The sequence below is a fragment of the Acanthochromis polyacanthus genome, chromosome 23 (genome assembly GCF_021347895.1).
Source record: "Acanthochromis polyacanthus isolate Apoly-LR-REF ecotype Palm Island chromosome 23, KAUST_Apoly_ChrSc, whole genome shotgun sequence".
NCBI classification, from domain to species: domain Eukaryota; kingdom Metazoa; phylum Chordata; class Actinopteri; family Pomacentridae; genus Acanthochromis; species Acanthochromis polyacanthus.
In genome coordinates this window covers 18,179,273-18,442,839 of record NC_067135.1, presented here as the reverse complement: position 1 = coordinate 18,442,839, position 263,567 = coordinate 18,179,273, and the positions used below count along the sequence as shown (strand labels likewise).

The 263,567-nt window shown below is 40.7% G+C and overlaps 11 protein-coding genes and 2 non-coding genes across 23 annotated transcripts; 4 read left to right on the top strand and 9 right to left on the bottom strand.

Moving 5' to 3' along the window:
- The first annotated feature begins 45,087 nt into the window (after window positions 1-45,087).
- On the top strand, window positions 45,088-50,659 carry LOC110965191 (ciliary neurotrophic factor-like). Its single transcript, XM_022214128.2, has 3 exons — window positions 45,088-45,467; window positions 45,940-46,251; window positions 49,195-50,659. The coding sequence occupies exons 1-3, from the start codon at window positions 45,339-45,341 to the stop codon at window positions 49,333-49,335; spliced, it is 582 nt and encodes a 193-aa protein (XP_022069820.1). The 5' UTR covers window positions 45,088-45,338; the 3' UTR covers window positions 49,336-50,659.
- Window positions 50,660-53,597: 2,938 nt separating this feature from the next.
- On the top strand, window positions 53,598-63,239 carry LOC110965188 (uncharacterized). The gene is made up of 8 exons (XM_022214125.2): window positions 53,598-53,906; window positions 55,357-55,466; window positions 56,797-56,881; window positions 56,966-57,161; window positions 57,593-58,659; window positions 58,808-59,607; window positions 60,919-61,125; window positions 61,217-63,239. Exons 1-8 carry the CDS (start codon window positions 53,755-53,757, stop codon window positions 61,459-61,461), a joined length of 2,862 nt encoding a protein of 953 aa, XP_022069817.2. The 5' UTR covers window positions 53,598-53,754; the 3' UTR covers window positions 61,462-63,239.
- A 2,925-nt stretch (window positions 63,240-66,164) lies between these two features.
- mpdu1b (mannose-P-dolichol utilization defect 1b) lies at window positions 66,165-85,581 on the top strand. 5 transcript variants are annotated; one of them, XR_007939668.1, is made up of 8 exons: window positions 66,165-66,342; window positions 67,557-67,622; window positions 67,821-67,953; window positions 68,115-68,200; window positions 69,710-69,828; window positions 71,466-71,576; window positions 78,923-79,213; window positions 83,517-85,581. XR_007939668.1 is itself a non-coding variant. In XM_051943703.1 (7 exons), the coding sequence occupies exons 1-7, from the start codon at window positions 66,216-66,218 to the stop codon at window positions 79,019-79,021; spliced, it is 741 nt and encodes a 246-aa protein (XP_051799663.1). In that variant the 5' UTR covers window positions 66,165-66,215; the 3' UTR covers window positions 79,022-85,581. The 5 variants fall into 5 exon arrangements, 2 of the variants coding, with proteins under 2 accessions (XP_051799663.1, XP_022069829.2); XR_007939666.1 differs by having other exon boundaries at window positions 81,196-85,581; XR_007939667.1 differs by having other exon boundaries at window positions 78,923-83,588; window positions 83,714-85,581.
- Window positions 85,582-93,446: 7,865 nt separating this feature from the next.
- Window positions 93,447-98,457, bottom strand: LOC110965194 (transcription factor Sox-19b-like). Its single transcript, XM_022214131.2, has 2 exons — window positions 97,417-98,457; window positions 93,447-95,219 (listed from the first exon to the last, which is right to left on the bottom strand). The coding sequence occupies exons 1-2, from the start codon at window positions 98,076-98,078 to the stop codon at window positions 94,958-94,960; spliced, it is 924 nt and encodes a 307-aa protein (XP_022069823.1). The 5' UTR covers window positions 98,079-98,457; the 3' UTR covers window positions 93,447-94,957.
- A 14,840-nt stretch (window positions 98,458-113,297) lies between these two features.
- On the bottom strand, window positions 113,298-125,443 carry LOC110963211 (eukaryotic initiation factor 4A-I). Of its 2 annotated transcripts, none has more exons than XM_022211451.2 (11): window positions 125,331-125,443; window positions 123,883-123,925; window positions 123,307-123,439; window positions 121,954-122,093; window positions 121,198-121,366; window positions 120,271-120,380; window positions 120,006-120,149; window positions 119,270-119,407; window positions 117,858-117,947; window positions 117,299-117,378; window positions 113,298-114,675 (listed from the first exon to the last, which is right to left on the bottom strand). In XM_022211451.2, the coding sequence occupies exons 1-11, from the start codon at window positions 125,351-125,353 to the stop codon at window positions 114,531-114,533; spliced, it is 1,215 nt and encodes a 404-aa protein (XP_022067143.1). In that variant the 5' UTR covers window positions 125,354-125,443; the 3' UTR covers window positions 113,298-114,530. The 2 variants fall into 2 exon arrangements, with proteins under 2 accessions (XP_022067143.1, XP_022067142.1); XM_022211450.2 differs by lacking the exon at window positions 125,331-125,443 and adding an exon at window positions 124,330-124,370.
- On the bottom strand, window positions 120,954-121,094 carry LOC127532517 (small nucleolar RNA SNORD10). The gene has a single exon (XR_007939934.1). It is a non-coding gene; the product is annotated as a small nucleolar RNA SNORD10 (small nucleolar RNA).
- A 3,918-nt stretch (window positions 125,444-129,361) lies between the features above and the next one.
- LOC110963209 (sentrin-specific protease 3-like) lies at window positions 129,362-151,442 on the top strand. 2 transcript variants are annotated; one of them, XM_051943699.1, is made up of 12 exons: window positions 129,362-129,567; window positions 134,407-134,532; window positions 135,156-135,848; window positions 136,684-136,797; window positions 137,176-137,287; window positions 137,698-137,845; window positions 142,795-142,842; window positions 144,226-144,303; window positions 146,373-146,510; window positions 147,725-147,808; window positions 147,994-148,044; window positions 149,989-151,442. In XM_051943699.1, exons 2-12 carry the CDS (start codon window positions 134,445-134,447, stop codon window positions 150,097-150,099), a joined length of 1,665 nt encoding a protein of 554 aa, XP_051799659.1. In that variant the 5' UTR covers window positions 129,362-129,567; window positions 134,407-134,444; the 3' UTR covers window positions 150,100-151,442. The 2 variants fall into 2 exon arrangements, with proteins under 2 accessions (XP_051799659.1, XP_051799658.1); XM_051943698.1 differs by having other exon boundaries at window positions 129,364-129,567; window positions 136,681-136,797.
- Window positions 151,443-152,696: 1,254 nt separating this feature from the next.
- LOC127532521 (U1 spliceosomal RNA) lies at window positions 152,697-152,856 on the bottom strand. Its single transcript, XR_007939938.1, has one exon. It is a non-coding gene; the product is annotated as a U1 spliceosomal RNA (small nuclear RNA).
- Window positions 152,857-168,289: 15,433 nt separating this feature from the next.
- On the bottom strand, window positions 168,290-187,291 carry pygmb (phosphorylase, glycogen, muscle b). The gene is made up of 20 exons (XM_051943691.1): window positions 186,930-187,291; window positions 182,472-182,573; window positions 182,071-182,149; window positions 181,864-181,967; window positions 180,624-180,755; window positions 179,568-179,679; window positions 179,349-179,431; window positions 178,146-178,289; window positions 177,853-177,945; window positions 177,052-177,198; window positions 175,626-175,789; window positions 175,367-175,481; window positions 174,640-174,741; window positions 174,414-174,561; window positions 174,255-174,313; window positions 173,582-173,723; window positions 173,239-173,446; window positions 172,158-172,292; window positions 171,770-171,836; window positions 168,290-170,145 (listed from the first exon to the last, which is right to left on the bottom strand). Exons 1-20 carry the CDS (start codon window positions 187,170-187,172, stop codon window positions 169,996-169,998), a joined length of 2,529 nt encoding a protein of 842 aa, XP_051799651.1. The 5' UTR covers window positions 187,173-187,291; the 3' UTR covers window positions 168,290-169,995.
- Window positions 187,292-190,566: 3,275 nt separating this feature from the next.
- On the bottom strand, window positions 190,567-202,139 carry sf1 (splicing factor 1). 2 transcript variants are annotated; one of them, XM_022196432.2, is made up of 12 exons: window positions 201,721-202,139; window positions 201,043-201,174; window positions 199,194-199,269; window positions 196,280-196,432; window positions 194,557-194,646; window positions 194,171-194,354; window positions 193,905-194,020; window positions 193,589-193,696; window positions 193,296-193,491; window positions 192,995-193,217; window positions 192,452-192,616; window positions 190,567-191,856 (listed from the first exon to the last, which is right to left on the bottom strand). In XM_022196432.2, the coding sequence occupies exons 1-12, from the start codon at window positions 201,977-201,979 to the stop codon at window positions 191,522-191,524; spliced, it is 2,037 nt and encodes a 678-aa protein (XP_022052124.1). In that variant the 5' UTR covers window positions 201,980-202,139; the 3' UTR covers window positions 190,567-191,521. The 2 variants fall into 2 exon arrangements, with proteins under 2 accessions (XP_022052124.1, XP_051800079.1); XM_051944119.1 differs by lacking the exons at window positions 199,194-199,269; window positions 201,721-202,139.
- Window positions 202,140-202,705: 566 nt separating this feature from the next.
- LOC110952735 (RNA-binding protein 4.1-like) lies at window positions 202,706-208,787 on the bottom strand. Of its 2 annotated transcripts, XM_022196433.2 has the most exons (3): window positions 208,476-208,787; window positions 206,600-207,023; window positions 202,706-205,846 (listed from the first exon to the last, which is right to left on the bottom strand). In XM_022196433.2, exons 2-3 carry the CDS (start codon window positions 207,003-207,005, stop codon window positions 204,987-204,989), a joined length of 1,266 nt encoding a protein of 421 aa, XP_022052125.2. In that variant the 5' UTR covers window positions 207,006-207,023; window positions 208,476-208,787; the 3' UTR covers window positions 202,706-204,986. The 2 variants fall into 2 exon arrangements, with proteins under 2 accessions (XP_022052125.2, XP_051800080.1); XM_051944120.1 differs by having other exon boundaries at window positions 205,703-207,023; window positions 208,476-208,781.
- A 1,132-nt stretch (window positions 208,788-209,919) lies between these two features.
- On the bottom strand, window positions 209,920-215,367 carry LOC110952736 (RNA-binding protein 4.1-like). The gene is made up of 4 exons (XM_022196434.2): window positions 215,249-215,367; window positions 212,992-213,421; window positions 211,345-212,093; window positions 209,920-211,171 (listed from the first exon to the last, which is right to left on the bottom strand). Exons 2-3 carry the CDS (start codon window positions 213,401-213,403, stop codon window positions 211,360-211,362), a joined length of 1,146 nt encoding a protein of 381 aa, XP_022052126.1. The 5' UTR covers window positions 213,404-213,421; window positions 215,249-215,367; the 3' UTR covers window positions 209,920-211,171; window positions 211,345-211,359.
- Window positions 215,368-216,964: 1,597 nt separating this feature from the next.
- On the bottom strand, window positions 216,965-263,167 carry map4k2 (mitogen-activated protein kinase kinase kinase kinase 2). 3 transcript variants are annotated; one of them, XM_022196428.2, is made up of 32 exons: window positions 262,802-263,167; window positions 251,034-251,091; window positions 249,783-249,873; window positions 249,399-249,463; window positions 245,848-245,903; window positions 244,279-244,326; window positions 244,154-244,196; window positions 243,618-243,690; window positions 240,981-241,112; window positions 240,742-240,804; window positions 240,551-240,632; window positions 238,390-238,506; window positions 238,102-238,180; window positions 232,158-232,216; window positions 231,998-232,050; window positions 230,301-230,339; window positions 229,837-229,870; window positions 227,320-227,476; window positions 227,025-227,200; window positions 226,752-226,793; window positions 225,915-225,999; window positions 225,664-225,743; window positions 223,524-223,584; window positions 223,313-223,436; window positions 223,066-223,124; window positions 222,870-222,973; window positions 221,472-221,649; window positions 221,315-221,383; window positions 221,132-221,218; window positions 220,975-221,045; window positions 220,816-220,871; window positions 216,965-219,032 (listed from the first exon to the last, which is right to left on the bottom strand). In XM_022196428.2, the coding sequence occupies exons 1-32, from the start codon at window positions 262,892-262,894 to the stop codon at window positions 218,945-218,947; spliced, it is 2,622 nt and encodes an 873-aa protein (XP_022052120.1). In that variant the 5' UTR covers window positions 262,895-263,167; the 3' UTR covers window positions 216,965-218,944. The 3 variants fall into 3 exon arrangements, with proteins under 3 accessions (XP_022052120.1, XP_051799841.1, XP_022052122.1); XM_051943881.1 differs by lacking the exon at window positions 226,752-226,793; XM_022196430.2 differs by lacking the exon at window positions 230,301-230,339.
- Window positions 263,168-263,567: the final 400 nt, after the last annotated feature.

Below are 263,567 nucleotides of genomic sequence, written 5' to 3'. Positions count from 1 at the left end.
CAGTTGTAGTTGTGATTGGAGCAGTTGTCGTTGTTGGAGAACTTGTGGATGTTGTTGATGCAGTTGTGGTTATTGTTGGAGCACTTGTGGTCGTTGATGGAGCAGTTGTGGTTGTTGTTGGTGCAGTTGTGGTCGTTGTTGGTGCAGTTGTGGTTGTTGTTGGAGCACTTGTGGTCGTTGTTGGAGCACTTGTGGTTGTTGTTGGGGCAGTTGTGGTTGTTGTTGGAGCACTTGTGGTTGTTGTTGGTGCAGTTGTGGTCGTTGTTGGTGCAGTTGTGGTCGTTGTTGGAGCACTTGTGGTCGTTGTTGGAGCACTTGTGGTTGTTGTTGATGCAGTTGTGGTTGTTGTTGGAGCAGTTGTGGTTGTAGTTGGAGCAGTTGTGGTCGTTGTTGGTGCAGTTGTGGTCGTTGTTGGTGCAGTTGTGGTTGTTGTTGGAGCACTTGTGGTTGTTGTTGATGCAGTTGTGGTTGTTGTTGGAACAGTTGTGGTTGTTGGAGCACTTGTGGATGTTGTTGGAGCAGTTGTGGTTGTTGTTGGTGCAGTTGTGGTTGTTGTTGGAACAGTTGTGGTTGTTGTTGGAGCAGTTGTGGTTGTAGTTGGAGCACTTGTGGTTGTTGTTGGTGCAGTTGTGGTTGTAGTTGGAGCAGTTGTGGTTGTTGTTGGAACAGTTGTAGTTGTGATTGGAGCAGTTGTCGTTGTTGGAGAACTTGTGGATGTTGTTGATGCAGTTGTGGTTATTGTTGGAGCACTTGTGGTCGTTGATGGAGCAGTTGTGGTTGTTGTTGGTGCAGTTGTGGTCGTTGTTGGTGCAGTTGTGGTTGTTGTTGGAGCACTTGTGGTCGTTGTTGGAGCACTTGTGGTTGTTGTTGGGGCAGTTGTGGTTGTTGTTGGAGCACTTGTGGTTGTTGTTGGTGCAGTTGTGGTCGTTGTTGGTGCAGTTGTGGTCGTTGTTGGAGCACTTGTGGTCGTTGTTGGAGCACTTGTGGTTGTTGTTGATGCAGTTGTGGTTGTTGTTGGAGCAGTTGTGGTTGTAGTTGGAGCAGTTGTGGTCGTTGTTGGTGCAGTTGTGGTCGTTGTTGGTGCAGTTGTGGTTGTTGTTGGAGCACTTGTGGTTGTTGTTGATGCAGTTGTGGTTGTTGTTGGAACAGTTGTGGTTGTTGGAGCACTTGTGGTTGTTGTTGGTGCAGTTGTGGTTGTTGTTGGAGCACTTGTGGTTGTTGTTGGTGCAGTTGTGGTTGTTGTTGGAACAGTTGTGGTTGTTGTTGGAGCACTTGTGGTTGTTGTTGGTGCCGTTGTGGTTGTTGTTGGAGCACTTGTGGTTGTAGTTGGAGCACTTGTGGTTGTTGTTGGTGCAGTTGTGGTTGTTGTTGGAACAGTTGTGGTTGTTGTTGGAACAGTTGTGGTTGTTGTTGGTGCAGTTATGGTTGTTGTTGGAGCACTTGTGGTCGTTGGAGCACTTGTGGTTGTTGTGGGAGCAATTGTCGTCGTTGTTGCTGCAGTTGATGGAACTGTTTTTCCATTACAGACCAAATTATCGTCAATGCGTGTTTTCGTGAAATTGTTCTTTTTTCATTGCAGATTTTCTTGCATATATAGTACATCTCACAGTCACCTATAACTTTCCAAAATTTGTGTATTTCAACATTTTGACATTCACATGCCTAGCAGTTTATAACTTTCCCCTTTACCAACATCATAATATATCTGCTCTATTTTGCTTCATGTGAAGATAGTCAATAGACATTCATTTTTCATCATTCAGCTCACCTGTTAGCAACAGGAACATTGATATCATCATTCCAATCCCCATCATGTCTTCTTTTCAATCTGTTAAACCAAAGAATCCCATCACATAAATGAGTTTGCTTAGTTTTTCCATTAGAGTTATGAGAATCAGAACTTTATCATGTTAATTCTGTGTGAGTAATCAATGTCCTGAATGAAGTAGAATATTGATTAAACAACATTCAAAATTGAAAAGGAACTGTTTCCTTTTTTTTTTTCCTTTACGAATTTCCTACAAGTACACAGTTTATGGCCTAAAGCTGAAGCCCAAATTTGTTGAACAGCATGATGATGACCCATAGCACACCAGCAAAATCGCGTCTCAGTGGCTCAAACAAAATGAAACTTTTAGAGTGGATGAGTCAAAGTCTGGACTTGAATCCATCTGAGATGCTGTAGCAAGTCCTGAAAAGGTCAGTTCATGCTGGAAAACCATGTCGTGACTGAATTAAAACTATTCTGCAGAGAAGAGTGCGTCATAATTCTTCTGTGGTGATGTACAAGGCTGATAAGCACGCTTACCTGCATTTGTTGGTACCAACCAGTTATTAGGTTCAGGGGGGCAATCATTTTTCATCAGAGTTTTGATCTTGTGTTTTGTGTATTATCTCAGTCTCGTAGTAAATAAATATAAATATTATTTTGATTGATGATCTGGAACATTTAAGTGTGATAAATATGCAAGAGTAGAATACATCAGGAAAGGTGCAACAACTCTCTCACAACACCATAGGTTTCATTGTTGGTTGGTTGGTTGGTTGGTTGGTTGGTTGGTTGGTTGGTTGGTTGATTTTTTTGCTTGTTTGTGTTTAGCCTTGCAGGTTTGATACAAAGCCAGCAATTTGTATATCATCAAATTCTTTTGAAAATCTCCTGTCTCTTTGGTGGCAGTAGAGAAGAATCAAAGCTAAACATTTATTGAATCAGCAAGTTCCTGTCAGAGTTCTGGCTGCATATATCTCATATATTAGCTTCTCTTCATTGAATCAAATTTAAAATCCTTCTTCTAAAATACAAAGCGTTGAATGAACAAGCTCCGTTTCATCTTAAAGATCTTTTCTACTATATTATCCCAACAGAGCTCTTTGATCTTAGACTGCAGTCTTACTTGTGGTTCTTAGAGGTTCCAAAAGTAGAATGGGAGGCAGAGCCTTCAGCTATCAGACTCCTCTGTTGTGGAATCAGCTCCCAGTTTGGGTTCGGGAGATAGACACCTTCTCTACTATTAAGATTAGGATTAGGATTGTGAAACAATCTAACATGACAGCCTTTGTCACACTGCATTCACTATCATGACTATTCAATTGTAGTCACTGATATTGCAATTATTTGTCGAAAAGCGTGTAAAAGGCGCTATAAACAAAGCCAACTAAGCTTCAGCAACTGAGATAGGAGAGACCATTCATACAACGACTGTTCTTGGCCAATCAAAATTTTATCGGAATGTTGTCTGAGTTTACCAGTAGGCATGTGGAAAATTGGAAAAGACTATGTGGTCTGATGAGAGCAAAACTGAGCTTTTAATGTACATCATTATAAGCACAACATCCCCAAATTGAAACTTGGTGATGGCAGCACCATAATTTGTGGATACTTCTCAGCAACAGGCCTGGGAAAGCTTGTAAAAATAAAGGGGAATTTGAATGCAGGAAAGTATAGGGAAATCCTGGAAGACAACCTGATGCAGTCTGCGAAAGAATTGCGACTTGGGAAAAGATTTGTTTCCCAGTAAGGTAAAGATTTTTTTACCTTTATTTATACAGGTAATGTCATTGAGACACAGAGTCTTACGCCTTGTCCACATGTAGCCAGGTAAATTGTAAAACACATACATTTTTCTACGATTCGGCCTGTCATCCACACGTTAACGCAGCTTTTTGATTTTAAAAATGAAGGTTTGGAAAACTCCGGCCAAAGTGGAGATTTGGGAAAAACCCCGGGTATGCGTTCACATGTGGACAGAAATAGGCAGAGTTTTAGGAGCGCAAACGTCACTGCCTGCGACAAAACTGCTCTGACGTCAGCCATGCTACCTTTGTTGACAATCGGAGCAGAATGGACGCACTCAAAACTGGTGTCAACAATAGTACAGGCGCTTTTTGCTGTTTGCGTGTTCATCTGTCAGTCCATACCAACGAGCCTGGCGCCATAGTTTGTTTACTGCGGAAGTGACGACATGAGACGGAAGCTTACTCTGATTGGATAAGCTGGATATATATTTACATTTATTCGGTTATGTGTGGATGGAGATTTTTGTAGAAAACGGGGACGTGTGGCCGCAGGTTTTTTTCTAAACAGAGGGGGGCGGATATTCGGTTTTAAAAATACCCGGCTACATGTGGACATGGCCTTATTCTCAAGAGAGACCTGTCCTCAAATAACATAACAAAACCCTCTTAAAATAATGGTTTAAATCATTTTTTCACCCTTTTCAGAAAACACAAAAAACTGAACCACACCTCTCTGAATCTTGACCTAGGCCATTACTCTACAGGGGCAGAATCGCATGATCTGTTCAACTGAAGATGAAGACGATTTTGCCACAGGTGTCCAGCATCATGAGGAGATGATTTAGGCAAAAAATAATAATTATCCAAAATGACTTGGGTAACTATAACAAAACAGCACTGAGTCACTGATAAACAACAAAAAGGGACCTGTACTAGACCATATCCCAGTAAAATATAACACTGAGTTACAGACCGACAGATTCTAGACAAAACACAACACAGACATCAAAATTAATGTGCAAAAGCGACAAGCAAGAAAGTTAAAATGTAAAAACACTAAGAACAAGAAGATGACGTTTCCATAGTATTTAAGAGATGTTTAAAGTCCACCAAGGGATGACACAAAGCACACCGCCAAAGCAACACAGATTAAAGATAACAAGGGAAATTATCTGGAGTGGCCTAGTCAGTGCCCAGGTCTCAAATCGGTTATATTTGTGTCTCGAGTTGAAAAGGGCTATTTAGTCATGATCCCTGTGCAACCTGGCTGAACTTCAGCACTTTTGCTCTAAAGAATAATCTCCAGATGTGTTATCAGGGCTCCAGACTGCGACTAAATGGTTGCATTTTGCGACTAAAATTTGAGACAGTGCGAGTAAATTTTTCATCTACTTGCGCATGTGCGACCAGTAAATTTGCCGATTTTTTTTTCATTATTATTGACTATTTTTTGTTGCTGACAAACTTCTGCTCCACACTTCAGCCCAGTAGACAGTAATGTGCAAATGAACTGGTTTACCAACCGATATTAACCTCAAAAGAAATAAACACGCTGCACTTAAAACATCCCCCGCCTTATATATAGTGCCTCTAAGTGCAAGAAATAATAATATATACTGGACGATACACCTACAAAATGATACATCTTCACTACAATAAAAACAATCAGGTCAAGGTCATACACCAAAAAAGGCAGATCTACATTATGCACAGGTGGCGTTGGTGCAATATGCATGAAATCCTTCAGGTAGTTTCTGACATATGCTCCAGAAACAGAATCAAAAAATATTTGAAGTGCCTCACAATGACCTTGAAAATAGGTCATGCACCCGAAAAAGCACATCTACATTACTAACAGGCTTAGTGTGTGCAATATGAAGGAAAACCTTCAACTGGTTTCTCAGATATGCTCCGGAAACAAAAAAATATTTGAAGTGCCTCACAATGACCTTGAAAATCAGGTCAAGGTCATGCACCCCAAAAGGCACATCTACATTACCAACAGGCTTAGTGTGCGCAATATGAGTGAAATCCCTCAACTAGTTTCTGAGATATGCTCTGGAAACCAAAAAATATTTAAGGTGCCTCACTATGACCTTGAAAATCAGGTCAAGGTCATGCACCCCAAAAGGCACATCTATACTATATAGAGATGGCCTGGGTGCAATATGACAACTATTATCCCCCTCCATGCCTACGGCCGGCGGGGGATACTAAAAAGGAGACGAACACCAAAGAAGAAGAAGGCAAGCCAATGTGTGTGACAGCGGGGGGCAAATGACGGTGAAGCTCCTGATGTTTCACAAAGCCTTCATTTACAATCAGCCGTCAGCCTTATTTTGAACACAAATTCACCTTTCTGTCCTTCCCTCCTTTCTTGTCCCCATTCCAGCTGCTCATAAGTTTAGACACATCCTTTGCTGGACAACAAGCGTGTGGAACCGTTTTCTTTCAACTTTACCTGAATTTTCGGACTTTTCAGCAACGTCTTCGTCATGTCAAGAAACCTCTCCTTAGAGAAACACTTCCTGTGCCGCTGGAATGGTTACAAAATAAAAGCCAGTACCAGTAAAATACGCCTTCAAAATAAAAGCCTAGAGGGAACGGTTATTTTAACACTAGCAAAACAAAGGCTTGCCAAAACTGATGAACTGATCAACAGACTTTTATAAGAGCAATTCACATGTGATTTGGTATAAATACATAACATGCACATGTATAACACATGCCTGTGCTCAGCACAAGGTCATTTTTTATTACAGATTTCATCCTTCGGAAATTATACATCAACTGAGCAGCCTTGGTTGTGTACTGCGTTTTCTGAGTGCTTTTCTTGTTTAGTTGTGTCAACTGCTGCACAATCAAATGTGAATTTAAAACCGAGTTTCTGCATTTATTGTTAAAGTATTTATCAGTAATGCAGTGAAAATGAGAGGAAATGTGAATATTTACTTTGCAAGTCGATTTTGGTGTGCGCCCCTAAATTTTCTGCTTGCACTCCTAAAATTTGAAGTTGGGGCCACTGTGCTCCTAGGAAAAAAGTTAGTCTGGAGCCCTGGTTATGTTGCTTGAGACCTATCCACACAGCTCCAATGCTGTAATTATGGAAAAGGTGCATTTATGAAATATTGGCTCAACAGGTCTTCCAAATTCTTCTGCAGTCACTTATTTTATATCTTATATTTTCATTTCATTGACATTACTTTGGAGAAGTCTGATTTCACTTTGACATGAAATTATCTTTTTTGTGAATCCTATAAAAAAAAAGCCAAATTGTTTTGAAAATGATTCAGTGTTAAAACGTAATAAAAGGAGAAAACTTCCACTTTGTCCGCAGTGCCTTATATGACAACTGAAAACAAAAAAAGAAAAAAGCAACTATTTGCCTACAGGCCAAATATATATATAAAAAAGCACAATCTGGTGGAAAATGGTAAAAAGGTTGAAGCCACGCTTTCAGATTAATTACATAATAATATAGAATATATGCTGGGGACAATGTTCTGCTGATGGTCCTGAGTGTAACTCTTTTGTCTACATAATGTATTATACATGATTTATGGCAGCTGAGCTCGAGAATGTGAAATTCTCCAGTAAATACACAATAAAATGTATGCCCTACACATAAACAGAGAAAGCATTCTCAAGAAATGACAAATATATCTCTAAGATTTCATGAGAATTAAGTAAACTTATCCTTTTCAGCTACTGTCAGTCTTCACACAGTAAGCAAGATTTCACAGCATGTTGCAAAATTCATAATGAAACAAAAATGCATCAATATTTTTACACACCATAACAAAGATTAATAAAATCCATCACAATGATAAATAGCTTAACAGACAAACAATAAACAGAGATAAACACTACACATATAGTCTGTGTATAAATGTGCATAATTGTACTTACCCAAATTAAAATGTTACAAGATAAAAAGGTATTAATTCCTCCTTTTCTAATCTAGTGTAGATGCTTTGGAATGATTTCAGTGTTTTCAGTTGAGTTGAGTTCACCCTGCAATCCTTTTATCTTATGTGCTAGCTCACATCTGTTGTGGCCTTTAAATAGCAGAATGGAATTAAGTCTAATGATGGAATTCAAGGATGAAAGTTCCTCAGAAAGGCTGCGGCACCTAAGTGATAAGCAGTGCCAAATGACAGAATGCATCCATCAGCTGTCAGTCTGTCAGTTTCTTGGCTCAGAACGAAGGCCTACTCCCTTCATTTGTCCTGTGGAACTAGTTCTTGGTGCCAGTCGTGAAAAGCAAACAAATATAGAGTTCTTGTTAGGTCATAGGATGAAGTAAAAATGAAAGAAATGCAGCAGGATTATAGAATCCAAACATATTCAATACGTATTAAATGTGATATTTCAGCTTATCAGAGTTCATATGTAAAAGTATGATACAAAACATTTAAATTATCTACAAAGGAAAAAAATATGAACTCATAGGGAAGCATCTAAATTTAAGTTCTTCATATTTTTTTCTGAGCAATTGCAGAACCATAACATCAGTATGATTCAGTGTAAAATAACTTTACAGTATTTACAAAATGAGGACTGTCTTGGTTGTATTTTTGTCCGTGGAAATAAAGAATTGGTATACATCTGATTGGGATGTAGTGCTTTCTGTTTCTATTAGTTATGTGTTTCACTAGGAACCATAAAGTGCACGTGCTTTTATTTCAGTTCAGTTCGATGTTATTTATATAGTGCTAGTACATAACATATATCATCGCACAGCGTTTAACGTACAGACCGTACGAATTTTCAACAGAGAACCCAACAAAGGAAAGGGGGAACAGAATGAAGAACATATTGGAGGTATCAGAAGCTGCAGATCAGAGACGTATCGCTCCAGATCCAGGAGACACCCAACAGAGAGAACAAAGTCAATACCTAGAGAGGAACATAGAGTTAGTGACATGTAATGGTGATATATAACTGTGTAGAAAAGAGACAGGAGGGCAGAGGAATGGAGCCCAAGTGATCCTGAGCACTACTAACTAAGCTTCATCAAAGAGGGAAGTTTGAGGCCGAATCTTAAAGTAGAGAGGGTGTCTGCCTCCTGAATCCAAACTGGGAGATAATTCCACAACAGAGGAGCTGATGACTGAAGACTCTGCCTCCCATTCTACTTTTACTGCTGTATTGTGACTCTTTTCAGAAGTACACTACCAGTCAAACGTTTGGACACACCTTCAAAGTTTCTGCAACTTTCCCTACTGACTGACCTTCAGTTCTTAAAGTAATGATGGACTGTCGTTTTGCTTCTCTTAGCTGATTGGATCTTGTCTTAACATGGATGCTAACAGTTGTCAGATAGAGCTCTCTACTGTGTACCAATCTGACTTCTGCGCAACACAACTGACAGTCTCAACCCCATTACGAAGGCAAGAAATTCCACATATGAACTTTTACAAGGCATACCTGTGAAGTGGAAACCATTTCAGGAGACTACCTCATGAAGCTCACTGAGAGAATGCCAAGAGTATGCAAAGCAGCAATCAAAGGGTGATCCTGGGAGAGAGAACGTACTGACGTAAAGCGAGAGGAGATGAAAGCTGGCTTCCAAACCTAAAATAGAAAGTGGTTCCACAGGAGAGAAGTTTGATAACTGTAGGCTCTGCTTCACATTCTGTTCTGGAAACTCTTGGAACTACAAGTAAGTCTGCAATCTGAGACCTCAGCTGAGACAGGATGTTTCTAGTTTTGATGATATAGTGCAGGTGAAAGAGGAGGACCAGACACTTGGTTAATGTGTGAATTAAAAACTTATTCTGGTCAAAAATAACTTCAAGGTACAACACAGTGGTACAGGAGGCCAAGACAATGCCATCCATCCAGCCATCCGTCATCTATACACCGCTTAATCCTCATCCTCATTGTATCCCAGCAGACTTAAGGCGAAGGAAGGGGACACCGTGGACCGGTCGCAGGGCCACATATACAGACAAATAATCACATTCACACCTACAGGCAACTTAGAATAGTCAGTTAACCTCAGCATGGACTGTGGGAGGAAGCTGGAGTACCCGGAGAAAACCCACCCATGCACAGGGAGAACTGTGCAGCCCCCAGTGCCATCCAGAATAGGTAAAATGATTAGTCTGTTTCTGAAGCTGGGCTATGTGCAGAAAGTTCAAATGTGAATATACATACTGTCAGATCCCCAAATATTTCAATTCAGTTCAATTCAGTTTTATTTGCGTAGCGCCAATTACCCTTCAGATTGTCTGAAGATGCCCGAAAGACCTTAAAAGTAGCCTAATGTCTACTTCATGTACTTTGGACATTGACACAATTTCTCATTTCAGCTCTGTACACCACCGCAATGGCTTTGAAATGAAAAAATCAAGATGTGCTTGAAGTGCAGACTTTTAGCTTTAATTTGAGGGTGTTTGCTTCTATATCAGGAGGACGGTGGAGGAATTACAACACATTTTAGATGTGCCCTCCACCTACTCAGAGCTGTCAGAGGATCCCAATCTACAGACAATAGCACCGACACATTTTGATGCCTTGAATCATCAAACTGTGTTCTCAGATGAGGCGTGACTGAAGACACATCACTCATTGTAGCTAAACACTGAGGCAGGAAATAAATATTGCCTTCAGATTCAGTGGAATCTTCTTTCTTTAATCTTTATTTTTTTAAGAAAGAGACTGTACATTAATCGACATTTTAACAAATGTAAATGCACCCAAGCTAGCAGAAAAGCTAGTTTCCATTGGTAGTCCCTCCACCTGTTGTTAATCGGCATCCTAAAATAAATAAAACAACAACAACAAGTAAAACAGTGTATTATACAAATCAGTCAGTTAATGTCCACATCTTCGGTTATTAACAAGCCATTTCTTGGAAGAGTTGTCTCTGTTGTGCTTTTAGGTAAGAGATGATCTTTGTCAAAACATACTCGGCATGCCTTGCAGTGATTATGACGGCGTTTGAGGGTGTGATATAAATGTTTCAATCCCTCATGACAAAGACCACAAATGATCATTAGTGCTCTTTTGAATTCATGATTAAATCTTGAACAATGTATTGACCACACCTTCTCTTAAGAACCTCCAGTCCGACACCATTAATAACACAATACTTTGTTTTGCCAGATGTAGTTGATTCCTGCTGCCCTTCTGCAATTCCTTCTTGTTTGAGATGACAGATCTGGTAGGACTGGGATGTAAAAATAACAGCATCACACAATAGGATTGACAATGAAGACTAAATACAGAGTCAACACAAGACAGATATATAGCTAACACAGCGCTAAAGAGTACATTGATGTCAATACCCACAGTAGCTTTTTATTTTATTGTATAAATGCCCCATTTGAATTTCAAGCACGAATTGTTTCCAACAGAAACAATGATCCAGAATACATTTTGTCATTTTGATACTTAATCTGATATATTTATGTTTCTTATTGTATTAAAAAACTTGTTCTTCAATCTTATATTAACCCTTACCCTAGTTATTTTTAACTTAAAAAATAACAAATATGATTATTATCATCATCAGTGTTTTTGAAAGGGGATTTGCTTACCATGGTTAAACACAACCCAAGAAAAAATATATGACTCACAAAACTGTATCAGCCATTCATCCATACAACCTGAAGCCTAATTGTTTATGTACAGTATTATGAACTGATGCAGACAGATAAATTACCAAATGAAATTAACATAAACTAGCCTGTAATAAACTGCTGGACAGATTAAATTATAAAGACAAGAACAAACAAGATGACGGGCCTTTTGTCCAAAGAAAAATAACCCGTCTTTATTAGCACTTTATGCTGGGATGAATCATATTTATTTTCTAGGGTGTATCCTCACCTGCCCTTCGTAAAGCATTGATATTTGTTTGTTAGTTAAAGTGTGTCGCTTTTACTGTACAGTATGTCCTATGTCGTCAAACAGCTTCATACCAGAGAGCAATAATAAAGCCAAACGCTATACACAGCATAGTTTTATTGCCTTGTAAAATCTACTGCTGCTTGCTTTGAGTTTACTATGTGTGTTGAAGGTCTTTTGCCAGAAACTCTGTGGAATGTGGGATTTTTTTTTTTACATTTAAATCTTGCTTATTCGTGCTTAGGTTGTAAAAAAGTGAACTTTAATTCAGGTTGTCATCACAAGTGCAGACTTAAAGTTGTTAACAGATGTCAGTGAATAATAACAGATTCTCTTTCCCATATCGCATACATCATGTCTACATAATTGTTCTCAAATGCTCAATTTAGACAGTGAAATGTAAATCAAATTCATATACAGGTCAGAGTTGTTTGGAAAGTATAATCTGGATCAGAATTATGTAGATTTGGACATCCCATATTTTGAAATTCATCTTGTTTTTGCAACTTTTTTTTCTAATTGGGTTGGATAAACAAACACACTAGCTAGGTTTAGGAACTGCAGGTTGAATAATATGCATGGGATCTTTTTTTTCTTTTTAGGAGACAGAAAACAGCACAAAAAACAATACAAACATCTCCTTTTATTAAAAAAAAAGTTCAAATTAAATCGTCTGTGTCCATCTCTGATATTTTTGTCTTTGTAATTTAAATACAGTGGCAAATGTATTTTAAATAAAATGTATTATTTGGGTTCAAAGTTTTGGTTAATTATTTCGTGGGAACAAAATCCTTTTTGTTTTTCTAACTTTACTGAAAGGCTTAAAAAGTAGCCTAATGTCTACTTCGTCTACTTTATCATTGTAATAATTCAACAAATTAAGTTTTAATATATGAATTAGTGTATAGTACCGTTCAACAGTTTGGGGTCACTTAGAAATGTCTTTATTTCTGAAAGAAAATCATTTTTCCAATGAAGATAACATTAAATGAACCAGAAATCCAGTCTAGATATTGTTAATGTGGTAAATGACTATTCTAGCTGGAAACTGCTGATTTTTAATGGAATATCTCCATAGGGGTACAGAGGAACATTTCCAGCAACCATCACTCCTGTGTTCTAATGCTACATTGTGTTAGCTAATGGTGTTGAAAGGCTAATTGATGATTAGAAAACCCTTGTGCAGTTATGTTAGCACATGAATAAAAGTGTGAGTTTTCATCGAAAATATTAAATTGCCTGGGTGACCCCAAACTTTTGAACAGTAGTATATATATATATATATATATATATATATACTACCTGATACAAATGTTCTATTATTTCACCAGTTGTAAAATGCAATTACATTTTGATTCTTGAAAATCTACCCTGAATCCATCATTCTTATGGGATAGTCCAGTTTTTCTGGAATACAGGTATCCCAATAATAGAGCTTCACAGTCGTTCAGACAGGCTTACAGTCACACTATTCATGAGCCCCTTCTCTGTCCAGTCATTCCAGACTTTAGTCTAGCTCAGCCACTTCTTTTTGTAACAATGGCAATGTTCATTTATTGTGCCCTTGCTCACCAAATTGCCCCTAGAAGCCTCTATAGACCTGCAAACCATAAACCATAGAGGGTATTCTGAAATAAATCTTTAAATAAAGGTATCCAGTAGGAACTGTTAAATAGTTTTGAACAGCACATTTTAGAGGTTTGAAGCAGATCAAACCTAAATCTAGATTGTGTGATCTAATCTTTATTTCTTTTCTTTCTTTTTTGAAACAACCCATTTAACAGACTTTATCCAGTCTGACATTGGAATCAAATTACTTCTGAGCAACTGGGGCCACATTTCAGAATTAGTTTCATCAAGTTTTGTTTTAGTTTCTTTTTCGTTGTGAAATTTTTTGGGCAGCGTGCGAGAGCATGAGACAAAGCCACAAAGAAAGCTGGTTTGCCAGCCCACATAGGATTTCGCAAACCAGCTTTCGGGCTTTGAGCATAGCAGCCAGTTCACTGACCCCTATGATACTGCTCATCCTATTTTTAAACCATGCTTTACGAGAACAGGTGTGATTCGTTTTCACATTAAGATAATCATGAGAAAATGATCTGATGTTGGTAGATGCTGCTGATTGTTTTGCTGAGGTATTAAAAAAAAACAAATAAGCATCTCATAGCTGAAATAAACTAGTGGCCACTCCCTGCCCTGTCTGTCTTGATCCTCTGACATAACAAAGATTGAGACTGCCAGATTGAAGATATTATTAGAAATCACATGGCAATGAATGTCTGTAGAATGTCTGTAAACATCACCGGTGTTTTCATACGGCCGAAACTGTGGAAACTACACTACTGGTCAAAAGGTTTGAGACAGGTTCTCATTTCTTTGAATGAGAAAGTGTCTCAAAACTTTTGACCAGTAGTGTACAGGAAATCTCACTGAACTAAAGAGGCTAAACACGAAACACCAACATAAACTTGAAAATTTCTGAAGAAAATTTGAGTGTGCCAATGCAGCCTCTGCCAATTGATCCGTCGTCCTGCTATAACTGTTTGGTGCTTAGTTTTGTAGCTATGGGTGGCACAGCTGATAATGATGTTGATGGACGGTTGATGAAGTAATTAAATCTGTCATTACATGAGCAGATCATGTACTTGCAGTTGTAATTTGTGTTGTTCCTGTCATTGCTGTCTGATCAGCTGTAGTTTATGCTGGTGTTGTGACAAATAACATAATTTGTGTTGAAGCGATTAGTAATGCTGCTGGGAATTATTTGGTTGATGCAAATGTCACTTGGTTTTCCTTATTAGTTGCTGATACAACTGTAACTGTTGGTATTGGCTGTAGATGGATTGAGTTGGTGTCATCTGTGCAAATATAAAACTTGTAGCTCGACGAATATCGGCTGTAGATTGTGTCGGTGTTGTTGTGGTAGCAGTTTGCAGAGATCCTGTAGTTTGTGTTATGATTCCTGTTGCCATAGAGACTGATTGTTTGTCGGTGCTTCCCCGTAAAATTTTGTTCTACAACTGCCGATTCTGAGTGATGCTGACATTGGTGAAGCCATTGATTTGGTTGTTACAGGTATCGGAGTTTTAACTGAAGTTTGTGATTGTATTGTTGCAGCTGTAATTAGTTTTGTTCTTATGACCGCTATTCGATCAGCTGTAGCTCGTGTTGGTGTAGTTTGTGTCGACTGTTGTAATGGTGAAATCACAGCTGCTGTAGTTTGGGCTGTAGAAGTCACTGATCCATTGTGTATTGGTGGTGTGCTGCGAATGGTTGCTGATCCAGTGGTTTGCTTTGCAACTGTGAGTGATACAATTATTACTGATGCCGAAGAAGGTGTTGATGAAGTGACTGAACCTGTTATTACACATGGAGAGCTTTCTATTTGAGCTGCTGAATGTGAGCTTGCATTTGTAAATTATGTTGTTCCCATCAGTCTTGTTTGATCTGCTGTCGTTTCTGGTGGCATTGTGACAGATTAATTAACTGATTGATCTATTTGGATCCCCATTAGCTATGGCAATGCCGAAGCTATTCTTCCTGGGGTCCATACAATATCTTTACAATGTGTCAATGCAGTTGCATCACTTACAATACAATCCCTATAAAAATGCAACATAAAACACAAAGAAATACCAAAAAATACACAACACAGCAATACACAGACAATACAAGACCGCTCCCAGGCCAGATAATATAGTTTGTGTTGAGGAGATTTGTGAAGGTGCTTTGGTTAATTTAGTTGTCGCTGATGTTGCTGATACAGATGTTGGTGAAGCCACCGATTTGGTTGCTACAGATGACAGAGCCTCAGGGTGAGCTTGTAATTGAGTTTTTGCAGTTGTAATTTCAGTTGATCTTTGAGGGGGCAAAACCACACTTGGTGTTGTTTTTGTGTGTATAGGGACAGATGCTGACGTTTGTGATGTAGTTGTAACCATAACACTGGTACTTTGTGTTGCTGTTGGTGTTTTGCTCGAGTCTGTGGATGGTGTCACTTTTGCCAGTGTTGTCACTGACCTGGATGGAAAGGATATGCTGTGATTTGCAAACTCCTCTTTAATTGTTCATTCTGATGCAGATGACTGTGATGCGACTTATTGTGTTGTTACGGATGCCGGGGTCTTTGATTGTGTCGATGGAGCTCTAAAATGTGGAAATGTTGTTTCTGTTTTTCAGATTTATGCTGTGGTGAATTCTGGTGCCAAAGATAATATTTCTCTTTTAAAATGGTTGTATTTATATAGCGCTTTACATGATGATACGTCACATTTACCCATTCACACACTGATGGCGGGAGCTGCCATGCAAGGCGCTAACCACAACCCATCAGGAGCAATTAGGGGTTCGGTGTCTTGCTCAGGGAGACCTCGACATGAGCATGACGGGCCGAGGATCGAACCGGCAACCTTCCGGTTACAAGACGGCCACTCTACCTACTGAACCATGCCGCCCCCATGGATGCAATAGCTTACATAGTTGCCATGGGTGCAGCAGTTCAAAAACTGCTAAAGGTAAACAGTGAGCTGGAATGCATTTCCGTGCATTTAGTGACTTTAATTTGATTGTAGATAGGAGTTTAGCGTGCGAAGATGAATTTTCGCTTTCGTAGGAGATAGCAATTGTGATGCACTGTTTTTCGTGTGAAAGAACTTGCTTGTAGTGCTGTTTTTAGATTTGAGGGTGACTTCTTGTCGTTCGAGAGCCCAGATGGCCTACCATGCAACACTTCTGTGTTTACAACTTGACGCACATCTTCAAAGACTGTCCTGTGCCCTCTTTGCATTCTCATCATGACTCCGCCATTTCTCTGGTGCTTGTATGTCGCCAATCATGCATCTTCTGTGGAGCTTTGCTTCACATGTAAAAACTGATTTCCAGCCATCGCTTTGGAACTGTGACACATTTTGTGTAGTCCAAGAACCTTTCACTTCAATGGCCTTTTTCATGTCAGACCCACAAAATATGCAGTCTGGTTTGAATATGACTTTTCTCACTGGACGACCTACGAGATGTTCTTTGCTGAGATGTGGATTCTTGAGACGCTGGTCACCATGAATGCCATTGATTTGCTCAGGAAGTAGGCTACATTGTTCTTGCATGCAATGGCTTGATGTTATTGGTTGTTGCTAGAGGTACGGACCCGTACCCGTAGCCTGTGGACTACGGATACGGCACTTGCCATTTGGCAGACAGATACACGAGATCTGGTCACGTGACTCCCGGTAGACGCTAGCGGTACGGACCGTAGCATCGGTACTATAGGTACGGACCCTAAACCTGACCCTAACACTAACCCTAACCTTAACCCTTTAAGCTGCAGTCAATTCCAGCCATTTTCAGTACAAAAAATTGCTAATATTCTATTTTTAAATTTAAAAAATGACGAAAAATACAGGGAATATTGGACGCGCATCGCGAGGTGCATTTCCTTGAAAACGACCGATTCGTGGATTTTATACCGACGTCAGGACATGTTTTGGACAAAATAGTTTACTGGCTTGTGTCGTCTGGATGTAAAAGGTTGGATTATGGCCGTTTTTTGTGGAATATTTTCATCTGTGTGTAATAATGAACCCGGAAATGTGAGTCGCGCTGTGTGCGTTGAAGCCATGTATAGAGAACGGATGGATGAATATTCGTTGTTTGTCGGACAAATGTGTTTTTCTCACCCGCTGTGGTAATCGCATCTGAAAGTGGTTTATACCGGCGGATTCATGAGAATCTAAGCTTTCCATCGGCGTATAGTGTTTGTATAATCGCGTTTGCAGCCGTCGGACATTCTTGAAATTCCTATGCAAATTAGTAGGTGTACCACCGGCGGTACACTGAAGTTTTGCTTACCTTTCAACAGTTTGCAGTGGTTAGCAGCTTCTTGGCTCGCGAGACTCGCGTACGGGTCCGTATCTGTCTGGCAAATGGAAAGTGCCGTATCGTACGGGTCCGTATCTGTAGACACTACCGATGTTATTGGCTCTGCTTGCCGGCGTTGCTTGATGTCATTAAGTTTTTCCATTTTGGCTGCTGCTTTTTCATCCTCATGAAATAATCTAAAAGGTCCATGAGCAGTTCCATCAAAATGAATCACACAATAAGGGCTGGTCTTTTTATGTTGTTTGTCCTCTTTCCTTTGTGCAGGAGGGCCACTGTCATCTTCTGGATGATCCATGTTACAGGTGTACTCAGCAGAATAGCTTAGGCAACTCTATTGGTATCTGAAAAGATGTTAAAGAAAAACATTAACAGCAAGTATGTTATTGTTACATGTATAAATACCACAACACACAGTATTATTAGTACTTAACTAATGAACAATAAATTCAACTTTGAATTCAAAACAGAAATTGAAATGTAAAGTTGAAATACAACTGATATAATAAATTTAAAAAATATTAATGTTCAAACAAAGATTTTTTACGTTGGAATTTACATTGTATCTGCCTCTCCTGGGGTATAATCTAAAAAGTAGTGAAACCTGCTGGTTCTACACACGGTGGATCCTCATTCTTTACTGAAAAGCCTTTGAAACATCTTTAACTAAACCAGAACATGGCTCCAAATAAGAACAAACAAATGAAAAATGATCAAAAATTAATCTAAAGATAATGCAGTAACTCACCACTTGTAAGCAACCAAACATTGCAATACATGACATTATAGTGCAGATATGCAATATAGAATACATTCTATATAATATACTAGAAATCAATGTGTATATATATATATATATATATATATATATATATATATATATATACACCGGGCTTTGCAAAAGTTCTGTTACACCGTTTCATGATCTTTAGAGACGTTTACATGTCGGAGTGAAAAATTCCATTCATGCTGGCCACAACAAGTCTGACAGAGCCAAGCAGCTGAACATCAGCCGGATGACCGTCCACAGAGTCGCGGAAAAGCTCAAGAATGGTGAAGACCTGAAAGATCTTCACCATTCTTTAGCCTCTCCGCGACTCTGTGGACGGTCATCCGGCTGATGTTCAGCACAAAGGAGAGCAGATATCTCAACTCTTTTGACTTCCATCTTGATACAACTTCACCGGAGAAAAAAAATTGTATTAAGGACACCTGCCTATAAGGTAGAACTTTCAGTTTATTTAATGGAATTTTTCACTCCGACATGTAAACGTCTCTAAAGATCATGAAACCGAGTGTAACAGAACTTTTGCAAAGCCCGATATATATATATATATATATAATATCATTTGATTTGCTAATAGAACAAATGTGTGAGTAAATTAACTTTGAGACATGCTGTCATTTTATCATATGTCACTTCTATTGTAATGAAAATACAAGAACAATAGGATTGCATTTGTAAATTAGTGATTCCAAGCTTTTATATGATGTATAACATGCTGTGATTGCAATGAGTAAAATTGCTACGATAGCTATGTCAGGCTATTGGCTGGCCTCGTGACTTCCTTTGGTGTAGCAGCTGTTTTCTGAATTTGTGTTTTAGTAGGTCCATAGGGGACTGCTGTTGTACAATGGGCTGGGAATTGAGTTTCTGTTTTCAGTGATGTGACAGTCAAATATGTTGTTAGGTATGGTGGTGATTAAATTTGGCTCCTCTGTCATGTTTTGGAATTTGTTTGTAGATGCGGCTAGAAACAGAGGATCCGGTTGTAGGTGTGGCGAAGGCAGTTGTTGTAAATATGTTTTGGGTGAGTTAACAATTTGTTTATTGTCCAGAGTTGTAGATGTAGCAGTTTCATGTGCTGATACTATTTTTATCATGAATGAGTCTGAGGCTGGTTGGCTTGTGGTCAAAATAAGTGATGGGCCGGTTTGGAAACCAGGAGACTGACTTGATTGGCTGTTCTTTAATCCCATCTGACATCTGTTTCTCAGCATCAGTGTTTGACAGCCTGGACATTTCCACTTTCCACATTTCTGGAGTCATGAAACAGAGACAGTTGATGCTGGAAACATCTCTCTTTGCATAATGTGGGAAAAACACAGCACTGAATATGCAGGAATCACTAGTGACTGAGCAAATGTTTTGGTGGTTAGTGAAAAGTCTATAACATTTATTGAAGTCAGTCAGAGCAAGCTAGATTCATTTGGTTCTGCTTTCCACTGGTACCTAGTTAGCCGAGTTTGCTAGCCTCCATTTTTTCAATGTGAAGTACATAGATGTACTTCTCTATCAACATCCTCAAAGCAAATACTGCATCTGTAATGCTGTTTTTTGTCATGAAACCATACTGCTGCTCACAAATGATCATTTCTATCCTTCATCTAGCTTTTTCTACCTTTCTTCATAACTTCATTTTATGCCTCTTTAACTGTATTCCCAGTTGTCAAAACTCTGCACATTTCCCTTGTTTCAGCACACTTCTCTTCCATTCCTCAGGTATCTTCTCACTCTCTAAGATCTTGTTGAACAGCCTAGTCAGATAATGTACTGCCATTCATCAGGACCTACCTCCGCTCTTATAAATCACCCTATGTTCCTGCCTCTTCTGGAAGAAAGTATTCACTACAGCCACTTCCATCCTTTTTGGAAGGTCTGTCACCAACAGTCCTTCTCCGTTCCTCTCCTGGACACCAAACCTGCCCATCAAGTTCTTGTAACCTCTGTTTCCTGCACCAACAAGTCCATTGAAATCTGCACCAATCACCACTCTCTCACTTCTGGGATACTCTGCATCACTTCATCAAACTCTCTCCAGAATTTCTGCTTCTCTTCTAGCTCACATCCTACCTTTGGGGCATAACCATTAACAACATTGAACATCACCTTCAATTTCTAGCTTCAGACTTATCACTCTGTCTGATACTGTGTTTTACCTCCACAACATTCCTAACAAACTCCTTCTTCAAGATAACTCCTACTCTATTTCTCTTCCTATCAGTGTCATGATAAAACAGCTTGAACCCTGCTCCTAAACTTCTAGCCTTGCTACTATTCCACCTGGTCTCCTGAACACACCACATATCCACCATCCTCCACTGCATTATGTCAACCAACTCTCCAGCTTTTCCTGTCATAGTTCCAACATTCAAAGTCCCTACTCTCCGTCCTAGACTCTTGTCTTTGCTCTTCTCTCTCTTCCTATAAACACACCTTCCTCCTCTTATTCTTCAAGCAAGAGTAGCCCAATTTCCACCGTCACACTGTGGGGCAACAGCAATGATGAAGGTTATTGTTAGCCTGAGCCTCGACCAATCCGTTATGGAAGTTGTAGGATCGATCTGCATATTTAGTTTGGCATTTATGTCAGTTTCCCTTCCTGACACAACCATCTGCATTTATCCGGACTTTGGACCAACACAAGTAGGACACTGGCTTGAGCCCCTTTGAAGCTACATTATGGAAACAGAACTCTGCTTTTCAAATATATGTCATAAAGTTTACAAAGTTTTAAAAAATAGAAATTATACTCTTTCTTTTCTATACACAATTTGACCTGTAGAGAGACACAAGGAAGCTGAAGCCAATCATAGCTGATCTAGGGTAGCAGAATATACCACGGACAGGACACCAGCCCATTACAGGGACTACATAGAAACACAAACCATGCCTGCTCACACTCATAGTGAATGTAGAATCACTGGTTGACCGAAGCATGTCTTCAGACTGTTGGAGGAAGCCAGAGCACCAGGAGAAAACCTACACAGGTGGAGGGTGAACACATAAACTCCACACAGTCCCCAACCAAGATTCAAGCCCAACCGAGATTTAAATCTCACTGTGGTAACCAGCCTAACACTGTGCTGCCCTTAGCAGTGTCATAACATAGTATTAGTCTGTACATTAGACATCATGCTATTTGATATTATGGGTGCTCTTTTCCAGGATTTTATTAGGAGATGATAGGAGATGGATTGTACGGCTTCTACTATCATGGAGCAATTGTCGCATAACTTAACTCACCTGCCAGGAGGCTCAGGAGAAATCCCCAGTTCATGGTGATGGCTAACCATACATGAGGTTGTATAGAATCCATTCTTCTTGCTGACATATGTGTACATCTTATCGTTTTTAGTACTGTCAGGTTATAAACGAGCAATTCAAAAAATAATAGAGATCAAACTTGAAAATGCAGAACCAGACATCTTGCCCTTTTTATTCAACACTTGCTACTTCCGTGATCAATCATGACACCCACATGCCTAGTTTGCATTGTTCCTGTTAAAAGTTAGAGGGATTTGAGAGTGTCATGCTGGTAGGATTATGTAGTAGTCAAGAGCCTCCACTCTCAAGCAGAGATAAATTTTTATTTTTTTTTAAACTGCCCGGTAACCCCCCCCCCCCTTTTTTGTTCATAACTGTATCCCCCAGTGCCATGTTATAATTGTATTTACTTTGCAATTCTGATAATTGTAAAACACTTTTTAAGTGTGGTAGTGATAACAATTGACAGTGGCCTTTTTATGGACTGATTACAATCAAAACAGGATTAACAAGTTCCTTCTAGCAACAAGTGATAAGAAATGTGTCATACACTGCCTGGCCAAAAAAAACCATTGCCATCTGGATTTAACTGAGCAAATAGGTCAGAGCCTTCCATTGGATAATTTCTGCAGTGATGAATACGTTTCAGCTGCAACAACTTATTTAACCCTAGCCGATGCAGTGAGGAGCTTCTCATTTCTTGAGCAACCATGTTGGAAGACATATCCTGTGGTCATGGAAAGGATGTTAATCTGTGTCCGAAGGGTCATATTATTGGCCTGCATCAAGAAAATAAAACAACTAAGGAGATTTCTGAAACTACTAAAATCAGGTTAAGAATCGTCCAGATTATTAAAACCTGAAGGAAAGTGGTGCACTAACGTCTTCGAGGAACAAATGTGGTCCGCCATGTGGTCTGATGAGTCCTGATTTACTCTGTTCCAGAGTGGTGGGCACATCAGGGTAAGAAGAGAGACAGATGAATTCAGTTCAATTCAATTCCATTTTATTTATATAGCGTCAATTACAATCAAATCATCTCAAGACACTTTACAGAACCCATATGCCTGACCCCCAGAGCAAGCCCAAAGGCGACAGTGGCAAGGAAAAATACCCTTTTAACAGGGGAAAAAACCTCGAGCAGAACCCGGCTCTATATAGGGGGACCCATCTGCCTGCTGGCCGGGCGGGTTGAGAGGGACAGAGGAGGGCAAGGGGGAGGGTTGGGAGAAAAGGAAGGGGTGGAAGAGCAAGGAAAATACAACACACATTTGGATACATGTATGACAAGATATGTGACTCAAAGTATAAGCTAACATTTATAACGTACAGGCAAATATAAACAAATAATCACATAATACATCTTGTAGAACACTTTCTACAGCTCAAGTGTGTTCACTCAGGAACATTTCTACATCCAAAACATCAACATGTCTTTTAGATCCTATCCCAACTAGACTCTTCAAGGAGATTTTACCTTTAATTAATTCTTCAATGTTAGATCTGATTAATCTCTCTCTAGTAACAGGCTATGTACCACAGGCTTTTAAGGTTGCTGTCATCAAACCTTTGCTTAAAAAGCCCACTTTAGATCCAGATGTGTTAGCTAACTATAGACCAATATCCAACCTACCATTTCTCTCTAAAATTCTGGAAAGAACAGTTGCAAATCAATTATGTGTACACTTACAAAGGAATAATTTGTTTGAAATGTTTCAGTCAGGCTTCAGAGTGCATCATAGCACAGAAACAGCTCTGGTGAAAGTTACTAATGACCTTCTCATAGCATCAGATAATGGACTAGTCTCTATACTTGTTTTGTTAGATCTTAGTGCAGCGTTTGATACAATCGACCACAAAATTTGATTACAGCATCTAGAACATTCAATTGGCATTAAAGGGACAGCACTGGACTGGTTTAAATCCTACTTATCAGATAGGTTCCAGTTTGTGCATGTCAACAATAACTCTTCTGAGCATACTAAAGTTAATCATGGAGTTCCTCAGGGTTCTGTCTTAGGACTGATACTTTTCACATTATACATGCTTCCTTTAGGCAATATTATTAGGAAGCATTGTATTAACTTCCATTGTTATGCAGATGACACACAATTGTATTTATCTATGAAGCCAGATGAAACTGATCAGCTAGCTAGACTGCAAGATTGTCTTAAGGACATTAAAACCTGGATGACTTTTAACTTCCTACTGCTAAATTCAGACAAAACTGAAGTCATTGTATTTGGCCCCAAACATCTTAGAAACTCGCTTTCAAAGCAAATAGTTACTCTGGATGGCATCACATTGGCCTCCAGTACTACTGTGAGGAATCTTGGAGTTATTTTTGACCAGGACATGTCCTTTAACTCACACATAAAGCAAGTCTGTAGGACTTCCTTTTTTCACCTGCGTAATATTGTAAAAATCAGGAACATTCAGTCTCAGAGTGATGCAGAAAAATTAGTTCATGCTTTTGTTACTTCCAGGCTTGACTATTGCAATTCCTTATTATCGGGTTGTCCAAATAGCTCTCTCAAACATCTACAGTTGATCCAAAATGCTGCTGCGAGAGTACTGACAGGAGTTAGCAAAAGAGAGCATATTTCCCCTATACTTGCTTCTCTTCACTGGCTTCCTGTTAAATCCAGAATAGAATTTAAAATCCTTCTTCTGACATATAAAGCTCTTAGTAACCAATCTCCATCATATCTTAAAGATCTGTTAGTACCATATTATCCTAGTAGAACTCTTCGCTCTCAAACTGCAGGCTTACTTGTTGTTCCTAGAATTTCTAAAAGTAGAATGGGAGGCAGAGCCTTCAGTTATCAGGCGCCTCTCCTGTGGAACCTGCTCCCAGTTTGGGTTCAGGAGGCAGATACCCTCTCTATTTTTAAGACCAGGCTTAAAACGTTCCTTTTTGACAAATCTTATAGTTGGGGCTGACTGGGTGACCCACAGGGGTTCGGCTTGTGTCTTCATTTGCACAGCTGACTCCCTCTTGGACGTCCCTTCGTTCTGCCCTAGTCATGCTGCTATAGGCCTATAGGCTGCTGGGGGACTTCTCTTGACGCACTGAGCCTTTCTCTATCTACCTTTACGTTTAATATGTATACCGTTATTGCAGTACATTCACTCTGTTTCCCCCTGTGCTATTTCTCCGAGTGTCCCTGGTCCCAGAGCTGGATGCTTCAGATCTGCGGTCGATGTTCCACCAACCGGTCCAGTCTCCATCATGTCCACTGTGGGATGCTGCTGCTGACCTTCCTCCATCCCTCTGCTTCCAACTCCCCTTTTTCCACCAGTCAACTCTGCATCGCCTTCACTATACTTGTTATGCTAACTTACATACTGTTTGAATTTTACTGCTAGCTAAATATGGAGTATGTTTAATGTCAGAGCCGTACATCATAAGAGTAAACTATGACTCAGTTTTCAATGTTAGCTTATACTTTGTCTGTGTCACATATCCTGTCATGCATGTATCCAAATGTATGTTGTGTTTTCCTTGCTTTCCAACCCCTCCCTCTTCTCCCATCCCTCCCCCTTGCCCTCCTCTGTCCCTCTCAACCCGCCCGGCCAGCAGGCAGATGGGTCCCCCCTATATAGAACTGGGTTCTGCTCGAGGTTTCTTCCCTGTTAAAAGGGTGTTTTCCTTGCCACTGTCGCCTTTGGGCTTGCTCTGGGGGTCAGGCATATGGGTTCTGTAAAGCGTCTTGAGACAATTTGACTGTAATTGACGCTATATAAATAAAATTGAATTGAATTGAATTGAACATTGAAAACTGACTCATAGTTTACTCTTATGATGTACGGCTCTGACATTAAACATACTACATATATATCTAGTAGTAAAATTCAAACAGTATGTAGATTACCATAACAAGTATAGTGAGGGCGATGCAGAGTTGACTGGTGGAAAAGGGGAGCTGGAAGTGGAAGGCTGGAGGAAAGTCAGCAGCAGCATCCCACAGTGGACATGATGGAGACTGGACCAGCTGGTGGAACATCAACCGCAGATCTGAAGCATCCAGCTCTGGGACCAGGGACACTCGGAGAAATAACACAGGGGGAAACAGAGTGAATGTACTGCAATAACGGTATACATATTAAATGTAAAGGTAGATAGAGAAGGGCTCAGTGCGTCAAGAGAAGTCCCCCAGCAGCCTATAGGCCTATAGCAGCATGACTAGGGGCAGAACGAAGGGACGTCCAAGAGGGAGTCAGCTGTGCAATGAAGACACAAGCCGAACCCCTGTGGGTCACCCAGTCAGCCCCAACTATAAGATTTGTCAAAAAGGAACGTTTTAAGCCTGGTCTTAAAAATAGAGAGGGTATCTGCCTCCCGAGCCCAAACTGGGAGCAGGTTCCACAGGAGAGGCGCCTGATAACTGAAGGCTCTGCCTCCCATTCTACTTTTAGAAATTCTCGGAACAACAAGTAAGCCTGCAGTTTGAGAGTGAAGAGTTCTACTAGGATAATATGGCACTATCAGATCTTTAAGATATGATGGAGATTGGTTATTAAGAGCTTTATATGAAGTGATACACTCATTATGGCTTGTGCCTATCAGCCTGTAGGGGTTAGGGTTATGATCTGGGGTTGGTCAGGTTCAGCTGACTCCTTGAATATACTGAATGATCAGGTCTTTCCATCAATGGAATTTTTCTTCTCTGATGCCAGGATTCATGGGGCTCACATTGTGAATGAGCAGTTCAGACAGCATGAGGCATCATTTTCACACATGGATTGTCCTCCACAGAATCCAGACCTCAGCCCCATTGAGTATCTTTGGGATGTTCTGGAAAAGACTTTACACAGCGGTCCGACTCTCCCATCGTCAAAATAAGATCTTGGTGAAAAATTAATGCAACTCTGGACAGAAATAAATGCTGTGATGTTGCAGAAACTTCTCAAAATGATTCCAAAGCAAATGAGTGCCATACTCAAAGCTAAAGGCAGTCCAACAAAATATTAGAGTGTGCGACTTTTTTGGCCAGGCAATGGGTGTCAAATGTGTTGAATGGTTCAGCAGGAAGCTTTGTATCTAAAGATAGAACAAATTTGATCTTGTCAGGTTAGATTCCTCTGTCAGCTGTGGAGACAGTTGAGATTAAAGTCTCTCCATCATTTGTATCCCTCATCTAATTTTAAGGTTGCAAAACCCTTTAAATGAGTAATTCTTGGCAATCTAGATAGGCCACTAAGAAGGTCAAGGGTCCAAAGCACCTCTCTCCATCCTGTAAGTCTCTAAAAGGTCTCTTCTAGGGACTTATCCCCAGTGAATGGAGCTACTTTTTGTTCCTCCTGTCTGACATTCAGATGGTTAGTACTCTTAGCTGACAAGCCAAACAGTACTGCCTAACATGAAGGATTACTCCTCCTCCTCGTTGTTTGGATAACTGTAGAATGTTGGACTCTGCATATAGGCATCTTCCCAGGTGAAATAAAACTGGAGATGAGGCAAAGTACAATTACTACCATATTTTTTGACTGAGTAAGAGGTAGAATTTGAAAATAAAACTCCTATTGAGGCAGGAACTTTATCTCATTCCACTCTAAGAATAAGATCGTGTTACGCTGTGTCGGAGGAAGCGGTGCAAGAACAAGAACCGGAGTGGATCTAGTTGAAGGATTTTATTGTAGAGGATGGAGTGTTGCATGTGGGTCAGGGCTTGGGTCGTGGCGTTGAGAGTTCTTGGCGGAGATTCGGACTTGGTCTGGGCTGTGGAGACCTCTTGGCTGTGGCTCTGGCTTGATCTTGGCTGTGGGATATCCTTGCGGTGGTCCAGGCTGTGGTCCGGAGCCGTGATGACCCGTGGATTGCTCGTGGTCGTTGTTCAGGCAGTGGTCCACGCTGTGGCTGGTTCCGGGTCTCCAGGTTCTGAGCAGCTGAAGCTGATGAAGGAAGACAACAGGATTATTCTCTTGGAATCTCCTCAGAGAAGTTCAATAACTAAGACAAGTTTCAAAACTTAGTTTGGCTGGCAGAGTAACTAACTGGGTTAGTAGTACAACAATCCGGCGTCAAATGGGCGTCTGAACCGGTCTTTTATTGTCAAGGATGGATTGATGAGGGATAAGGATCAGCTGCTCTGACCAGTGCTGGCTTAACGACGAGAGTAGCTCCAGCTGCTGCTGGAGCTACTCTGACCTAGTTTCCAGAGAGAAAGAGCCGGAAAGGAAAGATGGACCAGAGCAAAACACACATAAAACACATGGCATTATCACCAGATAAAATCAGACCTGAGGCTTGGCATGGACAACATAAAAACAATAAAACGGTCCGTGGCTGACATGACAGGACAGAATCCTGACAGTACCCCCCACTCAACGGACGCCTCCCGGCGTCCTAGACGGCCCGTCAGGACGGGCACGATGGAAATCCCGAATGAGGGAGGGGTCCAAAATACGGGCCGCAGGGACCCACTGTCGGTCCGCAGGACCATAACCCTCCCAGTCCACCAGGTACTGGAGACCCCGACCCCGGCGGCGGACACCCAGCAAGCGCGAAACCGAGTAAACCGGGCCGCCGTCCAGCATGCGAGGGGGGGGGGGGAACGGGAACGGGAGGGGCCAGCGGGGCTTCCCGAACCGGCTTGAGCTGGGACACATGGAAGGTGGGGTGAACCTTCATGGACGAGGGCAGATCCAACCGAACAGAGACAGGATTAATGATTCTGGATATCGTGAAGGGACCGACGAATCGAGGCGAGAGTTTCCTGGGAGAGGCCCGAAGAGGAAGATGTTGAGCTCGCAGCCAGACACGCTGACCGGGGAAGTAGGTCGGCGCCTCGGACCGACGACGGTTGACTTGGTCCTGAGACCGACGCGATGCCCGGAGGAGAGCGGCGCGTGCATGACGCCAGGTGCGTGCGCACCGGCGGAGATGAGCTTCGACAGAAGGAACTTCAATATCCTTTTCCAGGTCCGGAAACAAGGGAGGTTGGTAACCGTGAACACACTGGAAGGGTGACATCCCGGTAGCGGCGCTGGGCAGGGTGTTATGAGCATACTCCACCCAGGGGAGCTGTTCCGTCCAGGAGTCGGGTTCCCTAGACGACATACATCTAAGGGCGGCCTCCATGGACTGGTTCAGCCGCTCCGTCTGGCCGTTACTCTGAGGATGGAAGCCAGACGACAAGCTAACCGTGGCCCCGAGAGCCAAGCAAAAGGCCTTCCAGACAGCCGAAGTAAACTGAGGACCCCGGTCAGAAACGATGTCCCGGGGAATCCCATGGGCCCGGAAAACGTGATGAACCAAAAGTTCTGCAGTGTCCTTGGCTGATGGGAGTTTCTTCAGGGGAACTAAATGGGCAAACTTAGAGAAACGATCTATGACTGATAATATGACCGTATGACCGCGTGAAGGTGGCAAACCAGTGACAAAGTCCAAGGCTATGTGGGACCATGGTCGTCGTGGGATAGCCAAAGGATGAAGAAGACCGGGGTCTGGCTGAGTAGAGGTCTTGTTCTGGGCACAGACGGAGCAGGCAGAGACAAATTGCCGACTGTCACCAGCCATGGTAGGCCACCAGAACCGCCGCCTCAGGACCGACAGTGTCCTAAGCTCCCCTGGGTGGCAGGCCAAACGACTGGAGTGAGCCCATTGCATGACCTCAGAGCGGGCGGCTTCGGGAACGAACATAGTTCCTGGTGGACCGGCTTCTGGAAACACTTGGTTCCGTCGAGCCCGTTCAACCACGGATTCAATGTTCCAGGTGATGCAAGCCAGGTGGCAAGGGGACAGGATGGGTTCAGGAGTTTTTGAAGATTGCCCTCTGGAATTAATGCGTGACAGGGCGTCTGGTTTCCCATTGCGGGTTCCCGGACGATAGGCCAAGGTAAACTGAAAACGGTCAAAGAACAACGACCACCTGGCTTGTCTTGGGTTTAGTCTCTTGGCGGTTTGTAGATACTGGAGGTTCTTGTGGTCTGTCCAGACCAAGAATGGCAGTTCGGCCCCCTCCAGCCAATGCCGCCATTCTTCCAACGCCAATTTTACCGCCAGCAGTTCACGGTTACCAACATCGTAATTCTTTTCCGCTGGGGACAGCTTGCGCGAAAAGAAGGCACAAGGATGGATCCTGCCATCTCCACCGGCCCGCTGAGACAGCACCGCCCCTACTCCGGTGTCCGAGGCGTCGACCTCCACGATAAACTGCCGGGATGGGTCTGGCTGAACTAGGACAGGAGAAGAGACAAACAGGGATTTCAGTTTCAGGAAGGCGTCATTGGCTTCAGAAGACCAAACGAACGGACGGGTAGCGGACGTGAGTGCAGTGAGAGGAGACGCGATCTGACTGTAATTACAGATGAAGCGACGGTAGAAATTGGCGAAGCCCAGGAACCGCTGAAGCTGCTTGCGGTCCCCGGGCTCCGGCCAATCCACCACCGCCGCAACTTTGGCTGGATCCATCCCGACCTCCCCCGCGGAGATGATGTAACCTAAGAAGGACACCGCCGACACATGAAACACACACTTCTCAGCTTTTACAAAGAGGCGGTTCTCGAGCAATCGCTCGAGAACCTTTCTCACGTGTCGACGGTGCTCCTCCAGGTCGCGGGAGAAGACCAGGATGTCATCAAGGTACACGAAGACGAACCGGTTCAGGAAGTCCCGCAGTACGTCGTTGATAAGGTGTTGGAAGACGGCCGGGGCATTCATTAATCCGAATGGCATGACTCGATACTCATAATGTCCAAAAGGAGTGTTGAAGGCCGTCTTCCACTCGTCCCCCTCCCGTATCCGCACCAGGTGGTAAGCATTTCTAAGATCCAACTTAGTAAACACTGAGGCACCATGCAGAGGAGTGAATGCTGAGTCTAAGAGAGGGAGAGAATATTTGTTACGGACCGTGATATCATTTAGTTTCTTGTAATCTACACAAGGTCTGAGACCTCCGTCCTTCTTCCCCACGAAGAAGGTACCAGCTCCGACTGGAGAAGTGGACGGACGAATCAGACCAGCAGCCAAAGAGTCTTTAATGTAAGTCTCCATAGCGGATTTTTCAGGTCTCGAAAGGTTGTACAGTCTTCCGCTAGGTAAGGGAGCCCCTGGCAAGAGGTCTATGGCGCAATCGTAAGGTCTGTGAGGAGGCAGAGACATGGCGCGGTCCTTGTCGAAAACTGATGCTAAATTGTGATATTCGGCGGGTACGGAGGTCAGATCAGGAGGTGAAATGGATTCTTTGAGACGAGAGCGACCTGGAGCTTGGGCTGACACCAGACATGAAGCATGGCAGTCTGTGTGCCACGTTAGAATTTTCCCTAATCTCCAGTCAATCTGTGGGTTATGCAAGCTAAGCCATGGATAACCCAGGACCACCGGAGAATTCAGACTTGGCATAATGCGGAAACTGAGGGATTCAACATGATTACCCGAGATTCTAAGCGAGACTGGACCCGTTTGCAAGCTAACCCGAGCTAGACGGCGACCGTTAAGCGACAGGACGCTTAGCGGTGGATTAATAGGCTCTGTTGGCAAATCCAACTGGCTAACTAGGGCTGCGTCAATAAAATTACCCTCAGCGCCAGAATCCACCAGTGCTTCGACTATGGACTGGTGTCTTCCCCACCGAAGTGAGGCTGACACCCGGAGGTTGGTCGGTGGAGAGGAAACTGAAACTTGGCTCACCCGGATCTCCCCAGACCGTGGTGAGCCGAGCCGTTTCCCGGCTTGGTCGGGCAATTTGCCACCAGGTGTCCTCGTACACCACAATAGAAGCAGGCTCCTCGTTTCAGTCGCTCTGCTCGTTCTTCCGGGGTGAGGCTAGCCCGACCTAGCTGCATGGGCTCCTCCCCAGGCGTCGGGGACAACTGGGCTGAGGGATACGTACGTGAAGACGAGTTCTGGGACCCAGCGGAACTTGAGCCGCTTGGCCGAGGACCGGGACGGGGCTGGACTGGGTGGGGAAAGCGAGGAACCTGAGAGCTGGTGAGTTTCTTCTCTCTCTTTCTTTCGCGCAGTCTGTTGTCCTGAATGATCGCCTGATCTATGAGAGTATTCAGGTCTGCCGCCTCGTCTCGACGGGCCATTTCGTCTTTTAATTCCTCGCTTAACCCTCGAAGGAACTGGAATCGAAGGGCTGAATCATTCCAATCCACTTGAGCCGCTAGCGTCCTGAATTCCACGGCATATTCTGCTACACTCAGTCCTCCTTGGTACAGGTTCCCCAGTCTCTTCATGGCATCGGGGCCGCGAACGGGATGATCAAAGGCTCGCTTCATCTCATCGGTGAAAGCCGTGTATGAGGCGCAGGCAGGCCGTTTGTTCTGCCACACCGCCGATCCCCACCGAAGCGCCGCTCCGGTCAGCAAACTCAGAGTATAGGAGATCCTTTGCTCATCTGTGCGGAAAGTCTGTGGCTGTGAGCTGAAAACTAAAGATACCTGCATTAAAAAGTCTCCACACGCGCCCTGATCCCCAGCGTAGCGTTCTGGCTTAGGTATCTTGGGTTCTCGGTATATTCCCGGCGGTGAAGGATTCATTTCCGGGATCGGTGGTGGTGGATTCGGTGGGAGGACAAGAGGGGGCTGTGAGCTGGAGAGCTGGGTCAACACAGTGGTAATCTGTTGTAACTGGGTGTTGATGTTTCCAATTTGGTCTGATAACAGGCGGCTGGAAGCCCCGAGTTCTTGAAGAGCCTGGCTATGGCGATCCAGTACTACGGGTGCGGCGGCTACCTGGGACATCTGGTCCGATAAATTCTGGAGCTGGGATGTAACGTGATTGCCGGCTTCCACCAGATCTTTCAGAGTCTTGCTGTGCTGGGCCAGTAATTGTCCATGTATGGAAACTGCATGCATGATCTGGGGGGAGGCCGGTTGGTCCGGTCCCGGTTCCATGTTCTCCACTTCCATTTTTGGCCGGATTGTTCTGTTACGCTGTGTCGGAGGAAGCGGTGCAAGAACAAGAACCGGAGTGGATCTAGTTGAAGGATTTTATTGTAGAGGATGGAGTGTTGCATGTGGGTCAGGGCTTGGGTCGTGGCGTTGAGAGTTCTTGGCGGAGATTCGGACTTGGTCTGGGCTGTGGAGACCTCTTGGCTGTGGCTCTGGCTTGATCTTGGCTGTGGGATATCCTTGCGGTGGTCCAGGCTGTGGTCCGGAGCCGTGATGACCCGTGGATTGCTCGTGGTCGTTGTTCAGGCAGTGGTCCACGCTGTGGCTGGTTCCGGGTCTCCAGGTTCTGAGCAGCTGAAGCTGATGAAGGAAGACAACAGGATTATTCTCTTGGAATCTCCTCAGAGAAGTTCAATAACTAAGACAAGTTTCAAAACTTAGTTTGGCTGGCAGAGTAACTAACTGGGTTAGTAGTACAACAATCCGGCGTCAAATGGGCGTCTGAACCGGTCTTTTATTGTCAAGGATGGATTGATGAGGGATAAGGATCAGCTGCTCTGACCAGTGCTGGCTTAACGACGAGAGTAGCTCCAGCTGCTGCTGGAGCTACTCTGACCTAGTTTCCAGAGAGAAAGAGCCGGAAAGGAAAGATGGACCAGAGCAAAACACACATAAAACACATGGCATTATCACCAGATAAAATCAGACCTGAGGCTTGGCATGGACAACATAAAAACAATAAAACGGTCCGTGGCTGACATGACAGGACAGAATCCTGACAGATCGTGAAGCCCATTCGTTAAGATCAGCTTTTCAATCCAAGAGAATGATACTCTCATCTGTAGAACATGCCGAGGGACTACTGAGGTAATTTCAAGTTTTACCCTGATAGTACTGTGAAAGAGTCTCTGAAGAGGGCAACAGTTCTTTGAACTGCAAAGTCACTTTATTGTTCTATAGGCCTTCATATATTGATATAATCAGAGGTGGACAAAGCACTATAATGTTTGTACTTCTCAGCCTAAAAAGAGTTGCAGTAAGTCAGTTTATCATTTTGAATTATGATAAAAGTGTACACCGACAAACAATTGAAAGAAAAAGGCTAAAACTGTCTTCCGTATGAAAAGAATGTCCCGCTAAATATGAGCTGTCTGAATTCATCCTCCACATCACCACCAAAATAGATTTGGTTTTAATATTTAATTTTTTTAACATTATTTGGCTTTTTGTAAAGAAACATAACAGGACTCACAATATATACCTCGAATAAGGCAGCAATATTGATAGTCCTATTAACTCACATTAACAAAGTCAATCATCATTTCCTTCCTGATTTTGGCTACAGCAGCATAAACAGGCAGCCGTGTCGCTATTAGAAGTATGCAGCTCTAAACCTGTTCATGTTTGAAAGCTCATCTGTTGCCAACACCGCAGTTTCTACCCCTTGTATCATCTGTGACAATGACACAATACAAAAAAGAGGGGCAATAGTTTGCACTTTGGTTTGTTCTTCTATCTTAGTCCAATAGACTGAAACCTATGCCTATATACTTGGACTACTTGCTTTGAGGTACAGTATGCATTAGCTGTATCCATTTGATGAAGTCTGGGTAAAATCCAAATTTCCGCGATGCGCAGTCAAATGTATTTTCAGTGTCAACCACTAATACTGTGCAGGGATCGGGGTAAATGCTACGATGCTCCATATACAATATTATAAAAGATGTCATCTGGCCGATTGCAACCAGTTATGAAGCCTGTGTGGTCTGGATGCATTAAGGTAGCAATAACTGATTTCACTCATTTAGCTTGTAAAAACAAAAGTTAGCAATTAGTTCAGTTTCAATTTGCAAAGTTCTAAAGCCTTTGTTACACCCTTACAGTCATGCGGACACCTGAGGAGCGCTGACTACAGACGCCTAGTTGTTGTAATTATATTGGACCAATTGGAGGACTCCACTCCTCACATACAGGCAGAACCTTGCTCAAACAATCTCAGTCTTATTCTTGTCCTTACTGCATGTTCTATAATGTAGAAGGCTAAGAATTATTATAATCTGGTGTGTAAACCTTTTAGTACAGTCTGCCTGTTCAGCTGCATTTCAATGTACTTTCGATTTAACTTTGACAACAATAAATGTCAGACATTGTAAGAGTTAACAACCACTACAACAAAGCTGGCTGATTGCCAGACTCTTCTCTCCTGTGGTTCCTTGGTGGTGGAACGAGTTATTAAACTCTGTTCGATCTGCAGAGTGTTTCTCAGTCTTTATGAAAAGACTAAAAACCTTCACTGAACACCTTTGCACTTGACAGACTGCAAAAATTAAAATAAAATACAATTCCTTTTACGTCTGTATTGCCTGTAGGCACTATGATCCTGTTGTCACACCTACACTTGATTTATGGCTGTAGTCCAGGTTGTTTTCTCCTGACAAGATCTTTGCTTGTGTTATATCTACACTCAGATGTACGTCACTTTGGATAAAAGCGTCTACTAAGTTAAATTGTAAAAATTGTAGAGCATGCATATTCATAGATTTGATGTGCTGACTTGATTAACCCACTACTCAAGAGCCAGAAGCTTATATGATTACATTTACTTCATTGACAGCAGTCAGCTGGCTAAAAGAGGGTGTGTTGAAACCTGTAAGACAAGGACTGCCGCATATTTTTGGCAACTTGCTCAACAACTATGTACAGTATCCCATTGAATAATATGACTGACATAATACCAGAACATACAACGTCATGATACTTACAGAATGTTCCCAAGGTACTCTTTGTGCTGCTTTAGTCTGTACCACACCTAACCACACCACACTCACATTTATATATAGAACATGTCTTTGCTTTACCCACCAGCCAGGTGACATGTTGCATAGTATAGTTATTACTATATCATGACTCATAACTTTATTATTACTGCTATTAAAGGGTTCTTCAACAGTGACCACATTCTAAATTGTGCAACATGAAAAGGTTAAGTTATGCAGTGAACCAAGACTTTAAAGGACAATTATCAGACGAGCACAAAAACACTCCTTTGACCTGGGACTACAAAAGGCCTGCAAATACACTTTATTCAAATGACAAAATGTCATAGACAAACATGTTAGTTGCTGACTTGCCAGTTAGGGCTGTAGCCACGGACATGCATGTCCAATCTCCACCATGTAGCATCTCACAAATTACTTGTTGGACGTACCAAAAGCATGATGATGACAGTCTGTCGCATGATGCTCCGGATGGACATGCCCCACAACGTGACTGTTCCTCAAAATGTCCACCAACTTCACCAAGACCTTCAGGAGACTGGGACAAAATGCTACAACCCAAGATACACGATGGTGTTAAGTCTATACATCACAGCAGTGTGGGAAAGTGGTGAACATACTGAGTTGTAATATCTGGTCAGTCTGACTATTATCATTTCAGATGTAATGGATACTTGGTTACTTCGTATAAACTTCATTATCATCAGTTGAATTTATGTATTTTATATTGTAGATAGTACAATTATGGCAGAAGCTATATTTGAATAAGAATTCCGGAAAGTAAGCAATGCTACTACATGTTATGTATGTGTACCAGATAATGAAGATGATAATTAAGTCATAAACAGTAATAGTAGGACTAATTTTTCATAAATTGAAAAGTTTAATGTTTTGCAAAACTGCGTAAACCTAAACGGATAAAATCCAGTGGTGTTTAATATGTAAGTATGTTTCCCATAATTACCCCTTTAAATTAGTACAGAAGCATTTGAGTCCAAACTTCTTCCTCTCACCAAAGTTCCACTTTTGCACTTGTTCAAGAAGATGTATGCTGTTCAACGTGATTTTTGATCAAAAAAACATCAGTTATGATAAAGCTTTATGGAGTAAATGATGCTGAATGTTTCTAACAAAAATAGATTCCTCGCGCAGAAACAACAGTTTTTGAAATAGCAGTCAATGAAGTGCATTCATCATGACTGATAACTGACTCTTGAACAAGCAAACTACTTGGTCCTAGGGTCTTCTATGACAGGCCCGTAGTCTCCGTGTTCGTAAGTCACAAGCTGTAGCTCAGACCAGAGTCTATAAGGGTCTATATAAAGCTCCTTTACAGTACGGGAGGAATGGAGTCTGGAGAGGACGATGTAAGTGTTTGCTCTGACAATGGCAATGTCACAGACTAAAAGACAGCCAGAAAACCATCCACAGACTAGACTGAATTGTTCATTGGGAGAAGATATCGTAAATGGCCGGTAACAAACGGTGTGACCTGTAACTCCCTTGCATGTGAAGCTGGCAGAACTAGTGACTTCAGTGAGGCTATTTGCAAGAAAAAACCTGTAAATCTACTCAGTGGACGTGGGATACCTGCAGAACCACGCACCAAAAATACACCTGTCTTGCAATAAGTGCGTGCACAGGGCATGTAAGCTACTTTCATGTACCTTATTACTGCCACGAGACAGCCACATCCCTTAGCAGGAGGCTCAGGAATGTGACTGTGTGGTAAGAAGTGTGGTGTGTCACAGGTTTCATAAAGCTAGAGGTGTACCGCATGTTCAAACCCTAACAGAGTTGAATAACTTTGTTTTCTTAGCTGTCATTTATGCTGTAACCTTTTCACATAGAACTGCAATAAAGACATTCACAGCCAATAAGGTAAAACACACGAGTCCATTCCATCTACAAGCAGTAATTTTGCTCTTATAGTTTCGTGGCACTGCCTCCTAAACGTGTTTCATAACAAAGGTTGAATACTAAATGGGCTTTAGCCAGATTTCATTTTCTTTGCATTTTTAAAACCTAAATTGTGTTCAAAAATGGCTAGCTAATTCAAGATGAACATCTGACTTAGGCAGTATAGGCAGTTGTCTCTTATTAGTCCTACTTACTTCCTGGTTGACTGCGTCCTAGCATCCATTCCATCTCTACTCTGCACAACTGTCTATTTGACTCTTCTTTTTTGATGCCAGTTTCTTCTCCATCCCTCCCTGACTCCTCTTTCTTGACTTCCTTTCGTTGTAACATTAAACGCTGGTGATTTTTCCCTAAGGAGACTGGATGAATCAAAATTCACTACTGAGTAGAACATTCACCAAATTGAATCTTTGTATTTAGCGTAACATTCACAACTAATGCTCAATATGAGGAGGCAGTGGGGTCACGCACATGCACAGGGAGAACATGCAAACTCCATGCAGAAAGATCCTGGGAAGGTGGGTACGTGAGCCAGGGCTCTTTTAGCTGCAAGTGCTAACCACTAAGCAACTGTTAAGCCCCTGATCAATTTAATAAATTTTATTCACACCAATTCACAACATATGTGATCTCATAGTGCCACTGTGTAGCCCTCTCAACTGAATTTTTGTATTCGCTAAATAATCCTGAAACCCAACGGACATCATACACATCCTGATTGGGTCTTAAGACGATGTAACGCTTTGTGTCGTCAGTTAAAATCTCAAGATTTTGCTCAAGTTTGTTCTTACAGCCCTGTATTGAATAAACATTATTCACATCAGACTCTGAAGACTGCTTGAAGACTCTTTCTTGAGAACTTTTTGATGACTCCAGCTTTTGGTCCAAAATCGATTTTTGACGACATGTTTGGCAAAGCTGCCTGGTCATCACTGGCCCTTAGCAGGCAGGCTGAGTCACAACAACTCCATACTGTAGAATTTCGCAAATGTCATGGACATATGGCAGCAGCAGTCATCCCACACTGAACTGGCTACAGGAAGAAGATGAAAGATCAGTTGCTGCACAATAATGTCAGTGGTCATGGAGGAGCCTGAAAATCATCTCTGGCTACAGCGGCCTCAAGACTGAACTGAAAAGGGACCAGGAGTAGGATTTAAAATGATATTAAAACTATCCAGTGTGTAGCATTTGGCTTTATGATTACTCTCTGGTATGAAGCTGTTTCACGGCACAGGCCATACTGTACAGTGAAAGTGACACCCGTTAACTCATAAATATTAATGCTTTATGAAGGGCAGGTGAGGATACACCCTAGAAAATAAATATGATTCATCCCAGCATGAAGTGCTACTAAAGACGGGTTATTTTTCTTTGGACAAAAGGCCCGTCATCTTGTTTGTTCTTGTCTTTATAATTTAATCTGTCCAGCAGTTTATTACAGGCTAGTTTATGTTAATTTCATTTGGTAATTTATCTGTCTGTATCGTTTCATAATGCTGTACATAAACAATTAGGCCTCAGGTTGTATTGTATGTGAGGATGAATGGCTGCTACAGTTTTGTGAGTCATGTTTTTTTTTCCTTGGGTTGTGTTTAACCATGGTAAGCAAATCCCCTTTCAAAAACACTGATGATGATAATAATAATATTTTTTGATTAATAATAACTAGGGTAAGGGCTGATATAAGATTTGAAGAACAAGCTTCTAATGTTTTAATACATCAAGAAACTTAAATATATCAGATTAAGTATCAGAATGGCAAAATGTTTTCTGGATCATTGTTTATGCGGGACGTGCATGAAATTCGTTTCCAGCTAGAATAGTCATTTATCACATTAACAATGTTTAGACTGTATTTCTGATTCATTTAATGTTATCTTTGTTTTGTTTTTTTAAATGCTGCTTTTATTTTTTAAAATAAGGACATTTCTAAGTGATCTCAAACTTTTTAAACGATCGTGCATATGTTGCAGTTATTTTTGCACCAAAACACCCAGCATTTGTAAACCTACTTGGCAATAAATCATTCTGATTCAGATTGTAATGTCCTTATTAGCATTGCAGATGCAGATGTGGAAGTTGTCGAGGACCCTTTTTTTTTTTTAGGAATGACTCAAATGACTTAATCAAACTTAGTCGTATGTTGACCCCACTGCCTCCTCATACTGAACATTAGTTGTGAATGTTACACGAAATAGAAACTTTTAATTTGATGAATGTTCTACTCAGTAGTGAATTTTGATTCATCCTGTCTCCTTGGGGAAAAATCACACCAGCGTATAAAGTTACAACGAAAGGAAGTCAAGAAAGAGGAAGGAGAGAAGGATGGAGAAGAAAATGGCAGCAAAAAAGAAGAGTCAAATGAGACAGTTGTGCAGAGTAGAGATGGAATGGATGCTAGGACGCAGTCAACCAGGAAGTAAGTAGGTCTAATAAGAGACAACTGCCTATAGTCACATGGTATCTGAGCTTTAGAAAAGTCAAATTGCCTTGATGACGTTTTAGGTTTTAAAAAAATGCAGAGATAATGAAATCTGGCTAAAGCCTTTTTAGCATTCAACCTTTGTTGTGAAACAAGTTTAGGAGGCAGTGCCACGAACACACATAACCACAATATTGTCACTTATAAATCATTCACAGTGTTCAAAATGTGTTGACCTGCTGCCAATAGTCAGAGTCAATCTGACTCATCTGTTCAGGTGTACCTTGATGGCAAAAATGATAGAATGATTTTACTATTGTAGAGGGTTTATTTTATTTGCAAATCCATCAAAATCAGTCAAGATGACAACACTCTTAAGCAGCTGAAACAATTTTTTTTTATTGCTTGTTTTATTGCTTGTTACTAGTGTAATTTAAGAATAACAGTATTTGACTCGGTGGTTAGGACCGTCGCCTTGCAGCTAGAACGTCCCTGGGATCTTTCTGCATGGAGTTTGCATGTTCTCCCTGTGCATGCGTGTTTTCTCCGGGTTCTCCAGCTTCCTCCCACAGTCCAGAAACATGCTGAGGTTAATTAGTGATTCTAAATTGTCTGTCGGTGTGAATGTGAGTTTGATTGTTTGTTTCTATATGTAGTCCTGTGATAGACTGGTGACCTGTCCTGCCTTCACCCTAAGTCAGCTGACATAGACTCCAGTCCTGTCAACTCCAGTTGGAACACACGCTTCTGTGTCACAAAAACATCAACCATGCATTTAGCTTCTTTCATGAATTTATTGTAAATCTTTTGGAAATATAACAAAATCTGCTGGGTCAACAGCAAACATACACCAATGCTAATATTTGGTTAAATATACCTTGGTAACCTCAACTAGATGTTTTCCGTAGCCATCCACAAGCTTCTGGAAAGCTTGCAGTTGACCACCCCTGGTGGTGCATTTCCCCTAAATTATTTGACATTCTGACGTTTCTTCAAAACTGTCCACAGGTTTTTGATAGGGTTTAAGTAAAGTCTTTGGGAAGAGCAGTCAAGAACCTTAATTCTAGCCTGATTTAGCCAATTGAAGTGAAGGGTTTAGTTCAAGCAACTGGACTTATTCTTGTGATCTTGAAGACATTTTGCCTCTCATGCGAGAGGCTTCTTCAGTTCTAAAAACTAGTTTGGAGAGTCCCAGGTATTTAACCACTAGATATGAAGGTGGGGCTAAGGCTGATATTATCTACTATCAGCAAGGTGATAAAAGACTAAAGAATTTGTCTCAGTGCATAATTTTAGCACCACTGTGGCTAACTGTCTTTATGGTGTTCTCGAGGTTAAAGGCCTCACCTTCTGTTCTCCAAACATATTTCTGGTCACGGTGGCCAAATGACAAAAAGATGATATCATTTGACTGCAAAACTTTTCTCCAGAAGACCTGTTCTTTGTTCTTTTTCTGATGAGGCCCTCTTTAAATTGGCTCAGAGAAGTAAGCAGCTGTTATAAATCGTAATCATTAACGAGAAGTTAAAAGGCCATGCCACTAAGAACATTAGACTGAACAGAAAATTAGAAGCTATAGGAATCATTTAAGACTGCCATGACAAGCATGATCTCTAGAAGTCTGTGTAACTTTTGTCCACAGCTGTAGATGCAGAAATCAGTGATACTAATGTTTCAGTGTTTGCCAAGTAATATACACCAAACTAACAGAAGGAAAAATAAGATTTTATTGTTTCCTTTTCTTGGTTTATTCTGCCATATTGTTTGTCTGTGTATTCCTGTGACCTGTTTTTCAGGTCAGAGGAACTACGTCTGTGAGTACTGTGCTCACGCCTTCAAATCTCTCATAACCTCGATGATTCACACTGGAGAAATTCCAATTCATTGAGTTGCCAGGACATCTTACATTGTCGCGTCAAAATAAATGAAGACAGAAGAAGCCTTATAAAATACAGAGTCATGTAGGTCTGGCCTGTGACCAAAAGTACAAGGAAGAAGCTTTGGTTCTTTTGTATCTGATTAAGATCTTATGTTAAGAACAAATTAGTTTTAAATAACCGAATACCATGAATTGTTTTTAGTTCTGCTGTTAATGTCAAAATTAAATGAAAAAGTTTTTACTTTTTATTTAGAATACAGAAAAGATTGCAAACACATCAGACTTTGAACTCAGTCTTAGTTTTTGAAACCCGTTCACATCAGTGCTTATCTTAAAAGTACTTACTTTCTGAGACACACTTATAACTTGTAACTCTGTAAATATTTGCAGTATGTCTAGGATTAAGTGAAGTTCCAAATTTTTTTTATATACAATTGTACCCACACTTGTTTTACCAATGTCTCCAACTGAAAGGTTTTTAATATATTTGTTCTGCATACAACTGAAGTACTGTAAACACATTTTTTAGGGACTTGGTATTTAATACATCTGGATTTAGAAAGAGTTTGAATACTTCCTCCACTGATTCTGAATGAACAGCAGTGCAATATGAGGAATTGATGAAACTTGAAGTCAGTTCTGACTGTAATCTGTCCTTCGTCTCCACCTTGTGGCAGCTGTGAGCTCTGTGGCTTCACCGGCTGTCAGAAGGCATCCTTGAACTGGCACATGGTGAAGCATGATGGTGCAGAAGCCTCCTATAAGTTTTCTTGCTCAAGTTGTGGCAAAAGGTTTGAGAAAAAGGCCAGTGTTGTTGCCCACAAGGCCAAGAGCCACACTGAACTAGTCATATCTGAAGCCTTAGCAGCTACCAGTGTCACCCATCTGGAGGACTGGTGCAGAGACAACAGCCTCCTGCTTAATGTCAGTAAGACCACGGAGCTGGTTGTGGACTACAGAAAGAAGCAGCAGAGAGCATACCACTCACTCAGGATCAGCAGGACGGAAGATGAGAGAGTGGAGAGCTTCAGGAACCAGGGTGTTAACATCACGCAGGATCTGACATGGTCTTGTCACATCAACACCCTGGTGAAGAAAGCTTGACAGCGTCTCTACCACCTCAAGCTCTCTCTCAATGTGCTTAGGAACTTCTACACCTGCACTATGTGAGTGTTTTGGCCGGGAGTATCACCACCTGGATGGGTAGGAGCACCCAACAGGACTTCTTGGCCCTGAGAAGGGTGGCCTGCTCGGCTGAGCGCACCATCAGAAACACCCTCCTCAACCTGCAGGACATTTAAAACAAATGCTGCAGGTTAAAGGCCAGGAAGATTGAGAGTGAGACCACTCACCCCAGCCAGAGACTGTTATCTCTGCTGCTGTCAGGGTGGCGTTACCGCTGCATGAAGACAGAGAGGATGAGAAGGAGCTTCTTCCAACAGGCTGTCCATCTTATGTATTATTTCTATATTATTTTTATGTATGTATGTATGTATTCATATATATATATATATATATATATATATATATATATATATATATATATATATATGTATATTGGGTGTTTTTATTCTTATTGTTTCGGTTTGGAACAGGTGCTCAATACATTTCACTTTGTTTAATTGTGTTTGTCACAAATAAAGATCTTGAATCTCGAACCTTGAATCTAATGTGGGTTCGGTAATAAACAGTGTCACACCTAATGTTGAGATTGTCCCAGTGATCCCACAGCCTGAGCAGCCCTCTATCAGCCAGGAGAGCCAAGAGAGTCATGAGAAGTGATATGTTGACTGTGCAGCAGCAGGTAGTGCCCCCATTTGCGCCACAAACTCAGCTAGATGTATCTCAAGACGAGTTCCTTCAACTGCCCACGCATCACTTGGTGCAGGTGAATCACCAGCCAGCCCCCACCCTGCTGCGTCTCACCACTGCTTCTCCTGTTCACTTTTCCAGCACCAGAAACCCTCAGCTCATCCAGTTGCTGAGGGAGAGAGGCTAAAGAGCATGCTCCAATTCCAGAGGAGGGTGAGCTGTGGAACAGAGCAGTGGTGGGTCAGTGCCACCAGGATGTAGGGGAAGTTATGTGGGAGCGTAATGCAAAGAGGAGGAAGGAAAATGAGAGCATTGTTTGGGACAGAGAGGGAGAGACTCAGATCCTGATACAGTGTGCTGAGGCAAATGGAGATAGTTTGATCTAGATACAGGGCCACAAACTTTGATGAAAGGCAATTTTACGTACTTAAATCCAAGGAGAGACAAACAAGAAAGGAAACATCAATTAGAGGGTGGGATAGAATACTGAAGGACTAAACAACCTTATATGATAGATATTTGCCTATAGATAGATAATAGATAATAGATACTGCCTGCTACTCAACGCCTCAAAGACAAAGGAAAAGATCATTGATTTCCGCAGATCCAAACCCCCTCTTCTTCCAGTGAACACTTGTGGCATGGACATCGAGATGGTGACATCATATAAATATTTAGGTGTCCACCTTGATAATAAGTTGGACTGGTCTACAAACGTAGACTTCATCTGCAAAAAGGGCCAGAGCCGACTTTATTGCCTCAGAAGACTTCGATCACTAGACATCTGCAGTAGGATGCTGCAGATGTTTTATCAGTCTGTGGCAGCAGGTGTCCTGTTTTATGCTGCAGTCTGCTGGGGAGGCAGCATAAAACAGAAGGATGCAAGGCGTCTGAACAAACTGATTTAAAAAGCTGGCTCTGTGGTTGGAATCAGATTGAACACATTGGAGGATGAGGTGGAGAGACGGGCACTGAGCAAGATGGAGGCCATTCTGACAAACATGGATCATCCACTTCACATCTGCCTCGATGAACAACGAAACATCAGTGGACGGCTCCTATCCCTGTGCTGCAAGACAGAAAGATGTAGGAAATCTTTCTTGCCATCGGCAGTCAGGCTATTCAGTTCAAAATTAAACAGATAAGAACCCTGACAACTGAATTTCCCTTCGGGGATGAATAAAGTGATTCTGATTCTGATTTAAAATAATAGAAGTTGTGCTATATAACAGTACTAATATTTATTAGTATATGTATACTGTAGCTTCAGAGCTACTTTATATCAGAGAGCATGCTGATAATATAGTAGATTACACAGACTTATTTTGTAAAGGAGAGGACACAGCTTTGCTCTACCCATTCTTTTGGAAAACTGCTCAGTGATGTTAATTCCAGCATATTATGTGATTCACTGTTTTCTTCTTCTTCTACCAGCTAAAAGGTTATGCTAACAGGGTTGTTGTGGGAAACACGTTCCAAGAATAATAAATATTATGTAACATATTATGTTGATTATGAAAATAGGTTCCCACATTTACAAGAGACATCAATGACAAAAATAATGACAAAAAAATGATATTAAATGTCATTTTAACAGTTTTATTTGAGATTCAATTTGGTAATTGGGGATGGAACGAGAGAAAAATGGCATTTATAGGGGAACTCCAGACTTATTTGATATTTTTAAAAGAATATTTTTAAACATTCTTTTCTCTTTGATTTTTTTAGATTTGGTCTGAGGACAAGTACATTTACACAACAACTGCATGTTTTTAATATATTGAATAAGTATTATATAAAATTTAATGGATGGGATGTAAAATGTCCTCCAACTTTGGAATGACCTGTTAGCTAAGGGTGTTAAAAGGCTAATTGATGATTAGAAAACCTTTGTTGCAATTATGTTAGCACGTGAATAAAAGTGTGAGCTTTCATGTAAAACATTAAACTACCTGGGTGACTAGTACATGTTAAACTCCATGTGGTCTTCAATAACAGCCCTGTGAAAAAGCGCTGTGATGTGCTGGTTTCTATTCTCTGTGGAAGCATGGGTGGGCCATGGGTGACGTTTTTAGGGGGAAACAGAGGCCCTCCTGTGTGTCCCCCCCATAAAACGCCCCTGTTGCTGCCGGAACCAATTAAATCCCCTCTCTCTGCGCACACCACACGCCAACTTGAGGTCCGACACTAACGCTGACCGCTGACTCTCTACGAGGAGCTACACTTCACATACAAACTACAACATATCCAAAGATATTCGACACGTAGAAAAGAATTTAAAAAAAAAAAGAAAAGATTTAGGTGTTAACATTTGAGAGGCTGGGAGTGGAAGGGGGCTTGTTCCTGTAGCCGGACTACATCCCGCTCGCTGCTAACCAGGACTGAGTGCAAATGGCAGAGCAGGAGGAGCAGCCGATAACCCAGCCAGACCCGCCTGGCAGTGGACAGTCGCGGACGGGGAGAGCGGTGTCTATTGCCCGGCTGCTGCACCGCGAATGTACCCGTCTGCTCCAGCTTTACGTGAGTTATTAGTTCACAACCGTGTTACCTCGCTGTCGCCACACTCCTCCCGTTATCTGTGGCGTGTTTGGTTACTGAGGCAGCTAGCTACCTGTCCCATCATCACAGCGTGTTTGCCTTTTCTTGTTCGTATCTAACACGTCTGTATTTTTACAGTCTATGATCTGGCATTGACTGCTGTGCTGTTCTGTGTTGTTGGACGGCTTGCTGCGGTGCAAACAGAGTGTAATCAGACTAAAAGACACCCCACACTGTGGGGGTGGGGGGTAATGGATGAGAGAGTATTGGATTCTGTCCCTGTTGCCATGCTTTGGTGCCTGGTCGCCCTTTTGGAAAACATTTCATTGATCTATTTAATCAATGTGGCTGTCAGTTTGTGACTCTAAAATTACATTAATGGGAAAGGAGCAGGATCAGTGGCATCTTCGCACATTAAGTGGACAAAAACCCACCTTTATTTATTTGTTTTCAGAAAGAGAAGGAGACCTTCTTGTCGGACCACACCCCAGATGGAGGACGCATTGTGTCCCTGTCCTCAGAGTCGGAGGCATCCAGTGCTGAGGAGCAGGTGCAGTGTCTGCACTCAGCTCTGCGTCAATGCCTCGGCCTGCTCCACTGTGTCATCCTGAAGGAAGAGGAGGAATGGGGCAAGCTGGAGGGCGACTATGAAACTATGAGGAAGAATGTCCGAACACGGCTGGAGCACTTGCTGCACACCACCAAAGATCTAGTGGAGACCGAAGAGATGATCCTGGAAGTTACCCCAGATCACCAGTGTAACGAGGTAAAGCGTTTGTTTTAGTTTTCTTGACCACATGGTCAGTCCTCTCATAGAACTGTTAAGCCACCGCTATTCATCAAGTTTCAAAAAACAACATAAACCATGAACATATGAAAAACTCCAGTTACAAGCGTTATGCAAGTGCAGCTCAATAAATCTAAATATTGTAAAAAGGTTCTTTTTTTTTTAGTTGAATTCAAAAAAGGTAAGCTTTCATATAGTCTCAATTCATTACACACAAAGTGAAATATTACAGGCCCTTTTTTGTTTTTATTTTGACGATTATGGTTTATGAAAATCCAAAATCTGGTATCTCAAAATATTAGAATAGTCATATCGCATATCATTTCCAGTTTCACTAAGTTACTGTTCGAACGGTATAAATACAGTGTGTCACTCTAGTTCAGCACACGTCACCGCAATCATAGGAGACACTGCTGACCTGAAAGTTGTCCAAGAAATGCCGTCCACAGAGACTGTAGGCCACAGGAGTTTGTTGCTGAAAAGGCTGGCTGCTGGCAGAGTTCTGTATCGAAGCATTTTAATATCAATTTTCCTGGAAGGGAAAAGGGTGGTAGGAAAAGATGCAAAAACAAAAGGAGTACTGCAGCACTGAAGACGATGTCAAGAAAAGACGATCGAAGGACTCTTCTGAAGGACTGAAGCTGGTGTCAGCTCATCAAGAGCCACCGAGCACAGATGTCTTCAGGAAAGGAGCTACAACTGTTGCATTCCTAATATCAAGCGACTCCTGAACCAGAGACAGAACATCAAAAGCGTCTTATCTGGGCTGAAGAGGAAAAGAGCTAGACTGTGGTCTAAAGTCCTCTTTTCAGATGAAACTAAATTGTGCACAGAAACCAAGGTGTTAAAAGTCAGATGTGATTTGGGGTGTCATGTTTTCTGCTCGAGTTGGTCCACAGTGTTTTAATAAGTCCAAAGTCTACGCACCGTCTACCAAGAGGTTTAGAGCACCTCGTGCTTTCCGCTGCTGACAAGCTTTATGGAGACGCTGACCTGCCCTCAGAAATGACCTCAAAATTGCTACTAAATGGTTTGCTGACCGTGATATTGTTGTGCTGTCTTAACCAGCCAATTCACCTGACGTGAACCCCACAGATCCCGCTATGTGGTTTTATCTATTCTAGAGGGACATGAACAACACACGATCCAAAAATACAGACCAGCTGACGGCTGCCATCAAAGCAACCTCTGCTTCAGAAACAGGTTGATCACCTCCGAGTCACATCACATCGATGCAGTAATTCATCGTAAAGGAGTCACAACCAAATATTGAGTGTATAAATTCTTACTTTTCAGAAGTTGGACATCTCTTTAGGATTAATTTGCTGTATTGTAATATTTTTGGATACTGGATTTGTAATGATGATAAGCTATTATAGCCTAGCCCTGCTAGAACCATGTTCTGAAGGCACAAGGGTCTAGGCACGCTCGACAGGGAGGGAGGCGGGCTCAAATGTTGTCTATCAAATCACTCTGCAGCAATTGGGTAGGTATACAACCAATCAGCGCAACGAATAGGCTCCTAGAGTGCCGGAAATCAGAGGATGTGGTAGTTCGGTGAAGCCTTATTTATACAGTCAATGGGTGAAGCTCAAATATATTACAGACATGTTAACAGAAAGATTATTCAGAGTCGGTGCTAATGGAGCTCAACGACTGTTGTCGTTTTTGTTGTCGACCCTGGCAGAGAATTAAATTCGTTGCCGTGTGTTGTCTAGCACGGCTAGGCTAGTTGTTTCCGGTTGTTTCTGTCAGAATCGTCGCGCCTCTGTCGTCACTTAGTTACGGCCGCCTTCTGACTCTACACTTCATGGTGATTCGTCCGGCCAGTTTTAGGAGCATCCAACCTCGAGCCTTATGGAGGGTAACTAGACCCACCCTGGCAGAGAACCTGTACCTGAATATACCTCAGTATATTGTCAAATGACACACTTATATAAAAAATTCAAATAAACAAACCGTAAGTTTTTGCTGATTTTCTCTATTGTCTCCTTGACTTTTGCAAAGTAACTGGCATATTAGTGTTTTTTATGGGATCAAATAGCTGAATGTCTGTGCATTTTCTGTTTTTTAACAGTTTATTTTCCTTATTTTTTTGTTGTTGTTTCAAACAACCAATGTGTAGCATTTAGTGGCCTCTAATGGTCAGCTGAATACCACTTCCCTCACCCTCCCCTGTCTATAATAGCCTGCTGTAGAAACCCAGGCTGCTCAGGAATTCCGAAAATGCTCAAGAAAAATACTTTCATACTTCCTTTTTCATCTTGTGGGCATAAGATACACTGGTTTCACTCTTTATGAGCAGAAAATGGATGATGCTATCCCACAACTCCTTGCTACAGCAACAGTCAGAGTGTTATATGCAGTTATTAGGATTGTATAACAAGATTTAGCAAAGCTGCCTCAAATCTGATGCAGACACGGAGCACAAAAGTGCCCCATGAAGTAGACTGTTTCCTGGCCAGCCCTCTATTGTCTAAATAACAGCATTGTTGAAGGGAAAATCTGCATCAAGGGTGTGGCTGAATCACAAAATAATATCTCTTTGTGAATATGACTAATGTTGGGAAGAAGGATTCAGATCATTAACTTAAATCTCGTAGATATCCTAGATAATCCTGTGACTGAGTTCAAAGCTGCACTTGTCAATGTTTTAATATTAACAACAGATCAAAGAGACCAAAATAGAGCTAAAACTAGTGGATTTAGATTCATCACATGGACAAAAACAGGACTCCAAAACACACCAGTGCATTAAGCCGCTGTTAGCTAACTTGTTTATACTGTATGTTGCATATTCAATTTAAAGGGTGATCATTTGTCAGTCCATCTTTCTCGTATTTTATCCTGGCCCACTCAGCACACCTTTGTTTGGTGTGTGTTTAATGACAGGCGTTTGCTAACCCGCTCTGTTCTGTGTAGGAAGTTGACGGCGCTGGAGGATTATTTGGGCTCAAAATGTGGACCTACCGAGTGCTGCTGGAGCTAATCCACTGGTCTGATCATGCTGCGCAGACTCTCCACGTCTTACACCGAGAGAGGGAAGGAACAGAGGAGATCTAAATTCCTCTGTCTACCGCTTTGACATCTACAAATGAACTCATTTAACACTAACAGCCAGCTTTCCCTTTTACATATTCCAAAGTAAGTATATAAAGGAATATGCCCTGTGAACACTTTAGCTTTAAGAAATGCACTGCCTAACTAAAATCTCAACTTTTAACCAAGCCAAGTAGACGTCTCCTCTCAGATATTGGCATTTCTACCGCATGTGCTAAAATGACCTCTAGTTTGCCACAGTTGCTGCTTCCTTTGACACAAATGTGAGCGCAAGCTTTTGACTTCTATAAAGGTAGTTGCTAGAGGTACGGACCCGTACCCGTAGCCTGTGGCCTACGGATACGGCACTTTCCATTTGCCAATCAGATACGCGAGATCTGGTCATGTGACTCCTGGTAGACGCTAGCGGTACGGACCCGTAGCATCGGTACTACAGGTACGGACCCTAAACCTAACCCTAACACTAACCCTAACCTTTGCTTACCTTTCAACGGTTTGCAGTGGTTAACAGCTTGTTGGCTCGCGTACGGGTCCGTATCTGTCTGGCAAATGGAAAGTGCCGTATCCGTAGGCCACAGGCTACAGGTACGGGTCCATATCTGTAGACACTACCTTCTATAAAGGTTGGTTTGCTTTGTGCAGTGGCTGAGTTAGACTGTTTGAAAATGATTTTTTTTTGTGTTTCGTGAGTAAATTATTTTTATTTAAGTGATTTCACCTTTGATGACTAATTCGCTGTTGTTCATAACACTGAAAATTCTACTAACTGCTAGAAAATAGCCAAAAAAAAAACAAAAACACGACTCGTATACTGTGACTGATGTGCAGCTGAATGTGTAAACATTGTCAGAGGTTTCGTAGCTTTAAACTGTTTGAATTTTATTAACATATCTAACTTAGATAACTCTAAATCACATTTCGTGTTGTCATGACTGAATGCCGGTTTGTTTAGGGTTTGACACAGGCTGTGATGATGAAGCATCATGTTTTTGCTGCTCGGGTCACTAAGTTCTCTCCTGATGTTATACTTGAATGTCCTGCTACACGAGACCAGCGGTTGTCAAGCTTCTGCTGTCATGCTCATCCCTGGAAGCCAGAAAATGGTTGGAGAACTACTGTATTAGACAGATAATTTTTAGTAGGGACTTTCTGTACTTTCTGTGGCCAGAAGTATTGAACAGTCACATGCTTGACACAACATTATACCCAGTGACCGAATGCGCTGCAACTTCCAGGTATGGTGAATGTGTAAATACCATGCTTTCTGTTACGTCTGTGATTAATAACTTGATGTGTACTGAAAACTAAAACCCAGTTGTAGCTCTTGTGTTTTGTTGACATTGATTTACTTTTGTTTCCCCACGTTGTCCAGTGCTGTTATGTGTAAAAATGATCATTGCAGGATTTTTGTTTTGTAACATTTTATTTTAAAGATCGTAATGAAGTGTTAACTAAGTTACAAATCAAGGCCAGAATTTATGACTTGACCATGTTCAAACGTCTATAAAGTTTCCATGACCCTCTCGTTGTCCTCATTTATGGGCACCAAAAATATTGCTTCCTTGTCTGGAAAAAAATCAAAAATTCAGCAAAAAATTTCCCAAATTTCTGAAAATTTGCAAAACCTTCAGGAAGAAAATTCCAATAATTCCTTAAAAGTTTTGCTTTAAAAGTTTTATTTTAAAAAAAAAACTAATTTGGCAAGAAAATTATTGTAAATATTTTCAAAAAAATATTGTGAAAATCTTCCAAAAATCTTAAAAGTATCTGGTGATTACATATATCAGTAAAACTTGTAATATTTTCTTGAAGAACATTTTTTAACATTTCGTTCCATCAAAAAATGTTCAGAGATTTCCCGAAAATGTGGAGATCAGAAGTTTCACTGTGAAAATATATTTTTTCCACATTTTCAAACTTTAAAACGGGTCAACTTTGACCCGCGGGATGACACGAGGGTTTTAAGATCTTCAAAAAATCACCAAGCGAGCATTTGGAGGGCAGCAGGATTTATTTGTCGACAAAAAATCCAGGAGTAATTCTTAGCAGTGATAACACCCAAAGAAGAACTGAAGATACTGAGCTGTGCATCATCTTTTATGCTGCGAGTTGGCCACTCCTATCATACATCCTATAGGGCATATGATAGGAGTGACAGTTTTGACACCACTATACCTTTCTAAATCTATTGGTCAGATCATGATGTCAGGTTATCATATTTCACTCCTGGATCATGTTACAGAAGATGTGGATTAAGTTATCATTAGGTCATCTTTTACAGAGAACATGCCCAGACATGTTCAGACTTCTTGAGCCACATCTTACCCTCATTATTTTGTGATAGATTTCATGCATATTATTCCAATATATGTTAAAAATTACCTTAAGTTTATGCCATTATGCTTTGAGTACATAAGTTTTACTTCTGGTCTTCAGTCTAATAGCATTTGCTATAATTATATCTATTACTTTTAGCACATCGTACCCAAAAAAAATTACACTACAGTCTCTAATGTTCTCTTAATGCCCAGTGATGTTTCCTGGAAAGAGTTGTGTAAATTGATGCATACACAGAAAACAGAGATAGTGTTAAGGTAAACTTTATTGATCCCTCACTGGGAAAATTCACATTACAGCAGACGAAACATAGGAAAGGCACTCAGAGAGTACAGTACTCAGCCAAGGATGTTCATTCCCCTATGTGGCATTGTCAGAAATGCAGCATTTGTTTATTAGTTATTGATGATCAGATAATCACGGTAACATAGATGTACCCACAAACAAAATGGCCTTGCGCTGCGTGTGTCATGCATGTGTACATTATGTACGGATTCCAAATCGCGTGATCTAAATATGTAGCGTGTGGCGGGAATTGATGGGACTCGTAAACACCCCCACAATTTAATCAGTTGTTCCTTGTGTCATTTTCGACGGATGAGTCCTGATAAGTCCACAGTGGTCGAATTGTGGTGGGACTGCAATCGAGGTGATTGACATACAGTAACTGGTGCATAGGATGTCTGAGTATTTCCTCCTTAAAAATGGAAAGTACACATGAAAGTCTCAGAAACACAGATTCAAATGGCCAGGGTGTCATACATGACAAACCAAAGAAACCAAAACTGCAAAATTGCAGGAAAAGGCTTTCTTTATCACAATTCTTCTAACATCCATCCATTATATTTACGCCACTTCATCCTCGTTAGGTGTCGAGGGGCTGGAGTCTATCCCAGCTGACTTAGGATGAAGATAGATAGACACATGGAGACAATTTAGAATCACCAATTAACCTCAGCATGTTTTTGGACTGTGGGAGGAAGCCGGAAAACCTGGAGAAAAGCCATGCATGCACAGGGAGAACATGCAAACTTCATGCAGAAAGATCCAAGGCCCAGTCTTCTTCTACCATGTATTGCTGAATAACTACAATACTCCAACTTACCATTGTAGAGTATAGAGTAGTGTTAAAATGTTGAAGCAATCGTAGGTGAGCTGGTGTGCTTGATCTGCAACAAATGACAGATGGGGAAACAATTCAAGCTTCTTACTAAAGGTGTTAGATGTGTAATTTTTTTACACAAAGAATCATTACCACACTACTTAAAACACTGGAATAAACACAGATTTGCTGGTAAGACCAGGGTCCAACATGCATTTAGTGCCACTGGTTTAGTTTTTCTTGATGTTCTCTTGTTTTTTCCCCCTCCTACTCTACCCATTCTTCTGGAAAACAGTTTGATGATGTTTATTCCAGCCTATCATGTGATTCACTGTTTTCTTCTTCTTCTACCGGCTAAAAAGGTTATGCTAACAGGGTTGCTGTGGGAGACACATACCATGCATAATAATTATTATTATTTAAAATATGTTGTTAAAAATGTTCCCACAATTACAAGAGACAGTAATGAAAAAAAATAATCAAAAAAGGAGATTTAAATTCCATTTTAATTGTTTTATTTGAGATTCAATTTGGTCCTTAGGGGAGTGGGACAAGAGAGAAATGGCATTTTAGGGGGAACTCCAGACTTATTTGGGATTTTTAAAAATATTCTTTAACATTATTTTCTCTTAGTTTTGTAGATTTGATCTCAGGACAAATACATTTACACAACAACTGCACGTTTTAGCATTTTGCACATGGATTATTTGAAATTTGACGGGTGGGATGTAAAATGTCTTCCTAGTCTGGAATGACCCTAATGGTCTACAACACATTTTATTTGACGAAGATCTGAGATTTGAGCGCACGGATTTAATTGCGCCTCCGTGTGGATATATGAGAGGTCACACGCCCTGAGACGCCACATAGCTGCTGTTTCCATCTGTGACTAGAAATAAAAGTTGTCATGCAGCCCCGTTAGCCCGTAAAACTGTGTGTTCTAGAGGTGGGTGCTCCCCATTTTACCGAGAGAACCCCAAAGGATGCTGTGCACATGCGTGTTGTGCAACACCGGAGCACGAGAAGTAGGGAAGGCAGTCCTAATGGCGGAGAATGTACGGTCGCCTTTTGACTACCGGGAACCACCGACCCTCGACAGCGACGGGGATGGGAGCAAACCGCCGCCGCTCCGGGGGTGAGTGAGCGCATTGGGGCTCCAGTTCGTCGCCGCGAACGCTTGTTTTCACCGGGAATTTGTGAGGAAAATGCAAGAACCCGCATCCGTGTAGTTGTAAGCCTTTATTCGCGTGCATGTCTCTGGCGCTTTTTTGCAGAAAACGAAGAAGGTAAAGGGGTTTTTAGTTTGTTTATGGGCTGCAGTTGTTTTGCCTCTGAGGTTGCTTTTCCCTCCCTCCGGCTCGCTTTGCAATTTTTCGGATGTCTTTATTTTTTGTTGCTTTCAGAAGCATGAACGTTAGCTGCTGGAAGCTAACAGGCTAACAGTTTAGCATTAATGTTAGCATGCAGCCAGGAGGTATCATCTGCTCCGTCAGTTATCTCTTCCATCTATAGTCACTGTCACCGATTTGTGACACTGCAGATCCATGAGCATTTAAGTCAAAGCTGTCGTTATTATTCATCCGTTCTTGTCTGCTTAGCTGGTATAAATCATAATGCGTGGCTTATTCGGCGGTGAGTAAACAAAGTTGCTGACCACGACCAAAATGCATTCCCAAACAGTTGGCTCTCACCTGGTTCTGTGGATTAGGGATGTATGTTGTGTGTATTTTTTCTAGCTGCGTTTACACAGTCTGACGTAATGAACTACAGGAATGGGGTAATTTCCAGTAAAATAAGTCATTTGATGATTAAAGTCACACCCCTAAGCTGCAATCAAAGCCTCCACACTGACTGCGTGTTTACAGTAGATTGGCTCTTGATCACAACATCTCAGCTGTTTTATGTCTTACTACCAAATTGGAGACTAATGCACTCCTGGTCTACCAGCTACACTGACAGGGTGAGAAACCAGCGGTGCTATTAGGCTACAGTATGTTCCTCAATCAAGTAATATAATAGTAATTATGAAATGTCATAATATGGTGCAAAATGTGGATCAGTGTTCCTCAGAAGTCAAGGTGACATCATGGAATGTCTTGTTTGCTTCACATCCCAATCATATTCAGGAAAGAAACATGTAAATATTCATACCCGAAGGAAAATTACAAATTAATTGATGATAAAAATAGTCGGCGATGAATTTATTAGTTGACAACCAATGTATTGATCGGTTCATTGATGCAGCTGCCAAAAGGCATATGTCCAGTTTTACAGATTTACACTTTAAAGCTCACCAATTAGCAAAACCAATAATATGGATTCAGAAATCCAAGTTTGTAGTCTTTGTGTTGATCGCCTGTCGAATTACAAACACAAACTTAAAGGAAAAACATTTAGACTAATCTCTGCTGTCACCATGCCCAGAACAGAAAAAGTTCCTGCCTTTTTTTGTTGTGATTTTTGCTCTGACATGCTCGGCTCATTTCAGCTGGTTCCCACCAAAATATTTACAGCAAGAAGGTCTCAAGCACTGCTTTGTCTGAGTGTGTCATTATGTTTGATGAAGCTGTGATTTGTTTTTCCAGCCGCGTGTGTGGGAGAAAAAGGAAGGGGACACCTGTGAAGGTGTGTGACCGAGCGTACGTAACAGAAGATGAGGAGGAGGAGAGCATGTCGGAGCACAGCTACAGCCCTGGTATATGTAGAAACGCACACAAACACATATTGCCATCAGAGTGGTGGACCAGATTGCAGTGCAAAGCTTTTTTTTTGTGTAAACTAGCTCAAGAAAACCCAAACCCCAAATCATGTCGTCAGCTTCCTTTGTTGACAGGTTTTTTCCGCTTGGCTTTGTGCGTCTTTACCGTGTCGTTTGACTCTTTACACAGACAAAATGGACTGTGTGCCGTTATGAATGAATGATATGTGGAAATCACTTTAGTTTTTAGCCAAATCAAAATGAAAATACTGTTATTGAGTAAATGTTCTCTGTAATAAATACAAATAAAGTAATCCATTTTCTGTTATTTGTTCTGTTAGCAAATCAGGACCAAACATAAAAATGTGTTTTTGCGGTTTCTGCACCGCCAACTTCATGCATGTAGCTTCCCATAATAACGTGGTGCATGCAGTTTGTGCTACTGCATGGCTTCGCTCAGTGGTGTTACAAAATTATAGCTCAACAGGACTGCAAATATACCTCATTTCTTATACTAAGAATCTGAACTGCTCATAGAGTTGTCAGTAAAATGACGGTCCATCTTAAAGATGATTTAAATCCTAAACTCTGAACATTAACTCTTCTGCAGCAAGGTATCTGTGCAGCATAAGTTACCATGGTGATTTAGCCAGATTAAAAGAGAGCGACCTTCATGACATTGAAAACTCTGACTTTAGGCTCAACATCCATGACAAACCCATTAATCTTGCTTTGTAGTACAGCCCTCTGGTATATTTATCCAATCAATCAATCAATCAAAGTTTATTTGTAGAGCCCTTTACAACAGCCCAAAGGTTGACCAAAGTGCTTCACAGTACAAAAATAATACAGTAACTTAAAGCAGGACAAGTAATCACACTCACACCTACGGGCAAATTTAGAATAATCAGTTATAACCTCAGCATATTTTTGGACTGTGGGAGGAAATCGGAGTACCCGGAGGAAACCCACGCATGCACAGGGAGAACATGCAAACTCCACGCAGAAAGATCCCAGGAAGACCGAGACGCGAACCAGGGATCTTCTAGCTGCAAGACGAGAAGTGCTAACCGCCATTCCACTGTGCAGCCTGTAAAATATACAATAAGACAATAAAATAAACAGCAATCGAACAGCACTATAATATGCGCCCAAAAGTAATAAAATGTCACCATGCCGCTAGCTATTGAAAGCCATTTCAAACACTCTGATGCTTTTAAAAAAACGAGTGTCCCATGTTTCACCTTCCATCTTTCAAACATAAGGCCTTTTGGTGGCAATAAAACAGTGAAGAAGTGCTGCATTTAAACGGTTCACTGTCTCCCAGGTAATGGCCAGTACCCAGAGGGTGCAGAAGACCGCCTCCCTCCACCTGGCAGTCCCTACTACCTGCCTGATCCCACTCAGCTCTGGTAACAAGAACCCCTCCTACCACTTTACCCAGATGCTTTTTTTTTTTTTTTTGCTTGTTGTTAATACCAATTTATGTCTTCCAGTGTGCCAGAGTTGGGGGAGGAGGGGGCAAGCGGTGTCAGAGGACCGGTGCTGTTTCATCCGCCGCCCAACTGCCGAATTCGAGAAGTCCACTGTGGGACCCAGGTGCGGCTGGTTGTCATAGCAATCCGAGACATTGCCAAAGGCGAGGAGATCACGGTGGACTACAGCCTGACAGACTGGGGCGAGAATGCAATGGTGAGCCACTAAGCTAACGGGTAATTGGGGTAAAGAAGTTAGAGACGCTGGTATTTTGCTGAAATGTCCTTTTAGCCAAAGCCTCAAGTTCTTTGTGTAATAAACCATCAGTGATCTGAGGTGACAGTCAGCTGCACTAATGTATGGTTCCCCCAGATTAAGTAACAATTACTGTACTATATAATGTACCATTCCCTCAGTTGGAACCAATGGGCTCTGAACTGGTTACCATAGGCAAGATGGCGAGATCAGAAAGTATTGAGACCCTTTACAGTGTTATTTTGTTAGTTTGCTAATATGGGAAATTTTCGACGAGAAAAGTAAAACCTTCTTCTTGAACTTCAGCTCTCATAAAAAAAGTAGGTATTGTGTGTATACAGAAATACTTTGGCATAACTTGTTTGTTTTTGTTTTCAAATCTGTCTAACCAGGAGGAGGAGGCTGGCCCCCACCCGTTGTCTCTCTCTGTTTCTGATTACCTGACCCCCTCCTGGTCGCTATCGCCCTCATCCTCCCCGCTCACACACTCTGAACCCAGCGATTCAGACCGAGAGGAGGACGAAGAGGAGGAAGATGACGACGACGACGACGATGATGAAGAGGAGGAAATTGAGGAGATAAGGGGACGAATGCTTCGCCGCCGCAAGAAGCGCAAATTGCCCCCAACAGTCAATTCAAAGAAGAGGGGCGCACCTGCCTCCTCCAGAGGACCAGGACGCCCCTGCTCTTCCTTCTCCCGCCCCACACCTGTTGCACCCCCGACTAGATCCCAGCCCCAGCCCCCAGTAAGCTCCCTGGCACCCCCGACCACCAACATAAACAATAACATCAACATAAACATTGGCAGCTCCAGCGGTGCCACCGTGAGCCGGCGGCAGCACTGCCCATACTGTGGCCGCCACTTCCGTTCCCTGGCACGCCACCTGGAGAAGCACCACGCCAACCAGCCGGAGGTCAGAACAGCCATGGAGATGTCGCACCTCCACAGCTCCTCAAACGGCAACAACGCACACCCCCACCCCATGTCATCCCCCACCCCTGCTGCTCAAAGTCATTCCTTTGCTGTCCCTCAGCCGTCTGCCTCAAACCCAAATCCACCCTCTCTTTTCCCCAGGGAGAGGGAATCGCCAGCTACTCGCTCCAGCACAGGAAATGTCTCCTTCTCCCTTTCACTCTCCCCGCCTGCTTCGGCTCAGCCCGCAGCCGCTAAGAAGGGGCCTAGCTTACCGCTGCCCGCTAGGAAATTCCAAGCGCCTCCTATGGTGTCGCAGGTAAAGAGTCCTTCACCACCTTCCACGCCTACTCCCAAAAGGGGTCGCAGGATGAAAAAGGAAAAGCATGAAGAGGTCCAAAAGGTAGAGGTGGATAGCTTAAGAAATCAAGAAGACCTGGTTCCACCTCCTACACCAGAGCCAGACATTGATCCAGATGAAGAGCTGGAGCTGAGTGGGGAAGGAGAAGAGGATGCTCCAGAGGAGAAGAATGGGGAGATTGTAAGGTGTGGTTGAAATGTTGTCTTGTTTTGCTCTGCTGTGTCTGATGCCCTTTCGACTCAATTGCATCATTATACGTGACAAGTTGGATTTTAAGTTGGTTATTTCAGTGGAATTTTAAAGGTAATTTTTCTCTCTTTCTTCTGTTTCCAGCGCTCACAGGCATCACATGTCTCCACTACTCTCTTCCCTTTCCTGTTTGGTCCTCTATCTCCGTCACCAGCAGCACTCGTCTTTCCTTTCTTTAACCCGCTCTCCTCACTCTGCCGAGGCCTGGCGGCTGCTCTGCCATTCCAGCCTCTCCCTGCTCATCCTCTACAATCGCCATCGAGAGTGTGAGGTGGCCAAGCTCACTATCCAGGACTATCGCAACCGAATCACACCCCAGACCAACTCCAGCGGCAGTTCCCCATCCGGCATGGAAAGCCTCCTGTCTTCCTTTGAGCGCCAGGTCCTCTGTCATCTTCCACGAGCTGGTGTCTTAGGCAAGCGTGGTCGTGTCCAGCCCCTTATCCTCCCTCCTCACTGTGAGTCTTGCCTGGACCTGCTTCTTCGCACCAGCCCCAATGTGGGTGTGGACCCCGAGAGTCCCTACATCTTCTCCCGGCCCTACCACTCTCCTGCCACCCCTCTCCGGGGCACAGACCTCTTGAGAAACCTGGCCCGGGCCAGCGGGGCTAAGAACCCCGGAGCCCTGACAGCAACACGAGTGCGGCGACAGGTAGCCATCCTTACCCAACTGCTGTTGCTAGAGGAAGGGGAGGGCCAGAGTGGAGCTATCAAACGGCTGGAGGACTTCCTGGAGAGAGAGTACCACGTGACCCAGAACTGCTCCACTATCATGCGAGATCCAGCGCTGATGGGTCGTGTCGGCCGCGTTGTTCTCTATGGAGAGAGGGAGGGTGTCCTATTCAGAGGGATGAGCCTGCAGCACATCTGCCTTGAGTTGGACGGTAAGGAAACACACTTTTTTTTGTTTTCATATATAATGCATGAATTATTTAATGTTAAACACGCACAGAGTCATATTCAGGAGACATTTCATCCAATAGTCCACATATCTCATTTCTTGTGTAGCTCGTAGAATTAAAGTAATTTGCTTTGCTAGATATAAATGTATGGACATGGGAGGGCCTTTTTATGTGCATGAACATTCTGGGGCGTGTTCTTCTTCACTAAACTGCTAATAATTGTTGGACAAAATAAGATGGCTCTCAACAAATATTTGAAATGGGACTACAGTGGTCCCTCGCCACATCGCGGTTCACTGTTTACGGTCTCACTATATCACTGATTTTGAAATTGCATTTGGCATCACAAGTTTTTCGCTATATCGCGGTATATAGGTATTTTTATACATTTATTATTGTTCTTGCCTTTTATGCACTCTGCAACTGGCAGATGCTTTTATTTTGACACACAGAAGCGCTATGTGGCAGGAAGTCATCAAACACACTTCACACTCACGGTCCTGACAACATAACACTTAACCAAACTCATACAACATATACACTAATAACACTATAATACAAACATAAACCACAATAAAGGCGTTTAAACCCCCAGCACTCCAAACTCCCATGGTGCATTGCAGCACAACAGTTCAGTCATGGCGACCAGCTTTCCAATCGCTGCACTATTTTCATGATTTTTTGCGGTAAAATACACATTTTCTAGCCTAAAAAATAATTAAAACAATATTAAAAAGATAGTAACTGAAACATGTTAAAAGAATATTTAATGAAATACAACTCATAGCGTACAGCGCTGGATGCTGATTGGCTCAGCAACCGTAGCATCAGTCTCCTTGTACATTTCACATAGATGTCTAATCGCTGTGCATATTGTTGCTCTGTGGTGTGCGAGGAGGATTTATAAAGCCTTAAAATAAATATAAATAAAAGAAATATAGCTGCTACTTCGCAGATTTGTGTTGGAGTTTCGGGGGTGTCTGGAATGTAACCCCCATCATAGACGAGGGACCACTGTATGAAAAATGAAACTGTGAGCGTGCGTGTTCCGCAACATCATGTTATTGCTGAAGGTTTACATTTAGAAGGAAATTCTAAATAGTTTTTCAGTTAAACACTTTGTCATAATAAATTTGCCAGAGAATGTAAGTTGTGGATGTTAAAGCACAACAGTATACAGTCCCCAGTTGCTCTTCTCCTCTAGCAGACAGCTGCCAACCCAGAAGATTGTGGACTTTATTGTAAGCCACTTGATGTGGATTAACTCGTCTCCGTTTTGTTTCTTTCATTCAGTGATGTCTGGCAACTCGGCAGATTCCTTTTCGGAAGATTCAGAGGCAGAAGAGCAGAAAGAGGAGGTCAAGGAAAAGACAGAGGTGGTGCCGAAAAAGAAAGGGCCAGGCCGACCTCCACGGAAGAGGAGAGCACCCGTTCCTGCACCCCCAGTCAGCCCATCTTTAGCGAATGCCCATAAAAAAAGATCCGTTCCTCCAAAATCAGGTAACTGTCGGTGAGAGTGTGACTTGACAAGCATTTACCTCATTTTACCTCCACTCATTCCCACTTTGTGACTCTTCCCCCTCTCTCTCAGGGAAGCGTGGTGTGCTCAAGCGTCCCTGGTCAGAGGCTGAGCGTGTAGCAGTGGAGACCCACCTAAACAGAAACCTCATGGAACTGCGCGTCCCTGCAAAGGCAGACTGCGAGCGCTGCCTCGAACTCTGCCCCCTGCTAGTGAGCAACCAGCGAGACTGGAGGGCTATCAAGTTTTACGTCCACAATCGCATCCAACTACTGAAGAAGCAGGGAAGGAGGGAAAGCGCTGCAGCTGTGTGCTAGGGCAAAACAGAGATGTGTATAAACCACCAGCAATCACAATGAAGAGGAAACTCTTAGTCATGGTGTGTTTTTTCCTTCTCTTTCCTTTCATGGGTGCAGTCCCTCAAGTTAGGTGCATTCCAGATCTCATCCCCATGGCTGTAAGGGATACAGGGCCCCAGACTTCACTTTTTTTTGCTGATTGCACTGCACCTCCCACCTCACTTTGCTGAACATCTTTTTATTGATAGACACTAAAATTACCAACGTTCCCCTAACGGCCTTGCATTGCAGGCTGCAGTAGATGCTTCTATGTGGCTGCAGTGCACTCCAATAGATGTGCGAGCTCAACTTTGGAAAGAGTGAAACAGGGTGTTCTAATGTCAAATTTGCCCAAGATGATTGATTGAGGATTTTATCCACATGCGCCGTTTTCTGCACATGTAGGTGCCCTCCGCTTTCCACGAGCAGAGTGCTCTTAAAGTGAAGTGTAAATACCACAGTGGATCTCGTTCACATAATGATGGGAAACGAAATCATGATTGTGATTAATATATATTTAATTTTCCAGTCCTGCTAGTATGCTGGCCATTGTAATTGAATAACTTGCATTTTTTTCCCTCCACTGGTTCAGTCAGTATGTCCCTGCCTACACCTGCAGTCAGGTGTGTCTGAGGCAGGCGTCTCCCTTTCCACCTCCTCTTTCCTCTTGTTTTTACAGTAACTAGCTAGTGAGTGCTTTATCTTTGGAACACACAACGGCTCAACAGCTTGTTTTACACATCAGGCTGGGGCAGAGTGACAGAGAAGAAATGAACGTACTACTTTTCACCACTGTGGCTAATGCAGTAACGACATGCCCCGCTGAGTGACACTGAAACAGCTTAATGATCATCCAACACTCACACCAGTGTGACCGCTTGAAAATGTAACTCGCACATTTCAAAAATAAGGTCTCATATGCGACCGTTTTGGTTGCGGTCTGGAGCCCTGGAGTAGTGTAGTAAAGGTGACTGAGCTAAGAAGACGGGGGGGGGGGGGGGTTGCTCTATTTCAGAACAGTGCATATTCAGTGTTGCGGATTCCCAGTGTCTGTTTCTGAGATGTATTTTTAAGTGGGTGAACAAAATGTACTGTTCAGTGTAAATACGAGAACAGACGCAGCGAATGCTTTTTTTAAAGATGAATTTTTATGTCATTTTTACTTTATTAGATAGCTGGCAGTCGAGAATGGCAGGATATATGGCAGAAAGGACAGATCTGTGACGTGGTGTGCACTTTAGACCAGCAGGACTCATTACAGCACATCGTCCACGGTCTAGCATTTGCCTCCACTGAAGGCTGATGACCAAACATGAAGCTTTGAAAAAAGAAACCAATGGTTCTGAACTTTAATAATCCCCACAGGTAGACAACATATCTTGTGGACTCAGAAATGTATACTTGTATAAGTTTGTGTTTGATACGGACGGACATTGTGCCCCAGCCCTTGGCACCCAACTGACTAGTGTATTAAAAAAAAGTATTCAAAGTCTTTGACCATAATGCACATGTGAAGTGTTTTGTGCATACCTTTTTAACATGATCATAGTCAGACTAGTATGTATCAAGGCAAGCCTACTTGAATTTACTGCGTATCATAATTTAAAAAGGAAAAAAAATCAACACATGGTCTTATTCACATTGTAAATACTTCTTAATCTATGAAAGTATCCAGTAGTGGTTACAAAGTTGGTTATGTGTTGGTATGATGTACATACTGTAAATATTATCTGTACTTATTAAAGTGTATGACAATTTGCTGTGTTTTCATAAACTGGATTGTAAACTAAATTTTAGATTGTAAATGGTAAATCCAAAATGGCCACACATTCAGATTCCAAATTGATTGCCTTTGTTAAAGAAAACATGAAACGATTTTACAATTTAACAAGTCATTAGCAAGACATCTAAAACAAGATGGAAAAGCATTAGTTTGAAAGTAAAGCCAGAACTAGAAAAGCACTCAGAGAGTGCAGACCTCTGCCAAGGATAGAGAGGAAAACAGGAAACCCATGCAGTAAAGGATCATGAGCTGGAATCAAACCTGCATCTCTGACACAGTTCTGTTTATGAATCACCTTCTTAACCAGTTGAGCGATCTGGACACCTTGCTCCCATTTGTTGGACGACATACTAACCTATGATGTTTTTGTCCTATTTTGGACCACATACTAAAACATACTAAAAAATTCAAAGTGATCCAGAATCCAGGATCCTTTCCAGATTGCCACCAAAATTAAATCAGCTCTTCCTCTTACCATAGTTTACATCCCCTCATAGTTTCATGTGAATCTGCCCAGGCGTTTTTGAGTTATCTTGCTTACAGACAGACAGACAGACGACAAACGCCGGGTGTCAAATAACCTCCTTGGCGGAGGTAAACACTAAAAAATTCAAAGTGATCCAGAATCCAGGATCCTTTCCGGATTGCCACCAAAATTAAATCAGCTCTTCCTCTTACCATAGACTACATCCCCTCAAAATTTCATCTGAATCTGCCCAGGCGTTTTTGAGTTATCTTGCTAACAGACAGACTCACAAACGCCGGGTGTCACATAACCTCCTTGGCGGAGGTAATAACAAAAAGGCAGGTTAGTAGCATTAACATTAAAGGTAAGTATATACTCTGAAAGTCTTGCTGTACAATGCTACACTATAAAAAATGCTTCTAATTTTAAAATCTATAGAATACTTAATGTAATTTAAATTCAATATACAGTATTTACACACTTCAAGGCACAGTGATTTAAAGGGACTCTGACAGGTAGCAGGAAAACAGTTTTTTCAACTTGCTGCCATTTCATTAGTTTAAATCCAGGCAAGTCAGTGAGAGGAGGATGCAGGCAAAAATAATCAAATCTGATTTGCCAAAAATACATTTAATGGCAAGAAATATGGCATTAGAATTTCATGTAATGAAGCAAGAGTACGGTAGTATTTCAAAATGGCAGTCTGCTTTAAGCAGTAAAGACAACTTTATGAAGCTCAGAATTTTTGTGCTCCCCCTGCCGAAGCCGGTTTTTCTGTCCATCTTTGGTCCTCTATCATCTTCCCTTTTTTCTTTTAAGGAACCCATGGGGACAAATAAGCCACCACACAGCTCTTCTGAGGTCTTACCCGTCTCCCAATTTCAACCTCCAGTTGACGTCATCAAACACTCTTTTCTCCTGGTTTAACCAATCTACCTGAGATGTCACTTATTGTTAATTGGGGGGTGGTGTGTTTGATGCCTGCCAAACATAGCATCTAGTCTGATGGCAGAAAGGCTCAGCTTTGATCTGATCGGATCAAGAACCTTCTTCCAGGTGATTTCAGAGTCTCCCACATGCCTTCTAGTGAACTCAAGATTCATTGTGAGTTTTTTAACAGTAGCTTTCTGTTTACCACTCCCGTTTCCCATAAAGCTTTGAGTGGTGAAGAACAGTTGACAGTTGTTTGTTCAGTCTCTCACATGACAGCCTCTAAAGCTTGTAAGACCTTTCGAGGAGTCAGAGGTGTCCTGGTGGGTAGCTTCATTTGTGTCTGTCTTGTACAGTTAATCCGTTTCTGAGGATGGTCTGCTTTAGGCAGATTTAGGCATGCACTCTTTTCCTTCCATTTTTTTATGGTGTCAACTGTACTCATATTCATTCATCCATTATCTATACATCTGTTTAATCCTCATTAGGGTTGTGGAGTGCTGGAATCTATCCCAGCTGACTTAGAGTGAAGGTAGGGGACATCCTGGACAGGGTGCCTGACCAGTCTATCACAGGACTACACATAGAGGCAAATAATCACACTCACATTCACAATTACAGACAATTTAGAGTCAGCAATTAACCTCAGCATGTTTTTGGACTTTGGGAGGATGCCTTAGGAAATTCTTGAAAAAAAAAAATCCAAATCCAATTAATCATATAATCAATGTTTAAAAAAATCAAAAGGGAAAACTTACAGAAGGGTTGAATATTTTTTATATATATATAAAAGCGCAGTTTTTTTTGTAAATTCTTGTCCAAAAAAGGCAAATTAAATTGATCATGATTCTGTGTTGAAAAGCTATTCAAAGGGAAAACTTCAGGGAGGCTTGAAGCATTTTTCTTGGCAATGTGTTGTCCTAAGATGGAGGTTAAGATGGTTATGAATCGTAACCACTGGGCTATCAAGATGACACACAAAGAGAAATGTAAAGCAGTTGATTTTATTTTCGGAGAGCACTTATGGGTTGCTTTGGTTCTTGTTATTGATAAAGCAGATAGTTCAAAAACTCTCTTATCCGTACAGTGAATATGAAGCTACAGGAATTTAGATACATTTATATATCCTAATAGTGAAAAATATGGCAGCAGCTAGCTTACATTGCTATGAAATTATCCTTACACACCACATTTTTGCTAGTTGTGAATATATTTTGATACAATTAGTTTAGATTTATTCTTTTGATTATTAATGCATTTGTACGCACAATCGATTTATTGTCCAATATCGCGTGTTTGGCAAATCTCGTACAGGTACGGTGGCACTGTTGTGGATGTTTCGAAATTAATGTATGACGACCGTGAAAGAAAAGAGAATATGTCACAGTAACTGACTGATGAAAATGCTTCGTATCCCCTGTATGTTTTTTTTAATTCTTTATTTCAAACCTTGTAATTGCTTTGGTCAGCGAGCGGAACTGTTGTCGTGCCGTGTGAGCTGGTCGGGACCTATATGTGTTACACTAAACACGTACGTTACAAATCATCGCCACAATGGCGGATAAACCTGTTTTGGTTCAGGGTTCCTCTTTCATGGATCCATTCAAAGGACTTTTGTTGACATATTTTATGCCAGAATCATGCTATGACGAGTTCTTCCTCAATTTCAACTTTTTGGACGGTAAGAGGCTTATTTTTATTTGTCAACGGCAGACCAATGACCGATTAAATAGAAGTAAAGTATTACATCGTGTCATGTCATAACGACACGCTTAAATTGTTCAAACAAAAGAAAATACTTTGATTCTGAGGCGCACTGGTTTTCTTTTTGACTATTTGTTTTAAAGTCAGATTCTTAAAGCTTAACATTAGTTCAGAAGGTAACAATGTTCGAATACAAGTGCACACAGACAAAACAGTAAATTAAAGCTACTCATCTCCTTCAAAACACCCATTTGTAACCCACATTGAATATAAAACAGTATATAAACTAGTCTGATCACAAGTCTATGGGACGTCAAGTCAAACTTACTAGTAATCTTGCTTTGTGCAGCACCTCCGCGGTCCTCCTTCAAAACTACTTCCCTGTGAATTGTGTGCTAATGGTGGTTTAGATTGTAGATAACTTGGTTGACTAGAGGGGTGTAGGTCCAACATCGGCCAGCTTTCTTTGTGCCGTCTCGACTAAACCTGAAGCCAAAGCAGAGATAATGGGAATCACAGCGGGTTATGAACTTTGTTAACCCAGGTGGACTTCGTCAGGCTCCATAAAGAGGCAGTGCCTGAAGCTTTCTACTAATATGACAGTTCCACGCTACTCCGAAACTTTAAAATGCATTCATGATTCTCAGGAAGGGCATTTAGGTCTGATGCTATCACATAGTAATGAAGGAATCATGGAAATCAGTTCAGGGCGAGTCAAAGTTTAATTAATGTTATTGATTGAATATTGTGAATGATAAAAATCAATACATTTTTGTATTTGTGTTCTGTTAGTTGCAATAACAGTAGTGCAAAACAGACGTAAAAACAATTTAGAAAAAGAATTAAAACCATATTCACTCAGTTTTTGCTTTCCCGAGTGAATGCATGGAGATTTCTGTGGCTTTAACTGCATCGCTTCATTCAGTGCGATTACTAGTGTACAATTCAACAGGTTTGCACATCTAATGTTTTCTCTTCACTGAGAATCAATACATCACACATAGACAATATAGTCAGGAGAATGACTGATGAAAGGGTTGCACTTATTCAATTTTTTTTAAATTTTTTTTTAGACATGAAACTGTGCATATGTTCACCTTTCGATTCTCTAACTGGTGTCTGATTTGTGCATGTGTGCTAATCCTTCACAGGCAGCTTTTAATTATTATTATTTTTTATATATTGTATCAGTGCCATGTCTGAAGGTTGTGCTGAGCAAAGCCCTGGGGATCGGCATCATCCTGGGATCAGTGATGGGTAAAACACCTGACTTCCTCCTTGTCTTTATAACTGCTTTATATGGATTAGGTTGGATGTAAAATGTACATTAATTTGAGTCAGATCTCTTTTAATTATCGGTTTAGTCTATTTTCAGTCAGTGCAGCTTAATAAATGATGATTTTTGATCAGTTTGTTGAATTTCTTTGTACCTGCCTACTCCCTGAATGTTCACAGTGAAGCTTCCTCAAATCTTAAAGCTGATGGGAGCAAAGAGCGCTGAGGGGCTGAGCTTCAAGTCTGTGCTGCTGGAACTTCTGGCCATCACGGGAACGATGGCCTACAGTATTGCCAACAAGTTTCCCTTCAGGTTGGGCAGTATTCCAATCATCTCTGTGAAGTCCAAATGCACATGGAGCACTCTGATGTCTACAATATCCATTTATGTAATCACTGTATGATTGAATTGTATGTCGACTACATCCTTCTTCGCTTTCGTATCTTGAGTAACATGTGCTACTGTTGCTTTAGTGCCTGGGGCGAGGCTCTGTTCCTCATGTTGCAGACAGTCACCATTGGTTTCCTCATTCAACACTACGGAGGAAGAACCAGCAAAGGTAAAACTTTGCATGCACAGTCAACAGCTACTAATACTAGTATAAGTGGAATTATCTCCCTGTGCTGTGCATGCAGTGGATATTAGCTAAAAGGTGAGGTGCTTTAGCTTCTGCATCTTCTTCAAGAAAAGCCGTTTTACTGTTTCAACTATTTTTTTTAGATAGTTTTAGGTTTATCAAGGCATTATAGAACACCAGCATATTTAACAATCTCGAAGGTAGGATTTTCAACGCCGTCAAAAATACAGACGCTTCTCATTCAATTAAACTAAAGCTGCATTGAGGTGTTGCAGTGCACAGCTTTTACCACCAGAGGTCAGTGTCCGGTAGCAGAACTGGCAGCTAAGTCGAAAGCACCATCCAACCTGCAACAAATATGATTAATCAGTCACCAAACCCACCTTCCAACCCTTGTTACAGGACAACTGAAAGCCAGGAGTCTGCATTATGTGGTTCTTATGTCTATCTTTGAGTTAAGGTGGCAGCTGAAATGTTGTTTTTTTTCTTCTTTTTTCTTTTTACATGTCAGGATGGGGCGTAGTGGTTAGCACTTTCGCCTTGCAGCAAGAAGATCCCGGTTCGAATCCCGGGTTGGGCCTGGGATCTTTCTGCATGGAGTTTGCATGTTCTCCCTGTGCATGCGTGGGTTTTCTCCGGGTACTCCGGCTTCCTCCCACAGTCCAAAAATATGCTGAGGTTCATTGGTTACTCTAAATTGCCCATAGGTGTGAATGTGAGTGTGCTTGTTTGTCTGTATATGTAGCCCTGTGACAGACCAGCGACCTGTCCAGGGTGTCCCCTGCCTTCGCTCAAGTCAGCTGGGATAGGCTCCAGCACCCCCCGCGACCCTAATGAGGATAAAGCGGTGTATAGAGGATGGATGGATGGATGTCAGGATGGTATAAAAAAATAGATTCTGCCCAAGCCTTGCTGGTGTTGTTAACCAATCCTAATCCACGTGGATGTTTACATTGTGAAATAAAGCCTGCAAAATCACCAAGCCAGATACAATCAAAAGGCATTCCTTCCTTCCATCGGCTATCCTCTCCTCACACTAGAAGAACTACACTGCACCTGCTGTCTTTAAAAAATCATCATTAAAGACACTTCTCGCCCCTTCTACTCCCTGTTTGAGCCTTTGCCATCAGGTAGACGGTTCAGGTCTATCAAAACACAGACTCAAAAACAGTTTTTACCCAACAGCAATGACCTCTCTCAACTCTTTTAAACTGTGAAATGAATGTAATATATCACAAATGCAATAATGAGAGTATATAGGAAGTGAATATGTACACTTGTGTGTGTGAGGTTCTGGTGTTTTATTTCTTATTTTTTTATTTAAGCAACTTTTATACCTTGTTTTCATATTAGTTTGTGAATGATGCGCTGAATGGATTGCTTTTTAATTTTGTTGTACTTGTTGCAATGACAATAAAAGTTCTATATTCTATTTTATTCTGTTCTAGGTTTGATTTTGGCCCTAACATCAGTTTGTTTCTCTCCTGCCAGGTCTCCTGTTTCTGGCTGTCTATTTTACCCTGCTGGTCATCCTACTCTCTCCATTCACTTCCATGTCTGTGGTGACCTGTATGCAGGCCTCTAACATGCCAGCCATCATCATTGGCAGGGTAGGCAAACACAAGACAGATCTCACCCGTGTTTAATAACAGAATGCCTGCATTTTTAATAGTCATTTTTGATGGCAGGGAAAAAATGTGATGTAAGCTTCTTTTTTTTTTTAGCCTGTCAATACAGTACTCTTATGTCTGCTTTCATAGTTACAATACAAACAGGAAGTGCTAGTTGGTAAATCAGAATGAGCTTGCCCTGAGCTCTCGTAGGAGGCAGTCACACTTTTCCTCTCTCCGTCTCTATCCGTGTTCTTCTCCCCACACCCTCATGTTTCTGCTTGCTGCACTTTTGTCTCGTCTCGTCTGACTTGGAGCGATCTCTTGGCACTGGACCTTCGAAACACCGATCATGGAATTGATTAGCTGGTCTCTCAACGCGATTGACAAGATTGTCGGGACAAAAGCACAGGCTTAGGGGAGCCGACCTGCCCGGATGGGAGTTTCGCCTCTGGTTATGTGATCGACGCCTGGGGGATGTGGAAGGGGATCATGTGCCTGGCACCCCTAGCCGTGGAGGATGTGGAAGATGTTTATATATTCGGATTTATGATGACAGGCCTGCTGATAATTGGCTTGATTGCGGGTCTGAGCTTCTGGGAAATTAGGAGGACCGCAGAGAAAAACGACGTCCAAACTCTGCTGATCCTAGCAAATGATCGGACCAAGGCTGCTGGTGATCAGAATGACGAACCCAAACGTAAGATGGACAATTTGCTTGGCGTGACTGTTGATTTGAGTCGCAAAGTGGATGCCATCAAGGTGCGGATCACAGCAGCTGAGGTCTAAGATGTTGAGAGCAGCCAGGGGGAAGGTGAAATTGCTCCTCTCCCCGCCTAAACAAAAAGGATGCTGATAACATTCCGGTGCCCCTGGAACGATAAACTCCTCTGGAAGTTTTTCATGGCCAAGAGATAGCTCTCCTAAACCCTCCCCACTTTCCCAAGGACACCTGTTGACTTCTGGACTGGCCCATCTGAGGACGTCTCCATGGCAACCTGCTGTGTTATCGCGCTCCACCTGCGAACTGAGACACCGGGGGGTCTGGGATGGAAGGAGATTGGCTATACTCATACACACACACTTTGGACTCATGAACTGAGCTCACATTCACACTCACATGCCCATCACCCCCTCCAAGGCCGCCTCCAAAGCTTCCCACTCGCGATGCACAGAGGGTAAGACTCCCATGTGCAGCGCGCCACCATATGGCGCAGCAGTTGCATAGGAGACTGACTACTGTGTGGAGCCACCCTCCCATTACCCCCCATCCTTATCCCATCTGACCTTGTCTGACGTCCTGCTTTGACTGTTGCGGGTTTGTTTTTTTTTCAGGTTCCTTCTCAAATTGAATTTCCCAACTTGGAGGTTTCATTTGGTAATAATGAACCTTTTTTTTTTATTTTTTTTTTCATTTACCCTCTGCTATTCCTACCCTGATTCCAAATGTTTGTTTTTCCTTTTCCTCAAGACAGGCGCGGTCCCAACGGTGCTGCAGCCAGAGCTGCCATTGGCAGGGCAGCTCAAATGAAATTTCATTGTATATGAAAGTGTGCAATGACAATAAAGTTCTGATTGATTGATTGATTGATTGATGGGTGCTGAAGCGTAAAACTGACAATCTGTGGTTGTTTCAGCTGATCCAGGCAGCCACTAACTACCAAAACGGGCACACCGGCCAGCTCTCTGCCATCTCTGTTTTCCTGTTGTTTGCTGGATCTCTTGCACGAATCTTCACCTCGCTACAGGTAAGAGAAAGACTGCGGGCTCACTGAAATACACTCAGTTCAACTATGCACTTTACTTTATATTAAGATTATTCTTCAGCAGAAAGTAAGGCAGGTCGATGATGGCAGTTATTTGTTACACTTATCCATAACTACGGCGGCTTGTTGGTTCAGTGGCTGGTGCTGTCACCTCACAGCTTGAAGGTTGCCCGTTTGAATCTCGCTCTGGGATCTTTCTAGCCTAGCCACGCTAGACCCATGTTTCTGACGGCACAAGGGTCTAGGCACGCTCGACAGGGAGGGAGGCGGGCTCAGAGGTTGTCTATCAAATCACTCTGCAGCAATTGGGTAGGTATACAACCAATCAGCGCAACGAATAGGCTCCTAGAGCGCCGGAAATCAGAGGATGCCGTAGTTCGGTGAAGCCTTATTTATACAGTCAGTGGGTGAAGCTCAAGTATATTACAGACATGTTAACAGAAAGATTATTCAGAGTCGGTGCTAATGGAGCTCAACGACTGTTGTCGTTTTTGTTGTCGACCCTGGCAGAGAATTAAATTCGTTGCCGTGGGTTGTCTAGCGCGGCTAGGCTAGGATCTTTCTGCATGGAGTTTGCCTGTTCTCCCTGTGCAGTGTGGGTTTTCTCCAGCTTCCTCCCACATGCCAAAAACATGCTGAGGTTAATTTGTGATTCTGAATTGTCTGTAGGTGTGAATGTGAGTGTTATTCCTTGTCTCTGTGTGTAGCCCTGTCTTCACCCTAAGTCAGCGGGGATAGACTCCAGCCTAATGAGGATAAAGCAATGTATAGATTTTGGATGGATCAGTAACAATCAGTTAAAGAATTATCAATTAATTTTGGAGTGTTTTGTAATTATACTTGAAATTTTAAAAAAAAAGACTGAAGTATCCTATTTAAGTATTCGGACCTTTCACTTGGTTTACGCACATTTGGGATCTTTGACACCCTCGAGTTTTCTTTGCAATGATCCGACAAGCTCGGTGCACATTTCTTGTGGAAGTTTCCGTCATTTTCCTTAGCCAAATTGTTCAAACTCCACCAGAAGGTATGAGTGTGCTGGTGCGCAGCCGTATTCCGGGCTCACTAGAGATGCCATGTTGGGCTACTTCAGCACTTTCATAGAGGTTTCCTGAAGTCACTCCTCTGTTTTCTTGGCAGTATGCCTCGGCTCGTTGTTTTGTTGAAATGTAAATGTTGTGCCAGCCTGAAATCCTGAGCACTCTGAAAACAGATTTCAGTCAGGAGAGATCTCTGTTTAACTGTTTCATTGGTGTACTCGCCGTTCTTTAGATCTCATGGCTTGGTTTCCACTCTTTCAAGTGAGTGCCTTTCCTTAATACGTCCTATAAATTCAATTAGGTTCACTCAACTCCACAGGTGTGCATTATTCAAACTGTGTGCATCAGAGCTCAGCTGTGTTGTAGAAAGGGTCTGAAAACCTGTTTAAATGGGAAATTTCAGTGTTTTTTTTTCGAGTAAATGAACAAAAATTCCCAACAATCTAAGTTTGCTTTGTCATTGTGGACTCTTGTTTGTAGATTTATGAAGAAGCTGAATAAAGTAAATCCATTTTAAGTTGTCCAACAAAATCTGGAATACTTTCACGTCGTTTGAAAGCTTTTCAGTGGTCCTGACTGTTTCGAGCTATACTGTTTCCTTACAGGAAACTGGAGACACGCTGATGGCCCTCACCTACGTCATATCGTCTGCCTGTAACGGCATCATTGCCCTGCAGGTTCTGTACTACTGGAACAGCTCCCTAGAACACAAAAAGAAGAAGAAAAAGAAGAGAGAGTAGTCCAGTCACTAAACTTCAGTGATAGAGCAACACTTTTATTTCCTTATTCCACTCAAGACACTCTCACAGAGGGGTCTCTTAAACTACAAAGAACAAATTGACGTGTGATTTGTGTGCAGAGCCAGTGGGAAGAGTAGGGAGAGCTGCTGGGTCCAGACTCCTCTCCTTTATGTGGTTATTACATTCCTTTGTGTTCAGCTGTTATCACATGGGTGTGTTAAACTGTTGGAATTGTTGAAATAAGTGTTGATTTTCCAATAGAAATCTAATCAGCAGTGTTGATCTTGACTGATTTGTTATTTTTCCATTATGCATAATTTCAGACTTGCTAATGTATGTTCAATGCTGGACATTATCCTGTCGTCTGTGTTGGAGGTGACATTATGAGATTACACACCTGATGCTGTCACAGAGTCGTGTTTGTACATTTGCACACAAGGATGCTAAATTCCACTGATTTGTAACTCCTGTGAAAGCATCGCTGATCTCAGTACCAAATGTTACGTTAAGGTGAAGCCCTGAATTAAATTACAAGAGATTCGGAGTAATCCGACTCAGATTTAAACAAGATTAATGTAGGATTTATGGTCTGTCTGAACTGGATCATTCACACCCACAAAGATGATTTACAAAAGCACATTTTAGATGCAGTTACTGTTAAAGTGAAAGATTACTCCTCTTTCTTACAAAATGAAATGGAGCCAAAAGTTAACCTGTTTAATAGTCAACACCCTTCACTCACATGTATATCCTGAAACAACCTGAAGGGGGTACTGCAAAGCAAGAAATGGTTGGTTGGCTGATGATGTTGAGTTGTGTCAACAGTGACTCTTAGAACCTGGCTAGACCATCAGGGTAACTGATGCTGCAAGCTAGCCTGCTCAGATTTTGGAATTTAATTTGGTTGTAAGAGGCTCCAGAATTTCACCAGCTCGTTTAGTGATTATTCTCTATTAAGATTAAAGATTCTTAGTGACAGAGTACACTCAACAGCCACTTTATTGGGTACACCTTGCTAGTAAAACATTGGACCCCCTTTTGCCTTAACAACTCAATTCTTCGTGGCATATTTTCTACAAGGTATTAGAAACATTCCTTAGAGATTTTGGTCCTTAGTGACTTGACAGCATCACACAGTTGCTGCAGATTTGCCCACTGCACGTCCATGATGCCAATCTCCCGTTCCACCACATCCCAAAGGTTCTATTCTGTTGCGATCTTGTGACTGTGAAGGCCATTGAAGGACGGTGAACTCACCGTCATGTTCAAGAAACCCGTTTTGTGACATGGAGCATTATCCTGATGAAAGTATCAATTAGAAGATGGTCCACTGGTCATAAAGGAATGGACATTGTTGGTAAATACTCTGGTACGCTGTGGTGATTAAACCATGCTCAACTGGTACTAAGGGGCCCAAAGCGAGTCAAGAAAATATCCTCCACATCATTACACCACCAACAATGTGAACTGTTGATATACGACAGGGTGGATCCATGCTTTTATGTTGTTTCCACCAAATTCTGACCATCTGAATGTCGCAGCTAAAATCAAGATTTACCAGATCAATCTTCTATTGTCCAGTTTTGGTGAACCGGTGTGAATTTAAGCCTCAGTTTCCTGTTCTTAGCTGACAGGAGTGGCCCCTTGGTGTGGTCTTCTGCTGCTGTAGCCCATCTTCTTCAAGATTGGACACGTTTTGTGTTGAGAGATGGTATTCTGCATTCCTTGGTTGCAACCTTTGAGTTAATGTTGCAGTTCTGTCATCTCAAACAAATCCGGGCATTCCTCTCTGGCATCAAGAAAGCATAATGCTTGATTTGAACTTCAAAAGGTCATCTTGATCACGTCTACATGCTTAAATGCATTGAGTTGCTGCTTTGTGGTTGGCTGATTAGATATTTGCATTAACAAGGAGTTGAACAGGTGTACCTAATAAAAGTTCTATCTCCAAACCAGTTGAGCTGTGCACTGATGATCCCACTGTATGAAGCCATGTAGATCCAGTATTGCACACTATGTGTTGTTTGCCACAGAAACCTATATGCAGTTAATGGGTGATACAGAAAATCAACAGTAAGCTTCTACTTTGGGGTCTGTATTTTTACCGTAGCCCACCTCATGTTTGTTGTTGTGGCTCTCCACTATTGTCCATTCTTGCATTCTGGCACTGGGCTCAGAAAGAAAACACATAGCCAGTGCTACCTTCCTAGATAATTCCATTCCTTTGAGAGCAAATAATCTTGTGTGTATCCAGTTTGAACACATACTGTAAAACTGTGTATAACTGCTGTCCCCTGTACGAAATAATGGGACCATACCAAATTAACTGGAGTTCAGACTTGCTACATTTTCTCATGCTTGATCAGTGTCAACCCATGCAGGAAGCTGCTTGGCAAACCTGGAAAACTGACATTGTGAAGCAGCAACGGATGACACATTGACTAAAGCTTAAATGTGACCAACCTAACTGGAACTCCAGACAAAATATGTAAGAAAACTGATATTTCTCCCTACATAGTTTCTGAGAAATTCCCTGGCACCCAAAATCTATCAAGAAAGTTCAATCTAAGGGATACTGAAATGTGATGTGAAATGATTGTAATAATGCATGTGCTCATCAGATGCGAGTGAAATAAAAATGTGTTGCTGAAATATATCAACAAATGTGTGTGTTTTGTAATTTTTTTTATTTAATCTTTGTTTTATTAGGAAGTCCTTTGAAATTAAAGTGTCTTATAGAATAGAATAGCTTTATTGCCATCATACATGGGGGCAGCAGCATGCACATAGACGATGTCGCGGAAGTCTGAAGCTCTTAGGAACAAGCCTGAATCAGTCTTTTCCTCACTGCTAAACTGAAGCAGGCTCTGTTTTGGTAATAAAAAAATCACCCACCCAGGTCCCAAAGTGGTGCTGAGCCTAAGCTTTTGGGGGACTTGCTTAGAGATCTCCTGAAAGCTTCACTTGTGTTCACACACTCAGTTCTATCAGCAAGGTAGCTCCTGAACAACTCTATGGCCTTTTCACCCATACCAGTGTCACAGAGTCTGGTCAGCAGCAGCTCATGGTTGACAGAATTAAGTGGCTGGAACAAATCAACAAACAGAGGAATTAAACTGAATTCAGTTCTATTCAATTCAATTTTATTTATATTGCACCAATTACAATTCAAATTGTCTCAAGACGCTTTATAAAACCCATATGCCTGAACTCCCAGAGCAAGCCCTATGACAACAGTGGCAGGATGCTGCTTTGAGTCCAAGGCAGTGGTAATGTCACTTATTGATAGTATAGCTGCTGCGATGGTTCTATGACCTGGTCTAAAGCCAGACTGAGTTTCACTTTAGATACTGCTGTCAGCCAAGATTTTTTTCAGTTGAGAAATTACTTAAGATTCTAAAATCTCGTCAAATAGAGAAAGTTTGGACATAGGGTGATTGTTATTTAAATTTGAATGGCCCCCACCTGTCTTGCTTCAGGGAGAACAGAAGCAGCTTTCCAGAATTTGAGAATGGGATTAGTCTGGAAGCTCAGAATAAGAAATATGGACAATAGGCTCAGAAATAAAATCAGCTACAAAGACACTGATGCCAGTTTCTGGTCTTTAATGAAACAATAGCCCCCAGATCTCCACTCTAGAAATGCCACATTTTGGTGGTCTAAATGTGACTTTTAGAGCACCAATTGGGATGTCTTTCTCATGCCATATTTGACACTAAAAAGAGAGGGACATTCTGTTTAATATGAAATGAATAGGTTATGATAAAAACCTAGAGAAGTATGTTTGTTTCTTTTTCAAATTTATTGATATTCCAGCGAATCCTAACAGACTTTAACTTCTAAAACAGGTCAGCAAAAAGAGTAAAAGACATTAAGAAGACCTGAAAATATTCTCTCTACAATACCCTACAAATTCAAATATATGGTCATTATGACTAATTTCTACGAAATTAGGGAAATCTAATTTTTATAACTCCTTAATACTGATACATTTTTCCTCCTGGAATAGTGGCAGATCTTCCGTGGGGACACGGGGTGGGCAGTGGTCCCCCGTGTAATCTGATTTGCCACCCCGTGTGCCCCCCCAAAATTTTCGATGGAAATTTACATTACTGATAGTCCGATTTCCAACGCTCTTGAACGCAACTTCATTGTCCGACTGCACATGAATGCACCAATGACGTTAGTTTGATCTTCTGTTTGTATTTCGTTTGGATTTGAAGAAGCTTTGAAGATGTTTCCTGATGCTGGAGGAGAAGATGAGCAGCTTTGTACCTTAGTGGTAAGAAGACTGTGGCCGTTTCTCAGTATGCAACTGTCCGTACTTGGCGCTCACGTACTCGTGAAACGTCATCATGGAGACTGCATCGGACCAGACTAGTGAGTAGAGATATGAATCAGTAGATAGATATCTATCATGGCTGCAGCTCCCAGTGAACAGGAGGATTTTATTAGAGGAACATTAGAGCTCACACTGAAACGGAGCTACAGCTCTGTGTCTTATAGAAGATTTATGTTCAAAGCTACGTGTGTGACGGTAATAATCTGTGCCAGAGCAGACCTCATTAGCGCTTCCGCTAGGTTGGCTAACTTCCGGTCATTCCATGGATGCTGTTGTGGGTAATGTGGCCAGAATATGGATTAATTTTTCGTTTGGGCTTGACGATCTCGATTTAATCAATACATCTCAGTCTGTTATATTTTATATTATGAAGAGTTCTTATTCAGTTTAACACTAGATGACATATCAGTTCATTGAGTATTTCAGAGCCAGTTTTTCTTCTTTGCAATTGTCCGTATTTAAAGTGATATTATTAAAATAGAATTGCAGTGAAACAGCAGCAACATAAGATAAAACCAAATATACAAAGGAAGAGCAGCGATTTTAATATTTAAAAAATGGTCTATCCGTTAGAACATGTCTTACATGTCTTATTACAGAGTGAAAGTAGCAGTTCCTCCTTAAGGTCAGAGATTGCAGCATCTGAGGGCCTCTTCAAAAGAAGACCACGATGATGAAGATGTTCATTGCACAAGTAAAAGTATAGTAATTTTGAAAACTGTTCAAATTCTTATATGTTGCTAAAAAAAAAACTAAAACAAAAAATCATCATAGTAATCCAGTATGTCAATTAAAAACGTCATTGTATAGCATGTCACTCTAAAAACATCATAGTTTAGCCTTTGGTCCACAAAACGTTGTTATGTTCCGGCTGTCTGAAGGTGAGGAGCAACACAAAGGCAGTCCAAATGCTGGTTTCCAGAGGGTTAGACGAGTATTTATTTGAAAGAGTAAATTTACAACAACACAACATGTGAGGGGGTTAAAAGCAAATGGGTGTTAGTAAAATAAAAATAAATAAACAGAACTAAAAGTGAACTTCACGTTGACATTGATGGGCATTCCAATCAGGAACAAAGTAAAAGATCATCAACATGAAAAAAACCTCTTCCTGTTCACCTCTTAAAACCCAAAAACACACCGCAGTAGCACCCTAAACTAAAACTACCAATGGGTTCCCTGTTTTTCTTTCTGAACTATTCAAAGGTCCCTCTCTATCTCCCCACACATCCACCAACCACTGGAACACATCTCCAAAGTTCTGCTGAAGCTCAGCTTCCCCTCAGAAGAAGTGCCGCCAGATGAAGGAGCCTTTTCAGAGGCAGCTGGCATCATGATTGGACTGTACTTTGGTCTGTTCCAATCCAGCTTCAGCTCCAGAGATGGCAGGTGGGACGAGTCAACGGAGGCCGGGTGGACGAAGGCATGCAGCTGAGTACAATCCAGAAAACACCAGAGGAGGAGTGCAGCAGCCCAGGGCCAGAACAGAGTAGCATAGTATGTCTCTGAGAAAACATCATAGTATAGCATTTGGTATGAAAAAATGCCATCATATACATCCTATACTGCACAAATAACAAGTCAAAGTAAAGAGACATACATTGTAGAATTGTAGTAATTGTGGGCTGACTGATTTACTGATAATCAGTATTTTAGTTTTTACTGATTTACGGTACATTGGCTCCACTACTTTGCCTCTGAACCTTTATCTAGCTGTGGTCGCTCTGTCTTCTGGAGTGATTTGATTGATTATACGTCACCAATAAAACTCCTCTATCTTAACATCTGTAAACAAAACAAAAACGTATCAACAAAGTTTTCGGTTAGAGTTTGTGTTCTTCTAAGTTTAACTCCAAGATTTTAAATACTTTCATTTACTGCAAATGAGTATCTCTTCCAAATGTCTCACTAATAATAATTATCAGCCTTAAAAACCCACAAAACACCCCTCTATACTCGACCACACTTAGTACAGTCCGGTTCCCCCTTCTATAAATCTGCTTGGAATCCTCCACTTCCTGTTTGTCAAAGTGGCCTTCTACCTGGACAGGTTTTGTTGGAGCTCATGCAACAAACATTTTGGGTAACTGCACTTTAATATGGATAGATGACACTGAATTAGAGTCTGTTTTAATGAGACTGAGTTCAGATGTGTAGCTCTGTCATTAAATAGGAAATTATTTCTCAGAATTCACAGAGAAAAGTCTGAAATGTTTGCTAGGTTAGCGTCCCACATGTTCTGTGGCTCAGCTAAAGCTAACTCTCTCCAACGTCTGGTTCTCTTGAGTTGCTTGTTGTTAAAATATTTTGCTAGAGGTGCTGAAGCTCAGAAAGTCTGAGATGTTTGTTGAAAATAAGCTCATTCTCAAGTCTTATCTGAACTGTCCTCTTTTGTTTGAACTTTCCCTAAACTTAGGAGTTAATGACAGAGCAGCATATCCAGACTCAGTCTCATTTATGTAGAGATTAAACTTCAGTGTCATTCATTGATGTTAAAGTGCAGTTTTTCAGATATTTGTTACACATGCTCCCAACCAAACCAGTCCAGGTGGAAGACGATGTGAAGAGAAGCTCCAGAGGCTGAATATCACACATTTACGTTGGAAATAAATGTCCTTTAATTAGACATTGTCATGAAAAAGTTGGATTTCCCTTTAATGATGTTCAAATCTTTGTTGAGTGTTTTGTTGATGTTGGTTTCTAAATGTTTTCTGACACTCGGCCCCAAAGATTAAAACCTTTTACGGCTCACAAGCTACAACAATTCACACATTATTAACTATCTTTCTGACTAAACTAAGATAAAAAGTGAAACCCTGCCTGATTCCTGCATCATGAATGTAAATCTTTTTGTTTTTTATGACAGTAAACTGAATATATTTGGGTTTGACCTTTGATAAACCAAAACAAGAAATGAATTACTGGAGAAAACAACAGATTAATGGACAAAGAAAATGTGTTTTCCAACATATATGGCTGAATTCCTCTAACATTACAAGATACATAGAATTTAAATTCAGTTTTATTTATATAACGTCAATTACAGGTGAAATTGTCTCAAGACGCTTTATTTTTATATTTTTTTGTCATATTTAAAATATGACAAAGTAAGAAATTTAAACCTCTTGACTAATCCAATTTATTATTTGGTTTTAAACAGATTAATCAACAATTAAAATAACTTTCTCCACTAAAACTAATAAACATGAGGTCAAATAGAAGGAACAGTTTTAAATCCTGCAGTCCCATGATGACAGGAATAAAGTTTCTCAACAAAAACTAAATCTGCTGGTGGATTCCATTAAAGTCCTAATAAATGATAAAGTGTGATACTAAAGGTTTGTGGTGCTAAAAATCTCAAAGTAAAGATATCAAGTTGAACATCTGGATGGAGGCTGATAAAAGTTGACCTCCCTTCATTTCCATGGATTTTAGGGATGCTGGTTAAAGACCTGCTCTTCTACTCGTCTTCCTTCTAGTCGCTGTAAAAAGTCACTCCATCCTCACCGACTTCAACACCTCTTCATGACTTGTTCTGCCTCTGACCTGGTGGAAACTCCAGAAAGTTGGGAAAACCCGTCAAGACTCAGATTTTCGAAAAACTCGTTGGGTGGGGGAAGGTGTGGTGGGCGGTGGGGGAGTAGAGGGGGGAAGCTGCCACCCACCTCCCCTCCTACTCTCCGCCCTGACTCCACCCAGACTCCGCCTTGGCTCCACCCATGTGGTCACTTTATTAGGAACAGAAACTATGATGTCAAAGGGACGACGAAATTATTTTTATTTATCTGATCTGTAGCTCAGTGAGTTAAGGGTTTGCCTATGGAGCTGCAGGTTGCTGGTTCAAGACTAGACCCTTCTTAAATTTTGTGAAAAACTTAGACAAAGACAGAGAAAGAAAAACACCAGTGGTAGGTCTTGAACCTACTACCTTCCACTTGGTAGTCTCTCTTCTTATCCCTCTGAGCTACTTGCTCAGATACTAATTCTTCTTTTTTTTGCGCATTTATCATCGATTTTTTTTTCCGTTTCCAAGTTTTTTTAACTCGAGTCTCGACTCGACCGTTTTTCTCTGGAGGTTGGACTTCAGCCTTTGTGCTGGAGGGTTGAACCCTCAGTTCCAAGACATTCCAAAGCCTCCAGACCTCCCGAGTCCTCAGGACCTGAGCTTTCACACAGTCTGAATGCTGAAATTTTTTAAGTCCCACAGTAGATCTGTGTTAGATTTACCTTTCAGACAGTCCAAGGACTGATATCTTCTAAATTCTTGAGTAGTTCACTGTTAGTTTGAACCTTCAGACAGTCTGAGGACTGAAATCTTTAAAATTTCTCAGCACGTCTCTGTTAGTTTAAACTTTGTGGTTAACAGAAGCCTTAAAACTTGTGACCATGAGTCTTGATTTCACATTTAGATCATCCATCTGAGTTCTTCTCAGACCTTCACCTGTGGGTTCTTTAGAAATCCTGAACAAACTTTGATTCTCTTCACTGAACAGTAAAGTTTGTGGAGATCAGAAGGTAACATTAGTTTGATCGATGCCTTCAACTACTAGTAGACTTTATCTGGAAAGCAGTTTTCTGAAATGAGTTCTTAGTAAATCTATCTACAGTCAAACCAAGAACACAGAAAGAGGAAATGTTTGAAGAAACAACTTAATGTTTTCATTTCAGACTAGAGAACACTTTAAGACCTTGATCTGTTTTTGCTCTTGATGATCGTTTTATTGTCTCTTCTGTTTAATTTGATCTTCTAAAGTCTAACTGGTGTCTTTTCAAATGTTTAGTCTTTAGTTTGATTCTTCTTAAATGTTTAGTTTTGTTCTTTTCTCACCTTTTATTCTTTTCTGTCTGATTTGCTTTTGAAATGTTTTGTCTTTTTAATTTTTTATTGTTGTTTTGTCAAATGTTTTATCGGTTTGTTTGAAAAATTTGTTTTTCTTTCCCAATGTTTTATTTTTAGATTAAATCTTGAAGGTTTTTCTTTTTAATGTTTTACCACCTTTGAATGTTTAATTTTCTTTTTAAATACTTCATTGTATTTTCTGTTTAATTCCAATTTAAAGTTTTGTTGTCTTTAAGATTTAATTTTCTAATTGAACATTTAATTGAATTAAATGTCTTTTAAAGGTTTAATCTAATTAAATGTTTTGTAGTTTTTAAAATGTTGACTATTCTTGTTCAATTTTATTTAAGTGTTTGTCTTAAATATTTCATTTTAATGTTTAATATTTTATTTTAAAATGTTTAATTTCATAATTACATGTTTTGTATCTTCTGATAATTATGCAATTAAATATTTTGTCTGTTTAATATAACTTAATTATATTTGTTTAATTTTCTTTTTGAAAGTATAACTGTATTAAATGTATTTTCCCTTTGATTTAATTGCTTTTTTATTGAATCTTTTTTTCTGTCAAGCTTTTCACCCCAACCTTAAAAATGAAACAAACCTTTAAATCACGATAAAAATACTTCTGTTGTCACAATCATGAGTTAGTCAGTTATTCAGTTTATCAATTCAACTTTATTTGTTTAGCACCTTCCACACAGTTGACAAAACTACACAAGCAAAGAGAAAAAAAACTGATTAAAACTCAAAAACATTTTTAAAAAATTAACATGGTAATAAAATATGTTGTGTTCAGGGGATGGAGAGAGTTTATTGAAGTCTTCTTGGGCTCACACAGTAAATCATTTAAAATACAAACTTTATATTCAGTCTCAGGAAACTGCAGAGCAACAGAAGAACCAACAATATCTCCTGTTTTCTCCTTTAATGAATCAACTCTTCTTGTGCTTTCAGACCAAAGAACTACAGACTCTTCACAACCTGCTCAAACTCTTGGTACAAGACCTCACCACACGGGTCAAGAAGGTTTCTTTCTCATTTCTATTCTGAAGCTCACCTTCTCCTGCTCAAACTGCTGACAAATGTTTCTGCTGCTCTAAAGTCTGGTCTCCAGAACTTCCTAAAAACTCTCAAAGTCTCTTCTGCTGCAGGTTGCTTTGTAGAACTGTAACAGAAAACCTCACTAAACCACATGGAGGGGCCTCAAGATAGTCGTCCAGATGAAACCGTACAAAAACCAAACTAGCACAACCCAAAGGCTAAAGTCTCCTGCAGCCTACCAGAGAAGCTCTTTAAACAGAGAATCAAGACAGGAACTCTTACCTTCTGGACAACCAACGTTGGTTCACAAACAAGAACAGAATGTGTCTGACCAGAAACCTCTAAAGACTCACTACAGCCAAGATAAAGACAACTCAGCTGCACCAAACCCACTAATCACTGCACACATTAGAACCATGTGCTAACTGTGGCTAAAGAACCACATTTACCAAGACAACTATCTAGTACAAAGCCCTGAAACACATTAAAGAGGATTTTACTGCTGGAAGCTGCAAGCCAACACCTGAACAACAAACTAAAGCAACGGAGTCAAACCCAGTTCAGTGAAGAGAAGCAGAGGAAATGTTTGACTGCAGACATAAAGCAGGAAGACAGTGAGCTGCTCAGGTGTTCCTGATAACACCAAGCAGCCACCTGGACAGCCAATAGGAACACAGCTTACTGGAAGTCCAGAGGGCTGGCTTAGTGAAGTAAATTTAGTTTAAAGTTGAAAACCACCTTCTGATGCCTGAAATCTCTGAGTTTTCACACAAAGAACGCCTGAACATGTCAAACTGGTTCCATAGTAGAACCTTCACTGTAAAAACGTCATATTATGGTGTGCTGCTCAAAAAATATTACAAACGGCTGTTTAGGGTCGCCGAGGAGCAACACAAAAACAGGACAAACGCTGGTTTTCAGGGGGTTAGGAGGCTATTTATTTGAAGGAGTAAGTTTACAACAACACAACATGTGAGCAGAAAAATCACAAAGTCTGTCTTTAGTTCAGCTGGAAATATTATTTTTTGTCTTTTTTATTGACCAAACTTTTCAGGAAGTAGATGAAGAATAATTAAAGCTCTCATGTAGAAGTCCAACTTATTTTGGATCCTTGTGGAGAGTTTAATCTTAGAGTTTGTAAAGCTGCTGAGTTTTTAGAGTCACATGGATTGTTTTGACATTTAATAACCGAGTCCTGAAAAAAAATTACAGTTGTGGATTTCTGTCATTTAGTCTGGACTAAACAAATAACAGCAGCATGAATCTCAAATGTCTTTATGAGGAGTCTGGATTGAGGTTTCTCACTTGATAATGATCAAAACATGACATTTACGTTGGTTTAAAGGAATATTCCACCTTAAATCTTTGAATGTTGACCTAAAAGGTTGGTTTCAGGAAGTATTTCACCTACAAGGTCGTCACACATTGACCTTAAAGGAACATTCCACCAAAAATCCCTGGACATGCATCTAAAATGTTGGTTTAACCGAGTATCCCATCCAAAATCCTCAAAGAGATCTGAGGGTCTGGTTAAAAGGAATATTCCACCTAAAACCTCAACTAGGGCAGTATGTGTAGCAGCGACAGCAGAAAGAGGTCCTCTCTGGGTGGAAGAACCACGTCCGAGTGGCAGCAAACTTTTGAACAGTAGTATAGCTTCTCAAGTCAGATTTCTTCAAGCAATGAGGGACGTATTTTTTCATCGGTCAAACTTACCCACAACAGGTGAGACAGTTGCTGACAAAAACATTTCTTTGAATCCATCCACAAAACACTCATTTGTGACGGTATGGGTGATCCTCAACCTCCCTCCTCACCACTGTATTTAATTCACCTGTTTTTGCCTCTTCTTTTTTCCTTCTTCATATTGTTTTGTATTGGTTCTTTATTTTCTGGTTTCCTTCATTTAGCCACTCTTAGTGTGCTTTACATAAGGTTGCTTTCATCTTATTTTGAATAAATTACAAGATCTTTTTAACTGTTTTGTGTCACTAGCAATTATTTTCAGCTTGTGTATTGAAATTGTTTCCTTTGTTGGACAACTGTGTGTCAATGTGTTCGACACGGTTGACCATGACTTGTCATTGAAGGCGTTTTAGTGCATGACTTCATTAACTGTGTTCTACCTTTCTGCTGGATAAGTGCTGTGGGCCTAGATGGTGATGGCTTGTCTCTAAGGTGGTGGTCTACCCTCACCTCCTCTTTATTTTAGTGGACTTGTGATCTCCCTTCCCTCCTGCTGTCCAGTGCTGCTATAGTAAACACAGTTCTGTTTCAAGCTGCCTTCTTGGTAGCTTACAGGTAGGTAGCATTATTGTGCCTGACACCTGTCTGCTGAATGAAGTGTTTTTGAACTGAATGTGTTAAAATATAACTTACATTACATATTACATCATGAAAATCACGTACTTTTACTCAAGTGTGTAATATGAGCCGGTGTAAGGTTAATTATTACATGTAGTGATGATATTCCACTAGGTGGCAGTGTTGGCAACACCCTCTTCTAAAACCACTCATCCTGCCACAGATAGACGAGCTCACAGCATGGTGGGAGGAGGACTTCGGCCTGCTTTTATCACAAGACAATTGGAACTGGATATTTAAACTTTTCAATTCAACCATTCACTAACTCAAAATCCACAGAAATTACTTTCAAAAACAAACCAAAACCGGAAACAAGATGTCAAAATGCACCTATTTGAACTTCATTTGCATAGTATCAAACAATAAAACTAAAAAATAAAAGCAATCAGAGAGTGCAGTACTCTGCCAAAGCTGTTCATTCCCCCATATGGCATTGTCAGAAATTTAAAGTTTACTTTCCCTTTAAAGGTACAGATACCTGCCCTGCAGTAGAATGCCCTCTTTGACCGACAGCTTATTATACAGTGGTGGAAAAACGTTTTCTGACACCCTTAAAATTTGACACAATCTCAAATATAATGATGAAATATGTGTGGAAATATCTTTTTTGTGTTTCTAAAGGTGTGGCTGCATTAGACAGACACAATTACATGTTTTTTTAATTACTGTTTTCAAGAAAAAATTAACAAAACTGAAGTCTTGACATTTTCAATATGTCAGTTCTTAACATTGTCGGTATCAAAGTCAATAAATGACAGAGAATGTGTTCAAAGCTGAACAAAAAAATAAATAAACCATCAAATTAATATTTAGTAGTCCTGCCATGAGCAGCAGCAAAGCTCTAATCCTGGCTGACATCTTCCCCACGAGCCTTCCACACTGTTGAGGGCTAATCTTGTCTCATTCTTCTTGAATTGCTGCTTTTATTTCTTCTCAATTCTTTGGTTTATGCTTTGAAACAGACCTTTTGATAATCTGCCACAGATTTTCAATGGGGCTCATGTCCGGGGATCGAGCTGGCCACTGTCAGACCTGGATCCTGAGCTCCTGCGGCCAAGTTCCACTGGTCCTGGATGTGTTCAAGGGGCATTCTCTTGTTGAAACATCCAGTTTGACCTCGTCATTTCTGAAATTTTGCTGGAAATATGGCCTAAAGTAAACCCTTAAAGTCACTCAGTATAGTGGAGCGCACTATTTTCTGTCTGTTTCTGAAGGACAAACAAGCTTTGTTTTGGTATAATCTAACTTAAATTTATCATTTCTTTGCAAGATTGCAAACCTTAATGTTGTGAGGTTTGCGTGAGGTGTACATATTTTATTGTACTTTGGAGGTTACAACAAGTTTTAAATATAATGAAATGGGGGATTTAGCAACACAGACTCTAAGTAGCAGCATTTGGTGTGATCGCCCACATTTCTGCTGCAAAATAATCAGACTTTCATGCTTGATTCAGCCTAAATTGGCACATATGATGACATCACAGAGATGACAGGGCAAAACACTCAGCCCAGCATACCTATACGCTGGAGGGCACCAGCGATGAAGGGACTGGGTGGGAGTATGAAGTTTATTTACCAGCTGTGTCGTGGCCTCCATCTGGTGAGTACATGTTCTGTCACCCACCCCAGCTCTGACTTCTATGAGGAGGGAAAGATAACGCAATCGTCAAATTTGGAGCAACAGGGACATTGGACCGGCATTTGAGAATTTCCTTTCTGCAAATAAAAGAAATAAAGGAATATTTAGTGTGTTTCTTTTAGCATTTAGTACAGCATCCTGTGTCATTGTTTGGTTGCTACAGAAGTTACAATAATGTGTTTTAATTAACATGGGATTTGCGGAAATATGTGATGAATTATCATCTCAGCTCAGTGTCTTTTTCACCTCATTCACCATGAGGACAACATGGAAGCGACTTGTATCTTTCTACATATAGTGGCAATACAGGAGCATCCAAACAAAAATTAATACTTGTCACAAGGTTAAACTTTTATTATTTCTTCATTTTGATGCTTAAGGCTTAGGGTCGATGAAAATCAGAAATCCAGTATGGCAAATTATTAGAATATTTATTGATATCAATCAATGTCCAACTTCTGAATCGTATGCTCATTTATACACTTCGTACTTGGCTAAGGTTTACCGTGAATTACTGCATCAATGCAGCACAGCGTGGAGGTGATCAGTCAGCAGCCATTCCTCGCTGACCTCTGGCATCAAGAAGGCATAATGCTTGGTTTGAACTTCAAAAGGTCGTCTTGATCACATCTACATGCTTAAATGCACTGAGTTGCTTCCATGTGGTTGGCTGATTAGATATTTGCGTTAACAAGGAGTTGAATAGATGTACCTAATAAAGGTTCTATCTCCAAACCAGTTGACCGGTGCATTGATGATCCCACTGAATGAAGCCATGTAGTTTCAGTATTGTACACTGTATGTGTCGTTTTGCCACAGAAACCTATATGCATTTAATGGGTAAGCTTTTATTTTAAGGTCTGTATTTTTACCATAGCCCACCTAATGTTTGTTGTTGTGGCTCTCCACTATTGTCCATTCTTGCGTTCTGGCACTGGGCTCAGAAAGAAAACAAATAGCCAGTGCTACCTTCCTCGATAATTCCATACCAGATTGCCTGGGGTTCAGACTGCCTACACTTTCTCATGCTTGATCAGTGTCAACCCATGCAGGAAGCTGTATCAGTGCTTGGCAAACCTGGAAAGCTGACATTGTGAAGCAGCAACGGATGACACATTGACTAAAGCTTAAATGTGACCAACCTAAAAGCAACTCCAGACAAAATATGTAAGAAAAACTGATATTTCTCAGTGATCAGTGGTTCTTTATAAATGTGAGTAGAGGAAGAACTGAGGCATCACTGCTGATGTTATTGAAGACCAGGTTGCTGTGATGGAGGCCTTTTTGGGATGAGTGTTATCATCTTACCCTTGACAATACCCCTAATAGGGTTCTATGGGGTTCAGGTCAGGTGAGTTGGCTGGCCAGTCAAGTGCAGTAAGATCATGATCAGCAAACCATTTGGTATTAGTTTGGACACCGTGGGCAGGCGCTGAGTCCTACTGGAGAAAGAAATGGGCATCTTTTGAGGAAAGATGGAAAAATGATTCCAGTTTGAGGGCACTTCACTCCTTACTTCAGGGTTATTATTAGGTTATGTGTTTGTGATTAAGACATCCATCCATCCATCATCTACACCCCGCTTAATCCTCATCAGGGCCGGGGGGGGGGTTATCCCAGCTGACTTAGAGTGAAGGCAGGGGACACCCTGGACAGGTCACCAGTCTACCACAGGGCTACATATACAGACAAACAATCACATTCACACCTAGAGACAATTTAGAATCACCAGTTAACCTCAGCATGTTTTTGGACTGTGGGAGGAAGCCGGAGAGAAAACCCCCACATGCACAGGGAGAACATGCAAACTCCATGCAGAAAGATGGCAGGAAGGCCGGGACGTGAGCCAGGGATCTTCTAGCTGTATGGTGAAAGTGCTAACCGCCAAACCACTGTGCAGCCCTGTGATTAAGACAATGTGTAGGAGTCTATTGATCGTAGTAATATATTAACATAGACACATTTTATATTACTAATTACAGCATAATCAAAATTAAAAACTCTATTGGCATATCATATTTAGGCCCATTACTGTGAGCTCTGGAACATCTAGAACCATTTCCCACACTCAGATAGTGCTGACAGGGCTGACACACATTACAAATGTGGATCACTTACTGTGCAGAAAAGCGCGAATATTTATCAGTGGCTTTAACTCACGGGTTATACTTATGCTCATCTTTCGAAAGTAATAACAATCAAGTACTTAGCCAAGCTATAGCATGAATAATATCTATTAATGCTATTTATACTATGGCTTGACTAAATACTTGATGGAAAATGTATGAAATATTCTGAGCCAGTTTGAATGGTCCTGATGCAGTTGTTATCTGTTCTTTCTTAGTCCACTAAATGCAGGAAACTGTTTTAGAGGAGGTTGGATTCTAGTGTGAGCAGGTTGTTATGTATGCCTGCGTGGCATGGCTTATGGGTCAGGCAGGTCGGAATCAGAATTTTGCTTAGAGCCCCAGAGGTTGGACAGGATCTAGTAGTAGATACAGCACGTTCAAATCCTGCCGTGGTTTCTATTGCCGTTTTTGAAGTGGCTGTTTCCTAGATCAGCATAGCGAAACTAATTCCAAATTTGACAGATGTTGAAAGTCGATTCCTCTAAATAATATTTACAGAGGAAGGTGACTGCTTGTGCTGCCGGTGAGCGAGCATAAATTAAGTTTGTGCGAGAGGAGATGGGATTCATTTGCAGGCCCGAGGGTTATGACTAGACTGAGTGTCCGCGGTGTAAACAGTTTGCACTTTAAAACCTTGTTGGCCACCACCTGATTCACACGCACAACACTCTCACAAACAGAGAATGAGCACAGCTCTATGTCGACACTTCTAAGTCACTCTCGGCAGATCCATGGCAACCACTTGTTGAAGCCTCACTGCTTGTTGCTAGGTGATGGGATGTACTGGACCAGAAAATCCTTCTATTGACACTCCCTCCAACCCCTTCTTCTCCACACACCCCGATCCCTACCCCATCCCTACCCTCCCATGGACCACAGCCAGAACAGCCCACTTATATGCTCTAACTTCCGCTGCTTACGGGACAGGATTTTTTTTATTTTTTTGCTACTTCTACACATTTTACATGTATCTATACTGAAGCATTATCTAAGTATGTTGTACAAATGGTTTACAGCAATACCAAACAAGTTGTTGCTGTGCTTTTTGCACAGATACACGCCAGGTTTCTAAAGAATCTAACTTTATATCCACATGATTTAACAAGTGCTTCGGGATATTTCCAAAGTTTCTTATGACAGACAGGCTCAGAAAGTATCTGAAGTATTTTAGGGAGATTGGTTCAGGGTACCCACTTCACTGATCTATAATAGCCAATCACTACAAATTTCTACACACAGTTGAGCATTGTAGCCAGAGTTTCATAATTATTAGACCTTCAATAATGATTCAAATCAGAATACTGCTTAAATGTAGACTAACACCACCTAAGAACCACACTGAGATGTGCTATTGGAAAAGTCTAAGAAACAAGAAAGGTTTATTTTCTTTCTTGAATAACTTGCATCTGCTCTCCCTACTCTTCCCCCTCCTCCTGTTGATCCTGGTGCCCTCATCTTTTCTCCTCCCCTCTTCTTCTCTTTCTCGCCCTCCTATCCCCTCCCATTACTGACCGATTAGCCGGTGCGAGGTTCTCCCCTATTTCCATGAGAAAGGCGACGGTCGGTGAAAGGGTTAAGCCTGAGGACGAAGCCCCAAAAAGCAGCCCCAATTTTCTGCTTGGTGGGGGAGAGAGGAAAGGGGGGAGAGGGAACAAAGACACCCAAGGGAGGAGCGGAGACTCCTGCTTTACTATATGCACCTGCGGCCTGAAAAGCCACGGACAATGCGCCTCTGAAGCAGCCAATTACGAGTGGGCCATCCACCCGCTTTTTCTGCGGAGAGACATGGGGGGAGGGAGTAAGGGTAGAGAAAAGGAGGAGGTGGGGAACGGGGAAAGTGAATTTTAAAAGAGGGTAAAGATAAGAAAGTAAATAATAGAGCTTTAAATTATTCTGGGCACTATAGATTACTGCCTCCCATTCAGCCTCAAACATCACGTGGGCCTACCCCCAGAAGACACCCGTGTTCTTCCACTAAAGTTCACTTTTGTCTAAAGTTTTATTCAGAAGCTCAGACAGAGGTGATCATTTTGCCTATGAAGACACTGTGGAAGCAGAAAAAAAAAGTGAATTCGAACTGCTGGCATACCGATCTTATTTTCAATATTTTTGCTATAAGGACATACATAGATGAGGTAATGTTTGAAGCAACAGCTGAGAAACACCAGAACACATGACAGGGAGGAGATGCGATTAATAATTAGTAATTAGATGACTGAGAATGGAAGGCATGCACATAAATTAACTAAGAAAAGCAGTGTCAGGGAATTGTGTGGCTTCTTTCATGTGATATCTGTGATCATGTGTCTGTGGAGAAATATAGACTACAGAAATTTAGCAAATGTTAAAATGCATTTTTGGCTTAAATTAAAACCAGTTTGAAAAATCAACCCTCTTCTGTTATAAAATTTCCCCTCTGTTACAGATTAACACCAACTTCCATTCACTTATGTGAGATATACAAGTATGTAAACAAAACTTAACTGAATATAGTAAACACACTGAAAACATGATCTATTTTTGTCATTTTAAGCTGCATCGTTTATCAAAGTGAATGTTTACTGGGATGATTTGAACATCTGTGGCGAATGCTTAACTGATTTCACATCAGATAGACAATGCAATGACCATTTGGAAAGTAGAAAAGGTAGTTTAAAATCAAAGACTATTTTGTAGTGGTGTAAATATTAATCGTATTTTAAAAGAGGAAAACTAATATTCTGGTACCAAGGATTACTTGCACTCAGTGGCAACATAATTAGGTACACTTGGAATACAACAGCTTCTCCAGTGGTCAATTCAGAAAATGATATTGAAGTCATGCTGGTGTAGCTTTACACATGCATTTAGAATTGTTTCTAATATTATGCCCCTTAATGTAAATGAACTGGATGAATTTCCTCAGAAAACAAAACACTACTGTTCAAAAGTTTGGGGCCTCCCAGACAATTTCATGTTTTCCATGAAAACTCACACTTTCATTCATGTGCTAACATAACTGCACAAGGGTTTTCTAATCATCAGTTACCCTTTCAACACCATTAGCTAACACAATGTAGCATTAGAACACAGGAGTGATGGTTGCTGGAAATGTTCCTCTGTACCTCTATGGAGATATTCCATTAAAAATCAGCTGTTTCCAGCTAGAATAGTCATTTACCATATTAGTAATGTCTAGACTGTATTTCTGATTCATTTAATGTCATCTTCATTGACAAAAGCTGCTTCTCTTTTGGAAAAAAAAAAAAGGAAATTTCTAAGTGAGCTCAAACTTTTGAATGGCAGTGTACTGTGTGTTTGTATCGGATTGCAGTAAATTCAAAGAAATGCCCACTGGATGCCTTTGTCAACATCTGAACACACTACGATTCATAGTATTCCATTATGCTTTTCATCTTACACAGTGACATTTAACGTGACTTCATTAATGAAAAAGGATTTGTACTTTATTAATTTTGTCATAAATGCCATATCAAAAAAAATTAATCAAAAAAGGAATCAAGACTCTTAGTATAAGAGCCCAAAAAATATATACATCATTTACATGAATGCTACTTACAGGAACTCTACAAGGCAGCATTTACATACATGAAAATTCTTTCTAAAAATGAGTCAGGATAAAAGTACCATTTCCAAAAAACTTGGGTAGCAATGTAAACATTCACACATTACTGTCAGAATACTGCTCACCTTCAAAAAATAAGTCAGGCATCAGTTTCCAGTGCATGTTTAATGAGCAGTAGAATGCTTCAAACCGAAAATCTGGCTCAATCTTTCTAATATTCACTTTACACAGCCTAAAAAAGTTCACTTTGTCTATAGCAGCACTAGTAACCAGTTAGCAGGCAAAAACAGTACCGTCAGCTGGAGAGAACTGGAATTATAAAACATCCCTTTTGCATTTTAAAACTACACAACTATCTACAGGTTATTGGAAAAGTTCAAAAACATGAGGGAAGGTTTACTGAAACAGGCATTCCCTTTACTGGTGATAAAAACACAAACAACTGACAGTTCATTAAAAAACCTGCTTGGAAGGTCTTTAGTAAATCCAGTGTACTTGGAAGAAACTAAAACTTGAAAGTCTCAATGTGCTATTTTTGGGCGTAAACAACTGGAATGTAGCATTTCATAATAAATTTCATTCACCTAATGAAAAGCCTAGAGCAAAGTGACAGCAGATGCACAATGCAGCTCAGGATGCATCCAAACATTATAGATGAGATCTAAAGCTAATTAGAGCAAATTTTACTTCTTCAGGGACCAAAAACAGTGTTGCACATCTTCTCAGAACAAAAAAAATGTAATACAGTGATTTGGTGTGACAGTAGTAACCCTACTGCATCTAGAACCAAGCCAGTTCTAGATTCTAAGCAGATTGAAGCCGATACGTTCCTGTGGATGCAGTGCTGATTGTCCAACAAGTGTTTTCCATGTCATCCAACAGGATTTCAACAGTAAAACAACATCTAAAAATACAAGAGTACTACACCAAAGCCAAGGCACACAGAGTATATTTGAACAGTTCTCTTATTCAAGTTGTGCATTTCCTTCACATTTCCTCCGCTGGCGCCAGCTGTGCTCACATGTCAGAGCAGCAACGACAAATAACAGCTCATCTAACTTAGCTGTCAGCGGCTGAGAGGTTGTGGTTCGTTCGCAAAGTTGCCTGATGGCAGGGCTGGTTCCATGGTCAGTGGAAGACTAAACTGAAACAGTCCAACCAGCACTTTGTGGGACTGATGTGAGTGCCAGTGTCACAAGTGTTTAGCATGGTATTATTAAGACGTCTTCTGACTTATGTATGAGTTCTAAAAAAAAAAAAAAAACAACAAAAAAAAATCTCCTAATATGTACACAAACAGACACTGACCGTCTCTTCACTGGAGTCCTTGAGGGAAAGAAGGGTGGGAGGCAGGGAGGAGTCTCAGCTCTATGTTTGGTGGTAAATGTGTGGCACCAAAGAGGTAGAAAGACATCTTTTCAATGATAGAAAAAAAAATGTGAGAAGTATCTGTCTGGAAGTGTGGGGAAAAAAATCTGAAAATTCGAGATGACAGTACAAGGGGAAATGTGTTTTTCCTTCATATCTAGTGTTTCTTTTCCATCTAAAGTACTCCACCTCTGGTTCCATCTCCTGTCCAGCCAGCTGTGCATCCTGAACACAGGCTCTGGTGCTCTCGTTCTGTTCGTCTTCAGCTCCCGTGGTTTCCACTTCAGCTCTAGATGTGTGTGAGTGGAACAGTCCCAGTGAGGTAGTGCTGCTGGACGCTGGTGTAGCCTCTCTGTGCCGTCGACGGGTCCGTGGCATCTCCTCCTGGTCCGGGGATGTACATGCTGATCATGTCCCTGAGGTCACCCTGCAAAGCTCCGCGGTGGTGGTTTGGTGTCCCCGTTGGAGGCGAGTGGGATACGGGTTCTGTTTTCACCATGGACATGGTGACGGAGCTGGGCTGCTGTGGACTGCTGCTGTACGACATGGGGCTGTGGGAGCAAGAAAATGCCACACGTTAAACCCACATTCACATGCTAATATTTGGATTCATGTGAGCCATTTGCACAGATTAACATAAAAAAAACTGTTATAGGGTTTCTTTCATTGTTTTACTTGTTAGAGGAAAAATAACTAAACAAACAGACCACTTTTATCTTTAACTATGTGCAATGATCTGTTAAACGCCTGATATTCTTAATGCCTTTACCTTAAAATAATAAGACAATAAAGTAGAAAACAGCTTACATTAGAATGCAGCTTTCATATTGCCATTGTATTTCATGGAAAATGTAAAAAGATTCAGCTACATATACTTTTATACATTGATTATCTGTTTTGTAAGCAGCATTTTCACTTCTACATGGTTAAAATAAAAAGTCTTTGGGACTTCTGAATATTTTAACTAAGCCACTTAAGCACATTATACCCTGCATTTACACTTGGAACATGTTGAACTGAAGATTTTTCTTGAGATAAGGTATTTTTCATATGGAGTGCTGCAGAAGCTGAATGCTTCTACCACAGCGCAATTAGCCAACTAAACCAAACTGCAGCTAGTTCTAGACATATCTGTGGACATGAACGTTGGAACAATGGCAGATTAATAAGAAGTAGCAGCTGCATGTTGACGCAAAGCAAGGATCAAGCATCAATGCTAGCCTAATTTACAATGCACCTTGCAACCTGTGGACCAGGTAAGACAGGTAAATGCATCTTAAGTTAGTTTTTGGCAAAATGTGGTCTTGATCACGGTTGCCTTCATTTGTTTCGACACTGTTTCATGAGGTTTAATCTAGTTGTCGCTGGAAGAGACATTCAGATTCTAAAAGTGCACTCGTTAGACAAATGAACCTGGCAACCTGCCACATTTACGATCCTGGAAAACAGGAAATTTGCACTGCTCTACTATCAATGAAAGTCTGGTCAGGATAAGACTCTCAGAAATGGATGGATGAACTGATTACTCCACAGGAAGCATGTTTGGAAAGGGGTCATAGAGCACATTTGGGACTGATATCACAAAACTACTTAAAAAGTCAAAAAGCCCCCCCCCACGAGACAGAGTTGTGCACTGTGAGAGACAAGCAGACACTTCAAATCATCTTTGCAGATGTTCAAAAAGTGTAACTTACTTTATGCCATGGGCTTTCTAATGAAGCTAACCCAATCTAGTTTTGCAAAAAGAAACTGTAATTTGTTATTTGCAAGCCATTAAGTTGTCCAAGTATCTGCTGACAAGTGCAATTAGCATAAGCTACTGCTAAATACTGTCCTGGATATGCTGAAGCAGTACAAGACAAGCATCAAGTTTGGATTCTGACTTGACTCAGATTTTGACATCTGAAATTACCAAGCAGAAATGTTCACTTGCTAGAGGGGAAAAAAGCACACCAACAAAGATCCCTAATATGTTAAAACTGTAGAGGACTCAGTGAGCACCAATGTGGAAAAGTGATGTAAATTACATAGTGAAATTAATGACAACATCATCCATCTTTGCACCAGAACATTGTGCAGACTTTGTCATTTAGGGAACGTGAGACCCATGGCAAGAGGCAAAAAAAAAAAACTCCTATGCAACTGGGGACAATGGCGTAGGGAGAAATAGGGGATTATGGGTAGAGGACCACACACAGAGCAGGGCTTGCTTGCAATCATGTCATCCTGATCAGCATTCCAGGAAGAAGCCAGTCCCCAGCACAGTGTCACGCATAACAAGTAGGCAGCAGAGTGGACCCTGTTGTTCTGTAATGCACTTCTTCTGGGGTTCAATGGGACTCTGTGTGCTCAAACATTTCACCTGATTAAAGTCTCACTTTTAAGCCACTTTAAAGCCAGTTTTGCATCAGCCACATTCTTTATGAGTGTGTTGAGGTGTATTTTAGGTCAGTCTCATTTGTTTCGTTTTTATTTTGTACTCTAGTTCTCATTCATTCAGCACTGACAGTTTTCAAACTCTACGCACCTGTTGAAAAAGGGTGATTTTTATATATACATATAAATAGTTGCTTAGTTAGCGTCCAATTAGCCATCAAACCAAACGATAAGAAGTGAAAACAAGTCGCACTTTTATTTTTTTTAAGTTAACTTGATGCCACTTCTAATTGCAAACTAACTGTACAGGTAGATACTTTACAATACGTCCCACATATTTTAACTTTAAACACACTTCCAGACACCACGTACCTGTATGAGTTGCCTCCGTTCATGTAGGTCTGTGCTGCGGACATGGCCGGCGGGTACTGGAGCGCTGACAGGTCGTAGCGGTGCAGTTGCTGCGTGTAGCCGAGCGCCTCGCCCTGCATGCCGGCGTACCCTCCACTGGGGCCCCAGCCGTAGCTCTCCATCCTCGGACTACCCGCCTGACCCTGCGCTGCTGCCGCCAACAGGTTCCCGGCTGACAGCGGATACTTCCCCACCTGAGCGTCCTTCTTGAGCAGGGGCTTCGTCTTGCGGCGCGGCTTGTACTTGTAATCGGGGTACTCCTTCATGTGGACCGCTCGGAGCCGCTTGGCCTCGTCGATGAAGGGCCGCTTCTCCACGTCGGTCAGCAGCTTCCACTCAGCTCCCAGCCGCTTACTGATCTCAGAGTTGTGCATTTTGGGGTTTTCTTGAGCCATCTTGCGCCTCTGGCCCCTCGACCAGACCATGAAGGCGTTCATGGGTCGCTTGACTTTATCCATGGGGTCATTCCCAGGTGAGCAGGACGTTTTGGAGTTCGGGTGAGAGTTTCCGTTGCTGCCAATAGTCCCGGTCATGCTGCCCGTTATCGGTGACATTCCCTGGGAGGCATGATGGGAAGGCGGCTGGCCGGTCGGCTTCAGCTCGTGGTCGATCATGCTGTACATGTTGAACGGATGGAGGAAAGTTCAGAGGAGTCAGGAAACAGTTTAAACAGTGAACCAGCTTCTGTCGCCGTCCACCTGGCGACTTGTGGCCTCAGGTTCAACCCGGTGCTCCAAATGAGGCCGCCTGATTAGCCAACTGGAAACACCTGGAGATAGAGCACAGCAGCTTCCCCCTTTCTTTCTCAAATTATAAGTCTGTTGTGGCAGTCATTACTTTGATGCTGCACTTGAGAGGCCTGTTGAAAATGCAACAGAGGCTACAAATGGAGCAGCTGCTTCTCCTCAGTGCTGTCCTTCGCGGAAAACCACTTGTTGTCAGACGGCCAGTTCACACACTGAACCCATCTGCCTCCTCACTCCCAAACTTCCCTGTCGTCGCTAAGTCGGCCGTCGACCAATAGGAAGCGAAAAGCTCGGCCTATGCACGTGCATTTGCAATTGAAAAGGCTCCGAGGGGGCGCGAGACACTTGTTGATGACGAAGTTTAAGGAAGAGAGCAGCAGGTCAGCAGGCCATCATGAAGGTTCAAGAAGGAAACCAGAGCTGACTGATGAAAATTGCCATGAGCTTCTGTCAAGTTTCTAAGAGAAAACAGTAAGATTTGGACTCTAATAGGCTGAGAGATATAAGAATCTCTCACACACTGTTCAAAAGTTTGGCGTCACTTAGAAATGTCCTCATTTTTGAAAGAAAAACAATTTTTTTTCAATGAAGATAACATTAAATGAATCAGAAATACAGTCTAGACATTGTTAATGTGGTAAATGACTATTCTAACTGGAAACAAATGATTTTTTATGGAATATCTCCATAGGGGTACAGAGGAACATTTCCAGAAACCGTCACTCCTGTGTTCTAAGGCTACATTGTGTTAGCTAATGGTGTTGAGAGGCTGATTGATGATTACTCTTATGCAACTACATGAGCACATGAACAAAAGTGTGAATTTTCATTGAAAATGTGGAATTGTCTGTGTTAACCTAAAACCTTTGAACTGTAGAATATAGAATATTGTAACGAGATTGCAGAGCTTATCCTTTTCAGTACAAGGAAATCTTAAAGATGGTGCAAAAACAGTCTATTTACATATATACAGTATAAATAACAGTGAATGAGGCAGTGGACAGTTGCACACTGTGAATATTGCACAGTTACACTATATTGTTGGCTGGGTGTGAGACGTGAGAGTTCAGGGTGGTGATGGCTGTCAGAAAGAAGCTGTTTTTAAGTCTGTTTGTCCTCGCTTTTATACATCTGTAACGCCTTCCAGAGGGCAGCAGATCAAAAAGCTGAGAACTGGGATATGACCTGTCCCTGTAGTGTATGTTTCCATCCCTGCGCATCAAAGATGCACACATAGGCCCTAATCTTGCAATATAGTGCCAGATTTTTACAATGAAAAAGAATAAAAGAGATAATTTCCCTGGTTCTTCTGCATTTATTTAGGTAAATATTTGTCTGTCGATTTGTAGTAGGATGACAATCGTGATCATCAGCAGACAGCTGATGTAGTGTTCACTTGTTGTCATTGTTACAGTGACGCTGTGCTGCTATCTCGCAGTGATACAGAAATCCTTAACAAATCCGTGGATCCAGACTATAAGCTGCATCATTGCCAAAATCTAATTACTTGGTCCTTGTGCCATTCCGGACCTTCCCTGAAAATTTCATCCAAATTCGTTAGGCTGTTTTTGAGTAAAGTTACACACAGACTGACAGACAGACACCCACAGACAGAAACCAATGCCGATTGTCACATAACTCCGCTGCATTCCTTGGCGGAGTAATTGTTTTTTAATGTGACAGTTGTATAGTAAAAGTTAAATAACTTTTAGGCACAAGAATGACTTTGTTAAGTTTAAGTGAAAATCGTGGTTCGGGTTCAAATAAATACTTTAAGTTAGGTAAACATTGTATAATTTGCAATCAATATATTACATAGACTGGCAGTCTGTAATATTTTGCTGAGAAAAAATCGTTACAACAATAAATGCATGGTTAAGTTTAGGGAAATAGTGGATGCAACCCCATCTTTCTGAATATGTGTTAACGTCCTTTGAGACTTTGCCTCGGCAACCTGAGACAGGTCAAGTCTCAATAGGGCTGTAGTGTGTGATTGTCACCTCCTAAATGGGTGGTGAGATCGTCTAGGGGGGTCGTTGCGGGGAATGGAAGGGGTTTAAATAATAGGAAAGCCCATCAGAGGGAAGAGTAAAATGAACTGTTGGCTGTCTGTTTAAACGACATTTCCCACTACTTGTCTGCCAAATGCATGAATTTTTGTGCCCTTAACCGAGTAAATGACGACGGATGGTCGCTGCAGAGAAGTGTTAAAGTGAAAATTTGATTTGTGTTGTAGATGTGTGTCTGTGTGACATCTCGCACATGTGCATGTCAGAGCAGGTTTCCTTAGTCAGTCGGAGAATGGTTTAGCAGATGTGTGTGTCCATGTTCAGGTGTGAGTTTGTGGCCATGTGCTTGTGACTAATTGGGAATTGTGAGGCTGCAGTCTGCCGTTTTCATCTCCATGACAACCTTTTGTGGAATCCCTTCCAAACTTTGCCCCTGGCTTTCCCTCTTTCCAAAACTAACATCCCACACTCAGCTTTTCTTCATCTGTCCGTCTTCTTCTGTGGCTTCAGTGGGATTGGAATGGCACTTAAGTGTTATACTTCCATCTGTCCCTTCACACACTCATACTTTATGATTGCTTGTGACCACTTGTTGCATTTTAGTGTGTCAAATCAGACAGAAGTGGTCAGCATGTCAGTGTGTGTCCTCCATTCTTTCACCCAAGAACATTATTTTTGCTTATTTGTAAAATTTGGGAGAAGTAAAGTGAAGACAGCAATTTTCACTCATCTTCCTCTCCCTTACCTTATTTTGACTTAGAGAAATAGTTTTGTCACCACTTATGCTCTTATTTGTCAAATTTGTCAGTAAATAATTCTCCCTCAAACATTCATCTTCAGTTCACACTACTTGGTCACAAGAAACTCCCAGACTTTTAGTTACGTACTTCTACATATTCCAGTTAAAAATGGCTTAGAAGTATCAGAACATTGTTGTTTCCTCTAGATCAGGGGTGTCAAACTCATTTTAATTCAGGGGCCACATTCAGCCCAATCTGATCGCAAGTGACCAGTAAAATCATAACATAATAACCTATAAATAACAGCAACACCAAGTTTGTCGCTATGTTTTAGTGCAAAAAAAGTACATTCTGACAATGTTCAAATTTAAGGAGTTATTTTACAAAACATCCTGAACGACCTGAAATTTCTTCAGAAAAATAAATTCTATTTCCAAAACACTTTGCCTCAGTTTATCATTTACACATTACAACTTACAGATCACAGAGTGTCTACAAAACTTAAAGCGTTTAGCCGCAGGTATCTGGAAGTGAACAATATAGTGTTGTCAAAACAACAAAAACCAGATGGAAAAACAACAAAAACCAGACAGAATATTACAAAAACGAGATACAAAGTGACCAAAAAAATGACCAAACGACAAAAGTGAGACCAAAAAAAGGCACAAAAAGACAAAAATGAGACAAAAACAACGAATAAAGCAAAACACAAAATGACAAAAATAAGACAAAAAACACAAGGGAGACAAAAAGGAAACACAAAACGACAAAAACCAGAAACAAAACAACAAAAGCATGAGACAAATGACAAAAGTAAAAAGAAGACAAAAACAACAAACACAAGACAAAACATTACAAAAACAAGGCACAAAACAATAAAAGAACAATGAGCAATATAGTATTTTATTTTATGATCACAAGAACTTGTCAAGATCTACAAATTGTTCAACATTCACAGTTTCAGAAAATTTACAATTTGCAGTTAATGTCTTCTCTGAAACTTTTACACTTTACAAAGTTGTGCCACGGGTCGGATTGGACCCTCTGGCGGGCAGATTTTGGCATGCGGGCCACATGTTTGACACCCTTACTCTAGAATATGCAAATCTAGCCAGTCTTTGCTTATGAAGCACGAGCAAACTAACTCACCTATAGCTCTGCACAAACAGTGTAATAATACCTATCTCCTTAGGCTTGTAATATGTGAAACCCCTGAAGTCTGAATCTGTGTTTTTGAGACTGCCATCAGTACACTGCAGTTGTAATGCAGCTTTAAAGCATTCCACTCATATTTCTTGCATCATATTAAAAAAATGCCTTTGGACATGTAAACAAGATAAAAAGAAAAAAAGCAAGACAGAAAGGATTTTCACCATAGGGGGTCTTTAAACTCATTGATGAGATTCATGTTATGAGCAGCTGAGACGGCTGCTGGAGGGACAACCCATTAGCATTACTGAGATCATTACTTTTTTGTTGCATTAAAGTGCTGTAATACAGAGGAATGCAAAGGTCAACTTCTGTATACTTAAAAAAAAATTAAAGAAGCACCTATTTTGTGAGAAACGGTAAATGATGATATTTATACCTTAAGTAACTGCTGTGGCTTCTCCTGTATTTAGCTGTTAGTCCTCTTTCAGACGAACCCTCCTTTTCATTAATCAAACCACTGCTATGTGACTGTGTGCATTCATACAGCATTATGGAGAACAAAAGACGATGCTTGCTGTAAATATTTTAATTCTAACATTTTTGTTTTTAAAAAAGATGATCCTATTAGTGCAGTTAATTGATCCTCACCAATATATAATCTGGTGCTTTTTGACAAAACATGAACAGGAGCTAAATTTCAGTTTGTTGCTTGCAGCTGTTGGTAGAAAGAATTACATGGATTTACATACTGTATGTGGAACGACAGCAGGCCTGCAGGCCACCTTGGAGGTTCATCATCCTAGAGAACTAGAGTTGGCTGCTAAAATCACCATGTTTCAATATGAGGTTCTGTCAAGTCTCTAAGAGAAAACAATCTGATTTGGACTTCCAGTAGGCCTACACAGGCAACAAGTATCTCTCACACAGTTACACTACTGTTCAAAAGTTTGGGCTCACTTAGAAATGTCCTTATTTTTTAAATAAAGCAGTGTTTTTCTCAATGAAGATAACATTAAGTGAATCATAAATAAAGTCTAAACACTGTTATTCTGGTAAATGACTATTCTAGCTGGAAACAGCTGATTTTTAATGGAACATCTACATAGGGATACAGAGGCTAATGCCTCTAATGCTACATTGTGTTAGCTAATGGTGTTGAAAGGCTAATTGATGATTAGAAGACCCTTGTGCATTTATGCTAGCACATGAATAAAAGTGTAAGTTTTCATGGAAAACATGAAATTGTCTGGGTGACCCCAAACTTTTAAACAATAGTGTATGTTTCCATCCCTGTGCATCAGAGTTACACACATAGGCCCTAAAGTTGCAATACAGTGCCAGGTTTTAACAAGCAAAAAGGAAAGAAAGAGATAATTTCCCTGGTTCTTCTGCATTTATTTAGATAAATATTTAGCTGTCTCACATGAATCAAACAACACAACAGCGCACTGACAAACTGGTGAAGTGTTTTGTGTTTTTTTTTTTTTACATCTTGCGTTCCCATCAAAAATCTTCACCTGCATCAGAAACTTGTACCAAAAAAGCAGCAAGTCACAATCCATTGGGTATCCATGTGATATCAACCCAGCAGTAACTTTACAAATGACTTCTAAGTTATTACAAATCATCCCCAACATGGAGACAGGATCATTTTGGCTGAAGATCTGACAGTAAATCACAATGTATACTTTTCTTCATCTCAAATAGGTGAATTGTTACAAAGAGTCAGTTTATAAACTACAAGTAACTAATTTGTTGCATATCTGATTTAGATTTAGTCTTTTGTGTATCAGTGGAATATTATGCAGTAATAGTGCTGACCAGATGTACTAAATTGTATATGTATGACAACTATTGTATGCATACCATGGATATCTCTGTCTGTGTGGCCACAATGTCTGAACCAAATAGGAAAGAACATTAACACAGAACAGTCACTTCAACAGACTGACTGACCTGTTACAGATCCCACGTCTGAAAAGGCATGAGGGTGTAACAGAGTAAAATTATTGGCACAGAAGGACGCTTTCGGTGGCAACTCTTCCTGAAGCTGAATGCTGTAAGAGCATCACACAGCATTCAGTGTCAAGAAGTTCAAGCTAAACACCATGCAAAGTCCCTGTGCAGTCAGATGAACTACATTATACTAGAATGAGTGGAGTGACTGTGAAGTTGGATGAGTTCACTAGAGATCAGGAAGGGCTTGAATCCTTTATCGTTGTTGGCAGTTAAAGCGTTCTGCGTATGTGTGTCATGTTAGTATCTGTTACAGCCAAAAGGCTTAGGGATAACTACATCTAATTCACCTATCCACAAATAATTTTACAGTGTCCCTGAGGAAAAGACAGGAGGCAGAGCTGGAGGTAGCAGAACTGAAGATGCTGAGGTTCTCTTTGGGAGTGACCAGGATGGATAGGATCAGGAATGAGTACATCAGAGGGACAGCACATGTTAGAGGCTTTGGAGATAAAGTCAGAGAGGCTAGACTGAGATGGTTCGGACATGTCCAGAGGAGAGAGAGTGAATATATTGGTAGAAGGATGCTGAGTTTCCCACTGCCAGACAGGAGGCCTAGAGGGAAACCAAAGAGGAGGTTTATGGATGTGGTTAAAGAGGACATGAAGGTAGTTGGTGTGAGAGAAGAAGATGCAGCAGACAGGGTTAGATGGAGGCGATTGATTCGCTGTGGCGACCCCTGAAGGGAAAAGCCGAAAGGAAAAGAAGAAGAAGAAGAAGACCTGTGCTGTTACACATAAATAGGAAGCTCCTCTGGAATATGGAGTAGGACAGTGACTGTATGGGACTGGGAAAGACACCCAAGTTATATCCTGGTCAAGACCCTGACATACTGGAGCAGGAGTGGAATTTGAGGCCTGACATGCAAGACTTGAAAGCTATGTTGCTGACTGTGCTGGTATGTTGGTCATAGCATGTTAGCAGACTTGCTCATTCACTGTGCTTTTTTGTGCTATAAAAATCATTAAGAATTCCAAATAACTGCACAAGAAACAATTATCTACTTAAGTGGCATGTAGTAAAAATGCTAATCAGGGTGCCAAAAGACTTCAATTATACACAGTGCTGTCCAAAATACTAAGACCACTTTTTAAGACACTTCCATCCATCCGGTACCTATACAATGCTCAATCGTCAGTCTGTCCCAGCTGACTGACGGCAAAGACAGGAGACACCCTGGACAGATCACCAGTCTATCACAGGGCTACACACACTCACGTTCACATCTACAGACAATGTAGAGTTTAGAATTTATGAATTTACCAATTAACCTAAGCATGTTTTTGGACTGGGCTGCACAGTGGCTTGCTGGTTATATATATATATATATATATATATATATATACTTATATATAGTTATATCCAGGAGTACTGACTGACAAATAGATGGACCTTCCAGATACAGGTGACTTTATAGTACAGTCACTTGAGACACATTCACTGTGTACGGATCATCTCCATTTCACTAATTGTGTGACTTGTAAGACCAATTGGCTGCACTTATATTGAATCAGGTGGGTTATTTTAAAAGGGGGTAAACACATAAACACTTTGAATTTTTAATTAATTGACATTACTTTGTATAAATCTGATTTCACTTTGAGATGAGTCATTCAATCATTTTTTCGTCAAAAAAGTTCATTTATATTAACAATGATTGAGTGTTGAAATGCAGTTAAAGGGGGAAACTTCCAAGGGGGTGAATACTATTTTTAGTCATCAGACATGTTAATTTTACAAATCATTACAGTCTTGTGCTGAAATACATGCCTTGTGTTGGTATTTCTCTGGTCTCTAGTGGCTAAAACAGTGTATAAATCTTTAACTCTTAAACAAATGATGGTATAATATCTCTTGCTGACTCAAACGTAGACTCATGTCAGAGCATCAAGTCACATGACTTTTTTTTAGTGTTAAAGAGCTTTGACCATGACATTTCCATTATGGCTTTTCAATCGCCATATCCTCAAAATAATGAGAGAATTCAAATGTTATGGAACTAACCAAGGTAAAACCAGCTTGATGGAAAGGAGGGGAAATCTGAATGAACAGAAATTAAGTGGGATGAAATAAGAAGAAGTAAGGAGGGCAGCAAAGTGGGGGTGGAGTGCAGATTAAAAGGGTGAGAAAGAACCTGTGAAAATGTGCAAATGAAAGCCACAAATTAAGAAGAAAAGGGAGGCAATGGAGAGGGAGAACAAGGGAGGGGGAGGAGGGACAAAATGAAGGGATGGATGATGAAGGGGTGGGGTGTGAGGGTTTGGTGCAAGAGGGTGTTTTTGGGTGACAGGCCTCATTGAATAGGACTCTATTCTTCCCTCTGCTGGCTTCTCTTCTCATGCAAAACAGGCCTGTTCAGCCTCCCAGCCATCCGTCACACAGAGAAAGACCATGGCAGGCCTTTTACGAGCCTCACACTTGCATAATCCACCCACCCCACCCCACCATCTCTCAACACCACGATCCAGCACTCAACGGGGGGTGGAGTGGGCAAAGAGTGTGTATGTGTGTTGGGTGGCTGGGGGGGATGGGTACAGTGTATCGTCACCACAACAAAGTGCCCTGGGAAGAAGGGCCACCAAGGCTGAGAGCAAGACAAAGAAGCTGAGAGATGAGTAACATGTTTTAAGGCTGGGTGCACATCATATTGCAACACCGGGAGGCTAGGACATGCCTGGAATGCAGTTTGATTGTGACCAGTGGGCTTTTACTTGCGTTGTTTGTACATGCTGATGCAGGGCTCGTATTCATATTGCACATGACAGTGTTGGAAGACTGGCAACCAACAAAAAAATCCTGGTTGCAGCAGTAATCTGGAGGTGTAGAACAAGCCATAGGAGCTCTAATTAACCATCCTCCTACAATAATGTCATTGAAAGAGCACTACTTGCACAATCATAGTCTAAAAAATGCAACCCTCAGATTTTGTACAGGGCTCATAAAGCGAAGCCAAAGTTTCTGTGGCAGTTCAGGCAGAGCAATGGAAAATGCATATCAGCCCCTACAGACAGCGTACAAGGAAAAAAAACTTGCTTTTCGGCTCAAAACTTAAAAAATAAACTTGCCTAGTGAACCTTTAGAGCACATTGGTTTCCTTGGTCAGATCAGTTTTTTGTAAATGTTTGGCTGGGATGAAAAGTGAAAGAGTAATTCCATTGTTTTGACAGTGAAACACTAAGGTTGAAATCTGACTATTTGGGCTGCATTAGAGACAGATGATACTGATAGATAACATTATGAATGCCTGTGGATATACTAAAATACTTGCTGACAAGAGGACCACTAGTCACCAAAAGACTAGTCAGACAAAAGTTTGGACACACCTTCTCATTCAATGTTTTTACTTTATTTTTTTTTTTTTACAACTTTCTACATTGTAGATACATGCAGAAGACATCAAAACTATGAAGCAAGTTATATGAAATTATGTAGCAAGTCAGGTTTTTACACAGTCGACAGCCCTATCTGACAACTGTTAGAATCTGTATTATTGCAAGAACCAATCAGCTAAGTAAAGAGAAACCACGGTCCACTGAAGGTCAGTCAGTCCGGAAAATTGTAAAAACTTTCAGTGTATCCTCAAGTGCAGTCGCAAAACCCTCAAGCGCTACGATCAAACTGGTTCACATGAGGACCCAGGAAAGGAAGACAAACAGTCACCTCTGCTGCTGAGGATAAGTTCATCCAAGTCACCAACTTCAGAAATGACAAGTTAACAGCACCTCAGATTAGAGCCCAGATAAATTCCACACAGAGTTCTAGTAGCAGACACATCTCTACATCAACTGTTCAGAGGAGACTGAACCATCCATCCATCCATCCATCCTCTATACACCGCTTTATCCTCATTAGGGTCGCGGGGGGTGCTGGAGCCTATCCCAGCTGACTCGGGCGAAGGCAGGGGACACCCTGGACAGGTCACCAGTCTGTCACAGGGGAGACTGAACCAATTAGGCCTTTATGGTCAAAGAAACCACTACTAAGGAAAAGCAACAAGCAGAAGAGATTACTTTGAGCCAAGAAACACAAGGAATGGACATTAGACCAGTGGAAATCTGTGCTTTGGTCTGACGAGTCCAAATTTGAGATCTTTGGTTCCACCTGCCGTGTCTTTTAAAACGCAAATGGATGTTCTCTACATGCATGGTTCCACCATGAAGCATGGAGGAGGAGGTGTGATGGTGTGGGGATGTTTTGCTGGTGACACTGTTGGGGATTTATTCAAAACTGAACCAGCACGTTGCAGCGACATAACATCCCATTCGGTTTGTGTTTAGTTGGACCATCATTTATTCTTCAACAGGACAATGACCCCAAACACACCTCCAGGCTGTGTAAGGACTATTTGACCAAGAAGGAGAGTGATGGAGTGCTGCGTCAGATGACTTGGCCTCCACAGTCACCTGACCTAAACTCAATCCAGATGGTTTGGGATGAGATGGAGCACAGAGTGAAGACAAAAGGGCCAACAAGTGCTCAGCATCTCTGGGAACTCCTTCAAGACTGTTGGAAAACCATTTCAAGGGAATACCTCATAAAGCTAATAGAGAGTAAAGCAAATAGAGAGAATGCCAAGAGTGTGCAAAGCAGTGATCAAAGCAAAGGGAGGCTATTTTGAAGAATCTAAACTATAAAGTATGTTCGGACTTTTTTGTTTACTACATAATTTCATATATGTTCATGTGTAGTTTGATGCCTTCAGTGAGAATCTACAATGTAAATAGTCATGAAAAACCAGTAAATGAGAAGGTGTGTCCAAACTTTTGACGGGTAGTGTACATTCCAGCATAATAGCAAACCAAAGAGCAATGGTTAAGAAAAACATGAAAACTATGACCTGGCCAAATATGTTGCCTGACTTGAAGCACTTGTGAGGTGTTTTAAATAGAAAGGTAGAGCAACATATCCCGTCCAGCAAAGAGCAGCTGAAAAATGTCTTCGAAGAATCGCAGAACACCTCTCTAGGAATCTGTGCAACCCTGGTATCTTCCAATCAAAGGAGCACCGAGTCTGTCATCAAAAATAAAGGTGGACAAAGTACTCAATTGAGATCTCAGCCAGACCTTTGTTGCATTGAGTTCCTATTATGGGACCTGCATTTATAATATGATAAATCTAAACTGTTAAGGTTTTATGTTTGCAAGTCAACACTTTTTGCAGTTTGACTTAGATGTAGGGTAGCTATTGAAAAGTGATGCAAGTTTGAATCATTTTACATTTTTGTGATATAAAATGTGATACCACTTAATTGTAAGTGATAACAGCCAAACGCTATTTTCACAAATGAAGAGTAAGAGAGACTAACATAGTGTCATTTTAAAAGCTGCTTTTTCACTGGTAGAGATGCCAAAACTAAACTACGTGAAGTTATTGAAAGAGGATTATTTTACTTCTGATCTCCAGTGGCGGTAATTGGGTGTAATTTGTGAGCTTGTATCATCGCAGCAAGATATAGCTACGGGTACAGTGGATTTGAAAAAAGCAATCATGATTTTTATACATGGTCTATTTTCTCATGGATGAACAGTAATTGGACAACTGACTGATAAACATGGCCTGTTTCCTATTTTTTCCTAGACAAATTAAGGAGATTAAAGGTCCAAAGTTGATCGCAAGCATTGAATTTACAATTGGTACTTGTTAAGGGAAACTCAATACGTAGTCCAAAGAGGTATTGATGCAAAAAAAAGAGGCCATCATTAGTCTGAAAAACAGACTAACAAAGAATACACTGGTGAGCTTAGCAGTCTTATTGTTTCTAACACTTCCCAGAGTTCAAAAGCATATATCAGATTTAGAATGTAGATATTCTGTTTTTGTCAAGATCTTTGTCCTCTGGCTCAGGTCACTCCTAATTACAATAGCCTAGTACAATACTACTCCATATAAGTAAGTCACAATGACAGTAAACATGTCTGTCACTGACCAGACAGCTTTTTAAGAGAAGAATCTTACACTAGATGAGAAGTTGGATAGTGGAAATGTCATAGTTTGAGGTTGCTTTGCTGCCCGAAGAACTGGACAGTTTTCAATCTTGAGATTGTAATAATAATCACATATGATGATGATAATAATCACGTCATCACGTTACAATGGTTCCTATTGACTACAGCAGAGGTGTCAAACTCATTTTAGTTTAGGGGCCACATACAGACCAACTTGATGTCAAGAGAGCTGGACCAGTTACACTACCGTTCAAAAGTTTGGAGTCAACCAGACAATGAAACTCACACTTTCATTCATGTGCCAAGAAAATTGCTCAAGGGTTTTCTCATCATCAGTTAGCCTTTCAACACCATTAGCTAACACAATGTAGCATTAGAACACAGGAGTGATGGTTGCTGGAAATGTTCCTCTGTACCCCTATGGAGATATTCCATTAAAGATCAGCCATTTCCAGTTAGAATAGTCATTTACCACATTAACAATGTCTAGACTGGATTTCTGATTTATTTAATGTTATCTTCATTGAAAAACACTACTTTTCTTTTTTAAAAAACAAGAAAATTTCTGAGTGACCACAAAATCTGGAACAGTAGTGTAAATCTTAGCAGAATAACCTATAAATAACAAAAACTCCAAAATGTCTCCATTGTTTTAGTGCAACAAAGTACAAGCACATTCTGAAAATGTTGAAATTTACAATTTTACAAATTTGCAGTTAATGTCTTTGTAATTTTTACCCTTTGCAAAGACATCCAGTGGGCCAGATTGGACACTCTGGAAGGCCAGTTTTGGCCCGCAGGCCATGTGTTTGACACCCCTGGACTAAAGGATCATTTGCTAAATATAAGGCGAGTTGAATTAAAAAAGATTTGTTCACATTATTGGAAACTGTCACATTTCCTTCAATGTATGGTAAGCATCTGGCTAAGACTAAATACATCCAAATCAACTCAGGTTTTCTGTCATAACTGTATTTAAGTACAATCAACTAGAAAGAGTAAAAGTTGAATCTACTTGGTGGACCTTATTTGTTTATCATTTAGATACTGAAGTGATAATTCCACTGGTCTAATTCAGATGATGTGTTAGCCAATGACTGCTGAGCACCAGAATCCTTTACTTTATAAATATTCTATGGTCACAGAATATTGTTCAGGTTTCTCTTGAACAAGTATAAAAGGTTTTGACGCATGTTGCTGTCCACAGCTGTGGCGTGCCTCTGCAAAAAGTTTTGTACTCATTGTACAATACAAACCAAAACCAAAAACCAAAAACAAGAACATGACTATCTGAACTGCACAGCCCCATCTTGAGACGGAAATCTAAACAATCCAAATGGCATTAGGAAAGAGCTGTCTCGTGTTTCAAGACAGAGTGGATTTATTTTATTTACCATTGAAAAGACTAGAATCCCACACAAGTTTAAAATGCTGTTGTGCTACCAAATGATCAAATTACTGATTAGCATGAATCCCAGTTGTGTTTCTGCATATTTGGCAGAAGCTGTTTTGAAAAGAGAGGAGGGAGATAAACTCGTCCTTTAGTCTGAACTGCTTTTAGACTGAGATGCTGCCAACCGAACAACCATGCAGTAGTGAAGGAAGGACAATGTCTCCCTCTAGTGGACTGACTGTTGTGACAGCGGAAAAAATGGTCTAATTTTTATGTATAAAGGTTTCCACTTTACGGGGTAGTAAATGTAAAGTACACTTACTGGAGCATTACAGAGAGAAGTAAGATTTTAAGAAGACATATTAACTAACATTTTAGGGAGAAACTGATAGATATTATGGTGTTGCTAACTAAACAAGTGAGTCAGTCCTATATTATGTTGTCTTGGTGTTTTTGGGCAGGGGTCCTCAGCAGTCCTTAGCATCTCTGGCAGGTTGTGTATATCTGTGAAAAGAAATAACTCCACTAAGAAGATGATAAACTACCAGAGCTGACACCAAACAGCTAAAGGTCTACATCAGGAGTCCTGCAGGACAATGGTAGGAGCGTCAGAGTGTGAGTCAAAACTATTTCTTACCAGCTAAATATCTATCTTCTACTCCTGAGAAAAAGCTAACATTAGCATGGATTAGCAACCCTGTTACTGTGATTAGAGTAGGGTTAGCAAACAAGAAATAAAACATTGAGTAAAAACGGTACCATTGATGTGTAAGCTGAGCCAATCAAGCCTTTGATAGTTTATTACCTATTATTGATATATATGTAGCACAAATTTATTAAAAAAAAGGTTAATTTTTCCAAAAATTTGAAGCACAAATGTCCTCCAATTCTGGAATAACCCATAACGCACTCATACATCATAAATAATAACATGCCTCATTACAAGATGATTTTCATGATGTAAACAAAGCTATAGTGTGTCATGCGGCTGTGGATCTGGTGACGAAGTAGCGCCAATTGAAAGGTCGTGAGTTCGATCCCCGGTCTCTCCGTGTGGCAAAGTGTCATTGGACAAGACACTTCCGGTGGGCAGACTAGCACCAATGGTCAACAGGGTGTGAAATGTGTGTGCATGGGTGGATAGGAAACGCTGTGAATTACTCAAGACTATTTACTGATTTCCCCATTTATGCATCATAAAAATCAAATGAAAGCAATGAGTAAGATGGTACCAACACGATGAAATGTTTTCCACAACTTTAGGGTGCGTATTGGATTTTGCTGTTACATTTTCACAGATGATTGATTCAATTCCAGTCTTGTACAGTGCTTCTATGGAAAGTTAAGTCTTCACTTGGACTAGACCAATCCTATTTATAGTGCTGAAGCATCTTAATCCCAGTATAGGGCCTCTGCTGGAGGGTTTACATGTAAATGATCAGGCTTCATGTGTTACTCAACTGACAGGACACGAATATACAACTGAATGTTTATTGCGTAGACCTTGGTAATGACATCCTAGAATGGTCTAAATAAAGTCAAGACTGAAGACATCTCTCCTAAATCATAGGAATAATCTGAAGGGCACTGGAGTTGTTTTCTGGTTCATTATTCACGTTTAGAAAAACAAAACCTAACCAAATTTAGCAGAAAAGCTTAAACTATATAGTTAAAGACAATTGAACCAAACTGCAGTATTTAGATCGCAGCAGCCAATGAAAGACTTTAAGCAGAGCAGAGCGGAGGTGACCCACAGTCATTTTGCAATTTGTGAAACCGGGAAGTACTTTGCATGTGATTTGGCCAGATCCTTGCTACTCAACAATGCAGAGGCCAGTTAACACTGTTAAAAAGGAGAAACCTTTATTTTTTTTTTAAAGACCATTAAAATAAATACTATACAGAATCCAATGTAGAAAACTTGATACACTGTTTCTGTCTCAAAAAGGTTAACAATTCAATAAATTCATTTTAAAAAATAGCACTGATACCAAACACCCCATGATGACAGGCATTTTAAAATGAGAGCTTAGAAAGAGTTTCGGTGGCATGGAGAGGGGGTATAATCTCTATATACTTAATCATCTGTAATTTGGTCCTTTCACGTCAGATACTAACACCTCCCCCAACATTGTGATGGTAGGTTACAAAATGTCACCACCACCTTGTGGAAAACTTAATTTTCTTCAAAAATAAAATCAAAATGAACAAAAATGTCAAAGACTTGGAGATTCAAATCTCACCAGGACACCTGGGTCAGAACTCACCGTTGGTTTTGTCTCCAAATGACTGTGGCCAGTCAGTCTTCAACTGAATGCTACTGCACGAATGACTGTACAAGTAAATGAGAAAGTACAACAGCCATAAAAGCATATAAGAAACAGCAGTATAAGGATCAAAACGGTAAGCCACTCATTCATGATGGATTTTACTATACAGGTCTTTATTGAATACGCCCTGTAAACTCTAGACCCCCAAACTGCTGTTCTTAACATGATCACGGATGTGTGTTGAAGTCAGTTTAAGTACACTGAAGGCTGTTTAAATACTGGTCTGGTCAGATGCTGCACTTCCCATTTCAATTTTGAACATCGTTGTGTTGAACCCAAACTGAACTGCAGTGCAAACCACTCATCTCTAAATTAACCAACAGTGCAGCACTCGCTGTGCAAATCACTGCCACATTTCACAAAAGCTGCAATCATTGTGTTAGCATTGTATCAGCCGAGTTAAGTAATGATATATTGTAAAGTAACAGAGCAGGAATCATCTTTGTACTTTCAAAAAGAAAAAAAATAAAATAAATGTGCTCTTGGAAATGTGGTTATGGTTTGGAGAAGGATTAGCTGAAGGGCAGATTTAGACGCCGATATGAAACGAAGGACTATGGCAGGCAGATGAAGCAGTTCAGTAAGGTAACCCTTCCGAGATGGACAGAAAGTACTGGAAAAGCTTGGATGTAAAGTCATGGTGCAATTTAGCAAAAGGAAGTTTTTAGAATTGAGATCATATAAGAAACAAGATTTTACTTCTAAAATAAGCAGTTTGAGTGGACAAAGGGCACGTGGAGTCGTCTAGATCAGATCAGCCACATTCATAGGCATCTCCTCAATGGTGGTGTTGTAGAATGTTTCAATGTCCCTCAGGGTTCGCTTGTCATCTTCAGTCACCATGTTAATGGCTACTCCCTTTCTTCCAAAACGACCACCCCGGCCAATCCTGACAAAAACAAAAAAGAAAAGAAAAACAAAATAGTGTCACTGTGCATTGGTCTGTTACAAGAGTATTTGGAAGATTTGTTCATCTCTAGAAAATGGGATTTAAAGTTTACAAATTGCATGTGTTTGCATCATAAAGCAAGACAATTGTGGGCGGTCATGAGAAGGCTGAAGATCTTGTACGAGATAATTTGGTATTTTTGTTGGCCTATTAATACATTGAAAGGGCTACTTTAGGTCCACCACTGTCTGCAGTCACTCTGTGGTCTTAGAAATGTCTCTCCAGCATAGAAACAAGACAGAAGAAACCAACAAGGCATCACCACAAATCAGAAAATTAGCTACTCAGAGCAGCTAAGTTACAAGGCAGCCACAAATAACCTGAAACGGAGTCTGGAAAATAATTGGTAACACTTTGAGATATGGACTTTAGTGGACAATAAATGTGAGCATCCCAATTTAATCACTCCTTATATCAGCCGATCCAATAATCACATTTGGGTTGATATCTCTCATGAACGTGTGTCCAATTGTTCTATTCCTTAATAATGGACAATAACTGACAAAAGCCTATTCCGTATTTGTCTCCAGTCCGTGGTGAGCAGCACTCAGCACTACAGTTTGACAGTGGTGTCTGCAGAGTCAAACAGAGTTCAAAGTAGGGCTGGGCGATATGACCAAAATTTTATATCCCGATACAATATACATCACGATATAGCATATTTTTCAGGTGATAAAAACAGTTACTCGTGTTAGAGTCTGTTGTTGGGACCGGGCAGCGGCATACCTTACAAAGTACGGTAGTCTGATCCTTGTCGGTCTTTTTAAATCCAAACCACTGCCATATGACAGAAGTTCCCCCTCTTTTAGGTACAAGCTCGTCGGTTTGAGCTGGTTGTTCGTCATCTTGTTGTTTAGATTGTTCTTCTGAGTCGAGTCCACCGTCTTCCTCCATAGCTTTTTAGGTTTTAGCCGCGTACAGTGTTTCCAACTCCTCAGTAAGGAAAAGCGCTGTTGGCTGTCCTAAAAGTCGCTAAATTACATCATCTCCTAATTTGCATATTTCCCAGTTTGCATGTAATTGTAATCAATGTTGTAGGAGAGAGGAATAACGTTGTGGAAGAGACCAAAGAGTGATTATAAAAACACCCAAAATATGTTTTTTCACTAGAGGCTAAATGCTGTGGTTTATTTTAGTACGACAGTAAAGAAACATTTTCATTTATATTCCGCTCCGCAAGTCTGGATTGGGATCTGTAGTGACTGCGCATGCGCGATTCATCTGTCGTCTGGCCGTGGAGTGATGCGTCCTCTAATCAGACACTGGGACTGCTGCGGGGTTACTGGCACCTGCTGCTTGTTGAAAACAGGAACTGCAGAATGATCTGAGTTTTTCTGTCGGTGTCTCCAAAACGGCAGAAAAAGTTGCTAGTCGTTTTTGACAAAAAGTCGCTAGGACGCTTTGGAAAGTCGCTAGATTTAGCGAGAAAGTCGCCAAGTTGGCAACACTGGCCGCATGCCTGGGCTTGCCGTATGGCATGTTGGTGACATAAAATACTGCTGTAAAGCATGTTTTGCGACACTGATATAAACGATAGGATCTTCACATAAAACGATAGACATTTTCTATCGTCATATCGCCCAGCCCGAGTTCAAAGTGTTCTGTAGTTGGAACTTCAAAACTTTAACTTCCTTATTCCTTTGAAGGGCTTAAATTGTGACAGTCTACTGTCAACCTCATCTGCTAAACAGGGACCAAAATCTCCCCGTCTAATGCTGAGCTAAATGTTTTGACCAAAGTGGTGTGACAATTGAGTTAACATTACAAGATGTCCACTTGTCTTGTGAAATATGCAACACTTTCTCAACCAATACCGAGTTTGTTTTTCTTAAATGGCTAATAACAGCTCCAAAGACATTTTGTGTGTTCATTTGCATTAAGTTCCATCAACCTTTCTTGCCATACCACCAAGCAAATCTTTACAAGTCAGTACAAACGTAACATAACTTGCTCTGGTATGAAATACAATACACGGGCTAAAGACATACATAACACACAGAGCTCATGTTAAATGACAACCATATAAAATAGTCAGCCAGTGAAAGGTGTTCTTGTCACTCGGCCCTGAAAATGAGCCCTGGAGTGTGCAAGTAGAGAGATGTGTTCAGACAAACTTCTAGCTTCTGCTACTCTGCCAAGCAATGCAGGACTGGAGTAAAGAAGCACATAATGTAATCTGAACAATATAGCATGACAGAAAACACGCAGTACGAAAAAAGGGCAAGCCGTTTACATTTCTGCTTATGTTGGTTAGACTATCATGCCCCCAAGTTTGCATACTTTAAGACTCTGGAACCATGGATACTCACAATTTAGATTTTCCCCTGAAAATGTTTTGGAATCAAGGCTTGATTGAACAGGTAAGAAGCTAGCAAGTACATTATCTGATGACACAAACATGGCAAACCAAAGAACCACTCATGCAACATTGTGAATGGAAAAAATTCAAAGAAACCTTTGTATTAATGGAAGCAGTGGTTTATCATCTAAATCACCATATCATAGACTGACTTTGTAAAACAGGAGAAAACCAATCTAGTTATGTCACTGAGCTGTGTTTTACCTGTGGATGTAGTTTTCCCTATTGGTCGGCAGGTCGTAGTTGATGACTAGGGACACCTGCTGAACATCAATACCTCTGGCCTGAGGATGAACACAGCAATCTTTAGACATCGCACCAAGTCATTCATGTAGACATTTGCTTCAGTTCGGGGTTGTAATTCAGCTTTTAGGGGTAAAAATAAAGCTTTAGGAGGCAGAACACCCAATGTCCATTTAAACAGTGTATTTTAAAATTAAAATAGGAGACTAAACTAATAGTTTTGTGTTATGACTCACCACTATTTCAGTTCTCCATTTCAGCTAACAGCAGCTCAGATACATACCCAACTCTTTAACATCAACTATAGGTACGATGAATGTAATCTGCCAATTAGTTGTAAATCAAGGATCTAAACCCAGCTACAGTGGAGGGCAGATAAGCTTCTCTACCAAGGAACATTCAATCCTTCGCCAACACTGCAGATGGAAGGAGAGGGAACCTTGGACTGCACAGTGCACAAGTAGACACAGTGATCTTCTGACCTATCCACAGAGACAGAAAAGGCTGTTCCTGTACATACCAGCAGGTCAGTGGTAATAAGGACCCGACTGGAGCCAGAGCGGAACTCCCTCATGATCAAGTCTCTTTCCTTCTGGTCCATGTCACCATGCTGAAAGAGAAAATTTGAGGTTACGACAGTGAGAACTGATCCAGACAAAATGAGGGAAAAGGAGAAAAACAATTACACAGACTGTCTGGTACGAAACACAGAAGCTGAACTGCAAAATGATCAGTATTTCAAGGTCTTCCAGAACATCCTGTACCATGAAAAGGTGCTGCATTAACAGACCTGCCAACCTTGGCGAAATATTTTGAGTACCGCTTGTGTTGCGCGGCTTTTTTGCAGACTACTTTGCACGCAGTTACTTCCACATCCACCATCGATTAAAAAAAAAAAACAAAACAAAAAAACACTAAAATGACATTTATGACTAAAACCTCTGCTTTTTCATTGGTCTGTTGCTCTCTCCCTCCCTGACATCTTCATCTGGCATAGTGGCAGGGTTGTTGCTGCAAACGATTTTGTATTGTATTTAAACTGTAGAAATAATTCCTTCCCTCCTCATACAGGCCTGCTGTATCTGATTCTTACCCTTAAAATTAGAGAAAAACAGTGAGGAAAGTAACTACATTTAGGCCTACTCATAATCTTACAGTAGCTAGCTTAGCTACTTTATTCTATCTCACACACACAGCTCGCGCTCATGTCGATAGGAAAAAAACTCTGCTTATTTCCCCGATACGACATCGTATTTTCAACGTGAAAGTAACGTTATTAACAGTACATATTTGCCAAAAGACACACACACACACAGAGACACACCGTTTTAACTGCCAGCTGCTGCGGGTGGGGGCACAGAGAACGGGGAGAGAGGCGGAGGGAGGCAGAGGACAGGAGAGAGCGGGCCAACAAGGGTTCGGCAGACTCGTTATTCTCTGCTACTCTATGATGATTGGTTGAAATTGTGCCACTGCACTGCTGCATCCTGTTGTCAGGCATGAGTATTGTTGCACGTCCACATTTCTAACAGCACTCACAGATGTCTGCAGCTTTTTGAGTAGTTTAATGAGGCGGAGCGTACCAGCGTATTTTGATGTCAAATTGTGTACCTGCTACGCAAAATGCCTACAGGTTGGCAGGTCTGCACTAAACAGTCAGTGGTCAGGACATTTTTTATTTTTTTGGGCAATTTCCAGTCATTACTGAAGAGCAATTGAGAAGTGCCAAGAAATATGCTCAACCAGTCAGTTATCTGGGTGTATGTCAGCTGATTTTGCTATGCCATTTTTTCTGGAAATGCTTCTCAAAGTCCAAACATCCAGCTGGATACATTTTACCAGTAGCTAAAAATTATTATACATACAATAAAATGGGCCTCAGACTGAAGGCATCCTCTTCACTTTCTGATAATGACACCTGCAGGTTCTTACCAGAGCAGAAACGGTGAAGTCTCTGGCGTGCATCTTCTCAGTAAGCCAGTCTACTTTCCTCCTCGTGTTGATGAAGATGACGGCTTGTGTGATGGTAAGGGTTTCGTACAGGTCACACAACGTGTCCAGCTTCCATTCCTGAGGAAGCATACGGTCACAGATGGTTCTGGTCAAGCAACATCCCCTCTAAAGATACATTGCATTGCCAGGTTTCTGGTTCCATTAGTGTTTGCTTGCTGTATAATGTAATGCCTAGGAAATCTTTGAATGCAGATGATGCAGCCAATCAAACTACTATCCATCAGGTGTGCTCATGACTCACTAGTAAGGGGGCCACTTGGCACAATTATGCATTGGGACTCATGGTCAGGTCCAGTTCTGAATAGTACACGCCTCACTACTGTCAGTATAATAAGACTTTAACAGGATATGACAGCTATATTTCTCCAGCAAAATACTTAAACGTCATAAAAACTACTGTGTGATAACTGGATTTTAAATGCTTAAACAGTTCCTTAAACTGTCTTGTGTAATTCAAGAAAAATATATTTTTCTGGCCTGATTCAAAAAAAGAAAATTATTGTATATCAGAGCAAAACTTTCCTAAACTGGACAATCCGTTTGCCTACTTGACATTAAGTTACCACGCCCTAACAGCACTAATGCAGAAACATGTATGTGGAGGCAATAAAACGTCCAGAATAAGCCGCACTCAAAACGTGGTCCGTTTCCTCACCTCTTTTTCCACATTGATGTAGAACTGGCGGATGCCTTCAAGGGTCAGCTCCTCCTTCTTTACAAGGATTCGGACAGGTTCGCGCATAAATTTCTTTGTGACGTCCAAAACGTCGGCTGGCATGGTGGCTGACAGTAGGACAACCTAAAGACAACAAACAAACAATAAAAAGGGTGTTCCGACTACACTGCACTTAAATTAATTCTGCTAAATGGAATCTTTATTCATGCTTTACTTAGAGGGACACAATATAACCGGCACCAACCTGTGTGCTGCTTGCTAGTTTCTGGAAGATCTCGTAGATCTGGTCCTTGAATCCTCGACTAAGCATCTCGTCAGCCTCATCCAGCACGAACATTTTGATGTACTTAGAACCTGCAAAGAAAGTGAATGCTACATTAATAATGCTGCACATGTACTTTGTGGATCATTTCAGAGGCTGAACTTAACACAGGCGGGGTTGTGCTTTCATATTGTGACCTCTATGGCCAATGTGGCAGAATCTAAAACAGGAAGTGGTAGGAGCACATTTCAAACAACCAGTAGCAAAGTAGTGGTGGCTTTCATCAGTTTTAGGTCCAACTGTCTCAAAATTTAGCTCACTAAAGGTGAAATCATCTTGATTGCAGTCAACCAATTTTAGCTTTGAGTCGTGGAAAAGTCCAACATTTGCAGGTTAGAGACAGAACACTGCAGCAACAGCGTCAGTGTTACTCACAAGCAATGCATTAATCAACAACAAGTTCACATTAGTTGAATTTGTGCTCAGATGTGCAGTGATCTCCAGCTTTAATTCCTGGTGAGCTCCATAATTTAGCATTCAATACAACAAAATGTGCTACACTTGTAAATATTTCCACTAAATAGCAAAACTCCACTATGTTTTTGCTATGTGAATGCCTTGCTAATAAAGCCCAATGACTAACATCACTTTTAGGAACTGGTGCTGTATTCAGGAGTAATGTATGTATGATCATGTCTCTGGGTCCCTGGTGTCCTGAAAACTCGAGCCAGCAGAACGCCAACCAGAGCAACAACACACCAGAGGATTACAGAGTCAGTTGACACGCATGGGTTTCATCATTATACAGCAAGGAATAACCGCGGCGAAAAGCTGCCTAAATGCAATGGAAAAACATCCTCCGTGCCCGATTCTGCATTGCATTTGACGCTAACTTCCACAGTAACTTACAGAGGGTTTTGCGAGTCAACATGTCAAAGACACGGCCAGGGGTTCCCACCACAATGTGAGGGGATTCAGCCTGCAGCTTCTGGACCTCACTGCGGATGTTGGTCCCTCCGATACAGGCATAGCAACCGGCTCCCATGTAGTCGCCGAGGGCCAGCACCACCTTCTGGATCTAAACAAAAAGGTGAAACATCCGTCATGTATTGCATCTGTGTTCAATGTATTATAGCATAACAGTCACGGGGTAATAACAATAACATTCAGCGGCAATAACAGCAGATTTGGAAGTACCAGTGCATTGTTCCATTCATAGTAACGTGCTGCTATCAGGGTAGTAAAGTTGCTCCAGTCAGCTGCATCATGTCTACAGCAGACTAGTTACCTAAAGCCCGTTTCAGGTCACGTTACTACAACATCCTCCTGCATTCTTCACAAAATAAATAAATGCTACCAGCACAAAAAGGTGGTTCTTCAATGTTTTAGCTACTTTAACAGCAAAGTCAAATGTCATTCTTGTTAAGAGTCACAATTTATAGAAAAGTTCCTTCAACAGAAAGGAAGATGTCCAACTGGTAGCCAGGTATCATGGCAGGTGTTTGAGAGATTATTTGAGAAGTTGTCCAAATGAAGAGTGTTTAGGAACCAGGAAGATTAATTCAAAGTTCTAATTTCTCAACAATTCCAGGACCAACATAGAGCACCTGCAAAACAAGACAGACAGGGAAACGACCTAGATGATGAGTTTTAGAGGGGCTGTACCTGCTGTGCCAGCTCCCTAGTTGGAGCAAGGACCAGAGCCTGAGTGGCTTTCAGCTCGACATCAATCTGCTGGAGGATGGAAATGGCAAAGGTGGCGGTCTTCCCAGTTCCAGACTGAGCCTGAGCGATCACATCATAGCCTAAAACAATTGAGAAAAAAAAAACCAAAACATTTCCACAAAGTTAGAATCAGCACTACGGACCCCGGAGGCTTCAAACATTGACCTCAATCATAACCGATATTTCCAAATCTTTTGCTTTTTATTAAATAATATTCAGTAAAGACTTCATTGAGGCACGAGTTCTCTCCAAGCAGGGCCATTTTAAACCACATGACCAGAAATTATGCAACAGGAGCCGCCGAGCACAATGTGTACAGTAGAGGTTGATGTCCTCAGTCACATTAAGTTCTCTACTTCCTTGTTAGATCCATTATTTGTCATAAAAACTAGGTATATTCTATATTTCCATGATGCAGCAAGAGCAGAAGAGGATCTAAAGCCTCAGGTGTGTTTGCATGTACGATTGTTTCCCATGAGAGAAACAGAAGAAAAGAAGGATTAGGAATTGTATGCAAGTTTTTAAGTTAATAGTAACTTGGAATGATGATATGCGACTCTTGTGCTATTCAGCATCCCCACTGTCATCACTACTGCACAGGCTACAGTGCTGACAACAGTGGGGAGAGTACGCAAACTTGACTCGCTATACCTTCGCATGGCACAGCAAATCGGTGTCATGCAGCTGGCTTTAACCAAAGCAGATAAAAAGTTGCTTTGTAGCCTCCAAACATGGTCAGAGTGACAATGCAAGCTGATGTTTTCCTCTGAAAATAAGGGATTAATGTAGCCGATCTACATCACGGTTTGCTACTCGCTTCTGAAGCCGATGTACAACCTGTTACACTAATCTCATGACTCATCTACTACTACTGTTTGCAAACAGACAGGAGACACTCCCCACACCTCTGAATATTCATCTAAATAAACTCATTGACTCAGCGTTCATAATTCGGTCAGGCATATCCCTTATAATGTGAATTTGTGGAATCATTTTTAATCCCTTCAGCTTGAGGCAATGTCTTTAAGCTGGTTTTCTTACCCACAATATAAATATCTGAATTTCCAAAATCCAATTACATTGCAACCAACCACTTCCCAAATCATTCACTATTTTTTTTATTTTCTCATCTAATACTGACTGTGACATTGGTCATTTCACAACTTGAGGGATGTACGGCAGGTATGCTTGAATTTTGTACATTATTCTTATAATTTCTGGGGAAAAAAAACTCACAACTTTGGCTGGCCCTCCTGTACAATTACAGAATGACTGAGCGGTGCCTTTACTTACCCTTGATACAAGGGATAATGGCTCTTTGCTGGATAGCAGAAGGCTTCTCAAAACCATAGGCGTAGATTCCCCTGAGCAGTGCCTCACGCAGGATCATTTCATCAAAACTGTCCACGATCTGGTTCCAGTTGCTCTGAATGGGGAAAAACAGTGAGCAACAAACAAAATGTAAGCATGTCTGAAGTTACAAGTTAGTTTAGGTATTTTGATCACAGGTTATTAGTTTGTGGAGTACTGTTTTGAAGCCTTGAGTTCAGCAGAGCATCACGCTGTTAAACAGGTCAACCCAGTAACTGAGCTCAATGGATGTGTAAATGACCAAATGAGAACAGGGGCATTTCTTTACGGGCATTTTATAGCCAAATATGTTGCCACCTGCAGGTAATTAGAAATACAGATTCAAGGTATTTCTGCATTGGCTTAAACCAGATTCTCCATTAACTTTTTATATTTCAAAAACATCTTAAAAACCTGACAAGTAATGTCAGTTGGCTGGTTCCCAAATAATGACATCTTGAAGCCTTAAACTGATTGTAGTGGATTTTAATCTTTACTACACAGGTATAGAGAACTTACCTCAATGATCCCATCTGGCTCCATGCCCTCTGGGCCATTGTCTCTGTAATTAACAAGATATTACAATCATTGGTATCACTCCTTACAAACACACCACCTCCGTGCTTTATCAGAGCAAAACATTCTCCGACTGAATGTAAACAAGTTAAATTAATCCATCCACCACCCATAGTGAAGGGAACGGAAAAACACCAGTCTTCAAGATTACTGCCACCATGTTGTTATGAATGTGGATGGAGGAAGAAAAGCTTGACTTGCAGCTCATAATCCCTTTGAGGCCAATTCCGTGTGCATTTTTAACTGCTTATAACCAATTTCGTGCTTACGTGCCTCATCCCTACTGCTACTATTTTCTAGTATGCTGGATAGAGGCTATTATAACGGTATGTCTATTATTTCGAGTGCTGTAAAGCAAACGCCTTTTCAGCAGTCCGCCATTTCTCCTACATGCATTCAAGATGGTCGTTTCTCATCTCGGGACTGGAAAAAGACAAAAGCGGGTCGATGGATATAACAGCCGCAGCTTGCCACGTCGCAGAGTCCACTAGTGTACAAACGGACACGTATTTTCGGGATAACACGAACTATCGATATGCTGGATTGTGACGTGGCTCGAAAGCAGAACTTAAAAATGTGAAGGATTGAGCCAAATGTCGCCGCGGCCTGCTACCAGTTAGCCACAACCAACAGGCCCCGAGCGCCTCCGGACGGCCTTTTAATAAGACACTCAAGCCGCCAGATCCCTTAACGATACTTTCCATAACCGTAAACTGACCGTTATTTACCAAGCTCGGCATATACAGTCTCGTACGGCAATATAAGGAGTAAAACTTCTAACGTTATCGAATGACTTCCGCTAACACTATTGTCTAAGCACCCGCTTAAACTACCATGACCATGTGCTCGCATTTAACGACACCAAATACCAAAAGGTATTCGCATCGCTGGTTCGTAGAGGTTCCCGGTACAGTACGTCAAATCCCAAATCCAGCACCTCCAATTTATTCTGAGCTTTAATCTTGAACTACTGACGAAAAAGACATCAGAAATGGAACTTAGGCCCAGACTAGGCTCATTCACGTGCTACTCAAGGCGCCGGTAACTATTACATTCAATTCAGTCAGGTTCAGGAGCAACAGCGATCAAAACCATCCCACGACACCTGAAATCACCCTGTAAATACTTTGTAAAGCGAACATAAACTTTAAACTTATGATGCCAAATCCAACACCCGGGTTCACCGTAATAAAATGTAAAGCCAGTGGTCGTTAGCCTCAAGCAAGCGACGGACAGGCCTTATCGTTTATTGGCCACAGAAACATCAGCACACACCGCTCAAATTCCGGATCTCGAAAAGTGGTCGAGAGTAAAATCTAACAGTCATACGTAAAAACGCGAATCGACGGCTAAAACACACTCTCATGCAATCCACGTGTGCTTTTCCTTACCTGTTATCATATTCAGCCGACATTATTTCAAAGAAAGAGGCTGCGGCAGAAATGTCTTATATACTGTGAAACACACAAAGACGCTCTCTCATTGAAGCACACCGCCGTCATTTATTTGCAGGCCCGCCCATAGAGAGCTGCAATTGGTCGGTTTGTACGTCATGTATAACTGGGCGGATCGTGACGATCGTGACGTTCATCTTAGGACGATGCTGCTCAATGACGTACGTCATTGATGCTGCTTACCATAAGACCCGGGAGGCGGGTTTACAGTTTTAAAGAAACATTCTGAAAGATAGCCTATTACTGTTAGCTGTAACCATAGACTGTATGGCTGTAACGAAGTTTCCTGTAGGCCACAATTGATTAATCATAACGGATCGATACCGTCATTACAGTGTTTTAACTGCTGCTGTCTTGATATGATCAATTCATTATCAGCAGATAGAAATTAAACTAAACCAATGTTCCACCACAGAAAACTGTTCTGATAAATGTGTGTTCTCTTAGCTCAATGAATGAAAAACAAATTAGTTCTGTGGACTGTTGTAGCGGTTTCTGTTCATTTCACTGAGAAAAACATCTGATTCTTTGTCTTTCAGACACAGTAGCCTTCCTGAGGTCTGATCACCATAGCATAATCATCACAGTGAACCACAGATACTTATTGCTATTAATTAATGTTAGACAGTGCAGACTGTTTAGCAAAAGCAATGTATCAGGGTCATTCCAGAATTGGAGGGCACTTTACGGCCATCAAATTCAAAATAATTAATGTACAAAATACTAAAACATGCAGTTGTTGTGCAAATGTACTTGTCCTGGGACCAAATCTAAAACATAGGAAAAAAGAATGTTTGAAAATATTTTTAAACTACCCATTAAGTCTGGAGTTCCCACTAAAATGCCTTTTTTCTCTTGTCCCAATCCATGGATGACCAAATTGAATAAAAAAAACAATTAAAATTCAATTTAAATGTCTTTTTTCAATATTATTTTTTTCATTGATGTCTCTTGTGATAGGCTCCAGCACCCCCTGCGACCCTAATGAGGATAAAGCGGTGTATGGAGAATGGATGGATGGATGGATGTCTCTTGTAATGGTGGGGACATTTTTTTAATCTACATATTAGCTGAAATAATTATTATGCATGGAATTTGTGTCCCACAACAACCCTGTTCCTCTATCTAGCTGATAGAGGAAGAAGAAAACAGTGAATCACATGATATGCTAGAAATAACATCATCAAACGGTTTTCCAAAAGAATGAGTAAAGCAAAGCTATGTCCTCTCTTCTATCTTTCAGATTTTCATAACATTGTCAGTCTTCATTGAATGTCTCACTCATATTTTTATGATTAGACATATTCTTTTGACTTCTTTCTTTACTGATTTCCATCAGTCAGGTTGTCCTCTTGGTCAGCAGTAACAGCTAGTTTAATATCTAGCTTCTACTGCTGAGAAAAAGCTAATATTAGCATGGATTAGCAACCCTGTTACTGTGATTAGAGTAGGGTTAGCAAACAACAAATAAAACATGGAATAAAAATGGCACCATTGATGTGTAAGCTGAGCCAATCAAGTCTTTGATAGTTTATTGCCTATTACTGATGAATATGGAGCAGAAAATTGTAAAAGAGAAGGTTTATTTTTCAAAAATTTTGAAACCCAAATGTCCTCCAACTGAGGAATGACTCACTATCAGACAACTGTTTGGAGCTCATGTAGTCATAGTGCTGTTTCTTTTCCTTTGTAGCTTACAATATGATACATTAATATGTAATGAAAAGAATAACCTTTATTGTACACCCAAGGCAGTAAAACATTTTTATCTCATCCAGGAAAGCAAACATTCCACAAGAGCAAACTGCTGTTCCCCGGGCAGCTCTAGGACTCTAAGCACTGTCTTGTCCATCTCATCCCCACATACAGGCAGAAACTAAAATCTGCAAAGCCTGGACCAGTTTGGCAAAGCAGGGACTACAAGCTTGTTTTGACTGCACAGATTGGAGTGCTTTTATAGCTGTCAACAACTACTGTGACGACTTTCATCAATTTCTGTGAGGACATATTGTGTGCCATCCAAAACTTTCAGGACTCTCAACAACAAAACATAGTTCACCACCAAACTGTGACAGTTCTGCTATGCCAGGGAAGACGCTTACAAGAACAGGGACAGAAACCTGTTCAAGAAGGACAGAAACTCACTAAACAAAGAGATCAGAGTGGCGACAAGGAGGTACTCTGAAGAAGCTGAAGAACCAGTTCTCAGCTAATGACCCAGCAACGTGGAGAGATCTGCAAGATATCCCCAACTGCTTCCCCGCTGAGGCAAACAAAGACCTGGCCCACAACCTTGATAGCTTCCACTGTAGGTTTGAAAGGGCCCATTCCCACCCCTCACCCACCACAGTCCAGCTCTCATTAACATCACAACCACACCAACAGCCCCCATCACACCTCAAGCTGCAGGATGACCAAACAGTCTGGATATCAGCAGGAGGTTGAGTGGCTGGTGATTTGGTGCGGCAGACTGTGGAGATGATAGTGGACTTCAGGAGATAGCCCTCGTCACCGCTCCCCTGCACCATCAAGACCTGAAGTGAGAGACAGACCTCCAGTTTTACACTGCAGTCGTTAAGTCTGTGGCTTCTGATTTGGAGCAGCCACACAGCGGGACAGAAACAGACTACAGAAAACATCACTGAAACCTCTCCACCCTCCATCCAGGAACTGTACTCCATTAGAACCAGGAAGAGGACAGAGACATCATCGGAGACCCCACTCACCCTAGACATGAACTGTTCTCACCCTTACTCTTCAGCAGGCGCTACAGAGCCCTGTACACAAAAACCACCAGACACAAGAGCAGCTCATTCCCCACTGCCGTCATCCTACTAAACAGCTGAGCCATTTTCAGCTAAAATACTCCTGACTTTTTTCTTATCAACTTTCTGTACAATACCAAACCTGTACAATATTTTTGCTCTATTCTTGTTTTTTCTCACTGTTCTCACTCAGTCAAATGGCATTTTGCACTACTCTGTATATATATTATTTTCTAGATCTATATAGGGCTGCACAGTGGAGTAGTGGTTACCACTTTTGCCTTGCAGCAAAAAGATCCCTGGTTCAAAACCCGGCCTGGGATCTTTTTGCATGGAGTTTGCATGTTCTCCCTGTGCATGCGTGGGTTTTCTCCGGGTACTCCAGCTTCCTTCTACAGTCCAAAAATATGCTGAGGTTAATGGATTACTCTAAATTGCCTGTAGGTGTGAATGTGAGTGTGATTGTTCATCTGTATATGGAGCCCTGCGGCAGACTGGCGACCTGCCCAGGGTGTCCCCTGCCTTCCCCCGAGTCAGCTGAGATAGGCTCCAGCACCCCCTGTGACCCTAGTGAGGATAAAGTGAAGATGGATGGATAGATCTATATATATGCCCTACCAGTCAACAGTTGTAGCACGACTTTTCCCCAAGTTTTCCAGTTTTCTTTTGAAAATTATGCATGTTAATGTCTCATTGTACTCTGAAATGAAAGCATAGAATAAATGAAGCTTAAAATGAATTTAGAAACTAAAATGTATGCTAAACTTTTGACTCATCAAAGTAGCCACCTTTGGCACATATAATAGCTGAACACACTCATGTCATTCTTTACACAATGAAAGTAAAAAACAATTCAGAAAGTTCTTCCTAACTCTGTTACAGAAGTTCCCATCAGTGTGTGGCACTTGTAGGTTGCTTTGCTTTCACTTTTTCAGTTCATCCCAAACCAGCATCATGAGGTTTAAATCTGGAGACTGTGCTGCCACTACATGTCTTTATACCTTTGTACTTTTGGAGCTGCTGTGACAGTGAACTTTCCCCACTGTGGGATCAATAAAGCTTGGCCTTATTTTTTCCTAAGGTGGTTCTGGCATGGCTTGGACTTGGCCTGAGATTCAGGAGAACTGATTGAGCAGCTGCTCTCATTCGCACTCCCGTCCAGAAGGTGGCGGTAATGAGCCAAAAAGCTGGATCTCAATCTCACTCAGAAAAAAGGCAAAGAAGAAGCCGAAAAAGAAGAAGAAGGAAAAAGAAGAAGAAAAACAAGGGCGACATCTGGCTGCTCCACACCTGACTTCATTGAATGAGGTTTAGCACCACTTAGTTTTGGTTCGTACCGAATCCAAAAATACATCGCTCGATACTAAGTCGGAGGCAGCTGGACCTTTATATAAATCTGCGGGCTAAGGGTAAGCACCAAAATGTAACACCTCGCTACACTGTGCACGAGCCGGGCTTTTTATTTCGTTGTTGCTTGCATGGTATCTGCTTACATAGCGCCTAGCTAGCCGAGGACAACATGGCTAACAGCTAACATGTTAGCTATTTTGTTAGACAACAAATAATTATACAACTCTTGCAATTTTAGCCAGTTCAGATTGTTGCTAATGGCGGTGCTGTGACGTTAGCTGCCTATAGCTACTTTACTACATGGTTTGCGATTATTGTGAATTTTCTTCATCCTTATGTTATGTGGTGAAACTGATGGCGGTTCTGGTAGCGCACAAGATACCCTTGGTATGGACTATTTCCTGCAAGGCATGTCATTACATAGCAGTTTTATCGAAAAATCATTTCTGTAGAGGGAGTAGGACATAGAAGATTAAGTATTAAAGATGCAATTTCACCCAGTTATTACCGTAGCTGTCTACATACAGTCCACTCAGTCTTGCTAGCAAGGTAAAGTACGTGTTTTTGGCGTAAATGCACATGGTCAGTGGAGAGCCGGTGTTTATAAAGCAGCTTCTCAGGACCAGTACTTGTATTCTGAATGAGGAGGACACAATGTGACTAATCTCGTGATTTGCCTGTACTTTATTTTATTTACTTTTGTTATCAAAAGGAGGTAAATCCAGAAGGTTTGAACAACGATTAAAGCGATCCCCATGGGGCTATTAATTTGCAAAATATTAATGTTCATTTGGGAGTTGATTATAACTGCCTTTATAAACCTGCATATATTGAGAAAATGATGCCATTTTGAGGTAGCTGTGACACTTGTTTCATTGTTATTGGCTGACTTGAGTTGTACTGCGATGAGGTGGACTGGACTTGATAACTCCAGTCATAAATGTGGTGGGTGTTTCCACAAAAATTACGTTTTCATCCAATACGAAGTAATACTTTAGATGCACATTTTATTCGTAGAAACACTACATACACTATCATCCAGCAGAGAGAAATATGCCATCTTCTGCACTACTGTTCAAAGAGTTTGGGGTCATCCAGACAATTTCCTGTTTTCAATGAAAACTCAAACTTTTATTCATGTGCTAACATAATTGCAGTTAGTTTAAACACAAGACACTTGTGCTCCAAACAAGAAAGATGTGCACTTTATGAAGGACCGAGGATTCCTGACCCATCACTATACACACCAATGAACAGTGATTCCTAACAGATCTCTGGGGTTCATTTGGTGGAATCCTCCCTTCAACAGTGTTTTGCCTAGTTAGTCCCACAACACTTCCAGGAGGCTAGGCAGTGAACTCTGGCATCCCACATTCACCCCCCTAGTGCCAGTTCACCTACACAATCCAGCACTACCACGTTCAGCTGACCCAGGCCTGTTTGGGAGATGCTCCAGGTAGTGATCAATGCTGGTGCTACCAGTGAGCTAGTGCAAGATGCTGAATAACTAGTGCCATTTGCTAAAACTAACAAAGAAACTCTACCTATAGACTCTCCAAACCTGATAGTGCTAATTCTAAATGCTAATGCTAGCTGCAAGAGTGCTACACAAGGGTTTTCTAATCATCAGTTAGCCTTGCAACACCATTAGCTAACACAATGTGGCGGCATGGATCAGTGGGTAGAGCGGCCGTCTTGTAACTGGAAGGTTGCCGGTTCGATCCTCGGCCCGTCGAGCTTATGTCAAGGTGTCCCTGAGCAAGACACTGAACCCCTAATTGCTCCTGGTGGGTCGTGGTTAGCGCCTTGTGTGGCAGCTTCCGCCGTCAGTGTGTGTGTGTGTGAATGGGTGAATGTGATGGATCATGTAAAGCGCTTTGGATAAAAGCGCGATATAAATACAACCATTTACAATGTAGCATTAGAACACAGGAGTGATGGTTGCTGGAAATGTTCCTCTGTACCCCGATGTAGATATTCCATTAAGAATCAGCTTCTTCCAGCTAGACTAGTCATTTGAGTGTCTGGACTGTATTTGTGAGTAATTTAATGTTATCTTCACTGTAAAAATCTGCTTTTTCTTTCAATAATAAGGACATTTCTAAGTGACCCTAGGCCAAACGCCCCCCTGTCGGACATTAGGGGGCGGAGCGAATATTTGGATATTCGTCTTTAACAGGGCCGAATATTCGGAGGCCAGAAACCACTATTCGGGCCAGCCCTACTAGAAATCTGTCAAGTTCCATAGCAGGGTTCAATCTGCTCATGCCAAAAGTTACATATTCGCGATTCTTTGCAATGAATGGGAAGGCTCTATAAGCGTTTATTGTGGGTGGTTATTCATCTCCTAATTTTTGAAGCTCTGGTCCCTCTTTGCTCACGAATGCTGTTGTTTTGAAAATGGACAGGAACAGTTGAACAGATGCGTATATTCCTTCGAATAGAGACCTTAGGGACATTGCGTTGCCCTGCAGCTCATGAAAAGAGAAAGCATCCCCCAGTTTAGTTGCCAAAAAAATGATAAAATTCTTCCTAATAAGATGAAAGACCAAAATCAACAATGAATATACCCTACATACAGGTGTTGTCTGTTTATCCAAAGCCTGTTGTAGTTTGTTTGTCTGTACCAATGATCTCAGTTGAAAATTAAACACATCATTGAGCAGTTGAGTTACACTGTGTGACATGTCTTCACTGCAGAAAATACAGCCACAGGATGGGGCTGTAGCAGTTCTTATATTTGTCCCAAACCATTGGACATGTGGCGTTCATTTCAGTACGAGACGTCCGTTTGATGCGCCCTTGGATCCAAACAATTGCTGTCAGAAGTTTATTTACACCAATCAGCTGCAGCATCAAAACTGCAGACAGGTGCAGTGAATAGCAGAGATCATCTCTTTCTGATGTAATGTTCTGGTAGGATTCCTTGGTTCCTGGTATTCATGTGCACATTATTTAGAATCATACCACCATTGTTACGGAAAACTTGCTGATAGTCGGTAGAAATTACCAATGCTCCCTTCTCTGAACATTTCACAGTGCAGGCTGGAGTAAATGCTGCTAGGTGGCTAACAGAAATTGCTTTGATCAGATAATTCAGCAGTCATTGTAGCCCAGAATTTACTCCCTTTTTTCTTTACACAAATACTTCATATCTATCTATCTGTCTATCTATCTATCTCCACGCATATATATATGACATCAGCAGGTATCACAAGCTGTACCACAAAAAAACAACTATTGGTAGTTTTGGATTTTTCAAATGGTTCTTCAAAACAGCTAATACATCAAATATTGACATATTTTTCATTTTCTGAGCTGCAGGCTCAGACAGCAGCAAACAGGTTTTGAACGTTCAGTAGAGTGATTAAACTACAAAAATGACAAGTCATTGGCATGTCAGCAGAAGCACGCATGATCTGTCAATACTTTCAGTAAAAGTTCATCACATACAGACGGAGAAACACTCAGGCCCCGTCCACACGAAGACGAAATGCTGAACAGTTTCAAAAACGATCGCCATAAAGACGAAGGCGTCTCAGAAAATGTGTACGTCTTCACGAATGCACTCGATACGCATGGAAACGCTGTAAAACACATGCCAGACCTCTAGGGGCGCTGTAATGATATGATGGAAACACGTGCAAACAGAAGAAAAAAACTGTGGGCATGCACACTTGTGGCAAAAGTTGTAAACAGAGAGCTTCATCAGCACATTTGCTACACTGTACGCCGCCATTGTTGTTGTCGTGGCTGCATGTGGCGCATGCATGTCAATGAAGTTATGAAACTATGACACAAGCGTTTCTGAAAAGCAGCGGATCGCCCGTACATACGGAGCTGCGTAAACGGCGTTTCAAAATCTTTCCACTCTGGAACCCATTTTCAAAAATGATCGTTTACAGACCCCCAAAACGCCGTCTTCGTGTGGATGATACGGAGATTCGGCAAGAAACTTATGCGTTTAGACCTCGTTTCGTCTTCGTGTGGACGGGGCTTCAGTTTGACTGCTGAGTTCGTACTTCATGCCTCACTAATCATGTGTGTTATGTTTGCTAGCAGCTTGAACATGGTGTTAACTAAAATATGTGAACATAGGCTACTGATTAAAAGTAAGCATTCTCCAGCCGTTTGTTTAACCGTGACTATGTTCATAAATTCAGTCTGTATTCAGAACATCATTTAAGAGTTTTTGATTCACTTTCAGAGCACAGAGCAGCAGGCTTTAGTGATTTGGAGGCTGCAGACGAACTCTCTCTTACTTTATTTTTCAGTTATTTTCTTAATAATTGTTGGTGTTAGTGGTAGAGGAAGTACTTGAGCTGTTTTTTTTTTTTTTTCACTAAACTGTTAAAGTAAAAATACTGTCAAAGTCCTGCATTGATTTTATACTCGTAAGTAATACTCGTAATACCTTATTGCTGTTCAAGGTTGATCTTCAAATTCTTATATAATCCTGGACGCTTTGATGAAGCACACTGCATAATATTCTGTTTTATGAATAAAACCTGTCTAACTGTCCCGAGTGCTCTGGTCGCCTCATAAACACTAGGGCTGGACCCAAATATCCCGAATATCCGAATATTCGTTCACTACGGCAGTATCCGGATATTAATTTTGGTATCCGAATATTTGATCCCCATCCTTAGACTCTATGCAGAAACTTAAATTGTGAGTACATGTATGCTTGTAGTAACTAAGTCTGTGATACGTAGCCTGTTAGCAAAGCGAAGCTGATGATATTTATTGCTGCTGTGTTAATTAAAGGAAAGATTTTTGTAATGACAGCAAGCAGGCACTGATCAAAGACTAATGTCCATACCTGCAATAAAAATAAGAGTCTCTAAAATGTTTGTAGGCTGACTGTGCGATTATACAACTGTTTTTGTTGTTTGTAGGTGACGAGCTGGCGCAGGTCGTGGGTTGTTCGTGGATAATGCGAGACAGTGGAGGTAGCCTGGCCCAGAACCGCTGGCAGGGAGATCTGGGTCTGACTGCTGTGGGGCAGGACGACACAGGAGGAGGTGGGTGCTTTACGTTTCATTAAGTTAAGCGTGTAGTTTTATGCATTACTGTGTAGGTGGTAATTCAGTGAGCCAAGTCATGGGTGACAAAGTATGCCTTGCATTTTTGCCCATGCTTTGCTATCTAGGGTCACTCCAACTGAAGTCATCACATTGTTGGAGCTATTTCTGTTTGACCATCAAAATTTCTTAACTTTTTATAATGAAATGTTTGGAATGAGAGAATGCCTACAAAATGTGGTATGAAAAGGAAATATATGCCCATTTGGTGTTTGTTGTCATCACTAATTTGCCTTGAAAACAACACTTGGACACCATTTTTCATGGTACTTAGATAGTTTCAAGCATCTTGAAGTACTTAAAAAGACTAGCCTTAACGCAGACACACCCTAGATAAGTTTTATAGTTATAATGATGTAATTTATTGACTTGTGTATGGAGGCTTAGCTCTGTGATTTCAAAGCCCACCAGATTTAGTTCATTTTCTGTCTTAACTCTAAATGTTTGCTAAATGAACTCCAATAGTGATTGGTGGATGTAAAAAGTCTGAAGGTGTTTGGGTCATTGTGGTACATGGATTTCCACAGCTGATATATTTAATCACTGCTCATGTTTGCATTTAGGTGGGATTCCTGGAGACCACCTCATAGTCCCAGTGTCAGGCCACAGTGTTTCCAGCCCCATGCACCTCAGATTGGGGCAGAAAGAAAAAGTGTGGACAGGCGAGTATGGAGACGAGGAGGAAGACGGGATGGGCAGCATAGAGGCCATAGGTGATGAGGAAGAAGTGAACAATCTGGATGGGAAAGAAATGTGTGAGTTTGAAGGCAAAGATTGGGAAAACAACGACGATGAAGAAGAGGTAGACGAAGACGGAAACCGGGAGGATGTGGAGTGGGAGATTCCAGATTTTCCCTTCCAGTCCAGCGACTACCCTCATTCACAACAACACCAACATCATGGACCACAACAGAAAGCAGAAAAAGTTGGTGTAGCCACTGTAGAGGATGCCATCTCCCAGGCAGAAGCAGGGGACTTGTTTAGGTCCCACCTCAGTAGGTACAATGCACTGAGGAGGCTCAGGCGCTTGCAGCGTTTGCGAGCCCGTGGAGGCCATGGATTTCGACTCGCCCAGCACTGGAAGAGCTGGCGCCAGAGAGCCCGGTGGATAAGCTCACTAGGACATCGACGGAGCCGGCGAGGGCAAAGGCACAAACTGTACGGCAAGCAGAGGAGGATAAAAAGCTATCAGCGGTCATCATACAGTGAAGAAGAGGATGATGGCAACGACAAACAGTACATCATGTCGGAAAGAGGTATTCACGTACACTTGCATATTTTTCTTTCTTTTTGTAGCTCTAAAACATGTTAGTTTATCTCAGTGCTTTCTCACTTCCCTACCCCTTCCATAACTCTCAGACCGAAGTAGATTACATCCTACTAAAGAGTTACCCGTTCTGCTTACAGCTCAGAAATATGCGGGGCATTTTATTTTAATAGTCAATTTCTGGGAAGCTACAATGCAGGAAAAAGATACAGTTGGTTCTCTTGTTTTTCTGCCAGCAGTACAGTGTATATGAGATTTATTCAGAACACAGTAAAATAATGTGTATGCTCACGCTAATGAAGGGACGTCACTCATTTTAATGTTGTGGCTGAGTGATGTGTTTTTTAAAATCTAAGAAAAATATAGAATGTCAGCAGAATGAGCCTGTAATGTGGTTAAATCGTCTTAAGGAACACTGATGTTTTACGTTAATTTTAGATCAGCTGTTCACCGGTTTAATTGTGGAATTCAGTTGAGTCAGAAGCAGGTAACATGTTAATCATAGCAGATAAGTTGGAGTAGTGAAAAAGGTGCTGTCTAGTTCTGTCACAGGACTTTAAAAGCTTTTTCTCTTAGCTTGCTCTCAGTAAGATATTTAGCAGCAACTGTGTGACAGTAAAACACTGTTAAAATTACTTCTCAGCCCTCAATACATTTCCCCCCCAACTTCTTTACTGAGATTTTGCGAAACTTAAGCGCGCCTATCAACTTTAAGTGTTCAGTTACCATTAATAGATATGTATGTAACAATGTAACAATTATGTGAAAAATATTGTGTACAAATAAGCATAAAAATGTGCGATTTATTTATTTGTTTTTAGCAGAAAAGCAGATAAATGGGTCTTCTGCAGACAAGCAAGAGGAGAGAGTAAGACGGGAAGTGGAGGTCAAACCAGCGGAGTTGGCCCTAACTGAGGAGCATACAAGTTGTGTGAGTGGTATGGATCATCACTCTTTTTCACTGTCAGTCAGATACATTTAAAACTAAATGTCTAACAGGTTTAAATGTCTTAGACGTGTTTTTCATTCACTGTGAAATTACCCAAAGATTTGCTTGATGTTTTTTTTTCCCGTTGGCTTTTTTAACACTATTTTCTTGCAGTACAGGCCAATCAAATAATCTGTTTTAGGTGGATTTGAATAGATCTGTTTTAGGTGGACACTGAAATTATTCAGAAAGGCCTTTTGTTTTCATTAGATACTTTGAGCACATCTTAAAATAACACAGTTAAGAAATTATTAGAATGAAATAGTTTGTCTTGAATGAACACTTTTGTTTGGTTGTTGTAAGGTTTTTTTATGTCTTCTGTCTTGAGGTATTCTTGAAGAGTCTCTACAGCAGTATGGCAGTTTAATCCCTATCCATGTGGATGACATCTTGGAGAAACTTCAGGACATCTTCAGCGAAAGCTTCTCACAGCCACACAGGTCAGAAATGGAGCTTGGTCCTTTCTTCTGGGTGTGGCCATATGGTGTTAAACTAATAAAGGAAGACATGGATAGAATGATTTCAGAATGACAGTGTGGCATAGAGGCTTCATTTTCTCCCACTTTCCTGGTTGGTTAAGACAAGACGCTCTATAGAGATGAGCGAGCAAAGTCTAAATTCATTAATAAATGCAATTTGAAAATTTCAACACTCTTATAGATTCCTTGAAACTTATTTAGGTTAATCCAGACTGCATTGTCATTGTCTAAATGTCTGTCATCCATTCTTCCGTTATCCAAAATACACGTATGCAGTGTGCAGTCACAGTTTTATTACTGGCATTATATAGGTAAATTACTAAGTAAATAAGTTACCAAGATATTAACGTGTTTGATTTGTTCTTCTTTAGGAAAGCAGTGGTCCAACATCTAATACAATCCTTCCAGCGCTCGTCTGGGTCAGCCATGGCTAAAACATTCAGAGTCAACTACAAGCGCCATGTTCTGACAATGGATGACCTGGGCACTCTGTATGGACAGAACTGGCTCAACGACCAGGTACAACATGCTCTAACTGAATACATTATGAAAAAAAATAGACTTTTCAAGGCATTTTGACTTGTCGTAGCATGAAGATACAAACACAGTTCATTAACTGTGTTTCACTTACTCCTGTTGTCCTAGTTAGTCACATCAACATGCACAACAGCAAAACCCAGGAATCATTATGACGGATGATGGGACCATTAATGGATTCATTACTTGATGGTCAGACAGTGCATTCAGAATTACTCGGTGGGCTTTTGGCCTGCCCTTCCTACATTCAACATTATAGTGACACCTCCAACCAACCAGAATGGGCTTTAAAAATCCACACAGTTTGTGATTCACTGTATTCTCTTCAAAGTAAAAAAAAAATCAGTAATGTCACTAATAAGCCCTTTTCAGATGCTGAATATAGGTCATTGCTGGCTTTATCAAACCGCATTCGGTCATTGATCGGTCATTCGGTTATTTGGTCACGGATCCGCGAAAATTCGCGTATCGAGGTATCAATGTTGAGACCCAACGTGAATCGCCCAAATTCGATGAGAAAAAAAATATGGGGTGTAAGGGGTATAGGGTTGGATCGCACGTAGTTGTCAGCAGTGCGCTGGCTTGCAATGTTTACTTTCACGTACATCGTGTTCAAATTCGGTAACGCGAGAACTATCATTTTACGAGAGTGGAAGGCAGTTTGTGTGGTCGCGCGAAGAAGGAGGACAAGGAGAAAGAGGAATATGGCTAGAATTATTGACAGGAAAGAGGAGAATAGAGCAAGGGAAGTGGACGATGGATGTCGCGTCAAGTGGAATTGGGAGTGGTTGGCGAAATCCATGAAGCTTACGCACCAAAAGCACGAGTTGGAAACAACGATTGGAGAGCATTATCGAAAGTTAGATGTAGCTGGGAAAGCGAGGTGCATGGTGTGCGACGATGAGACAAAATACAGCGACAGAGGATGCCAAGCACTGATAGACCACATGAAAACGAAAAATCATGCCAGGAAATTGTACGAAAAGCGCTCTAACCACCAAATGCCCAGCAATTTTTTCACCTGGCGGAGGGAAAAGACGCGACAACAGGACCAAACATACGGTAGGGTGACCATATTCTGTTTCTCTGAAGAGAGGACACACTTCCAGCTCGCGCGTGAAAAATTTTCAGTTCAAAAACCCGGACATTTGAAGGACTTTATAAACGCCGGCCGGACAGGCCGGACAGCCTCTCAAAAGAGGACATGTCCGGGCAAAAGAGGACGTATGGTCACCCTAACATACGGGATCAGTAGTGTGTACGTGCAAAACCCAGTGGCATTGCCCCACAAGTTCATCAACAGAAGAGGCTCACTCCCATGGTCGATCGGAAAGCACACATAGTGATGACTTCATGTGGCTCATTCAAATTTGAATCCAGTATAAATATTTGGTTTCATCACATTAACATGACTTTGTGCTGTTTTTGGAGGGTGCCTAGAAGGTCCCATACAGACATTTTTTTAAGCCTTCATGTTTAAAGAATTCTAGGTGTCAGAGTTCACCAGAATGCACCATTTCAGCCTTTAAATTTCAAAAGTTTCTTGCCCACCCCCCCCAGTTGCTCCGCTCCCTCGCTTCCAAGGATTCACTTATTTGGTAATTTCCCAATGACATGCCTGATTGAAACATAAGTTCTTATTTCATTAATGTTCTTCACGGCTTCTTTCAGACGTAGAGCTGAGGTACACATGTAATATTTATCATTCACACAAGATTTTGCAACACACCAAGTGATGTGTAATGCATAATTATGCAACAATAGACCAGGGCTGTGTAGGAAATTAGTCGCTACACTATATAGTGTGTTGACCATGTTGTTATGTTGTCCGACTGTTAGGTTACAATTGTTCCACCCTATAGAGTGCAGCCAAGGCATTCCACAGTGCACTGAGAAAAGTAGTGTGCAGCCGATGGTCACTTACCAAGCAAAATGTACCATCATACATTGTGTCAGACAGATGAGAGCCAACTGAAGATTGGTGGCATTTCCACAGATTTCTGACAGCTGTTTTATAGTGTTAAAACTTTAGTTTCTACTTAATATATATTTTCCTTAAGTGCAGCTTGTCAAAATGACAACAGGCATAAGACAAATATGAGTTATGGTGACAAAAAATATTCAGCAATAATAATTTGTATTAATATGTTAAATGGAAATAGAGCAATGTATCACAATAAAAAAAGAAGCTGTTTTTAATTATTCATTTAGGAAAATATGGTACGTATACTATGAATTTGTCACTAAAATGTGGGTCTGTTCAGTGCTATAGTCAACATATATCAGACATGGTTTAATTCAGCAACCGCTGTGTCGTAATTAATAGCGCTTAGACTGTGTCTGGTGTTGCTATATTTGCTGAGGACCTCCCTACATACACTCAACAAAAATATAAACACAACACTTTTGTTTTTGCTCCCATTTTTTATGGCATGAACTCAAAGATCTAAAACTTTTTCCACAGACAAAATATCACCGTTTCTCTCAAATATTGTTCACCAATCTGTCTAAATCTGTGATAGTGAGCACTTCTCCTTTGCTGAGATAATCCATCCCACCTCACAGGTGTGTCATATCAAGATGCTGATTAGACACCATGATTAGTGCACAGGTGTGCCTTAGACTGCCCACAATAAAAGGAAAAGTTTTAGATCTTTGAGTTCATCTCCTAAAAAAATGGGAGCAAAAACAAAAGTGTTTCGTTTATATTTTTGTTGAGTGTAGATGGTGACTACTGTTGAGGAAATTTCACTCTTGGTTCTGCAAAGTTTGTTGTAGTGGGGTGTTTTATTGGTATTCCGGCATACGGTGGGCTTACCAACACAGAGCATGAGCCTGTGAAGGTAAGCCGGCCCAGAACATTTGGAGATTTCCCATTTTATAAGAATGTCAGAGGATGGATCAGAGGGTAGGGAGGGGCTGTATGCAAATACAGAGGGTAAAACAGAAGGAATATTTCAGTGGAAGGGTTGGGGGGTTGTAAGTAAATACTAAGGTAGACAGTGGTTAATTTGCGTATAGTTCAATCGAGGGTAAGACAACAGAACAAAAGGGCAGTTGGGCAACAGTAGGTAAGATGGGGGTCTGGCAAACGGTAACAAAGGATGAGTCTGGTGACATGTAATAGTAGTGACAATATGTGGGCTATTTCTCCCTCACCATATACTCAGGATGCAAATTGTTAACCACTGGCCAGCACCTTTATCTATTTTTACCATCGATTAAATGTATCAGTTTGCTACATTACCAGGATTCTTTTCTGTGCTTTTTGTGATTTAATTCAAAAAACTTGTAACTCGATTTAGAAGAAAAATGTCATGAATTATTCAAGCAATCTTGAACACATTGCTGTGTTGGCACTATTGTTGTGTTTGGAATATAAAACAAAGAGTTTGACACTATTTGCTAGACTCCACGGTCACAAACAGATTCAGTCCTGCTACTGTGAACCTGGTTACAGCTGGGTGGTAACCATTCACCCTCTCCTCTATCATCTTCCCACCAGCTGCCAATGCCGAAGGGCTTGAGTTTGGCTTGAACCCCCGGTAGCTGTGGGAGGAGTGGGCTGGTTGATTATAGCTGCAACTTTTAACAAAAATAGATTCTGAGTCTTTAAATGGGTGCATTCATAAACTCAATCTGACGTTTTGATCACTTAGGTAAGCGATGTGGGCAGTGCCTACTCATAAAGCAGACTTTGCTCACAAAACATGTTTCATTAAAGTGTCCAACATTATGTAAGAATTTTAAGCTCCTCTGTGAACAGATATCAAACACATGTAAGTACATTGTGCAAATAATATCCCTCTCCATCTTTACTTCTAAGCAGAAAATTTGTCAGTATTTTTATTTATTATTATGCGGCAGTTGGAACCAAAAATCTTAAATTTGGACTCATCACATGAAAGTACAAATTTCCAGCAAAATGGTCGCATATGCAACCTTCTTTTGAGAACGCTCTAGCTGGTGCAGGCACCTAAAGTAGTATTTTTATTTCTTCTGTGGCCTTGACAGTCTGTTCCTGCTGATGCTCTTTAGTAGACTAGCCGCGCTAGACAACCCACGGCAACGAATTTAATTCTCTGCCAGGGTGGGTCCAGTTACCCTCCATAAGGCTCGAGGTTGGATGCTCCTAAAACTGGCCGGACCAATCACCATGAAGTGTAGAGTCAGAAGGCGGGCGTAACTAAGTGACGACAGAGGCGCGACGATTCTGACAGAAACAACCGGCGCACAATAAACCGTTATCTTTCGACTCGGCTTTGGCCACAGCCCTTAAAGATTTGAAGCTAAAATTCAACTTGAAAGATAAACAAAGGACGGCACTGAAGTGTTTCATTGAGAAGAAAGACGTATTTGGACTTATGCCGACGGGATATGGCAAATCCTTAATATACCAGTTGGCTCCGCTGGTTGGGAAGCTAATGGGACTTAGCCACAATCCGCCGGTGCTCTAGGAACTATGTCAGCCTATTCGTTGCGTTGATTGGTTGTATACCTACCCAATTGCTGCAGAGTGATTTGAAAGACAACCTTTTAGCCCGCCTCCCTCCCTGTCGAGAGTTCCTAGACCCTTGCGTCTTCAGAACATGGGTCTAGCGCGGCTAGGCTAGCTCTTTAGCTTTGTGTGTTCCAGACAGGGCTGCAGCTATTGATTATTTTCGTTGTTGAGTATTCTATCAGTTATTTGTAATTGGATTCCACACTCGGCATGCGCGTGACAGCATTAAAAATGGAAGTGAGCGCGCTGTGCAACAGAAATAACCATTCTGGTGGAACACGGGCGATATAATGTGCAAAATGAATTCAAGGAAGAAAATTGAACCCTGCATCACCATGTGTAATCGCCAAGCAGAAAAGCCACTGTATCTTTTGGTAGCTACTGACTGTTTGTTTACACGTCGCATCCTTGTTTTTTGTGCTTTATTTAGGTTATGAACATGTATGGTGATCTGGTCATGGACTCTGTGCCAGAGAAGGTAAGAAAATAAACCAACACATTCACACGTATAAAGGTCCCCAGGTAGTTAAAAATAGATCATTCCACTGTAAGGTCAATCATCTATATTTTGTCCAGGATTGGCTACACCAGCAAATTCAATCCAACAACAGATTAACAATTAATACATTTCCAAGAATCCCCAAATTTTATCGCAGGATCTACAGGTAAATCACAACTGTTGGTGTCAAATTGTAAGCCTGTACGATCCAAAACTCTGTGGACCAACTTGATCTGCATGTCAGGAAATAGTCTTTGCTTTCCAAAAAAAACCCCGTCAGAGAACTTTTTGCCAGTTTAGCTCTAGGCAAAGAGCAGAGAATAATGTGCTCAGGTGCAGAACAAAAACAGCTGTTTAGGAGAAGAACCTTATAGCAGCTATGAATGCTGTTATGGTTTTGCTTCATTTTCCCTTTGACTGGGCAAACTGCAATCATCGATACAGCTATGAAGTTTTCTATCATATCCAAGAGTGCTTGAAGATAATGTGAGGCATCTGCCAAAGGAGGCAATACTAGCCTTTGGAACCAAAGGGGCACATGTCCAAAGAAGTATGCTGTGTATTTCCTTTGAATGAATAAATGAAAAATCTAATTTTCCTTATGGGGTGTTTCAAAGAGGATCAAATGTTTGCCCATCAAAAAAAGTCTACTTCTTTTTTCCACACAGCTGTTTAAGCATTATACAGCCTTTAAAGCAAAAGTATTATTGAGTTCACACAGGTTTCCTTCAGGATTTAAACTTGACACACTAGTTAAACTTCTGAGTCACAGGATATGTGGTTTAGAGTCAAACCGCAACCTGTCTTTGTAACAGTAATGGATGCTAAACGGCTTCAACTCAACCCTCTGTACCTTTTATATACCATGAAAAAGTAAAATATTTCAGGATTTTTCAATAATGTGTTACCAAAGTTTCAGTTCTCGTGACATTTCGACAATAAACTACAAAAAAAGTGCTCACAGTTGTAGAGCTACAGTCCTGAGCAATGTGTCCTTTCAGTCGTGAACAGTCTACAGATTACATTAAGTGACTTGAGTAAAGATTATTCACGTTGAAACTTAGCAAATCCAGACGTTTTAGAGATGGGAAACCAGATCCAAATTAGGACTGACTGCTGAAACCCAACCGAGTCTATGGTGAGTGAGTTATACACACTTAACTGATAAAAATATTTAGACTAAATTTCAAGAAAACAACTATCAATACTCCGATATGTCCAAAAACCCCATAAACAGGGTTGACCTTCTTGCTTTTATTTGGCTATTAGACAATGAACTACGTAAATCTGTACTGATATATTGTGTCGTGTTGTGAAGTTGTCATTCAGAGCCTTTGAAAACAGTTTCTGTCTCTTCCTCAGGTCCACTTTTTCAACAGCTTCTTTTATGATAAGCTGAGGACTAAAGGCTATGAAGGAGTGAAACGGTGGACAAAAAATGTAAGTGGATGGACCTAGCTACTCAATGAATCCTTTTCAGTTCATTTGTAATATAAGTTGTCTTCAAGTTAAGGTTAGCGTGGCACATTTTTAATATAGATATGTACCCATCTTGTCATTTCAAAGTAGGTTAAGAAAAGTAAGCAAACGTCCTATTAAGGCTTGGCGTTTAAATAGTCTCAATAACGAATCACAAATATTTCCCTAAATAGCAAGTATGACCTGATCTGTTTACAAAGCTGGATAAATAGCAGAGCACTATCCACCGCTAGACATGAGCTGACAAAGACATAAAAGGTGTAAATGTCGGGTTGTAGAGAGAAACAAATTCCTGATTCAAAACTAAGTTGCAGTTTTTAACGATGACAAAGCTTGATTTGATTCCTTTAGGATTGTATCATAAACTGAATACAGCATTACCCTTTGAATGAGGAATGTTCTGATCTGAACTCAAAGAACGTGATCAAGGCCAATCAAAGCGTTTTTAACTGGCTGGTGTCGGTTTGCTTTGAGTATAAACTTTACCCAGATTCTTTGTTAAGTCTGCTGTCACACAGGTGTTGTAAAGGGAGAGCACAAATGCGGTGAAAATGTCTATAATGTGAAAATATTTTGAAGAGAATATAGAATGACAACAGTCACTTGTAAGACCAGCAATGCAAGCATTTGGTGTGTTTAATATTGCCAGTTTGATAGAGTTCCTAAACAGTGAATACTTACCAGAGCTCAGCGCGTTCCTTTCTGTATCTCATGCAAAGGCTGCCCCAAAGCAACACATCCTGGAAAATACTTTAAAAGTAGAGAGAAAATTCCTGACCAGAGCCCAAAAAATGCAAAGTAATTGAATTCATCATGCTGGATGAGCAGCCCATTGCTGTGGTAAAGAGTGTAGGTCTTGGGCATCTTTTGGAGTGTAAGCATGAAAAACCAACCGTGTTATAATTTATTTCTGTTTCCATGTCATTAAAATCAGAACAGTGCTTTTAAAACGGCATCTAAGCCACACAACAAAGTTCCTAGCCTGTTTGTCAGGTGTAGCTGCTCTTCGCCTCACCATTTTGTACCACTTTGTGTTACTTTGTAGAAATCTATTTTCACTTTGACATGAGGCAGTCTGTTTTTTGAATTGTTCTAAAAAAAAAAAAGTAAAAAAAACCCTGAATGTATTGACCATGATTCAGTGTTTAAAACAGGGATGTGATTTTTCCGCGAATTCGCGGAATTCCGCTTTTTTTCAGGGATGGGAATTTACCGCGGATGTCCGCTGATTTCATTTCAAGTTTGAACACTTTGTCGCTGATACTCCCGCGAGATGGTAACGACGTTAACGATAGCTTGTTAACGACGATTGTAAACGGCCCAGCGATTGGAAGTCGCTGCCCCCCCCCCCCCCCCCCCCCCCCCCCCGTCAACAACTTTCCGCTGGAATCAGAACTTGCTGATCCCATCCCTGTTAAAAGCGATAACATAGGAAACCTTAGAAGGAGGTTAATACTTTTTAGAGATGCTGTGTTTCAACACAACTTTGACCCATGTCACTGTATTGGCATAACTGACCATTGTACCCATCCATAGCTCAAAAATAAAATGAATATAAAACATAAAGCTGGAGCATTGTTTTTGGGCACCCAGATAGCTCAGCTGGTTTTTTTGGGCGACCCATAAACCGGGGCATAGCAGCCTGAGTTTGATTCCAGCTCACGGCCCTTTGCTACAGGTCTGCCCCTCATTCTTCTACCCTACTTTCCTGTTTGCTTCTCAACTTAACCTGTCAAATAAACCCAAAAATGACCCAAAAAATAGTTAAAATGTGCAGCACTTTTAATCACTTGAGAAGGGTCAGTCCTCCTCCTCAGCCCGGTACCAGGGTTACTCTACATTCTGAGACTTTTGAGATTCTTGGACCATGTATGGAGCTGATGATTGCATAACAATGAAGTGTTGTTTTTCTTTTTCTAAAGCAAACATCATTTTTCTTATGTGTAATGAATGTCAGGCTAAATTTACTTCTATTGTCTCGACTTAACTACCTCGTCTGCACCTCTCTTTTGTGCCCCGTTTTAAATCAGGTCGACATCTTTCAGAAGGATCTGTTGTTGATCCCCATCCACCTAGAGGTCCACTGGTCGCTGGTCAGTGTAGACATTCCTCGTCGTGCCATCACTTACTTTGACTCTCAGCGGACCCTCAACAGACGCTGCCCAAAGGTAGGACTGGGCAGCAACACTACGCTCTTACTTCTCTTTTTGGAAGAAAGAAAACATGTTTTTTTTCTGTTCACTTGTTGTTTTCAAGTTTTAGCTTTTTACTTAGTTTGCCAAGTAATCCTAATTAAAGGAAACCAGTTTGGAGAAGTTACAGTTTGGGCTACATCAGTGGAAAGCATGCAGAGATCAAAGCTCCTTTAACATTCTTCAGCGAATACTTTAATTCCAACTCTATTAATGATGAATGATAAAGGTCTGGGTGACCGAGAATCTCCTCATACCACACTTTATTTTATTTTTTGGGTGCACCATTTCTTTTCCAGGCACACATGCAGCTGACATGGTCACAAATTTGAGCCTGCATGTGGACGAACCCTTATGAACCCTCAAAGATTTGAGTGGATGCCAGAATGTGTCACTCATACCGATGCAGATGTGGAAAGCATGAATTTACACCGAGGGCTGTGCAGCTGATTGACTCAGGATTTCACACCAGCTGTGCGTGTTTTGTCATTGTAATCCTAGGAGCTTCAGCAACTAGATTCCTCTTTTACGTTCTTCAAGAATCTCTTGGATGAGGGATGAAAGTTCTTATCTGAAGGAGCTCCTTTAGTTGCTTTTTAATGAAGCTCCTCGGACCACCATGACGTTGGATGACTGAAAAGCTACACAAATACGTTGTTAAACTGTATTTTGCTCTCACTAATCATCCATCCGTTATCCATATACACCGTTTAATCATCATTAGGGTTGCGGGGGGCTGGAGTCTATCACAGCTAACTTGGGGTGAAGGCAGGAGACACTCTGGGCATGTCACCAGTCTGTCACAGAGCTACACATAGAGACAAATAATCACACTCGCATTCACACCTACAGACAATTTAGAATCATCAATTAACCTCAGCATATTTTTGGACCGTGGGAGGAAGCCGGAGAAAACCCACGCATGCACAGGGAGAACATGCAAACTCCATCCAGAAAGATCCCATTTGAAAGCCGCCATCTGCAGCTGTCCCACTAATCAATATACTTTTATTTCTCTAAACTTCAGTCAATAGTCTATTGGCTACAGGTTTACCATGCATGTTTTTGTACTTGCAGAACAGTGAAAACATTTTAGGAAGTAAAAATGAAATGATGCGAAGAGACTTCATGTATTTTTTTGTTGAAAATGTTGAACCTATGTTTGATTAAATCTTTTTGTTTGATTCCAGCATATTTTTAAGTATTTGCAAGCCGAAGCCATCAAAAAAGACCAGCAAGACTTTTTGACGGGATGGAAAGGCTTTTTCAAAATGGTAAAATGCTTTGACTGGCTGACATATACAGAATACTCCTTTCACAAAGCTTTCTTAAAAAATAAAATCCAATTTAATGTTCACTGTGACAAAAAGTTGCCTGTTTCTGGTGCAGCTCGTACATACATTACCATACAGTTGTGCTGCATGTTGCTAATGTATGTAATGCAAATGTGTTGTTTCAGAATGTGGGTCGTCAGAACAATGACAGTGACTGTGGAGCTTTTGTGCTACAGGTGAGTTTCTCACGTCCACATTTGTGCAAATCAATGTCTTTTTACAACCTTAGAACGTACACTACTGTTCTATGTTAGGAACAGAGTTTGTAGTATTATCGATCTTGATTCAGGCCTCTGTGCAAGATCATTTTTTCACGCCAGAACCATGCAAACATTTGTCCACACATTGCAGGAGGCTTTTAGACTGTTAATGCTTGCCAGTCCATATTTGCCTATTTTGCACAAGTAGGCTAGAACTGCCTTATTACCTCTGCCAAGGAGGTTATGTGACACCCGGCATTTGTGTGTCTGTCTGTCTGTCTATTAGCAAGATAACTCAAAAACGCCTGGGCAGATTCAGATGAAATTATGAGGGGATGTAGACTATGGTAAGAGGAAGAGCTGATTTAATTTTGGTGGCAATCTGGAAAGGATCCTGGATTCTGGATCACTTTGAATTTTTTAGTATGTTTTAGTATGTGGTCCAAAATAGGACAAAAACATCATAGGTTAGTATGTCGTCCAACAAATTGGAGCAAGGTGTCCCGATAGCTCAACTGGTTAAGAAGGTGATTCATAAACAGAACTGTGTCAGAGACGCAGGTTCGATTCCAGCTCGTGATCCTTTACTGCATGGGTTTCCTGTTTTCCTCTCTATCCTTGGCGGAGGTCTGCACTCTGAGTGCTTTTCTAGTTTTTATTGTGCTTGGTGTTGTTATAGCTAACCTACTCAGTGATTGGCTAGACGCAGGTGCCTTGTAGTAGTTTTGTAGCCAGCATACACTGCCTGTCCAGAAAAGAAGTCGCCACTTGGATTTAACTAAGCAAATAGGTCAGAGCCTTCCATTGGATAATTAGTGCAGTGATGAATACGTTTGAGCTGCAACATCTTATTTAACCCTAACTGATGCACTGAGGAGCTTCTGATTTTCTTGAACAAGCGTGTCAGAAGACATATCCTGAGGAAAGGATGTTAATCTGTCTCAGAAGGGTCAAATTATCAAGCAAAGAAAACTATTAAGGAGATTTCTGAAACTACTAAAATATATTGAAGAACCAGCGCATTCTAAAAACCTGATCTTAGATGATCGTAGGAAATCAACAGGTGAATTCACGGCTATTTAATAGTGAAAGTAAGAGCATTTCCACACACACAATGCGAAGGGAACTCAAAGGATCGGGAGCACTAAGAAAACCACTGATCAGTGAGGCTAATCAGAAAAAGAGGCTTCAGTTTGCTCAGTAGCATAAAGATTGGACTCTGGCGCAACGGAAGAAGGCCATGTGGTCTGATGAGTCCAGATTCACCCTGTTCCAAAGGGATGGGGGCATCAGGGTAAGAACAGAGGCAGATGAAGTGATGCACTCATCATGGCTAGTGCCTACAAGCCTGTGGGGGTTAGGGTTATGATCTGGGGTTGGTCAGGTTCAGCTGACTACTTGAATATACTGAATGACCAGGTCTTTACATCAGTGGAGGTTTTCTTCCCTGATGACATGGGCATGTTCCAAGATGATGATGCCAGGATTCATGGGGCTCACATTGAGAATGAGTGGATCAGGTAGCATGACAAGTCATTTTCATACATGGTTTGGCCTCTACAGAGTCCAGACCTCAGTCCCTTTGAAAATCTTTGGGATGTTCTGGAGAAGACTTTGAGCAGCAGCGGTCGAACTCTCTCATCAATATAAGATCTTGACAGACAATGAACGCATCCCTGGACATAAATAAATGCTGTGACTTTGCAGAAGCTTATGGTGAATGTGTGCCATCAGAGCTAAGGTCCCAATGGAGTGTGTTTAGCATCAAAGAAGCTGATCGCTCAGCACCATAGGAAAACACACCTACAGACTAAAGACAGTGTTGAGGCACTGCTGCATATGTGCTGTTGTGAATCTATTGTTTGCCTGTCAGTAACTTCTTTCTCTTTATGCCCTCATATACCCTCCACCATCCTGCAGTACTGCAAGTGTCTGGCGCTAGGACAACCGTTCGGCTTTGGCCAGCAGGATATGCCCCGACTCAGGCGGCAAATGTACAAAGAACTGTGTCACTGCAAGCTTACCCTGTGACCTGCTATCCCCACCCACCCTTTTCCACCTGCTCCCTCCCTTAACCCTAACGAGACAGAGGGACAGTGATACAACAAGAAGCAGACGAGTGAAGCAAACGATTGGCTTCAAAAGGAGAGACTTCAAAAAAAAAGAAAATTCTCTGCCCACATCCAGAGGAGTTACTTATACAGTATGTGATGTCATTGTTTCACTTTGTTTTGTCTGTCGTTGCTTCCCTCTCTTCACCCTTTGAAAACTCTGATTTAATTTCCAAGTCATGGTTATTCCTTTGTGGTTGACAGAGGCCAAGACTAGCTTCCTTTTTGGGAATGTGCTAATTATCCATCCTATCGTTGTCCACTTATTTTTCAGTCTGAATGGGAGCATGAAAAATATCAGGAAGGTATGGAAACAATTCAGGCCACAGTTAAGTACAACCTGACCTCTACTTTCGTGTAACCTGCCTTGAACATTGAGCGCAGAGGTAGCATGGGGTGATGGCAAAATGTTTTGGACCAATCTGTGTAAACTTGTGGTTAAATGGTACCAGTGAGTTTTATTTTTTTTCATCCATCCAGTCCATGCTCTGTCAACATCAATAACAAATACTGGCACTGAAAATAAAATACTCCATGCTACAGGCTGTTATTCGGATGATGTCATCTGTTTAGGGGCAGTTTCCACCAGTTTGTTTAACTGGATTTAAACTCATGCTGGAATTAAAGCTTAGAATGCGTCGTTAATGCTGCCAGGAAATGGATTTTCTTGTGTATTTTCCAAAGGGGCATTCGAACGTCCACATCCATGTAGCACAACACACATTGGCCCATATGCCAGTAACTTCTCTGCCTCTGCCTCACGCTCCAGAAATACAAATTCAACGACTACACGGAGGAGAAAGGATCTACATCTGATGCCGCCCAAACAAGCAGAATGACATATTGGCCCAAAAAAGGGGGAGTCTTTACATTGCTTCTATCTTTTTAATGTGTTTTATTGCTGTCAGTAAATGTGGTGATATGCTTATTGCTTTAAACAATTGGTGTTCAAAGAGGACTACGGATTTTTTTTTTTTTTTTTTGGAGTAGGTACAAAACAGATCTCCTGGTTAGTATGTTTTTGAAAAAGCCATTTTGGTGAGGACCACAGCCGCGACACAGCAGGCACAGTATGTCCACAATGGAGTTAATAATCTCTTCTTTTTATAATAAAAGACACATTTGTGGATAGCTCTGTGTTTTTGTTTTTGCTTTTTTTTTTTTCCTTTTTCTTTTCAGGAGTTGATGCAACAGAATTGACAGTTTTATATATCTTCTACAATGCATTATGGTTGCTAAAAATAAAAAATACGTGGCAAACGAGTGATTGTGTGTTCTGTTAATGCTCAGCTGGGTGTGCTTTTACGAGCTAGAATATCATCCCTCAGTGTCGTCATACGTTACGTGCAGAATTGAGGTACTTGTACTCTGACAAATTCCATTTTATGTAAATGTTTTACTACATTTTGATGGAAAAACATTTTTCCCCATGTCAGTTTTGACGAGGCACAATTTCATATTACTTTGCAAATCAGTCTATAAAATAAAAATACATAATTCACCTTATAGAACCTATGCATTATGTTGAAACTACCCAATAAATTTGTAACAGTTTTCCTCTTGGACACACGCTCATATACATTTGCCCGACATCTACAACCACACTGCAGATTAGTGCATCGGCAAGAATCTAAAGTTGTTTGAAAATACTCAGGAGTACCTTTTCTGCATTAATACTTGAGACTACTTTGGGATGGGTTTTGGTATAAGCCACATGTTCAACAGGGGCAAAAAGAGCACAAAAAAAGTGAAGTGTTTCTCATCAAGCTTTCTGACTTTGTCACTGACATGAAACTAGACTTGACCTTTTGACTCCCAATATGTAATCAGGTTATCCTAAAAACATCACATGAAACAAGAAGCAATAAAACACATGCATCTTTAATTCAATTTAATTTTATTTATATAGCACCAATTACAGTCAAATTGTCTCAAGACGCTTTACGGAACCCATATGCCTGACTCCCAGAGCAAGCCCCAAGGTGACAGTGGCAAGAAAAACAGCCTTTTAACAGGGAAGAAACCTTGAGCAGAACCTGGCTCTTTATGTGGGGGGACCCATCTGCCTGCTGGAAGGCAGGTTGAGAGGGATAGAAGAGATAGAAAGGAAGAGGGGTAGAGGGGCGGCAGACACCCTGGACAGGCCACCAGTTAGTCGCACGGCTACACAACCACTCAAAATGGCCTTGCAGACATTCTTTGTTCCACCAGGAACATTCCTGCTTGTGCATTTTAATGCATAGCACCAACGCTTTTCACAAAGAACAGACGCGGTGCAAACAGAGCACAATTCATGATGGTCACCTCCACAGGCCACACCCGATTCCCCATTACCACTGGACTGACAGCTAAGGGACACTGTTTGAAAGCAGCCCTGAAACAGGCTTGTGTGTGGGTAGAACAGGTGAAGCAACAGCAGCAACATCAACTAGCACCAAACATCCTCACTTGGCAACAAGCAACACTTCTCAGTCAGGCAACCAGTGGGCCCACACAACCTCACTTTCACAGACCAGTCAGGGGAGAGCGCGAACGCAGTCCCCCACTACCAGAAATTATGCAGTCGAGATTCCCACATTTGGGGAATTTGTAGGTGTCAGCCTGCTGGAGTGCAATGGCTGGGCCTCAACCTGGGTGAACCTTGATGATCATGGTATCTCCCCTGCCAGGTAAGTATGACTTGGTGTGGGTGAACCCAGGGGCCCCATCTCCACATGCAGTGCCCTGGCTCACAGTGCCTGAAACGCATAATTCTTGGGTCTTGCCCTGACAGCAACTGCACCAAAGCATTATGCATGAGGTTGTTTGTACCCTGAACCAAAATGGCTACCACAGCATTCTGCAGCACCATGCAGTACCCTCTGGTATGTTCATATTTGTTCAGCGGTTCATCCTACAGCAAGATAATGACCCAAAATATCAGTCCACGCTATGCCAGAACTAGCTTAGGAAAAAAGAACAAAGATGGTGAGCTTGAAAACATGGAGTGGAGACATGGAGTCTCCAGACTTAAACCCCATGGAGCTGGTTTTCTGACGACCTGGACAGTAGAGTGAAGAAAAAGCAACTTACAAGTGCCACACATTTATGGGAACTTCTACAACAGAGCTGGGAAGAACTTTCTGAAGAGTATTTGATTTCCGTTGTGGAAAGAATGCCACGAGTGTGTTGAGCTGTCATATCGGCCAAAGGAGGCTACTTTGATGAATCAAAAGCTTAGAATAAAATTTTTTCTTAACTTCATGTTTATTTGTTCTATGCTTTCACTTCAGAGCACAATCAGACATTAACATTGTAGCGGTACTACGTTATGATTTATTGCTCTCGTTATTAATAATTGGGGCACCACCCTAGATCTCTAGGGAAAAATATTAATTTTAATAAAAAAATTAATATTCATAAAATTTTGATCAATCTCATATCAAAAAGTCTTGAATCCTCGTTTAAATTGACCACATTCTACACAAAGAAACACAAGACTGTAATTTGGTCTAAAATGAGGTATTTATTAACTATTCTATGAAAATAATGACAAGTGAACTATATACAATGTAGATATGGTGTGTGTGTGTGTGCGTGCAGGACTACATGTGTGTGTGTGCGTGCATGTGTGGAATGTGGGAGTGTGTGTGTGGTGTGTGCATGTGTGAGAGATGTGGAAGTAGGTGTGAGAGAGAAGGAAATATGGTGAGGATTAGCCAGAGCTAACCTGACGAGGTAACTGGTAATTTGGATTAAGAATTCTAATGATTTGTAAGAGAATAAATTGATGAAGTGAATTAATTGACCAAGCTGTTAGTACATCACCCATAGAATGGAATCAGAGCAAACTCAGCTGGAGTTATTGAAGTGAACCGTCATGGGGCTGGGACTTGCGAGGCCTTCAGATTCGCAGCACACGGTCTGGACCTGCAGGTTCGGAGCGGTGCGTCGTCGTTAGGGCCGCCTAGATGTCCTGCCGCGGGTTGATCGGTTCTATGCAAAGACCTGATCCAGCAGATCTCCGGAGTTCTCAGCTGAGTGCTTAAAATGATGGTTCTCAGGCTTTAGCCAAGAAAAATGGGTGTTGATGAAAAACGGTCAAAATTAAGAAAAATAAATGCTGGTTCTGAATCTGTTCTTCAGATTAAACGAATAAAATTCGGCTTAACGTGAGCAAAATGTCTCCTTAAGTTACAAAAATATTAAGAGATAAATAGTTAACAAACTTAGATGGTGAGGGAATTTCGAAGATAGGAAAAACGCGCTTTAGGTAAGAAAATAATGAGAGAGACTTTGGTTGGCCTCTCAGGAAGAGAGGGGTAAGAAGTAAGAGGGGTAAGAGAGAGGGTCGGTAAGAGAGGGTAAAATGTGGGCTACGGCTGACTTTATCTGTGGGTCCAGCTAAGGGGAGGACCTGGGTGGAGAGAGAGAACTTTTAGGCGCGAGTCTGGTGGAATTTGGAATCTCTTTGTTCTCACAAAATAGAGAAGAAAGAGGAGTCCAGAATGGATTAAAATATGATATTAAACGCGCAAAACACGATCTGTCTATCTCTCCACCATATTTCAGTTGTGTGAAAGAGACAGGCATGTTCCTAAATGTGTAGATTATTACATATGTTCATATTATGTGAATCATTTCATTCATAACTATATGTTTATGACATTAAAAATATGTATCACAGTGAGAATATAACAACAAGTCAGAGATTTGGTAACAGGTAAATACAATGGTCATCATTCAACCTAAATGGAGAGGAAATTCAGAGGTTAATACTGGAATTCATTCCAAACCATAGTATCCTGGGGAAGAAATGATTAACATCACAAATTAGTACCTAGACTTCTGTGAAAGATAGAATCTTGATTTTCGGATATGTTAATGATGAATGATTTCCATTGACATTGGTAATCCTGTAAACACAAAATACATTCCAGAAATATTAATTTGGCAAGGTTTTTAAGTTCAGTTCCAGTCTCTTTGTTTCAGTCAAAGAGAGGGAGAGGGTGACTCCAGCCTTCTGCCATAAAGTTTTACGACTTGTTATCTGATCTGTGGAATGCAGAGACGTCTCCGGCTGAGGGTCTCCTAAAGCTGAAAAGGGATTTTAGCATGAAAGTTCATTAAACAAACATCCATAGCATATAATTGAAAGTCATTGTCTTTTAAAAAGAAGAAGTTATTCCAGGGGTTTAAATGTTCACAGGAGCTCCATCCTTCTGTGAATGAAAACCTACAGAAATACAAATGTCTCAATCCTCCTATAGAGATGGGTGTTGGTCAGTGCTGGAGAGAGGGAGAGCTTATCTGAGTTTTGATCAGCTCAGGAATTCCAGGGCCTTTGCAGTCTTGCTACAACATGCATAATTCCCAATTAAAAAACTGGGAAAAAAAATTGAAGTGTTCTACAACTTTTGACTGCCACTGTACAGTGGCGGCTCTTCTGTGTGGGCATGGGGCACAGTCAGTTACATTTTATATAAATAAGAATGCTTTTTCAGTTTAACACTGGATGATGGATCAGTTCATTGAGTATTTCAGAGCCAGTTTTTTTCTTTTCAATTATCTCTATTTAAAGTGATGTTATTAAAATATAATTGCAATGAAACAGCTGCAACATAAGAAACGACCAAATATACAAAGGAAGTGCAGCTATTTTAATATTTTAAAAAATGATCTATTAGTTAGAACGTGGTGAAAATGCAGCTAAAGTTAAGTTAGCAAAACTACGGATAAACAACGTTTCCTTTCAAGAAACTTAAATGTGATCATAACAGTAATGTTAATGTTGTAGTTGTCAGTAATCAGCTTTAATTTGACACTAAAACAGACTCTGGTAGTTTTAAATGACATCAGTTTCATTAATTTGTTGAAAATTGTCTCATTTGTTGTTGTGATGTTGCTGCTGATTCATTAAAACCAGATGATCTGTGTTGAAGACACGTTTAGTTCTAGTATCAGAAGTACAAGAAGGAAAATGGAAGTTTAGTTCTGCTACGTCAAAGATTTCAGGAATAAAAAAACTTATTGAGTCTTTATGACTCCAACTTTATTTTACAATAATGAAATAATCACAGATAATAAAAATATAAATAGCAGAGAAAACCTGAGAGATTAATTTCCTGAAAATTCTATGAAGGAAAAGCAGCTTTTTACCCTGAAAGATCAGAATCAGCTCCGACATCTGCATCTGACAGCATCAAATAAACCAGAAAGAAAAGAAAAAAGAAAATGACTTCTTTCTGATCACATCTGTTCCACTGATCACATTCTTCACCTTTATAATCCACTTTTAAAAGTTCAGCAGACAGGTGCTCTGCTTTGGAGTGTGACGATGTTGTCGGTGATGTGGAGAGTGAAGTTTCCGTTTCACCCACAGCATGTTTTATGGCACCTGGGTCAGACTTGATGTTTGAAATACTGACCGACAGCTCAGATTTAACTGTCTGCAGTTCTGTTTTGATGGATGTTAAATTTTCACTAAAAGCCGCCAGGAGCTGGGTCTTTAAAATAACCGTTGTCTCGTTACAGAGTGAAAGCAGCAGTTCCTCCTTAAGGTCAGAGATTGCAGCATCTGAGGGCCTCTTCAAAAGAAGACGTAGTTGATGAAGATGTTCTGGAGCTGAAAGACCACAACCAAGCAGCCTGGAGATCTTAGACAGCGTCTCCCTCAGGTGAGTGTCAACAGTGTTCATGGTCAGGTCTGTGGTAATCCTGTCAAAAAACAAAACAGAAACAATCTAGATTATAAATCAACATGTAACCAAAGCACTCTGTGTATAACACCATAGTATAGGATGGAGTTCAGAAAATGTCAAAGTATAGTATACTTTTCAAGAGTAACATAGTATGGTCTGTAGTTTATAGTATAGCATGTCGGCAAAAAAAAACCCATAGATTATTATGAGGTTCAAAATGCGCAAAATGATAGGATGTTGCCTAAAATTGTCATGTTTGATCTGTGGTTCAAAACATGTCATAGTGCAGTATATTGTCAAAATAGTATGTTATTCATGAAAACATCAGAGTGTAGTATGTGGTCTAAAAAATGCCATAGAATACACACGTGGACAAAATTGTTGGTATCCCTCAGTTAAAGAAGGAAAAACCCACAATTCTCACTGAAATCACTTGAAACTCACAAAAGTAACAATAAATAAAAATGTATTGAAAATTAAATAATCAAAAACAGCCATCACTTTTGAATTGTTGATTAACATAATTATTTAAAAAAACAAACTAATGAAACAGGCCTGGACAAAAATGATGGTACCTCTATAAAAGATTGAAAACTATTTGACCAGAGTGACATGATTAACTCAGGTGTGTCATTTAATTGACATCACAGGTGTTTCCAAACTCATAATCAGTCAGTCTGCCTATTTAAAGGGAGACAAGTAGTCACCCTGCTGTTTGGTGAAAAGGTGTGTACCACACTGAACATGGACAACAGAAAGCGAAGGAGAGAATTGTCCCAGGACATCCGAAAAAAAATGATAGACAAACATCTTAAAGGTAAAGGCTATAAGACCATCTCTAAACAGCTTGAAGTTCCTGTGACAACAGTGGCTCATATTATTCAGAAGTTCAAGACCCACGGGACAGTAGCCAACCTCCCTGGACGTGGCCGCAAGAGGAAAATTGATGACAAATTGAAGAGACGGATCGTTGGAATTGTATCCAAAGAGCCCAGAGCAACCTCCAAAGAAATTAAAGGTGAACTCCAAGGCCAAGGTACATCAGTGTCAGATCGCACCATTCGTCGTTGTTTGAGCCAAAGTGGACTTCATGGGAGACGACCAAGGAGGACACCACTGCTGAAAAAAACTCATAAAAAAGCCAGACTGGAATTTGCAAAAATGCATGTTGACAAGCCACAAAGCTTCTGGGAGAATGTCCTTTGGACAGATGAGACCAAACTGGAGCTTTTTGGTAAGGCACATCAACTCTATGTTCATAGACTCAAAAACCAAGCATACGAAGAAAAGAACACTGTCCCTACGGTGAAACATGGAGGAGGCTCAGTAATGTTTTGGGGCTGCTTTGCTGCATCTGGCACAGGGTGTCTTGAAAGTGTGCAAGGTACGATGAAATCGGAAGACTATCAAGGCATTCTGGAGAGAAATGTGCTGCCTAGTGTCAGAAAGCTTGGTCTCAGTCGCAGGTCATGGGTCTTCCAACAGGACAACGATCCAAAACACACAGCCAAAAACACCCAAGAATGGCTGAGAGAAAAGCGTTGGACTATTCTAAAGTGGCCTTCTATGAGCCCAGATCTGAATCCCATTGAACATATGTGGAAGGAGCTGAAACATGCCATTTGGAGAAGACACCCATCAAACCTGAGACAACTGGAGCTGTTTGCTCATGAGGAGTGGGCCAAAATACCTGTTGACAGCTGCAGAACGCTCATTGACAAATACAGAAATTGTTTAATTGCAGTGATTGCCTCAAAAGGTTGTGCAACAAAATATTAAGTTACGGGTACCATCATTTTTGTCCAGCCCTATTTCATTAGTTTGTTTTTTTTAATAATTATGTTAATCAACAATTCAAAAGTGATGGCTGATTTTGATTATTTAATTTTCAATAAATTTTTATTTATTGCTACTTTTGTGAGTTTCAAGTGATTTCAGTGAGAATTGTGGGTTTTTCCTTCTTTAACTGAGGGGTACCAACAATTTTGTCCACGTGTGTAATAGTTCATTGCAGAAGTAAAAGTTTAGTAATTTTGAAAACTGTTCAAATTCTTATAATATGTTGCTAAAAAAAAAAAAAAAAAAACCTAAAACAAACAAAGTCATGTAATATGTCAATTATAAAAGCCTATCGTATAAGAGATCGTTCTAAAAACATCATAGTATAGCGTGTCTTTCTAAAAACGCCGGATTTTAGCCTTTGGTCCCCACAACGTTGTTCTGTCCCGGCTGTCTTGAAGTAGGTGAGGAGCAACACAAAAACATACCACATGCCGGTTTCCAGAGGGTTAGACGAGTATTTATTTGAAAGAGTAAGTTTACAACAACACAACATGTGAGGGGGTTAAAAGCAAATGGGTGTTAGTAAAATAAAAATAAATCAACAGAACTAAAAGTGAACTTCACGTTGACATTGATGGGCATTCCAACCAGGAACAAAGTAAAAGATCATCAATACGAAAAAAAAAAACTCTTCCTGTTCACCTCTTAAAACCCAAAAACACACCACAGAAGCACCCTAAACTAAAACTACCAATGGGTTCCCTGTTTTTCCTTCTGAACTATTCAAAGGTCCCTCTCTATCTCCCCACACATCCACCAACCTCTGGAACACATCTCCAAAGTTCTGCTGAAGCTCAGCTTCCCCTCAGAAGAAGTGCCGCCAGATGAAGAAGCCTTTTAAGAGGCAGCTGGCATCATGATTGGACTGTACTTCGTTCTGATCCAATCCAGCTTCAGCTCCAGAGACGGCAGGTGGGACGAATCAACGGAGGCCGGGTGGACGAAGGCATGCAGCTGAGTACAATCCAGAAAACACCAGAGGAGGAGAGCAGCGGCCCAGGGCCAGAACAAACAGAGTCGCATAGTATGTCTCTGAGAAAACATCATAGTATAGCCTTTGGTATGAAAAAATGCCATCATATACATCGTATATTGTACAAATAACAAGTCAAAGTAAAGAGACATACATTGTAGAATCGTAGTAATTGTGGGCTGACTGATTTACTGATAATCAGTATTTTAGTTTTTACTGATTTACGGTACATTGGCTCCACTACTTTGGCTCTGAACCTTTATCTAGCTGTGGTCGCTCTGTCTTCTGGAGTGATTTGATCGGTTATACGTCACCAATAAAACTCCTTTAACTTAACATCTGGAAACAAAACAAAAACGTATCAACAAAGTTTTCGGTTAGAGTTTGTGTTCTTCTAAGTTTAACTCCAAGATTTTAAATACTTTCATTTACTGCAAATGAATATCTCCTCCAAATGTCTCACTAATAATCATTATCAGCCTTAAAAACCCACAAAACACCCCTCTATACTCGACCACACAGTCGAGTACAGTCCGGTTCCCCCTTCTATAAATCTGCTTGGAATCTTCCACTTCCTGTTTGTCAAAGTGGCCTTCTACCTGGACAGGTTTTGTTGGAGCTCATGCAACAAACGTTTTGGGTAACTGCACTTTAATATGGATAGATGACACTGAATTAGAGTCGGTTTTAATGAGACTGAGTTCAGATGTGTAGCTCTGTCATTAAATAGGAAATTATTTCTCAGAATTCACAGAGAAAAGTCTGAAATGTTTGCTAGGTTAGCGTCCCACATGTTCTTTGGCTCAGCTAAAGCTAACTCTCTCCAACTTCTGGTTCTCTTGAGTTGCTTGTTGTTAAAATATCTTGCTAGAGGTGCTGAAGCTCAGAAAGTCTGAGATGTTTGTTCAAAATAAGCTCATTCTCAAGTCTTATCTGAACTGTCCTCTTTTGTTTGAACTTTCCCTAAACTTAGGAGTTAATGACAGAGCAGCATATCCAGACTCAGTCTCATTTATGTAGAGATTAAACTTCAGTGTCATTCATTGATGTTAAAGTGCAGTTTTTCAGGTGTTTGTTGCACATGCTCCCGACCAAACCAGTCCGGGGGGAAGACGATGTGAAGAGAAGCTCCAGAGGCTGAATATCACACATTTACGTTGGAAATAAATGTCCTTTTATTAGACATTGTCATGAAAAAGTTGGATTTCCCTTTAATGATGTTCAAATCTTTGAATGTTTTGTTGATGTTGGTTTCTAAATGTTTTCTGACACTCGGCCCCAAAGATTTAAACCTTTTACGGCTCACAAGCTGCAACAATTCACACATTATCAACTATCTTTCTGACTAAACTAAGATAAAAAGTAAAAAACTGCCTGATTCCTGCATTATGAATGTAAATCTTTTTGTTTTTTATGAGAGTAAACTGAATATATTTGGGTGTGACCTTTGATAAACCAAAACAAGAAATGAATTACTGGAGAAAACAATCAACAGATTAATGGACAGAAAATGTGTTTTCCAACATATATGGCTGAATTCCTCTAACATTACAAGATACATAGAATTTTAATTCAATTTTATTTATACAACGCCAATTACAGGTCAAATTGTCTCAAGACGCTTTATTTTTATATTTTTTTGTCAAATTTAAAACATGACAAAGTAAGAAATTTAAACCTCTTGACTAATCCAATTTATTATTTGGTTTTTAAGAGACTGATCAACAATTAAAATAACTTTCTCCACTAAAACTAATAAACATGGTCAAATAGAAGGAACAGTTTTAAATCCTGCAGTCCCACGACGACAAGAATAAAGTTTCTCAACAAAAACCAAATCTGCTGGTGGATTCCATGAAAGTCCTAATAAATGATAATAAAGTTTGGTACTAAAGGTTTGTGGTGCTAAAAATCTCAAAGTAAAGATATCAAGTTGAACATCTGGATGGAGGCTGATAAAAGTTGACCTCCCTTCATTTCCATGGATTTTAGGGATGCTGGTTAAAGACCTGCTCTTCTGGTCGTCTTCCTTCTAGACGCTGTTAAAAGTCACTCCATCCTCACCGACTTCAACACCTCTTCATGACTTGTTCTGCCTCCGACCTCCTGGAAATTCCTGAAACTCAGGAAAACTCGTCGAGACTCGGATTTTCGAAAAACTCGTCGGGCAGGGGAAGGTGTGGTGGGCAGTGGGGGAGTAGAGGGGGGCGGTGGGGAGAGGTGGGGGGTAGAGAGGGGAGGCCGCCACCCACCTCCCCTCCTACTCTCTGCCCTGACTCCACCCAGACTCCGCCTTGGCTCCACCCATGTGGTCACTTTATTAGGAACGGAAACTACGATGTCAAAGGGACGACGAAATTATTTTTATTTATCTGATCTGTAGCTCAGTGAGTTAAGGGTTTGCCTATGAAGCTGCAGGTTGCTGGTTCAAGACCAGGCCCTTCTCAAATTTTCTGTAAAACTTAGACAGACAAAGAAAGAAAAATGCAGGTGGTGGGTCTTGAACCTACTACCTTCCACTTGGTAGTCTCTCTTCTTACCTCCTGAGCTACTCACTCAGACACTAAAACTGCTTTTTTTTGCGTATTTATCATCGATTTTTTGCCGTTTTCAAGTTTTTTTTTTTAACTTGAGTTTCGACTCGACCCTTTTTCTCAGGAGGTTGGACTTCAGCCTTTGTGCTGGAGGGTTGAACCCTCAGTTCCAAGACTTTCCAAAGCCTCCAGACCTCCCGAGTCCTCAGGACCTGAGCTTTCACACAGTCTGAGAGCTGAAATTTTATAAGTCCCAAAGTAGATCTCTGTTAGATTTATCTTTCAGACAGTTTGAGGACTGATACCTTCTAAGTTCATGAGTAGTTCACTGCTCGTTTGAACTTTTAGGCAGTCCGAGGGCTGAAATCTTTAAAGCTTCTCAGCACCTCTCTGTTAGTTTGAACCTTCAGACAGTCTGAGGACTGAAGTTCTAAAAGTTTCTCAGCAGTTCTGTTAGTTTGAACTTTGTGGTTAACAGAAGCCTTAAAACTTGTGACCATGAGTCTTGATTTCACATTTAGACCATCCATCTGAGTTCTTCTCAGACCTTCACCTGTGGGTTCTTTAGAAATCCTGAACAAACTTTGATTCTCTTCACTGAACAGTAAAGTTTGTGGAGATCAGAAGGTAACATTAGTTTGATCGATGCCTTCAACTATTAGTAGACTTTATCTGGAAAGCAGTTTTCTGAAATGAGTTCTTAGTAAATCTGTCCACAATCAAACCAAGGACACAGAAAGAGGAAATGTTTGAAGAAACAACTTGATGTTTTCATTTCAGACTAGAAAACACTTTAAGACCTTTATCTGTTTTTGTTCTTTTTGATCATTTTATTGTCTCTTCTGTTTAATTTGATCTTCTAAGGTCTAACTGGTGTCTTTTCAAATGTTTTGTCTTTAGTTTGATTCTTATTAAATGTTTAGTTTTGCTCTTTTCTCACCTTTAATTCTTTTTTAATGTCTGCTTTGCATTTGAAATGTTTTGCCTTTTTAATTTTTAATTGTTGTTTTGTCAAATGTTTTATCGGCTTGTTTGAAAAATTTTCTTTTCTTTCCCAATGTTTTATTTTTAGATTAAATCTTGAAGGTTTTTCTTTTTAAATGTTTCACCACCTTTTAATGTTTAATTTTCTTTTATTTGCTTCACTGTATTTCTCTTTAATTCCATTTAAAGTTTTATTGTCTTTAAGATTTAATTTTCAAATAAAACATTTAATTTTTTAATTAAATATTTTGCCTTTAACAGTTTAATCATTCAATTAAATGTTTTTTATGTGTTTAATATTCTTCTTCAATTATTTTTAAATTTTTAATTATCTAAAATTTTTCATATTTATTGTTTAATGTTTTTGTTTAAAAACATTTAATTTCACAATTACATGTTTTATCTTCTGTTTTATTATCTAATTAAATATTTGTCTGTTTAATATAATTTAATTGTATTTAATGTTTAAAATTCTCTTTAAACATTCTGTCAATTTTTTTCCTTTGATTTAATTGCTTTTTTAATGTAGCTTTTCTTTAATCTTTTTTTGTCAAGATTTTAACCCCAACCTTAAAAATTAAACAAACCCTTAAATCACAATAAAAATACTTCTGTTGTCACAATGAGTTAGTCAATTATTTAGTTTATCAATTCAACTTTATTTGTTTAGCACCTTCCACACAGTTGACAAAACTAAACAAGCAAAGAGAAAAAACTGATTAAAACTCAACATACTTAAAAAAAATTAACATGATAATAAAGTATGTTGTGTTCAGGGGATGGAGGGAGTTTATTGAAGTCTTCTTGGGCTCACACGGTAAATCATTTAAAATAGAAACTTGATATTCAGTCTGAGGAAACTGCAGAGCAACAGAAGAACCAACAATATCTCCTGTTTTCTCCTTTAATGAATCAACTCTTCTTGTGCTTTCAGACTAAAGAACTACAGACTCTTCACAACCTGCTCAAACTCTTGGTACAGGACCTCACCACACGGGTCAAGAAGGTTTCCTTCTCATTTCTACCCTGAAGCTCACCTTCTCCTGCTCAAACTGCTGACAAATGTTTCTGCTGCTCTAAAGTCTGGTCTCCAGAACTTCCTAAAAACTCTCAAAGTTTCTTCTGCTGCAGGTTGCTTTGTAGAACTGTTACAGAAAACCTCACTAAACCACATGGAGGGGCCTCAAGATAGTCGTCCAGATGAAACCGTACAAAAACCAAACTAGCACAACCCAAACGCTAAAGTCTCCTGCAGCCTACCAGAGAAGCTCTTTAAACAGAGAATCAGGACAGGAACTCTTACCTTCTGGACAACCAACGCTGGTTCACAAACAAGAATACAGAATGTGTCTGACCAAAAACCTCTACAGACTCACTACAGCCAAGATAAAGACACAACTCAGCTGCACCAAATCCACTAATCACTGCACACATTAGTACCATGTGCTAACTGTGGCTAAAGAACCACATTTACCAAGACAACTATCCAGTACAAAGCCCTGAAACACATTAAAGAGGATTTTACCGCTGGAAGCTGCAAGCCAACGCCTAAAGAACAAACTAAAGCAACGGAGTCAAACCCAGTTCAGTGAAGAGGAGCAGAGGAAATGTTTGACTGGAGACATAAAGCAGGAAGACACTGAGCTGCTCAGGTGTTCCTGATAACACCAAGCAGCCACCTGGACAGCCAATAGGAACACAGCTTACTGGAAGTCCAGAGGGCTGGCTTAGTGAAGTAAATTTAGTTTAAAGTTGAAGCAGAAAGTTAACAGAGAAAGTTGAAAACCACCTTCAGATACCTGAAATCTCTGAGTTTTCACACAAAGAACGCCTGAACATGTCAAACTGGTTCCATAGTAGAACCTTCACTGTAAAAACGTCATATTATGGTGTGTTACTGACACAAAAACAGGACAAACGCTGGTTTTCAGGGAGTTAGGAGGCTATTTATTTGAAAGAGAAAGTTTACAACAACACAACATGTGAGCAGAAAAATCACAAAGTCTGCCTTTAGTTCAGCTGAAAAGACCACCCCCAGTCTGTTCGATGTCCACATCTGGTCCATGGACCTGCAACACAAGAACATCTTGCTCACTGTGAAAGATTAGTGAGAGCAGCTTTTTGTGATTTCTATGCAGAACACTATGATGTTTGCTGAGCTGTGCACTATTAAATGACTTAAGAATATGGAATATCTTTACTGTTTATTATTGTTTTCAGGTTTACTATTAAATGTATCGAGTGCTGCTTACTGTATTTTATTGTATTTTAAAATTTACATTACTGCACAGAACATTTCAGATGATTTTACCACAGATCAAGGGTACAAATTGTTGTTGTTCACTGTGTATTGGGTAGTACTCATTTTGATTTAGACTGATTAGCATACAGAACCCTGTGATGTTTATGGTTTACAGCTGAGAAGTAGTTGTTAAAAGTACAGAATATTGTTTCTTATTTTAGGTGTGATAATTGTCAGTAAACATTCTAAGAAGTTGAAATTGACAGGGTTGTATATCGTGCTGTTCTTGCAAAATATTTGTCACTTAATTGCCCTCAGGATTCTGTTGTTGAGCTTGCTAATTTTACATAACAGGCAGATGCTGCAGCTGATGTTGTTGTAATTCACAAAAACAAGAAAACAAGTCCATCATAATTTGAATGTTAACAGTCCAAAATGAAAAGGTCATATACAGCTTTCCTATTGGGTTAAAGAGCCAAAAAATTAAACAAAACATGAGGTCGGTTGCAGCTTTCATTTTTTCTTACAACTTTTCAGTGGTCCCCCCAAAATATCTGTTGTACCCCTGTGCCCCCCCCCACTTAACTTAATCTGGATCCGCCCCTGCTAGTGTGCCTTACTAACCACTAATCTCACTTCACACTACAGCACTGCAGACGTGAGAGAGTCCAGACTTGTGTACTACTGAGCAGGTTTGTCATGGTCAGGCTCTCTTTTTGTATTGTCTGGCTTGACAAGACCTACAACTGCAGAGACTTTCATTTCATATCTTTATTTACTCCACCATTTCTGATTTGTCTGACATTTTAAGTGCATAAAATTTGAATGAAAATCTCGATAACACTGATGGCGTGCTGTTGCAATCGTACTTCTGCCTTAACTCCACCTTGGAATTATCAAATATTTCCACAAAAGTTTTTTAAACTTGCCCGTCAACTCACATTCAGCACCTTTTTCTTTTAATTCGAGGCCTTGTTTGAGTGACAATATCTTAGCAACTATTAAAAATAAAAGTCTGCAGCAGTCGTCCAATGATGCACCGAGCACTTCTCATTAACTTAACATTCCATGCATGTATGTCCCACCATTTCACGTCACCAAATCTCTTTTCTCTCCCAGTGTGTTTTCTCTTTTCTGCAGGTATCTCTGATCACCACTTACTGCATCATCCCATCCATTTTTAATGTTTAATAAATTTGAAAATATGGCTAAAAACTGGTTTGACATTTTGGGTGAGTGTAGATTGTTGGTCAAAAAGGGAAACTTTAACTAAAATTTATCGACAGTTTATTGGGTTAACAACGTGAAGGATTCTGAATTAACATGTTTATATCAGGGGTGTCAAACTCATTCAAGTTCAGGGGCCACATTCTGCCCAATTTGATCTCAAGTGGGCCAGACCTGTAGCCTAGCCGCGCTAGACCCAGGTCTGAAGACACAAGGGTCTAGGAACTCTCAACAGGGAGGGAGGCGGGCTAAAAGGTTGTCTATCAAATCACTCTGCAGCAATTGGGTAGGTATACAACCAATCAGTGCAACGAATAGGCTGACGTAGTTCCTAGAGCGCCGGAAATCAGAGGATGCGGTAGTTCAGTGAAGCCTTATTTATACAGTCAATGGGTGAAGCTCAAGTATATTACAGACATGTTAACAGAAAGATTATTCAGAGTCGGTGCTAATGGAGCTCAACGACTGTTGTTTTTGTTGTTGACCCTGGCAGAAAATTGAATTCGTTGCCGTGGGTCGTCTAGCGCGGCTAGGCTAGTTGTTTCCGGTTGTTTCTGTCAGAATCGTCGCGCCTCTGTCATCACTTAGTTACGCCCGCCTTCTGACTCTACACTTCATGGTGATTCGTCCGGCCAGTTTTAGGAGCATCCAACCTCGAGGTTTATGGAGGGTAACTAGACCCACCCTGGCAGAGAATTAAATTCATTGCCGTGGGTTGTCTAGCGCGGCTAGGCTACCGGACCAGTAAAATCACAGCATAATAATCAATAAATAACGCCGACTTCAAATTTTTCCATTTGTTTTAGTGCAAAAAAGCACATTCTGAAAATGTTCACATTTCAGGAATTAAACAGGACATAAAATGTCAAAAGCGAGAAAATGACAAAAAAATTTGACTAAGAAGCTAAAAACAATCTGCAAAAAATAGTCAAATGACACAAACAGGACAAAAAATGACAAAAGCGAGAAACAAAACAAAATGACAAAAATAAGACAAAAAAACACAAGCGAGAAAAAAGGAAACACCAAATGACAAAAACGAGAAACAAAATGACAAACATGAGACAAATGACATGAAACAAAACAAAAAAGGCAAAAATTAGACAAAGTTACAAAGCAACAAAAAAAGACAACACAAGCAAGACAAAAAAAACCACAAAATGACAAAAATGATGCACAAAATAACGAATAAAGCAAAACAAAAAAAGGACAAAAATAATACAAGAAACACCAGCAAAACTAAAAGGAAACAAAATGACAAAAACATGACTAAAGGGCAAAAAACAAGACAACATATGACAAAAATATGAGACACGAAACAACAAAAGAACAATGAGCAATCTAGTATTTTATGATCAAAACAACTTTTCATGGTCGAGAAATTATTTGAAATTTATAGTTTTAAAAATTTGCAATTAATGTCTTCTGTGTAATTTCTACACTTCACAAAGTCGTCCTGCACGCCGGATTGGAGCCTCTGGAGGGCCAGTTTTGGCCCACATGTTTGACACCCCTGGTATAAACGAAGTGTTGAATTTCACCGTATAAACCTTGAACTTCAGCCAAATGAATGGATTTTTTTAAATGCATCACTACAGAGACATAACAGTGAACAGAGACGCCTCAGCTGCTGATGTTTGTCATTTATTGACTAAAAAAGGGAAGCACTGCCTGGCAGAGACAGTGCTGGGTTCAGTGTTATGGACAACAGTTTCTGCAGCACCACAGCATTCAGTCGTGTGCAGCAGCTGGAGGAGGACAGGATGCTGTAACAGTACATCAATGGAGCACAAATCCATAATGTCAGACTCAAATGTTACACACAGAAGTACACTGGAGAACACAAATCGTCCAAAGATAAATTCAGTCACTTAGGTTTTAGGTAAAGAAGACTTTGTTATTTTCTATTACAGGTCACTTTTAGGAACAGACTACAGCAGGAGACACACAAGCATGCTGAGGAGATAGATCTGCATTGCAGGGCTCCTCAATCATTAACAATACTACAAATACACACACAAATAGATACATTCAGAAAACACTAACGGAGCAGTTGGGGAGTCTCACACTATGAACGTTAATGTGCTGTGAACATGACTTCCGTTCAACATCATCTAGTCACAGTGCTTCTGTAAGGCGGTGGTTCACACTTGACCACTGGGTTCCTACTCCCTTCCACGGAAGACATGACTGGTTTGGAACCATAACAGTGCTGAGGTTTTTCTGCATTTATACTGGCTTTAGGTAGCCATAGACACTGACGTAGAAGGGGAATGTTGTGTAAATCTTGGTTAAAGATACATTCCCCAATTTTGCTGAAGCGCTCGAAAAAAAAAAGCCTAAATTTCACCTTAATGGGATTTAAGGTGCCACTGTGCACAACAGCAAAATAAGGGAATACCTTTTATGTTCCCATTTTAAGTGAAGAATTCTCATGAAGGTGGGGAGATTTCACACCTCTGTGGTTAATGGAACTCTCTCGCTACAGACTGCATGTAAAAGATGGACAAGCTTCATGTTTGAAAAGCGAAGCCAATGTGGAAGTACCTTAAACCGCCATTTTTTCAGCCAACAGGGGACAACTTCTCCAATTGTGTAGAAGTCAATAAGAAAAGGACTCTACTTCGCACCTGATTTGTTACCTTAGCAAATATTTCCCTTCATGATGTTCATTAGGCAAATTTTGGTCCCATTTAGAGGAAAATAGAAAATTACGCATCGTTCTTTCTAGGGCAGAAATCTTGGTTTCAAAAGACCAACACGGCAACGGGTAGGTTCCAAAATGGCAGTTCACAAAGCAGTGGGTGACACCATAGTGACTACCTCCATCCTTTAAACACAGTCTGTATCTCACTGAATTATAGCAAAAATGTATCCTCTTCAACTTTATCTCCAAAAATGATCATACGCTCGACTACCCTTTTGCCTTATTTTAGCATTTTATTTTGCTTTACAAACAGTTCACATCTTATCCCACCTTGCTTTTTGCACACATTTTTTGTGGCTGCCTGTCTGAGAACTTGTACAGCACTTTGGTCAACTGAGGTTGATTTAAATATGCTATATAAATAGACAAGTTTTGATTTGATTCCACAGTCTCCAGGAAGATGAGGTTTTCACCCAACATTGAGGATATGTACTGCTGGTGCGGAGAGGAAAAAAAAAACCCAACCCAAAACCGTTACTAAATAGCCCATTTTAACGTGTTAGTGCAAAATAAAGTGGAAGCAGCAGAGGTTACAAAGGGTTCAGTAAAGAAATAATGCCACAGTGAAAAAACTATATTAATCATCTCTGAGCTAAACAGTGAGGTGGTGAAGGCAGGCGTTTCGGTTTAGCGAGGATCATCTGGAGCAGCAATCTTTTCCAAAGTTGGCTCCATTCCCCAGATCTCCCTGGCATACTGGGAAATGGTGCGGTCACTGGAGAATTTACCACAGCCAGCAATGTTATGGATCACCATCTTGGTCCACTCCTTAGGGTTCTGTTAATACATAGAGGAGTGGTTACAAGGCAGAGTTTACATTGGAAATGAAAAAACAACAACATGAGAGGCTTTCTCAATGTTAAGTCATCAGTGACTGAAAGTTTAAGGGGCAGTGCATGGTATGCTAAAACACTGGAAACTGGATCAGCTGCATCTAAAACTGCCGTTCCCCCTGGATGACTACACTGTCTCTGCCTGGATCTCAGTGTCTCAGCATGGATGGAAAAAAAAAAAAAAAAAAAAAAAAAAAAAAAAGCCACCTTCAACTCAACTTCTCCCAGACTGAGTTCTTTGTCATCCCAGCATGTCCCTCTATACAACCAGAAATCAACATCTAGCTTGAATCAACCCAACTCAAGCCCACAAAGTCTGCCAGAAACCCCGGATGTCATGATCGATGATCAACAAACCTTCAAGGCTCATGTGGACTCTGTTTTGTCAATTAGCCCTGGACAACATCAGGAGGATCAGACCCTTCCCGTTTGAACATGCAGCACAACTCCTGGCAGAGCTTCACTGGCTTCCAGTTGCTGGGCGCATAAGATTAAAAAAATCTGACACTTTTATTCAAAACTGCAATGAAAACATCTCCCTCCTACCCGATATCTCATTCAGATCTACGCTCCCTCCCACTCACGACGCTCGGCCAACAAAAACCTCCTGATACAACCACCCCAACAGGGCCGGGCGATAGCTGGACTCTTTCTGTGGTTCCCTGGTGGTAGAGCAAGTTACCAAACTCTGATCTGCAGAATCCCTCCAAGTCTTTAAAGACTAAAAACCAGCTCTTCACTTGACAGACTGCAAAAACAAAAGAAATTCCTAACACCTCCCCCCTTACAGGCACCACGCTCCTATTCTCACACTTTAACTTCTTGTATGACAGCTACTCTCAGATGTACGTTGGTTTGGATAAAAGTGTCTGCTAGACATGATCAGGCAGACTAACAGTGATCACACCATCTAAGATCAATAAGTCATCCTTTGCTCTTCTTCAGATATAGAATTTGCTAAATAAAAAAAATTAAAAAAAAGGTCCAATCAATAAAAATCCTGTCCAAACACTTCCTGTCTTACTGTTCTCTCAGAGGACGGGCAGCATCTCTAAGCCCCTTTTTAGGAGGGAAAACACCAACAAGAAGTCTGAAATAAACAGATTTCATTCTGTACAAAGGGAAGTAGCACTCCATTCTTCAGAGACATGCTCGACCATCTGCTTTGCATCTCTGTGTACAAAAGATTGATACTGCAACAGGATAATGAGCCCAAATACATTGAAAAGCTTCAACTTGAAGACCAAGGCTTGCTGAATGTCATGAACTTTACTCCAGTCACCTGACCTCTGAACATTTACGGAGTACTTGAAGACTGGCAAAGTCAAAACAAATGCATATTTACAAGTATCTTCATAAGAGATCTGACTTTTAAACTCTGCTGTATATACACAATATGGAGGTGAATGGAGGTATAGCAGATATTTGACAGAACAGAATATACACCATATGTACAAAGGGTTTAAATAATTACACGTCACAGCATCATCATGCTGTATCAGACTGACAAGAGGCTAAAGCTTCTTTTTAGCTGCCCTCGATTTCCTTTTTGCTGAGGGTCAACAAACCTTGTAAAGAGCACTGACTTTCTCTTGACATTTGATGTAGTCTTCATAGTCTGCAAACACTTTGAACCTGCAGAATAGATAAAATGGACAAGATGAAGCCTTTTCATATAAATAAATACTACAATCATGGGACATTAATGAGATCCAGATACACAAATCTGTTATGAAACCAGTCTTCTGTGGGCTCAGCATTTAGCAAACAGCACCAGTAAGAGTTGAGCTGCTGACTTGTCGCACTTGACATAAGCGAAGAAGTCACTCTCACGACTGGCAGATTTTTGGCTTGTTCACGGCCACTTTAAAGTGGCTGACAGCGATGACACTGCATGACTGTGCTACATGTCAGCAAAGTACGGCTTCGACAGCATCAGCATAAATGAGCTCTAACCTGTCATGGTGCATCAGCATATTGACGAGATCTTTGAAGAGGCCAGGCTGTCCGGGGCTGAAGGAACCTCCTGATACCTGGTCCACCGCCTTCTTCAGCTCGGGGATGCGATTGTAGTACGACACAGCATCATAACTGAGAGCAACAGATGGTCAAACACTGGGTTAGGGTTTGTTTTTAGAGTGCGACTCACAAAATGTAGACTTCAGAAATAAGCTAGCCTTTCCTTTAACGTTTCAAGCAAGTTTCTCCTTCCTTTCCATTACCTTCGTGTTGCTTTTTAAAAAAATGACCTTCACGATGAGAAATAACAAATGGCCTCTAAGCATCAACCTTCACTTACAAGTTTAATGTTTTGTTGAGGATTTGGTTTGTGCAATAAGTCATGCCAGCTTGGTTGTTTCAGTCAATTATCCATTTTAAAGACAGTTCTTGCCTCCCTGCACACCAAGTTCAGTTAGACAAACTCCTGGCATGTCTTCAGGACAGAAAGGCCTCAAAGACTTGCAATTTTCTTCACTTAAGGTCAGACAAAACTGAGATTATTGCATTTGGCTCCAATCACCTCAGGAACACTATCTGGTACCAGATAGTTTCTCTGGATGGCGTTGCCTTGGCCTCCAGTTCTACTGTGAGGAAGTTTGGAGATTATTTATTTATTTATTTTTAAACAAGGATATGCCATTTAACATCCATACAAAACATGTCTGTAAGAAACCCTTCTTTCACCTTCATAATATTGTCAAAATCCTGTCTGAGTGGTGCTGAAAAACTAGTCCATTCATTTGTAACTTCTAGGCTGGACTATTGGAATTCCCTGTTATCAGGTTGTCACAATAATGCTCTTAAAAATCCAGGAACCAGTAAGAGAAATCATATTTCTCCCATATTGGCTTCTCTTAGACGGCTCCCCGTAAAATCCAGGATAGAATTTAAAATCCTGCTTTTCAATGACCAAGGTCTATCGCATCTTATTTGGCCATATCATCCTCACAGACTGCAGGTTTCCAAAAACAGAATGGGAGGCAGAGCCAGTTCAATATGACACACATTTATGAATTTACGCCATTCTTAAGCTCACCCCTTCTTGTCCATTTCCTCCACATCGTTCACCCTCATGCCAAAAATGAAGAGGTTCTCCTCTCCAGCCTCCTCTGCCATCTCCACATTGGCACCATCCATGGTACCAATGGTGAGGGCGCCATTCAGCATGAACTTCATGTTCCCAGTGCCAGAGGCCTCAGTGCCAGCTGTGGAAATCTGCTCCGACAGATCAGCTGCAGGGATGACTGCACAGCGAAAACAAATGTAAGAGAATGCACATAACTAATGCATTATACTGCAGCCTCAAACAGAAAAATGCAAGCAGACAGTTGAACCCTTTATATGACATAGCTATGTACAAGCTTAACATTTATCATTACCCTTCTCAGCCAGAGTGACCCGGTAGTTCTCCAGGAAGATGACCTTCAGGCGATCTCCCACCACAGGGTCGTTATTGACGATATCTCCGATTGATGTGATCAGCTTGATGATCATCTTGGCAGTGTGGTAACCTGGAGCTGCCTGGAAACACAAAAGAGCCACATAGTTAGAAACACCAAATACAAATCAAAAAGCCCAGTAACAATTATTCAGTCAGTGTGTATGCAGTAACATTCTTTGCCATATTGCAGAAAAATTAAAACCAACAGTGGCGATCTGTGAAAGGAGAAAGTCTGTATTTTGGTAAATATGCTTTGTGAGATGTAATTAGCTTAGCATAAAGACTGCAAGTTGGAGTAACAGTGCTGGTCCTGTTCAAAGTTTAAAAATATACCTCTAAAGCCTTGATACCAAACTGTGACAAACATTGATGCTTTAAATCTTTAATCTCATGCCTTTTTAGAAAGCAGTTTCACCGTTTACTTTCCCCGTCTTTGTTCCAAGCTACAATAACCATCTCTAGCACCTCTTTGTTGTGAACACACAGACGTCTAATTAATACCCATCTTCTCACCTATGTGTTGATGTGGGATGGCAAGAACACACAAAAACACCATTGTTCGGTCATCTTCTAAATCTGGTGAATTCTAGTTAGCCTTGAGCACTGCTCACCTTTCCTCCAATCATAATAGTCCTGGGAATCCATGGCTTGTTGGGCTCCTTCCTGATGCCTGATTTGAAGAAAAAAAAAAAAAAAGCTTTTTTTTAGCTGTGAATCCACATTTGTTTTCTGTAAATGTTCCACAAAAAAAAAAAAAAAAAAGCACTCACGATTGTACAGCGTGATGATGTGCAAACAGTTGAGCAGCTGTCTTTTATACTCGTGGATCCTCTTCACCTGGACGTCAAACATGGAGCCGGGGTTGATCTTCACCTTGTAGTGCTCTTCAAGATAGGCAGCAAACTTCATCTTGTTCTCCTTGAAGTTCAGAGTGATGTGGTCAGAAACAAACCATAAGAATATAATGAATCTCTCCAACGCCTGTTAAGCTCTCACTTGTTTGACTTTGGCGACATCCCGAATGAAGGCGTCATCGTTCACAAAGTCCAGAAGCTTCTTCAGCTGGTCCAAGTCACGGATGTAATCCTCTCCGATCCTCTGGAAGTAAAAAAGGTCAGTGACAAGGAGTGATTCAAATGTCCGATACCATGTCAAGATCAGAGCTCAACTAAACTGAACTTAAAGCGGAATTAAACATTTAATGGGGTATACAATACTTGACATTTTATCATGTAATAAAGTCATTACGGCTAACATGTTCGTAAATAACTGCATGTAGGCACATCCAGGATAGATGGAGAAATGTCAGCATTCATTTGGAGTTGTGTTTGTGTCCACGCATGTATGTGGATACTCTGTTTTGGCCTCCACAAACTGATATTTAGCTGCTTGATGATTTGTGAAGTTTACCAGCTACTTGTTTTCTGACTGTCTCTGCTGTTTGGTGCATGTAAACCTGATGAAAATAACAGACTCAAAAAAGCTGTCAAGTGAAGAGAAAACAGTAATTTTTTTTGTGGGATTGTCCTTACAAATGAGCATTTCCACATTAGTTATTTGATCCATTGTTGGTAAACGCCATGTGAGAGATGCTCCAACTGCTGCTCATCAAATATCGTCAATGAATAAAATGAACACTACCTTTACTTTCATAACCACTGACTGACAAACAAAGTTGTTCTAATTCACAGCTTTCAGTCTGTATGATCAACAGCAAGCACACCTCAGCGATGACCTCAGCCAGGCCTGGGTTGCACATGACCAGCCAGCGTCTGGGTGTGATGCCGTTGGTTTTGTTCTGAAACTTCTGAGGGTCGACATCGTAGAAATCCTTGAACCTAGAGGAGGAGTGAAACCGCAATCAGAGACCAATTTGGGACGTTATATCCAAAATCCAAACAAAAACTATCACACTAAATTTACATTTCTAGAAATATCTACAAACGATGCTGGAGAAAGAAACAAGGCTGTGCTTTTCCTACACAGTGCTTTTGATGATGTCAGAGTGGATGCGGGCCACTCCGTTGACAGCATGAGACCCCACAATGCACAGGTGAGCCATGTTGATTTTCTTGACGTCCCCTTCTTCGATCAGGGACATTCTGCGCATACGGTCAACGTCTCCAGGGTACAGTTTAGTGATGCGCTGCAGAAGTAAAGACAGATGCACAAAGGTTAATGAAAGCTATGCATATTTTAATCCTGTAAAAATAGTATCAACTTTCTCATAAAATTGGTTAGTTCTACAACTGAAAATCAAACTGGGAAAGAAAGGTTTTCCCTACCGAGATATTTCTCCGTCAACTATGTCCTAATAGCATTAGTTGCACATTCCCAAATTTTGATTCAAGAAAGACTCAAGAAGACGGAAATTGTCATACTGGTAAGGATTAAGGATAGACGATACATCGGCTGGCCGATATTTGAGTTTTTTGCTTTTTCTTTTTTTTAACTTGTATCGGCCGATGCGCACGTGGGTTTGTCGACTGTTCCCTGATGCCTAAATATTTTTTATTTTATAGACGTTACTTGAATTAAAAGCACCAAACACTTTGGTTATTTGAAACCGTGTGTGGTAAAGTTGAACAAAGCTGAATCCTACTGCATACAGTAGTTGTTTTATTTATGCTTAAAATATTTTATAGATATTACTTGAATAATTAGAGGCACCAAACACTTTTTTTCCATTTGAAAGTATGTGTGGTAAAGTTGAACAAAGCTGTTGAATATTTTTTTTTACTGTTCAATAAATGTTCATTATTTTAAACTTCAGACCTGTAATATTTATCATCATTATGTCATTTTTTTTTATTTAAATTGAAGAAGCAAATGCAGTATCGGCACCCAATATCGGCTCAAGAAAATTGGCCATCGGCTAAGGGTGATTGGCGGGGGAATGGTATCGACCCTAAAAAAATCCATATCAGTCTATCCCTAGTAAGGATAAAGCACCATTTTTAATTGTTTGGTTTTTTTTAAACTGGCCACTGTGAGGCAGCAGAACAATCTGGAAACAACATTTAGGAAATAAGTAACATCTCTGAAACATATCTACTAATTCAGCAGACACAGAATACTTGAATTCATTTGGAAATGTCTTTGTGTCCTCTTGATTTGTCCAACATTCCATTTCCTTTTAGTCACCACCAGAAAAAAACAAAAAAAAAAAACAAAAAAAAACATCACCCTAAATCTGAAAGTATCTGCAGAGCTCAGGGAAATTACAGAGTACAGGCAACCTCTCTATTATGCATAGTCAAATGATGTACTGTCATTGTAAACAAATACTGATAAGTGGAGCTTTAAATGTAAAATCCAATCATTTGTGTGCACAGAAATAAAATGAGTAGATACCGATTTGAATGTTTCTTAAAGTCTGCAGCTTCAGGCCGATAAGTCCTCTCATACCTCCAGATGTCTCCTGTTGATCTCGTAGATGATCTCCAGGTGTCGAGGCAGGAGGTTGTGGAAGAGGTCAACAGGCCAGCGCTCCAGTGCCTCAGGCAGGACTGTGTGGTTGGTGTAGGCACAGGTACGCACCACGATGTCCCAGGCCTGGACACAAAGAGGACAGAGTCACAGTCTGGCGGGGCGGGGATATCGCACATTTGATTTGATTCTAAAAGTAATTAAAATGACACAAAATTAAGAAAATCAGCAAATCAAAAATGTTAATTAACGCCTGCCGTCAATCACTCCGGTTGCATTCAAATGCTCAGATTGTCACACTGCCAGAAAAAAAAAAGATTTGGGATGTTCCAAGGCACAGTATGTCCTCCTATATAAAGTCTGATTTGGAGTCTGCAAGCCAGCATGCTTTATTTGGATTTTTTTTCCTTTTCAATTAAAAAATGTGTTCTTATTTTATGTGCAATTGTAAATCCACAAAAATAGAAAGTAAAAACACCTACTATCTCACATGAAATGCAGCCTCACTCAAAGAAACATCTGGAATGCAAGTTGATCCTACATTAGCAAGTTCATTTGCTTACATCCTATTACAGTGGGTTACTCAAGCCTCTGACTGATGCGTTTCTCTGCCGTGGTTGACATACTTCTGTGCCACTGTTGCTGCAGTGTTTGAAGATACAAACAGACTGAGCTACTACAAAATGACCACAGGGGAAAAAAATCAGCTGAAATACAGGCGTTACAGCTGTGAATAGGAGGCTCGAGTCTAATGCTACAACACTACAGAATGTCATTTACCTTCTCCCAGCTGAGCTTCTCAATGTCCACTAGGATCCTCATCAGCTCAGGGATGGCCAGAGCAGGGTGGGTGTCGTTCAGCTGGATGGCCACCTGCAGACAAAGAAAAAATAAAATTGTGTAGAACAAGTATCAAAGAGGAAATTGCAACTAAAAACAACAGACCTCCTATGATTACATTAATAAAATGTCATCTTCGAGTCCAACACGACTGTCACTAATAACTCTTTGGGCAAAGCATCATCTACATGGTTCATAATTTAACAAGTATCACAGCATGGTGCAGCTCTCACCTTATCTGGCAGCGTAGAAAGGTCCAATCGCACGAACTCTGTGGAGCCAAACTTGGAGGCTTTGAATCGACGGATGATGTCTTGAAGAGTCGCTGCTACAACAAAGTACTCCTGCTTCAGACGCAGCTCCTTCCCTTCAAAGAACTGAAGGATGAAGACAACATGGAGCGCTGTTACAGTCTCCTTTTCTGTTTTAAATAAAAACTAGCTAGCTGCAAAGTTGCAATTATTATTCTAGAAACACCCATGTAAGCAATTGAATCCTCTTATCGGTAGATGTAAAGCAGCAATATTTATGTTTTTTGTTCAGGGCAGCAGTATTCCACCACTGAATAAAGACACAGCATCAGACTTAAACTATTTAAATTATAAGGTTGTTAAAAAGGTGGCATATTAGAATACAAGTGTTTGTGTCTTTTTAAACATTTCAAAAGCAGAGCAGCATCGGCTTTTATTCAGATTTGAGTATTTGGCCACTTGATGGGAAGAAAATTTGGACTTTGACTACAGCAACAAAACAGACATCAAGGTAGGTTAGGGGTTGATTTACCTTTCTAGCAATCCAACTAGAAGTACACTAAGAAATGTTTCTCGGTCTTCTAGATCTCAATTTGATTTGGAACTTCAGCAACAGCTACCTGAAAACATTCTTGCCATCTTCTTATACTCTATTCCTGCTTAATGGGTGTCAGAGAATTTAATATTCAGAGTGCGTGCAGCATTGAAGAGAAGGCCGTTGCTGCTGGGACAAAGTTAGAGGGGTAACGCTCTTTAAAAAGCTTTGAAATTTACAGCACCTGGCCTTCATGATGACGACTGAACAAGCCATAGCTTCAAGAAGCTAAGTAAGGTCTGAGACTTTGGCTAAAAGTTATCAGAGCTCAAATCTCTTGAGATGCCCAAACTTTTGCATGGTGTTTTTCTTTCCTTTTTAACACTAAAACAAACAAAAAAGAAAGCACAAATCCTCCTTAAAATATTGAATGTTTCATCTTTAATTTCATGCCTTTTGAAGATTAGTTAACCCTTTGATGGGCAACATGGGCCAAAAGTGACCCAAATCCAATGAAAATGGATATATCCTGACCCACTCTGTGCATCAAAGGGTTAATCCTCTACTCAGTGAAAGTTACAGCACAGTGTCACTGTATACGAATGCCGGGCCAAAAGTCAGAAGCTGAAATGAACTGTAGATCCACTTACATTGTCATTGGGGTAGAGAACTCGGGAGATGTTCTCTGCCAGGTTTCTATCCAGTACAGCTTGGATGTAGCCACCAACATTAACTGTGGGACAACAGCAGGTTGAGGAGCTCATGCTTGTTTGCTCCATTTCACTGGTTCTCTCACTACTGGATAAGATGGCCTAACAGCCCAAAAATCATGCCGTACGTCTGTGGTAGTCATTTCAGCGCATACTCACAGTCTTTGAGGTTAAATTCACAGGGGGCCTTGGCAGACCACAGTCTCATGGTGTTGACGATGTTGTTTCTGTAGCCGGGGACGGGAGTGTCATAGGGAAGAGCCAGAACCACCTGAATTACAACAACAAATATAAAATGAAACAAACAAAAAAAATTAACACTAGATTATTCTCTGTACTGTGTTTAAAGTATGAGGTTAGCATGATCAGAGCTTTTGGCATCAGTAAAATGCTGATTTTCACATGACAGACATCTTTAAATGTACAAGTGACAATTTTTACATTTAAAGTAGAGTGACTGTTACGTCATCATGGATTATATTATTTGATGAGTCACATGCAGCATATACGTATTCGGAACCGGTATCCATAGCCGATCTGGTGATGATTGGTCTGGTGGAGGGGTTCAGACCTATTCCACACAGCAGTGGTGGTAGTGCATCGCGTTGTTAAATGCCACATTTGATGGGAACTTGTGCAGTTGGCTTTGACTTCATGAAGGCTCTTAGTGTCCTGTTCATATCATACAACTCCAAGCATTCCGGCATCCATGTGTGTGAATCATAGGCTCTCTTGTAGTCAATCCAGGCTGATCTGTCGGGTCTGACAGTCTTACCAGTAGCCGATGCTCGTCTCCTCCAGTAGCCCACATTTGCCATCAGGGAGCGTCGCTTCCCCAGAGCCTGACATGGACCTCGTCAGTCCGAGTGACATCCAAGCCGGTGTGGCCTTTAGATTTGTAAATTCCCTCATATTGAAGTAGGTATGCAGAGCAGCATTGTGTAAGAGTCCTCACTGGACACCTGTGCCTTGACCGGGATTTGAACCATCAGTCTCTCAGCTGCTAAGGTATGAGAGTGTCTGTTTGTGAACTGAGTGTTAAAGTGTTTTTCTTTTTCTCTGCTTGGAACATTAGTGTTAGAAGTGTCAGTTCCTCATCCTTTTGTTCAGGAATAACAATGCAACTTCCCCAACTTCCACAGACTGTCTGCGTTTATCATACAGCTTTAATTACAGTTCAGTATTGGTGTCAGGTTCGCCTCCTTTCCAACTAACCTGCGTGTCGACCCATTTCACTCCTTCTGCTGTGTGCTCCACCCTGCCATAGAAGTGGACTGGGCGCATGTACTCAGGGCGAGCCTTCTCCCAAGGGTTACCATAACGCAGCCAGTCATCGGCTTCTTCCACCTGTAGAAACAACCCAGTGGTACGGATTTGTTGTGATCAAAAATATACAGCGAGGTGTCAACATTTTCTGCTGTTTAAGCTGAGCAGCAAAGATACAGCTGTGTCCACCTCATCTGTGCTTGTTGACATTTGGTGTCATTTTGTCTTCTTTATGACTGGCACAGGTAGATAAGGGCCACACTCTTAATACCACTGACCAACCTCTCATTGACTTGTCAGTGAACAAAACAAAATCTATTTGTGTTGAAAAATCAGGTTGAAAATTGGAGCTAGGTAATGACTTTAAATTCCACTTGGCAAAATCTTTAAAGACTTGACACTGATGACAGTTGGTCAGAAAAAGCAGCACTTTATCATTTAGGAGTTTTAAACATGTAATGGGAATGTTCCACTAGACTCTTACATACTACAGGTCAAATGTTTCAAAGACTGACCAGGAAAACTATCCACAGATTCAGTGTTGCTCTAGTTTCTGTCTTCTTAGCCAATAAAAAGACAAATTTTTACCAAATTGTTTACTTTTTTAAACTCTGATGACAAATTCATTGAGTAAGAGGTTCTTTGACTTGGTATGCCCCTGGATTAATATGCATCTGGGTTATGTAGCAAAACAGTGAAAAGGAATAAAATTTTAAGTTCTGAAGTGACCTAGTCAAATTTTGGACTTCAGTCCCATTGGGATACAGTGGTGGGACCTGAAAAGAGCAGTGCATGCTTGCAAATGTGGCTGCACTAAATTATTTCTGCAGAGAAGAGTGGGCCTGAATGCCACCACTGCAACACCACAGACAAAACTGTTGGTTGTAATTGTTGCTGCTAAAATTCTGTTCACGTCAAATTTGCATCCAGTTATCTGAAAACAACAAAGTAAACACACAAAGGTGTTTGAAAAGGTTTTTCTGATGCTGATGGAGCTGAAAAAGCTTAAAAGAAAAACAACCACTGGTCCGTCACACACGTGCTGTGGAAACTGCCACAAAGGCTGGCCAGCAAGAGATAAAACCATCAACTGTTGGTCCCAATGCCCTACATCTGTTGGGTTGTGCTATTTAGTCTGAGTTCTGCATACTGAAGCTTAAAGGGCATAGACTCCACCAGGTGATCATACCTGCCAACCATTGCTGATTTTCTGATTGAAGATACCAAACTCGTAGCGGATACCGTAACCATAAGCAGCCAGACCCAGAGAGGCCATAGAGTCCAGGAAACAAGCTGAGGAAACAGGAAGTTGGGTGAGATGGAGTGAGTAAAGAGTGTCTTGAGCACTAAGCATCACCGTCTGTCAGCAGCCAAACAGGAGGAGGCGTGAACTCACCTGCCAGTCGACCCAACCCCCCGTTTCCGAGGCCAGCATCTTCCTCAATGTCCTGCAGCTCCTCCATGTCCAGACCCAACTGCACAAATCATCAACACAGCCTTAGAGCCAAAGCAGTAAATACAATGTCTTTGTAGAAATAATGCAGAACTGAGCTGTAAATATCAACCAACATCAATCTCTTACAATGGTTAAAGCAATATTATATATAGTCTTACATGTATGCATCATGAATATTTATTTCAAATTATTTGTTTTTGTTTCTTACAAGTCCGATGGCAAGTTTTTGCAACGAAATGTAATTCAAATACGCAGTTTGACAATAAAAGTGGTTTTTCTATTCTACATTATTTAACTTTGGTTCAAAGTACCACTGGTTGCGAACCACAGATTCTCCCCACCTGGTATGTGGCTTCATCACAGGCGTTCTCCAAAGCCAGGTTAACCATGGTGTTCTGCAGAGTCCGGCCCATGTAAAACTCCAGGGAGAGGTAGTAGACACGCTGCAGAAAACAGAAAAATAACTAGTAAATGACAGCTTTGACTCAGTTTCTATGTAATTTGTAGCTGCTAGTGTTTCAATTATCCATGATTTCAATCATTTTATCTTCATTCAGAAAAAAAAAAAAAAAAAAAAAAAAAAAAAAAAAAAGTGCAAAATGTTTAAAACCTCTCCTGTTCCATCCACATGTTGAGGGGATGAAAAAGATTCAAGGTTAAAAAAAAAAAAAAAAAGAAGGTCAACTGAAACTCTCCACAAGTAGCTGATGCTAATAATAGAACATACAGTATGTGCGCCATTTGGTGTCTACTATAATAGCCCTGCCCTGTCTAACAAAACAACAGCTGTTGTCAGACAACAGCAGCAGAGCTATTCCTGACAACAACCTCTCCAACACTTCACGGTGAAGAGAATCAGACCACAGGTCGTCTGGAGCGCTGTACAGCGCTTTGTCACAGCTCTGACCGTGTGAAAGTTAGCACTCAAACTAATAGATGTACTCACAGTTGAAATGGAGCTAATATTTCAAACTGTTCATTGTATGTTTGGCAGCATCTCTGACCTCCTGTTACCTGAGATTCTGATCCTGCTGCAGTGTTATTTTCCAAAGGCTGTGCAGACTTTACTTGAAAGACAGTCCTCAGAAAAAAGCTCTAAGGATTTATAAGCAGCTATGTTACTTCACTGATGTCATTAACACGGTATGTACTCATCTAAACAAAACAGAATGTCCAACGGGAAATATTTATCCAGAGTCCAAGGCTGCTGTGAAACTATGACTTCCAACTGTACTGACTAAGACGTTCATCTTCTCACTGAACTCATTTGGCATTTTGCCTCAGTTTATCATTTACACGTTACAACTTACAGATCACAATGTGTCTACAAAAGAATAAAACATTCAGTCACAGGTATCTGGAACTGAATGATATAGTATTTTACTTGTCAAAATTTACTAGATTATGATCAGAACAACAACAACAAAAAAAACACATTACAAAAATGAAGCAAAAAAAAAAAAAAAAAAAAAAAAAAACACAAAACGAGGTAAAAAGTAGGAAAAAGTTCTAAAGCGGCAAAACTTGAGTACAAACTAGACCAAAAAAGGAACCAAACGACAAAAAAAAAATAGACAAAAACATAAGTGAGACACAAAGGAAAATGAATGACAAAAGGCAGACAAAAAAAGCCAAAGAAACAACAAAAATAAGACAATATTACAAAAATGAAAAAAAATGACAAAAATAATAATCTAGTATTTTACTTTATGATTAAAACTACTTGTCAAGGTCTGGAAATTAAGTTTACAGTTTTACAAATTTACAATTAGGAATTAATGTCTTCTGTCATTTTGACACTTTACAAAGTCATCCCACGGGCCAGACTGGACCCTCTGGTGGGATACTTTTGGCCCGCATGTTTGACACCTTTGCTCTAGCGACTATTTAGGGCTGCAGAACTGTGTTTCTGGAAGAGAGTCAAAATAAACTACACTGGTGGAACAGGTCACAAGCACTCCTATGAACTGCGAACCTGAAGCTTCACCAACCCAAGACAACTGAGACGAGAGCACATTGGTCAATAGGCATTTAGCGGTGGCGTAATTTCATTGTTGTATGCTCTGCTGTGCTCAGACAGACCTTTACAGTGTGCACCCTCTGCTAAAATGTAATCTAGTCTCGAAACACAAACACACTTTAGTTTTGCCTGCAGCAACATGCCTCTTGATGAATGACATTACTCAGAGCGGCTGGCCTGGAGGAGGACATAAGGTTGTGCTGTATAGATTCAACTAAAGGAGGTCTGCTGGCATGGAGGAGGGTGACAAGAACCCCAGGCAGCTGTGAACTAGTGTGCCTCGAGAGACCTGCATGGCGGTCACGATAAGAGGATCGTGTGGTGAAAAGGCTTTATTTTCAAACGATATGATCGTTCAGGGAGGGAACATGCTTTGGGTTTCTTCATGAAACCGAACCTCCCTTCTTGCTTCTGTGCATTCAAGGCATTTTGCATCGGATTCAGTGAAACTATCAAACATCTTTTATTGCTAGTGATGCATCTGTAGAGATCAGTTGTTGATTGCTCAGGCCTGACTCGTGGTTTTGCATCCATCCAGCCATCCTCTATACACCACCTAATTATGCATCACTCATAAGGGTCATGGAGGCCTGGAGTCTATCCCAGCTGACTTAGGGTGAAGGTAGCGGACATCCTGGACAGGTCACCAGTCTATCACAGGACTACATGTAGAAACAAACACTCACATTCACATCTACAGACAATTTAGAGTTACCAATTAACCTCAGCATGTTTTTGGACAGTGGAAGTGAGTTGGAGAATCTGGAGGAAACCCACGCATGCACAGGGAGAACATGCAAACTCCATGCAGAAAGATCCCAGGAAGGTAGGGATGCTAACTGGGATCTAGCTGCAAGGCTAAAGTGCTAACCACCAAGCCACCATGCAGCCTTGCTGGTTTCCCAGCTTTCGTTAGCAGCAAACAAAAAGTTATGGTTTTTTTTTTCCAATATTTTCTGAAGTGGTGCAAGCAACAAATTAATTGAGCAAGATATTCTCTGATTGGCTATGCCCTTAGATTATTATGCTTCTGGGTTACGCAGCAAAACAATGAAAGGGAATACAATTTAAAGTATTGAAGTGGTCTACTCAAAGTCTGGACTTGAGTCCATTTGGGATACAGTGGTGGGACCTGAAAAGAGCAGTTCATGCTTGCAAATGTGGCTGCACAAAATTATTTCTGCAAATAAGAGTGGACCTGAATGCCACCACAGACAAATCTTATCAGAAATGCTTGGTTGCAATTGTTGCTGCTAAAATCCTGTTCATGTCAAATTTGTATTATCTGGAAACAAAGCAAACAAATAAAGGTGTTTCAAAAGGTCTTTCTGGATCTGTGTACATCTTTTCAATTGCTTTGCTATGTTGAGTGCAGAATGGTGCTCCATGCTTCTGTTAGTCAATGTCACACATGCTGTGGAAACCGTCAAAGGCTGACAAGCTACTTTCCCTGTTTTTTAGAGTCGCAATTTTGACAATCTGAAAATACTTGAAAATGTGTGAAGATTTGCACACATCAGAAACGGCAAAAAATGTGATATTTTATTGATCTTGCATAGGCGTGAGCCAAAATAGCACCACCTGGAAAAATTTAAACAGGCTCTACGACCAGGACACATCACCTACAGCTGTGAAATTTGGTAGGCATAAGACAACAGGAAGTCAGCCATTTTGAATTGAGTATCATATTTTGGATCATTTTTTGACACATTTTCAATAGCTATAAACTCAAACAGAAATTTGGCCAGGATGTACACCAGGCATGGGTGCTCAAAGGTTATCAAAATGCTCCGCTAAAATCTGAGGGTGTGGAAATGTCAGCTGGCGGAATTTCGACAATTCACCGTGACTCAGGAAATTCTGTGCAACTGGCCTGTACATGCTCCTATCTTCCTAGAATTTGACATGTGTGATCAGACTCTGGTGCTGATGAATTCTATAGACCAAAATACAGTCACCGAGAGAGCGCCACCTAGTGGACGGGTCACAATGAAACAGGAAGTGCTGTATAATTGGCCTGTAAATGCTCCAATCTGCCTCAAACTTTACATGTATGATCAGATTATGGCCCTGAGAACATATCGAGGCTGATATACATTCAAAGTGATAGCGCCACCTGGTGGACATGCTTGAATTCGCTGACCAGCAAGGATGCAGCTTTAAATTTCAATGTTTTCTGACATAGTTACTTATGAAAAAGAATATCAGATGTACTAACAGTGAAAATTGTTCATGCTTGTAGCTTTACAGTGTCTCTATGATGAATGAAAGCAACCTTACATGGGGTTTTCTTTTTTTAAACACAACAAAAACTATTCGATATGATGGGGGGGTTTTTTTGCAACAAATGGATGGATGGACGGAGGCCATGACACGCAGTTATGTAATGCACATTTCAGCAACCAGTTGAGTCTCCTCCGCGCGGCGCCAGAACCCACTGACGGACACGGGGAGCAGCGAGGGCGCGCATCGTCCTCAGCAACACAGCAAGGTTATAGAGCAGACGACACACGATGGAGCAGCGCGTTATGTAACACAGAGGAAACGTGCGAACTGTCAAGGGCTGCGAACACCGTCAGAACCGCAGACACTGGGGTCAGACCGCACCAAGCGTCAAGACCGAGCAGGCGGGACGTGACTATAAATGGATGCAAAAACACCAGAACATCAAAGCACACGCGCAGAGGCCATCAGTTGTGTTACTGCAGCACACACACCCCCGTCCCCTCCCACTGCTCCCGATCAGCTGTGTACGTGCACGACTGCGGCATCTGCTTACTTTGGGGTCTTTCTCGTAGTAATGCTGCTGCGTCCGGATCCAGCGGCCCACCAGATGGTCCCGGACTGTGTTGGCTAGAGCGAAGTAGTAGTCGCGCTTCGTGGCCACATTTCGGTCCTTCACAAGGGTGAAGTGGAGGTGCCGGTTGAAATTAGTTTTCAGGTCCGCAACGTTTTCCACCCCGGCCAGCCCCCTCACGGAGATCTGCTTCCTCTTGTCCTGGTCTGTCAGCGGCTTGGCCATGTTTCCAGCGCTGTCTGCGGACTTTTCACTGCGTGTTCAACCCACAAAGCACCCACTTCTCTTCCTTGTTTCCACTGAGCGAACACAGTCGGCGGCTGGAGCACTGCCGCCTATTTTATATGTCACGCATGCGCCGTCAAGATAGAACGAAAAGAGTAGTCGTTTCCGGTTATTGCTTTCAAAATAAAACTCTGAGCCCATCGATTTTAAAGTGCGTCACACGCTACACTGACAAAATTTCCTCATATTGCTCAGCAAATTAATGACTAATGTTTAGTTTTAACTTTTAAAAAATCCCTTAAAGCTCATACCAGTCTCCAAATTATACGGACAATTCGCAAGGCTTGCGAACAGTGGAGGCATTCATTAAAGGTTACTTTTATTTTAACCTCAAAATTCCTCTATTTCCGGTATTATTCTGGTTACTTTGCCAAATATATCCATTAGGGAGACTTGCAATAAAACTTAGCGAAATAAATAAATAATTGTTGTTGTACATTATGTCTCTGTAAGCATTGCCTTGGATGTATGTAACGTTTTTCGACGATTTTTTTTTACAACAAATCGCACTAAAAGCAGCTCCTTTAAAAAACAATTTATTAAAGAAAAATGCAAACTGAGCCTTTATTTTAGGTTTAAATTGAATGTCCTAAATTGAGCAAGTTGAAGTAGAAAAAGTCTATTTACAAATTAAAGCAGAACTATCGAAGTTTATACATGACCTTGCAAAAAAAAGAGATAAATCAAAGGTCAAATGGTCCTTTTTTGCCGAACTTTCAACCACATCAAGTAAGTATTGTGATACAATTAAGCTCAAAATTATTTACAGCCATTGCAATTTTTTTCTCAGTGTTTTTTTTATTTGACTTACAAATGTCATTCGGGTGGAAATGACATAAACAAGTGCCAAAAGACAGCAAGACATTGTGTTAAAGATGTTGATGATCAATATTTAGTATTTATTTGCTTCATTTTGTTTTCTATGCTTTTGCAAAAAAGAAAAAGCCGCATCCAGAATTGTTCATACCCTTTGACACTGCTATATTTTTTTGAGAAAATGCAACTTCTTTTCAATATTAAATGGTCCTACAGCATTCAATATGCTATACAGATGAATTTACAACAGATGATGCAATAGTTCTTGATTCAGTTACTGTTCAATCGCAAGTCATGACTAAACTCAAAATACCTGTTGTATCTGTCCACAAGTTATATGTCAGCTAAAGCTACACTACCAGTCACACCCCATTCAATGTTTTTTCTTTATTTTTTACTACTTTCTACATTGTAGATACATGCTGAGGACAACAAATTATGAAGCAAGTTATATGGAATTATGTAGCAAACAAATAATTGTGACATAACTCTAAATATGTTTTATATTTCAGATTCTTCAAAATAACTACCCTTTGCTTTGATCACTGCTTTGCAAAGTCTTGGCCTTGATGAAGCTCATCAAGAGAAGGCCTGTGAAGTGGAAACCATTTCACTTCACAGGTGTGCCTTGTTATGGTTAATTTGTGGAATTTCTTGCCTTCTTAATGGGGTTGGGACCATCAGTTGAGTTTTGCAAAAGTCAGATTGGTACACAGTTGACAGCCCTATTTGACAACTGTTAGAATTCATATTATGGTAAGAATCAATCAGCTAAGAAAAGAGAAACCATAGTCTATCATGAACTGAAGGTCAGTCAGTCGAGAAAATTGCCAAACAATTTCAACGTATCCCCAAGTGCAGTTGCAAAAACCATCAAGAGCTACAATGAAACTGGCTCATATGAGGAAAGAAAGGAAGACTAAGAATCACCTCTGCTGCTGAGGATAAGTTCATCTGAGTCACCAGCGTCAGAAATGACAAGTTAACAGCAGCTCAGATTAGAGCCCAGATAAATGCCACACAGAGTTCTAGTAGCAGACACATCTCTACATCAACTGTTCAAAGGAGACTGAACCAATCAGGACTTTATGGGTCAAATAGCTGCTAAGAAACCACTACTAAGGAAAAGCAACAAGCAGAAGAGATTAGTTTGAGCCGAGAAACATAAGGAATGGACATTAGACCAGTGGAAATCTGTGCTTTGGTCTGAGGAGTCCAAATTTGAGATCTTTGGTTCCACCCACCATGTCTTTGTGTGATGGAGGAGGAGGTGTGATGGTGTGGGGGTGCTTTGCTGGTGACACTGTTGGGGATTTATTCAAAAGTGAAGGAAATTGTGAACTGGCATGGCTACCACAGCATCCTGTAGCGACATGACATCCCATTCGGTTTGTGTTTAGTTGGACCATCATTTATTCTTCAACAGGTCAATGACCCCAAACACACCTCCAGGCTGTGTAAGGACTATCTGACCAAGAAAGAGATGATGGAGTGCTGCGTCAGATGACCTGAAATCTACAGTCACCTGACCTGAACCCAATCCAGATGGTTTGGGATGAGATGGAGCACAGAGTGAAGACAAAAGGGCCAACAAGCGCTCAGCATCTCTGGGAACTCCTTCAAGACTGTTGGAAAACTATTTCAGGTTCTACCTCATGAATCTCATCCAAAGAAGGTAAAGAGTGTACAAAGCATTAATCTAAGCAAAGGGTGACTATTTTGAAGAATCTAAAACATGTTTTGACTTTTTTAATACTATTTTGTTTACTGCATAATTCCGTGTGTTCGTTCATAGTTCTGATGCCAAAAAGTCTGTAGTTTGTCCCTTCTCAAATTGCTCACATTAGTGATTTGAAGTCACATTTGGGTGAGAAGGCGATCTGACTGGGAACTCCACCAAACACACCCCTCCAGTAGCAACTTGACAGACACAGGCTATGCCCCACTTTATCATCAGTTTTCCTCTAAATGGGACCACTGTTTACTCAGTGAACCTCATGCTGCATTGAGATTTAAAGTTAAAGATGTAGGAAGTGTTCACTGAGGGAAGAAATTACGAGAAGTCGGGTGATTTTTCTCAGATTTCTAAACAATCAAGCTTCTTTTTCTAACCAGAAGAGTCAACCCCTGCTGAACGCAAGAATGCAGGTTTTGGCTTTCTTCATCAGACCGACATGCTATGTCAATTGGACAGAATACAGAATACTTCCTTTCTGACCAGACTTTGCAGTGAATTTGAACCAAATAACTGGCAGTGCAGTACGATCACTTCTCACAAACGTCCACTGTGGGTTGTCAGTCACTGTACTAAATTCTAATGTGATTATCAGTACTGGGGTACAGGCACAGAAAAACCCTAGTTGTACACAAACTAGTGAATCCACATTTTTCTGGAGCATTTGTGAGGCAGCAGACACCCATAACAAAACCATGTTATGCAACACAACAGCTAGCCAACAGGGCCGTAGGTGACTGTGCCTCACGACCATGAAAGGAGAAACTCAATGACAAAAAAAGGTGAAGCAGATCAGTTTAATACTAAATCAAGCAAAATTTCAACAGCTATTCATTCAGGCTTGCACCGTAACACAGACTGACTCCAGAAACAAAGTAAAACTAACATTTTTTTTTTCTTTTGCTAATAACTTTGAGGGACAAAATGGTTGTTTTTGTCCTCGCAAAAGCAACACAAACACTGCACACAGTGTTTTATAGCAGAGAGATGCCGAAAATGATATTTTCATCAGTCAAGTAGTGCAGGTGATCAGAAGCTAGCAGGACGCAGCACCGATTACCCTTTTCAAACTCAATGTCACAACTCATATGCAGGCCAGTAAGAAAAACAAATTCTGGAAAACAATCTCAGACAGTACTACAAAGGTTTTACAGGACTAACATACACTTCACATCTCGTTATTACAAAAATATTAATCTTATTCAACTCAAAGCCAAGACAGGAAACAGGAAAGGAATATAAAGTTGTCACTTTAAACAGAATAAGGTGTTTTATTCAATGGATCATGCAAGCTGAACTTCAATATATTAAATCCAAAGAAAGTTAAGCGTTCAAGTTCGATTGATGATACTGTTGAGCACAATATTAAACTCAGGGCTGGCTGTTTGAGCGGTGTATTTGGTATACAAGTAACATAAACTATGGTAGCTCTACTGAACACATGCCCAAGAGCAACAGTGTTTGTACGCACGCAAGGAGCTTTATGGTAATACAAACTTTTAAACACAGGGAAAATAACTAATTAGGTTACAGAACTTGCTGAACTAACAACCTTTCATTAAGTCAGAGATGTCGTCACAATATCAAGGATCAATAAAAAATAAAGCACTGGTTATGATTTTTTTTTTTCTGTGGGCACACAATGCTCTTGTACATAATGTCCGTCTATTGGGTATGTGGTGAACAGTGTGCTGCACGGTAGAAACTTCTGTGTGGGGACGATTTTTCTGTGGCGGGGTTAATTCTGGGGTGGAGGAGGAGGGGGTGCGGGAGGCATGCCAAAGGGGGGCATGCCTGGTACCCCCATCCCCATCATGGTGACAAAGTTAGAAGGGTCCATGGGCGGTGGGGGCGGCGGTGGAGCATACATCATGCCGGTTGAGCCTGGAGGCGGGGGCGGAGGAGGAGGTGGCGCGCCTGGGGGCAATGGGGGCTGAACTCCTGGGGGAGGTGGCACCATGGACGGGGTGCCCATGGGTGGAGGGGGCTGAGCTCCAGATGCTGCAGACGGCTGGGGCTGCTGCCATGGAGGTAGGGTGCCTGTGCCAGGGCTGGATGTGGTGGTGGTGGTATCTAAAGGAGGGGAAGCACAGCTGAAGATTAACCGGTGATCACTAAGTTGTCACCATCATTCATGAAGCCACACAGTGATCGAACTGGCTGTGAATGTGATTTCAAAATCTGTCAATCAGATCATCTACACGACCAGAAACAACTATGAGAGACACATTCCAGAACCCAGAAACCGGATTGCTCAGTAAGTGGCAACTTCCATCATCATATTCATGTATGCAAAACACAAAAGCAAAGATATGCAGTTACCAGGAATTAGAGAACTTCTATCATGGCTAAACTGTGCTCAATTACATAAACTGTAATTTTGAGAGGCAATTTTCCTTCTGACTGTCATTCTGTTTGGTATGGGGCCAAGTTTTCAATGCCCAAACATCACTTTATACACAACAAAAATGTAATTTTGCAGTGGTGTCACTTTGTACTACTGTTATACTCTGTAGTGGACACAGTGTCCCATAATGTAATTTAAAAAGTAAGTAGTGAATCCAGAATTAGGTTTACCCATTAACATACTGTACTCCTCACAGAACTGTGTGTATTGTGAGTAGCTAAAGACTGGATGGTTTAGGATAAAGCTTTTGTATAGTCTTACTCTGTTGCCAGGGCAGCGGTGTGCTCGTTGCCATACTGCTAGTAGGGGGTGGAGGTGGAGCCTGCTGTTGCCATGGTGGCAGGGGACCAGAAGGAGGGGGAGGCGGCTGGTTGCTGGGGGGAGGAGGTGGTGGCGGCATCATACCCATTGGAGGTGGTAGCAGACCTACAAAAAAAAAAAGTTTATTCCTAGGGTGCCAAAGCTTTCTCGTCTCTATCCACATGTACACTGCCAGTCAAAAGTTTGGACACATCTTCTCATTCAATAGTTATTTTCTACATTGTAGATTAATACTGGATACACCAAAACCACAAAAGAACACATATGGAATTATGTTGTAAACAAAAAGTTCTAAGCAAACTGGAATATGTTTTATATTTTAGATTCACCTGAGATGTGTGATAACATGTACTGAATATAGATATAAACTGTCATGCCTGACAGACTACACCTTTGGGTTAAGGCTGTTATGCTCATGTTGTGTATTCTGAGCTAAGCGTAGGTGAGTAACAACTCCCAAAACCTATAACCGTACGCTCTTACCCATTGGGTGTCCGTGAGGTCCAGGTCCCTGGCCCATAGGAGGAGGTGGGGGCTGCATCCAAGGCGGAGGCAGACCATTAGGGTTGGGGGGCATCGGTGGAGCTCCCATGTTGGGCATGGGGGGAGGGAAGTTATGGGGTCCCCCGTGGCCACCAGGCCCTCCATGCATGCCATGGAAGTTCCTGTTCTCATTAGGACCTGAGCTCATCCAGGGAGGCCGGTTCTGTTAAACACAAACAGTAATTTCAGTCTCTTCTCTACACCAGCAAGAGTGTGGCATCATGCGTGTCAAAAAACAAACCGGTGGTGGTTGGTTATTGTTGGGGCCAGAGGCTCGGGGCGCTCCTCCCTGGGTACTGGCGTGTCCTCCACCAGATGTGGGGACTGGGGCCTCCCCCAGCTCAGCCATGAGGGACAGATACTCCTTGTCCATACGAGCCTTGTCCTGGGCTGACTGAGGGGGCTCACCACCTGTTGCTCTGTGGGCAGCAAATGTGCTACAGAGGACAAAAACAAGAAACATTGTCACAAGATTTATAAATAATAAAATGTGGCTTTCAGTTGGAATTGTGTGACTCATCTACCCATCATTACCTGGTGTACTTGCAGTCAGAGGAGATGTGGCCTGCACCACCACATTTGGTACAGAGTGTGGTGTTGGTGATACTGCGCGGCTCAGAGTTTTGCCAAGGACGAAGAATCCTACAGAAACAAAGAGGCACAGTCTGTCTTCAGTGGTGCTCTGCAGATTAAATTGAGTCTACCAGAAGATGTCATTTCCCATCCTGTTTAATGCAACATGACTAAGAATGGTCGGATATGTGAAAGCATTAACGGTTACAATTAACTGTGAGAGCAAACCATAGATGATCTCCCGACATCTAAGTGTGTTTAAAGCAGTCTGACAGACCTGTTATCATCTTCCCGCAGTGTGCCATTGAGTCTGGCCAGCTCCCTCAGCTGCATCTTTCTTAGGTCATTCTGGTCCTCAGGTGTCTCGATGCCTTGCTTCAGGATGGTGCGAATCTGTGGACACACTTCACACCATTAAAAACTGTACCCCAAACAAAAAGTGAATGTATTTCGTCCAAAACTGATATCTTCATATCATTAAACAGCTAAGCAAAAGGGGAACCTAAAGACGTCTGATCATCAGAACAGACAAGGTAATCTAACCTGCTCCACAGCTTTCTTGACATTCTCCATTGTGTTGGCGGTGACCAGGGCATGCAGAGGTTCATCTTCTCCTGGCAACATCTGCCCATCTTTTCGGCCCACCTTCCCCTCCTTGACAGAACCTTTCCCTCGGATCATGATCTTGGCACAGCACTCCTTTTCAATGTTCTTCAGGGTATTACCACTGGTGAAATATGAAAAACATGAAAATTGTACTGTACTTACATGCTTTTATGAATGTGTGATGACTACAAAATACTGCTTGCAAACTAATTTGCGTGTTGGGAATAAAAAAACAAACAAACACTATTTCACTATAGAAGTATGTAAAATAGACAAATAAATCTAAAAACAAAAACATGACAATAAAGTTGAATCCAACTGACCGTGGCCCAATCAACAGGCCAACAAAGTTGATTTCGGGGTATTCGTCTTGGGGGATCATAACTTTGTCGTTGACTCTGGTGGCTGGAGGCCTGTAGGAAACAGATACAAGAAAAGGATTTGTAAGGAGAATCAGCTGCTTTCTGATTTTCAAAAAAAAAAAATAAAAAATCATGCTGAGTCCTCAGTATACCATCATTTTTAATCAACAGCCACTGAACATTCTCTACTGTAGAAACTGAACAACCCACCCCAGAAATGTCTACAATCTGACCCTTAAAAATGCCTTGTTTGCATTTCCAGTGTTTCAAACTTATTAAAACACTATAGCTGTGTTTTTGTATTACATGACAGGTGAAAAAAGCAATGCAGGTTTCATTTTCACTTCCCATCATGTTTTTATAACTTCATTATTTGCTACAATACATGATGATTTTCATCCATATTTGGTATGATTTATGCCTCTTGTTCTTCAGTGTTTTTGCCAGGTGCTGATAAGTTGAGCACTCCACCTTTAGGTTTCTGTTTACTTCGCTGCAGTTTCCTCTAAACAGCCTTCTGCCTTGAATTACTAACCAGGACCTGAAGGACCAACACATCTTTGTCCATCTAAAAAATGTGTTTTAATTGTCCTGCTTCAAAAAATAAAGGTAGCTTCCTTCGTTGTTGTTGTGATCAAACATTGTTTGTTCAAGTACTCATAACTATAAAAGACTGTCACTGCGTCCTGAAAGTTCCTGGAACAATTTGGGGAAAATGTTGAGATTTTTATTTTTTTTTATTAAATCGTGCAACTTAATTTGCAAATATTTTTTCAAGTCAAGCTTCCGTTCTATATGGATTGTGTACTAGATTGAAAATGTGATGAGTACAACCATGTGAGATCAATCAAATATGCGCATTTAACACAAAGAGGAAGGCAATGATTTGTAAAAGCACTGACAAAAGTGTGCAGGGCCCAACTTTAGTCTGAGGAGCTCCAATACAGAGTGGAAACAACGACAACAGATCATGTTTTGTTAAAGGGGAACTTCGGCTTTTTTCAACCTGGGGTCTGTTTTCATATGTCATTTCATACATGTGAGCGACGGAGAAATGAATTTTCGACATAGCTCCAGTATTTAGTCAGGCAGGCAGCTTAGCAGCTCAGCTAGCGAAAAGTATGGGGCAGCTGGCCCCCCCGCGTCAAAGTCCACCCTAACGTGCTTTTTGGCGCAAGCTATCGCGTGATTTCGGAACGAGATTTGCTTTCTAGCATCCTGAGATTTGGATACAGACCACAACAAATAGCGATCGCCAGGTAATGTGGAGGTTTTCATTCACTTCTCATCTCTAGTATGTTGTGGGACACTCACTGAGACCATCTGAGCTGGTCAGTGTGGGGAAAAAACACGTTAGGGCGGACTTTGATGCGGGGGGGCCAGCTGCCCCATACTTTTCGCTAGCCGAGCTGCTAGCTGAGCTGCTAGCCGAGCTGCTAAGCTTCCTGCCTGGTTAAATACTGGAGCTATGTCGAAAATTCATTTCTCCATCACTCACATGTATGAAATTACATATGGAAACAGACCCCAGGTTGAAAAAACCCGAAGTTCCCCTTTAAGTTCCTGTAAAGGGGCTGCTTTTTAAGTCCCATATTAAACCAACCTAGAGAGCATTCACATCGATAAATGAACACAGATACTTTTTATCATATTGAACACATCGTAGACGGGGGAAAACCCATACTTATAATCTGCTGGAGGCTTGAAGTCAGGATTCAGTCCGACCATTTCAGTGATAAGGGAGTGACGCTCCTCCTCGATCTTCTTTCGTGTGCGATACTCGCGGGTGTTTAACCTCTTGCCCTCGCTGTTGTAGATGGGCTCTGGAGAGGGAGACCTGAGAACAGTAGACAAAAAACAAAACGGACACAATTGATACCCCTGTAGAAATAGAATCATGCCATTCACAGTCACACAGGCTCCCTACAGCTACCTAAGACCTTAAAAATGAAAATCTCCAGTTGGATTTTGAATCAATGGGGACCGACATGTCTTAGAAATAATATAATGTTAACATTTGTTTTGGAAATTTAGATTAAGTAAGAGAATTCTTAGTCAGACTGATTCTGACTCATGGCCAGTGCAAGAGCAAACTCAAAAAGGAAAGAAAATTATGTAGGAACTCTGCACTGACATTTCAAAGGCTAGAGTCCATTCTTTCATACAATTCAGGGTAAAAATGGGCTACCAAAGCTGTATAGTGGTAATTTACCCAATACACTGGAGGGGCATCAACCCCAAAGCAAAAAACAAAAAAACCCCCCAAAAAACCCCAAAACAAATACATGGCCATAACTAAACCTGCATACAGGATTGTTGGCCTACAAGAAAGGAAAGTTGGAGGTAAGAAAAGAAACAAAAGCAAAATTCGCAATCCTAAGCAGAAACGCTGGCTTTGAGAGTTGCTTGGTGCTGACGTGGCGGAAGAGGTCCGTACCTCCCCTTGGACGCTGAAAACCTGTGCTGCTGCGTTAAGAAGGCTCTGTGCTTGAAAAAGGGTTAGGTTGACGTGGGGTAATTTGGGTTAGAGAAAAGGAATTAAGATTAGAAATCCACCTTTTCCTACGCTCTCCCGTCAAGAGAGCCACATTTGTGTCCATGTGATGTGAAGAGTGAGAAAAAAAAATATGGCTATTTTTGTTTATGCTTCAACCTTCCAACGGTGACAACCTGAAACGCCCCCCAAGTTGGTTGTGTCACATTAGAATGGGGAGTGATTTTTAAGAATGCTGCAGCTCTGCAATCAACTTTTTGGTTGCTGTGGAAATGTCTGATTATGAGGACAAACTATACAGTGTACAGGCAACAGGGACTCTAGCTAGCAAAGGTCAACTTGACACACTCTTGAGAGCAAGCCACTTCCTGTGGGAACAGATCCTTATGGAAACTATGTCATAAGTTGGCCATTGCTTTTACAGAACACATACAATTCTGGCAGTTTTCTTCCAGACGTGAAGAGTCCAGAGGGAAAACCAGAACATGCCACTCTTCCCCCCTGGGTGAAAATATTTAAAGCCACATTACGGGAATACCAGAGATGACCAGCAACAAATCATTTGTTAGGTCCAACACAAAGCCTAATAATCACGAGTATGTTATTAAATAGACTTCACACCATGAGCTTAATCATCCATGGCAAAAAGTTATAGAATAATCAAAAAGTATCAATGGATGGATATGAATCCTTATGTTAAACCTAATCTTTTCCAAAAGAGCCAATTCAATAGAGCTACTAGTACTTCAAAGCTAAAAAGGTTATAAATAATAAATGTCAGAGATTATTTAGATAGGATAAGGCACACTGACCCAAACCTGTTTCAGAAGAAAGTCTTCATACATTATGAATCACGCTGCACGTGTGTATCTGTTTATATATATAAATATATATATTCACATATTCACACAGCACTCTAGATCAGACACAAAACAAGCAGTGGGTAGACCATGATACATAAACTCTAGGAAGCTAAATGACTACTGAACAAATCCTGGGAATGACTCATAATCCAACAGAAAAGGTGCAAATATTAAAGACTTTTCTTGGTTCTAAGGGTGACTTGCTAAATTGTCATGGCTACCATCCATTTAAACTCATCTTACACTGGCCTATATACAGGTATATCTAAGCATTCAAAGCCCTGTTACCTTCTCCTTTGGACACTAGCTATTATAAAAACATTTTCATTGAAATTCATTTTTTACCCAAGATTGAAACACTGTTAAACTATGTTGTAATCAAAGAGAGATGTGATAAATAAGGAAGCATTTATTTGAGAAATAAGAATGGAAACACAAAACTATATTCCTCTAATGATGGTAGTCTGTAGGCTTTGGGCAAAATCTTTCCTTCTATTTGAAAACTATGCTGCTCAAGTAAAAGCTCAGAAAAAACAGAAAGTGGACTATGAGTTATGTGATTTTGGTCAAGCTACAGTCAAGGAGGAACTTTCATAATTAACTCTGTTTGCTACCACTTACAACTGTAGGTGCCAATTTAATAACTTGAAAAAGGCTTCAATAATTTGAATTGCATTTCTTGTAAAACACTGTCTTATGGTCTTGGGTAAAAAGACATACAAATAAGCATTGTTTTTTTTTTAAAGCTGTTGTATTCAAAAGCAATGAGGTAAAAATTTTTGCACTTCACTGTGCAGTTTGCTTACTTTCACTATACACAATAATTAATCTGTAACATATATATCTTAAAGTCACAAAAAGAATCAAGATAGAAAACTTACTAAGAAAAATACACTATTACTAATTCAAACTAATCAAAAATGTCTAAACTTTTGAAGCTACCAGTAGCTGTATAGCTATATGCATTTTTTGTGATAGAATGATGAGCAGTCCAACATCTTCATAAATAAACCGATGCAGACTGCTTTAGCAATGTGAAAAACAGTCTAAACAACATTTTCCTTCACTTAGGGGTAGCCAAGTAGATTCTACATCTTCCAGCTACTACTACTACTACTGCTACTATATAATCTGAGATTTTGGCTAACAACCACATATACACTGATAATGAACATATGTCTTCCAAAAAGTCAAGAAGGTAGAGAAAGTGTTACTGTTCGTGGGTTTAATCTTTTTCCGACCTGTCCTCAGGGTTAACAGGGATTCCCAGGTCTCCTGTACGCAGTTTACGAGTCAGGTCTTCAATCTGCAGTTGGACTGGAAGAATTCAGGTTAGGAAAGAAAAACAAGGATGGAGAGAAATGTGGTTACCACAACAACATCAGAGAGGCAATGCTCTGCACATTAGAGCACTGTCTCAAACATTACTGAGGTAAAGACAAATGGTGAGTCTGTTAAATAAAAAAAGGATCAAATAAACATCTGGTAAGATTCTAAAGCATGAAACCACTTACTCATTTTGAGGACACGAGGCACACATTACCGCAATATGAATATGTTCTAGAGGTCATTTACACTGGCATTTTCAATACTAAACTTCCTTCAGACAATGATTAAACATGGAAACATGTCAGTAAATGATGAGACCATGATTCCTAAAAATGCCTGCCATACCATTATTACTTCAAACCCATGCTGAGGTTTCCCTCCATGAAGACAGGGCTTCACTTACTCAAGTGTATGGTCTTTAAAGGCTTTGGCATTTTAAGGACACATTGGGTCTAAAAATCACTGATTGGTCTATTCGTTTGGCAGTAAAACAGGTGATCACAGTCACTTTTTGCACTCCACAGATCTAACACTGAGAGGCTGCAGTGACATAGGAACAACCCTTGCATTTAGAAGACAATAAAAAAAATAAATCAATCAGTTATCCCATGCACATTATGAAATTTGCAATGAAATTCCTCCCCCCAAACAGAGAAATTCACTGGTCATTGAAATTATTATACTGGGTTAGAATAATACAGGGCCTGTGACTTGTAGTTCACAGCAATTTCATCTCAAAACGCTTCCCTTGTATTGTTATCGGGGATCTACTGAATGAGCAAAGGAAACGAGAAGTGTGACAACAGAGGGTGGGCACAAATGAATGCTTACATACCAAGGAAGAACAACCATTACCAATGAGTGGACAACATCAGTAATGATGTTAGTTATTGACAGAAGGACTCATCTGCTTCAGAACACCCACTGAGGGCCTGTGAAGGCAGTATGTTGGTGCTACACTGCTGCTGGAAGGCATTTGTGCTTAAAAATGACTCGTTTCATGTGATTGTTCTTTTTTGGAAAAGGCCAAACTCGGAGCACAATCTTGGTCATTAAGTGTTTTCCAACTTGTAATGCTCATAAAACCAAGTGGTTGAGTTACTTACTTGTTAGATTATTTTGCCATTGAAGCAGCATTGCTCACACTTAAACCAATATAAATAGAGCATATTTTAGCAATGTTAGGACATTATGAGTAACGCCTCCATGCACAGGAACAATACTGATGATGTGTTGGGGATCAAGCAAGACGGTGAGCAGTGACCTGCAGCTCAGTACAGAGATCAGCAAGCAGTGGTGTTTAATCATCTATCTCAAACTCCTCTTGCTAATGGGTGCCCAATGGTATGCAAACCATAAGACTACAGAACACAGCAGAATCCCTTAACCTCCACTGAAGAGAAGCCAGCATAATTAATACTTTACATCAACAAATTATACTCACTGATCATCAGAAATGATTGCTTTGTCTCAACAGTTGGAGCAAAATTAGACATTTCCCATTTTGTGAAATACATGTTACAATAAACACACTGAAAATGTAATAAAGAGTCTTTAGTTAGTAATGCTTCTTGTAGGTGCCTTTAGAAAGCTCTAACTGTTGGGAATTCAGCAAACAAGACATTAAATTAATACTGGTATGCAATGTAAGAAAACTAAAACCTCAAACAAATGTAATTGATAAGACATATTAGAAAAGAAATCGCATTTATACATCACATGGCGAACTTTACTAACATGTACGAATTATGCGGCATTTACCTATATATGCTCTTTCTTGGTCTCGGGTCAGGCCAGGGGGAATGACAGTGGGCATGCCTGGTATGACCGTCTTCTGATCAGGGGTCTCGCTGCTCCAACGACTCTTCTTCCTTTGCTTCTTCTGACTGAAATCTACACAGGGAAATGACATGTATTGTGCCTGTTGTAGCTTTGTTGCCTTACGGTACATAAACGGCAACTAACGCTAGAGGTAATGACCCATCTACAGCCACAAGAAGCTGAAGTGAACGTAGAAAGGAACGCGTGGGAATCTTGTTAATTTATTCATAATTCAATAAGTTCTAACATATCGACCACATGAGTAATATAGAAATAATGTTTTACATCACATTGTCAGTAAACTAACGTAACACGACGCAGCAAGCTAACATCCAGGCATATTTCAATAGCAACCTTATGTTTTAAAAATTTTGAGATAATACGAATTCTGTGAGCAAATTCTAACTTTGGAAGAGGAAAGCGTAAGTTGTTAATGAAAACCTAGATGGGCCTGCTACCACTAAGCAGACACTAACATTCGTTAGCTAACTAACGTTGGCAATACAGCCTCCATTTCGTGCAAGGCCAAGGCTTGTCCTGTTAGCAACACTAGCGCTGTTGGGCTAACTCACAACGCGTCCAGCGCTAGCATCGCTTGCGGACGTTTGGGTAACTTACCAGGTTTGGCGAGCCCGGCCCCCGCAGCTGACTGTGGAGCCTGTGCCGAAAAACCTGACCCGGGATTGAACTGATGTGGCGAAGGAAAAGCCGGGTTTTGCATCGAAGGCTGGAAAGCTTGCAGAGCAGGAAAGGATCCAGGCGGCCCCGGTGTGGGCATCAATCCGTTCCCCGCGCCAGGCCCGGCATCAAATCCTCGTTTTGCACCAATACTGGGATGCAACTTCCCTAAAGGGGTTGCATTTGCTCCCGTGGCCATTTTCTATGTACTAAAATTGCCTCGTCTCTCTCAAACGTCAGTCAGCTTAGGTAGAAATTTGCGTAAACTAGGAAAATGTCTAACAAAGTATCGCCCGCAGCGCCTTTCTGTCCACACTTCTATCAAAATGGCGCCCAACAGAAAATCACAAAGGTTGATCCAAAGGAGAGTCGCTGCAGTATAATGCATGCTGATTGGTCAGACCACGCCCCGCCTCTGTTTCATTCTGAGCATTTACTGGCTAACATAACTATCAATCTGTTATCTTTTGACCCATTTTTGACGAGGCAACAAATTTATCCTATCGTTAAATTTTATCCATCGCTCTGAATGTAAAAATATCTTAAATATCCGCGTAATTAAATATTCTTTAATAAAAACAAGAGTCAAATTTGTGGGACTCTGCCAAAATGTAAAAATTACAAATAAATATAAAAAATACCCATCAACAGGAATACTTGTGTCTAGTAATTCATAATAAAATGTGTACATGTTAAACAGGTAATATATGCATCAATTTAATGCATGACACTCCATGCTGTTCTGTCAGTAACATCCATTGCCTTACTGTAAGGTGCAACTTTTCGCATTTATTGGCAAAGTCTTCATCCATCAGCATCACCCACCTCCACTTTCTGGTTGGAGTAACTCGTGCACTTAGCTGCGTACACCAGTCTTCACTATTTATCAGAAGACTCAGCACAAAACACACGACAGTCTTCAAACTTCCGACAGACTTTACTTTTAATCTAACAGTGAGAAATCAAGGGACACAGAATAGGCAATTGAAGACATTTACTTATGACATTACCACATGTTAAAAATGTGCAGCCTCATGGTCATGACAGTAAATGTAATTTAAGTAATGCACCTACTAACGACAAAACAAAAAGCAAGCTTAAAATGCAGTTTAATAAAAAAAAAGTTGACTTCATTTCACAAATTGTTGACATAACCTAAATCCAAAAGCGTAACCAGTTTGAAGTCTGCACAAGCCCATATTTGGTACAAGCAGGTGAAGAAGCATACAGTATTCACAACTGTTTTGCTTTTTTGCTGTTGCTTCACATATGCACTAACAATGTGAACTTCTACTAACACAAATACACTAAAATGCACATAGTAACATATTAAATGTCGCTGAATACAATTTAACGTAAGACTCACCTATAAAACATGCACCATGCACTAATTTAATTTCAAAGCATTGAAAGAGTATATGAATATGTATCTACTTTGAGAAGGAACAAAGATTAATTTTTTATTTTTTACAATATGAATGGCTGAATGGAACCAGGTTGCAGATAATCATCGTATCTGCACTTCTACACTGGCTAAGTCATCTCAGAACTGTACCAACGGGAAAACATGGAAATAACACAATGAAAGCCGTTTACAGTGAAGGAAGTATTTGATCCCTTGCATGCTTCATGATTTCAGCCACATACAAAAAAAGAAGCAGAATAGAATTTTAGTAGTGGGTTTATTTTAATTGTAAGAGACAGAGTATCAACAAAAAAACAAAAAAAAAAATCCAGAAAACACATTATATGACAGTTAAAAAGTAATTTCAATTTGATCAAGGGGGAGTAAGTATTTGATTCCCTTCTTACCAGCAACAATTCTGGCACTCAGATTAGTTATGTGGCCATGAGGCACACATATTAGCCCATTCTGCTTCAGAAACTAGTAATCTGAACTGGGTACATGCACATGTGTAAAAGAAACCTGTCTAAAGAGTTGCACATTGCATCTTTGACTGTACCAAGATCTCACCTCATGCAGTCAGAAAGGCCAATGATAATCCAATAATTAAACGGGGAGAACTTGTTCATGATCTCAAGGCAGCTGGGAGTACAGACAACAAGAACACCATTGGGTTCTTATTGCGTCTCAGTGCGTCGTAATGAAATCCTGCAGCGCCTACACGGTCCCCCTGCCCAAGACGACACATGTAGATTCTTGTCTGAAGTTTGCCAATGAACATTTGAACAATACTAAGAAGACTTAAGGGAATGTCATTTTGTCAGATGAGACCAAAATTGAGCTCTTTGGCATCAATTTTCACTGTGTTAGGAGAGAGAAGATTGCTGACTATGACCCCAAGAAAACCATCCTTACAGCCAAGCAGAGGTGGAAGCATTTGGCTTTGGGGCTGTCGAGCGTGCAGGACAACTGTACTGCATCAAAGACACAATGAATGGGGGCAAGTACCGAGAAATCTTAGGTGAGAACCTCCTTCCTGAGCCAGAGTAACTTATGTCTTCCAGCAAGATGATGACTCAATGCATATGGGCAAGGCAACAACCAGAGTGGCTCAAGAAGAAGAAGCACATTAAGGTCATTAGCCTAGCCAATCTCCAGATTATTAGGAAAATCTATGGAGTTGTTTGTGTTTCTAAGCAACAGCCTCAGTACCTTAAGAATCTGGGGAGAATCTGCAAAGAGGAGTGGTCTACAATACCTCCAAGAAACATCTGATGTCTGTGCTTGCCAACTAGGGTTACTCCACCAGGTACCAAGTCTTGTTTTCCTGGTGGATCAACTGGCAATTAAGTTATAACTGTCACATAATGCATTTTTCTGGATGTTTTTTGTTTATATCATCTCTTTTACAGTTAAAATAAACCTACTAGGAAAGAAATAAGCGACCTATTTATTTATATGTGGCCAAAATCATTCAATCATGAAAGAGATCAAATAGTCCTTTCCCTCACTGTTACTGAGCCATTAGTTGTACTGCACGGTGAAGCATAACCTGGAATGAGATCATAGCATGATGTGAATGCATTCAACCGTTCACACTGAAATCTACTTAATGACTAATATAGGCTAAATTTATTAGAACCTTATTCCTGCTACCCACCCACACACCTCATTTACACAGAGGGCTGACTTGAAAATTTACATACTGCTTAATGTTTAAATTTCAATGATTCCAATGGCACTTAGGCTATCCTACGTTCAAAATGTGAGTCAGCTGTCACCTGGCTTTAAGGAACAAGGATTAGTATGTATACCGTGCCCGATCAGCGGCGGGATCCCGCGTATGGTCATAGGTAGAGCTTCTTGGAAGGGCGGTCACTGGGGAAAGGCGCGAACGCTCATATGCGTATCCATCTGCCTCGGCAGCGACTCTCCGAATCGGACTCCGGTCACGTGCGTAGTATGAGGAGACTGGGGCTGGTGGAGGAGGGAGGGGAGGGCACTCGTAGGGGTCGAGGCTAGAGGGGGGCAGACGTTCTCTCATTATAGCCGTGGAAGTGGATGTTGTTGGAGCAGGCAAGGGGACACCGCGGCGTTCCTCGAAATAACTGCCTCCATAAGAATTGGCCCTGTACTTCTCGTAGTAGTCCACGACCCCGTACGGATCCCTTTCCTCATAAGACGACCGTCGCATCGGGTAGGCTGGTACCGCGCCATAGAGTGAGCTGTTGCCCCTGTATGCCGCCTCGCTGTCATACATCCGAGCCATGCTATGATCAGCAACAGCACTTATGCCATAACCCGGGTGTGGCGCGTATCTCATTGCGCTCTCATAGCCAGCACCTCTTCTGTACCCTGCCATGCTGCTGCTGCTGCTTTGACCCCGGGAAAAACCATGCACAGGAGCATAGCTGCCACCATAATCGGGCTCGCCAGTGAAGTCCGGATGATAACCCCTGCTGCGACCACGCCCGGCAAATCTCGAGGCATTGTATCCATCAGATTGTGGCTCTGAGCCGTTTCTGTGGTAGCCATTTTGGTCTAGAGGGCATTCTTTGGACCAGTGGCCTTCCTGCCCGCAACGATAACAACCCGATCTGTCTCCCATTCCCGGCGCAGTACGCAGGCGGCTAGTCGAAAGCTTCACGCTCATCAGTTTGCCTTAAAAAGAAAAGACTCATTAAGGACTTGTGCCTGCACTTATTTTAAATAACATGTTTAACATTTTCTGGGTGACAAGTAGTGTCAAGTCTCCTAACCCATCAGTCTGTTATACATCTACTCTATACTAAAGTAATGAGACAATTTATGACTTGATCTATGAAAATACGGTCATTAAAGCTGAAATCCGTAACTTTCCACACATGCCGCACCACTTGCACGGGCTAAAGGTTGCTGAAATTAAATTGTTAGTGAGAGTTAAATTTCATTATCTGCCCATGTTACCGAGGTTTCGCGTGGACCTCACCCGTAGAGCCATAAATTTGTGATCGCATGGATAAATGCACGTCGATATGACTGTGCGCAGAAACCAAATGAAATATGAACGTAACCACATGCACGTTTGTTTCCATGTAAATCCAGCCCTTGCTGGGCCTACTCACTTGAGTATGGTTTGTAAAATACAGTTACTTTATTATTCATTGTGTCCGGTGTTAAACTGTCCATATGTGGATTAAAAACCTGTTTGTGTCCATCACACAGAAGGATATTACCAATGACATTACGGATACCAGCTTTAAAAGAATGCTGCCTTTCTGTTTGTAGCTTACCGTTACTCCTTCTTGTCTCTTTTTACTCACCTGTGCTGCATCCATAACTTACCCGTCATTTTAGAAGATCAGAATTAAATATTCTTGATACCAAAACTCTAATCTAATTTAACTCCCCATCAAGCCCAGCCCGAGAGTTCACCTTTAAAAGCCGTGTTGTCTAACTGATTAATGGCCTCCATGGCATCCTCCATTCGCTCCATATGAACAAAGGCATAGTTTTTCACTATGTCACACTCCAACACAGCGCCAAACTCTTCAAACTTGGCCCTCAGCTCCTGATTGGTACAGGCAATATTTCCAACATGTAGTTTGGTCGATCCTCTTGACTTGCCACGACTCAATTCTACATTCATAGGTTGGCCATTCAGCTCATAGTGGTGAAGGTTGCGGATAGCTTCTTCTGCCTCTGCTTTGTCATCCATGTGTACAAAGCCAAAGTTCTTGACAATAGAGCATTCTGCAATCTTGCCATATTGGGAAAAGAGAGAACGAAGTTCATCTGATGTAGTGTCTGGTGACAAGTTCCCAATGAATATTTTCACCATTGTGGAACTTTCACTTCACTAAGGGGGAAGAAATGAAAATAATCATCAACACAATTCTATTGAATCAGTGATGTTAAATTAAAATTTCAATGTTCTATTTCTTAAACTTAGTTGTTGATGTACATTCACAAGGTTTTTCTGCACAATGGAGAACAATAAAATTGTAACACTTGTTTCATGATGTTTCTCTGTTTTAAGGTTTTCTGATTTTATAATGTACTATGTAAAGTGTCTGAGTACTCTTAAAAAAACGCTATACAAACTAGAAAAGCACTCGGAGAGCGCATACCTCCGCCATGCCGTGTGTCTGTCTGTTTGTCTGTCCGTCTGTGTGTGTGTGTGTCTGTTTGTCTGTTAACAGCATAACTCAAAAAGTCATGGACGGATTTTCACCAAATTTTTACAGGATGTCCGGAAGAGCAAGAGTAAGAATCCTGGTGGCTATCTCTCAATTGTCCTTCGACCTTCAAAAAATCCTGGATCCAGACGGTGATCCGGATCACCTCCAAAATCTAATCGATTCTTACTCTTCCGGACATCCTGTAAAAATTTGGTGAAAATCCGTCCATGACTTTTTGAATTATGCTGTTAACAGACAAACAGACACACAGACACACAGACACACAAACAAACTCTGGTGATTACATAACCTCCTGGAGGAGGTAATAAAATGTATTATTATTTATAATTTGTGGTGTAATTAACCCTGCTAACAAGACAGAATCCTCACAAGTCTCTAAGTCAGGTTGTAATATTACAACCATCAGCATTTCAAATATTACTTAATTGTATAACAGAACAAATGAGGTGGGGATAACGGGAAAAGAGCTCATTGAAAAGCAGAAATGTTTGTTAAATGAATTAATTCTTAGCCAAAGCTATAACTCTCCCGCTACGGGGCGCCTTGCGTCCTCACATACTGTTCTTTGACTGCAAGAGAAGTATAAATTAAAAAAAGAATAAGTTTCTCTAGCATTATGGTTTGAAAGTATTTTCAGTACAACAATTAAAAGTCACATTATGGGATTCAACAACAATCGCAGAGGATAGTGATGTGGATTTCACTTAAGTACAACCACCTTTATCCTCACGCGGACGCAGCGGCTCGCGTCATATTTTCTCCATTCATAGCACGCGCAGCGAGCTAGTTAGCTTTTATTGCTAGCAACAGAGCAACCGAAAAAAACTTTAGCTTAATCATCTGGTTTCTAAAAACTGTAGCGCAAAAGTTAAGAAGTTTATGTCATCGCATCGGGTTTTGGTCGGCTACAAAGTTATGTAACCTGCCCCTTAGCGCCTTTTGGCTATGGCACGCCTGTAGCTTGTGTGTTAGCTTAGCGAGTCGTCAGGCCTACATTTTACAGCAACCATTTTGTAACAGGTAACACTGGTAATTGCAGTACATTTGGTAATTCTGATAACGAAGATGCCTGTGGCTAATGCTCATTTTGTAGGCAATGGAATTCGTACCTTGAAGCTGCTGTGAACGTCTCAACACCTCGGAGGATGAAATGGCGACTGGCGCTATTCCGACTGACGTTTTATGATTCCAGCAGCTCGTGACCACACATGCAGTTAACTCCGCTAGCACTTAATGGGAGGGACTAGCGCCAGATGCTAATGCCCGGTGATCACGCGGTATACAGGGACAGCAACAAAAGACAAGACGCAAAATACCATAAAATGGCGCATCCCTTTTTCGTACACATTTCTGGCACCCTTGGGTTGTGTAAATGAGAAAGTATCTTCTCATGTTGTTTGCAAACACTGGAGTAACAGTGTTACCACTCGTGCAGTTGGACAAATCCGAACGTGTGATCCTTTTAATAAATAGAGATCCAACAACCCCATTATTCCCTCAGTTAAAATGGTTGGAATTTCACGACGTAGTAGATTATAGGATCCTGCACATCATGCATAAAGCTCAGGAAGAACCTTCCCAATGTGGAGAACACGTGCAAAAAGAGAAAGTAAGCAGAACTTAAAAGGAACAGGGATCTTCATAAAACCGAGCAAAATAATGGAACACTGCATTTCTGTAAAAGGGGTCAATTTAAGGAACAATCTAGACATGGAATCAAAAGAATCTAAATCATGCACAAGACTTAAAAAAAACAAATTAGATGAGTATCATAGTGTTTATGAGTGAGAGTGGCTGTGCAGGCCTCTTGGACTTCATTTTGTTTTTAATGCTCATTGTAAACTGTTAAAAAGGGGCAGATTACACAAGTTTATTCTTCTTTCTGCTCCCTTTCATTTAGAAGTTTTGAAACTTTTGTATTATATTGGATTGTTTTTGTTTTCTTTTGTCAATGAATGAAATAAAATCTAACTTACACATACTGATTTTGAACAGAGGCTTAGGTAAATAAATAACCTTGTTATTTTCGATAATAACTCATGTCAATAGGTATGCAATTACTATTTACGATAAAATGAATGGAGACCAGTCTGCAAATGAAAGCTCTGCTCTACTACCTGAAGTCTCCTCAGCCATGCAAGTCTATAGCATGTATGACTGACGCTTGGATTTTCAACTGGAGTTTGGGGTGCAAGTATGTTTCATGACATTTTCACTGGTTGTTCCCACACTTTCTATGTGTACCTGGAAAAATAGGATTAAATAGTGACTGACGTCTGAAATATTTACTATTAAAGAAGTCTACAATTTGAAAAACAATTGTGCATGTATAAAATGTCATGTACAAATACTTGTGACCAAATAAGTAGTAGTATGTGGATTTTGGTTCAGATTTCCATCTCTGAAGTAGTTTAATGTCCCACAAATACAAAATTCTATAAATCATGACTGTCAGGCTCAAAAGCAGAGTGTATAAAAACAAGGCCCGCTGCTTTACACAACTGAAGTCTGATGCCTTTAAACGGGGTTTCAAACAAAGAATTGCAGAAAGCGTCACCAAATTCTGGCTTTATTAAAAATCATTTTGAATGTGTGCTGGTCATTTTGGTTAGTACGAAAAATATAAAACTTCAATTCCACCTGTATGCAAAACACACAAAGGCACCTTCTACAAAATACAAGTGCCTCACAACTCCTACAGCTCAAACCCTGAGTCCCGCCTCACATTTCTGTATCTGCTTATGTTGCATTATATGAATACCAGAAACACCCAAGGGGAAAATTCAACTATTTTCTGCCGTCAACTATGGGGGACAGTCAGCAAGTGGAAAGAAAACAGTTACGCTGCTTAACTGCACAATGCACGTCAGCTCACATTCTTGTTTTGGTACCACCCAACAACACTTTTATTTGAAAAATATTGGCTTTACACACTTTTAAATGAATCGATTCTATATTCTGGGGACACATTAAAACAGAAAGAAATGAAGAGGCTGGAATGTTTGATAGTTCGTCTACATCTGATCTAAACTCCAAGTCAGGTCAGCTGCCTGGATATAGATTATTTCTATCGTCTTTTGTGTGAATCGCGCTACAGAAGGAAGGGTTTGCAAGCTTTCTTTCCCACTCGACAGCTTACTACGTCAGTCACCCTTTTGTGTACAAAGGAAACAATGTCCGGTTTTAGCTGAAATAAAACATACCTTAAGAGTCATGGAATCCTGCAGCACACTGTCGGATGTCAATGAGGATCTTTTTTCACAAATGTTTTAGTCAAACATTTCTTTATCCACATCCATGTTACCGAGTCATATCAGCTTTAGAGGAACAAAGGATTCTTCAGCGCTACAAGCAATCCATACTAACCCACTTCCCGTTCAAAAATAAAGTAAGCGTCCATATATTTATGAAACAAGAACACATCTAAATTATATAGAACAGAAGCCAAACAATTATAATTTGCTTCAAGTGATGAGCAGATGAGGGGAATAAACACAAACACTAAAAACTGAGTTGAAAACCTGCAGAGCAAGTGAGGAAATTATTGTTTTATACATCATAAATGTCAAACAGTGCTGTGTGCTAATCATCCTTTCCGAAAACAGGCTAAGTAAACGTGACTAAAAGGATGATTCGTTTGCAGGCCACTGGCATCTTAGGTGCACGGAAGATGCTGACACAACTGAATACATTTCTTTTGAATTTCTGCTTCGCGTATTCTTTGCCGCACGTCACGCAGACTGATGGAGGCGTGTGGTTTGACGAAATGGCAGCAAAGGAAAAATCCTGCAGTTCACAAACAGACCTGGAAAGAGAGCAAAGTATTCCTTTTTCAGAAACAGGGTTAAACACCTCATTATCCGTAGTAAAGCTCTGACAGATTCAGTGTGGCGGATTTCTGAGATCTCAATGCTCAGGGTTACGTTTTATTGTAAAATGTCCCAATAAACTGTCATATTTGTTTACTACGTTGCTCACCTTGGCACCATGGCTTTAGTAAGGCGTATAGCGTGGTGCATAATGATCCTTGGGTCGTGGAACAGCGTAGGAGCTCCTGGAGGCCGATACTGGTGACAGCTGTGTTCGCTCATAGGTGTAGCCTGTTGAGATTGGTACTCGTCTGAGTGCGCTGCGGTCTTGTGCATAATATGCAGCAGATGTGGTTTGGGAGGAAGGTGGAGCCAGCGGCTGGCGGTCATATGGATCTATACTGGATGAGAGCGTGGTCGGGGGAGCAGGGGGAGGAGGGGGAGGATAGGGCATGCGACGATCCTCGAAGTAACTTGAGCCGAAAGAGCGAGCTCTGTACTTGTCATAATAGTCAGCACTGCTGTAGAGATGGTCGCGATCATAACCTGATGACCTGTCAGCGTAGGCGTACGCTGCTCTGCTGGCGTATCGATCCCCCAGCTCTGAGCCATAGCTGCTAACCCTACGAGGGGGAGGCGGCGGCAAGCCACCCATGTAACTAGCCTGACTATACGCAGAGTAATCAGCTACTGGAGGTGAGGCCATCGCATAGCTGCCCCTGCCATAACCTGGGGGACCGTGTGGGGGAGCCCGGCCGCTGCCACCTCTTGTGCCATCGCTCTGGCTACCGTTCCGACCGGTTGGACAGTCTTTCGACCAGTGACCATGTTTCCCGCAGACGAAGCAGCCAGTATGATCTCCCATTCCAGGGGCAGTGCGAAGCCGACTGGTGGACAGCTGTACGCTCATCAGCTTGCCTTGTAAGGAGAGAAAAGACACGCATGAGACCGTGGGGTTCTGACACGAGAAGGCCTTACCGGCTATGAAACGCGTTAAAAGCATGTGACCGACAATGACTGAGCGAAGTGAAACAATCTGCAGCGGAAGGTGCAGGTGATTTTCTGTCAGTTCAGTGCCTATTCCAGGGTCTCTGCAGACATCAGCCAGTCAAATTTAATGCTTTTTTAATGTCACTTTAATGCTACGCTGGAAAAATTTTAATGCCGCAAATTACACTGGTTTGATTGTTTTTGTAAAAGATGATATTTTTATGAAAACTGTCCCTTCATTTCACCATTTCTGAATCCAGAAACCACCTCTGATCACCTATGGGCTGCAGTCATTCTCTGAATGCCACGTTATTTAGCCATTTTTGCTGGAATATGCATTTCCTCATTTCCCAGCTCTCCTCCGCCTGGTCCAGCCTGACGGTACCCGACCGGCTGGAGCCATTATAGCAATTCTTCGTCATGTTTACGCAGATGCACACATCTGACGAATCGCAGTCTAGAATTACATATTACGATATTATTATCAAATACTTTTCTTGAAAAACTGCAGAAAGAATTTTTAGTGCCACTGAGAATCAAATTTAATGATTTTTAATGCCATTTAAGGCCTCAATTTTCGCAAAATCGACTTAATGACTATTAATGCTTTTTAACGTCCTGCAGAAACCCTGAATTCACAAGCTACAGGGCCACTGGTTTTACAATATTTTTTTCAGTCCATTTGGGAATTAAAGCTAAGATCAGCTACTGTTTTTATGTGGAAATATATCAGGCAAGACTGTTTTACTGGTCAGCGACAGAACAGAACCCAACTTGCGTCTACAGACAGCACACACAAGAAGCTCTATCCTGCCCAAGAGTTCACCTTTGAAGGCTGTGTTGTCCAGCTTACTGATGGCGTCCATGGCATCATCAATCCGCTCCATGTGAACAAAGGCGTAGTCCTTCACTATGTCACACTCCACCACCGGGCCAAACTCTTCGAACCTGGCCCGCAGAACTTCACTGTTGACTCCCTCCCCAAGGTTGCTGACGTGCAGCTTGGTGGTGGACCGGGGCCTCCCTTTGCTCAGCTCCACATTCATGCGCCAGCCGTGCAACTGGTGCTGATGGAGGTTTTGAATGGCCTCCTCTGCTTCGGTCATGTTGCTCATGTGTACGAATCCATAGTTTTTGACAATGTCGCATTCTGTGACTTTGCCGTACTTCTCGAAGAGTTCTCGCAGCTCCTCAGGCGTGGTATTGCAGGCGAGGTTGCCGATAAAAATTTTCACCATGATGACGTTTTGTGTATCCTAGAAGATGTAGAAGAATATGTCAATAACCATTACATAAACACAAACCGTTTTTATTACTTTAAAAGGGATGTCTGTCAGTGAAAAATGACAAGCGGTAATTAAATATATTAAGATGCCACTTTAATAACTAATATTGTCTCATAACATTCCTACAACACATCCTATTTCAGAAGGTCACACTATTAGTTTCCACTTAAAGTGTATAGATGAGCTGATTCAATTGTATGGTCATTGGTAGTGTTAAAAAATATAGAGAAAATGTTACTTGTGAGTTTTTTGACAGATATTGCAAAATTAATTGGTTTCAGCTTATTTTTTTTAAAATAAGTTTTAGTTCAGTTTTCACTGCAGCAGATTTAAAATGTGATGGAGTTCTTCCACATGAGACATCAACAAAAGCTTGACTATCATACAAGGAGAATTGCATTTTTAAAAAATGACCGTTCTAACCTTTAAAGAGGTTGAATTTGTTGCAAAGCCATTTTATTAAACTGTAGAAGTTTCAGGCGAAGAACTGCATGGGACTGTGTCACATTCCCCTCAAACTTAAAATAAGTTTAGTTTATACTCAATTTCCCCTTGCCCTTCTGTTTACTGGTCAAACTGATGTCTGAGTTTGACACTAGGAGGCTGTTTCTGCATTCACTTAAATGAAAGCTCATTTAAAGAGGTGTTTGTACAGACATGATACTATGGATACTAACAATAAGCAACTTCAAGTGTCAAATGCACACTTCACTATATAGTAGGGCTGGAGAGAACGGTTACTTTCATGGTCAATTGATCTGTCATATATTTTCTGAATAAACTGATGAGTTGTTTGGTTTATAAAATGACAGAAAATGATGAAATATGTTGGTCAATTCTTTCCAGTGCCAAAGATGACATCCTGAAATGTTTTGTTGTTGTCCACAACACAAAGATATTCAGTTTAGGCACACAGGAGTAAACAAAGCAGATATTCAAATGTAAGAAGCTGGAATTAAAAAACACATTCAGATTTTGTTTTCTGTTAAATTATGCACAACCAATTAGCAAAACAGCAGCTGATAAAGATAATAGTTGGGAATTATTCCATTAGTGGTTACAGCTCTACTATAGACTTGTATTAGAACTCAGTTGTTTCCTGTAAGACGTATGCCACAGGTTGGACTGGTTTGTCACTGTAAACAACTAAGATTACAATTGTGTACTACATTTAAAAACCAAATAAGATGGTCAGACCTACTGAATTTGGGAAACTTCAGTGTGTGAACGGCCCCGCGTCATGCGCGCCTCTCCTGTCCGGGAGGTCTATAGCAGCTATCGGCTAACGTCGCCAGGCCTTTTTGGCATTAAAGGTAATAAACACAAGAACTATACTGTCAGCTAGCTGTGCAGTTTTTCATACGATACGACTATAATGTGCCTCCATTTCAAACTTCACTCTAGTTCTGAAACACGCTAATTTCACATCAACCACTTTCTGTCTCTTGCTAACGTGAAAATGTAAACATAAGGCCAACGTTAGCTTAAAGCTAGCAGGCTTACATGTGTATGTTACATTACTTACAAAGCGCAGGACTGCACAGCTTGCTCGTTAGTAAGACAACGTTAGTCAATAATGCTCAATAAGCAAACTTCGCAATTCGTCGACAAAAAATTGTAATGGCGTGAGATGAGCTCAGGAAGCTAAAATGTTAGCCACATCAGTCGTTAGCCCGTTATTTCAGCCCACGTCCTTCCACAGAGCCTCTAGATCAGCAATACAAATACAGTTATCCATCACCAACCTTCTAAAGTATATTTGGGCCTCATGCCTCTACCTGAAACTTTCTAACTCACCTAAAGCAACGTAGGCCTCGATATCAATGAATGAAGAGTGAAATGGCGATGCTACACCCGTAATGCTGCTGTCGCTTCTTCTACTTCCTCAACCTGCTTCATTACCGCCACCAGCTGACCGGAAGCATACACTGTGTTATGAACAGTATTTTTCATGGATCTTTGAGAAAACTGTATCACGTTCAAATATAATTTTAATGTATTTTTTGTTTGTTTTTAGAAACTGAGGTTTCCTGCTCTCTCACTTTGTAATGTAGCTGCAGGTAAGTTATATGACTATATGTGGCTTAGTTTGTGTTATTTTCTTATCAGTAAATCAGCTGAAAAAACTATTTCATACATGAATTGCATAAAAACCTGGTGCTATTAAAAAAGGAGCTTTTCAGTGCTTCCAAACAATACTTTAACATGTGAAAAAACATTTTTATATCTCATATTTTTAATTTTTCTTGTATTTCATTTGTTTACATGTTTCGTAATGTTCACTTTACAAATGATGGCGAGTGTTATAGTATTTGTGGTTAGACTGTAAAATACTACAATTTACACTTACACCAGTTTTTCTCAGTTGTTTATTTATTTGTGGATTCTTTACGAAGTGATTTACCAGCACAGAAACCAGGAATCAATCGTATAAGGCCTCACAAGCATCACAAAATGAAAACAAATCATTCCCATGTTATCAACTAAGACTAGGTGAAAAAACAAATAAAAATGATCACCAAAAATCTCAATATAAGATACCATAATTTTGATAGATCAACAGCAAATATGTCTCCTACTCCCTATTGTACAGTAGTAGCCGAGCCCTGATTTCAGCAACACAGTGTTGAGCATGTTTGTATTTGAGACAGAAGACAACTTTTCTCAATTAAAGTTGTTTTTTCTGCAATGCAAAATTAATCTTGGTACTGAGGACCACTACTGTTCAGAAGACCACAGTCAACTAAGTGTTAATCGGTAGACGTCTTCTAAGGAATGAATGAAGTTCAGAGTGTACAGAGTCTTTTTATGAATGATGCAACAATCTCAATGGCAAAGGCTGTTGGGGAGAAGCCGTAGTTTAGACTTGGCTCTCCCTTCGTTGGTGTGCAGGCAGTTCCTCAGCCTCTGGGCACAGGATTCCTCCAATCAGAAGAGAATCTCCCTCCTGACTCACATGCCTCTATCTGCCATTGTCCCTTACAGCAGTTCCTTGCTGACTTTAGCTGTCATGAGGTATTATCACCGTTTCTTGTTGACACACTAGTTTCTTGAGAATATTTACAAAAAAAATCAACCAAAGTCCAGTAAATTTTGTTGGATTTTGGTTGATTTTTTTGTAAATGGTCTGAAACATACTGAAATATTAAAAGTTTTTACTGATGTAAAAAGTGTAATCACTTTAGATATTTTTAGGATTTTTTCGGAAGATTTTTTACTAATTTTTTGAAAATATTTTCAAGAATTATTTACAATAAAACTTATAAAAAAATAAAAGGGAAATATTTCAGGAATTATTGGATTTTTGCACATTTTCAGAAATTTGGGGGATTTTTTTTGCTGAATTTTTTTTAGACAAGGAAACAATATTTTTGGTGTCTGTAAATGAAGACAACCGGAGGGTTAATCTTCATATATTCTGTCCTTCAGAGCCTAGGATAGATGCTCCTAACAAAACACAACACTGATTATAACAAGATGATAGTCAACATTTATGGACTGGAAAAAAAAAACTCTCTTTTTGAGCTTTTAATGGTTTTTGAATTACAGAGCAAGACAATACAATGTTAATTTAAAAAAACAAATAAACAAAAAACATTTTATTTGACTAGGAAACCCTTCTGAAAGAACATCATCACAATGGTGTCAGTTGAAATTACTCCCGGTCGTTATATATTATTTTCTTTGAGTTATAGAAAAACCTTTCCAGATATTCAACAGAAAAATAACTCAATCTTTTTCAGCTTCATTAGATATTAAAATCTTTATTTTTCATATTAAAACCTCTCCACACTGCTAGAGCATACTGTACTGTTATGTACATAATATCTGCATACTATAACAATAAAATCATCTTTAAAAAACAAATATCCATATGCATATTCTGACTTTCAAGTATTCCTCAGGGAAAGGTGAGTGTTATACAGGTTCCTTTCCATAAATAACATAAATATCTTTACACACAAAACTCTAATGTAGTGGAATTTACATTTTAGTCAAACAAACACAAGTACAATTTAATTGCATTGACTTTCTATGGCACCTCATGTATTTAAATGTACATTTATCCTATGTGAGAGTTAAATTATTTAGGAAGAAGAACACAGAGTCACATTTTAAAGGTGTGTTGGGCACCCATGGGGAAAATTCTAATACTTGGGGATCTCTCAACATTGTGACACAAAATGAAAAATCTGGCAATCTAGCACATTCATCATATTTTAAAAGGTATTCTAATGCAGCGTTCCGACGGTCGTTGATAAAATGTACATTTGAAAATGGAATTTGGCTACACGTTAAAGCTTTCACTTATTTACCTAAAACCCACAATGTACTCCGTGGTTCTACATGAGAGTCTACTGCAGTACTGGCTAGTCTGAGTACATGCAACCACATATTTTACACAGACGCACAATGAGGCCTCATTTTTGCTGTAAATGTTGAAAGTGTCGTGGTGAAATATTCCCCCTATAAGGTTTATAATTATTCCCTCCCTCCATTTTTTTTAAAAAGATGTTATGAGCTGTGAATTTATAATAGTACTGTCCCATCACAGACAGAAAGCAGCTGCTGTCCACCTTACATTCTGCCTCATGCAAAGGTTTCGTATCTAATCTTGGTCAATTCTTTCTTTGTATCCGCTTTTTTTTCAAACACTTTGCTCTGTGTGCTGTTGTTGTGATTGTATGCAAAGTGACACTTGTTTTTTTGCATTTAAGCCAAATTCCTGTCCTTGTATGATTGCAGTGTTGAACATTTAATGGTTAAAGCTGCACCGCATAATATAATGCTCTATACACTGAGTTTGGGTTTAATATTCTTGAACAAATGTAAGCAATATGCATAATACTTTGTGGACAAAACTATGCCAAAAAAAGGCTATCCCTGTGGCCGAGTGGTGCAGCTAGTCTAAATGTTTTACGCTGCAGTACCACTGATGTACACTAGATGCTGTCAGACTCCACAGAATCCACAGAACATTCTACCACTTTCTCTGCTGCGTGCCAGTCTATCCCACTTATCTTGATCGTTTCTTCTCAGCTGACCAAATATACTGCTTCTACTAACAAAGACAACAGCATAATAAATGTTCTGTTCTGCTTCTCTACAGTCAATGGTCCAACAGACTGCAGCAAATTCCTTTTACAAGAATGAAGAACAGATTCCTCTGCTGCTATCATGCTGTGATTTAGGCTGGTAAGATAAAAGACACATCAAAATATTGGCTTTTGCAGCTTTAACTGGCACATCCAAGTGTTAGAAACTGACAGAGCTCTCTCCTGTACATGACTTCACCAACAAAATACAGTCTGAGTTCGGGTGAGCAGCCGAATCCCATCCTGACATTCGTCATTCTCAGCAGGGAGGTGGTGGAGTCATTGCTGCTGGTATCAGCTACAGCTTCAATGAAACAGGGCATCATTTCTACCACAAGGTTATAGAACAGATTACGCTTTTCTTCAGTGTGACTATTGAAATGAGGCATTTTCTCTCTCAGTAGCTGCTTTCATGTCCAGTAAGGATGTATAGGTTGCTCAGTGCGGAGGGGTCATCAGTCGGTGTGCTCTGAAGGATGATGTCCCTGTTCAAAGGCAAGAAACAAAGCGAATCAAACACCGCCAGACAAATACAGAGCTGGTCCAAAGTCTCAACAAAAATGAGACTGTTTAGGATTTTAATGTGTTTAGAGCATTCTTTAAAATAACGTGAGAGCGATAGTGTGTAGAAAAATGACAGTCTTGTTGCTGAGTTTTGGCTTTACGGAAAAATAATCTGAGCCATCTCAGTGTCCTCAGAGAGCTGTTGTCATACACTATCATTCAAAAGTTTGGGGTCACTCAGACAATTTTATGTTTTCCATGAAAAGTCAGACTTTTATTCATGTGCTAGCATAACTGCACAAGGGGTTTGAAACCATCAGTTAGCCTTTCAGCATGATTAGCTAACACAATGTAGCATTAGAACACAGGAGTGATGGTTGCTTCAACAGTGATTTGGTGTAAGTTCATTTCAGTTCTTTTCCTTTGTTTTTTGTGTGAAAAATAATACATCTTAATTGCTCAGTGAGCTTAAAGAAAGAGTGCTTTGTCTATTCCCTACATGATTTAACATTACTATGTCTTGAAAAAGTGTCTGGCTTTGGTTTCTGTGCTGACATGACTGAGATGTGACTGAAAGTTGGAAACGGGTCGTTATTTAACCACAGAGAACCTTAGCCGTCGCTTGACAGTTTGACTTTGAACCAGAAAGCGGAAGAATCAGCTCAGTTACCACTCATAGTGTTGCTGAATGTCTACGACAAGTGATGATCATTTTAAAGTTTATTACTTGACAGGAGAAGTTTGTGAAGTAGGTTTCCTTACTCTTGGACACTGATGTTTTACATGAAACTCACACTTTTATTCATGTGCTAGCATAACTGCATAACGGTTTTCTAATCATCAGTTAGCCTTTCAACACCATTAGCTAATATAATGTAGCATTAGAACACAGGAGTGATGGTTGCTGGAAATGTTCCTCTGTACCCCTATGGAGATATTAAATTAAAAATGTCCAGCTAGAATAGTCATTTACCACATTAACAATATCTAGACTGTATTTCTAATGAATTTAATGTCATCTACATTGAAAAAACTGCATTTCCTTTCAAAATAAGGACATTTCTAAGTGACCCCAAACTTTTGAACACCAGTGTTTTTTGTGTAAACACTGTTGGCTTCGAAAGTCTGGAATTTGATTTCACACATGGTATCGACAGCTACAATAATCAGCACAGCATGTTTATATACTTGTGGAACTGTTAAAATGTGTTTTTACTAAGTTAATTTTATTTCTTTTAGGAATTTAAATAATCATAAATCATAGTTTATTGTTTTTGTACACATTTGTACATTTGGGGGGGGGGGGGGGGGGGGGTGTCATGGAGTCACATATCACTCCTGAAGAAAAAGACCTGCTGCTACTGGAGGAAACAACCATGCTGACACATACCATTGTTTTCCAGAATCCCACAGTGTATGATGTCAGTATTCTTTGTCTGAATTACTGCAAATTTTCACACTTCCTCAGATTTTGCCAACATGAAGTCTCTTTTTCATTTCAAACTCCCAAACTGTGATCCTTAACACTAATAATAATGCTGCTATAGATACCACTACTACTACCCTACAATGTCTATTAACCTTATTAATACTCTTACTTTTTTGCTATCACTACAATTATTTGTTAAAACTTCCACTACATTTCTCCAAATCACCTCCAGGACTAATATTATCACTGACAATACTACTATCAACCAGTATTATGACTAATACTACCTTTTTTCCACTATATCTGATTCTGTTGTCAGATTACTGATAACATACCTGTTTGTTCCCAAAACTTTGAATGCCCGACTCTCATCCGTAATTTCTTGTGTTACCTGCATATGAAGCGGAAATTCACCTCATATTGACATGGAGCAAGCACAAATTTGACTGAATTACAGACACATGACAAGAGCTCATTGTAAATCTTATAATCACCTCATCTGAATGAAAACTCCTCCCTTTGAGGCCATGCTTCCAGAAAGCCAGGACACTATCCTGTAAGCAGACTGTTAGGACACATAGTCACATCACTCAGTTGTCATTAACAACATTAGGTCTAATTCACCGTCTTTTTCCACATCATTCCTTCTACCTAGTGTTTCAATGGAGAAGTCAAAGACCATCTCTGCAGCCAGCTCTTTGGATGGAAGCCCTCGCAGGTTCACGATTTTTACCGTTTCTGTCCAAAGAGAACGGAAATTGAGGTATAGCTTATTATGAAACATCACGAAAGATTCCTGGAGGATTCATGTGTGGTGAGATGGAAATGACTTACTTTCCACTGCAATTAAAACAGTGTCACGGTCCAGTTGGATGACTTGCGTGGCTTTGAGTCCTCCACTATCTGCAGATTCACAGAGACACAGAAACTTAGCTTAAGATTTAAGTGGAGCTTCATAAACACAGTGGAGAAACAGAGCAGTTCATAATACCTGGTACTGAAACAGGTGTGCCGTTCAGCTCTATGACGTCAAATTGGAGTTGTTGGCTGGTTGGAGCTTTGCCATTACTACAGTCTCTCACCCCAACACACAGCTGGGGAAACTCATCTGTTACCAACACCAGCAGCTCAAATATTGGCAGAGAGTCTGGTAATCTTACTGCCATGTGCTGCAAAAGAAACAGATATCAACACAAAAAAAACGACAGTCTGGCTACATGATTTTTAAAAAATGACCACATTTTCTCAAGTGTTTGACCTAAAATGTTTAAATTACTAAGTTTAGCACAAATGTAGGTGTGGTAGCTGCTTGCTTTTAGAGTTGACGTTGGCATTTCATCACAGACTACTATCAGACAGCAGACATGACTATGATTGAGTTCTAGAGACTCGCTTTCAACCTGCATTGAACCAACGTCCCTAAATGTCACTACAAGGGTCATTTCAGAATTGGAAGACATTTTACGTTCCACTCATCAAATTTCAAATAATTCATGTACAAAATACTTTAACATGGAGTTGTTGTGTAAATGTACTTGTCCTGAGAACAAATCTAAAAAACGAGGAGAAAAGAATGTTTGAAATTATTTTTTAAAATACCAAATAAATCTGGAGTTCCCCCTAAAATGCCATTTTCCTCTTGTCCCACCCTACTGATGATCAAATTGAATCTCAAATAAAACAGTTAAAATGAAATTTAAATATCCTTTTTGTGGTATTATTTTTTTCATTGATGTCTCTTGTAATTGTGGAAACATCTTTTTAATCACAGAATATTTTAATGGAACGTGTGTCCCACAACAACCACAATCTTTTTAGCTGGTAAAAGAAGAAAACAGTGAGTCACATGAAACACTGGAACTAACATCATCAAACAGTTTTCCAAAAGAATGGCAAAGCTATGGCCTCTTTTCTATTTTTCAGATTTTCATAACATTGTCCGCCTTGACTGAATGTCTCACTTTATCTCATATTATCAGGATAAGACAAATTCTTTTGACTTTTTCCATCAGTAGGTTTGTCCTCTTGGTCAGCAGTAACAGCTAGCTAAATATCTAGATTCTACTCCTGAGAAAAAGCTAACATTAGCATGGATTAGCAACCCTGTTACTGTGATTAGAGTAGGGTTAGCAAACAACAAATAAAACATGGAATAAAAATGGTAGCATTGATGTGTAAACTGAGCTAGTCAAGCCTTTGAGAGTTTATGACCTATTATTGATGAATATGTAGCAGAAAAATGTAAGAGAAGGTTTATTTTTCAACAATTTTGACGCCCAAATGTCTTCCAATTCTGGAATGACCCACAAAGCATGTCATTGTTAATGACTATAGAAATGATGATGGAGTCATTTGGCATCCATTTTAAGTGTAACACATCTGTACAAACCTTTAGATGCATGAACTTCTGGAGAGGTTCATACCACAACAGTAGAACCAAGCCAGACGGAACCGCCGCACACAGAAACGTACTGTCTGTGTATGGGTTTCTTGCTGGGAGAGATAAGAAAACAGGAGAGTCTGTTGTTGGTATTACTGGGAAAAAAAACATACAGAAAAGGTAGAATAAATTCTGCATCGCTTACCTACGCTACATCTCCGACAGCCTTTAGTGTCAGGAATCTTCACAGATATGGTAAACTTTCTGAGGGTCAAGAGTGAACACCCAGTTAAAGGTAAAAACAGAAGCTGTCATGAAAAGCCAAGAAGTGAAGGCTTAAAAATGCCATCCAGTGGTAGTATCCAGAATGACACTATTACTGCTGTTAAGCTTACAGCACTACCACCACATCTTCTAACCTTTTGGCTTAACTCTCTAACGGCTTGTCCTACCTTGGGTTGATTCTCTCAGTGAAGCGGTTGTTGCCAAGTGACAGACTGCTGTGCTTCTTTTGCAGATGTCCTTTCTGCTCAAAGAGAGCGGTCAAACTGTGGGAATAAAGGTGGGAGGACTTCCCTGCAGGATGGAGACTTTTTTTAGAGCAGCAGATAATGTATAAGACACTGTGTTCTCTGACAAAACCATTTAAAAAATACGCTTTACCTGATACAGACATCAGCACATTGTTCATCACATATAACCATGTGCATCGCTGTGGGAGGAGCTGCGGATACAAAGAAAAGACAATCCACTGAGTGTGTAGGTCAGCAGGTACTCACCACTGCTTGCTGTTTTAGAGGTGCACAAACCCAACTGCCTGGCTGTCCTACATCCAACACGTTTATCTGTTACCATTCAGCCATCTAATATATCCCAGACCCTGACATGCGATATTGTTATAAGATTGTCTCACTATTCACTTTATCTGTGAGCAGTCCAAATGTTTTGTCTCATCTGTGCACTGTAGTAGACTGAGAAACATCTCTGACATCCTGGCCTCAATTAAAAAACCCAAGCAAGTAGCCATTATCCCCAGGCATTCCAAGTCTAGATGCCATCTGGACTGAGGGGTCGCCCGTTTAGATGTGACTGGAATACTTCAGGAAAACATCCAGTCACTCTAAACAGAGAATTGTAACCTCCTTCTGCAACTACAACATCCTCAAACTGTCTCTAGAAACAAGCCCAGACAGCTGGTGAAAGAAGCTAGCTCTGTTAGTGATGTCATGTTTTCCAGTTACTACCCAAAGCTCATTAATACATGTGAGGGTTGGAACTAATGGCACTTTTCCACTCGCACCTACACGAGTCAATTCTAGTCTTTTTGCGAGGTTTTCCATTAGGACATAGTACCTGATACCAGTTACTATTTTAGTACCTACTCAGCCAGGGTTCCAAGCAAGCAGAGTCGAGCCGATAATGTGACGTCTACAGAGTGCAGGCCACTGATTGACGACACACGAAACCTGGACCGCGGGCGAATGAAAAGGTCGAGGCTTTTCTGTCTTTGTTGGCGGACCAAAGAATACAGATGGAGCTGGATGGGCAACTCACAACCAGAAAGTTTATCAGGAGGTCTCCGAGCGCCGCCCATGGATACAGCAGGACAATGAAGCAGTGTCAGGAGAAGCTGAGAAAGCTCAAAAGTGACTGTCAGTCCATCAAGGACCACAACGGCTGGAGTAGGTCAAACCGGAGGTGGTTTAGTGAAATGGACACCATCTACAGGCACGACCGGCGAGCAACAGGAGGCAGAGTGGCCTCGACTCTGACCACGTTCGAGGACGGTGAGTGTTTTGTGACTCCACCAACGATGAGTTGGCACTCAATTGTAATGGAAAATGACCTAAACTGAGTCAAGTAGAGCTGTGTAGGTTCTAGTGGAAAGGCACCTTTAGATGGGCCTGGAAATCGAAAGTGTCACCTCCTTTCAGCTTGATAGCATGATATTGTTCCATGAATGTAACTCTCGAATATCCTGTGCCTTTACTTTTGAACAAGATCCCTAAATACTCCGTCTGAGATCTGTAGTACATATGCAGAGGGGTAGACTGGTGCCTTATACAAAATATAATTCAGCAAGTCCAGTCTGAGCAACAGGTTAGTGGTTTTGTGGGTTTATCAGACCAAATATTATGATTAGGGATGGGTATCGTTAGGTTTTTCCTGAATCCGATTCCGGTTCTGCTTATCGATTCCGGTGCCAAACGATTCCTTAATATGTATTAAGGAATCGTTAATATGTATTAAGGAATCGTTTGGCACCGGAATTGATAAGCAGAACCGGAATCGGATTCATGAAAAACCTAACGATACCCATCCCTAATTATGATAATGGGTGCTACTGCTTTGAAAAGTTATTTTACTTTTAGATGCAAAAGTCCTAATGTTAACAGGAGGAATACACTGTTGATATTACCTAATAATGCGCCAGAAATGTGAGCTTGCATGTATTGAACCTTGCTGAATGACCAGTGCTCCAGCTGTTGCTGACAGGTTATTTTTTGCCGTATAGGTTCACTTAACAAGAAAGTTGCCCTACAGAGTGCCTAGTTCCATCCTAAACTTCAAACCATGCTACAAGCTACATGTATTGAAGCCTCCTGAATTACATCACTTAAAAACATAGATCTCACTAAAATGCACACTCTCCGTTTCTCTACTGCATCTAAAAATGTTCAATATACCCCCAATAATGCCTCTAAATGACATTCTTTGAGTCTAAAATGGGAAACAATGAACAAAGAACTAACATTTTACAAAAAATATGTTACATACAGCAATCCTTGAGTCCTTATCTTACCTTTTCTAGTGTATCTTCATGAAGTTCATTAAGGTTCAGAGTATAGATGCCCTCCTCTGCCCCAAGAATAAGATATTGATCTAAGTAGGAAAAGGAGAATAAGTCTTTTTCCTGCAATTTAATACAAACTCCATATTATAATTGTATGTTGCTGGTGGAACTTTTTACAACTCATAAAGTCACTTTTTCTGCTTTTCATTAAAAACAACAACCATTAGTTTTGGGAAATGTAAAAATAACTGTCTTCTTACCTCTTGTTTTGGGAAAAATCCAGGTGACAGCACAGTGGATTTTAAGAGGACAACCGTTGAAGACTTTAGAGAAGCAGGCTCCCATCTACGCAACCAGCAAAACAACTGAATGACTAAAGGTCTGACCATGTTACAGTGATGATTTAGTTTCAGAAGGCTATCCATCCCAACAAAAAGCAATCAGAAGTGGTTGTTACAACAACTGCATTCTGTTCTACACTCAAAGCTGCACAAGGCTGTTTTGAACATCAGTGACTCCATAGACTATTAAGCAGACACTGGGTGCTAAAGTCTTGAAATATATCACACTCAGGCTGAGGAATATGATGGAATCAGTCATTAAAAACAAGAAGAATTTGTCAACGAACATTTGTATCGTGCCATAGGGGGAAGCATACACTGCCAGTCAAAAGTTTGGGGTCATCCAGACAAACTTCATGTTTTCCATGAAAATTCACACTTTTATTCATGTGCTAACATAATTGCACAAGGGTTTTCTAATCATCAATTAGCCTTTCAACACCTTTAGCTAACACAATGTAGCATTATAACACAGGAGTGATGGTTGCTGGAAATGTTCCTCTGTACCTCTATGGAGATATTCTATTAAAAATCAGCTGTTTCCAGCTCGAATGGTCATTTACCACATTAGCAATGTCTAGACTGTATTTCTCATTCATTTAATGTCATCTTCATTCAAAAAATTGCTTTCTCTCATAAATAAGGACATATTTAAGTGACTCCAAACTTTTGAATGGTAGAGTATCTTGTTAGTCGTGAGAGCATTGCCCGGTCAACTTTTATTGTAGGTCACATGCTGTTAGTTTTCACACTTACATGGACTTGAGGGGTAGGAGGAAGTCCATGACAATCAGCCCTCTAGAAATTTTAAAGGTTACACATAAAAACAAACAACGGAGATGATAATAACTGTTCATCAGAGGCATTACAAATCCATATCACGTTTGGTTGCATGATTTGCCATCTTACAGACAGACTGGCTTCAAAGGATCCAAAAGAATCATTAGGAAGTTATTAGGTTAGCAAATCACACAAGCTAACTGATGCTTGTTACGGATATGAAGAGGCAGATGCTGGGGTTGAACTCACAGAGTCGTCAGTCTTTTTCCTCAGTGTGCTCCATTCCGGTGACAGCGGTGTCTCTCTTTTTGGGGAGGAAACAGTGGTAACTTTCCTCTTCTCTGCTGGTACAGCTTCTCCGGCAGTCGCACACGGATCGGTGCAGCGCTGTCTGATGTCCTGTGTGGCTGAGCACCTGGCCAAGACTTGCAAAAAGAAAAACAAGAACTGATTTTTTGTAGGGACTCATTTGTGACTTGGTCAGCTTGAGATGAAGTCAAACATAGCTGAGGTGTGATGAACTAGCTGGTGTGCTGTGCTGCACCTGTAGTGGAGGGGGAGTCAGTTGTTACAGCAGTGTCAGGGCCCAGAGTACAGCTCGGTCTCAGTGTCAGGTCTCTGTCCTCTGTGCCGGGAGTTAGAGAGCTGAAGGCTGGTAGAGAGGCTGTAGATGGACTGAATAAGCCACTCTTCTTACCTCCCTGAAAAACAACAGCAAACATGTTTCTCACTCTGAAGGCTATTGGTGCCATATTTAGTCTTCGATCTCAACCTGCATGCCAGTTACAAACTAGCTTCTAATAACACACTTTTATTCATGTGCTAACATAATTGCACAAGTGTTTTCAAATTACCAGCTAGCCTTTTAACACCATTAGCTAACACAATGTAGCATTAGAACACAGGAGTGATGGTTGCTGGAAATGTTCCTCTCTACCTCTATGGAGATATTCCATTAAAAATCCACATTAACAATGTCAAGACTGGATTTCTCATCCATTTAATGTTATCTTCATTGAAAAAATGCTTTTCTTTCAAAAATAAGGACATTTCTCAGTGAGGTAGACTTTTGGACGGTAGTGCTTCTGTGCCTCAAAACAAACGCACTACATTGTACAAACTGCTGTGGATGCAAACACGAAAAGCTAAAATGACGAGAACGAAAGTGTTGCAGAACCGAGGCCTGTAGGTTCCCTGTGTCGTTTCTGTCATTTTGTGTCTCGTTTTTGTCATTTCGTGACTCAGTTTTGTCATTTCTAATCTCTTTTTTGTCATTTTGTCTTTCGTTTTTGTCGTTTCCTGTCTGGTTTTTGTCATTTTGTGTCTTGTTTTTGCTGTTTTGTGTATTGTTTTTGTCATTTGGTGTCTGGTTTTTGTTGTTTCGTGTCTCGTTTTTCCATTTTCTGTCTCGCTTTCATCGTTTTGTGTCTCATTTTTAACTAATTTTTATCATCTTATGTCATCCGTTAACCTGAGCTTTTCTGGTTTCATCACAGTAATGTTATATTTTATGGCAATTTCAGTTTGGAATAAACGTGAAAGTGTAGGCCTAACTGAATGAGGAAGATGTTTTGTTATTTTCATACCCAAGCTGCATCTTTTGGTCTTTGTAGTGTTTTTGGAAAAATGTTGGTGACTTATCACTTACTTTTGTATTCATTAATGTAATGCCAAGCTGTAGCTCGACCTAGTAACACTGTGTTTACAGAAAAGGGTGCTCATTTAAACATGTAGCCTATACATTCAGTTGTCATCAGATTAATGGAAATCGGGTGTGTGTTCTCAGGAATGGTCCAGGAGGCATGACAAACAGCCCAAGGTGACCTGACCTCCAAACTAGCCAGGTTCCAACACAGACAGATGAATGCAATAAGACGAGAAATTCCTGACATGGATAACAGATGTACTGTAGTTCCATCATGTCATAATTTGGCATAAAACACATAACTTTGCCTTCAATACATTCTGTCAGAGGGGCCCTTTGTAGCAGTGAGGCATGATTTGTTTCTGTGATTCTAGACTTTCAAAGGGGGAGAAAGAAACAAAGTCCTGCTACAAAGGCCTACTGCTGAGATGATTCAGATGTCAGGATCCACTAAGGCACAGCTGCTCGGATACTGCAGCAGGATTCTTACTGATGTTTTAATGGCGGGTGAATGCACTGCATCAGCATTTCAAATATGTAAAAGACCCACAGAACAATGTGATGGTGAACCAGACGGCTTTGATGGTCTTGGTGGAAAACTTTGAAATCAGGGTGGAAGAAAAAAAATGTTGGAGCCGAGAAAAACACTCCACGCGGTCTGGCTGCATTTAACCCATTCATCAGCTGGTGTAAGATTGACTGAATGTTGACAAATGGTTAATGTGTCAAACTCATTCAAAAGAACAATCCAGATTAGTTTAGCTTCATAAAATACCACCAATTAAACCAGTGCATCCCAAATACAAGATAGCACTACATCTATGCAATGCCTTTTTCTGAGCACATTGCAAAACAATGTAGAGAAATTATTGTTAGACTAAGAATAAGTGCATTTGCATGAACAAGACTATAAGCTGCCAAAATCTAATCACGTGGTCCTTGTGTCTTTTCTGACCTTCCCTGAAAATTTCATCCAAATCTGTTAATCCATCCATCCTCTATACACCGCTTTATCCTCACTAGGGTCGCGGGGGGTGCTGGAACCTATCCCAGCTGACTCGGGCGAAGGCAGGGGACACCCTGGAAAGGTCACCAGTCTGTCCCAGGGCTACATATACAGACAAAAATCACACTCACATTCACACCTACGGGCAATTTAGAATAATCAATTAACCTCAGCACATTTTTGAACTGTGGGAGGAAGCCAGAGTACCTGGAGAAAACCCACGCATACACAGGGAGAACATGCAAACTTCATGCAGAAAGATCCCAGGCCCACCCCGGGATTCGAACCGGGGAGCTTCTTGCTGCAAGGTGAAAGTGCTAACCACTAGCTCACTGTGCAGCCATCTGTTAATCCGTTTTTGAGTAATGTTGCACACAGACAGACAAACAGATAGTATGGACCACACTCACATCAGTAGATGGCGCCCTCCTAATGGTTAAACTCCTGAAAGAGAAAAGGGCAACAATGTTATGGTCATGCTCTAAAACTTTAAGAACCAAGTCACCCGGTGGGACCCAAAATCAAGCCTCATGAAAACAAGCTGGATCACAAAGACAGATGCTAAAGATGCTGAGGGCAGGGTAACAGCAGCACACAAACACAACTGTGAAGGAAACACCACGAGAAAGCAGACAAAGGAGCCAAAAAAGCTGAGAACCAGTGGGTTTGTGCTGCAATATGCATCTGCATCCAGTTCATGTGGTTTGGATTAGCGCAAGGCAAACACAAACCCATTGATTACGTCAAACAAATTGGCATTAGCTGATATTCAAATCATAAAAATACCACAGCAAGTGGTGTATTTCAGGTGAATTCATATGGGATGGGGAAACACTGCTGTTAGGAAAGGCTGGAGTTGATGGACGTGGCCTACCTCAGCTGCAGAGCTTGCTCCACACATTCCAACAGGCTCCTGCAACAGGAAGACCTGGTGTTTATCTGACTATGGGCCTGAATGGCCCACAACAATGAGAGGGAAGCAACCAGTGGTTCACTTCTGTCCATTTCTGAAGCCCCATAATGCTGCTGACATTGAAACCGAGGCTTTGACCTGAGCCAAACTAAAGGGTACATCTGCTTTTTCTATCAGTACTTACAACTCTGTACTCGCCAGGGATGTAGCAGGGATGTCACAAATACTAATCCACATGAGCCCTCTGTGTGAGTCTTTAACATCAGAAGTCATTTTAAGTTAAAAATAAAGAAAACAAGAAGATTTGGAGTTCTACACAGTTTTCTTCACCTACAAAGAAAGTAATCTGGATCCTGTCCTCCACAACTCTGACAAAGAAGCTCCCCTTTACTGACACTATGCATGTCCCAAACATGGGTTTTGTTGAACTTTAAAGTACTAGATTTATACAAGATATAGTGATCTATGTTAAGGCTAGTCTATCTTTTACTTGTGTATGCACAGTTTTCACAAGAAAACAGAAGCATACATTAGCAGAGCTGCTGGTTTCTTCATATTGCACTCGTACAAATGGTAAATATCAACCTCATACTAATTTGTAATTTTGTTTTTGTGTGCTTTCCTCTTAATGGCAAACACATGGATATGTAATTGATCAAATCATGATTTCTGTTTTTCATAGATAGCTGAGCTACTCAAGAATCTTCCTTCATAACCCCCTGTAACTACAGAGGGGGCAAGCAGACCCCGGGATAGGAGTCAAGATAAACGGTTGCTTTGTTTACATCCTGTCTGATTGTTGCATAATTGCCATCCATGTTCCCAGATCACAGCAATTCACTTGGAGAGTATAGTTGTATCATAACCGATAGAAAGGATGACCAAAACCAGATGAAAACATTACTATAGTGTTTGTGCAAAAATATTATTACCAAGGGTAATTTGTCAGGACAGCTAGATAAAACTACAGGTACAAGTACTACTACTGCTGCCATCACTTTATTTGCTACTGCTGCTACTCATGAAAAATCCTGTGCAGCTGAGATGGATTCATACCGGGAACACATACTTTTAAACATTCAGAGGCTTTAATCCCCACATTCTATCATTAAAGATGAGAATATCTGATTATTTGTAATTGCGATAGGGCATACCGAGGCCACAAATCTCCCCAAAGGCAGTTTGCCAGTTTTGATGTCGGCTGTTTGATTGCAGCGGAAGCAATCAGAAGTCATGTGACACTTGCTGAGAAAAGATTTTAGATCGTCACAAAAATGTCTTTAACATCGCAAATATAATGAATAAATGATGTAAAATAATTAATGTCTGAATTAGTTAAAGATTAGAAAGCCTTTGAGACATATTCTGATTTTTAAAAAAAAAAATGAAGACGAATGAATGATTACCATATTGGAACGCAGCTCCAGTTCTAGTCCACCTCTTAATACATTCATGCTTTTATTTTGAAATCACCACATTTTACAAGCTGAGAGGAAATCTTTGAGTTTTAGGACAGCATTGGGCACCATTCTAAAAACAACAACCGTATATTGTTTTCTAAAGCCATTTTCAGCTTAACACCTGATGGCTTTAAATTGTGAAATCTTAACAGCAGAGGTTGAGGAAAGAAGAGGAAAATAGAGAGAAAGAAGTCTTACGGTGAACTGTCTTCATCTCCTGATAGGCTCCAGTCATCATCATAGGAGCTATGCTGAAAGGAGAATCAGAAGAGAACCTTTGGTCATAACTAGATATTGTACTCTATATTATCAGTACACGACTCTGTCACAAACACTGTGTTGCAGAAAGGTTCATTACCAATTCAGGATAAGGCTCTGTGACTTTCCTCAGTGGAGGCCCAAACTTCACTTGGTCAACTGCAAAGAGAGCAGAGCAGCATGATCCCACACAGTCCAGGCATTTTCATGTTCACAGTATTGATGAGCGCTCACTTTTAAGTGCATTGATTGGCCTTAGTCTGGGGTTAGACACAGGATGCACTCTGCAAATCACCTGTTCCATCAATAATGGGCTATTTCAGTGCGTCCACAGACATGGTGCCACAAATGTCGTCTCCCCAACGTCTTTTGCATGCAGCACTATTTCATCCCACTCTTAGCCCTCTGCTCCACGGCTGGGAAGATGCAGCCGCTGTGATAGTCTGATTTTAAATCATTTTAAGTGATATTGCACAGGGAAGTATTAACTTCTCCTCTACATGTTGTAAATGCCAGTTATGGCCACCATGACTAAACATAATATAAATTAGCAACAGTAAAACTCAGAGATTAGCTTTGTTCCCAGGCCCACTTGTGCAAATATGAAAAGATCAACTTTAAACATAACATACATTGGTGTTCAAAAAAAGAGCATCACCCCTTAAAATTGTAGTTGCGATAAGAATCTGACAATATTTTCGACAGACTGCATCAGATAATATTCTGTAAAATAATTATGACGCATTAAACTGTTATTACTTCCATCACCTTACATGTTTAAGCAGAAGCTGCAGCACACCCTAGCTGACCACTGCACAAGCTAACCGTTTTCACTGAATTTCTAGCATTAATTTAGGGTGTTTTTAATCTCTGTTTGAACACTTGTGTGTCCTTTTTTGTATTGTTTATTTGTTATCTTTCTTCCTGCCGGTTCCTCTTACCAGGTCCTCGTTGTAAATGAGAAATCGTTCTCAACTGATCTTACCCGGCAAAATAAAGAATCACAATAATAAAATAAGATTGACACACATAGCTGATGATGTAATATTGCAGCAGCTCTATAAACACGCTCTGCAAGAGTGGTTGTAATCTCTTGTTTGTGTTGGGATAGCATCTGGTGAACATTTCATCATGTTTTCCTTTTAAAATAATAAACTGAGGAAACTTGAGGGCTGATAACATCCATCTATCCATCCATCCACTTTCTATACATGCTTTTTCCTCTGTAGGGACGCCTGCTAATCTTGTACTCTACATTAAGGGAAACGTGTGATTTTACTTATATTCAGGTGATATTCAGGAGATGAGGAGTTATATGTTTCTTAGGTTTAGAGAAAAATGGTCTGTTGATATTTGGTATAAATCAAAATGATTAAGTTATTGTCTTATAAAGGACAGATACAGCGTGGAACCTTATGTGAAGCATAATTTAAGCAAAACACAGAGATCCCTGTGTGCACAGCTACGCTCAGAAACATCACCATTAGCTTTAGAGACTGGGAGGTTTAATTCTACTTCAGAGAAGGACAGACTTTATTTGCTGTGTAATTTAGATGAGGTTCCCTTTATGTTTTACTGTCCTGTATACAAAGATATCAGGGAGGTACTTTTCAGGAAGATGTCCTTTGTTTATTTCGATTTCTTTTGGTTGGATGATCATGAAAAACTTGAGTTGTGTTTCAAAAGGGGAACCTTTTTCATGGCAGAATTTCTTTGCTGTGCCTGGGATAAAAGGCAACACATTTTGTTAGAGAACTGAGCAGCAGAATAATGTGTGTTTTGGATGTATTGCTGCAATGCTAGTGTATTGGTGTCTTGTAAACCCATGAGGGTTGGACACACTTAAAATAAAGAAATCAATCAATCATATATTTTTTTTTAAATTTAGTCACATTCAGTATAATTTAAGCATCAGAAATACAACTTCAATAGTGATTTAGTGTAAGTTCATTTCAGTTCTTTTCCTTTGTTTTTTGCTTGAAAAATAATACATCTGAATTGCTCAGTGAGTTAAAAGTTTAAAGACAGAATGGCTTGTCTGTTAACTACTTGATTTAACACCTCCATGTCTTGAAAAGGTGTCTGGCTTTGGTTTCTGTGCTGACTTGACCGAGATGTGACTGAGCGTAGGAAACAGGTCGTTATTTAACCACAGAGAACCTGAGCCGTCGCTTGACAGTTTGACTTTGAACCAGAAAGCGGAAGCTTCGGTCCTGTCTCAGCTCAGTTACCACTCATAGTGCTGCTGAATGTCTGCAACAAGTCATGCTCATTTTAAAACTTCTTACTTAATAGGAGAAGTTTGTGAAATAGGTTTCTTTACTCTTAGACACTGAAGAGGACCAAGTGGGGTCATTTACCACATTAGCAATGTCTAGACTGTATTTCTGATTCATTCAATGTTATCTTCATTGAAAAAAATGCTTTTATTTCAAAAATAAGGACATTTCTAAGTGCTCCCAAACTTTTGTACGATAGCGTGCATTTGGTGATTTGGGAAATTGACCTCGAGCACCACTAGCAAGTTCATCTTTTAGTTTTTCAATTGTCTCAACAACTTTTGTCAAGAAATTTGGTACAAATACTCTTGGTGCACTGAGGGGTAAAGACTTATTATCTCCTGAGCTTCTCAGAAATGCTACTTGTCCATGAACAGTTTGAATGCCATCAAGATTGTCTGACACAAAAATGTGTGCGGACATTCATGGTACTCAGATAATGAATCACTATGACTTTGTTGATCTCAAGACTTTTTCCTCACGCCACCACAACGTTGACATTTGAGGATCGGACTTATTGGCAACTGAAACTGGAAAATTCTAACATTTCTGTCAAGATAAATCATTGGAACCTTGGTGATGCCTTACATTTTAATTTAGTGCCATCACCAGGCCAAAACTGCACTGTTATGACCTAATCCCTGAAAAAAATTTACATTTTCATCATCATCTGTTTCACTTTCTGCTTTTAAGCTAAGGGTAGCACATCATCACACAGCTGCTTAGGATTTTTTCATGTCATTTTAAAAAAATACACCATAAATCCTGTTTAACATTTTGCTATGTAGCCAAAAGAGTGAAACATCCCAAAGACTGCATGTTTAAACAGAAGTAGCTGTACAAGAATGTAACCTAAATGAAATATGTACTGTCTGATGAGAACAGATTACATATCTAGTGGCACATTTAATCCTAATTTATGGTAACTTGTAGCTTTTGGTAAAGATGTATTTGACCAGACTATAGTATGAGCTCTGTAGTAGAACTGTGATTGTAGCAGCGGTGTTAGCATTCACACCTATACTGGTCAAGGTGAAGTGCACGTGTTTGTGGCTTATATGTCTTCAAATAGCACACTGTATGTAAAGGAAGTTGAGGTCAACCTGAGTTTGATTTATGATTTGGTGCTGGGCAAAGTGTGAAGGTAGTCTATCACACCAGTAACACTCAGGCCACAAGAAGCAGCTCAGAAGTATGAAGTCACTGGAGCAAGTGCATAGAAGTAGGACTGTCTGTCACACACCAGGCATGTTCTCAGTGCCATCCTCTGACGCAGCCTCCATCCCACATGCATGGACGGGTTACAGAACGAGGGTAGCCATCAGCACCCTCACTGAGCAGCTTTTGTCCTCATTCGTATTATGGAGATTACAGCGCTGCATACTGGGAACCACGGTGGACAATGAAGCCACTCTTCGCAAAGTACAATCAACATACAGTATATTTACACATGCATGCATGCAGTCGAAGCACAGCGACCAAGTCATAAACAGTGGATATTAGGAACAAACAGTAAAAACAGAACAACATGGAAGCATCTGAAGCTGTCTGAAGTGAGTTGAAAAAGTATAAGTATTTTGGGGATATGCACATTCATTTTTTTGACAGTGAGATAACCAGATGAACATCAATCTCATATCTGTGTGATAAATACAGTGCTACAGAGACTTGGTGGCTAGCTACATCGCCTCGCAGCTACAAGATCCCCGGCTCACGTTCTAGCCTTTCTGGGATCTTTCTGCATTGAGTTTGCATCTTCTCCCTGTACATGTATCTGGCTTTCTCCCACATGGATGCTAGAGTTACGACATCTCAAGCTTAGCCCATAAGAACCCACGGTGACACCAGTGTAACAAGCACTTTGAGTGCCCCATTCTCTTCCTTGTAAAGCTTTATGTCTGACCTTAACTCATTAAGTCCTTTAAGGAAAAATGGGTCTGGGTTCTTATGGGTTAAATTAGCACAAATGGTAGGACTAAGAGGAGAGAGGTAGCCGGGCTAACGTCCACTTCTAAAGGCCTTATTTTCATGCTAGCATGAGCAGAGTGACCTTAAAATTCGCTTTGTGCATCTGAGACTAGAGACTTAGAATCTGTATTCTGTTGTTACCACGAGAGATATTAGATTACAGGGGCATATGAATCCTTTTCAAGTGCATTACATGCCATTTTGTTTCATTATCTATTTTGATTATGTTCTAATATTAGGGTACATAAAAATGTACAATGACTCTAACTAAATCAGTGATATACACTACCACTCAGAGGTTTGGGGTCATTTAGAAATGTCTGTACTTTTGAAATAAAAGCTGTTTTTTCAGTGAAGATAACATTAAATGAATCAGAAATGCAGTCTAGACATTATTAATGTGGTAAATGACTATTCTAGCAGGAAATTAGAATATCTCCAGAGGAATACAGAGGAACATTTCCAGCAACCATCACTCCTGTGATGGTTGCTGGAAATGTGGCTTGCTAACAAGGGGCTTGTTAGCAAAACAAACAGTTAGCTTCCAAGCTAAGTGTGTGAGGATAGCTCAGCTAGCTGATGCTTTAACGTACTTAAAAGTTGGAACATTTGACCTTGTCGGTGGAAGTTTGAGAGATCGACGCAACTGCTTCCGTCTATAGTGTCCGTCGGTGTCTGAAGACAGTTAAAAGGTTGCCGTTCAAGCACTGCTGAAGCAAGTAACCTTCACCGTCCGACAGTGAAAGGATTGTCATTGTGAGGATGCTGCATTGTGTTAGCTAATCGTGTTGAAAGGCTAATTGATGATTAGAAAACCCTTATACAGTTATGTTAGCACATGGATAAAAGTGAGACTTTTCATGGAAAACATAACATTGTCTGGGTGACCCAAAACTGTTGAAGGCGAGTGCATGTTAAGGTATTGGGAGCATTGGGATTGGTAAATTACACTAAATAATGAGGCAAAACATCACCAAAGGTATTGCAATTCATCATGAGCAGAATCTGAATGTCCATATTAAAATTCATAGCGATCCATGCACGATGAATCCGTCAGGCCAATTCACTCTGAATCATGGATGCCAACCTCATGATGGCGCTACAGAAAAACTCCACCAATCTCCAAAGTCAATGTGATTCATTCTCTAGGAAATCTGTAAATCTGTGGAACATTTCACAGAAATCCATCTGACAGGCATTGATATAATCTGAACCAGCGTTGTGGACTAACTCACTGATCAACAGACCAACATCTGGCTAAAATACGCCTACCAGCAACTACAAAGGGTGGTGACCACATTTGTTTCATCACTACACAAAAACAGAAAGAGAACAGTCAATGATGCACACACATTCTTGTAGTGTCTGCAGACACAAAGCAGATTGTCATTACCAGATAGTAAACACAGGTTTTGGGTTTGGTCTAATTTAGAAGCACCAAAAGGTACCAAACAGGAACCTCATAAAGAGACTGTGTTGTGCAAGGAAAAGGGGTCATCATGCAAGTCCTCCTGAAACCATAAGTCTCTATATTTATGTGTGAAGAATAAGGGCAAGAATGGTTCTTAAAATGTTGAACTACTTCTTTAAAGCCACAGGATTTTGAGACACGTCAGTTTCATCCTTACACCACAGGTAAAGAGAACGGAAGTGGAAAAATCTGCCTCCCAACAACTCTAGTTTCCCACAGTCTGAACCTGTGTGTGTGTGTGTGTGTGTGTGTGTGTGTGTGTGTGTGTGTGTGTGTGTGTGTGTGTGTGTGTGTGTGTGTGTGTGTGTGTGTGTGTGTGTCCTCACATTGTTCTTCAGATAGAGTCCTCTCCACAGACAGGTGCTTCCCTGCTGACTGAATCTTGTCAGGCGCCATTTCCTCAAACTGTCAACACAGCATTGGTATTACAGCAAGCATCAGCAAAACCACAAGTCACGGTGAAAATGACTGCTTTTTTCAATCTACTATCAGAAAGCACACATGATATTTACACATCACAGCAAGCCAGTCAAAAGTGGGGATACTTAATAGGATATTGTGAATAAGAATGCCGTCTGTTGACCAGTGAAAGTGTCACTCCGTGCAGCACTGACCTCCAGCTCGTTGTCGTCCATGCTGTGTGTGTGGGAGGAGTGCAGCTCAGGGTTGTTGGCCATGTCCAGCAGCTCAATTATCAGGTTACGGGTCAGGAGTTGTGTCACAAATGGATGCTGGAGGAAACATACATATCATGACCTCAAACACATATAAAACAAATTGTAGCGATTCCACAAAATCATGTAAAATGATCCTCACAAACTACAACAGACGTTAACTAGCGTACGAAATATTGGCAAAAACCTTCTTCTTTCAAGGACACTGCAAAGCTGTTTCCACATCTATGAATCACTGTTAGAGTTAATTTAATTCAGTGGTGTTATCCACAATTTACACTGCCAGTCAAAAGTTTAGGGTCACTTAGAAATCTTATTTTTCAAACAAAGGCTTTTTTTCAATGAAGATAACATAAAATGAATCAGAAATATAGTCTACGCATTGATAATGTGGTAAATGACTAGTCTAGCTGGAAATGTTACAGGCCTCGGTTCTGCAACACTTTCGTTCTCGTCATTTTAGCTTTTCGTGTTTGCATCCACAGCAGTATGTACAATGTAGTGCGTTTGTTTTGAGGCACAGAAGCACTACCGTCCAAAAGTCTGCCTCACTGAGAAATGTCCTTATTTTTGAAAGAAAAGCATTTTTTCAATGAAGATAACATTAAATGAATGAGAAATCCAGTCTTGACATTGTTAATGTGGATTTTTAATGGAATATCTCCATAGGGGTACAGAGGAACATTTCCAGCAACCATCACTCCTGTGTTCTAATGCTACATTGTGTTAACTACTGGTTTTGAAAGGCTAATTGATGATTAGAAATGAATGATTGAATAAAAGTGTGAGTTTTCATGGAAAACATGAAATTGCCTGGGCAACTCCAAACTTTTAAATGGTAGTGTTTATCAACTGTTTTCCAGAGTAGAAGAGAAAAAAAAACATGCACATACAAAACTTTTGGTGCTGGACTAAACCGGATGGTAAAAAGTAGAACACCCAGATTGTTTTCTGCTTCTAGAAAGTCTTTTTTTTAAATTTATCAAACCTTTTTCAGCTCAAAATATAGCAATAATAGTCACCACATGTGGTCTAGCCACTTATTGGACAATGCTGCATATTGAAAATGAATGAATACATAAATGAAATAGAAAGGAAACTCAGAGAGCGCAGTACTCCACCAGGGCTGCTCAGTCGCATCATTTCTGAAATCTGAAAAATCGCAGATCCAGACTATAAGCCCCATCACAAAATCTAATCAATTGGTCCTTGTGTCATTTCTGGCCTTCCTTGAAAATTTCATCCAAATCCGTTCTTTTGTTTTTGAGTAATGTTGCTAACAGACAGACACTGATCAAACACTGAGGCTCCACCTCCTTGGTGGGGTAATAAATAACCAAATCAGATCAAGATACGTTATTAAATGTCACTCTGAACAAAAATCCCTTTAGTTATTCGGCATACAATTTGCCAAAGCAAAAATGGTAAATATAGTAAAATTAAATCTGTCCAATTACATCATCACACTCTCTGTATTTAGATCTCTCTCTACTGTACCACTGTCAAATAAAGACAAGTGTAAAAACCACATAAACTGCTTTTTTAAGTCATTTAAAGCTACCTTCACCTATGTGCCTGTCTTCTTTAATTTACCTGGTTTCTTTACAGTCAGGCAAAGCTGCGCCATGAAGAAAAATAATAATTCTGAGTTCAGACTGACGGCAATGTAAAGCGCATTTTCTACAATTTCTAAAGGGATTTATGGACATTTATCTGTGATGATAAATAGACAAATATCGGCTCACAGAGCTGATTCCAACAATATGTGTATGATGCCAGAAATACTGTGATGTCATGGCAAAATGAGTCAATAAGAAACGGGGGAAAAGAAAACAAATATTTCTGCACAAATTAGCATTCTACGTATTGTGGTGTGACGTATTCATATGTAAAATCTACTGAACAGTTCCCAGTGCGAATTCACTGTATGAATGTAATTCAATCTCTCACTAGTTAATGGAGACTCTCTGTCAACCTATTTTTATCCTTCAAATGTTAAAAATAGAACAAAAAAAACTGTACTAATGAATAGTGCCTATATCCGGACAGATGGCTACTTAATTTCCTTCCATTAATGATAGGCTATAAAGGGCAAGCTAACCTGCAGCAGTGTCTCAGCTGAGGGTCTTTTACGAGGGTTTTTAATCAGAGCCATCTTCACAAAGCTCTGGAAACTCGCAGACCTGTAGAAAGATGACGAAGAGAAGAGAGACAGCGTGTGAATGCATCAAAAATCTAAATGTTATTGATCAGATTAAAGAGAGAAAAGCAGACGGTCACAGTTCAACTCACCACTTGGTTTTGTCCTTTAGTCTCGGTGGCTGGAAGCTGCTCTTGGACATCAACATCAGCGCTCTGAAACATTGTTTTAAAAGCCACTGAGCTGAGAAACGACTTACATGCTGCAAACCAGGCAGCCGAAATATGACATTTAGCGTTTATACAATGTTTATCACCACACGGATGTCATTAAGGCCGCCTGTTTCCAGCTGTCCGGGCTGTTGGGGTGCCTGCTGCCTGTGCTGACTCACCTCATTGGATGGAGGTCAAACATGGGCGGCTGGAGCTCGGCCAGCTCGATAGCAGTGATGCCAGCAGCCCAGATATCGCACAGATGGTTGTAGCCGCCCTTCTTTTCCACTGCAGCCACCTCTGGAGCCATCCTGGACAGAGAAACAGAACAAAAGAGACCATCAGAGGAAGGAAATGAACAGTCTGTATGAGACACTGCATTATTACTTATGCTTTTGTATCGACTACTCATTGTAATACCTCTAATGTTGTGTTTCTCTACAATTACAGTTTGTTTCGTTAAATGTTGTGTGGATTTTTGATGACAGTTCCTAAAATTGTTGATCAGATTTCAAACAAACTTCTCTAAAATGTAGTTTTTAGGTAATAAGGTATCCAAATAGTTTTTGCTTTAGAAGTAGAAAATGCTGCTAATGAGTTCAAATAAACTACATATCCATAAAAACTTAATTTTTCACCTTTATTTTGTATTTATAGTAGGCTTCTCTTGGCTACTGGCAATAACACACTGAGAATTTATCATGAAATTCATGACGGCGCAATCAATTACTCATTTGACTGGTGAATGTCTGTAAGATTTTAAAGAAAACTTGCCACTAGATAGACCATAAACAGCAATAAATTACAATATGACCACTCACAACACCCAGAATTCTCCGTTTATTATATTGCTTGCATTACTATAAGTCTCAAGGGGCTGTTTAACCAGCATTTTCCAAAAATTGTGTCAATACCATAAACTAGCTACTGTATTTTTTTGTCTTCAGGCAGATCACATAACATCATAGTAGCTTTGCACACTGACAGACAAAACTAAGTAGTAGCTTAGGGTATTCAACCTCAAATCTGTACTCTTTATGACTTTTATTTCAAAAGGTGAGTTAAAGTACTTTATTTCATTCATTTTAGGACACCTTGCAAGCAGGCGTGAACTAACCGTGACGTCACCCGTTGGTTTCAACGCTGAGAAAATGAAGCCCGGATTTTGCTACTTCCTGGTCGCCGTTTTGGATTTTTTGGAGCCAGTAACGTAAAAAGCGTCATCAAACAGGCTGGACCGGAGAGCAACTAGGGGCAGGATTGGCTGAGAACTCTCTTATCCCGCCCACATTTTACCGCAGAGGCTTCTGTTGCTGTCTATCAAGTATAGCCACACCCCCTGGCTCTGCCAACTTTAACGATTTATTTAAAATTCAGTATTGATTTATTTTAAGATCGGCCACCTGATCTCTCATTTTGACCATGAATACTAATGGGAAAAAAATCCTGAGCTGTAGAAAATCAGTCTATCAAATTTTATTTTTTCCGGTGATGAATTGGGGTCTATGGAGCAAAAGCTTTTTGGAGCCAACCCTAGCGGACGGCATGATATTGCAAGTTTTTGACACTTCCGTGTGGGCTTCAATTTTGGAGCCAGATGCTACATCCACTTTATATACAGTCTATGCTTGCAAGTTGATTTTTGCTTTATTTTCAGATAATTTGAATACCAAGAGCACCAGCAAAGCTCCAAGAAGCAGAGGTAATGTCTATGGTACTGAAACGTTTTTTCTATTAGGCAGGAATAAGGATAGGTCAACAGGGACACTGACAGACTTTTGCTTGGTCATGAGCAACTCCTTTTACATTTGGTCTTGGCTGAATGAGCAAAGCCTTTTGTGTGCCAGACAGACAAGGATGCATGTTTGAATGTTCTCTGGAAAAATAACGATTTTGAGCATAGGTGTAGCATTTCATAAAACCCCAGGAGCCACAACAAGCAAATCACACAGACAAAAAAAGCTAGGATATCTTTTTGTTCTACAATAAAGATTGATTTAAATTCATTACTGAATGTTTTTCCTACCAAAAGGCATTCATAGCCTCCCGCTCGTAGAAGGGATGTAGTCCTTCATGGGGCAAGTGATCACATTTGGTAACTTCCACACGCATTAAATATGGCGTTGTTCCTGCCTCTCAGTGAGGTCGAGAAGCATGTGGTCTTCATCCAGCCAGTTAATGAAGATCACTCTACGTTACAGCACACTACATCATGGCATTTGACCAATCAGCAGAGGCCTGGAACATATCAAACTTTGTCTTTTCTCCGAAGTCGGAAAAAAAACGGACTTGTGGCTCGGTCCTATTCCATATTTGGGGTCGAAACATCAAAACTAACCATGGTTATTTGGCAAAACTCACACATTTTACGGTTGAGTAGCTGTGCTAAGTGATGATATATATACATTTCTTGGAAATTTTTTTTTAAACCACTACCGGGCAAGCCGTATACGGTAACTTCACCATCAGTCTTGTATCCTCCAATAACACTCTAGGGTTGAAATTTTGAATTTCAAAGCATTTCAATGAGTGCCTTTAAAAGGGTTAATATCAAATATGGCAGTCTTAAGAGTGGTAGGGAAGAGTACCTACAATTTTGCAATCTTTTGGGGCTGTAGAAATGGTCAAAATATAGACAAAGAGTACTGGCATGAAGTACAGATCAACTGTAACCCTCATCCAAAACACAAATACCATAGCCCTGCACCTTCATACAAAATCCTTTGAAGGTCATCTCCTACTTTGTACGATACTGTAGACAGGAAAAAAAATGTGTGTTCACAGAGAAAAGGTGATTGCCACTGCATTCATCTTACCAGTAAGGAGTTCCAATAAAAGACTTTCTCTTGGCCACGGACGCACTTATCTCTGCCGCCACCCCAAAATCAGCTAGAGAGAGAAAAGACACACGGGGTCACACTGGCAAGTTTGGGATCACTTAGAAATGTCTGTATTTTTTTCAATGAAGGTAACATTAAACAAATCAGAAATGCAGTCTAGACATTGTTAATGTGGTAAATGACTATTCTAGCTTGAAATGGATGATTTTTAATGGAATATCTCTATAGAGGTACAGAGGAACACTTCCAGCAACCACCACTCCTGTGTTCTAATGCTACATTGTGTTAGCTAACCGTGTTGAAAGGCTAACTGAGGATTAGAAAACCTTTGTGTAATTATGCTAGCACATGAATAAAAGTGTGAGTCTTCATAGAAAACATGAAATTGCCTGGGTGAGCCCAAACTTTTGAACGGTAGTGCATTTATGGCCTACTGAAGCACACTTGAGCATGAGAAGATAAATAAGAATCGCAAGTGTGCAAATGCATGTCTGATACAGATCTCCACTGACCCAGTTTCACATCTCCACGCTCGGTCAAAAGGATGTTGGCTCCCTGCAGGAATGAGAGCATCATCATTTATTATCTCTATTAAACTGTAACGGTTGGAAAAATATTTGAAAGAAAACAGCTGTACCTTTATATCTCGATGCATTTTGCCAGTTTCGTGCAAGTGATACAAACCCTGGTAAAAGCAAAGAAAAACATATAAAATGTAAATCAGAGGAGCCCTATGTAGATTATTATGACTACACATTTTTATATATTAAGTACTTGTTTTATAGTTTTCAAGCGTTAGTCAGATAAAAAAGAAAATCTTGGAAAAAAAAAAAAAAAACAGCTAGCATGACCTGTTAGAAATCCCTGGGAAAAAAAGCAAATTGTTGAGCCCCTACTGATTCCTTCGAATTCTTAACACCCAGAAACCAGCAGCTCCTCTTGTACAGGAATACTGCTTGGTCATAAGTTTTTGTGTTTTAATTAGTTCTTAACAGTCTGATTAAACACAACTGCAAGAATGTGGATGGTGAGAGCATGAAGCAAGGAACAACGCACAAAATTATCTCCGACAGTGGCCCACTACTGCCAAAGCTTGGTAATTAACAATAATAGTGTATCACCACAAGCTACGACCTGTTAGATGATGCTGTATTTTGGCAGTGAAAGCCCCTCAGTAAATGTGCATTTGGTTAAATTTTGACACACAGTGAATCCTTAAAAAGTCTGGATAAAGAAAAGATATGTTGGTGACCCAGCTTTGATCTGTTAGCCATCATAATATACAGTGCTGTAAAGAAGTATTTGCCCCCTTCTCAATTCTTATGGGGTTTTTTTTGTGTATTTTCCCCAATTTATTAAGATGATTAAACAAATGTAAAGATCAGACAAAAATAACCCATGTAAACAAAAAATGGCACGGCACTCTACAACATGGGTAAAACCTAATCTTGCTCTATAGTCTTTGGTTAAACCCCTAGAAACTCATCCCTCTCTTAAAAAAATGCAGATTTAAAAGCTTTCTTTCATTGGAAATAATGCCTTTCTGATTGAAATGTAGCTGTGTACCATGACCTCTCTGCAGATTTATGAATCCACCCAACCATTTTACAAGCTCACAATCTAACCTCTGCTGAACCTTTTGTAAAGCTTCCACTTTAAAGCTTCAGTTTACCGATGGCAGTCTCAAAAACACAAGATTCACACAGTCGGGGTTTCATATGTAACAAACCTGAGGAACCAATCCTGTCAGCTTGCAGGGTAGGGCTTTCTGTAACATTATTGTTCCTCAGAATTGGTTTCTGGTTTAAATCTGTATGGCTGAAGGAGCTGGAGAGAAGCTTTAGATTCTGCTTTTACTGTACAGTTGTGTTACTGACACCCATTTTCAGTCATGTTACACTACAAAGGATTGTCATGAAATATTTACCAGACCCACCAGAGGCCCACCAGACAGAATCTCTTGGTGTCAACTGCTGTCTGCTCTACAAAGCTTAATACTCAGGAAACCGTTGCAGTCAGCAGGTCACTCACTAACAAAACAAACACAGTCTAGCATGCTGTTATGCTGCATGGGTATTTTCTTCTACAGTAAATTTAGTGGTCTGGAGAGGTTAAATACTGTTTAGCTCCTCTGCGGCTGGGGAAAAACACATGACTCATTGTTGGGGAGTATCTTTAAAGTTGCCTTTCACCCAGAAAGCCTTACCTGGAGCGTTTCCCGGCACACGAACGCTATCTGCTTCTCCTTTAACGGGCCTGTCACTGTGAAGAAGAATTTGATTAATGGCTCATACATAGCAGGAGGTTGAAAAAGAAAGAGCCCACAGGTACACTTCTTAAAATAGGGTAGAACTGGTTTTTCAGAGTTCCAAACACAAATGACTCAAAGATTACATGGTGATTAAAACAGTGGGACATTTTGGGAGTTATGTCTGCTGTCTTACTCCGAGTGAAATGAGAAGGCCAGTTTCCTGATGAGCATCTAGGAATACACTCCCCTCCAAAAGCATTGGAACAGGGAGGCCAGTTCCATTATTTCTGCTGCAGGCTGAAAACACTTGGATTTGACATCAAAAGATGAACATTTCAGCTTTTCTTTCCAGGTATTTACATCTGGATCTGATACACAGCTTAGAAGATAGCATTATTTTGAATGGAACACCAAATCTTTAGGTGAACAAAAGTATTGGAACAGATAGACTTAAAATACATTGAAGTGAATAAGACTTAATATTTAGTTGCAATATCTGCATGAAGCCTGTGACTCATTGGCATCATCAACTTTTGCATCCTTCTTTTATGATGCATTTCCAGGCTTTCACCACAGCCTCTTTCAGTTGTTGGTTGTTTTGGAGGGTTACTCCCTTCAGTCTCCTCTTTCGCAGGTAAAATGCAGCTCTATAGAGTCCAGAGATTGACTTGGTCAGGCTAAAACCTTCCACTTCTTGCCCCTGATGAACTCTTTTGTTGTTTTGGCAGTGTATTTTGGGTCATTATCTTGCTGCACGATGAAAGATCTCCAATCAGTATCCTTGCATCTTTCTTTACATTGGCAGATAAAATGTTTCTGTAGACTCGTGAGTTCATTTTGCTGCTGCCATCATGTGATCCATCATCAATGAAGATTAAAAATCTCATCCCAGAAGAAGCTATGCAAGCCCAAGCCATGACGCTACCTCCACCATGTTTCACAGATGAGCTTGTATATTTGGGATCATGAGCAGATCCTTTCTTTCTCCAAACTTTCTATCACTTTGATAAAGGTTCATCTTTGTTTCATCAGTCCATAAAACTTTGCACCACAATTTCTAAGGCTCATCTCTGCACTTTTTGTCAAGGTAGTGTCTACAGATACGAACCCATACCCGTAGCCTGTGGCCTACGGATACGGCACTTTCCATTTGCCAGACAGATACGGACCCGTACGCAAGTCTCGCGAGTCAAGAAGCTGCTAACCACTGCGAACTGTTGAAAGGTAAGCAAAGGTTAAGGTTAGGGTTAGTGTTAGGGTCAAGGTTTAGGGTCCGTACCTGTAGTACCGATGCTACGGGTCCGTACCGTTAGCGTCTACCGGGAGTCACGTGACCAGATCTCGCGTATCTGATTGGCAAATGGAAAGTGCCGTATCCGTAGTCCACAGGCTACGGGTACGGGTCCGTACCTCTAGCAACAACCTTTTGTCAAATTCCAGCCTGGCCTTCCTGTTCTTCTTGCTAATGAGTGGTTTACATCTTCTGATGTAGCCTCTGTATGTTTGTTCATGAAGTCTTCTGCCAACAGTAGATTGTGATACCTTCACTCCTGCTCTCTTAACGTTCTTCCTGATCAGTAACAGTTACTTTAGGGTCTTTCTTTACAGCTCTCACAATGTTTCTGTCATGAACTGCTGCTGTTTTCATTGGTCTACCCGTTCAACATCTGTTAGTCCACCAGTGGTTTCTTTCTTCTTCAGGACATTCCAAATGGTTGTACTGGCCATGGCCAATGTTTGTGCAATGGCTCTGATTGATTTTCCATCTTCTCTCAGCTTCAAAATTACTTGTTTATCACCCATAGACAGCTCTCTGGTTTTCATGTTGGTTACACATATAACTATAGGTGCAGTCTGCTCAGGCAAAATCCAAATCTGAAACTCAACGTAGACATTGAGAGCTACTTATTTTTGAATAATCAATGTAATAGGACACACCAGGGCAACAAAAGACACCTGTCAGTCACATGTTCCAATACTTTTGTTCACATGAAAAATGGGTGGGTTCAAACAAAAGGCGCTATCTTCTAAGTTGTGTCTCAGATCCAGATATTTTCATTCTACAGCAAAAACAAAGGAACTGGCCTCACTGTTTCAATACTTTAGGGGAGTGTAAGTGTTAGCATCAAGAGTGGAATCAGTGAAAGCAGCATAATTCAAACTTGTGGCCTGTATTTTCAATGTCTGCATTGCTCGTTCATCAGAAGAAACACTATTTGTCAACTCAGATGTAATAAAAAAATCATTCACAATTTGAAATCATTTGGAATTTAAGTGATACTGCACACTCATTTCTGTTGTATTCTGCATAATAAAGCCAGCTAACTGGGGTTTGTCAAATTTGTCTCCGAGTCAGAATAACAAGAAGTTTTCCAGTCTCCTCAGCTGATCTGTGAAATCAGATTTCTGTCTTTATACTTAAACAAATCTTAAAGAGACCCTCACAGAGACAAAAAAAAAATAGGCATCGCAAAGGTGACAATAATAATTTAGAGGCTCATTATTTGCACAGTCATATCAACTATTGCTATTTAACGTTTTTTGTTAATATGACCTTTTGTTCACAGTCCCCACTGCTTCTTTCTCTCTGATTTCCTGCTGGCCTTCTCATTGGACTGTCAGACTTCTGGTTGTGCTGCAGTTGTGAAATAAGCCTCTCGTACTAATTAATGAGCTTATGATTGACGGCAAGTTTTATTCTCTCTCAAATTGTTATTGTTGTTTGATATTGAAGAAACTTTGTTTGATTATACTGACATAAATCTTATTTCATAAATGTAAACAGATGAAACTGATCAATCTGTTTTGTATTACCCTGGTTAAATTCTGCTTTATATTCCTGGTTTAAATATACACAAAGCCTATGCCATAGTAGGGCTGGCCCGAATAGTGGTTTCTGGTCTCCGGATATTCGGGCCCTATTAAAGACGAATATCTGAATATTCGTTCCGCCCTCTGCCCTGTAACGTCCGACAAGTGTGGGGGGGGGGGGGGGGGGATGTGGTGGAGATGGCCCAAATATTGAGATCCATTCGTCTGGTCTCCCGGACGCAAATTTTGCACACTGCCTTCGTTTTGCCAAATATTCGGATACCAAAATTAATATCCGGATACCGCCGTAGCGAACGAATATTCGGATATTCGGGTCCAGCCCTATGCTATAGCATGCAAAACTCTATGTTACAGTGTTTATACTTGTATTTACATTACAGCATATTTCATATTACATTTTGGATCTTGGAAGGGTCATTTTTCTGCAAATCAATATGCTGTTTTTCCACAGCATGTTACTGCCAAGCAGACCAATCAAAGTTGTTGCGGTCATCATATTTTACAGTGTAGTTATATTTTCAGGTGCATGTATGGCTAAAATGTAATATATACGGCAGGAAAGATTAAATGCAGAAAAGAAAGGCACAAAAAAGTGAAATATTTCACATATTTTGGACGTCTGTGGCACTATTTAAAACAAACTGCAGATAAAGTGATGCTAGCTGTGTTTGTACCATGGTAAATATCCTGAAGTGACCCTCCTCCACAGTACTCCATGCAGATCCACAGCTTGGTGTTCCTAAAGAGAGAGACACACACACAGCTTTCATCTTGGTGTTGGAGTGAGGCAGAGCTTTGTGAGCATTGTGAAAAACAAAATCAGAGTCTTACAAACAGACACGCCCGAAAATAATGAAGCTGATGCATTTACACCCACAAAAGCATTCAGTATCATTCATGAGCTGCTTGCCAACAACGCAAGCACTTGGATGAGTGGGAGAAGAATCCAGCAGCAGTGCAGGGGAGATAAAAGATAAATTCCACATATTTCAGTCCACCGACTATCCCAAAAATTCCACCCCTCCGAAGTGGACAGGCTGAAAGCGGCCACGCAGTACCTGTGGTAGCTGCCGAAGTAGGCCACGATGTTTTTGTGCTTGCATTCCTTCATCATGGTGATCTCCTGCTGGATGGACGTGATGTCATCCCCTAAACAGACAGACAGTTAATTGAGTGTCTACTCACAGCAGTCTGCTGGCGAACAGAGAACAGAATTCATACAAATGGATGGAAAATTACAGAGAAGAAAAACATAGGGTTAGACTAGTGGGAGCGCTGGTAGACGTGTCCGGCAGTGAGACAAATTTCAAATGGGGATGGAACTACAGCAAACATGGCGCAAGATTATTGTAAAACATGGAAGCCTGCAACTTATGTGAATTAGCAAGTGCTAGAAAAAGTTATGTACCAGTACAGACCAGGACAGGTGTGATGTTTTCCTATTTTTAAATTGTGAAAATACAAAAGTAGAGTAAAATATGCAGTTTTTTTAAACAAAAGAAAGATTCCCACTTTTTCAAATGTCAACTGAGATAGTACTCACACTGGCCTAATGTTTTTGCAATGTACACCACCGGTCAAAAGTTTTAGAACACCCCAATATTTCTATTTTTTTATTGTGTGGGTTTAAGATGTGTTAAAAGCCATGATTGCAAGAAGCATGCTTTCACTGAAAATTGTTGAAAAATAGATTATAGGAGAAGATTAGGTGCCGTTTTGTTGGCGAAAGGAGGTTGTACAAAGTATTAAAATCAGTGGTGCTAGTAATTGTGGCACACATGATTTGATGTAAAAGAATTATTTCTTAATGTGTGATTTTTTTCCCCCACTGAATAAATGCACTTGAATTAAAGGTTGGATTTTGCTCTTTTTTTCATTGTGGTCCTATATTATTTAGAAAAAAAAAGAATTTACGAGAAGCTAAAGAACACATCTTAACCAGGGGTGCCAATAATTATGGAGGACGCTGTCTGTACATACATATAATCCTATAGAGTGAGTCTGACTGTAGGGTGCCTAAAGACTGTTTAATATCATCAGTCTTAGGTAGGATTTACAAGTAGTCTGAATTGCTACCCAAAACATTTCACGAGGTGTGATTTGTAGTCTTGGACAGCTCATATTAATAAGCATATGAGATCACAACCTTAGTACAAGGATAGCAAACACCAAGAGCATTTTTATGAAACTGATAATGTTCTTCTGTTTTTATTGTTTTTTCCATTTTCAAATTTTGAATTCCCAATGGATGTGATGTTGTAAACCATCACATGTGAGGTTGTTGTGTCACTTCTGGACACTTAACATACCTGGGTCCAGCTTGACAATCTTGATACCTGCCAGTTCAGATGTCCTGATATTACGAGCCTGAAAGGGAAGAAAAACAGTCAGTGTAATAAATAACAAGGACAGTCTGCATTGTAATAGTTTCTCAGTGCATACAAATGACCTTATTGCTCCACAGAGCCAGAACACCTCCAGCGACCATACATATTTGGGATAAACTGAGGTAAGATCACAGGTTTTTTGGCATCTTATCTTTCCAGGAAGCAAAAGTTACAGCACAAACAGTGGAACTATGAGGGAAAGAAAGTGATAAAAAAAAAATCACAATGCTACTACAAACTACACTGCTGTGGCTCCACCTGCTTCCAGTGAGCTGCTGAAGTGATTTAGCAAAACCCAGTATACCCACTTTTCTTGTTTTGTGGAATTTCATTTGCTATCACACAAATAGGACAGCAGTTACAACATCAGTTAGAACGGAGAAACAAAAGTTTTAAATAAAAAAAATAGTGTTTTTAAAGACAAGCCAAAGCTAACTAGACTAGTTGAGACTTATTTGATTTCATGTAGTTAAACCAGCATTAAATCACAAACTCTACTGTATATAACTCAAGATTCATTTATTAAATGATGTATTTGTTTAAATACACATTTTTTATAACTGATATATTGTCCCTTGAGATGATCCAAACATTGTGCGCAGTCTATAAATGTTATTCAGATTTTTGTGGCAAATATGAATGCTTCTAAAAAGACATACAATTCAGCTTTTACAACTAAAATCTATGCTCATTCTGAAACCAAATCTAAAACCCAGTTAAGCTAGATAAGGGAGCCATTTGAGTTCACCTCAGGACTGATGTCCCACCATGCACAAGTGCCATTTATTATGTGCAACACTTTCTTTTTATCAGAAATATATATAAAAAGAGCTTGTATTTAGACAACCACATATCATGATGAAGGTGAGCTTTCTCACTGATTTCTGCAAATTGACGATTTGCAGTAATTGCAGTAATAAATCTTATTTCATCACGTTATTTGGGGAGAGGGACGTTCCAGAAGAAGACGGAAACCAGGTCAGGTTTTCCAGAGTGAAACGGGAAACACCTGTTAATGTTAGAACACACTCATGTGGCTTTTAAAGTCTGGGTAATGTACCTTTTAGCAGGTCACATCACACTTTCCTGCAGCTACTATGAGATAATGTTGTGCTTTTCACAACAAATAAAAGTATCCTTGTGTTCTTGAACAGCAACAACTGAGCAACATTTACTGAGAATGATTAAGTTTTGCATGTTCTTACATGCTGGTTGCCACAGTATCTCAACGTTATTACTCCGCCAAGGAATGCAGAGGAGCTATGTGATGATCGGTATTGGTTTGTCTCTGTGTCTGTTTGTCTGTTAGCAACATCACTCAAAAACTGATTCCCCAGTTGAATTGCTTTTACGAATTTATTGCAATTTATTGCAGATATCAAATGAGACGACATGACTTGACCTTTGCAACTCTGCCAGTTGTTGTCTATAAGGAAGTATCAACAAGAAAAAAAATGCTTAAATTTATGGGAATTTACAGCAGATGGTAGTCCGCCAAGGAATGCGGCGGAGTTATGTGACGATCAGCATTGGTTTGTTTGTCTGTCTGTCTGTCTGTCTGTTAGCAACATTACTCAAACACAAACAAACGAATTTGGATGAAATTTCCAAGGAAGGTCAGAAATGACACAAGGACCAAGTGATTAGATTTTGGCAGTGATGCAGCTTATAGTCTGGATCCATGCATTGGTTAAAGATTTCTGTATCATTGCGAGATAGCTTCACAGCCACACTGTAACTACGACAACAAGTGAACGCTACATCAGCTGCCTGCTGGTGATAACAAGTTTGCAATCCTACTACAAATCGAACACTGCCGACCATAAATTTTTAAAACAATCTCATTTGTCAGAAATCATACGACTGAGCAGCCTTGATGGAGTACTGTGCTGTCTGAGTGCTTTTCTTGTTGTCAATGTGGCACATTGTCCTGCAAAAGACATTCCCCTCACAGCTGCTTCAGAGCTTCAACATCCATTCTTGTTTGTACTTCTTCCTCTTAGGCGCACTTTCTTAGAATAACCACATAAGAAGGGCAACACATTACTGGATGTGGTAGAGTGGGAATCTGTGGCAACGTCATGATTAAATTCTATTCTTGGATGTCACATCTGTATTGAAAGCAAACAGAGACATTATATTTTGGTTAAACCACAGGCTCTTGTCCTTTTTCCATTGATCTGAAAACGAAAAATAAAAATAAGTTAAGCTAACCGGTCTTTAGGGTGAGTGTCTGACTAAGAAAAATGGTAGTTGTTGCTTTTCCAGCAGTGGAGAACAGCCTGTCTGCTGCAGCACTGAGTGCATGACCTTTGAAACGAAACAACATCAGCAAAAAGCGTTAATGATTCCAAATGTGTCAGAAAACAAACAAACAAACAAACAAAAACTACAGCAAGAAGTTTGGAAGTCTAACCATATAGCGCCCTGCAGGTCAGTGAAGCCAAAGCGCCTCTCGACCAAACATCTTTGGCATTATTGGACTTCTGTCATAGATTACTATGGACTCTTTTCAGTGAGAGGCACAGATGAGCCTAGAGGAGGAGGAGATGCTAGCTGGGAGCAACGCTTACCATGTTGTGACATCACAACAGGCTGCAAAACCTGAGTGGCTCCTCAAGTAACACATTTTCTGACCTATGGAAAGAGGAAAGATACAAGGCGATGGTCTCATCTCACGTTATGCAGGGACACACAATTATTTTCAAAAACATAATATGGCGCCTTCACTTCCTCACTGACCTGCGCGGGCCGTTCAATATACACCGATCAGCCACAACATTATGACCACCTGTCTAATATTGTATTGGTCCCTTTATGCTGCTAAAACTCCTCTGACCCAGTGGGGTGTGGACACAGGAGCTCTGGGGAGATGACGGCAGTGAATTCTGTGGGTCCTGTGGGTTGCAGGGTGGGACCTACCTAGATCAGGTTTATCCTGGTACATCCCACAGATGCTCAATAAGATTTGGGTCTGAGGAGTGTGGAACCCGGGTGAACACCTTAGCTCTGTCGTGTTCAGGCCACTCCTGAGCAGTTTTTGTGGTGTGTCGAGGTACATTGCCCTACTGATGGTGGTATATGGCATCAAGGACTGCTGTTGCTACGAGGGGTTTGAGGGGATGGTTGACCTGCAATGTTTAGGTGAGTGGAACATGTCAAACATCCACATGAATGTCAGGACTCAAAGTTTCCCAGCAGAATGTTGCATCATAACAAGATGGTCGATATTATTCACTTCACCTGTCAGTTATAATGTCTGGTTATAATGTTGTGGCTGGTCGGTGTGTACATGAGAACGTGTTTTATGTATGATCAGGGAGCCAGTCACTGGGCCAAGCATTTCTGGTAGAAATGTCTCATCTTCTTGTGGGTGTCCTTTACCCTCGGAAATGAACCCACTTCCTGTGGAGTTGCAGGGTTTGTTCGTTTCCTGCGACCAACTGACCAGTTTGTCAACCAAGACTCCCTTCATTGAGTTTAGTTGTGAACACACACTTCCAAACACACTTACTTATGAAGACTCACTGATGAACTCAGACTTACAAAGACACAGTCTGAGTACAAAGTAAGAGGCATCCATCATCAGAACGTGCGTAGTTTTTTGCATGATGTTGTTTGATCTATCACACACTTCATTATCCAGAAACAATCTCAAGACATTTAGTTCTGCTTGGAGCTCTGCCATCCGCCTGCTTCATGAAGATACAAAATGTTGGCAAATATCCAACGGCTCAGTACACGATCTTACAGATGAAGTACTTAAAATTAGTTTAGCCTTCTGTCTCACCTTGGCTTTAACCTTGTATTGGTTCCACAGCATGGGCAAACATTATTAGCTCTGAGAGCTCTGTCTCACTGGCTGCCCCAGGCAAGCCCCAGAGAGTCAAAGTCAGAGAGACTGAGAGCAGGTATCATGTACTACTGATTGTTTTCCTTTAACTACGTGATAAGCTAGCTTATTTCCAGAGTAAAGAAACATTTAAATGAGTCACATGTTACTCACAAAGATCCGCAGCAGATTTAATAACAATCTGGTCTCAGATGAGAGATATGGCTCAGGATCATAGTCTTAAATGGACAGATTACCACACTGTACAGTTAGCTAGAAGATCCCCAGTTCTGGGCCTGGGATCTTTCTGCATGGAGTTTGTATGTTCTCCCTGTGCATGTGTGCGTTTTCTCTTGATTCTCCAGCTTCTTCCCAGAGTCCGAAAACATACTGAGGTTAATTTGTGATTCTAAATTATCCATAGGTGTGAATGTGAGTGTGAGTCAATATAAACTACAGTGTGTGTTCACAGGAATAGAGGAATCTGTCAGCCAACAAAACAAAGTGCTTCACTAATGTGTTTTAATAGTTTTTGAATGATAGACTCACAGGGACTAGAAGGGAAAGGTGGACTCTGTGGGTATCGTTTCGTTTCCGCTGGTATTACCTGAACTGAAGATCGCCATGGCACAAAGGGACAGGACATAACATGTTTTGAGACTCTTGAAGAAGGGAAATAATTAGGGGTCAGCTTGGCAGATGATCAGATATGATAGTGAGTTTTCCCCATTACCAGCAAAAATTTTTTTACAATGCATTTCCAATAAAAAAAAGTCACTTATTTTTGAAATGCCCTTCTGTAGCTCTGATCCTTCCACCTTTCTCTATCTGAGACGGCCTTGCTCTATCTGTAGGGCATATACAGACACAAACCCATTCAATATTAATGTCTTTGTGATCTGCATGATTGCATTTAATTTGGTCTTATTTAACATTTATATTTTTTTCTGTTCGTTTGTTCTTTGCTTAGACTGCTTCAGACAGTAGACTGACTCTCAGTCGTGTCGATTACATCCATCCGAGTCATGAACGTGTCCTGCATGTTGCTAGTCTGCCTTGTGATATGTAGCTGATGAAGATCTCTTTTAGATCCCTGTACTGCTGTGGTAAATTACATTTGTTGAAAATCATCAGGACAGCGTGTGCTTCTTTGACTTTTACCCAAGTTTGTTCACAATAGAACACAGGAGGTAATGGCGGATGTTGTTCTCAGGCAGTCATACTGTGTTTTCAACTTTCTCAATTCTTCCTGAGAACATCAGCCATTCACTGAATGCACTGACGTCAGATGGACTAATTTTCACTTCGGGCATCCACAACAAACGAGGCAGGAAGCAATGATATAAGCAGGTCGTCTTAACACAACCTGTGGCGGCACTGTATTCACTTCCTGTTTTCTTTCCTGTTCCACCACACGGCTTCCTGTGACTACACTGATAGTAACGTCTCTGACAGGGTTTACAGACAGGCCTGAAATAACAGTTAGGATTATGTACAAACTGGGGGAGGAAGCAGAAGTTTTACTGCACTTTGATCCGGTTCTCCAATGGCCTGTGAGCCAGAAACCATACACACTGTAATTTCTTCACAATGACACCACCTCATTTCCTACTGAACGCAGATGTCAAACTGGCACATGAATAGTCTGTGAAACAAACATGGAGACTGACTGAACAAAGAAACTGGAAACTGGTTGCTGAGGCAAGATAACAGGTGAAATGTAGTCTTGTGCTTGCTGTTTTGCATTCATTGCAGTAAGAAAATGTGACTGCTAGGATCAGATCCCGCTTCATTAAAACTAGGATTTGAAAGCTTCCAAGTTTAAACTACAGTGTAAAACTAGTGCTGTCAAACGATTACAATGTTTAATCAGATTAATCGCAGGGTTGCTGTGGATCCATTTCGATTAATCACGATTAAATATTGCTCATTTTTAATCTATATTAATCACGTTTCATTTTGCATGCGCAAACAGACCGTGTGATTGTTGTGAAATCAGGAGGTTTACCAACAATGACGGCAATGATAGTGATGAGACATGTCAGTTTACACAACAAAGGGAGTGAATCTCCAAGTCAGGAGTGACTCAAGATGTTACGATGGCGAGATTTTACGGGTAGAGATCTTATCACTGCATTACAGGTGTTTGATCAGTGGTGTCACAAACCCGCTCCTCTGTTTATAAGATGGCTGTTCCGGTTTGACATAGATGACTTCCTTCACTTTTCTCTCAAACTATCTGTCCTCAATGTCCAAAATGTGGACATTGCTGTCTTTACAGAAATGCCCTTTATCCTTCAGATGCAGGTGGACTGATGGGTCTTGTCCTGAGGAGCTGCTCTCCACCTTTGAAGCTTATAGTCTCACCAATGTACAAATCTGTGCTCTCGTAGCTGCATTGGACTGCACATAGAACATTGCTCTGCTTGTGTGTTTTGTCCTTGAGGTGAACCAGTTATTGACTAGCATTACAGGGTTTGAAGTGTATGTGATGCTTGGAGAAAATCCCTCTGAGTTTTTCAGATACTCTAGCCAGGTGCAGTACAACAACTTAGTAGCTCCTGCTCTTCTTTTCTTTGCTGTTTGTTGTTGTGTTGTGTAACCAGATCTTTTTGCTGATTTGATGAAGGCCCAGTTGGGCTTTCCTATGCTTCTTCTCGTTTCCCTCTGCATGGGAATGAATGAACATTCCCAGCTGAGAATGTTCCTTCTAAATTTGTAATATTTACTGTAAATCATTACTGGTGTATTTTATATAATCATAGTAACGCAGTGTTTTTCTCACTTCTCCCCCAGTGCTCCTTTCCGAGAAAAGTTCACTTCCCCAGCACAAAATCTGCAAATCTGTGAAGTCCATCTCAGCAGAAGACTGAAAACAGTGTACAATCAAGCCAGCTCTTTAGACCATACTTCATAATTTAGGTTTAGTAAATCACTATAAATGCAGCATTTAGGTCATGATCTACTCCAAGAATCCAAAGAGCCACCAACAAAGTAATGCAGAGAATAGGGAAGTCTAACATCAGTGCAATTCCAACACATGATAAAAAGCTACTGTCAGGTTTCACTATCATTTCATCACAATCATATAATAAAGATTTCTTTCAAGAAACCCTGATTCCTACTAACATTCAACAGTCACACAGGAAGAGATTAATCATAGAGGAGACAGCAACGCTTGCATTGTTCCCTGGAGGGGAATGAGTCCAGGCACTGATCTCACTGTCATTTACAGTGAAACTCATGAGTGAATGCACCAAGTTCATGCCAGGCTGGGGATGAATGCTGAGAACAGATCCTGAATATTTCCAGAAACGCTTCACAAATATCTGCTTGTGTCTTCAAGGAATACAAGCTGCAGGAACATGGAGTATTTAGGATGTGTGGTTGAACCTGCGCCTTCAAACCACACACTTATGCACATGTATGCAGAGACACCAACTACAGACACTGATTAAGAATTCATTCACTACACTTTGGTCGTCAGTCCACTGGAGTTTCAGAGACAGCAGGAATCCAAGAACGTATAACTGTCAGCCCCTCTACAGACAGCCTCTGTCTCTTTGCTACAGGAAAAAAAGGTCTCCAAGTCTCTCTTTACAACTTGTTTCTTGTTTTATTATCCTCCCTGGCTGCTGTAGTTCTTTACTCACAGTGACGTTACAAGCACATTTATAATGGGACTATTTTTCTAACAGAGTTTAAAGTTAACAGGCCACTGGCCAATTGCAAAGATGTCCATTTTTGTTTGGACATGTTTTTTTCTGAGTGTTAAACTGATCTAGATGAAGAAATGAAAAATTTATTTCTGCTTAAAAGGAGTGTGAGGTGCAACCAGTCTGTCAGCATGTCTTCCCCATATGTTAAGTACTTTTAAAAGCATACCTTTTGTATGGCTCTAAGTTTCCTTAGTGATTTGGATTTAGCTGCTAGCTTTTTGCAAGTCTGCGAGGCCCTTGAATAATTCTCCCATTGCCTCAAACATTTACGTCGTTGTCGTTCTTGTGTGTGTGTGTGTGTGCGTGCGTGCGTGGAAAAGACCTCTGAGCTTGCATTGTGATAAAGGGGATCTTTTTAAACGTGAATAAATGTAGGGAAAAAGAAAACATACAACTTGCAGCAAGCTGATAAAAACTTGCCAATTGCTACAAGAATTCACGAGTGGCTAGCTGCTGGATGCTAGCACTCAAATGGCTAATGTTAACTTAGCCCCATTTCAAAGCATGTCTTAAAACCACATTGATGCTAAAGCTAACAACTTCATAAGCACTTGCAGCAAGCTGATAAACGTACTAGTTGCTACAAGCATTCAGTATGCTAGTGCTAGCCTCACTGTATACAAAAGAAACCCTGGGCGAGTGCCAAAGCTATACTCCTAACTACAAATGATGTTGTTACAGCAGATTTGTTGCAAGCTTCTTCCAATTATCTTTATTGTTAAAATAGTTTAGCTGTGACGAATATTTTTCAATGTCCACGGCAGAAATTTTTCAAACAATGACAGAATCAACACACCCTAAAACTACTAGGAGGTAATAAAACTAAAAATACAAAGTTGATATGATAAAAAAAAACAGAACTACATGATTGTATTTGGTGCGCATTGTATTTTATATCAGCTCTGTTTTAGAGTTTACTCTGCGTCTATCACTGCTTCTACTTGGCATTGAGCGTCCACCAGCTGCTTTCCAAATAAACATGACTTTTATATCAAACATGTTAAAACATGTCATTTGTGACTCCGACTAAATCCACTCAGCAGAGATTTCTTTTTATGATTGTGAAAAGATATCTCTTTCTACAGGGGGAGATTTCTAGAATTTGGCAATGTCATGGTGTTAGGTTACTGTATGATTTAGGAATTGGAGAAAAAGTGTTTTGTGCTTGATGGGAATAAAAGTTACTCTACTCACTGAAATGTCCACATACAGGAACAAACCTGCTGAGGTGGCAAATCAGGCAAATATTTCCTAAAACAAACTAAAAGTATCCTTTATAGTCATTTTGCTTGACATGATCTGTGCTACTCTGCCTCTGTGAACAGTTACATAACGTCCTCTGTGGCTCTGAGATGAGCTTTGTCACCTCTGGAATAAATAACCCTAATGCTCCCTTCAAGTGGCATTTCATGAAATGCAAAATGCAACGTTTTGGGAGTTTGACCCAAACTAGTGACTAGAAATCATGATACATGCAACTGAATTGTTGCCCTTTTCCCTTTTCACAGAAATCTGCCCTTTTTCAAGTCTTCCAGTGTGCACAGCCATGGAAAAGGGAACTGGTCTTCCACCATCCCAAGCTTTCATTTTCTATGATTATTTATGTTACTGAAATCCACTTGAATTATATTTTACTTAGAAAGCACTATATATTCATGAAAACTGATTTTAAGAGACTTTTAAACACTGAACGTATTTATCTCAGTCAGTGTGGACTGGCTGTGGTTGGACTGGACCACAGGATGACATGGATCAAGTTTACGCAGATTTCTGAGCCGAGTTTCCTCTGAATCACAGTAGTGTAATGAGAGTCCATAGAAAGCCCACACAGTCACATGTCCAGAGGTTTCACCCTTGACTCCAGCAGCTGCACCTCCACCAAACCCACCAACAGCAGCAGTGGGAGGTGATAATAGCTGTCATAGGTCCAGATGTCACAGTAATACAAAGACGATGCAGAATGCCACAGTCAGCTGACTATCGCTCTCATCAACATATGTGGTCTAAGCTACAATCTGGAGTTTGTTTGATCTGAGTAACGGTGCTGGGGGTGGATTCTTTCCTGTTATTTCCAGGGAACCAAGATCATAGGTGGAAACACGTGGTGATGGGAAAAATCTTTGAAGTTCTCCTGATTTTCCAAACTCAGTGATAAGCAGCCAAAGTGTTAACAAGGCATTCGTACAGGTTAGTCGTGGAGAATCACAACTATAAAAGCGCTCTTTTTGTAACAAGCAGCAACAAAAGTTGAAGCATGATGTCCAGCCATCCATCACCTATACGCCGCTTAATCTTCATTAAGGTCATGGGGGGCTGGAGCTGACTAATGTGAAGGTAGAGGACACCCTGGACAGATCATCAGTCTATCACAGAGCTACACAGAGAGACAAACAATCCTGGAGAAAACCCACACATGCACAGGGAGAACATGCAAACTCCATGCAGAAAGATGCTGGGAAGGCCGGAGATCTTCTAGCTGCAAGGCAAAAGCGCTAACCACCAAGCCACTGCACAGTCCAGGAAAGAACTTAGTAGAATTAGATTTTATGCCTAAACCGACCCAAAACTTTACCACAACACTGTCAATAGGGCTGATTGCTTTCATTATTACAACCCTGATTTTGAACAGTTTCTCTGAGGCATATATCCTGATATGCTGCTTTTGGTCACATCAGAGGGTAGAAAAGACAATGGGACAGAGAATGAGGTTTTCCTACTTCTGGAACAGAACCTGGAAGTTATGGTTTCTGTTTTGGTTTGGAGCTGAAGGCCACAGACAAGTCAGAGAGCATAAAGAGACAGATCAAGTCATTGTTGCTCTTAGATTTTTAAAAGTTTTGCTTCCTGTACTGACATACAGCAGACTCATGCTCTAAGTGTATTTTGTGCTTGCATGGTGGAAATTTTAAAAATTCTTGATGCAAAATGCGCCAAAAGATGTGTGGCAGAGATCGCTCACGTTTCACCCCAGGCCCTCCGGACTGTCTGGAGTGTAAAAAAAGAAACAATGCAAATTCTTGCTCTGCAGGATGCACAAGGCACCGGGGCGTGTTTACAGCACAGGATGTTTGCATCCTGACGCTCAACCTGCCAAGTGAAAAGAGCTGACATGCTGCTGCACATGTAGGTTAGATGATATGATGAACATGAATTATTGTCAAATGTGTCAGCTTTGCCAAACTGTTAATATTGTGATAAACGCCACCGTTCAAAAGTTGGGTGTCACTTGGAAATGTCCTTATTTTTGTGAGAAAAGCAGTTTTGTTCAATGAAAACAACATTAAATGAATCAGAAATCCAGTCTCGACATAGATAACGTGGCTAATGACTATTCTAGCTGGAAATGGGTGATTTTTAACCCTTTGATGGGCAGTGTGGGTCAGCAGACACCCATCTTCCATTGGATTTATGTCATGTTTGGCCCATGTTGTGCATCAAACAGGTAATTTAATCTCTCCATAGGGGCACAGAGGAACATTTCCAGCAACCATCACTCCTGTGTTCTAATGCTACATTGTGTTAGCTAATGCTGTTGAAATGCTAATTAATGATTAGAAAATCCTTGTGCAGTTTTGTTAGCACATGAATAAAAGTGTGTGTTTTCATGGAAAACATTAAATTGCCTGAGCGACCCCATACTTTTGAACGGTAGTGTATGTAATTTTCAAACGAAACCCTTCATTTCTCAAGTGTTCAATTCAAGAATCAAACAAAAACGGACTTTTCTGTCTCTGTACTTTATTTATAAACTTAGATTTTGGCACCATTGCCACTGACACAACAGGCTCCCACTGTCCTCTCCATCATTGTTTTAAAAAAATCTTAGGGTGTAAGGGGTTAAATAGCTTTATTTTAAGCACATACGATCCTCCTGCATTTACAGGGAACCCTGATCAATACTGACATTTTGATATCTTCTGATCAACATGTTGGTATCCTGTCTCAGGTCACCAGCAATCTCTCTGTTTTTAATTTCTGTCTAACACTTCTCTAAAAGACAGTTTCACCTAGATGTCAGGAAGTGAAACGTACTGTTCTGTCAGGGCAGAGGCACTATCTTTGTCATGAACTAACACCTCCTGATGGAGCATTTGTCTCTCAGTGCTGCGGCAAAAACATGAGGAAATGTTCTTACTCACCTTGAACACCTCTCCATAGGTGCCGCACCCAATCCGGTGGATTAACTCGTAGTCATCCAAAGGGTTCAGAAACGACACCCCTATCCTGTCCATGTCTGGAGGCAAGTCTGGGTGCTGTGGGTGAGCCTGGCAGGCTTTCTACTCACACATCCCAGCTGTTGTCGTCGGAGGAGAGAAGCGCAGCAGCAGATCTGCAGTCCGGATCTGACTGACTGGTTAATGGGACCTAATTGGAGCTGACTAATTGCTGATGTTTCGATCAGACAGGCGGATAAACAGGACTTTTCACTGACAGCACTCCGCGTCCACTGACACACTACAAGCGTCTGCGTGCAGATCAGCCCCAGAGGCGCTGGAGTCACAGCACGCATGAGCAGACAGCCCACACTGTAAAAAAATCCACAACAACTTCACCTTTCTGGCTTCAACTCAGCTGTTTGCATCCCGACAAGCTTCCCTTCCATGCTTTGTTTTGTCTGCAATAAAAGAAAATCAGAAAAATTCCGAAGGCAAGTCATTTACAAGAAGAAATAAAAACCTATTGTCTAATTTCTGACTTCATTTAGACTCACTATGTTTTGATTCTGCTCATAATTTTGACTTTTAAAGCCAAATGTCTGACTCATTATTTCATAGTAAAATGGCTTATTACGTTTCTAAAAACAAGTCAAAAAGGGATCCACAGGTTTTACCCAAAGTGAGATGTTGTTGTTAGCGCCCTCCAGTGGTCTTGTGTTACTGCAGAAGTCATTTTAGCAAAGGAGGT

Bases quoted from the DNA above. Each gene is read 5' to 3' on its own strand.
- LOC110965191 (XM_022214128.2), top strand. From the start codon at position 45,339: ATGGCAGAGCAGGAGGAGCAGCCGATAACCCAGCCAGACCCGCCTGGC. The intron at 45,468-45,939 runs GTGAGTTATTAG...ATTTGTTTTCAG, and splicing joins CCCGTCTGCTCCAGCTTTAC to AAAGAGAAGGAGACCTTCTT. The intron at 46,252-49,194 runs GTAAAGCGTTTG...TGTTCTGTGTAG, and splicing joins CAGATCACCAGTGTAACGAG to GAAGTTGACGGCGCTGGAGG.
- pygmb (XM_051943691.1), bottom strand. From the start codon at position 187,172: ATGGCCAAGCCGCTGACAGACCAGGACAAGAGGAAGCAGATCTCCGTG. The intron at 182,574-186,929 runs GTAAGCAGATGC...TGTTTTCTGCAG, and splicing joins ACTACGAGAAAGACCCCAAA to CGTGTCTACTACCTCTCCCT. The intron at 172,293-173,238 runs GTGAGCTTAAGA...TGTTGCTCTCAG, and splicing joins GAGGAAATGGACAAGAAGGG to TTATGATGCTGTGTCGTACT.
- LOC110963211 (XM_022211450.2), bottom strand. From the start codon at position 124,355: ATGAGAAACGACCATCTTGAATGCAT. The intron at 119,408-120,005 runs GTGAGGAAACGG...ATGCTTCCTCAG, and splicing joins ACATCAATGTGGAAAAAGAG to GAATGGAAGCTGGACACGTT. The intron at 117,948-119,269 runs GTAAGAACCTGC...TTTCTCTTTCAG, and splicing joins ACTTCACCGTTTCTGCTCTG to CATGGTGACATGGACCAGAA.
- LOC110952736 (XM_022196434.2), bottom strand. From the start codon at position 213,403: ATGGTGAAAATTTTTATCGGCAACCTCGCCTGCAATACCACGCCTGAG. The intron at 212,094-212,991 runs GTGAACTCTTGG...TCTCCTTACAAG, and splicing joins GGACAACACAGCCTTCAAAG to GCAAGCTGATGAGCGTACAG.
- map4k2 (XM_022196428.2), bottom strand. From the start codon at position 262,894: ATGGACAGGATAGGGGTGTCGTTTCTGAACCCTTTGGATGACTACGAG. The intron at 226,000-226,751 runs GTAAGTGTGAAA...CTGGTTGCGTAG, and splicing joins CTCCTACCCCTCAAGTCCAT to ATGGGAGCCTGCTTCTCTAA. The intron at 221,046-221,131 runs GTAGAAGGAATG...GTGTCCTAACAG, and splicing joins CTTCTCCATTGAAACACTAG to TCTGCTTACAGGATAGTGTC.
- sf1 (XM_022196432.2), bottom strand. From the start codon at position 201,979: ATGGCCACGGGAGCAAATGCAACCCCTTTAGGGAAGTTGCATCCCAGT. The intron at 194,021-194,170 runs GTTAGATTACCT...GTGTGTCCACAG, and splicing joins TCAAGAAAGCTGTGGAGCAG to ATTCGCACCATCCTGAAGCA. The intron at 193,697-193,904 runs GTCTGTCAGACT...TTGTTTCTGTAG, and splicing joins CTGCGGGAAGATGATAACAG to GATTCTTCGTCCTTGGCAAA.
- LOC110965188 (XM_022214125.2), top strand. From the start codon at position 53,755: ATGCTGTGCACATGCGTGTTGTGCAACACCGGAGCACGAGAAGTAGGG. The intron at 56,882-56,965 runs GTAACAAGAACC...TATGTCTTCCAG, and splicing joins CCTGATCCCACTCAGCTCTG to TGTGCCAGAGTTGGGGGAGG. The intron at 59,608-60,918 runs GTAAGGAAACAC...TCTTTCATTCAG, and splicing joins CATCTGCCTTGAGTTGGACG to TGATGTCTGGCAACTCGGCA.
- mpdu1b (XM_022214137.2), top strand. From the start codon at position 66,216: ATGGCGGATAAACCTGTTTTGGTTCAGGGTTCCTCTTTCATGGATCCA. The intron at 66,343-67,556 runs GTAAGAGGCTTA...ATATTGTATCAG, and splicing joins CAATTTCAACTTTTTGGACG to TGCCATGTCTGAAGGTTGTG. The intron at 71,577-73,239 runs GTAAGAGAAAGA...GTTTCCTTACAG, and splicing joins GAATCTTCACCTCGCTACAG to GAAACTGGAGACACGCTGAT.
- LOC110963209 (XM_051943698.1), top strand. From the start codon at position 134,445: ATGCGAGACAGTGGAGGTAGCCTGGCCCAGAACCGCTGGCAGGGAGAT. The intron at 134,533-135,155 runs GTGGGTGCTTTA...GTTTGCATTTAG, and splicing joins GCAGGACGACACAGGAGGAG to GTGGGATTCCTGGAGACCAC. The intron at 146,511-147,724 runs GTAGGACTGGGC...GTTTGATTCCAG, and splicing joins TCAACAGACGCTGCCCAAAG to CATATTTTTAAGTATTTGCA.
- LOC110952735 (XM_022196433.2), bottom strand. From the start codon at position 207,005: ATGGTGAAAATATTCATTGGGAACTTGTCACCAGACACTACATCAGAT. The intron at 205,847-206,599 runs GTGAACTCTCGG...TTTCTTTTTAAG, and splicing joins AGACAACACGGCTTTTAAAG to GCAAACTGATGAGCGTGAAG.
- LOC110965194 (XM_022214131.2), bottom strand. From the start codon at position 98,078: ATGTACAGCATGATCGACCACGAGCTGAAGCCGACCGGCCAGCCGCCT. The intron at 95,220-97,416 runs GTACGTGGTGTC...TTGCTCCCACAG, and splicing joins AACGGAGGCAACTCATACAG to CCCCATGTCGTACAGCAGCA.